Genomic DNA, 288358 nt, shown 5'->3' on the forward strand with positions numbered 1-288358 from the left:
GAGGACTATGTGATAAAGCTGTATTAAGTGATACGTTTGTATACCTTTTTGCCTACGTAATGTAGGATATGTATGCTGCATGGCCTAATGTCAACCTAATAAAAGCATAACTATTCAGTTCTCGTGATTGTGCCTTATATGTATGATGCCCGCATATGCCCCCATCAATCACCCATAACATGTGTGTGCTGTGCACCATGTGTCTGCAATGTCGTATTTTTGCTTCACGGGGGGTACAGCTGAGTAGTATACCTGGAAAGTATTACAAGTTCAGTATGAGAAAAGTATATTCTTGGCGTTTTAAAGAATATTTTCCATGGCTGTGATCGAAGAGTGATGCCAAGATAGCCACAATGACACTGCAAAGTACCAAGCATGTGGCTTCTGTAAAAACTAGAAACACTATGCATTCGCAGTGAAGCTGTAATGATTTCCAGCTACCTCTTCTATGGTTTGCAGGTTACATTACACCCTTCCACACAATTACACCCTTGATTTCTTGAGGGTGTTCCGTTACACCTTAAAAGGTGTGCGCCATGCACATGTTCTTTTACACTCTTTAAGGTGTAAAATTATTTAGAGTGTACAGTACAAAGGAACACTTTCGTGACGGTGACGGATATACGCCTCAGCAACTCACACTGCCTGCTGTAACTTGAAAGCATCAAGCGTTACAGAAGAGACATCCCTTCCTATCAAACATTGTACCTGCCGCAATTCCGTTGTCATTAGGGGAACCAGCGACATTTTAGCAGGAATAAAACGTCCGATCCGAGTGTCGCGCATGCGCATTTATTGTAGGACGCGTGTTCTCCCTCAAACAACCACGTTCTCAGTCGGTTCGACCGATTGGCATCGCCATGCAAAGCGGCAGCTGTTTGCAGCAAGTGGAAAGCTAAGTTATTGAGTTGCAGCCCACGTTACACTGGGATTGACACATATATTGACTGTTTCGAACAATGTGTATCATCTGCGGGAAATTGTTCGATGAAACGACGTATTGAGTAGGTCATTTCACACACTTCAACGAATCGTGCCGTGCTGCTTTGGCATTTGGTACAAGTATACCAACACGGGTAAGTACCATATTCTGCATTATTTTCAGCAATACGGGGCGTACACGGGCAAAATGCGGGTGTATCCGGGGCGTAAATGGGGAATATCCTAGCAATATGGGCCCCATATGGGGTTATTAGTCTGAATGCATGCCCATATGGGGCCCATATTGCCAGGATTTTCCCATATTGGTTCAAACTTCGCAATACGGGGCCCATATTGTCAAGTTTGAGCCAATATGGGGAACACCCTTGCAAAACGGGTCCCATATTGAACCCGTATCGCCAATGCCCAGCCAATATGGGTCCAATATTGTGTGCTGATTGAGAATAGTTAGGAGGATACAGTGTGAGGCACGTGAATTCCAATGGCATAGTGAGTTACTGTAGATATCACACACAAAGCGTCATCTGCAAAAGGGTCGTAGTTTCCGAAATAAATAATCTTTGTCAGATCCTGGGCAATTACAATATCTCTTACTCAAAACGCGACAACCGCGCGCCATCTCGCGGAGCTTTCCGAGTACTTTTTTTTTCGACGGGCCTAGATAAAACCAGGCAGCAGGTTGCCCACGAGCGACGGTGATGCCCCTAGCGGGATCCGAGCGACTAAAACAGCTAGATTTCGGGCACCCATGTTCGGGTGACAACTGTCACGCAGAGGTGGGCGTTTTTCCCCACTAGCCTTGCCCTCACCTCAATTTTCTGGGAGAAAAATTTCCTCACCTCACCTCAATTTTTGATTGAAAAATTTTCCTCACCTCACCTCACCTCAATTTTTTTTTAATTTTCCTAACATCACCTCACCTCAATTTTTTAAAGCTATTTGTGTATTCGATGTGAAGATTGTGTATTCAATGCGCGTTGGCTTTGAGTGACTACCAATGTAAATGCATATACCTCAAGCGTGAGTGCATACAGGGTGCGGCACGAAACGTGTCGTTTGCCCATTATAAGAAAACGGCTCAACGGAAAAATATGGGGTAAACAAGTTTCTTCTGGACATTTAGTTTGTCACCAAATATAAATAGTTTCATCAATTTGCCATTGAAATATATTTTCGAAATTGAACTCATTAAATTGCTTAGTCAATGTAACGTTCTTTTTTTTTTCTTCTTGCTGGAGGATATGGCCTATTCAATCACAGAAAACGCTTCGTGGAACGATTGTTATACCGATAAAAGTTGCGCGGAAATTGACGTTGAATTGCGGGTATGCGAATGGCGCGCAAAGTCGGGCGTCAGATCAGCGGCGAGAGAGGAGGGTAGTCCCCGCCCAGATGAGAGACAGAAGCTGCGGAAAGAAGGAAAGATATCCCGTGTACGCGCGGGAAAAGTTTTCATAAAGTGTGCGTTCATAAATTTTTCCTCGCCTCACCTCAACAAAATACAGAAGCCGACACTGAAGATTTTTGTTTAAGTTTAATTTGTACAAGCTTTCGCGTGGAGGTCCACGCTTCCTCAGGTACAAAGTGAAGTGGTGACACACATAAGTATATATAGTATAGACACTGCTGTACAAAGAAAGGGAAGAGGAAAGGAGATATGGTGCCACATGTCTGTGTACAATGAATAGCTGGGCAGACGGATAAGTGACCTCTAACCGTTTAAGAACAGTAAAAGGTGTTGTTGTGAACAAAAAGGCTCGTCAACCCAGTTTCGCGGAAGGGGGGTCAGGAGTATGGGAAACGAGTGGCCCAGAATGGACAAAAGGGAAGGTTACGGATTATCTAACGGAGTACCAGACGATGACTGAAAGTGGGGATTCAAGAATTGTGCACAAATAAATATAGATATATAGCTACTAAATTTACATAAGCGGATATAACGAGCCAGGACTAAGATTCAGACCATTTGGTGTGAGACACTTGAATTGCGAAATTAAGTAGGACTCTCTATTCTTACGTTTAATGTCGGTGCGGAACCCAGATTCTAGCAATATAATTTTCAAATCAGTTTCAAAATCGTGATTAGGTTGATTGAAGTGAATGGCGACAGGAGTTTGGCGGGCATTTAGGATATCAAATTTGTGGCCATAAAATCTTTTTCTCATTGTGTTGGAGGTTTCACCGATGTATTGTGAATTGCACTTGCTGCAGAATATCAAGTAACAAATATTGGGTGAATTACAGTGGAGTGAATGACGAATTTTCAAACAGAAGTCACCCAAAGTGCTACGGGCAATGGTGGACGGCGCGATAAATTTACAGGTCTGGCACCGTGTACTACCACAGGGATACACAGGGATAGTTTTATCCACCACATATCATAAATCACTTGTCAATACCAATTCCATTCTTAGACGCCACCTCAATATATTACATGCTGACGAGCTATTAAAGGAAATTTTTCCCACTCCCCCACTAGTAGCATTCCGTAGATCGAAAAATTTGCGCGACATCCTCACGTCATCATGCATGATGAAGCGCTCGCCGGGTTGTTATCCCTGTGGTAGTACACGGTGCCAGACCTGTAAATTTATCGCGCCGTCCACCATTGCCCGTAGCACTTTGGGTGACTTCTGTTTGAAAATTCGTCATTCACTCCACTGTAATTCACCCAATATTTGTTACTTGATATTCTGCAGCAAGTGCAATTCACAATACATCGGTGAAACCTCCAACACAACGAGAAAAAGATTTTATGGCCACAAATTTGATATCCTAAATGCCCGCCAAACTCCTGTCGCCATTCACTTCAATCAACCTAATCACGATTTTGAAACTGATTTGAAAATTATATTGCTAGAATCTGGGTTCCGCACCGACATTAAACGTAAGAATAGAGAGTCCTACTTAATTTCGCAATTCAAGTGTCTCACACCAAATGGTCTGAATCTTAGTCCTGGCTCGTTATATCCGCTTATGTAAATTTAGTAGCTATATATCTATATTTATTTGTGCACAATTCTTGAATCCCCACTTTCAGTCATCGTCTGGTACTCCGTTAGATAATCCGTAACCTTCCCTTTTGTCCATTCTGGGCCACTCGTTTCCCATACTCCTGACCCCCCTTCCGCGAAACTGGGTTGGCGAGCCTTTTTGTTCACAACAACACCTTTTACTGTTCTTAAACGGTTAGAGGTCACTTATCCGTCTGCCCAGCTATTCATTGTACACAGACATGTGGCACCATATCTCCTTTCCTCTTCCCTTTCTTTGTACAGCAGTGTCTATACTATATATACTTATGTGTGTCACCACTTCACTTTGTACCTGAGGAAGCGTGGACCTCCACGCGAAAGCTTGTACAAATTAAACTTAAACAAAAATCTTCAGTGTCGGCTTCTGTATTTTGTTTATGTGATCTACAGGACTTGACTCCCCTCTTCGTATACGCATCTGTTACTTACCATGTCTCGTCCTGCGACACTGGAGATTTCATCACGCATTGCCATAATCGGCAACTCTCTTATCAAATTGGTGCCACAGTTTTTGAGTTCAACCAACATCTACATCAAGTCGGTGAGTGGCGGAAGAATTTTGGATTTTCTGAAAGTGGTGGATGATCTCCCTGGTGACTTTTCGGCGATTATATTGCAAATTTGCTCTATCGACGTGGCCACAGAACCTATCGCTACGACCATTGAGAGAATTGATTGCCTATTGTCGCACATCCGATCTTCACGACCGCAAACGCTGGTTGTATTCTCCAGTGTTCCACCTAGATTACCATCCTTCTACACAACCCGTGACCAGAGCCAGTTCCTACGGAATGTGAACCGCAACATCAGTCTCCTCAACCACCATTTCTGGTACTTATCCTTGCTAAACTCCGGAGTGGGAAGCATCCAGCACTTGCGGATGGACCAGTCACCTTGGAATTTCCTGGCTCTGGACGGCCACCACTTGAACCTTCGGGGCGCGAGGTGTTTGGCTTCCCACTACCGTAACTGCATCCTCACGCACATCTTGCAAGACCTCCCACCCCCAGCTGTGACGTCTTCCCCCTTTGAGCTGCGTCTGGAAGATTTCCCCCCCTTCCCCGTCGATCAGAGACCATCCACTTCTACAACCGACGCCACGACTGCGCGCTATGCCGACGTTCTTGCTCCACTTAACTCGTGCAACGACCAACCAGCCCCTTCTGCTTCCCATCCTGCGTTGGTTCCTACAACCCCTGTGCCCAAGACCTCTTCTCCACAAGCTCCAGCTTCACCCATCAACAGTCCCCCGGCCTCTTCTCCAGCCGCTGACAACGTAATCAGCTTCTCTCCTGCGGAGTGTGCTAACCATAGTGCCGGAGTCCACCTGCGATCCCCACTTCACCCCGATGCATCTCCAGGGGTGTCTGACTGTGTGAACGTGGGTTCTTCACCAAGGACTTTTTCTACTTCGCGTGGTGCGTCTGCTCAAGTACGCTCTTCTCCTCCAGCCAGGCCACAGAGGAGAGTTAGCCGTCGCTTCCCTATGACAACACGTAAGCAGTCTAGACAACGCAGGTCCGGCCGGACACAATGACTTGTACAGAACAATGAACGTCATTCAGTGCCCTTCTTGAAAGCCCGTAAACTTTTGGCTAGGAAAGCTAGATTCCTGTCTAATTTTAGTTTTTATACAGATTGTATATCTCAACGTATAATTCCCAAAGGTTTATCATTGTCCATCACGCCGTCTTTTAAGTTCCATTCCCCCTTGAGCTCTACGAAGTGGGCTACCGCTCTCAATAATGCGTCGCTCCAACTAGTTAAAATTCTCAGACAGGAAAGTTCTTACGTCTTGAAAGATATTGATAACCAGCTCAAACAGCTTGCCAACCAACTCTCTCAACATGAAGTTCTTAATCTCTCTGAATTCACTGCCAATAAGCTGAAGAAAATTCACGAAATCAAAACCAAAAAATCGAAACGTGATGATCTTATTCTATCTCCCATTTTAGCGCATGGCATTTGTGACGTGATAAATTCTGAACCATCTTCCACGAAGGCTGGCCATAACACCGTCTTTAATCTTTCTGATGTGACCCTCGACGAGGCTGAACTTGGTGTTCTCTCAAAAGGTCTCAGTTTTGTACCTACGGAGCGTAATATTGATGAATTTGAAATTCTGCACGATCTGCACAACTTAGGTAGGAGAATGCACCTGAAAACCTTCTTTCACGATAAACCTAGCTCAGATGCTGCGCCCTTCCGAAACCCCTCTAGCTGGACGCCGGACTCCTCTAGAACTAGCCCCCTTATTGACAATTACATCAAGGCCGTTCACAAGGATATCAAGACAAATTATTCGAAATCTATTGTACACACTGATAACTTGTCTAATTGTGAGAAAGTAGCGCTACGAAATCTTAAAGCCCGTAATGACATTATTATCAGACCAGCGGACAAGGGTGGCGGTATAGTTGTTCTCAATACATCCGACTACATCGCGGAAGCAGACAGGCAGTTAAGTGACCGCTCATTCTACAGAGCTATCGATCAGGATCCAACCCCTTCCTTTTGTCTTCTTATTAATAAGAAAATTGATGAACTCGTCACTAGTAAACTTATCCCGTCCCATATTTCCAAATTCTTGCGTCCTAAGAACGTTACACCAGGTAATTTTTATCTTTTGATCAAAGTTCATAAACCCAATAACCCTGGGAGACCCATTATTTCAGGAATAAACACACCGACAGAGAAATTATCCTTAGTTGCTGACCACTGCATCAAACACATCCCACCCCTTCTCCCATCCTTTGTCAAAGACACAAACGATTTCCTTTCCAAAATTAACGCTGTCCATGACCATTTCAGTAACCATGGTGACATTTTGTTGGCAACAATGGATGTCGTTTCGCTATACACTAACATTCCCAATGACGAAGGTCTCTCTGCTGTTGAACACTTCCTTAATTCTCACCCTTCCGATATTCTTCCCATGCCCGCTATCATCCCCCTTTTAGAACTAGTTCTTAGCTGTAATAACTTCGTATTCAACGATCAACACTTCGTCCAAATTCATGGCGCTGCCATGGGCTCCCGGGTTTCACCTAATTATGCCAATTTATTCATGGGTCGTTTTTAAAACTCAGCCCTCAATTCTTTCCCCCTTAAGCCACTTATATATCTCAGGTTCATCGACGACATTTTTGTCCTCTGGTCTGGTGATGAGGCATCTCTGCAGTCATTTTTTGATCACTTCAATTCCCTGCATAGCAAAATTAAATTTACCTGTAACTATTCAAGGTCATCCATCAACTTCCTTGATGTGACAGTGTCATGTAAATCTGGTAGGCTGACCACTGAACTATACAAGAAACCAACGGACAAGCGCCAGTATCTCCACTATGAAAGCTATCATCCCAATCACCAGAAAAGGAGTATTCCATATGGTCAGTTCTTGCGCCTGAAACGAATCTGCTCAGATCAGACTGATTTTGTAAAACATGCTCAACAAATGGTATCTGATTTCGAAAAAAGAAATTACCCATTTGAACTCATCCATGACTCGTTTGCCAAATCATCTAGCCTATCAAGGGAGTCCTTATTCACCCCGAAACGTAAAGAGGACTTAAGTAATGTAGTTTTATCCACCACATATCATAAATCACTTGTCAATACCAATTCCATTCTTAGACGCCACCTCAATATATTACATGCTGACGAGCAATTAAAGGAAATTTTTCCCACTCCCCCACTAGTAGCATTCCGTAGATCGAAAAATTTGCGCGACATCCTCACGTCATCATGCATGATGAAGCGCTCGCCGGGTTGTTATCCCTGTGGTAGTACACGGTGCCAGACCTGTAAATTTATCGCGCCGTCCACCATTGCCCGTAGCACTTTGGGTGACTTCTGTTTGAAAATTCGTCATTCACTCCACTGTAATTCACCCAATATTTGTTACTTGATATTCTGCAGCAAGTGCAATTCACAATACATCGGTGAAACCTCCAACACAATGAGAAAAAGATTTTATGGCCACAAATTTGATATCCTAAATGCCCGCCAAACTCCTGTCGCCATTCACTTCAATCAACCTAATCACGATTTTGAAACTGATTTGAAAATTATATTGCTAGAATCTGGGTTCCGCACCGACATTAAACGTAAGAATAGAGAGTCCTACTTAATTTCGCAATTCAAGTGTCTCACACCAAATGGTCTGAATCTTAGTCCTGGCTCGTTATATCCGCTTATGTAAATTTAGTAGCTATATATCTATATTTATTTGTGCACAATTCTTGAATCCCCACTTTCAGTCATCGTCTGGTACTCCGTTAGATAATCCGTAACCTTCCCTTTTGTCCATTCTGGGCCACTCGTTTCCCATACTCCTGACCCCCCTTCCGCGAAACTGGGTTGGCGAGCCTTTTTGTTCACAACAACAACTTTTACTGTTCTTAAACGGTTAGAGGTCACTTATCCGTCTGCCCAGCTATTCATTGTACACAGACATGTGGCACCATATCTCCTTTCCTCTTCCCTTTCTTTGTACAGCAGTGTCTATACTATATATACTTATGTGTGTCACCACTTCACTTTGTACCTGAGGAAGCGTGGACCTCCACGCGAAAGCTTGTACAAATTAAACTTAAACAAAAATCTTCAGTGTCGGCTTCTGTACAGAGTTGTACGTAACTCGTTACAAGTAACTCGTTACCCAGTAACCAGTTACTTTTTTCGGTAACGAAGTAACGACCTAGTTACTTTTCTAAAAATTGTAACTAATAACGTATTCAGTTACAAAAATCGGTAACTCGTTACTCACGTTACTCGTTCCTTTCCTTCGTTTACGCTCGGCTTCAACATGGACGACATGGTCAGTTAGTATGTGGAAATTCCCGAAATCTCGTACGCTTCTAACACGAGGTGACCTGACCTGGAGGTTCAGCTCCTGGGAGCCTCTGGTCGACAGTCACTCTTTTGTTGAGTCCTAAGGTGACTCACATGACGAATGCCGCAAAACTTCCCGGTCGTGTCATTGACCATGAAAGCATTCTTGGAAAAATACCCTGGATTTGTTTGTGGGTGTAGGAGTTATCTCCCAGCAGCTGCCAATGGATATACTAGAGTAGCTAAGCTCGGCGAAACTCGGATCCTGAGATGGCACTGTCAATCTCTGCTGATTCGCCGTGTTGTTGTAAACTGGGTCCACCCGACGTGGACTACGAAATCCCAGGTTTATTACATGCAGCTCGCGCGTGTCATTGGCCTACCAGAGTATCCCAGGAAGAAACCTTAGTCCCCGTATTTTCGCTCCCGCCTCCACACTTGTGAGCTCCAGTGAGGATCACTCGTTGGATTGTAAGACGGCACAGATGATAATCACGTGAGTGTGGCCTGGGTTGGACGAGACGTTCAGGGTGAATGCGGAAAAAGGTGACGGGAATGTAGTATTTTAGTGTCTTCTTTGCTTTCCCAAACAAAAATGACCGAGTGCATCTCACTCGTCGCATTCGAATTTGGAGAAGCGTGCCCAGGTAAGCGTCTTCAATATTTTAGTTAGCTGTATCAGTTACCGTATCGAGGATTACACGTTAAAGGCACTGCTTTCCACGAACCCATCGAATACCTCGTGGAGCAAATGCCGTGTTGTGAGGCCCGAGAACCTTTGTTGGTTTGATGGCTTACAACGGGGGAGGGGGGGGGGGGGGTATGTTTACTGAAAGAAAGGAAAGGTTAGCTATGCAAAGAGCCAGCTTATACAACGGCTTGTAGACGTTGGTGTAGCATTTATCAGAACATATTAGATATATCACATATTTATCAGAACATAAACGCACAATATCGCGCTGACGTCGTGTAGCCTCCTAACCGTGGTGCCAAAATAAGGGAATAAAAGCAGCTGTTGACCTTGAATTCACAGAACAAGAAAAGAAGGAAAGTCAGCCTCGCTACTAACCAGGCGCATCCAACTCATGCATCAAACAAAGGTGGTTGTATTTGATGCAACCATGCCTTTCCTCAGCAATTTTTCAGTCTTGCCACAGAGGCTCTCTCGAGCAAACGCACCAAAATAACCGATGCCCATTTCGAGCGCCAACTATTCTTCAAAGCAAATTCCATGGAAATTGTCGGACCAAATGAAGCACGTGTCAATTTTGATATGGTTGTGGCTCTGTAATAGCATGGTAACGTAAAAGTAACTCGTTACTATCGAGTAACGGGAACGCGTTCCTTTTGTTACTTTGGTAACGGGTAACGTATTTAGTTCCTTTTTTTCGTGGTAACGAGTAACGGTATTTAGTTCCTTTTTTTCGGTAACGTGTACAAGTCTGCTTCTGTATTTTGTTTATGTGATCTACAGGACTTGACTCCCCTCTTCGTATACGCATCGCCTCACCTCCAAAAATTTTCCCATAGTTTTCCTCACCTCACCCAAAAAAATTTAAAATTTCCTCACCTCACCTCGAAAATTTTTAAAAATATTTTCCTGACCTCACCTCACCTCAGTTTTTTAAAAAAGACTTTCCTGACCTCACCTCACCTCAAAATTTTTTTTGAAGATTTTCCTCACCTCACCTCATCTCAAATTTTTTTTGAAATTTTCGTCACGTCATCTCACCTGAAACATCATCAGAAAAATTGGCCCTCACCTCACCTCACCTCAACTATTGTGAGGTGAGGGTGAGAAAACCCTCACCCTCGCACGCCCTCGTGAGGGTGCCCACCTCTGCTGTCACGGGACTTGGCACGGACGCCAGGCTAGCAATTTCCGATCGCTAGGCCGTGTTGATACTGTATGACCAAGCTAATTCGCGAAGCGAAGAGAAATGAGCGGGATGTTTATACTCGCTTGTGGTTTTCGGGTTGACATAAGGCATGATGTTGTCGGCATTATTGAGGAGAAGAAGAGGAAAAGCGTAAATTCCTTTTTTCTTTCTTTCTTTTTTTCCTATCGATCATTTATCATAGAGGACGCAATGGACGAACTCCCGTTCCATTGTGTTGTTGCCAAGGTAACGACACCTTTGGTCCCGCGAGGTGATTTTTTACCTCTCTCTCTCTATAATGCCGCTCTAACTCTGCAGAGAATATAACTGCAACAGTTTCGCTCTAACTTCGCATTTCAGTTCACAAATAAACACATATCATTCCTGCATCGAATCGTCCTCGCCCGCACATTAGTGAAATTTGGTGCGTTGTGCGCTATCGCCTTTGCGTACGCAAGGAATCGCCAGCGGCATGGTTGAAAGCCTGTGCTCGTTGGTGGTATCCAAGGTCGTGCTGAAGACCGGGAGGTGATGGGGTCGAATCCTACCACCGGCTGTACTGTCTGAGGTTTGCCCTTTTCCTTTCTTTCGTTCTATTCGGTAGCCTTTCCAGAACAACCCCAGTTCCCCTTCAAGTCGGCACGAGACGCGTACGAGCTCCCTTGTCCCCCACTCCTTCATGCCGTCCGCTCTCCATCTGTCCACGTCTGTACGCCGCCCATAGACACAGTTGCTTCGCATCTAAAACGCTGAATTTAAAAAAGGGGCCGCGTTGGTGGTTCTGCGCACGCGCAAAACATATACAGAGAGCTTCGCGCACTGTACAGAGCCACAACGTTATCCATAACGTACGCAAAGGTCATAGCGTACGATGTACTAAACGCTGTACTATTAACGTCATACTGCTAAATAACGCCACCACAGCACGACGTCAACTTGACGGTCTAGCAAGACGCAATCCTTTCTGAAGCGACACAGCTCGTTACGCAACATTGGCTGAATAAGGTCCTGCCACATACAGCGATACTTAGAACAAAGGACATCGTGAAGGTTTATGTTCGCCTGAATTCCCCCGTGGGGGCGCTTTAATGGGATTACGCTAAACTGCTGGAGCCCTAACTTGGGAGTTACCTACGACCGGTCCGCAAATGGACAGCTTTATTCTCCGCACTGGAAATAATCCTTATGTTGTGGCGTATTTAAAAAGTCTTGCTTTCATAATAGCTCTCTCCCAGTTTGCTGTTGTGAGATTGTAAACTGGAAGCTAGTCGCTTACATCCAAATTAATGAAGTATGCATTTTTAAACGGGTGCACGTCAACAAAGTTCATTCTGCTTCGAAAAAGAATGTGAAAATGCAGAGATGTAAGCATTTGCGGGAATATCTTGTTGCGAATATCTGCAGACGATTAGATCTCGACTATCAGTAAGCAAGAGAATGCACCGAAGAAAAAAGTTTCATCTTCCATTGTCGGCATCAGTCTGAAAATTGCACGCAGATCCCTTTAATCAATCTGAAAATTACATTGGTAAATGCTGATGCACCTTTACGATGTTCTCAAAAGAAAATTTGGTAATGTCGTTCAAAAACGATGGCAAGAACAACGGATAGATGATGATGATGAAGACATGAGACATATTTAACTTTAGAATATCAATTTAAAAGCAACATAGTATATGTGTCTCACTCATCGAATGCATACGTCTCATGTCTGGTATACGTGACGTGACACGTTTTCGGCGGCCTTGATGAACGTATCGCTGCGGCTGACCCAAGTATACCCGTACTGTCCCGTGGCACTCAACTCATGACACATATACGTCAAGTGGAGCGCCTTATAGCCGCACCACCAAGCCCCCGGAACGTTGTTTCGACTAATTTTTAGTATTGAACTTGTTTTAATTATGATATGAATTGAGTTCGGCACACTGAAAACTACTGTACATTTTGATGTGCTGATACTTTTGCAGTTTTCAGAAATAAAGGAAAGAGCCATTATAGCACGAGGCAATAGCGTAGGAAGAAAGAATGCTTCGGGAGGGCTTCTAGGAATAGTTCTACACGAGGAAGAGAATTTCACCCTCCTTTTAGTTAGTAGACCCGTGGCTCTCAACTCATGACACATATACGTCAAGTGGAGCGCCTTATAGCCGCACCACCAAGCCCCTGGGCCGTTGTTTCGACTAATTTTTAGTATTGAACGTGTTTTAGTTATGATATGAATTGAGTTCGGCACACTGAAAACTACTGTACATTTTGATGTGCTGATAGTTTTTCCGTTTTGAGAAATAAAGGACAGAGCCATTATAGTACGAGACAATAGCGTAGGAAGAGAGAATGTTTCGGGAGGGCTCCTAGGAAGAGTTGTACACGAGAACGAGAATTTCACCCTTCTTTTAGTTAGTAGACTTCGAAAATCACAACGGCCGCATATCTTCAATCTCGTAACTGGAGCGCGGCTCAATACATACAGGGTGCGGCACGAAACGTGTAATTTGACAATTGTAAAAAAAAAACAGCTCAACAGAAAAATATGGGGTAAGCAGCTGCCTTCCGGCCATTCAAATTGCCACCCATTAAATATATTTTAGACGACTTTTAATTGAAATAAATTATTTTAATTGAACTTCGAAATTTGCCTAGTCAATGTAACTTTTTTCTTGCTAAATCAGATAGACTGTGGTTGAATTAGCCAAACCCACTGCAAAATACGTTATTTAGTACGCCATGAGTATGTAGTACGGCGGTTATGTGCCGAAAAGTGAAAGAAAATTGAGGTTTAATTGCGCATTTGTCAGCGACGCATTAAGTCGGCCGCAAAACAGCGGCATGAGGGTGGCATAATATCACTCGCCACCTGACTGAGGGATAACCAGGGCGGTGACCTCCATGTGTGATATCCGTTGACAAGCAGCAATCTACGAGTGCGTTCCATAACCTACTCACGGGTTGAGTAGATCACGTGACCGGGCTGTACCACGTGACCATGACGTAGCTGCCGGATCGAGTAGCTTTGGGAACGCCATCACCCTCCAACCGAGTAAACATGGCGTCGAGCGGTATGCTACCTCTCCTCGACAAAGCGTGTCGTGAGCTTTTTGCCGATGATGAAGATGACTGGGACGCTATTATCGCTAGAATGCAGGAAGACCTATTTCTTTAAGACAGGTATGCAGGCCAACACTTCGCCAAAGTGCTAAGCTTGACGAACGTATTAACACTAACGCTGTTGTATCCTGCAGGGCACCCACCACAACGCCTCGTGTGCGCGGCTATGCCGATATCACTTGGTGCTTGGTTCATCATTAAACACCAATTCGCAGTAGTTGCAGCGGAAAAGCGTTGTAATGTCGTCAGTCACCGGTGCACCCCGCAAGAGCCCGAATTTTTCACGGGGTCCCCTTTTTTTTTCAGACTTCCGGGTGGAAAAAAGCAGACGACACCAGTGGGACGTCATTACTCGCGCCAACCTTCCACTGTCGACCTTGAGGAAGTGAGTTGGACCGAGTTAACTCACAAGTCAACTCGACCTCGTTTTGGAACGTGGGTATGACGTCATCGAGTTACTCGACCCGGTTTTGGAACCGCGCTTCGGGTAGAGAGCGACTCCCGAGTTGACTCGAGAGGTTTTGGAACGCACCCGTATGTCGCTACCCTTCCCTTATTTTTCAGCTGCTCTGTCTATCAGGTGGAGAGTGGTCTACAACCTGGGGTGCGTTCCACAACAAACCCTCGAGTCGAGTAGGTCACATGACCCTGTTGTACCGTGTGACCACAGAGTACGCGCCCGGTCGAGTAGCTTTGGGAACGCATGGGGGACTCCGATCGAGTTAAGATGTAGGCCGGTGTCATCACCGCTCTCATCTCGCGCGCATCGGATTTATTTTACAAAGACGACGATAACGACGACTGGGAATGTATTGGGATTGTTTACAGGAGTCACCATGCCCCGTTGGACATAGTTCTCTGTCTTGTCGGCCCAGTGGGCATTTGGCTTTTTCAGCACTTTGTGTATATTGTACAGTTACATTCAGAGATTGCCTGTCTGGTAATATTTCTTCCAAGACACTGCAGAATTATTTTTAAGCCCCTCTATTAATTGGAAATTGAAAGGGAAAAAGCAGATGACATTCACGTGATTTATTTGTTAACTTTTTGTGGGATGGAAGTTTTCACGTACCATTAGTTACCCCAAATGCATGAAGTGGATACATCTCGTTGCATTTGGTAGTCAAAAGAAATAAAAAAAGGAAAAACGGTAACATCAAGACGACAGAAGATGACAATTACAAAAGGTAGAACCTGCTGGCTGGAATCCTGGAACTAAGGTAGTGGTGCGGGCGTGGTTTGGGTCACGGAAATGTCCGCGGCGTCGGACTCGAATGTGAGCGGAGCGGCTGAAATGAAAAACGAAATAGAGCGCCATGAAGCGGTTCTGATAGTACACGTATCGCGAAGCACGCAAACGCCTTCCTGTTTCATTCATCTTGAAAGAAGTCTGAGCTTGGGCGACAAGACGGGAAATTCGTGACAGAGTTCTGTCGTGTTGTCCCTTCCTTCCACAGCTCAGAATTTATCTAAGTTCTACGCAAGCATTTATCCACCAGCCAGCCTGCGCCTATGGTACATATTTTATCTGAAACCTGTTCACACGAACGTACCGACAAACAAAACCATCTTAGAACTGTGAAGGTAAAGGAAGAAAAGTAAAATTCCATTTAAAATCCCATTTCCCACACGCACACAAAAGTAATAATAATAATAATGCTGGTCAGTAATAGCCCTTGCTCCTAATATAATTTTGAACGTTTCACATAGAGCTGTGCCTTTACAAGGACCAAGTGCTACAAGGCAGTGAAACAAATAAACATTGCAGGGCAGCTGTTAGTGAACATATGCTAAATAGATAATGGAAAAGCAACGTACATGGAGACAAAATAGAAAAGTGCACCAGCGAGACTCACTTTGTTCTGGGAAATGTATCCGGCTCACATGTCTTTGGGCGTTCGCCTGGCCCTCAAAAACCATGTCGCACAATCCGTATCGGAAGAGTGTTGCCATTTCGGTGTCCAGTTGTGTATTCATAACCCGCCGTGGAGGTCGAGGCTTTTCGACAACCACACGTTCAGCTGGTTTCGATACCGCGCTTTCGCGCAAAAGAGCAGACGACAAAAGCATGACGTCAGTACTTGAGCGAACCTTCTCTGACCGGCCTTCTGAGGAGAGTTGAAACGAGTTAAGCCTCTGGTTACTCCACCTTGTTTTGGAACGCGGGTAGTGACGTCATCGAGTTACTCGACTCGGTTTTGGAACGGCGCACGACTCTTCTGGACATAAGCACCGTACTACGTAACGTATTTTGCGGTGGGTTTGGCTAATTCAACCACGGTCTCTCTGATTTTTGCAAGAAAAACGTTACATTGACTACTCAAATTTCCAAGTTCATAATTTATTTCAATTAAAAGTCGTCACAAATATTTTAATAGGTGGCAAATTGAATGGCCGGAAGGCAGCCGCTTACCCAATATTTTTCCCTTGATCCGTTTTTTTTTTATTTTTTATAATGGTCAAATGAAGGCGCCCAGCTTCACAGCGGGAACACAAGAAAAAATATGCAAAGGAGCTGTTTTGGGACTGGCAAGTCGCCGCGCGCGAGTATTTGAGCGCTATGCGGGCCGTCGTTGTTCCGCCCCCTTGACATTGTCTCGCCGCACGAAATTTGCTGCGTCTGATAAGCTCACCCCTTCATTTTCACCTGACGCTTCCTGTCGTTCCACGCATATCCCTTCTTGCCTTGAACGTGCGTACTAGCGCGCGCCCGGCGACATGCGAGTCCCAAAACGGCGCTTTTGCATTTTTTTTTTTTTTCATGTGTTCCCGTTGTGGTGCTGGACGCCTTCAGTGATGTTTCGGGGTAAATCGAACATGCGCTTTCCGTTTTCTGGTGGAAAACCGTGAGGTTGATTTGCCAAATTAGCGAGATCAATTTTAAAAATTCAATATATTGCAGTTGAAATTTGACAAAATCAATCTTCCCGGGTGGCAAAAGTGCCGCAAAGACCAATGCAGCAAGCGTCCTTGCGCGGCAGGCGGCATCCTTGTACAATGTCTAGATTTTTTTAAATATAATTAAGGGACACGTTACAGCAAACACCCTGTATATAGAGAGGGTCTTTGTTTTTAGCTCCAACAAATTTTCAAAAGGGGATTTGCCTTAGGACGTTTTTACTTTTGTCATTGGATTAGTCAACGGGGCTGCTACTAGGAAACCGTAGTTTTTATCAATCCAAGGACTAATTAACTTTTGAATTATTGACTTTAGGGAGCACATTGCAATTGCGATATTAAAGCCTGATCTCCACACTCTCATCGACGCGCTCGAACCACTGAGGCACAAAAGTAATTACAGCGCGCGCTACAGACCTAAGTATTTTAATTCCGTCGTCTGCTGTGTACAGCAAGTAATCTGCTAAGGAGCGCCAGTGACGTCGATATCTCCGCCCTCATTTAACGTCACAGAAAGACGACACACGCAATTCAGGCAAACCCTTTTCGCGGTATGCTTCACGATCTTTGTTTTCTTGTTTTATTTTTTCCTTGCAAGGAGGTTAGTGCATCACTGCCAAGGCAAATATAAATGGTAGCGAAGCTTGCATTGGCCACCACGTCTTCAAGGGCGGCCATGATAAAGACCGTCAGCGCCATCCATCCGTTGCGGGGCAAACTACAAATTCCGTCATAATGACGTCACCTGGTAACGTCACCATACGTATAGCGCGGACCGGGCGCTCGCGCTGCGCGTACCTTCCATCGCGATGTCGAGCCGCGGAATATCAAAATCGCTGTTGAAAGCAAACCCAAGAGCGAAAATTCATAAACAATTTGTAAACAGAGAAGAATCAACACTAGCGACATGCGTGCAACAAAGAACACAGGAGACCAGGTGGGGGCTTGCTTTCTTTTATCAGAGGTAAATTCGCCATGCCGTTGTAAACAGTATAAATACCCACATGAGACAATTGATGTTCTGAGGCTGGAACAGAGTGACTTTTCAGTGACTTCCATCTTTCATGATCAACACCCACGACAGAATAATGTGCAAAGTAACCAGTATGACAGTCCATGTACTGAAGCACGAAAGGATAATGTACAAATTCCAGCAAACACAGGTGGGGCCCAGGACCTTAATGTCCAATGCATGCTGCTATAGGTGTCCTCATACACATCTGGAACTTTCAACATATATCTCGTACAAAGAAGGTGGAAGTGAACATATTTGCACTTGAAGATCACATTATATGATATTTGCATACTGTGTGGTGCTATGTCTGCCCACAGTTTTTGGTATTGTAACAAATGCTATGGGGGAATAAGAAGGCACAAGTCCATTAGCTCAGTTTAGAAGTCTGTGATATACTTTATCTTGCAAAACAGCCACAATAATATCAGCTTCCAGCAATGACAACCTTGTTCAGTGTGTACACACTCTGCTGATGACCCCAACAACACGGAAACGTCCTGCGATCGTCCCCAGGATGTCAACCCCGGACGACGATGACGTCCTCAGGAAGTTATCAACTTGTCCTCCCAGCGTTACCTCCGTGTTAAAGTGGGACTCCCGGTCATATCACCTGCACATCCTCAAGGCGTCAACCTGGAACACTCGCAGGACCTTGTGAGGACGACTTCACCTGCACCTCATTTTTCTGCGTATAATTTATACGACACCAGACGCAGTCCTGATAGCTTCTCTTTTTCCATACATATTGATTAACTTCCCCAATACAATCTCGCTGTTTGTTTCTAGTACAATTCATGACGGACAACGAGCGCAGCGGTTTAAAGATAAAGCAGAGCGAAATATAAAAGACGCAAAAAAATCTTGTCAGGGGCACGAAGTCCGAGAAACCCACTCCGAAAAGTACTAGACTTCTCTTCCGAAGCCAAAACACACACTGTTTATTGCTTATAACGCGATCATCCGTACATTCGAGAGTCGTACCCGCGTGTGACACAAAACGAAGGGTGAGCTATCCATGTTTCTTTCGATTACACAAAGAAAGAATACTCAAAGTGAGGAATTGATTGAAGTATTAGGTCCACATCAATGCAAAGTCTATGTTTCTTACTCCTTTTGGTTTGAGACGTTCAGGTAGGAGCTTTGAAAGTCAAAAGCAGTGCGACAGAATCACGCGTTTCTCTCCATTCCACAAGTAATGCGCTCTATTTATCATAGACAGGCATCCTTTTTAGATGCAGAGAATTTTACCCTGGACCACCCTTTATTTTAGAAAAATGTCAATCAGGTCCTAGGATCGGCCCAAAAAGAAAACAAATGTGTTTAGAAAGTCTGAACAGGTAAACTAAACAAAGTAATATTTCTCGTTCCGCTAGTTACCCACAGGTACGGGCACAGGACGTACCTGAATCACTCTTCACGGACAGTCCGAGTGTGTTATCCTCAGGACGTCCTGAGTATAACCTCGAAGGACGAGGGCACGATGACACTGTGGGGACGTCCTGAGGACCGCGTGTGTTCTTTGGGGACTACTTCTACTTTGATTACAAGAGCATTTTTGTATTAAAGGCATGTCAGAGCATCGACAATGTTCTGTGCTTCTGCTATTTTGTGCACATTTTGCCATGTGGTGTAGATTTGCAAGCTGCACAAGGTGCTTAGCCCTGCACATAACTGCGCCTACATACTGGCGGTTCTGCACACAACTACTGAACTCAGCGCAGGATTCAAAATATAAAATTACGTGCTAGGGATCTGTATGTACACAGGTATACACTTAATACGCACCAAAGAATAGGCAAACTGCTGAATATTCAAAATAGAAAATGTATGCTAGGTATTTATGTACACAGATGTACATACACTTAACATATAAATAATAGGCAAAGACTACTGAACTCTGCATGGCTGTCAAAATACAAATAACACAGTAAAGAGCTATGTGCAAAAGTGCACTTTGACAAATCGTATGCTACACACGAGTGAAAGAATTACAAGAGATCATGTGTAATCTAGGTTACAACTGAAAGCACTGGATAGACAATAGAACAATGCATATTCTTTTGCGTGGAAAGAAAACTTCTGGTTACATCACAACAACGTGCAGAGATCACGAACTTAATCTCGCTGTCTGCTGCAGTACTTCTGGCGTAACGTACTACTTCGTATTTCCTCATTCCTTTGTCGTGCAAACCAGAACAGTCTCAGAAAAAAGTGAAATAGATCATCATACACCGACGAAGAACACAAACTTAATGTCTTTGGCACAAGTGTGTCCAACACTTCACACAGCTTGGACCTGACCACTTGGGAGGTGAGGAACGTCTTGACGTTGGCTTTGAAGGCTTCCTCACACGCACCCACAAACGTCGCAAAGGCAGGGAGAGGAACCGACAGCTCCAAGGTCAGTACTGTATACATTTTTGCAGTGATGGCCACTAACTACTTCTACAGTAGTTTAACTATAACTACTAACTACTTTGTGATTGAGTAGTTTAACTAGTAGTTCAACTACTTTTCAGGGGAGTAGTTAAAACTACTTTTTTAACTACTGCAGTGTAGTTTAACTACATCTATAACTACTTAACGTTGTCCACCAACACCAATCCCTTGTAGTGTTCTTGGATACCTAAATATGAATCACAAGCAATAATAAACTTCGGCTCAAGCCATTGCTACAATCGTTAAATACAAAGCTTGCGGCGGGATTCTTTCTGTGCCTACGCGATAAAATAAGTTGCAGAATTATTTCGCAGCAAATGAGGCTTCACTAGACAAGCATTAAAAGTGAAGATTTAGTACACATGCACGACACAATTGCTCTGCACCTCCGTTCTCACCAAACAAGTAGCTCAAGGTAAAAGTCGGAAGCACAATCGTGCCGTAAAGCTTGCGGCAAAATCGGAAGTAGTTGGCGCCTTCAGTAACCTAACTACTGTACTTAACTACTCAAAATAGTAGTTTAACTAGTAGTTGCCACTACATTTCTGCAAGTAGTTCATAACTACTTTTTCACTACAATCAGGTAGTTTAACTAGTAGTTTAACTACATGTAGTTAACTACTGGCCATCACTGCATTTTTGACACTCAAATAAAGCAATAGCTGGCTACTGTCCTGAAATGTGGCATTCCTCCGAGGAATGTCCCATGTTGGACTTGATGGTTTGAAATTGAAAAGACGACGATGATGAAGAAAACGTCTATGAACAGTCACAAAGTGCGCAGTCAACGTACGGCAAACTCTTAGCTAACACTATGGAGAGGGACAGGAACCGGAAGCGTACTCGGCTCTGTCTATAACCTTACGTATTACTGGCAAACCGCGCGAATTCCTATATTAAAAACATGCATATTGCATTAGCACACAATATTCGCGCTTCCGATTAAATTATTTTTGTTTACCTTCGTAGTTTGTCCCTCAACCCTCCTAAAGTCAATAATTAAAAAGTTGATTAAAATATACCTGTTAATTAGTCCCCTAATTGAGAAAAAATACGGTTTCCTAGTAGCAGCCCCGTCGTGTAATCCAATGACAAAAGTAAAAGCGTCCTAAGGCAATTCCGCTTTTTACGAAAATGTGTTGCAGATAAAAAGAAACACCCAGTATATATATGGATATCTATTTTTTTTTTTTTTTTCAGCTCAACTCCGCACGACTTCCCGAAGAATGGCATGCTTGCCTTCTGAGGCACCTAGCACATGCCCACACCTTGCAAGGTCTCGCAACCCGCACAAAGTTCGTTCAGCTTCGAATCTTCCTAATCCAATTCAAACTTGCGACGTTAACAGATTGCTCTTTCTCGACTTCTCCGTTTCTCACGTCAGTAGCAACAATGGTCTTCTCCGTTTCATGTGCAGTCTTAATGAGACCGTCCGGGAGCTGTTTATCAGGGAGGCTAAGTGGCCATCTATCTTCCCACGGCATTTATTCTCCCCGAGTCTCCTCTTTCCACCGCTAGGGGGACAGTGGAATATAAACGCATACGTCTAAAAGGATATACACGCGGAAGAAGGAACCCCCGAAGCCAAGTCATCCATCTAAGTCACGCAACAGAGAAGAGAGCGGGGAAGAAAAGGGGAAGATTGGCCATAGTAGGAGAAATTTCACAGAGACATCTCTCAGTCTAAGGTAGTAGAGTAGACGGCGGAAAGTGTGCGAGGGATTTCTCTAACTCCTTTCATTCATTTATTTATCTTCATATTCTTTCAAATTTTGCATTGAAATACATGCATAGGCAACAACGTTACCAAGGCTATCAGGACATGCAGATATCATGCAGGTCAGCGAAATATATGGAGCTATTTCCTGTCAACACCGAGTGTAAGTAGACCGCTGACAACGTCACCGTTAACTTACTGTGCCTACCGGAACCAATGACAGAGAATGTGACTCAGAATGTTATCAGATGATAGCGTGAAGTAAGACGTGATGGCAATACAAGAAAACATCAGAAATGTCCCAAATCACAGCCACTAAAAACATCAGAATGGTTCTGGTGCTTTTTCGATAGAATCAGAATCTTATCGGTTGATAGCGTGCAGTAAAACGTGGTTGCCTATAGGGGTCCCGGTAGCGGTCTACTAACACTCGCTAATAGTGAGTGCTAATAGACCATGATAACGTGGCTCCCGGAGTACCGTGACCTACCGCACCAAATCAAGTGATAAGATTCTGAGTCAGGAACGCTGTCATTGGTTCCAGTAAGCACGGTAGCGTTCCGGTGACGTTATCAACAGTCTACTTACACTCGTTAATATCAGCTCCCGGTATTGGTATCAATGTATACTATCGTAAACCCAAGCTGCACAATGTACTGAAAGTCGAGTGCATTAGGGGTGGACGGTATGTGTCTTATCAATGTTCTTTAGTTACACGAGCCTGTTCAAGGCCTTCCACCTACCCGTCCACCCCTATTGCACTCGACTTTCAGTACATTGTGCTGCTTGGGAAATATCGTTGCAGTGGATGACGCAATTAAACATGGAAGGACAAACGCAACAGAAACGTCATAACGCCCACTTGCATACTGCGTGGGAATGCGTCAGATGTGGGAGTGACTGGCTGTAGTGTAAGAGGTAATGTGTTGAGGATGATTACTTGTCTCCGTGGTTTCCTAGCGTGGCTTGCTACGTTGAACCTCTGACAGGCACCCAGAGGGTGTTCGTTAAGATGCCACTAATAGTGCCTTTTCTTCAACTGTCACCATTCCATTGGTCGCTACTCTTCTCTTAAAGCCACGGTCCACGGTCATCTTGTTGTAACTCGCCGCATTGAAGTGCACCGTGGCACTTGGTGTAAGCTCTGCGCAACGCATATCGCCTTCCGACGACCTGCGACTCCTCCGACGATTAAGGTATGATTGCATTCTGTAGCAGCATCGCTCTTCATGTTCGAAGGGAGTGCTCTGGCGTTGCATATTGACGGCGACTAAGACGTGTCAAGGTCAAGAGGCCACAGTTCAAGAGACATCCAGTACACCCGGCCCCAGGGGCATCCCATGAGCTCCCAGAAAAGTTCATGTATACCATCTCCTCCACGGAATCTGATTGTTTCATAAAACGTTCTCAGCTGAAATATAATGGGAAGGGCAAGTGTACTGTCCTTCTAGTGGCCCTATAAGATATGGTGTTGATGGAGGTCAGCTGGTGGACGACCTCCACCATTGACCACAGCCTGAGTGTTAGCCACCCAGAAACGGCACTCTTTGTTTGGAGCACGGCTAGTCCACATGAAGGAAACAGGAATGCGCCGAAATAAAGGTGGCGTCGGTGGTATTGCTTCGATCGCAACAATCCTGATGGCCATGTTTCAGGCACGAAACAAACGAAAGCACGGAAGGATTTCGTAGTATCATTGATAATGGAGACATCCGACTCTTTGTACATGAAGCCTTTGGTTAGAGTGACCGGACATAGCGTTTTGGCCGGGACAGTTCCGTTTTAGAGGGTCGATATCGCCGTCCTGTCATTTTTGGCTCAGTGAAGCAGTAAGTCCCATTTTCGCGGATGGGGAATAGTCTTGGAATCAGCATAAAGCGACTAGCGACATGTCCGAGCGGGTTGAGGCGTCACGCTTGTTGGTGATAGCCAAGGTCGTGCTAAAGACTAGGACGTCGTGGGTTCGAATCCCATCACCGGCTGTGCTGTCTGAGGCTCCCCCGGGTTTTCCGAAGACTGTCCAGACGAATGTCGGCACAGTTCCTCCCGAAGTCGGCCCAGGACGCGTAGAAAACCCACCTGTCCCCACTTCTTCCTGCTGTCCTCTGTACGTCATCTGTCGTACGTCATCTGTGCACGTTTGTACGCCGCTCATAGCTACAGTTGTTTCGCGGTACCAACATGGAAATAAAAAAAAAACATGAAGCGAGGAGTGCGGAAGCGATATAATATTCGCTCCTCCGACGGGCAATGTTTTAGTACCATGAATATATTATTAATTAACTCATTAATGTCATCAGCATATACCATGAAAGTATTTATTTATTTTTTTTTCTTCGTAAAATACAAGTTTGCATTTTGCCCGTTCTTACATCCATGCTACCTTCTTTCGCGCCGAGATTGCTGCACAGAAGCATTTGTTGCCTAATTTACCGTGCTAGTACAACCTCGTTTTGGCAACACTTCTCGATTTTTCCTTTCGTCGATCAATCAGCCGTTTTGGCAACAAGCCGTTATTCAGAAACGGTGAAGAAAACTTGCTTGCCTTTTCAACGAGGTCCCCCGGAAGGAATTTGACTTATTCCTTTCAGAGTTCTGTGCTAATCCTGCATGCATAAAGAAGCTACCATGTCCTGTATCAAAGAAAAAAATCTTCATTTTTTTTCCTAGTGTTCCTTACTCCCGCTCTTATGTCCCGCTTTCTATTATCGAAAATTTTTCGAAAACCCACGTGGTATTATAGTTTAATATGGACCTGTAGTTCTGTAACATTGTCGTTTGTGTTGGTGTGAAGTGTTTTCGTATCGCGCATGTTATAAGAATAGTAGTGCCTATTCTGGATTGTTTATCTATATCGCGATAAATTACTGCACACATTCACAAATGTCAGTTTCCTCACAAACAGCCGTAACACGAGAACGTTTCACTCGCTAATACGTATATTAGTTCACGTTCCTCGACACTGAACAGAATATCCCTATGCAGACGTTCTGCGCGCACTTTCACTGTTACGTTTCCTCCAAAGACATAACGTGCATTCTAGTGAGCTGTACATGATACCCGGGAGTACGCCATCCAGACAAAAATTGCAGTTATAATGCACCTTTTACAACCATAGTACGGGCCCGAAGTAAAGAAAGAAAACATTTAATGAATCGCTAGAACACACGCGCACAGGATAATCGATCTTCGTCACTTCATTTCCTCTGCCCCATTAGTATTATAATTGGAGCGAACCGTCACAATGTCGTTCCATTATGAACCGACACATGTAGTTTCCTTTGCGCTGAAATTCGAGCACGTGAATATATATATATATATATATATATATATATATTCATGTAACTAATCGTGCGCCTATAATAAGGATTCGAGTTCTTTCTCAGAGCATTTGCGTATTCCGTACGGCTATGTCATTTGGATGAACTTAGAAATGCCTAATGACACGTACACCTCAAAGGAAGTGCATTAGGTCGCTCGACACCGGAATGAAGGGGGAAATTAATAACGCGAGTAGAAAGAAACGCATTTTATTTCGTAAGCCTTCTGCGTAAGCCTTCTGGTATTTCCACGGCGTTGAACTCGCGGACGACAAGCGACGAACCCAGCGAACCCAGCGCGAAACAATGTCGAAAAGACAACCCCACGTATCCGGGGGAGGCGGCATATATGTGCCGATGAGAAGTTCGATAAAGCACTTTGGGCAGGTTTGATAAACGAGATAAGGCTTCACCTTGAATGGGATAAGTCGCCTTCCCCACACAGAGGTTTGTCCTTCCGGCGATCCTTGGTTTTCGCATTGCGTTTAATTCCGGTCTCGGCTGATTTACATGGCAAAAGCTGGCGACGGATACCTCAAACCACGTGTTCGTTTCAGAATCTTTGTATAAAATAGGACGACCTTTAATAACGACTGCCCCCACTGCTCCATATCGAACAGCGCCCGAAAATATGTAATTTAAGCTTGATAAATGAATTTTAGCTAATTAATCATCTGGTAGTACAATTTGTGATGCACAGAACACAACGCCGGGCGTATAAGCCACCCTCAAAAGCAGCGTTTGTGCTGTGGTCATACATCTTTTTGTGAACAAATCGATATCTCCTAAAAAAAGAAAAGAGACGCGAAAATGCCCCATATTCAAGCTCTACCTACTGAGGAACTTGTATCAGTCACACCTCGGTACACGGGAGGACATGCATATAGTTACGTCCGGCGCACCTTGGCACCGGTGGAACGGCTCAGAGGGATTGGACAGGAGACCACATATTTCTAGACTACATTTCTATTAGGAGACTACATATGCTTTGCCCTTTTGTGGTCTACCTGAAACCTACGAGGCACTCGTGACAGCTCCTCATGCTAATCTGGATGAAGATCTAACAATCATTACGTTAAAGGCAAGGTCGCACACGAGTACAAAAGAAAAAAAAACGATACCTTGGTAGGCGCATCTAATCCTGAGACGGCGCTGCGAATCGTGCCGCGTGACGCGCGCAAGGCTTCAGGTGCTGGTAGGGAGTTCTACAGGTTTTCCCGTCCATATTAGTCCAAGTGTCATGTGAAATAATCCAGGCGCCATTCAATTTCATCCGGATGCCGTCTGAAATAATCCGGACGGTACTCAATTTAATCTGGGTGGCATCTGAATTAAGCCATGGGTTTTTTGCGCACTATAACCGTGTATTCACACGAGGCACATCCCCGCGAAATATTCTACAGGCAAGTAGTGGAAGGAAAAGTAGAAATCTGCTGACGGGACTGAAGTTCTGCTGTGTCTTATGGTGAGCATTTGTACGGCGACGAGGTATCGTGATTTGGAGCGGAAGTATAGCAGACGACACCACTGCGTCTGCCACGGAATATCTTGTATGTGATCTGCACGATATCCCCCGAGGTTAGTACAGCGCGACAACGCATACCACACATAGCAGACGACACCATTGGTCTTGACATCTGCTGTGGAATATCTTGTGAATCAGCTACAGGATATTCCCAACGTTTAGAAGAACACGGAAAGACATGACCTAGCACACGACAGGACCAATGGTGTCGCCTGCTGTACGCGTCGTCTTTCCGTGCTTTTTTAGCCGTGTGGAATATCCTGCAGCTGAATCATAAGATACTCTGTAGCAGACGAGAAGACAAATGGTGTTGCCTGCAATATGCGTCAGGTTTTTTCGTGCTTTTCTAGCAGTGTGGAATATCCTACAGCTCACTCACAAGATATTCCTTAGCAGACGACAGGACCAACGGTGTCGTCTGTTATATGAGTCATGTCTTCTCGCGCTCCTCTAACCGCGTGGAATATCCTGCACCTCAGTTACAAAATATCCGGTAGCAGTCGACAGGGCTAATGGTGTCCTGTGTTATGTGCGTCATGTCCTTTCGCACTCTTCTGCCCGCGGCGAATGTCCTGCAGCTCAGTTACAAAATATTCCGTAGCAGACAACAAGACCAGTGGTGTCGTCTGCTAAGTGCGTCATGTCCTTTCGCGTTCTTCTAACCGAACGGAATATCCTGCAGCTCACTCAGAAGGCATTCTGTAGCAGACGACAGCGCCAATAGTGTCGATCGCTGTACTCGTGCTCCAACTCCCAATACTTTGGGGTCGTGCGAATGCTCAACATAAGACGTGGCAGAATGTCAGTCACATCAACGGATTTTTTTAAACTTTTCCTTCCACTAGAATATTACGCGATCGTGTCCCTCGTGTGAATATACGGTTATGGTGCTTAATAACGTAGTTCAGGTGGCACTTGGACTAAAATGGCCAGGAAAACCTGTATTATTGCAAGAAGTTGGGCCATGTCAAGGGAGACTATCCCGCACGGAGAGACGGGAAAGGGACGTCTCAAAAACAGTCCACTAGGCAAAGGGCGAGAGTTGCTGCGTCAGGTGACTCGTCTTCTTCTGATGTTGCTTTCCTACTATAGGCTACTTCCACAAAGGCCGCATGCTGTATTTTCTCAACCGCGACGAGCCACATGACGGGAAGTTGTTTTCAGTTTTCTGTGAAAGTTTCTCTGTGAAGGTAGGGGAGGTCGCCGTGGCCAATGGTCAGTGCATATCTTGCGAGAGGTTCTACTACTGCATGTCAGGAGACGTACGCTGAAAGGTTCGAACTGAAAATGTCCTGTATGTCCCGTCTCAAGGAAGCAGTTTCCTTTTCGTCAACTAGACGACGTTCTTTAAAGTGTACCTTTCCTATAAAAAGCCGCTTCCTTTTGCACCCCAGGTGGCCAGTCACAGCTACCACCAACTTGTGCGGGAGTTCCTTGAATCCCCTTGCGTGTATCGCAGCCTCACCGACTTCCTTCCGCATTCAGATCAGGGCAATCGTGCTAAAGCGTGCAGACCTCACAAATCCATCTTGTGACGTGTCTCTGGAAAAGTTCTGACAGCACATCACGCGTACCCGTCGTCATTGTTCCCTGGCTGGAAGTTTGCGTCGTGGAGCGATAAAAGTGGACATGAATAATGGGTGCCCCCAACTGCACCCACGAATTCTATCGGAGCTAATGCGTCGAGTCTGTCTCGACGACGACGACAGCCCGGATCTGCATTAGTAATGCGCCGGCATCAGTTCTCTCTTCCGGGAATAAAAAAATAAAAGGAACGTGCAGAGCTCTTCATCTAATGCACCGAAAAAGGGGGCTCTTCTGTACCTCTTTTGAAGCGTTGAGTAAGAGTACTTTCGCAAAAATGAGTTTCTTTGTTGTTTTTCTTTCGACGAGACTAAAAATATGATGCAATCCCGATCGAAGTATGAGACATGATCGCTTTCGTAGGAATGGTCTTGGGCTGGGAGCTTGCATCGGATGTGGTACCAACGTTGGGTTCTTCGTTGGGTTGGGTTCGTTGGGTTAGGTTGTGCGTGTGAGAATGGATCCGTGAGTAAGTAATGCTCCAAGAGCTCAGGAAGTGAGTGCAGCACCAAAGAAAAATAGGAAACGAAAAGTTTTACTAGAAAGTATACTGCACAGACGTGGCAGTGATTAGAGATATTCGCTGTCCTCACATTTTGATGTGTGCATGACACATAATATTAAATAGCCATTAAATCATTACCATCATGTTAACAATCGATTATAATTACGCTGCGACGTATTTGGTAAAAGTGTACTGTTGGAAAATAGTTTCACACATACGGACTTGCCAACTTCTACGATTTGATTGTAAAATGCAAGGCTTTTGGCGTTAAAATATCTGGGGCAGTGATTACATTATCACCGCGCCAGCTGCACCTGACACATTCGCGATGCGACTTAGGCAGCACTGAAAGTATTGTCTTGGATTGTGGACAAGTTCTAGCAATACCACGACCTACAACTATACTAGAGAGCTCAACATCCCTAAAGCTCCCAGCACTGGGGTTGTAGTTCTGGCAATCGCCGCTTGGCTATGGGATTTGGCACTATTCGCTACGAGGTGATCTGCCCAAACAACGGCAATGTATGCTGGGTTGCGTTGAGAACGACGAAGAGGTACGGAAGAGGGTAGCGCGTGCTTAGTAGCCGCCCGTGTGGACCTGTGTACAAGTTGCCTGTGTAGCAGACGAACGACGGGGTCAATGGTCATGGCAGTGCACATGTCATTTCCTCTCCCAAATAATGCTATGTGGCGCTTGCAGCGGCCACTAGCGTAACTAATCCATGACTCGGCTCTGCCATAGGCGGTTGCCATTTGTCCAGGGGCACGTTCCTATAAGCACGTAAGCACCGTAGCATCGTAGTGCCGCTCATTGCCAAAACACGGACAATGGTGAGCTACAAGGACTGGTGTGTGTTGAACGGCGGTTGCAAACGGGTCACGCCGACGTGCCTGCCGACAGCTGGCTCGGCTCCCTGTCGCTGCGCGCGCCCTCGTGGTCATGTGGCCCTATCTGCTGACAAACACAAACTGCTGCCAACGAAGCGAGCTTGAAACAAGCAGAGACAGGTTGTAAGCGATATAGCCACGGGACTTTGTGCGCTTTGCATTACCAAATGCTTCCTCCAAGTACCCGTACCATACAATAAGGACCGACCCCCCCCCCCCCTACAACCGCAGAATATTTTGTGACACTCGCACCCTTTGTTTCCTTCCCACGTCTAGAGGGGTTATTATTCAAGTGCAGCTTAGACGTGTGGCAGCAGCGCTGCCTGCAACATTACTCCTACACGCACTGTCGCACACAATCTGGATCGGTCCGCAATCCTGGCCGGCGCTATCCCGTTGGGCACACCGTGCCGTCGGCACTTCACGTTCGTGATCCAGGTTTTCATTTGCAGCCGTCTGGCGGAAGCTTTCCACAATACCACCTGAAGTTTCAAATTAAAAGAAAACACTGGTCCAGGATGTCTACGTGAAAGAAATTCACATTAGTACACATGCGATTCCGAATGTATCGGTGTTTTGTGATGTTGTTTTCTCCGTGCGGGCCGCTGTCATCGCCGCCATCTTGCCAGCCTGGAACCGGCAGTGCGAGTAGGGAGAAGGCGAGGGTGAAAGGAAGCCACTGCGCCTGCGCCAACCGTCCTTGAAGTGTGTAACTGTAATCATGTTGGCGAACGGGGGACAAGTGTCTGCGTTGTTGATCTCTGTCGCCGAAACTCGCTCTGTCCGCAGCTGAGGGCGATCACAATTGCTGCCTAATCACGATTGTGCGCGGTGTGGATCCTGCATCAGTGCATTCTGGGTACAAGACACGCAACGGAACGCATCGAAACAACAACTTTATTTTTAGGATGAGGAACGGAGAGTTTCACTAGGCATTGAAAGCATTGAAAGGCATCGACTGGCATTGAAAGGCATGACGCGTTTGTATCCATAATGCTACGTTGCAAACATCATGTAAAAAGCATCAAACAGCGAAAGCAAACGAAAGCGAAGTTAAGCTGCGCAAGAGCTCGCGGCTCGTGATGCTGTGAAAAGGCCATCCACCGACGCTATTTGGTTTCTTAGTCGGCACTGTGCAAGGTTCTGCGTTTCACGGGAAAGCACATGACTCGAAGCAAAATAGCTTCTAGGAGCCCCACAAAAATCGTTCCGCGAGGCGCGCAGAGAGCGTCAGTGCATCCATGTAAAAAATGCCATTTCCGCGACCACGCACTCCCCTGTATTGGATAGCCCGGTAATGCACAGACTGCGCAACGATGCTACGGTGGTCACGCGCTTCCACGAACGCGCCCCAGGACTCTAGTATAGAGTAAGTCGTGAGCAATGCTAATGCGCAGGGGTGCCGAACTCATTCATCTCCGCGGGCCACATTGAGCCATGGAGTAACTACGCGGGCCGCATACCACGGCTTTGTAGTAGCCTGTTTCTGATATAGATGACCCAGCACATAACTTAAAACGTCATATAACGTATATGTTTGGGTTACTTAGCGTTGCTCAAGCGCAGGGCCAGCAATCCTTTTCATTTGTCACGAGGAAACTTGACACATCTTGTTTTTAACTATTGCGTGAGCATCGTGTAAAAATGATTGCGTAATTGCAATACTAAGGAGCGCGAGCTGTTCGTTTGTTAGTTGTAGCGTGACTTTAACTTATTCGGGTTCATCGGACAAAACGCCTGCTCGTAGGCGTACGTTGACATAGCTCTGTCGCGACGTGAACACACGAATTAAGCGGTAACCGCATACGACGATTTCTCGACGGAAAAACGGCCAACTTTCCCACCGGTACAACAACTCGACGGAAGAACGGCGGGACGAACCGCATGCACAGATTTCCACTGCGGCGGGCGTTCCGTTACTCCGTGTTAAACTTCGGCTTCAAATTAACTGATAAATATTTTGCTACACGTAGAAAAGTTATAGTGGCACACAGAAGAAGTTCTTGCGGTCAAAGCATATTCGCTAAGCAAGCGCTAGAAACTCGCCCTCAGACAGCAGAGGGCGGGCGACAGCATGCTTCCCAGTTCCCAGGCTGGTCATACGGGCATCCGAAATGCCCGCCACATCTTCTCGTGGAACGCTAGCGCGTGGTGCGGTCCTATTGGCTGCCGTCGAGCGCCGCTTCTGCTCTTCGCCGGATTTTTTCGTTGCCCACTTACGTGAGGCCGACAACGGCAAGCCCTTTCACCATCACCACCACCACCACCGGATTTTTTCTGTCCACCGCTATCGTGGAGAAATCGGTGAAGTTCCCATTGCTCGCGTCGGCTCACCGGAAAAACGGTGACGGTGGCCGGTTTTCCATCGAGAATTCGTCGTATGCGGTTACCGCTTTATTATTATTATTAGACGCATGTTGTACCGAACATGGACAGGTTTGTCCGCGACAACATACGTATCCTCAGATACTTTTGTCCAACGTTTGAATAAAACGAAGTCTCACAAACTTCAGCGAAGTTATTCTTTATCGGTGCATCGCAGTGCAGGTCAATTAATTACATTTGTTAATAATTAGGAATGTGGTCAACAACTGCGGAAAACGGAGAGCCAAAACCTCCGGTTTCAAGTCTCCAGCACTCGAAGAATCTTTGCTCGAATTCACTCGGGAGACCACCAAGCCTGCGACTGAACCGGTCCGTTTATATTGGCATTGAAGGTACCAATGTTACAAATCGGCCACGTAGGGTTTGTTCAGAAATTTTGGTAGGAATGTACTAGTAATATTAACCATGTAAACAGGGAGAGATTTAGAGACTCATCAGCGAAGACGACGAAAGCAATACAGAGACAGACAGGGAACTTTCAGCCCATTATCAAAAATATTAAAGGTTGATTATGGTCAAAGGTTGAAAGTTCGACGTCTCATTACTGTCTCTGTGTTATTTTTGTCGTCTTCGCGACTGTCATGTGCTACCCGACCCCACTCGTGTCTTATATAGTTAGAGAGTCAACAGCTGTTACAGGCGAGTGGCAACAGTTTTCTATCCCTAAGTAAGATAAACGGATAAAAAGATCACGTAAGATAAACTGAACAAATACAGAGCCCAGTGATAACGCCACGACCGTTCATGCAACTTGAGCAGAATATTTTTTAATATTTTTTGCTGAGGGGCCACGCGGGCCGCATGACAACCCCAGGCGCGCCGCCACTTCGGCATCCCTGCTGTAGCGTAATAGAAGAAGAATGAGGTGAGTCATCTGCATGTGTTTCTTATCCTTTTTCCAAAACCATACAATAGCACCACGAGACATCGAGCTCAGCTGATCGAATGCATTAGGCATATGCGCGATTTATGGTGTGCGAGCCTTGAATGGGGTTGTATAAGGTTTGCGTGTTGCGTTTTGCGGCAGGTCCGAGTCATCTGAAAAAAAAAAAAAAAAAACAATACTTTCAAATATTTGTCCCCAACTATTCAAGAGACTATCCGTGCATGACGATTTGTGATAAAGGTGAACGGTGCTCTCTTAATTGAATCGGGTAATGTCGAATCTGACTCAAATACGGTCGAGTAAAAGTGATGAATACCAGCGGCATGGGGGACTGGATAAGGCCTCCCCCTCGTTGGTGGTAGCCAAGGTCGTGTTGTGGGAGGTGGGGGGTCCGAATCCCACCACCGGCTGTGCTCTCTGAGGTTTTCCCTGGGTTTTCCGAAAGCTTTCCAGACGAACGTCGGCACAGTTGCTCTTGAAGTCGGTCCAGGGCGTATACTAACCTCCCAGTCCCGCGCTTCTTCCTGCTCTCCTCTCTGCATCTGTCCACATCTGTATGCCGCTCATAGCCACAGTTGCTTCGACGCGCTAAAACGGAATAAAAAAGTGATGAAAAGATAAAACCATTGAAATTATTGCGTTTATTCGTACAAGCTTTCATGCAGTGGACTGCGTTTCATCGGGTACAAAAATCATGAGGAGTCTAAAGGTTTACCCAACATGACTGACTGACTGACGGTCGAAGTCATGTTGGGTAAACTTTCAGACTCCTCACGTCCATAAAATTTAAGCCTTAATAAAATCCATATTGGGAAAAAGTCGCGTGATTGTTTTTCAATGCGGATTTTGAGGTTTTTGGTTGTAACTTTGGTTTGCGATGCTGGATTGTTCTGTAATTTTCCACGATGAAATGTACCAATTAGAGTTCCACGCGGACACAGGAATTTTCTACTTGCACGAGTTATTGGTGAGCAGGGCGCGCCAGCGCTGGGGTAAACTTTTAGAGGCAGCTACCTTGTAAACTCTGACAAAAAAAAAAAAAAGCAGTAGTCGGGCAGCAATTTCCCACTCTTGCTCCATTTTTATTCCCCTCACAGCCGCTTCCTTCGTCTTTCTTCCTGCATTTGCCATGTAACTCAATCACTGCAAATAGGTACTTTCTCTTGCCGTCCAAATTTTAATGAACACGTGATATGTGACCAGCATGTGACACAAACTTGTGTACTACACAGCAACCATACGTATCTTACATCATTTTGTTATATATTCCATGGTATTGCATTAAGACTCTCAGTTGGTGAAGACCGCACCCTTACATATCAGGACATATCGTGATATGTCACCTTCTGGCACACTATAATTACGTCGGAGACCTATCCCGTAGTTTATCGCGTTCAAGGGCGCTTCCCAATGAAGGTTGCTGAGGGAAGCTCGGACGTTGCGGCGGAAGCTCCGCCTTCGTCAGGACTGCGTGTCCAGACGAAGGCGGAGCTTTTGCCGCAACGGTGACCATACCCCTAGATACCTCTCTAATAGCTTAAATTGGAATAAATTACCTCTTTTTGCTTCCCCTACCTTCGTTGTTTGCCTTTGATTCCTTCATAACTATATATATATATAGTTTTCGGCTATTTTTCATTTGTATATGTACTTGATGGCTTGCACTGCAGCCTCCACAAGTGGCGTCGTCACCGTGGAACACTGATGCCTCGACGAGGCATACTGTTAGATCGTGTCACTTCCCTGCGCCGGGCTGAAGAGCTCCAAGTACAGCGAAAGAGCTGTCCTCGCCTGGGAGTGCATGATCAAATTACAAACATATGCTCAACGTGCAGCTACAGAGCTCCGTCTATTTTTAATTTGTATGTATATATATATATATACGAGGGGTGTTCAAGTCAAACCGGGACTTTCTGTCTCCTGAGTGTACAAATGGCTCGCGCTACTTCTTTTTCGCCATTTTCACACGCGACAGGCCTCCGCGTTCACCACGTGGTGGTCCACAGTTTGTGCAAAAGAGAAGACACGTGCTGGACAAGATGGCCGACAACGAGGTGAGCGCGCACGTCGAACAGCGAATTGTCATAAAGTTTCTCGGGAATCAAAGCGTAAAATCATCTGAAATTCACAGAAGACTTCAGGCTCAGTATGGCCACGATACACTTAGGCGCAGCAAAGCGTTTGAGTGGTGCAAACGGTTCCGAGACGGCCGTACATCAGTGCAGGACGATCCCGGCCTGGGCGGCTCAGAGCCCAGTGTCAGAGTTCCTGAGAACATCCAATTGTGGAGCGCCTGATCCTCATGAACCCACGGATAACATGTCTCGAACTGGCTCGAAAGCTGGACCTTTCTGTGGGAACTTGAACACCATCATTCATGAACACCTCCCGTTTCGTAAACTTAGTGCCCGCTGGGTCCAGAGGCAGCTCTTCGTGTTTGACCGGCACAGAAGACTGGAAATCTCCAACGAGCTCACGTAGCGTTTGGACACTAAAGAACAGCCGTTTCTTTATCGGATCATCACGTGCGATAAAACGTGGGTGCACCATTTCGCTGCTGAGTCTAAACGCGAATCAAAACAGTGGAAGCATCCGGGCTCCCCAGCTCCCAAGATGTTCCGAAGCACCTCGTCTGCGGGTAAGGTCATGGCCACGGTTTTCTGGGACAAGGCTGGCGTTGTTCATGTTGATTTTCTGCCCAGTGGTATCACCATCAATGGTGCATATTACTGCCAGGTTCTCAGGGATGTACATAAGGCGCTGAAGCAAAAGCGGCCGAGCCTCATCAACAATGAAGTCCTCCTCCTAGAGGACTATGCACGCCCGCATACCGCGCATCGCACGTCACGCACCTTACAGGAACTTGGCTGAGGGTTCTTACCACATCCCCCTTACAGTCCAGACCTCGCCCCCAGCGATTTTCATCTCTTCGAGCCACTGAAGACGTTCCTTGGGAGCCGCCAGTTCAGCTGCGACGACGAGGTAATGCGGTCCGATCATGGCTGCTACGCGCCGGTAAGGATTTCTACGGTGCTGGGATCAAAGCCCTCGTGAAACGCTGTGAAGAGTGCATTAGTGCAGCTAGAGATTACGTTGAAGAATAAAACTAATTTCTCGCCTGTAAGTTCATTTTACTTTTGCGAAAAATTAAAAGTCCCGGTTTGACTTGAACACCCCTCGTATATATACAGTGAAAGTTGAGATAAATGCGAGAGAGATGACGAAGGTAGGGGAGGTAACAAAAACGGTTTATTAAAACTTAAAAGTTATAAAAGTGAGGGGCGATGTCTACATTACGGCGGAAGCTCCGCCTTCTTCGGGACAAAATAGCTAAATATGGCCACGGGGCCACATTTAGCTATTTCGTCCCGAAGAAGGCGGAGCTTCCGCGTGTGGAGTTGGAGTAGAAGGGGCCGGGCTGGCACGAAACCTCCAGGCCAGCGGGCTGAAATCGGGCACCAAAATCGTTTTGACTGGGGCCGGGCTTAGGTCCAGTCCAAGAGTTCTTGGGGTAGAGTCAGGTCGAGGTTTTGTCAGCCATCCTTTCACGTAATTTAAACGTTAACATTCGTTTTGAAAAAAAAAAAAAGCAACCATGTGGCTGGCGCCTTCCCCCATCTGTCTGCTAAAACGCTCCAACATAGGCGCCGCGTCACTCAGGACTTCGCCATGTGAGTATCACGTCGCGGCGTATACCACAGACAGGCGCGCGCGCGAAGATCCGACGCCAACTTGCTGCTACAAGCACAAACCGCAGCCGCATGAAAGGCTGCACTTGAGAGTTCCGCACATGTGGTTTACGCTGTATTATTAGAGCGAGGGATATATTTATTATAACAAAGGTAGAAAAGCGGAAATGTCAGTCAAACGGTTTGTCGGCTATGCTACTTATGCTATTCCGCAAAAAAACAAGGAAAAATAAAAAAGAGTACTTGGGAATTAAAGGATGAAATAGCGAAAGGTGAAAGAAGGATGAGGTAGATGAAAGACAAATAAGATTTTTAAAAAGATGAAGGGGATAATGTGTAGATATGAGGGTGATAGGTAAGGGTGGGGCACTGACGAATTAGAAGTTTTAGGGTTTAACCCGTTTCTTCCGCGAATTGGCACCCCGAATTGAATGTTGCCTCTTTAGGGTGAAACCCGATTTTTAACCGGGAAATTGCCCTCAGTGAAACGTCTGTAAGAATGCACTAGCTTGTTTTGCAGCAAACATAATTGCATCCCTCATTGTACCAAAGCAGTACAGTTTGTTCGAATAATAGACCCCGATTTCTCCCCGCATTCAGTATCCCTGAAGTTTTTCCACCTAAATTCCCATGAATTTAGACCACATGCTGCTTTCCCCGATTTTTACCCCCGAATTGGGAAAAAAAATCCCGAAAATTTCAGGCTATATGTATTACAAGTGTCTACCCTATGAATTAAACCTGTTGGACAGATTATATTATAAATCTGCCTATACAGCTGCGTGCCGGACGTCGGCCGGGCTGAGTTTTCGGCAGCCGGGTCGGGTTAGATAGGGCCAGCTAAGCCTCCGTGGCGTTGGGTACGGACCGGGCCGCGGTTTTCGGGAGCCGGGTCTAGGATCGGGTAAGATCCCGTTACATCGGGTACGGGCCGGGGTCGGGCCGGTAAATTCAGGCCCGTGCAGTGCTCTAGTGTGGAGCTCCTAATCTGCGATGCTGAAATTTCCTGGATGTGCTGGGGACCCTCTCAAACCGTGTTTCCCCTTCGGCAATGGTTCGGGTGTTACAATAATGTGGAAAACAACTCCCCATAAGTACTCCTGTACGCTTTCTATGAACACCTCCAATATATTAACACCGATGTCTAGGAACATGTCCGAAATGTCCTGCTCTTTGTACAACTACTTCAGCGCAACTCGATCTGTGTTATCCTTGCGCCAGGTACATATAAAATCAACTCAAACCGGATCAGACGGCCGTGGTTCCACTCCACTACTCCATCGATAGACCTGAAGCACTGTTGCCACTTTTTCTCACGCTGAAATAGGCAAAATTGTGGTAGAAAATTGCCAAATATCGCTCGATTTAAAATAGGCACGTAGTTGTGCAAATATTATCGTCGCCTGTCTTCAACTAGTGACAGTGGCATCTACTTATCGATTTCACCGAAGACAGTGAGACTGTTGGGGATAGTACAGTGTTGGGCGAAGGCTTATGGAACACGCTCCGGAGCTTTCCTTCCTCAGAGTGACACGGTTAGCGGCGAATGAGACCGTATGAACTTACAGAGAATGGCCCTGGGTAACCCAATCACCTGTTCGGAACTACATAGGGTACAGCCAGACTTATACGTATCTTGAGTACGTACTCAAAATACAGTATTTTAAATACTTTTACCGGTATTTTGGTACTCTACTCAATACTTTTTGCGACAAGTATTTTTAATGTATTTAAAATACTTTTTTCGGTATTTGCTACTCAGTACTCAAAATACTTTCCTTTCTCGTCAAGCCATATCCAGCACGCTTCCCGCCGTGCCGAGATTTTCAGCTAACTGGAATTTAACCTCCTTTTTCTTCTTTTTCTTTTTTTCGGGAATTCGCGAATCTGTCATTTATCCTCTTGTACAATAGGCTGGGCACAAGCCTGGCCTTGCTTGTCAATAGCCAACTTCGTCCGAAAACCGTTCCTATTCATATTGCCAGGTGAATCACCAGGCGATTAGGTACAAGATAGTCCCGGCATTTATTTCCTTGGTCATCAAAGCAATAAACACGTGCCACAGGTTGAAAGACCCGAACCGACATACAGGAGGGATTACGAAGTTTCGGGTCAGAACATATCAGCAAAGTTTACTTGGGTTCACCGAAGTTCACCAAGCATTACTTGACACCAAGACGTTGCAAATGAAAGATATGCATGGCTGATGAAGTTTATTCCTTTCATTTGTAAGGCCACGTTCAGAATACGCGTTTCACTTACTGCTAATACTAAAGTACTTTAAAGAGTATCTTAAATACTTCTTAGAGTATTTTGTACTCTACTCAAATTACTTTCAGTTTTGAGTATTTTGTACTCTATTTTAAATACTTTTTCCGTAGAGTATTTAGTATCTTATTTTAAATACTTTTGCGCAGTATTTTGTACAAGTCTGGGTACAGCTTGGGACAAAAGTTTACGGAACACCGGGATGTTGCACTTCTCCGTTGGAGCGACATCCGAAAAGCGAACGGGAGCAGACACACACACTGAGAGATGGACGGAATTGCCGGTCACCCGTTTCTTATTCGATCTCTTCCTGATATATAGCAGGCCGCCGCTCCCATGAAGAAATACGCCAGTGCCGTGCTCCGTAAACTTTTCTCCCAAGCTGTACCATTCGCGCAGTTCGTTATCACGTTATTTCAGCTGTTGCAATCACTTGGGAGTTGGACGTTTTTTTTTTTCTTTTTCATTCATTCTTTCTTGTTTGAGGGACACAGCGGCGCAAATTTCTGCACGAATTAAATGTAACGGCCCGAGAGACGTGTGACTTTTACACTCGTTCCTCAATTACATTTTGAGTCGACTAATTTGTAACGGTAACCAATTACGTTTGCCAGAAGAGTAACGGTAATCAATTACATTTTTTTTTGGAGTAACCAGTAAAAGTCTGGCCTTATGCGTAGCCACTTTTGGCTACTGTTGTGCACCCATGTGCATATATTGCGCGGCAGCCAGTTGGCAACCTTGAGTAGAAGGTTTCGCGGTAATGTCGCTCATGTGAACACACGGCCAAAGGCATGTCTTCCGCAGTTCACGTTTATCACAGGACGTTCTGACACGCGAGAAGTGATCTGTCACGTTGTTCCCTCTACTTTAAACAGTGCGTGGACGGCATGCAAGTGTCATACCATTGCGCGAGAACGAGCCGGAAAGAAAAGCAGGACGCCACTTCCATTACTTTCGCATTCTCCTCACAGCGCACATTTTCCTTCGCTGTATGCCCTTTTATATGCCATTTTGTTTAGCTCTTTCCTTACGTGCAGCTTACGTGTAGATATGGCGACGTGGAAGCTCACACAACACGACAGCTGCGAGAGACACCGGGCGTTGGTTCTACGTCTCTGAAAATATACGCATACATGTACCTGGGCCTTGTTCCGCCATTGGAAAACAAGAACATACGAGGGGCGTTCAACAAGTTCTGAGCTTAAGTATGACGCAATAGAATGACGGTGTTGCAATGTTGCGCGCATATTGCATCATCCTTCTATGTAGTAAGTTGGTAAGTCGAAATAAAAATACTGCGGCACTCCTCCCACATTCGATCTCGCGTATTGCAGGATTGAAGGTTGGTGGCAATGTCTGCACCGAGGGACAGCATCAAGCTTCGTGAAGTCCTCGAATTGTTGACGAAAAAGAGAACAGCACCGCGAATGAGCGAATGATGAATGTGTACGAGGACTTATCGAGGCTCATCGGAGCGTGGAGCCTTCGGAGGACGACCCACGGGCTGCTCATCCAGTTGAAGTCGCCACTGAGGAAATATGCCGCACAAAAGAAGACAACTAGAGATGGAACGTATCCAGAATTTTTCCGAATCCGAATCAGAATCCATGGAAGTTTCCGCGAATCCACGAATCTTACGAACCTCGAATCTTTCGAATCTTTTCTTTAAAAAGAGTTGAAAAAGCGAGTGAAGAAAAAAACACTTCTACTGAACAGTGTTTTGAAGCAGAATTTTATATCTTTGTTTAACGAATACCGAATTAAATAATAGCTCACTTTCAGCGCAATGGGGTAGGGTACCGCACCACCGCGGTGAAACACCCCATCTCATCGTCATCATCTATTGTTGTTGTTGTTGTTTCAGGAGAATACTCATATAGTCCTACTTAAATGCTACTACTACAGGTAGTACATAAACTCTCGAGTCTGAATTCTTCCATAAAACTAAGAAACAATCAAAAGCAAAACCATGTTACTTTTATACTTGTAATGTCGGAGCTTCATGCTGTGATTTTGGCGCGCCCCTGGGCCCGCCGGCCAATCAGGCGTTCGTCTGACGGCGGCAATTTTTAAAAGAAACAAACAAAGGTGGCCGGTGGATTCGAAAGATTTCATATGCCGTTTTGGGCACTGGGGTTCTGATTCCTGAATCTCGAATCTTTCGGTTGGCCCATCCCTATAGTTATGCCCAACGAGCGCGTGGTGGTTCTATGGGACTGGGCATTAGTACAGTGCTGTGTCCGTAGGAAAGTTCTTGCACGATTAGTTTTGGGTATGCCCAAGGTCTGTTCGTGTCGGGTGGCAAAAATGTTGACACTGGGAAATAAGAAAAATCGCGTGGAATGCTGTCATGAATTCTTATGGTGAACGCCGATAAGACTTTCTTTTATTGGCAGTTGGTGACTGGGGATGAAACCTGGAGAACAAGCTCTGTCGCGGCGGCTGTCACGTGCAGAACTAACTCCAGTTCAAGGACAGGTAATGGAGTATCAGCACCGGTTTCGGAGCATGGCTGCCAAAGTGATGTTGCGTCGGCAGCTCTATTTTTATGTGTATGCAGCGTTTATGATGTTGCCTATCTTCGGCCGGGATTCATGTTCTGAATTCTCTCTTAATGAATCTCTCAAACGCTGAATTTGAGTCGGACGTCATATTTATACCTCTTTCTCGGTTTCACAATTTTTGCTGTTATTGTTGGTTCTTATTTCCATACGGTGGGAAATTTTGCGAGGTACTTCATGGAGTTTGTCGACGTGTTAGATTCGCAGTACGAAAAACAAGGATATATTTCTCTCTTCTTCTTTTGTTGCACACTTAAATTTACATAAAAAAAACTATATCAAATTAATTTCATCCATGTGCGCCTTTTTGCGATGGTCGATACGAAGTGGCTACCGAGCTTCGACTGATTCCACAGATCCGCGAAAACCGCGCAGCCTGATGTGGCTTTGCTCACAGCCAGCGGTCCAGCTGCAGTGTGTTACACATAAAGTTAGTACGATCTCAGCTAGCCGATACGTTCAGAGGTCTGTAAAAATAATTTAGCTTAACCTGTATCCTGTATGACAGGTCTGGGATCAGCACTTGCTCAGAATTACCTGCCACTGTTTCCGACAGACCGATCAGACGAATTCTCAGCACACAGATGCTGACAGAGCAGCATCCATGGGAAAGTCACAGCACAGCAGAAGGATGCGGGCGCGGCGCTGCGGCTTCGCTGCTACGCCCATCCCTGTACTGCGTAGCTGCTCTATGCAGCAGCACACGAATTCAAAGCATCTCCGGCTAACATCTCCTTTCTCTGGGCGTCTTTGTAAACCAATAAACCGAGTCAACCATTGGAGTGAATCAATTGAACGATGCTAAAACTCAGCTGAGCGAAAATATTTTGCTATATCGCTGCTGACAGAATTGCTTGAACACGGATTGGAGCAATCCTGTTTGCCAATCCCTTCCTTCTTTAATGGATTCATTATGCTCTTGATGCGCGGCTCGGCAATCAGGAAACAGTTGCACGTGTGCTTCAAAATGTGACTATAGCACATTACCTATTTGTAAGGCTGAGGGCCGCCGTTTTTAAGCAAATATCTGGAAAGACATCCTGGTAACATCGTGGTATCTTTTGGAAATGAAAGGATCCGACGCATTAGATTTTTATTTCGGCCAATGGTATGATTTGACCGTATGACACGCAGCACGGTAAATCGTAGCTAAGAAGCTTCTAGCAAAGTACGCGCAAAGCACTTACCTGATTCATCCAAACCATGCTTAGCTATAACTTGAAGATTTGAAGCATCCTTCACGCATCGTCATGTCGAGACTGGGAGGTACCCGGGTTCGAATCCCGGTGCCGGCTGTGCTGTCTGGTTTTTTTTCTGGGTTTTCTTCAGACGCTTTCAGACATATGTCGGCACCGTTCCCCTAGAAGTCGGCCCAGGACGCACATTTCCCTAGGGCGTCAGTCGTGACGTTGCCCACATACGTGAGGCCGACAACGGCAAGCCCTTTCACCATCACCACCACCATCATCCTTCACGCGCCTCTTGCAGCTTAGTACCCTCAACAGATGTCATTGTCATGGCTTATACCAACGCGCGCGCTATTCAAAGAGTGCGATAGACAAGCACAAAAGTACATCGTGATGTGGGTGACTGCTAGGTGTGCACAAAACTGAGATGTCGAACCTGACGAGGCGCTCAGTGCACATTTCTTGGGACCGCTAGTTCAACGACAGGTGCTGCGATTGTGCACCTCTTTAATGACTCACGTACTATTACACTGATCTGGACATGGTTACCAGATTAACAGCTTCGAGATATCCGCCATATATAGTCTCTCAAAATTTCTGCATCGTGGCGCTCATCCAACGAAAGAGACGTTTTGTCCTTCGATCGACCTCATATCATAATGTTAATCGGGATGACAACTCAACGTTGGTGCTGTCACTTAGATTACACAATAAGACCTGGGCACGATTGCACGAACGTCCAGGCAATCCCTTAATGCTGCTCTCGGCAGCTTCGGTAGTGCTTTCTGCAGACGGCACTGTCCTCGACGCTTTTGCTTTCTTAGAGCACTAGTTGAACAACCGAGGGCAGCACTGAGGAATTGCGTGAACGCTCGTGCAAGTGGGCCCAGATCGCTAATCAACGTCGTTAAGAGTCTTGCTAACCGGTACCATAAGGTGCCGTCATTAGCCGCAAGGACAGCCATTGGCAGTCACTGAAATTGTCTGATGTGATTGGGTGAACTGTGACTCTATATAAAAGCTATAAAAAAGCTATGAGAGCAGCACGGGTGTCGTTTGCGAACCCTGACTTTGTGAAGCCTGTTGGGCCCAGGTCGCAGCAGGGGTCCGTTTCTCGGAAGTGCCACACGCAAGAGTCTTGCTATAGGAATCAGAGGCCTTATGCTTCGGTGGTTGCTGGAAGGTCCAGACCAATCAATGACCAATATGTCAATCATCCGCCTGATGCTCAGGTGCAAGCGCAACGTTCCTCCTCTGCAAGCCCTCCTTTGCGTCCACTTGACAGGGCGGTTCGGCCGGGGTCCAAGGATGGCAGCTCTGACCAGTGTTGGCTGTAATTGTTCCTTTAATTTTTGCTGCCCTTCGTGCCGTTATCAGTTCTCAGTCAAAGTCACAGCGCCTGCCGGAGATAGAAGCCCTGCTTTCACTTGAACCGTTGCTATAGGTCTTGTCTCACCAGTGTCCTGCCCACTGTTTGTGGTGGGAAGTGAGTATGTGAAAACCACAATCTTTCAATGGAACTGCAGCGGCTTGATGAGGAAATAAGGAAACTTTAGGAATTTTGTGTACAGACATCAGTTCCCACTTCTTAGTGCTTAGCGCTTAGTGAGCCCGACGCTTCGGTTGTCTAATTACGTCCTGTATACTTCGCAGAGGACTGCGGGGTTCAGTCGGGCTCTGTTGGCAGTGCGGAAGCACATCGTCTCGGACGTTTGGCATGTTTCTACCGATGATGACTTCGAGTTCGTTAGTTGCCGTGTCCAACTAGGGAATCAGCGTCTGACGGTTGTGAGTGTGTACGTTGCACCAAGCGTTCAAATCCCGGAGCGTCAAATGCAAGCCTTTTTCATGTCCCTGCCTTCACTTTTCATCGTTTTTAATTCGAGACTTTATTCTTTATTCGAGACTTTTATCGAGACTTTAATTCCCATTGTAACGGGACCCATTCCTTCATTCCCCGCTTCACCTCCAGCAATGGGGTAGAGTATCGCCCCCGGCGATGAAACTCCCCACCCATCATCCTGAAATAAAGTTGTTGTTGTTGTTGTTAATTCCCATAATGTGTTGTGGGGAAGTACCCATTCTGATTCAAAGGCCAAGAGGTCGGTGGATTGAGAGTTGTCTCGAGGAAGCCGGGGCAATAAGTCTAAACGACGGGTCCCCTACTTTTTTCCGTGTGCCATCATATCAAAGCTGTCTTGATCTCACCTTGCGTTACGTGCACTAGATGACGAATGCTGATGCCATGGGCAGCGACCACTAGCCAGCTTTGATATCTCATTTGCTCACAGACGACCCAGTAGGGTGCGAGTAGTGGACTGGAATATGTACAGTGCGCAAGCGGAGATTACTGTTGGATGTGCCACCGACGTGGAAAGCTTTCAGGAACAGATGTCAGCAACTCTTCACCTCTCATCGAAACTTATCTCTGCTCCGAAACTTCACTCATCGGTTGATGCGGAGTATGAGCGCCTTCGTGCTCTCCGTCGACGTGCAGAGAGGCGGTTCCGCAGATCTGGAAACCATCAAGAGTACCGTGAGGCCTGCAGCATGAAAACTGGCATTCGTCGACACTTAGCCATGTTATCATGCAGAACTTGGAAGTCTTTTGTGAATCCTTTGATTCGCACGCAACCACGGGGCTTGTCTGGCATCTGGTAAAGTCCTTAGGATCGCCTGTGTCTCAGTCTTTCTGGCTTCGGGCGTTATCCTTACATCAGGGCATCTCGGAAATCGCTGCCGGCGAAGAATTCTGCCAGATGCTGCTCAAGCCGTGAGCAGCTGCTTCCTCCCGCCAGTACCAGCTCGCAACCGAGGCAGCTCTCCAGGCCGTAGACCTTACGAGAAGTGCAACTGATCCCATCCTGAGCACTGATTTCAACGCTCATGAGTTAGAAACAGCGATCCGGTCGTCTCGCCGGGGGTCAGCGCCACGGTCGGACGGAATAATGTACCATGCGGTGGCACATCTTGGCCTAGTAGCCTTTTGTGTCCTTTTGCAGATAATTAACAACCTATAGAAACTTGGCTTTGCGCCTGAGTCTTGGAAGATGTCTCAGGCTGTGCCTGCATGTGCAGAAGGCTGGGTAGCCTCCGCTTGCGGTTGACTCTTTTCGTCTCATAAGTCTCAGCAGCTGCCTGTGCAAGATTATGGAGCACCTTGTTCTTGATCGAATTGAGTGGTTCTTGGAGTCTCGCAACTGCCGTCCCCGGGCTATGGCTGGCTTTAGGCGAGCACTATGCACGATGGACTGTGCTGTTGGCCTCGTCTCATCAGTTGAGGAAGAGCGTGAGCAAAGAAGGATTACTGCGGCCGTTTTTCTTGATATGAAGGGGGCATATGACACGGCTGGTCACGCTCATGTCTTGCATGGGTTGTTCTCGCTGGGAATAATGGGCAGAGCGTTACGCTTAGAAGAGAGAAAGTATGATTAGGTGTACACGCATCCTCATCAAACAACCTGGCAGTTGCTGAGGCCAGGGAACCACCGCTGGCAGCCCTTCGGATGCAAGAGCCGCTTTGGCATTTCGCCCGTTGGTCTACGCGGCATAATCGCCACTACTTAGTTCAGGCCATACATAAGAGGTCGTGCTCCTCTTACTCACAAGCTCTTCAACCATACCGTGGTACTATACCCCGACATAAGCGGCTCAAGTCACCGCTTCCTGTCTGGAGTATGGGAATCCCGAGGGTGAGGCAGACGGTTCCGAATCTCTCTGTGAAGAAATATGTGTCTACCTGTGTCCAACGGCAGCTGACTGCCGACTTAATACATAACATCGAAGACCGAATTATAGTATACACAGGTGGCTCCACTTCAACGACTGGATCGACGAGTGCCTTCGTCATACCCGCCTGTGGTGTTGAAAGTGGAGTGCATTTGTCCCATGCGACATCGTCGACAGCAGCTGAACTGTATACGCTCTACTGATGGCTATGGAATATATAGCGTCGGCTCATTCACGGACTAAGTGGGGTCTTATCTCGGGTTCCTAGACTGCTCTGCAGTCCCTTGTGTCTGCAGGAACTACCAGTGCTGTCAACCCTGTAGTTGCTGATGTTATAGAACTATACACGCAGAGGCGGTGGCTGCTAGACACGACATGTTCTTTCAATGGATTGCAGGACACTGCGGCATACCTGGGCATGATGCGGCTGATGGTACGGCACGCAGAGCACATCAGAAGCGCGCGTCACGACTCATCTATTTCAGCAAGTCCGACGCTAGGGTCATGTTGACTGCTTTGTGTCGCCAACTAGCTGAGGCACAGTGGCTCTCTGGCGAGGCTTGCGCCTCGCTGCTACACCGCGTTGACACGGAGCTTGCCTCTACTTTCCCGACATAGTTCCCTAGGCCGTTTGCGTCACTTTACCACCGGCTGCGCCTCAACGTGCCCTACAGCCGACGTCTTCTTCACAAGCTTGGAAAGGCGGATTCACCTAACTGTGGCACCTGTGGGACTGTTGAGGACACTGAACATATCTTATTATCCTGGCCACGGTATCAGCGAAATCTCTACAAGCTTCCTTAGCTCGGCTGGATGGCAGACCATTTGATGTTGTTAAGGTTCTGGACCCTTGGACACCCGACCATCAGTTCCACGCCATACAGGCGTTTGTGCGATTTTGCGCATACTCCAAGTTGGTGGACACAGTGTGATTGACAATGTGTGTGGACAGTGTGTGTGAGTGTCTTTGTAAGTCATTGGTTTTATTGTAGATAGCCTTTTGTGTTTTCCTAAGTGATCTGGAGTAGCCGGCTCTCGTAATGAGTGCCTATTTTTCCTTTTTTTTTTCTTTCTTTTCTTATCCACTTCACTCAACTCCACTCGTTTTTGCAGTTCAACCCAGGCCAGGCAGTCATCCTCTCGAAGAAAGTATGCAGCTGCAAGTTGACTAATTCCCTAAAATTTGTTCATTAACTCGTTAATTAGTGGATATCGGGCAATAGCAGAGTGAGAAACTATCCTCGTTTAAAGCCATTCCACGTTTAACAAATCTGGAAACATGCACGTGCATTAAAATATCCATTCCCAAATTTTGATATGCAAATGAGTCGAAACCGAAACCGCGGCGACTGGGAACGCTGGGAGTACAGCGTTCGTTTCACGTCGGAGGGCGACGTGATTTGAAGCGATGGAGGTGATTGGAGTAGCTGCCGATCTGCTGGCGAAATAAACCGCTTTCCGGCCCATATAAGACTCCGTCGGCGTTGATGATGCGCTCTTGAGACTCCAATTTTTTCGGTTTCGGCTCAATTGCATACCAAAATGTAGCGATGCATATTTCACGGCACAAGCTTTTTTCTGGATGTATAAAAGATGGAATGGTTTCAAACGAGAACTGTCTCCTGTTCTGCTATTTCGCTTTTGCAGAAAATTCCCAAATTAAATTAATGGGTTCTAGGTAATTAGTAATCTTCTAGTTACATACTCTCTTCCAGAGGATGTCCGCATAACAGTATAACTCAACTGCAAAAACGACATCTGTGCTGCCCTCATAGCTTTTTTCATGTAAAGGATAAAAATAAACGCCCTGTATAATGATGGAGCGTAGTGGGGAGTTGAGACGTTGAACAGGCTTTGGTTTAGTTGTTTTGGGTCGCATCGAATCTGCAACCGTTTAGACTTTTCAAGATTGACGCAGACGTCGTTTCCATCAACCTCCCGCCTGAGATAAAACAATACAGCACAAATCGCTATCTTGTCTCATGTAGTTTATTTATTTCAACAGTATTATTAGCGATGTCGGTCCATATGTATAGCACTTGTTGCGACCGTAACTGTTGCAATGATAACATGCGACGTAATTTACACAGATCATGAAGCAGATATGAAGAACAGTAACGAGATATGTACAAAGAATTGTCTAACCTCTAACAAGCGCCCAGCGGTAGTGAATCAACAGCGCCAACGGAATTATATCCGTGTCATGTCGCCTGTCCGTTCCTACATACCCATTGTTAATGGCTGGTAATGTACTAGAGAGTACAAAACTTGTACGCACATGTCAAACCATAACCTGCAATCAGATTGTTGAAACATGTGCTGGTTTGCACGCAAGCAACACTTCCTGACGCGGCAGTAAACGCGGCAGTTAATTGTAGTAACAGAGACAAAGAGTTACCCGCCCTGTTTCTTTGATGTTTGAAGTACAAGTACTTTCGCGATTAAGTCAGATCTCCCCAAGCTCAGGTAACGTATCTGAACGAATTAAAATACGAAACTCAAGCGAATTTATTCATTCTTCTTTCATAAAGAATTTAATGTCCCGTTGCCCCAGGAATCGACCTTTGCCGGGTCTGTCAGTAACCAACACGCGCTTGAAATTGTAACGGAGCTATGCAAAGGGCGAAGCCCGAATCGCAGACTGGCAGCAAGAACAAAAAAGAATAGGGTCGTCACTGACACGTCATGTTTAGCAGGAAGATGCTTTGCAACATGCGTTCTCTGGATATCATATGTCTTCATCCCCATTCATCATCACCAGTGTATTTGTTGTTGTTGTTTCTGGTTTCGCGGACCTGTCTCGATTCACTGTAGTAGGCAACCCAGCGGATAATGTAACCTTCTGTCCTATACCTGCGAGACGACATACCCTGGAGTAAGGTGTGCATCAAGATATGATAATTTGATCCAGCGGGATTCGCTAATAACCCAAACCAAGTAAACTGGATCAATTTGGTTGAGTTGGTTGATGCGGCATTTCTGTATCGAAAAGAATATCGGAACGCTCCTTAAGCATTGAGACGTACACCACGAGACAGCATACACGCTTGCAGACACAAGCAGTCGTCTCCGTTAGGCAACTGATTGCAAAGGCTCTGGTACAAACAAAGTCTGGATATTGAATGTCATTGCACGCAATTGCATTACTCACATTTTTCGATTAAGTTGTCGATTTCACTTGCGTCACAGTACGGGATCGCTCAGGCAGCTATGCTGGAAAGCACGCGAAGCATGTTGGTACATAAGCAAGACTGACACCCGTTGTATAGAGTCTGTTACAAGAGCGCCCATTCCCTATCACGAACCGTTTACTTGCAAAAAGTGCGCCATTTACTATGAAGTTACTTGCAAAAAAGTGTGCATTTTCGCCTTGTCTACGCCGTTGTCATAATAATACTAATATGGGCCGTGGAAGGTATTTACAAAACTCTCCGAAAAATGTGTCCCTCATCAAAGAAACGGCCATGGGGAACAATGTGTTCGTGGTTGGTGTGAGACGGCACTCTGTAGCGTGGTGATCGAATGGCAGAAGCTACATGAACTGCATAGCTGGTTGTCTTGCACAGCCAGATGGTTCCTAGCGGCCTCATCTCGCAGATCGATGATGGACATGACGGATGACTGGCGTCTCGCAGGAACATCCATGATGGACCTAACGCGCACAATATGCTTAAATGTACACTTTTGCGTCCGGAACCAATGATCTACTATTCCAAAACTGGGATTTCACCACATCTTTCCTATTACGGTGTCCAAGCCGTCGGTGAGCCTATCATAGCGAAACACACTGTTTGTGATGTCATGCCAGAAACAACAAAACAGTCATCAGTAACTCACGAGGTTGTTGAAACATAGGATGTTGAAAACTTCAACAGACCTCTAACAAACACGGAAGCATGAGCCAATGGCACAGCTTGCTTCGTGATCTTTCCTTCAATCCCAAAAGCAGTCAGATATAACACAATGACACAATTATTTCAGAAATCTGCGAGACCTGAAGAAAAAACATATGGCTATTTTTTGGACAAACGCTACTCTCACTATGTCCCCTTCAGGTTAAATATACTTACGGAAAGAAATGTACTTTCCATAGGCTCTCCCTAATTTCTATTATCCCTTTCTCAAACCATTTGCACGTCTTGACTCACAGTGTAGTCTGCACTTCTCTGACCCACAGCACCCCACCCCATTACCCCTGTTATAGCTGCCGATATGCGCGTAAAGTTCAATATTCAACAGAGTCATCAAAGACAATGTAGTCTTGGCAAGAAGCGTACAATGAACTCCCTTCGCATTCCAACCCCTAAGATCCTACGTTCGCCATGAGAGGGCTGTACAAGCTCTCCAAAGGTATCTGTGACGTATTGCTCACAAGCGATTTCTCCGGAGTCTCGTACTGCCGGTGCCTGTACCTCCTCGCCGCTACGGTGGCCACGCACAGGACGACGATCATCGCACACACAATGCCCAGCACGACTGCGACCGCCACATTGCTCGTGTAGTGAATGCTCTCGAGCATAAAGTTCGCGTCTCTCGTGCGCACCCGCGTGCACGATATCTGCACGTGCGAACCACCTTCCTCGTCCCGCACGGCAATGCAGAACACGTATCTGCTTTCTGGTAGAAGATTGTTGATGGTGTACGATCTATAATACCTACTCACAGTCACAGATTCGAAACGAGGTGGTTGGCTCTTTGACGATATCTTTGCGTCGCTGTCTTCGTCAAGTCTGTATTGTATCTCGTACTGTGGAAAGTTGTTTCTCGCGGTACCGTTCCACACAACCGTGACAGACGTTGATAGTACTCCCTGTGGAAATATCTGAATATCGATGTTTTCTACTATGAGATCGACGATCTTTGTGACTTCACCGTAGGGGTTTTCCGCTATACACGTGTACGGCCCTACATCTACAGGCTTCAGGTGAAAGATCGTAAGGCTACCGGAGTTTCTGAACTGAACATGAACGTTGTTCGATGATTCGTTGAGTACAGATCCGCTGGGAAGGATCCAGTGGATCTTAGGGGGCGGTACACCGAGGGCGTAACACTGAAACACCTGAGCATCACCGATCTGACGTTGCACAGTGCTGTTCACCGCACCGATTAGGCACGGCGCGCACTCCAGAGGAAGTTCGTCGAGGGAAACGTTACGGAGGGGCCGACCCTCCAGGAGCGCCGGTTTATGGCAAGTCAGGTCATCAGGCTGTACAAATTGAACGGACGTGTTTGACAGGGCTGACACTGCTTCCACTATCCAGCGCGTATTGCAGTCGCACAGGAGAGGATTGCCGTGCAGAGTCAGTTGCAGAGGGTTAGGCATGTTCGTTGCGAATGCTTCGCTCAAGGCAGAGATGTTATTGTTGTGAAGGTACAGCTGGCGGAGGGACGGGACGTTTATAAATGTGGCAGCATCTACGTACTGAAGCCGCGGGTTGTCGTGAAGTCTCAAGACCTGCAGACGTGGCAGGTCTTTAAAGGCACCGCGCTCAACGACCGTGAGTTCTGGTGAATGGTCAAGCGTTAACTGTACAACCTGAAGGCGAGCGAAGTTCCCAGATCGGAAACCTGTGAAGAGGTTATTTCCCATCTGCAGGCTTCGGAGGTTTTTCAGTTTCTGAAGCGCAATGGCGGGAACACGGATAAGATGATTACTGTCCAGATGCAAGGAGCTCAAGTTCTCCAGGCCACCGAAAGCTTGATCGCTGACACCACGTATTCGATTATGAGACAATGACAAGTGTCGCAGACGGTAGAGCAACACAAACACACGAGGATAAACGTACGAGATTTGATTGTGTGATAGTGACAAGCTCTCCAAGCTAATCAAATCTTGAAACCACTCTGGGTATATGGAAGGTAAGTGGTTATGATCCACAGCTAACACTCGCAAATGATGCATGCTGTCGAAGACGTGTTCTTCGATAAACTTTATCTGCACGCCGTTCATGAGCAGTGTCTCCAGCCTGATGACTCCACGAAACACACCATTGAAGAGAGTCTTGAACTCGTTTCGCGAGAGATCGAGGTAACGTAACCGAGTGATGTTGTGAAATATGATGCCTCTTCCAAGCTGCTTGATGTGATTTCGCGACAGATCAAGCTCTACGAGATTTCGCAACGATGGAATCTGGTTGTGAAGGTCAATCAGCTCATTGCTGTTTAGGAGAAGCGACTCGGCGTCCAGAGGGATTCCCATAGGGATGGTCCGCAAGTCACGGCCCGAACAGTTCACTGTCCTCAGCATCAGGCCGAGGTTTGGCGAAGGGATACGGTCGCACCGGCAGACGAGGGGACACTGAACGTCCCAAGAGGTGTCATTGAATGCTGATGTCAGCGCGGCAGCCACAGCGAGGCATAATAGTTGCTGAAGCATAGTTGAGGCAGTTTGGCGGCGTATCAAGTTTCTTTCCATTGGACGGCGAGTGATAATCCCAAATGTTAACGACGCGTTCAAGTGAAGGCTCCTGAGGGCAACGGCTGCACGGCGTGCCAGGGGCGGCCGATCCTTGCGTGCTCCTGGGACGACTTCCTCGGCTGGTTTAGCAGGACCATGTTCGTTGTAGTTAATGCAGGTGGTTACCTGTGAGATTGAAAATAATGATGTGTTACAATACGACCTGTGCTTGCACACTGAGGTAGAAGGATATCATTCTGAATGGCATCTGGCTGCGGGTAGTGTTATGTGGGGAAGTTATGCTTTGACGGTGTGTAGGATCCGAAAGAAACTGTGCATAAGCTCTACACTCTAAGAAAAGAGGGTGTAAAAAGGTGGTAACTTTTGTAGTTACCACCTAGGTCAACATAGCGTCTGACAAAGGTTGTAAAAGGGTGGTAAAAGCTATTATCATGTATACAAATTGCTACAAAAAGGCGTACGCTCCCCTCGCTCGAATCAGAAGCGGTAACCCTATAATTTGTAGGCAGCAGGTAGAACTTTTAGGCACAACATATGCGACAACTATCACCTCCTCAAGGTGTAACTGCAAACCTTTTCCACCCTCTCCATCCTTTTTCTAAGAGCGTAATGTGATTGCAAGCCATACGGCAATCGCAACACTGTGTACGATACAGTTCTGTAGAATTGGAGCTGCTCTCGATCAACCGCATCTCGATCTCGCCACGACACTAGGAGTGACTCGTAACTGTATATCGAGACCAGACCATGCTTCCCGTTCCCGAGCATCAGTCCAACCCTTTTGTTGTGCGTCTGTATGATGTCTATTGTCCTGGACGGTATGTCGAGGCCTTCCAACGGGACGACAGAGAATTCCGTAAGGTATACTAAGTAACACATACGCATTTTAGTTGCATAAGTTGTCTACTACTCGGAGCCAAAGAAAGCAGTTATGCGAACACTGAACACGACTCAATTTACTTTGCAAAACATGTAGCAAACTGTGGTACCAACTGCTTTAAACTACTGCTGACACTCATTTCTTACAGCACTCAAGTCGCTATAGTTCTACAACGTTTGTGCGCATGAAGGATAGACTTCGAATCTTCATACTCCGAGGATATTGCAACCTTGCACTTTATGCGAAAAGTTAAATACAGCACCTTGCCATTACGCTTTTAACCGCCACAAACCTAATGGAAGCATATTCCTGCTCACAAAACTGTGTTACCACTTTCCTCAAGAAGAAAATTTTAATCTCTTCGGTAATACTCTGGCGGATCGTTATATCAATCTTTTCTAGACTTCCTCCGGATCGCTATATATATGCGATGGTAACAGCTTGCTAAATTTGGGGCTCAGTTCAAATATTCCCTCTATACGCCAGTCGATATAAGAAAGTATGGTCTTTTACATTGAGCACTTAAGGCGGAAAGAGAAGCGATCAATGGCCAACGTATTCCGATGGTTGACACGGTTTGATTCTCTCCGCACACCGTCTCGTCCTTCTTGTACGAATAGTTTTTCTCTGGTTTAATGACTTTGGTCTTTCTCGTCTTCTGCGGAGCTTCTTCCTTATGACTGGGAGATCGCGTCTTAGTAAGAAGAAAATCGATGTGTCTGAGAAGACGAGTCGCTCTTCGGGACTGGAAACGTAATTGCTCAATAGAAATGAGGAAACCGACAAAGCCAGACGCTAGGGTGGTGAGACATGGTGTTACGTCATGGTGGGCCGTTGCGCTCGCTCCAGCAATGCAACGCGTGCGGTTTACGTAAAGTCATTCCTATATTACTATGAGACATATCACAAGTGCACTCTACGATTTCGCAACATTCGAACAGCAGAAGAGCACTCTTGTAAGTCGTGGTGCGGCCGGGGATTCCGTCTTGCTGTTCTGGGTTTCACCACACCTTTATTTATTTAATATGCTTATGGTCATACCTCAAGGGCCCATGGGCTATTACATGAGTACATGTATTTACACAAGAAACATGGTTTTCGTCAGACTTATTCATGTACCACTCAACTTACTGAATTCCATCATGATCTCGTCTCCTCTTTTGACAAAGGTGTACAAACAGGCGTTGTTTTTGTAGATTTTCGGAAGGCATTTGATATGGTTCCACACGCCTTTACACAAACTTTCCTTCCTTGGCATAGATAGGGATGTTTTACAGTGGCTTGCCGATTACATAAGTAACAAGGTTCAACGTGTAGTAGTCGAAGGTAAAGCATCATCGGCAAGTTGCGTGCGGTCTGGTGTCCCACAGGGATCAGTTCTGAGACCTCTCTTATTTCTTATTTTTATTAATGATATAACACAGTCAATCAACTCCAAAATTAGGCTGTTTGCAGACGATTGCGTTTTATATAAAGACATTTTAAATCTTTGAGATGCTCAACGTCTCCAGGCAGATGTAAGTCGAATCGTTTCTTGGTGTGACAAATGGGGCATGAGCTTAAATACTAGCAAATGTAAGGTTATGCATGTTACTAGAAAATCTAGTGTAATCAAGTTTTCTTATAAGCTTCATTCTTTATATTTAGATACAGTTTCTGAGTACAAATATTTTGGTGTTTTGCTTTAGCAGCGACCTTAGATTACCACGTAAATTACGTTTCTGCGAAAGCAATAAGAACACTCAATTTTATTTTTCGCAACATTAGACAGGCTGGTTTAAAAGCTAAAACCGATGCATATATTACTATGATGCGGCCAATCTTAGAATATGGGTGTACGGTTTGGGACATGCAACGAAATGTTACTAATTCAAAGTCTTGACGGGGTTCAAAATATTGCGGCTTGCCTGATGTTTAGTTGTATGGGATCTATTGTTAGTGTAAGCGACTTAATGTCAAGGCTAGAATGGGAAGACTTAACAAACCGAAGAAGGAAACTTAGATTGGAATTTTTAGGAAATATCGTAAATGATAAGACGGGCATAAGGAAGGAAAGATATCTGAAACCCCCTCTGTATAATTCTCCAAGATCCGGTCACTACAAGAAAATCCAGCTATATACGTGCAGAACAGATGTTTTTCTTTACTCGTTTTTCCCGAAAACGATAGGTGAGTGGAATCGTCTTGAGTGCTGACCGGAGAGGTCGGTTTGCTGTGTTCGCATAGTGTTGTGCAGGTGTTTGTGCTTACCGATGTCAATATTGTTACTTTCTTGATTTGTTGGTTATTGTACTCCGCTACTGTAATGCCGTAAGGTGGTGTAGCGTATACGCATAAAAAAAAAAGAAAAGAAAACTAGACATGAAGATAATTTTCGAGGACATCCCCACATGATACGTAGTCTAATGGTGACCAACGTCTGGGGAAGAGAATTCCAATCAATTACCGTTCGTGAGAAAAAGGAATATATGTACTGCTGCGTCCTTCCAGAAAGGCAATATACCCGGACACATCCCCCCTTTTTTTTCTTTATCAAATCACCGTCGTCGTCCAGAAAGGTGCTTGGTTTTCATCATTATTATTCATCAAGTACTTTTAGGTATTAGATTGTACGACGGGAGAGGAACCAAGTTGGTAAGTGCGGGAGGGTGTCGTTTTAGTCGTAAAAAAGTAACATGCGAACATTTAGATCAATTGAGAGAAAGGAGCCATTTAGAACACCAGAAGTATGTATACACTATCCAGATTGTTTTGGAGAGCAAAGGAATCGGCGTGAGAAGAAATGAGCGAGAGAACACAGTCACCGGCAATAACAGTTGAGGAGATGTTAACCGGCATGTTGTTAATGAGTATCAGCACACTTAAAACAGAACTTCACCACATCTTACATACACATGGCACGGTGAAGGCCCATCATCGCACAGAATGATACCTTTATCACTCCCGACTTGTGTAAAGCGCTGTGCGTACGCCCCTTTTGGAACTGTATAAGTGTTCAAAAAAGGCGTAAGCCTCCCGGTTTTAGCCAACCAGGGACCAGAATGATATCATTCCGGATGGTGATTAGCTAAGACCATCCTATGTGGTGAAGTTCTGTTTTTAGAGTGTTGATATTCATCAACAAAATGCCATTTCACATCTCCTCAACTGTTATTGCTGATGACTGTGTAAAGTCGGCCCAGGGCGCACATCCCCCCCCCCCGAGCGTTAGTCGTGGCGTTAGTCGTGACGTTAGCCACCCCTGAGAGGCTGACCCGGGGTGGTTCCGTGTCCGACCCGCCGTAACCCCGAAGAACACGAACACAGTAATTAACAAAGAGACATAACGTTTATTTCCTTACGACATACGGAATAACTCGACTGCTCCGCTGCTGCCTCCAGACTAGCCTCTGCCTCCCTCGCTTCCTTCGTCTTAAATGCGTACTGCCTGCTTCGGGTGAGCTGATAACACAGGTGCCGGTGCCGCCACGCCCCCATGAATCACGACACTTGCGTGACATGCGATAAGCGTTCCGACAGGGTGATGGCGTCCCACACAATGTCGAGCTCGTTCACAAGCAGCAGCAGCAGCAGCACCACCACCACATGTTTCAGCACGCTTTCCTGAAATCAGGCCACAAAGCAGGGACGGCAACGGTTCATTCATTCGGTGCAACGGCTGGTCTTCAGCGCGCTTCGTGGTGAAGTTCTCCTTTAAGAGTGCAGAATGCCCACATTACCCATCCTGAATAAAGTTACGTAAGCCCTTTCGATCATCGAATACAAAGAACAGCGAGCATAAGAGAGATGCACTTCTTTTAAACTTTATAGTGCCGTCACGTCTGACGCGAAAATTTTCAGCATTCGCATTACGCTTTACTTCCGAGGCAACTGACGCAAAGCACGCATAACCCTCATCGCCTTTCCTCCGACATCGTATTCATACTCTCAATTTCTTTTCATTACCCTGCACATACGTTACATTCCTAAACATTACGAGCCTCTCCCAAAAAACCAGCTCACATATAACGGCACATTAAAGCGAAAGTACGCGCACTTTCGCTTTCGACGAAGGAAAGAAGAAAGACGCATTCTTCTCTGCGAGAAACAATTCCCAGCTACGCGTCCAAATGGCCGTAACGGTCTAAGACCTCTTCGCTGCCATACGCTCGTAACAGCGCCTTCTTTAGAACAGTAAACGCGAAATGAGAAAATTTTTCTTCACGATACTTCTACACTACAAGACTCGTATTTGAAGAAGCGACAAGAATTATTGCGCTGAAGATGGACTTTATCGGTGGACATTACCCAGAAAAACGGCGCCGTTTTCGTCGTATCGGGGCACGACGCCCGCTAAGACAAAAAAAGAAAAAAGTGCGGTATTTCGCCCAATATTGCTACTTTTGTTATTGCGTTTGCCTTTGTATGCTTTTCCACTTTGTATGCTTTCGTAGCCCGTTCACGGCGTTCTGAGTATTCGCGGATTCCTGGGTGCTCATGCGTTTTGCGCTGCGAACGGTCCCCTGCTTTTTCGTGAAGCTTCGAGGCTACTGCTGGGCGATTTACTATATTTTGGGGAATAAATTTCCGTCGAGAAACACGCGTGTCGATTTTTGTTTCGTTTCACGAAGGGACACTACAGTGCAGAAATTTGGCCAAGCGAAACGACAGATGCAGTTATCTTGACAGCAATTCGCTCCAAGATCGAACGGTGTCAGCGCGCTGTGGAGAAACAGTGAACTACCATAGTGTGGACGCGTCGTCTGCTTTTACATGTTTATTCCGCGTTCAGTGCAGTAGGTGGAGCATTGGGGAACCGAACAGTATCGTACCACCGCGGCACAAGTGATCTTCCGGTGAATATGCACAAGAATTACGGAAAACAGCCCTCAACTCCGAACATCGGTCGACGTGTTATCCACACTAGAAAGGTGACAGTGTCGCCCCTTATATGTCGATCTCGCAGCGAATGCAAAAGGAACTGGAATCACACGTCTCGTCGCCGGTGATTCAAGCGCGAAGGAAACCGCAAGTTGCGCTGTCCTTCTTCTCTTCTTCTCGAGAGGCCCGACACAGCAGTTCGGAGAGTGTGTCCAATCGTCGCCGGAATTCGTTTGCGGAGTAGACCAATGGGGAGGCTGCCCCGTATTGTCACGGCCCTTGAGAATGAGAGAATAGCATCTTGTGGTTTCCTTCTCTCTTAAAGGGATTGTGAAACCATTTCTAAACTTTTGAAGAAATAACGTTGTAAATATTAATTTATGTGAACTGAACATGCACATCAAGACGCTCTGTATCTGCGATCCCGCGTTACGAAGCTATTGCACACCGAAGGTACCGCTCTTTGCGAGCTCCTCCGTCGCTCTCAACTCGTCACCTCCTCCCCGTTTTCGAAATGACGTTTCATTGTGGCGAAAGGAAGTGCATATACTTTTCAGTTTCCATGACGACATAAGCGGTTGTAAGAGGGGGCCCGCAACTGGAGAAACACCCTCGATATGGTGACCTTCCGCTACTTCCAACACCGCCTAGACAGAGAAAGCCTGCTTACTCGTCGATGTGACGTAACAACTAAGAATCAGCCAATCAGGGTCGTGTTTTCAACGGCCGTAATTAGTCACGGACGTGCTTTCAGCGGCCGTAGCCATGGATACGAACCACCGTCGTCTGCGAGTAGTGATTGAACATCCCCGCGTACTAGATGGCAAAACTTTAAAATAAAGCGCAAAACGGTACGATATATTTCTCAAGACTGATTTTCGGAAAGTTTGTTGTACTTTTCGTCTACAGATTCAGGTCCGCAAGTTCCAAGTTAGCTGCAATCATTTGCGAGTTCCTGAATCAGGGGAACGGCGATTCGCAGTAAGAGACTAATTCTGACATTATATGTCCACGTAGCGAAGGAGGGAGAGGATGCAATAAGCAGGCCCTCTGTATCTAGGTGGCGTTGGTACTTCGGACAACTCAGCAAAACTCAGTCTCTAAAACGTCACTTCCCGTTTGTCTACCGACCTTTCTCACCGCTGTTCGGTGCCACCGTCGGCGGTGATTTGAATAAATCGTAGTTTTAAAACACCAAGAGTAGAAAAAAAAACCCCGGTGAAATGGAGGCTGTGGGACTTTGACGAGACGTGTCGAACCCATGGAATACAGCGTACAAAACGGAGCCATGTAGTAGGTTGGTTGTGGTTTCTCAAGCCTTCTAAACCCAGCGGACGAATCCCGTTATTTTGGTATTGCTGTCAATGAGACGGCACCTGTCAGTTTTTGCGCAAATCCCTTTAATACGCGTGTACGTAAGGCCTTCCCGGTCGTAATATTTCCCGTGGAGGAGGGTGCTTTAAGCAGTTCTATACTGAGGTTGTGTTTTATCGTGCTGGGGTTATGACGGTTGTACTCCGTTTACGAATGTCGAAAGGGAAGCGATGTGGGCCTCTCTCATAAAAAGAAACGTGGACACGAAACGTGCATAGCTGTAGATCGAAATTTATGCGTGGCTGGACATAAAAGGTTTATGTACGGCATTCCGCCTAGCTATAACATTGGAAGCTAGCGAACTCTGGCGGCGAGTCGTAAAAGGTTAGAAGTCCGAAAAAAAAAAAAAAAACACTGGGCAAAAATAACATACCGGATTCCCTCTTCCTATGAAGGTTCCCAATGTTTCGGCGCATATGTTTTCCAAAAGTTATGCCCCGAATATAGCTCCAGTGAATATTCGAAGTTCGCGCTCAGGCAGACTTGTACGTGGCGTGGGTAGATGTAAGATTCCTTCAGACACCACCCACTCAAATATTGCCTACCTGCGCACTGTTGACGATGGCCCACAAAAGCGGTCTGGTATATGGCAGCAGTTGAGGCTCACTCTTTTTGTGACTCATCTAATCAGTCAACAAAAGAAAAAAACACATATCTAAGACACAGTATTTGAATTGCTTCTATTGGTATTACATATCTTTCTTCTTATTTTTTTACTACAGGTATAACTACTGTATCTCAACCTTTTTTTCTGTATTTTTTACTAAGTACAATAATTAATTTTTTTCGTATGTTTGTTCGATCAACTTTTTACCGATGACCTTTCCAATCGTTTGATCGACCTATACGGTGCTCGTGCATTTATTATTTTGCCTTCTGGTACTGCGCTCTGATCTCCAACTTGAGTATCTAAAACTTGAGTATTAACTCGTGTAACCTAGAGATCTCGAAAGAGTATTCTTTTGGAGGGCTAGTCCCAATGGTCTCTACATTTGAAGAATCGGCGACTCATGTTGTGGAATACTCAGGACTTGCATCAAGATCGCAAAGAAACGGAGATAAGTTTTGCTCTACAAAGTTAGAAACACGACTCACAGCTGGGGCACGACCCAAACACAAAGCGCATTACGAAAATGATTACGAGTATCCTGTACCACATTCGTGTGTAGATGGAAACGATATCATTCGAGATGATGGTTGGCTAGGAGCGTGCTATGGGGTGAAGTTCACCTTTAAGAGCGCTTTCAGACATATATCGGAACAGTTCCCTTAGAAGTCGGCCCAGGACGCGCATTCCCCCTGGGCGTAAGTCGTGACGTTGCCCACCTCTGTGAAGTCGACAACGGCGAGCCCTTTCACCATCACCACCACCCACCTCATTTTAAAGAGTGTAGTCCTTCCAAAACGCTTTTGAAGACGCTGTACCTTGCCCGGGCAACAGTTTTTTGATGGTTTGAAAAAGTTAAAAAATTTAAAAAGAGGTGGAACATCTCTCGAAGATGAAGAACGGAGTTGGAGGCCTGCGACAGCTGTGACAAAAGAAATCATTCACCATGAGGAGATTATGCTGAAAGAAGACCTCCGGTCTACATACACGGAGTTGGAGTCACACCTTGGGGTCAGTTCGCCGAGCATTTTTGAGCGGTATTACTTGCGGTACTGCTCCATGGAAAGATTTTTCTGAATCTTCATTATCACCTACAGTCTTAAAAATGAACTACACCGCATAGCACGCTCCTAGCCAACCATTATCTCGAATTATATCGTTATCTGCCCTGATTTGTTGAAAACGGGAGGCGTACGCCTTTTTTTGTGACAATTATGAACAGCAAAAGTGTCACAAAAAAGGCGTACGCCTCCCGTTCTCAACAAATCAGGGCAGATAACGATATCATTCGAGATAATGGTTGGCTAGGAGCGTGCTATGTGGTGAAGTTCATGTTTAAGAGTACACTCTTAAAAATGAACTTCACCACATAGCACGCTCCAAGCCAACCATCATCTCGAGTGACATCGTTCTCTCACATGATTTGTGGAAAACGGGGGGCGTACGCCTTTTTGTGACAATTAACATTTCTGCATAAGTGTCACAAAAAGGCGTACGCCTCCCGTTTTCAATAAATCAAGGAAGGGAACCATATCACCCGGGATGATGGTTGGCTAGGAGCGTGCTATGTGGTGAAGTTCATTTTTAAGAGTGTAGGAGTGGAGAGGAGCTAGGTGTGAGGAACATTGCAGCGCACTGGGTCCCCCACAACTTGACACCTGAACAAAAGCTGACTGGGGTAGATTGGTGCCATCGAAGGATCGTTAGATTCGACAACGGCAACTCCCGGCGAATTTTTGACATTGTCACTGGTGACGAATCGTGGGTCTACCAGTTCGATCCAGAAACACGAAGGCAATCCAAGGTGTGGGTCTTCAGTGAAGAACAGCAGCCCGTGAACGTGAAGCAGCAGCGGGGAAAGAGGATGGTTGCCACGACCTTCACGTGCAGCGGCCATTTGGCGACTGCCCCCCTCCCCCTTGTAGAACAAAGAACAGTAACTGCCAGCGACTCTTTGCCTGCCTCAAGTGTTCGCAGCTCTGCATGAACCAAGACCACGAACGGGATTGAGGGGAATCGTGCTGCACCATGGCAATGCGTCCTCTCACACAGCGACCGCGACGGTCGCATTTCTCGAAGAAGGCGGCGTCCGCCTCCTGGTCCATCCAGCTTACAGTCCCGCCTTGGCCCCCCGCTACCTTTTCAAAAAAAAATTAAGCAAAATCGAAGGGGCACTCGTTTTTTCCAAGCGCAGAAGCAGCTGTTGCTGCTTTTGAGAGGAACGTTCTCGAGCTGTCCCAAAACGACTGGTTACTTCCTTCACTGGTTCCGGATGCTCTCCCTCTGTATTGAGCTCGAGGGAGAGCACTTTGACAAGATTTCGACAATGATATAATTTTCTGATATTTCTTTTTGGTTAGTCTCAAAACTTTCCTAGTGCCGTACTATAATCCTTCTGCCCGCACTATTCGCCTCCTCATAACGTGTACTGGACCCATGTTGCCTGTAACTCTTACTTGAGGCACGCGAAAAGCAGATTTTTCGAGCCACCCACACTGCTTACTGTGTTGCTGGTATCGGTATTACGATACGTTCTATTCATACTTTAACTCATGCACCAGACGTGTTATTTAGGTCGTGGTTGTATTCTACCAAAATTGTAATGTGCAGAGCCAGCTCTCTTAATTCCGCTTCAGCCCCACTTGAGAACTAAGATTGCTTTCTGTACGTAGTAAATGTACAATGCAGTTTAATGCAGTTTAATGCAGCTAAAAAAGACGGCAGCATAGAGAGAGAGAGAGAAATTTCCGCCCTCAATGACGTCATTGCAGTGCTATTCTATTTCCGGCTTTGAGAAACTTTTTCTGCAATTTATTTCATCCGTAAAACCCTTTGTCATCCTCGGTTGCATTTTATGAGGCATATTAATGCTCCAGGACGAACATTCACGCTTAACGGATGCTTCGCACTACGGCGGTGCGCGCGCCGTTAATCTCATGACGCGCGCGTGCATCGCTTTATGTGGACTGCATCGTAACAAATAAAAGTAATGGCATAAATACACGTCTACATTACGGCGCGTCAGTGCCGCGCATAAACGTCATTATAGATGGCAGTAAAAGTGACTTCTGGAAGCCGTTGGTTGCGAAAATGGCGCGTTTTAATGTCCGATGGCTGCGAAGAAAAAGCGTTTGTTCCTCGATAAAATCCGGAGCTGTTTCCGCCGCCAGGCTTAACGCAGCCACAACGAATAGATTTCTCTTTCTAAAGGTTTCACGCATGAGATTGGTCTGTCCACTCGACTGGTTCAGTGATGTGCACCTTTCCCACTGTTGGAACTGAAGTTGTGAGGCTCCCACATACCCTCACTTTATGACCATTTTGCTCAGGAAACATTCCTTATGCAAGTAAATTTTCCTTGTTATGACAGTTCACGTATTAAACAATGGCAGAAATTTTGTTGCACGAATAGCGGGGCGAACACCTGTATTCTATCCTAGATATTAGGACCGCCGTAGGTTGAACGAGTGCTACTCCTGACACTGTGATTTCGGATGAATCATGTCAGAAGATGTACGCCAGGCTTCAGAATGACTCGTGCTGCTCTTTCTGGCACCGGCAAATATCCTTGAAGGAGCTGAGCAGAGATCCCTGGTCACACCTGCAGAAGTTGTACGGGCAGTTACGTCGGTCATACTTGGAACGAAGTGCAAGCTGAGAGAGCTGACTACCGGAATCACGAAGAGAGTAAGCGTCCGATTTCGGGGGATACAGCCCTCTTTAGTGGCGCATCGCTCGACTCAGGATCTCAGACTTTGCCCTGACTCCGCTACTACAGGCCCCAAAGACATAGTGAGGCGACCAAGGCATTTCTTTGGTTCTTGCGGGTCTGTGGCCGTCTGGGTGAACTGTGACCAATTCCGTTTTCTTTCTTACTGAGAATACGAAGGCAAAAAAAAAAAAAAAAAGGCGATGTCAAGTTGCCGGTGGTTAGTAAATCAAGGAATCCTACCGTTTTATATCACTCTTTGATTAACTGGGAATAGTAAGCCGCCATAGTGCAGGCGAACCTTCCCTCGTTTTTCGTTTCATAATATTTTCCCCCTTCTACCTATCAAGAACTCGCCGAGTGGGCCAAGAGGGAACTTTCCTTAGAGACAGAAAAATATAATGTGTCCGCAGTGCTTAACGATTCAGAGAAGTGGCCAGGAGTTCCTTTTGACGAATTGATCAATGTTGGTAGAAGAACAGCAAAGTATTGAACCTAACATTCATTGCCGGTATGCCATTCCCTTTAAAAAAAGTCTTATGGACAATCATAAAACACACTGTTCCTTCACTGCTCGCTGCTGAAGTCACCATGACTTGCAAAGGTGTTACGTTTCCCTGAGGAACGTAAACAGCGGAGCTGAGTAGTTTGGAGATTGATTCCTCAACGATACCGACAGGAAGAATGTTTGTCCCAGTGAATGAAGAAACACCACACATGTGTACTCTCCTCCGCTACTGCAATGGAGGCCGGTCAAGCACTGCAGTCAAGCTCTGCAGGTTTTTGAGCGACAGATAGTCATGGTTAATATGTTTGTCACTGGCCATGCAATCATAGGATCGTTGGAAACAGTATAGATTGAAGATGTAACCAAGCAGGCAGTTTTTTCCGTTTGCCTCCACAAATAAACCGTAAGGTGTTCTTCAGCGATACCTCTTCTTTGTGCAGCCAAAAAATAGAAAATAGTACATGATTGTGTTACGCACAAGGTTTTCTTTAACGCACATCTTATGCTGTCCGCTAATACGAGGATTCGTTTGATGGCCATTGTCCACGGGAACTGTCGTGGTCATATTCACGAGCTGCTCTCTGTCTCGTGCAACAACAACAAATACATTAACGATAATGAATGGGGAAATTCGCCACATAAAGTGCGGCCTTGGCTGCCCATAGCGAACTTAACAATCGACGTCTTCGCCAGCATAATACATGACATGTGTATGCGTATATGACACTTCGCCGTTCTTCGGAATGAAACCCCACTTGTCTCTCAACGGTGAGAGCGCAATCTTGGCCAATTTAAGCCTTCGCTGCAACATCGTATAGAAACCCTTCTTGAAGTAAGCTGAAGCTTAACTTCTTAAAGGGCTCTAAAATAAATAAAGAGAAGAAGTTCTCGTCGCGGAGTTGAAGATACCGTTACGTTAACATGAACAGAAAAGGAAAGCTAGTCATTCGTTACGGCGTTCGTAATTTATGATTGATAGGAAACAAAACGCAATTTACGCTTTTCCTCCTCCTCTTCTTGAAGGCCGACAACGCAGTGGGCGCTCTCATTGGTCTCCGCAAACGATTAGTCCAATCGTCGCAGGAGGTTGTTTGACGAGACCAATCCGAAGCCTCTCCGCATTGTCGTGCTTTTCGAGAAGCAGAGCGAGATCGAAAGGGTGCAAATAATTGCACCCTATAGTGCGTTTTTAAGTGTCAGTCCCAGAAACGAAAGGAAACGTGTAAATTCAACGTCACAATCCAATTATAAGTAAGTGGCTGCAAAGTTAAGCGAACTATTTTGCACGTAGACAGCCCGTGGCTAAGTCACTAAGACAGCTCGTGAAATGTTTGTTAAGCATTTGTTTGGGTCCGAACTCTGGAGAGGAACAACAACAACAGACAAATCGTGATATATCAGGTGTAAAGAGAGGAAGGGATATTTACAAGTGCTTAAAAACATTGCTCGACTCATAAAGCAGCCTATCAGGAGCGAAATGCGATATACCTTCACCTCGTAAGTCAATTTACCAAAACGCTTTGAAAACTAAGCCCTCTACTGAGCGGAGGGACGTCGTCGTGGCCTAACCTGCCGCCGTGAAATAGCGCACCTCGCAGCCGTGGGAGTGCCCTCCTGATGGTTACGTCGGGTCCTGCCGCGACACAGAGTGAAGTCAACGCACTCATCCTCTTACAGTATCCAGGAAAGAGAGAAGGGGACCCTGTAGTGTGAGCAGATCATAGAACTTCCTTGCACGCACTCTCTCCTTCATTGCAAGTCACGCCTTCTGCAGAAAGAGAACAAGGTTTCTTGCTTTAGTGGAACGTTAAGCATAAGAACCACCCTGGTAGAGGATGTCCGATAGCGTGCCAGAGCTGGTAGTAAGGGGGATGGCCTTCTCGCGCACAATGGTATACTCGGCAGACTCGCAGGATGTGCTCTAATAACAGATGGTGGTGGTGGTGGTGGTGATGGCGAAAGGGCTTGCCGTTGTCGGCCTCACGTATGTGGGCAACGTCACGACTGACGCCCTGGGGAAATACGCGTCCTGGGCCGACTTCTAGGGGAACTGTGCCGACATATATCTGAAAGCGTCTGAGGAAAACCCAGGGAAAACCCCAGACAGCACAGCCGGCACCGGGATTCGAACCCTCTAAGAACAGAACTTCACCACATAGCACGCTCCTAGCCAATCATCATCCCGAGTGACATCATTCTTTCACCTTATTTGCCGAAAACAGGGGATGTACGCCATTTCTGTGGAATTATGCAGTTGTTGATAATTGGCGTACAAAAATGGCGCACGTCCCCCGTTTTCATCAAATCAAGGAAGTGAACTTTGTCATTCGGGATGGTAGTTGACTAGCAGCGTGCTATGCGGTGAAGCTCTGTTTTTCTGGTGTAGGATTACGCCATGCAGCTATTGAGAAAGAGAAGCTGGAGGTGCCTGTGAAAAACAAAGAATGTCACCCTTTTTGCCCTTCCTCGACGGACGCATTATAATATGTACGATCCCCCACACACACACGCACACACACTTCTCACGCGTTTCTAACATCTGGGACTCGAGTTTCTCTAGGGATTTTACAGCAACGTACATCTGAAAGAGTCCCATACCTGAAAAAGACACTTTAAAGAAACAAACAAACTTATGCTTCAACTACCCTTAAAGGAGGTAAGAACTCCTATCTGCAGGCATTTAGTTACGGGTCTAGTAGGTGAAATATTGTTCTTCTGCGCTTCGTAATTCAATTTAAAATGCATTTTTCCATACCTCTATCCAGACACCTATATCCATTGTTGCGTCATCTGAAGAGTGTAGCACTAGCACCCAATCAGACTCCAACGCGGAGGTACACATAACGATTTGCTCTACACTCTTAAAAATGAACTTCACCACATAGCACGGCGATTTTCACTTCTTGGCTGTGCCGCTTTTTGTATAGATGGATCCGATAGGTTAGTATCTTCGCTACATATACGACGCTCCTATCCAACCATCGTTCCCTAACGACAACGTTCTCGCCAGAGCGGTACACGTTAAAAAGTAATTTATTACAATTACAGTTACTACTGCGCGAAAAGTAATTCTTTACCGTCACAAAGTGCTTCATCGAAGATGTAATACGTTACCGATTAAAAATGTAACGCGTTACTTTTCCCGTTACTTTTAAATTGTGGACCATAGCAAAGCCAACAAGCCTGCAGTGAATGTAACCATGCAGATCTTGTTGCAAATCCTAATATGCGACACCAACATACCTGGTAAGTGAAATTCACAAATACATTTGAAAGCAACATACAAAACGCATGCACGGGTTTATTACAGATTTATGTACACATTTAAACCAACATCGAAACACCCGCGTCGAAACATCCGCTTCGTTGTGTTACTATAGTTATGTTCAGCCGGCACAAGTTATCAATACAGTCACCTATTTTACCAGTAGGTCGCGGTATCAGGGATTATCATATTACTGTGGCGTGCATGGAACACGTGTGGACTAGAGACGGTCGTCACAGTGACCTCTGCGTCATTGCTAAAGTCGAACTCGTGGTGGAACAGAAGAACAGATTGGCTTGCCGAAAAGGGTCGCCATTGCTGACAGAAGGTCAAAAAAGTAATCGATTACTCAGTAATTGATTACCGAAAATTGTAATCAGATTTCTTGGAAAATTACTTGCTCACAAAATTAATTGCTTACGTTAAAAAATTACTAAAAAAGTAATTGATTACTAGTAACGCAATTACTAGTAACGCGTTACGTACAACTCTGGTTCTCGCCCATGATTTGTTGATAACGAGAGGTGGAGCCTATTACGGCTACAAAATGGGCTCCGCCTTCCGTTTTCAACAGATCAGGGACGAGAACGTTGTCATTCGGGATGATGGTTGGCTAGGAGCGTGCTATATGCGGCGAAGATACTAACCTATCAGATCCATCTATACAAAAAGCGACACAGCCAACAAGTGAAAATCGCCGTTGGGAGCCGACACAGTCGGCAGGCTAGCGTGGTAGAGTTCATAGCTCCTTTAACAAACCCCTACAATTCCTTTCAAAACGGACGCATTCAGAAACGGATCGCGGCTTTGAAAATGCAACCTTCACACGCTATTCTGCTCTCGGCTGTCTCCATGTTGGCACCGTCCTCCTTTACGCACTAAAGGAAGGAAAAGACGCGTCACTGCTCTGTGAACATAGATGTACTCCGTCCAAGAAAAAGTAAAAAATACGGAAAGAAAACGCGCTTCCATCCATTTCGTTCTTTTTTTTTTTTTTTTTTTTTGCGAGCTTACTCACTGCACATACTCCAAACACTATTAACTTCGCCACTGTTTATTTTTATTTTTCTCCTCGTGAAAGACATTTAAAAAAAAAAAAGTAAAGTAAACGACAGACACTTTAGGGGGCGAAGCAGGGCGGGTCTAAAGCAGTTTCGTTTTCAACGAAATCGGATTATGTGAACCAGAGAAACGGTTACAGAGCAGCTCAAACGGGAGTTATATCCTCGTACTTCACGATAAATAAAATAGATGCGCGAAAGGGGTAATCTGAGCATGTATGAAGTCCTCCTCTTTGCCTCTTGCTTCGGAGCTTTCGGGTGAAAGCCTCGTATTCCCCAACACTGTATTGCCGGGCTTTAAGCACTTCATCTCGTCTTGAATGTACGGCTGCGTTAGACAAGTCTAGAAACTCCGCGATGTGTACTTGTACAAAAAGAAAAAAAGTTGGAGATGGTTATGTCTCGCGACACCGGGTATTTTGAAAAGTATAAGTACGTATACGTTCTCCAGAGGGGGGGTTAACGTTCCTATTTCCTCCTCAGCCCTAGCCCTAGAACGCGGCATTTAAGACGAGATATTCCGCCAGGATTTCCAAGAGGGGGATTTTCGACTGACGCATATCAGGTTAGTTCACCGTGGCTCCCGTAGAGTGCGCAGTTTCTCATACAGCAACGTGGTTGCGAAACGCGTGACGCGGAAGGGAAGGGCTCTTACCATTACTCTAAAAGCAGAGCTTCACCGCATAGCTCGCTCCTAGCCAACCGTTATACCGAATGACAACGTTCTCTCCCTTAATTTGATGAAAGCGGGTGGGGGGGGGGGGCGTACGCTATCGTTGTAGCAATTATGAACTACATAATGCCACAAGAATGGCGTACGCTCCCCGTTTTGAGCAAGTCAGGGGCGAGAATGATGTCACTCTGTATGACGGTTTGCTGGAAGCGTGCTGTGCGGTGAATTTCATTTTCAAGTGCGCATGTTGCAATGAAAGCCGAAGGGGGCTCTACACTCTAAAAACAGAACTTCACCGCATAGCACGCAGTGCGCCAACCATTGCCACGGCTGATAGGGTTATCGCTTCTGATTCGAAGAGAGAGGGGGCGTTCACTTTTTTGTGGCAATTTGGATTGATGAAAATTGCCACAAAAAGGCGTACGCCACCCTCTGTCTTCCAATCACAAGCGACAACCCTATCATTCGTGGCAATGGTTGACGCACAGCGTGTTATGCGGTGAAGTTCTGTTTTTAGAGGGTAAAGTGCAGAAATTTCTTCTCGCGGTGTGAAAAATGCCGTTACTTTGACACAAACTACGCGTGATTCACCCGTTGCGTTGTTCGTGAGTCGTGTTTAGTGCCGCGGGTTTTTCTCTCGTTTGCAGTGCATTGCGCTGCCCCGTCACATGATAAATTGAATGGCATTCGCACCAAATGTCATTCGTTTGTTTTCCATCGAACTACACGAAGAAACAGAATGTCATTTGCAAATGATGTCACTGCCGATTTTTAAGCACCAGGGCCGAACATGTGAAGCTAATTACAGGTACATTCGTTATATTTTTATTTAGTTTTCTCGAAACTGGCGAAACATTAGATTAATTCACAAAATCGTTGCGTTTTGGACGAAACCCAGTTGGCTAAGTAATACCCTAGTCAGACGGCAAACCTACACTCTTAAAAATGAACTTCACCGCATAGCACGCTCCTAGCCAACCATCATCTCGAATGATATCGTTATCTGTCCTGATTTGCTGAAAACGGGAGGCGTACGCCTATTTTGTGACAATTATGAACAGCATAAGAGTAACAAAAAAGGCGTACGCCTCCCGTTTTCAACAAATCAGGACAGATAACGATATCATTCGAGATGATGGTTGGCTAGGAGCGTGCTATGCGGTGAAGTTCATTTTTAAGAGTGTAGCTAAGTCAGTTAGCGGAACGGCGGTTACTTCACCTGTTGTCCAACCATCATTTCGAATGACATCGTCCTCTGCCCTGGCCTGATGAAAATGGGATGCGTACACCTTTTTTTTTGTGACAATTCTGCAGTTCATAATTGCCATAAAAAAAAAAGGTGTACGCCTCCCATTACACATCATCCATTACACATCGTCCTCTGCCCTGATTTGTTGAAAATGGGAGGCGTACACCTTTTTTGTGACAATTATGCAGTTCATAATTGCCACAAAAAAGGTGTATGCCTCGCATTTTCAACAAATGAAGGCAGAGAACGATATCGTTCGAAATGATGGTTGGACAACAGGTGAAGTAACCGCCGTTCCGCTAACGGTCTTACATTTGCCGTCTGACTAGGGTCCCAGGCAGCACAACCCCTCGGGAGAAGAATGGGAACGCAATCGGGGCTTCGGCTCCTGAACGGGCGATAGTGCCCGACTGGTTCCCAGCGGTGTGGGAACGGAGGAGGTAGAGCGCAAGAGAAGGTCGTCCCCCGACGGTGTCCTGATCAATTCCCGGTCTGGTCTGCTTTTGGTCATGTGATCAAAATATAGGATCGCTCCCCGATGCTGATCTGATCACTTCACGATAATCAGTCACATGACCGGGGTGAGGCAACGGATTTCTCTTCCCAGACACTCAGGCGCCGAGTGTTGCAATCACGTGACTGACAGTTTCGAATCTGGCCAATGATGTTCCTCGATCATCCAGCCGTGTTTGCACTGTCGGAGTCCCCGTCTCCCTCGCTGCGAGTAACGAATGTGTCCGGCCGTGCTCCCGAAACTTTCGAGGAATTCCGACATTTTTGAGCGGTTCATCGGGGGGTAAGTGCTATTTCTTCTTGTGGTATTCCTCGCATTGATAAACGTTACTCATAGATGCTTTTCAACATGAATGACACCGTTCTAGAAGGCTCCCCTCGAAACTTAGCAGCGCAGCATCACATAGTTTCGATTTCAGTGATCCATTGTGGTTTTTGCGTTGCTTTTAGGATAATGGACTACGTTTTGGTGAAAATATGGTTCAGTAAAGTATGGAATCGTGTGCATTGTGTATTTGACATCAAACGAAAAATAACCATTTCTCAGGACGACTGCGTGCTGCAGCTGTGCTTTCCAACTCCTGTATGCCTACAAAACTGGAATGCTGGAGGTCTTCAGCTCAAGTTTCGTTTTTGTAGTCATTCTAAGTAAAAAGAAAAAAAAAAGAAAACTTCCGAAGTGAATAAATTATTCCGCTTTAATCCGTTTGCGTAATATGATCGACGCACGATATGGTAATTTGTTTCAAATTGTGAGTGAATGTAAGCTATTCTGATCCTTTATTCAGAATGTCATGCTGGACCACTACCAGAGCGTGCTTAAAGAAATCAATGCCTTGATGGGGTTATCACTGAAGTGTCCACCAGCAGATCTCTGCCTCAGAGCCAGTGATGATGGCCAAGGTTCTTCTAGTGGATCTTGTCATGTCATGCTGACAGCTGTAAGTTTTCCTATTTGGCCTGTATTCAATAACGTGTGCGTCTTGTGGTGTGGTGTACTTTTCTCAGTGTAACCCTGACCTCAAGCTATCTTCCACTTTCAGAAACCACCCCGCACATCGGTTGCAACACTATGAACCTATCGCGCTGTGATGTTTGTTTGAAAGGAGTACAATCTGGTATGCTGTGTGTTTTTTTTTTTTTTTTTTCTTTTAAAAGGACTTCGGGTGTCCATAATAAGAGACCTTCATAGCAAGGAAGCCAATCTATAAGAAAAGGCATCTTCTTGACACACAAGTATTTTTCACAGTTCTCTTAAAGACAAAGGTACGAGTCACGCTACATGTGCCATACTGGTTCTCGAATTGTATGTATATTGCCCCTTGTATTGGCAGAGATGCACAAATATTTTCTTCTATTTGCTTAAAGAGGGTAGAACGATTATGACACATGTCATACGGATTCTCAAGTTGTTCATGTGTTCCATGGTGTTGAGGGTAGCTCGCTACCAGTAACTTGATACTGTAACTAAGCTACTCAGCTTAGCTATTTTCAGTAAATTTTTGCTTAGGTCTTTGCTTTTGAGCTCCAGTAACTTCTTGAGGAGTTCGTTCATTTCTCTTTCTTTTTTTTTCTTTTTTTTGCGGGGGGAGGTGGGGGTGGAAGTTTGTCAGAGTAACTTGGAGAAAGTTCCAAGTTCCTTTTGTGCGATTCTCGTCTGCAAACATCGCAGGCTGAGTCTCGCGGCGCGTCTAACTCCCTTCTTGTTACACAGTGAACGTTACAAATTATGTTTTAGCCGTGCATTAGGAAGCTCAGGTGTTGCGTATCTTAACGACGAGCAATGTATTCATAATGATAGAGGGCATTGTGTAGTGGGGTTAAAACTTGGCACGATTCTACGATATGTGCGTAGGGCACAACTCATAGAGCATAACTTGCTTTGTGCTCCTTTCATGTACCTTATTACGAGATCAAAATCATCAAATCCTTCCCTAAAGAAGCATATAAATGTAGGTTTCTTTCGTCGTAGCAGACATTGATATTGTTTTTGTATATCAAGACTTTTGATATGTCTTGAATCGTCCATTGTGACAGCAAGGTCTGAATTAATCATATAGACAGGTCAAGAACTAAAAAGTATATATATTCAGTAGCAAGTAACTTGAAGGTAACTTGTTACATTTCTAAAGTAGCTTAGGAACTTCACGTCAATTTTCATTTCGTTTTATTACGTGTAACTGCGTTTGAAAGTTAGTTATAGGCCGGTTTCACGTCAGTTCAGGCAGGGAGGTCCCATCGACCTCCTGGGTTTTCAGTATTTTTTATATTTAGAAGCTCATCGTATATTATGATCAACAGCTGTAAAATGAATAATTTCTACCGAGTAGATTTCGTGCAAAAAAATCGAGAAACTCCGGCCCTGAATTCAAATGTTTCAGTTTTGCCGTCCTTGCACGCGTATATCTCCCGGGTGTTAAAAGATATTGTAGTGAAATTTTTTGATGCTTTAGTATGGCTACAGGCCAGCTGTCAGAGCGCAAGTTTTGGCGCGCAGGTGCAATGCTGTGTGCTATAAAAAATGGCGAACATGCTCTCTCGCGCAGTTTTGTCCCAATTTCGACGCCTGATTTCTCTGGCTATAGATCTTCCCCATTGCCATACTTGGTATCAGCTCACTCAGCTTTTAATGCTCTTTCATCTCATATATCTATCGTGCGTATATCTCTTACAGGCATGTGCTGAAACAGGCAAATGTTTAGGCATAGTTCGAAAAAACAAGGATTTTGCGCGTCCGCTTCTCAAAAAGGCCCCTTTTGATTTCATTTATATTTTGTCAGGACATGGCCTGATGTTAGAACTTTCAACTGACTTGAAAAAATTCTGCTTCAAAAGCCATACAGTGGCGATTAGAGCGTTAAAATGCGGACGTACGGGACGGAGCACGGCTGGTGGCACAGCGGGATGGCGTGCCTCCTGTCGTTGCGTCCCTACGGCAGAAAAATACTAATACACCTTCCAAGACGCACACAGTGCACTTCGGTTTCGCTGAAAACTTATATTGATATGAATATGAATATGATATGAATTGATGATGAATATGACATATTGATTTTGTTGTTAAAAATCGCACAAATTAACTCTCGTGTGGGGAAAGGAAGTACCCGCAACTGTGCATTGGCTGCACCTCGGGAAATCATTGGGGGTACTATACAGGCTGCCGACAACGGACCATTAACATCCCCGTGTTGCAAACCGTATACCGGGCCATGGTCGGGAGCCGACCCGGTCGGGTCGGTCGTCGCCGGCGCACCGACGTTGGGTCGTCGCGCTGTGCTGCCTGGTAGTATCCCAAGCGAAGACGAAACAAATCGCATGGGCGCGTAGGAGTAGTCTGGCAGATGAGGGTACAGTGTCACGTCTTCCAACCTTTATCTCAAAAGTTATTAAATTCGTGATAAAATATTGAAGTACAGCGTTTCGTTCGTGTTCAATTTCTCCTATCGGCTTATCGTTCCTGTTTTTGCTACCTCTCTATGATAGCTCGGCGCGATCGTGATCGCGGCAGCCTTGCCAGTGCTTCGTGGTCGCACTCATGATCGCGATCATCAGGCTTTGATAAGGCATTGCGATCATGATTGCGCCGACCTATGCTCTGTATACGCTCACGAGGTAAAGGGAAAAGGAGAGGGTGTGAGAGGGAAAAGCGAATGAGCTATTCGAACTCATTCGCTGGGCGAATGCCATTCGCATGTAATGACATTTGCTTTCCCCGTATCACACAACATGAATGTCATGACACTCAATTTGCCGTATGATAGGGGTTTAACTTACCACAGTTTCTGACAGTTCACAGGATAGAGAACGAGGAAGGAAATATATTAGTGCCTGCTCTATACTGCAGGACTAAACAAGCAGGCGTCTGCAACCTGTAGCAGAACGTCTTCCGCTGGAGGTACAAATGCATTGAATAGGAACCCGCCCACATTTCCAATGGAAGAGAATACAAGAAAAGCCCGGCGGTTAAAAATATCGACGGCTCTCGATCAAAGGCTTTTCCCTCGGCACTCACTGCTACTGAATCGTCAGCGACCTTTCTCCTATCTCTACTCGACTTGAGCCCTACTCGCGTATGCCTCATCTCTCTTGTTCGACAAATTGAGTTTCTTACGTAATATTTAACGCCATATTCACACAGTAACGCTTGAAGCAGACCTCAAAGATGGCGAGATCATCAAAGGCAGGAGCAAGACCTCGCAGAACAAAACATGGAAACTAGCGAATTCCCGCGTGCAGTATTCCAAGCGACGTGCTTATTCAGGGTGTTCGGTTATAAGAACGGGTGCTCGCATTTTTCATGCAAATTATCCCAAAGGAAGGAGACCAGGAACGCGGAGAAAAAAAAAAATACTGACAGTGCAGAACAAGGGACTCGGTGTGTGCCTATAGTACGGGTCTGCGCAAAAATTTTCAGCTCGTCGTGCCTCATATATACGTGTCGTTATACACGAGTAGTTGCTTTTCGAGAACGCCGGAGTCTGGATTCCCGTTTCTGTGTGTGACCCAAATGCATTCAAAGCATCCGCGTTTTCAATTTTCGCTCAGCTCCGTGAACGAGTTGTGGAGAAGGTGTTGTGTGTAAGGTGTTTTCGTGACAACCAATGCTCGGTGTGTCAGTAAAAGAAATAGATTGGAAAGCGAGACTCTCCGAACTGTAGTGAGTGCGGTGTTGTAGAGGATGTAAACCACATCCTTTTCAGGTGTCAGAAATACGGTGATGCTCGAAGGGCATTAGAGACGAGCCCCTCTCGTGTGGACTCCCGAGCCTTCGATATCGCGAAAGTGTTATTAGGTCCTCTGTCGTCCGACAAGGCGCTAAGGGCACTTGAAGACTGTCCGCATATAACCGGGCTTATGGACGTTCTATGACCCGGTGAATCTGTGATGTGTCCTGTCTGTGCCCCAGCGATTCCGACATTTTACTCTCACTTGGTCGAAACTTTTGAACTGTATGTTGAACTCCATTATCATCTCTGTTCCTCTCTGGGCATCATCTCTTTCTTTTTTCATCATCTCATCATCCATTTGTACTTCCTGTGTGTAAGGTTACTGAGGTAGCCAGTTCGACTTCGTCGAAGCTCACATCCCCATTTTTTTTTCTTATCACATCACATCACATCACGTCCAAAGAAATAGAAGATCGCTGTGGCTTATACGAGGATTGGGCTCACTATTGATTGGCCACTACTGTGGGTACCCGAAAGATGTTCACAAATGAAAGAAAGTCACAAATAATGTGTTTTTCGAGCTGCTTCGATGATGACAACCAGACAGCATCATGTGTATAGTACATTCTTTTTCTCAGGTTTAAGTAAGGTAAATCTGTCAGATGTTGTGTTTCGGCAATGCAACAGAGGCTTCTGTGGCATTCAAGCGGTATGATGTGTGCAAAAGCTTCTTTTCAGCATTTGTGTAGCTGCTGTCCTAATACTCTGAGTACACCGACATTCCTGCGGAACATATTGTGTGATTAATGATTATGGAATGATGTGCAACAGTATATGGATAATGTTAATTATTCAAGGCGTAGATGTTGTACACATGTGGCAAGCAGGGCCGGACCTAGACCCTGAACGTCTGTGTGTTTGGGGTGGGGAGGTCTCTTGTGGAAGCGCGTACACTCTAAAAACAGATGGTGGTGGTGGTGGTGATGGTGAAAGTGCTCGCCGTTGTTGGCCTCACAGATGTAGGCAACGTCACGACTAACGCCCCGGGAATGTGCGTCGTGGACTGATTTCTAGGAGAACTGGTGCCAACATATGTCTGGAAGCGCACGAGGAAACCCCACGATAAACCCCGGACAGCACAGCCGGTACCGAGAAACAGGTGGTGGTGGCGGTGATGGTGAAAGTGCTCGACGTTGTCGGCATCACACAGGTGGGCACACTCTAAAAACATAACTTCACCGCACAACACGCTGTGCGCCAACCATTGCCACGAATGATAGGGCTATCGCTTCTCATTCGAGGAGACAGGGAGGTGCACGCCTTTTTGTGTCAATTTTCGTATATCCATATTCACACAATAAGGCGTACTCCCCCGTACATTTCGTACATTGATGCGTATATTGCACGGCCGCCAGTGGAGCCATCTGTGAACACCAGAGTAAGTAAAGATGGCATGGCAGATGGTAAAGATCGCATCAGAGCTTTGTGCAGGGCGAGCAATGATTGCCCGTTGCAGCCCCATGATTTACCGCTGATTCTGCGAAGCAAGTTAGGCGTTTTCTTTCCCTTGCAGATAGTCTGGTCCACTTGCTTAGACCAGCGTAATGCGCTATCGATTGTGACACCAAGATATTTTCATGAGGCGCATCTTCTGGATGGGAGTGTTATAATGCTGAGGCTCAGTGTGTGGGGGGATGCAAACCATGCACTTTGACGTTTCGTGCGGCGCTTCTAGCCCTCTCGCAAGCAGCGCCGCATTGAGCCCGTTCAAGGCAATACGATGCAAGGCAAAGAACGATGTCACTCGAGATTGTGGTTGGATGGGAGCTTGCTATGCGGTGCAGCTCTGTTTCTAGAGTGCAGTTTTAAAAATGAACCTCATCGCATAGTACGTTTCCAGCCAACTATAATCCCGAATAACATCGTACTCGCCCCCGATTTTTTGAAGCTGAAGGCGTACGCCTCCTATTTTCAACGAATCACCGGCGAGAAGGATGCCATTCGGGTGATGGTTGGCTAGAAACGTGTTATGCGATGAAGTTTAAGCATTTTTAAGGGTGTATGTTTAAACATAAAAAAAAAGCCGCGTGTAGAGCATCCCTGTGCTCAGAAATCATTTTCCCCCTGATTCATCTCTCTCTCTCTCCCTCCCTATCTGCGTTCTCTCCTGTCTTTTTCTCCTTACGATTTCCGTTCAACATCCCGAGCAACCAAATGTATGGTTCCCACCGAATTTTGTAACAGAAATCCGAGGTTCTTTCAATGACCTTTTAAGGCTGAGCAATAATTTTGTCTGGCATGTAAAACGCAGTTTATGACAAAGGCTTCAATCATTTCACGCACAAAATTTACAACCTAGAAGTATCACATAAACACTGCACAATAGTGGTCCGTTCACAAATGTGACTGACGACTCCTGAATGTTAAAGCTCACAGGACAGAAAGGAAAATTAATCAATATAACGGAGGGCGCCGTTAATATCAAGCTATTCCTATTGCAAAGAGTGCATGCAGACTCCTGCGTTTTGGAACTAGTAATACTTCTGACTCCGGAGAAGCGGAAGTTGCACTTGCAGTTCCACAAGATCAAGGAAAATGTACAAAATCAAGGATTTTCAAGGACTCTGAGGAATTCCAGGGTTCTCCGGACCAGGGTTTTCAAGGGTTTCAAGAACCAGTGGGAACCATTTGCATTACTATCTCGAGGGAGCCATGCGACCATTGTCTTTTGATCGCCGTATAGTGGAAATCTAATCAGATAAAAGGGCCGGTCGTCAGCGAGCAGCCTCCCTCTCCCACGCCACACCCTAACTCAAGTGAGATGTACCGTGCTCAAACCCGTCTGGATGAAATCTAAAATTTTATTGTGTTTAAGGGATTCCGACTGAACGGGCTGTCACTTTGCATTGTACCGGAAGCGAAGCTTCTGGGAGCAACTCCGTTTTGTCATTGCCGCGACGACTTTATTGCGTTTTACTGCCCTTTCTTCTTCTTTTCTGAGCTCGGATTCTTTTGAAGCGCGTTCAATAAAAGTTCGAGTCCATCGAGATGGGCTGAAATGAATATTGGACTTGACCGGGTACGGGAGGTGACACGAAACGACTGCCAAACTGAATTTAGGCCCTAAATTGCTTACCGGGCGTAAGAAGTTGTCGCATGCGATTACAATGTACGGGTTCGGAGCCGCACGGCTTAAGTGGGTGACTGTCTTTGTGCTGAATCATTCGATCTTCGGAAAGCGGCAGACGGAACGGGTTCTGTCAGCTTAAGTCTTGTCATAGTAGGATAACAAGTGAACAGTGTCAATGTGGGATTCGAGGGGCCTCGGAATCGGCAGCTTGAGCGAGGAAACGCTGTAGAAACATGCAGAACGGTGACTCATCGGTAAATCATCAGCTACTGACTATGAGTTCTGTGCCGTCCGTCCGATCAAATGCTTTCATCGGGGACTAACTTCTGTTACTGACGTTTCGTTTCAGTAATCGTTTTCTCTACTTTTTTATAATTTTAAGAATATCAGTCGCTTGAGGATGTCGTTCGTTTTATTGGATATTGGCTGAAGGACGGCTTTTGAGTCTGACAGAGTCCGCATAGACGAACACTGGCGATTGATTGACTTTATGGTGATTAATGCTGCTGAGGTTGTGGTTATTTCAGTGTTTCTGGACGGTAGCACCCGTTTAATCGCTTGTGACGAATCTGTTCTCAAGGTTCGAACGCAGAACGTTGAGTCATTTTTTTTTTTGTCAGCATCTTTCTTTGTACCGATCCCTTTGTGAAAAATATGTACTGCTTCACGTTCACGCTTAGAAATGAACTTCACCACATAGCACGCTCCTAGCCAACCATCATCCCGAATGACAACGTTCTCGCCCCTGATATGTTGAAAACGGGAGGAGGAGCCTATTTTGTGCCCATTATGCACGGCACAAAATAGGCTCCTCGTCCCGTTGTTATGTTCCGTTATATCCGTTGTTATATCCCGTTGTTAAAAATGAAGTTCATTTTTAAGAGTGTTCGTGTCCTTGACCCTTCGGCTAGCGATCTTTGGCACATCATGCGTGCGACAACCTTCCCTTGAACAATATTACATCTAACCATTGGCAGGAACATTTTCAGAATTAGCAACGTACTACATAGTTGCCACTACACCATCATTTCTGAGACTAGAGAATGTAAGGAAGTCATATCCATAGGCGTCCGTGGTATAACCTGAATGGTGTCATCTATGCAATGCTGCGGGACATGCATGCTGTCCCAACAAGTTATCGTCCAGGCAATGGTGAAGGACAGGGTTGCCAGGTCAAAATCACGAAACGCCGCCAGCGCGCACTAAGACAGCAGCCAAAAGTAGACAATTTTCTCTGTATGTAACCAATTGTTTTTCTTTTTTAAAAATTTATTTGAATTCTGTGTTAGCGCCGCGAAGTAACTGTGGCTATAGGCGGCGTGCGGATGTGGTCAGATGGAGAGAGGAGAGCAGGAAGGAGTGGAGGACAGGGGACGTTAGCATGCTTCCTGGGCCGACTTCAGAGGGAACCGTTCCGACATTTGTCTGGAAAGTTTTCGGAAAAAACAGGGAAAACCTCAGACAGCGCAACCGGTGGTAGGATTCGAACTCTCCACCTCCCAGTCTTCAGCACGACCTTGGCTATCAAAAAAGAGCGGGACGCCTTAACCCCCATTGGCCAATTTGTAGCCAATTGTGTAGCCAGTGGTGTGTAGGTATCATCTCAAATGGAATGTGCTGCGCGCCTCTAACCATCGTACCACAGCGCGGAACTCTCATTTGTACTAAACCACACGTGGTACACATTGACGAGTTAGTAAAATATTCGGGTCGAACCCTTGAGGCACATGATATTTTCCGAAGAAGAAGATTTGCGAGTGATCTGCCTCCCAGTGTGGCGGCATATTGCCCGGTGGGGATTATGCCTTCTGGGCATATGCCTTATGCCCACAGTTCCATGCCTTCGCATAGAACTGTGCCGACATTTGCCTTACAGCATCTCTGGAATCACGAGAGAAAACACCCAAACAGCACAGGCTGTGCCGGAATTGGAACCCAGTTCACCGTACAGTCAAGTCGAGGTAATAGTTCGCTGCGGGGCACACATACTCTTTACACAAAGCCGGAGTTGGTGATCAGCCGCAAGGCTCTTCAGTTCGTTTCACTTTCCCTCCTTTTCGTTTCCCTGCGTCTCTCGTCTTCCTCGCTTTGATCTCACGCTGTCAGATGGAATGGTGAACACATCAGCGCCACGCCTCGAACCATAAACGAGAACGTGCCAGGAAATGAACCCCACTTTTTCCACTAGCTCTCGTCTCATCTCAAGATTGAAATGATACGAAGAGCCGAAATTGTATCGCATAATGCTGTCTTCCATTGAGCCTCCCGCATTTCGCGAAATGGGACATTAAAATTCCACCACTGAATTTTTTCTCGGCCATCGTCCAACCAGGGCGCCTTGAGCGACGTTCAAAGAGAGTGAATAAGAAATTCCACTCAGTCCCATTGAGAATGAAATTCCAAGTTCCTTGGAGATTCTTTGCTTCGTTTTGAAACATCACTGGGCACGTGGAAGCTTAGCAATAGAATTTCAAATGCAGACAGCCAATTCCGTTTCCTCCCTCTCCCATTGCTCACGCTCTGTGTTGTTACGCCTGTCGTCCTCTTTCTCTCCTAGCGCAACGGTGTCACCCCCATAACCTCACTCTTAAAAATGAACTTCACCGCATAGAACGCTCCTAGCCTACCATTATCACGAATGATATCGTTATCTGCCCTGATTTGTTGAAAACGGGAGGCGTACGCCTTTTTTGTGACACTTTTGTGACACATAATTGTCACAGAAAAGGCGTACGCCTCCCGTTTTCAACAAATCAGGGCAGGTAACGATATCATTCGAGATAATGGTTGGCTAGGAGCGTGCTATGCGGTGAAGTTCATTTGTTTCATATGTTTAACTGTCGGAATGACAGTTAACTCTGTGCGGTGTGATATAGTGAAGGTCTATCTTAACAGTGCTAAAACATCACCTGGAAAAACGTCATTCAGAATTATATTGATTCTGTTCCCTAATTTCTTCTAAACAGGAAGTCTGCGCCTCTTTCGGAACATTATGCACTCTAAAAATAGAACCCGACCACAGAGCACGCTCCTGGCAAACCACAACCACCATTCGAAATCATACCATTTTGTGACCTGATTTGTTCAAAACAGGGGAAGGCGCCTGTCTCTGACATGCATAATGCGTCCCAGATACGCACATCCTCCGCTTTTCAACAAACCAGGAGACAGAGTGATATCATTAGTAATGATGGTTGGCTAGGAGCGTGCTATGTGGTGAACTTCTGTTTTAACATATATAGGCTAACGGAGGTGAGCTTACGCTCCAGGGGATCCCGTCTCATGTCGGCATCAGAGGCAACGAACGAGCGGACCAGCTAGCTTCCTCAGCACACCATAGCTGCAGCCTATCCTTACCAGTCGCGGCCGACACTGACAGGCACATGGTCGTCAAACAGCTAGTTGAGGTGCGTCATCCTGGCACACAGGATATCATGCAGAATCACCAACCCTCTCTTCCCACGAAAGACCTTCCCCGTGGTATGCAGACAATGCTCCATCGATTACGCACGGGATCTGCGTTCACGAACTCGCAACTGTTCAAGATCGGGTCCAGGGAGGACTCAAGTTGCGGACACTGGAATCATCCGGAGACTATCGCTCATATCCTGACAGGATGCCGTGCATACCATACTATGCGGGAAACTCATCTTCCCCACGGCAGGCCTGGCATACTGACGGACGTCCTCTTCCCCTAAGGTTCTTGTGCGGAACGACTTTCAAAAACTCGTGGCCTCGTGCGCTTTCTTCAGGGAACGGGCCTAGCGAAAAGACCACTCTATTGCACCTCTCACCAGTGTGCCCTCGTCCCATCAGTATCGGTCATCCTGCTTATGCATCGAAGTTCTCAACTCCCCTCTCCCACTTTCCTTTTTTTTTTTTTTGGCTATAGTCGTGACGATGCCCACTTGAGTGCGGCCAACAACCGCAAGTTACCTCGACCCCCCCCCCCTTGTTTTAACAGTGTACACTCACAAACAGAACTTCACCGCATAGCCCGCTCTGCGCCAGCCATTGCCACGAATGATATCGGTATCTGCCATGATTTGTTGAGAACGGGAGGCGTACGCCTTTTCTGCGACAATTATGAACAGCATAAATGTCACAAAAAAGGCGTACGCCTCCTGTTTTCAACAAATCAGGGCAGATAACGATATCATTTGAGGTGATGGTTGGCTAGGAGCGTGCTATGCGGTGAAGTTCATTTTTAAGAGTGTAGGATAATTGCCACAAAATGGCGTACTCCTCGCTTTCTCTTCTAATGAGATGCAGTAACCTTATCATTCGTGCTAATGGTTGGCGCATAGCAGAGAAGCTCTGTTTTTAGAGTGTGCCAAACGACGCTTGAAACGAACTTCAACGCATAACACGCTGAGCGGTATTGATTGCGCGAAGTTCATTTTTAAGAGCGAGCCTTTTCACGCCACCACCACCATTACCATCATTTTTAAGAGTGCACCCGACTTGTGGAAAGCACGTGGTGGAAGCAAAGGAGGTGGTATGAACAGACACACAAAACACAAGTAGACAGTCTTCTCTGCCACTGTTTGTTGGAAGGGGGAGGCGTACATCTTTTTGTGACACTTATGCAGCTGTGCTAAATTGATATCACACACACACAAAAGAAAGAAGAAAAAAACGTACGCCTCCCCTTCCCAACAAACAGTGGCAGAGAAGACTGTCTACTTGTGTTTTGTGTGTCTGTTCATACCACCTCCTCAAGCTCAAGGAATTGATACCGTCCACGGAGAACGGTGTTATTCGGGATGACGGTTGACTGGGAGCCTACTATGCAGTGAAGTTCAGTTTTAAAGGAGTACAGAGGGTCATCCAAACATTTTTTCAGCTTAAGACGTCTGATGAATGTGTGTCTGTGTCATTTTACCGAGTAGCGCGAAAGGTTTTGATGTGTTCAATTTGTTTGCCAGAAAAAAAAAAAAATGCACATAAACAAGGCTCCGCGCGTTCACCCATAACTTGCCTCTCAGGGTATAACAAGGAGGAGAAGGTATGACGCCACGGCACCGATGACGTTACAGGGGGAACTCGTTCTGGTTTGCCATCAGTCAGTGTGGTTCAGGCCCTGTCCCTTTGCCGCCGTAATCCAGTTTTGCCGGTTCTCCCGGAGAACAGGGGATAAAAGGAGCGGCCGAATCAGGCCGAATCGAGCCAGGACCAAGGCTTTTTCAGTACCCCGAACAGCCGAGTAGCAGACGACAAAGGAGTAGCAGACAACGTTTCTCTGGACCAATCAGTTAGCGTACACCCTGTAGCGTCAGCGCGAGGTCCCAGGCAGATCTCAGCGGGGGTACTGCTCTCTACCGCCGTTGCGCACGGTCGCTTTTTGCAGCATACCTTAAATTCAATTTCTACGATAATTATGACGATTTCTACGATAATTATAATGTGGTGTGAATTACTTCTCATGGTGCATCTTACTGGCCTACTTAACAGTTTTATAGGAAGAAAACAGGGTGTTAAAAATCACTTCTGTGCTACTTTAAGAGTGAATGGGCTCGTTAAGTAGCGGCTCTGCAGAGCGCGCTCCGTCCAGTCTGAGTCTCTCGCCCCGGAGCGTTTTAAGAGAGTGTTGCGTGTGCAAAGCGCCTCTAGGCTTCTGGGTGTCACTGAATGTTATCTTCCGGTAGAGACGTCTTCCGATCCGGCTGTCTGCAGCCTCAAAAAATTAATTAAATAATGTCTGCAGCCTTAATTAAGGTGCAGGTGGGTCCAACCGGAGAGGAGGGTGGAGAGCGCGAGAAGCACTCCGTCTTGCTGGCAGGAGCGTGGGAGCGCCACGTTCCATAAAAGGAGATATCCAGTTTAGTAAAAAAAGGAACGCGCCCCAAGCAGCATGACTTCTTGGCACAATATTGGACCAATATTGGCCATATGGGTTCAATATTGGGGCAAGATGGGCTAGGAGAGTGCTATGCGGTGAAGGCAGGTTTACAGGTGCCGTCTTCATGTGCCACGCGATTAGCGTTCTGTATGTGATTTCATGACTTGAGCGGTTTCGAACAGCAAGTGGTCTTCCGCATTGACTAGTCGATGCTGCACTAGAAAGCCATCGCCGCTTTCTCTTCTGCTTCCCTGGTGCTCGTCTCGAAACGTTTAAGCACCTAGATAATGTTCTACATTATATTGCCACTTGCCTTTTATGAAGAGAACAGCAGTGAATGCAGAGGATTTCCTGTCTTATATGCTGTTCCAGCATTTCGAATTCGGTGAGTCTTCAGCCTCACCACAGGCTCATGGTGAATGCGCATCATCCTTCTGGAAGCTGCAAAAGATCATAATACGAACGTATGAAAATGACAAACTACCTCAAATAATTACGCCTATGGTATACAGATAAACCTGGGGCCGACGGTACACTTTCTATGACCCAAAAATATGCCTCCCGCCGTCCTACAGGTACGTAGTGCAGTGAGGCGTCGGTCTAGGGGGAGGCCCTGATGACCTTGCGCTCCTCAAGTTCTGTCGTCAACCAATGCTTCAATGTATCTGATGCAGTGTGTTTGGCGTGCCGTCCTAAACTGGACCACCCTCCCTCTCAGGAAGATCCTGGATCTGTCCCTGTTTGCAGGCAGCAGGAAGACCGACAACTGTCTATCCTCTTGTCAATCAACATATTGGTGTCGACAGGTAGACTGATTAACAACGATTGTCGCTAGACATTTGTCGACGAAGTGGACTCCATGCTTTCCCGCGGAGCACGCGCACGGAAACACTGGCGTTTGCATTGAAATAATGATTGCCTCCAATTCTGGTGTCTCGCATTTTCCCGAAAACGTCTAATTATAAAGTTACTTAACGAAATTTAGGTACTTAGTGGTCCAGTAGTTACATGCGCTTTCTCTCGGGATTTCTGCCTGGCCCCATGAGCCACCTGTTAAAACTGAATCTATAGGGGGCTCTAATAGTTTGGTTATTAAGATTCTGTAAAGGTTAAAAAAGCGTCCTGTATATAGTACAAAAGCGCCCAGGGCACACCCACAGTGTTACATTACACCCAAAGTGTAATAATGAAATGAAAACATCGTTTTGCGCTAAATTGTTCTTTGGAGAACTGATTAGAAAAACCTCACGCGAAAGTTGCCCTTTTGGTCCAGTTCTTTGTCGATAAATAATGAATTAAAAATAAAATAAAAAACGTGCTGCCTTTCATTTCCATCCCTACTAAGCCTGCTTTCTGTCAGGGTTTTTGTACATCCGTGGAATTCGTGGATTTTCAATTCAATGCCAACCTTTATTTCCCATTCACTGACGCGTGGGCAGGGGAAAAAGCGACAAAGAGCAGCTTGACGAGTTCACCGACACCAACAAAAAAGAAAGTGACAGTCGCAACAACCCCACAGTACACGTCGGAGTACACAGTGCACATCGTGTGTCAGAAATATCCGGCGCACGTCAAAGGAACCCCGCACTCTTAAAAATGAACTTCACCACATAGCACGCTCCTAGCCAACCATCATCTCAAATGATATCGTTATCTGCCCTGATTTGTTGAAAACGGGAGGCGTACGCCTTTTTGTGACAATTATGAACAGCATAAGTGTCACAAAAAAGGCGTACGCCTCCCGTTTTCAACAAATCAGGGCAGATAACGATATCATTTGAGGTGATGGTTGGCTAGGAGCGTGCTATGCGGTGAAGTTCATTTTTAAGAGTGCAGGTGGTCCAAATTATGCGCAGTCCTACCCTGCGGCACGTGCAAGCTGTCGCCACACTACGCAGACAAACTTCACGTGTGACATCACGGTACCATTATTATTATTATTATTCACAACGTATGTGCCTAGACTATATGCATTAACACAACACTATAGACCGTTTACAGCAGAGTTATCTGGGCGCCGCCATCTTAGCGCACGTGACCCTGCGCGCCATTGCTTGCCTTCTCAGGCAAGAGCCGTGCCTTTGCAAAACATCATTTTCGGAGTGTAATTTACCAGATGACTGAAAGAGAGCAAAAGTAATCCCTGTGCATAAATCTGGTGACATGGAAGACATAAGAAACTACGGACCTATATCGCTGACGAGTCAATCATGTAAACTACTTGAGCACACAATTGGTAATTATATAAGTGATTACCTTGAAGGCATATGATTTTTTTTGTATGAGCACACGGCTTCAGGAAGGGAGTGTCTACAACCACACAGCTAATCTAAGCTATTCATGACTTTACTAACGCTATCAACCAGGGGTTTCAGGTCGATGTAATATGCCTTGACTTCTGCAAAGCATTTGCTAAAATACCACATGAAAAATTGACTCAGACACTGATACGTACTGGAATAAATCCACGTATAGTTCATTGGGTAACAGCGTATCTGTCATGAAGAATGCAGCACGTAGATCTGCAGACATGTTTATCTGATGATGTACATGTTAAATCAAGAGTCCCCCAGGGATCCGTTTTGCGGCCTCTCTTATTTTTAATTTATATTAATGATATTGAATCTTGTGTCAGTGGTCCTGTTACGATTGGATTATTCGAGGATGATTGTTTAATATGTGGCGGCCCGTGGAAGACGACGACGACGCGCCTGTGCTGCCGCGCGCTACTGCGCCTGGCAGCCAGTTCTACCGGCACCGTCCTAGTGTGAGGCCACGTCCATCTGCCCGCTGGGACATTCCATCATCGCCGGTCAGGACTCATGTAGGGGAACACCACCTCCTCTACATTTGGTGACCTCAGATTTGGTGACATCAGAAATGTTGCTGATCAAAAATTACTTGCTGGATGTTATATATCGAATAGTTCAGAGTATATATCGAATAATATCGGATCTTATATTAGAGAATGTATCGAAATGGTGTGGCGATTGGGGAATGCATATTAACTGCTTGAAATCTCTAAATCTTTAAATACTCTTTTTTCCCGCACATGATATCAGTATGGAATGCGTTGCCTGAAAATGCCGTACGTGCAGAAAATCTAAGCATGTTCTTTAACCAGATGGGATGTCCTCCGTAACACATCTATAGGTTCCTTTTGTTATATTTCCTTGCCGTATTGTACTTAGTGCTCTGCTGTTGTTCTGATATCTCTTTTCCCACTTCATTTTGTTGTATTGTATTTACTGCTCTTTTATCTATTCATCTTCTTTTAATGGCAGCACTGTTATTGTTGTACACCTTGCATGGGACAAGATGTCCCCCCCCCCTGTAACGGTCTGTAAAGACCAACAGTATTTGAAAATAAATAAATAAATAAATAAACTGTCAGAAAACTGTTTTCTCTCAGCTAATAAACAAAAAAATATACAGGAGAGTTTGAATATAGTATCCAGGGACATAAATTAGAGTTGACTCATTTAAATATTGGGGTATTAATGTGGCATGTAATTTGCAGTGGGACAAACATGTGAATGAAATGCCTGAAGGATAGGAACCGTCCTTGGTTACTTAAAAGAAAGTTGAAGTTCAGCGTGAGAGATGTGAAACTAACTGCATACAAAACATTGATCCGTCCTCTTTTGGAATATGGTAGTATAGTATGGGACCCATACAAAAAGAATCTGACGGCCCAAATAGAAAAAGTTCAAAGGGTGGCAGCCTGTTTTATAATGTCCAACTTTAGGCGAACTGACTCTGTATCAATATGTTAGAAGTCTTGCAATTAGAAACCCTAAAAAGCAGACGTAGATTAGCTAAATTCAGTTTTTTTTTTTCTGCTATATCACAATAAGCTAAAGCTCAAAGCCTCGAACACGGGCAGCCTTTGTGTAGCGACGGCTCTTGGATTTGACATACTGCTTCGTCCCACACGATCAGATCTCTGTCACAGTTTCTACACTCAATCACGTAACAGGTCTTTCCTCTGATTTTCCACATTTTGCACAGAATTTTAGCACAGCGGTAAAAAAAGTTCGGAAGCACTCACATAGGCAAAGACACACATGCACTCGCAGAAGGCAAGCAATGGCGGGGCTGGTGTAGCGCCATCTATTACCGCCTGAAGCAACTGGCCTTTCCCTTTTTTTGTTTTTATTTTATTTAACCATTAAACATATCCCCCCCCCCTCGTTTTAGGATTGCTCATGTTAATGTGTCTTGTGGCTCCGGCACATAGGCTGAAAAGAGCTGTACTATTGGTCAGCTTGACCAAAGATTGACCTCCTGCAGTGTACGGGGGCAATAGAAAGACTTTGACCAATAGAAATCCATGCAGAAAGTGTTTGTCATTGAGCATGCAGTATAGTATCATTGGAAACACCAAAGACCAAAAACATAACTAAGCAGAGGCTTTTATAGGATTTCATAATGAGGCTTTTAATAATAACATAATTAATAATTCGGGGCTTTACGTCGCGAGACAACGGTGATGTTCTGCAAATAAACTGTGAGATGCCCCGCAAGAATGCCTCCTCTTTTGCAGTAAATAATAGCACATGCTTTATCTTTGGTGCATATCATAAGCTGTTCGTCAAAATGATGTTGGAAGAAAACAGACAATACATTGACTAGCTCACTCTTCAGTACCACGTTCTCTGAAACTGTCGCAAAGATGGCTGAAATCACATTGAGAGTGCCGAAGCTACGAGCACAAAAAACTATACGCCCTTGAAAAAAAGAACAAAAAAAAAAACGGAGGATTGGAATCGGTTGAAGAAAAATGATCTTCGTTCGCTATCTAAGTCGGCCTCAATTTCGAATTGGAAGAAAATGGCGTTTTTATGTTTGATTTCGCCTTCACTCTTGGAAAAGCCCTTCTATCGTAATCCCTCGATATTCTATCTCGTAATTGGAAAGACGACGGCGACTATCACGCTGCATGTCTCTGGCATCAACAGAAAGAACAGAAGAAGAAAGGGGGAAGAGAGAGAGAGAGACAGGCATGAAAGCAAGATCACACTGGCGTCTACATAAGCAAACCATGCTATCTCTTGCACTCAACTACATTAAGGAACCCTTTTCTGCAGTTTTATAGTTGCCGCGGTTATGTAAGTTCTTTTTCCAAATACTATTTTATCTGCACGAGTGCCCGCTCCCGAGCAATTCTATTTACGAGTTCTCTTCGATTTCCTGCTTGATTACGTGCGCTCCAATCAGCGCTTTCATTGCTTCGTCGCCATGGCGACCGTGATGTAACGGCAGATTGATGTGGTATTAAATTTCTTAACTTCGCTAGGGGTACGTTGTTTCGCGGAAAAGTATCAGTTTTGTTCGTCCTAATAACATGGCTGGCCGGCATCAGCCCCATCTCATCATCGTATCTTTATGTATGTATCTATGTTCGGGATAGAATTAGTGCGCACCGGATCTCGGGTTATAGTGTGTAGTGATAAACCGTGTTGCGAGGACGACGTGCCATAAGCATCGCTAGAAAGGAAAAAGAAAGCGAAAAAAAGATGTTTGATATGTTGGAAGCGGTGAACTATGGCTGCTCAGCCTAACGCTTACAAAAGCCTTTCCGTGAGCAGGAAGCGCGTACTGTAAACTGAACTTCGTCACATAATACCCCTGCGATATGCAGCCCGCAATGGCCATTGAGATCGAAGGACACTGAACCAGAGCCGTTTATAGGGAGGGTTTGGCCATTTTCTTATCTTTTGCCTCATGGTGAGTGGAGCCTGTTTTGACGTCAGAGTCGTCATAGCGCCGCCCAAGAAGCCGGAATTCCAGCGGAATCCGTTCGGAATCCGATTATTAGCCATCTAAAGTCACTCGATTGGGGATGGTACAGCCATCCCTTGATCTTTTCCGTAGCGACCTTAGCACGCTAACGCATGCTGCGGCCGCCATTTTTGCTCCGAGGTCGAGGCGGAAATGGATGGCGTCACTTTCCCCAATCCAGTGATTTACAGACATCTGGTGGGCGCCATTTTGATGGTGTCCGCCAGCTGGTTGACGTATGCTTTGTCGCGCTCAATGTAATCTACCGGAAGCGCCGGCTTATGATCCACAGCCGTCTGTGTCTTCCTTCCTCGCATCGTAAACAACGCTCGGGAGGGACGTAGTTCAGCCGTGACCTCGCATGACGCGCTTAAGTTAGGCTCCTCCTAATGACCAGACCCGAAACGGATCTGCATTGAACATGCGCGTAGCGCCATCAAGTGTGTCACGTGGCAACTTCTCAAAGAGCATTGGATCCAATGCTGCCTTACAGGTTGATACGTTACACGGTTCGTGGCGCTATATGCGTGTTCAATGGCCGTTTTACAGTGAACTAGAAGAGGGCAGCGAAACGGCTCGGTAACTATTGCGGCGTCGACAGCCAGCGGCGGCGCAGCAATCGACGACTATGAACACGATGAAAGAAGGAAGTCACTGAAAAGGTTAGCCAGCTGTAGGACTCGACCCCACACCTTTCGGATTACCGGTCCAGGGCTCTAGCAGGGCTCCAGAGCCCTGGACCGGTGATTCAGAAGATGTGTGTTCGAGTCCTACAGCTGGCTAACCTTCCCCCCCCCCCCAGTTACTTCCTCCTGTCATCATTATTTTTTTAGGCAATTAAGGCTTTGTAGGTACGTGTATTTGTCCTTTCTATGTGTTCCAGCCTCCGAACATCAATTGTCTCATATTCGACTATGGAGAGCCATAGAACTAGTAAGTAGGAGACGCAGAATTAGAATACAATTAATTACAAATACGAGGGGTGTTCAAGTTAAACCGGGATTTTTCATTTTTCGCAAAAGTAAAATGAACTTACAGGCGAGAAATTAGTTTTATTTTTCAACGTAATCTCCAGCTGCGCTAATGCACTTGCCCCAGGGTTTCACGAGGGCTTGGATGCCAGGCAGCGTAGAAATCCTTACCGGCGCGTAGCAGTCATGATCGGACCGCATTCTTGACCACGTCGTCGCAGCTGAAGTGGCGGCCGCCAACGAACGCCTTCGGTGGCCCGAAGAGATGGAAATCGCTGGGGGCGACGTCTGGACTGTAAGGGGTATGTGGCAGCAACTCCCAGCAAAGTTCTTGTAAGGTGTGTGTCGTGAGATGCGCGGTTATGTGGGCGTGCATTGTCATGTAGGAGGAGGACTCCTTTGGGGATGAGGCTCGGGCGCTTTCGCTTCAGCGCTTATGCACATTCATGAGAACCTGGCAGTAATAAGCACTATTGATATCGAAACATGTTATCCGTCGGTTCTTGAGGATCAGGCGCTCCACAAGTTGGATGTTCTCAGGAACTCTGACACTGGGCTATGAGCCGCCCCGGCAGGGATCGTCCTGCACTGATATACAGCCGTCTCGGAACCGTTTGCACCACTCAAACGCTTTGCTGCAGCTAAGTGTATCGTGGCCATACTGAGCCTGAAGTCTTCTGTGAGTTTCAGATGACTTTACGCCTTCATTCACGAGAAACTTCATGACAATTCGCTGTTCGATGTGCGCGCTCACCTCGTTGTCGGCCATCTTGTCCAGCACCTGTCTTCTGTTTTGCACAAACTTTGGATGACCACGTGGTAAACGCTGAGGCCTGTCGCGTGTGAAAACTACGAAAAGGAAGAAGCGCGAGCCATTTGTACACTCAGGAGACAGAAAGTCCCGGTTTGACTTAATTGAACGCCCCTCGCATATGTATATATGTAAGTTGTAGAAAAAGACGCTAAAACAGATTTTAAGGAAGTTAGAAACACTAGTTTATTACGTAGGGAAACGTTAAAAAGCAAAAATAGGGAAGGGGTCGACGTTTCGACACTGGCACTGCCTTCGTCAGGACAAAGGGAATACAGGGGGTTACACGTTACACATTGCTCAAATAGGTTCGGTAAGTGATGTCACAATCGGTGCAAGTACGCCACCTGGTGGTCGTCGGCGAGTCACATTGTGGAACATTCCACAAGATGGAATTGGTGGAACCTTGTGGAATATTTCAGAATGTGCGTTTAGTTGTAAAGTAAGTTTAAATTGCAACTTGTCAAAGTTTGATATGCAGATGAACCGAAACCACAACGACAGACTTCTCGAATGCAGAAACGTCACGACATCCGACTTATCTGCGCCGGAAAACGGTGGTGGTGGTGGTGATGATGGTGAAAGGGCTCGCCGTTGTCGGCCTCACAGATGTGGACAACGTAAATAAATAAATAAATAAAAATAAATAAACAAACGTCATGACTGACGCCCCGGGAAATGCGCGTCCTGGGCCGACTTCTAAGGAGAACGGTCTATATCGCCATCAGGTCACCGCCTGCTTCAATCAGATCCACCGCTACAAAAGACGTGGCTCGAGGAGTGCGTGGTTTGAGTTTCGGTTCGTTTGCATAGCAAAACTTAGCTAGTGATATCTCTAAATAGTACTCGTTACAGGATAGTTAAAATAGAGGGTGGACAAAAATAATGACTGGCTCCAATTCTGCTGCCCCGCATTGCGTCGAAAGCATCCAATTAATCCACTTATAACTGTCGTGAATATCCAATTAATCCAATTAATCGCCCTGTAGTTACATGCTCTTTGACAGGATGTCCGCTTTTTCGCATAACCCATCTGCAAAAATGGCACCAGTGCTGCAGTCACAGTCTTTTCTTTTAACATCCGTGAATGATAAAAAAAACTGTATATTTCCAGTTTATGTATTAAATTTTGCGAAAAGTTTGTATTTTCTTCGGCCCTATAGTTGCTTGTGCGCCGTAAAAACGCGCGCGAATGATAATCATCTCATCATCATCGTCGTGATGTACTTTCAGTCATTGGAAATTTTGGAAATGTTTCCGACAACAACAACAAAAAAAAGGAAGCTTTTTTACATACGTTTTATTTATTTATTTATTTATTTCGCACGAGGACTCTCATCTCTGGTTGTGTGTACTGATGCAAACGCGAACACTGTACTCGAGTAAGCCGAAATCGTTCGAGGAAGATCCCACGGGAAACGTATGCTACGCAAGGCTGCCCCTTCTACTTCGACGTGATCGAGGTAACCATAATACGCACTGCAAGTAACCGAGCGTTCTGCGCATATCTCCTCTCCCTGTTACTCCACTGGGAAAGCCCCATTGGCGCCGACAGCGCTCTCCCTCTTCCCTCTCACTGCCTCCTCTCATGCGTAGAGACGCACTTGCACAGCGTATATATAGAGATAACATGTCCTCTTCGTCTGTCACACGTGCTCCATCACCCCGCGTGGCCGAAACCTTCGCCAAAAAAGCTGCATGTATCAACCTCGGAGTGCTGCCGGATAAGCGTGTGGACAGGTAACACCTGACAGCATAACAAAACACTTCCATTTCAGCTGCTCATTTGAACGGCAGTGGCGAACTGTTTTCTTCCGCGGCGAGGCACGCCAATGGAGCGAGGAATTGGATGGGGATAAAAACGAAGAAGAAAGGGGAAAAAAGGGAAAAGGGAACGTAAAGGAAAGGTCCAATTTAAAAAGAAAAACGAGAAGATCAAGTCGGGCAAGTGGACGAATAAGATGGTAGACGAAGAAATGATGACGTGGATTTAGCTGGAACGAATGGGGGTGATATTTTTTTGCGCTTTTGCGCCTCGTGATGCCTGAGGAAACGCGGCTGCGCTTAATGAGAATGTAATCGCCTCTCTAAGAACCCAGACTAAATGGAACGAATCAGGAAATTGTGCTCTGGTGACGAAGAGAAGCGACGACATCATGGGGAAACGTTAATCTTATTCGGTGACGTAATATGAGGTCTTCACGGTGAATTTCTCACACCTTTAGAGCGACAGTCCGCTGCCAAACGAAAGTTTGTTTGTTTGTTTGTAAGGAGAAAACGAAAACGAATGTGAAACAAACGCTCTTACATGCTTTCTTATGATCAGGGATCCTGGGATTCCGTGGTCACGACAAAAGAAAAATAAGAAAAGAAGAAGGAAAACAGAAAAACGTTCGATTTCGTGTTAGTCGCGGAAAAACGCGGATTTATCATTCATTTATAAATAGCGTGTAAATAATCAGTAGTATCAAAACTCGTTCTGTGCTGCTAAGAACCATGATTTTGAGGCTGAACCGTGAGGCTAGGTATATACGGGTAACAACTAACAAGCAGCGACTTCGATACCCAGGAATGTACGCTAGTGCCTTTTTCAACAGCTCTGAACAGGAATTCAATAGCTTTCTCAACAGAAATTTATACAGTGTGTTGAGCAAACTCAATAGAGTTTCAACAGAAACTCCATTAGAATGTCGGCAGGAATGGGATGTCTACAAACAGGTAGCTGAAGACACCCAGCACCGCACTACGCGGTCTCATTGCGGTCTCATCTGCTGATGTAGAGCGGAGCTTCACCAAGCTGGGAAGTTTGTTCCTACCTCAACGCCGGCGCCTAAACCAGGAGAATATCGACGGGATGCTCCAGATATATTTTATGCAGCTGCTTAATATTTTCGTTGAATGCTTTGAGATAGTGCCTCCAACATCTGTGTGCTGTGCGCGCGGTAGTATATTTGTTGAATATAGTGACGCTAGTAGCACTATACACGAACTGAGCTAGAAAAATAAACCATATTTAATATTACAAACCTCTTTAACGATTCTGTGTTACGGTTGATGCGTAGATTTGCGACCTTGCCGGTTTACTGTATACGGACCTGGGACAGACCGTAAGTTGTGTACGTGCCTATATTGTTGACGCGGAAAAACGTGAAATTTCCAAAATTTTAGACCAGGTTTGTTTCTATCACGGCAAACTAGGGCCCCTGCCTATGATGCTGAGAATCACCGCGCAAAATCAACTCAATTAAATTAGAAGTCAATTATTTATGCATGAATTTTATAACCATCACTTTCCTTGCCGGAACGGCACTGTCAGGTGCTTCTGTTTTCAGTTCTAGGTGAAATATCTCATGCTTATGTCATGCAAACCGAAACTGGATTCGAAGGTGCAGTTAGTTTCTCGTTCTTATCTCCAAGCTAGGATTACCTGCGGGATGTAATCTTGCACGTGGCATCTGCACGTAACCTGTACAGTCGAAACCCTAATCTCAAAATCAGTCGGCAGCTCCAGATTGTTCCTTTAATTAATAGGAGGTATCTCGACAATGCAAACTCTTCTGCGCACTTTTACACCAGATGAGACGACGTTCTCGTAGTGTGATTAGTGGTCATTTTACAAGTGTGTAAATAACAACAACTGACGACCATGGTACGGGGTGTTTTGGTGCCGGGGAGGAATAATTCTACCACATTTCATGTGTAACATTAGATGAGGGATAAAATGTTAAAGTGGAATGAAGTTTGTACCAGTCTTTCACGGAACAATTGAGGTGTCTTCCGTTGGATGCATTCAAAACAAAAAGAGGATGCAATAAAGAAAAGAAACAAAATAGGGGATATAGCGCTGATGGCCACTGGAAAACAGAGCATGACAAACAGCTTTCCACAAACGGATAACTTTCCTACCACCACAGGGGTTCTCGAGATAAGGTACTACATTTCTTCCGCGTTGCAAACAAAAAGGACCACTGCTGCGGCAGTCGCCGACACTTTTGCCAATGACTTGTGGAGTGTCCGAGAACCATGTCGAAAATTATATGGTTCCAGTAGGTTTGCCCTTAACGTTCAATATAATGTTTCTAAGTTGAAAGGAGTTTGAAAACTCCTTTTTCCAGCAACTCGAAACAACGTCTTATGAGCAATTTCCAGTCCGCGTTCACATGTAGGAACTTGGTAGCTCCACCCACAAGCAACCATACGGGGACCGGAAAATGTGGGTTCGAATAGAACTGGTGGAGTCTTTTCGTTAGGTGCTGTTTGTCAAATTTTAGTCACTTTTTTTTTTTTTTTTTTGGCGAATAGACCATTATTGCCTTTAAAAAAATGGCAATTGACGTGTTTTCGTGACGTTAGTAACAAAAAAGTTATTTCTCAGCTGCACCTGGAGGACTTGAACCCATAAATTCATGAACGACGTCTACCACGCCATAGCCTCCTATATACTTCAGTGCCTGCCCAGTTGAGGCGGAACGGCCGTTCAGCGCACTATGCGGCGGCGGCGTCACATACCCGGGGTTGTGATAATCATATCGCTGCGCTTGTTGGCGCGTGATGTTTCGGTTTCGTGTCACCTCACTAAAACGGCGTGGAAAGGCTTGCAAGCAGATGAGGGTATAGGCTGACATCAGACAGACAGAACAAGTTGGCAGTAAGACGACGCTGCAGTCACACGCGAAACCGAAGCGGGGCGATATGATCATCATACCCCGTGTATGTACGTGGCGCCACTACAGTGGACGGCCGGTTCGCATGAGTTCCGCTAAGACTGGGCAGGCATTGAATTATATAGGAGGCTATGACCACGCCAACGGTAGCCACGTGGCAATGCTCCCCTCGCTGATTGGCCGGTGCGCGAGCAACGTGTCAAGCTTTCGTTCGGTCGGTTATGGTCGGTTTTTCTTTTTTTTTTCTTCTTCTTCTTTTTTCGGTCGGGGAGGAATTACGAGCAACTCGAGTTGGCTGGAGGTTGCCGGTGTCGGTCGGTGAACGCTGCCTTAGGAGACTTATAGGATGTGACATACATGGTCATCAGGACCGTTAAAAGTTCAGTTTATTTCGAGCTAATTGATTTGCCGGAGGAGAACTGTTTCAAATCGCAATTTCCCTATGAATTTCACATGAATCAACGCGGTCATTCCGGGAGAAAAACAGCCGTTCATGACGTGCCATTTCCATCTCATGGGAATACCAGCGCAGTAACGTCTAGCGAAATTGTGTAAACAACGCTCGCTAGCTCCAAAAGCTCTTTTCCCAAACGTAAAACAAAACAAAACATGCGTTGTCACTCCCAAGAGAAATTAAAAAGTTTTGTTTTAACTTCCATTCTTTCTTACACCCGTGTGCTCCACATAACTGATCTCCCCAAGGAGCTGCGTTGCGTCGTGCTACCGCGGCTTTGTAATCCTGCCAAGTTCGTCCACGCCTTTCCCCTATTTCCTCTTCTCTCCTTGTTTCCGTAGCACAGGAGGGATATTTGCCTTGCGATCACCAAGCCCAATGACCCGAGGAATTATCGGGAACAGAGCCTTTTCTGCCGTGCTGACGTCCCAGTTGGCTGGCGCCACCAAACGGGGGTTTCGGGGCCCCTCCCCTTCTCCCTATTCGGGATAAATGAGGATAAATTTGTTCTGCATCGTATAGCCGGCTCTGCGAGCCTTGGAGCGTTGTCATGTAACGATAGAGGGAAGAGTTTGTCTGAGTCGGAAGCATTTGGGGGATTTCTAGGAATGGGAGATTGGCGATGAATTAGATACGCTGGTGACATCTTGTTGTATTTTGTTTTTAGACTATGTACTAGGGTCCTGTGGTATCGGGTTTTATGTTTTTCGAAAATAGGGAGTAACTTCGTTTTATTTCAGGAGCCGTAAACCAGGATAAAATCCGGTGATATCGGGTTGATTTTCTGGTAACAAAAATAGAAACAAAAAAAGCGCTTCTCGCATTTTAGGTGGACATAAAATGCGGAACAGCTGTGCTCAATTTCTAACTTTATGCTTAGTGTTCTCCGGTCGCCGTATTGGTGGTTGAATCTGCACTTCGCAAAGTTTTTTTTTTTTTTTCATGTTTCACCCGAACTGATGATGATGCAAATCGGGGGTAATAACGCATTTTACGGGGTTTTACCCTAACACATAGGGCCCTATGTATGACCTTTGGTGGCGCAGAGAGGACACTTCGTAGTCAATGGCGCACATAGACTCGCAATGTGCTTGTAATGAAATGTCTAATTTTTCTGCTTGATGCGTTCGCGTAAACCAGAAGAATTTGAAAGCTGAAAATTAGAAAAAGCAGAAAAACTAAGTGTCCATTCACACGATGCAACTTTTTGCTGGTTCCCGCTCGGTTCCCGCAACAGTTTCGCGCAACCGAAGTTGCACCAATCAATCAATCAATCAATATATCAAATCAATCAAATAGAGTTTATTGTTGACCAAACAATATGCATACATTTAATATACAGATAGAGGTCCTATAGTTAAAAAGTAGTTTCAGGACCTCCTACTATTAACACAATTTGAACAGCAAGCAACAGAGGGGGCGTACCAAATGAGAATTTTAAGAATGTATCAGAGTATTAAAGAAAATCAGTTTGAAGAAAACATAGTAAGGCAGTCCTACAGGCTGGAAAGTTCGTGATGCTCCTAATATGTAATGGTAATGATTTCCATGTTTTAGCAAAGTAGTTAGTGAAAGTAAAATCGGCATAGTTCGTTCTGGATGTTTGTCCAAATAGGTAATAGTAAGAGTAGTAGGTAATAGTAATAGTTAATAGTTTGACCAAATAGGTCACTTTCACACGTCGAGCAACTCGGAACGTCGTAGTGGCCACCGAGCTCGCCAGATCGCGCGACAAAACATCATTGTCATTATTTTCATTCAATCGCACTGCGATTTCCACCCGTTCAGGCTTCAATCTGCTGCGACTTCCAGAACTTCCAATGGTCAGTGATAATTTCATCGTCCCGCGCACTGCCGCTGCAACAACTGACACATGGAAGTTTCGCCACGGAAGTTGCGCATCGCAGCCAGTCGTTCTGATTGGACGCGCTTGGAAGGAGGAGCCATGTGATTGACAGGTTGAACCTAGAGTTGCAGGAGAAATCGCTCGTGGAGCGACCGCCTGTACAACTCCTGCAACTCGGGTTGCGCAACCAGAGCTTCGCCGTTCACACGGTGCAACCTGGTGACGCAACTAAAGTTTTGTTGTCATTGAATAACCCTAACAAACGGTGTATATACAGTGTTCCAATGCTTTCTCAGACAGGTGGTAGTTTCTCTCACGTGGTACAAATTTTAGCAGAATCAGATTACTGGTATCGTATATCCGATACAGTCAGCTATCGATTTATTTCAGGTATTTGATGTATTTTATTTTTCCAGTGCCCATGAACAACAAGCTATCTGCGTTTGTTTTCCTGTATTGTGTGTCAACGGTTAACGTCCCTTGAAGAATAATTCATAAGTCGAGGTTTTGAGCAAGGAATAGGAAATGTCTTGGCACAGAGGGCACTGTTCAGGGACTTCGCCAATCGAGGGCTGACTGTATCTAGTAGCCATCCACGTTGGGTACGCTAGCTACAAAGCTTGCCCCAAGCAGCACAATGTACTGAAAGTCGAGTGCAATAGGGGTGGACGGTATGTGTCTTATCAATGTTCTTTAGCTTCACGAGTCTGTTCAAGGTCTTCCACCTACCCGTCCACCCCTATTGCACTCGACTTTCAGTACATTTTGCTGCTTGGGGCTGTATTCATAGCAATGCACTTAGATACAAAAAAGAGAGATAAAAAAGGAAGTGACTCCATCTTTAGGCATTGTGTCAAACGCGTTTCAATGCGGTAGTTTATGGGGTTATCGTTGGCGGGAAATTTTGGTCAGGTTGTTACTGCCACGTGAGCCTACACGATGATTAGCCCTCTAATCCAAACGCTTTCAAGCTCGAAGCACTGTCGTTTCTGCCCTTCACTGCGCTTCTTCCCTTTGGTCGTTCACTGTCGATACTGTCGTTTCATGCCCTGACTGTAACGGGGTGTGATAGTATCTGAAATTGTTTTCGCAAATCAAGGATCAACATAGTATACCTTTCCGCTGGCTCTACTGGTCTTTCCACAGCTGCGATGCTTGATTTGTTCAGGTATTCTGAATCTCGCCAAATGACATGGAGGATATAACGTGATATATGACGTCATTGAGCACGGCACCGTACGAACGGTGCTGATTTGCTGACTCCTCTAAAGCTTCAAATGAAATTTCACAAAAGCATCAGTGCACGCGGTGCTCTAATCATGCTGGATTAATGCAAGGGGGACTGGGCGGAGGTTGTCGATGAAGCTCTGTTGTGCTTCACCTGGCAAGGATGCAGCTTTCATTACCATAAACAGCTACGTCGCTGCTAGCTCTGCAGACGGCCAGAAGCCTGTTGTGTACCAAGCGTTACGCATGAAGGCCACAACTTCTGGCAAGGAAAAGCAATGGCAAATTGGCGACAGCGCTCGGGGCCCTCTCACTCAATGTACAGTGTATTTTATTACTGTTGACAGCTGTGATTTGCATCGCAATGCTACACGAAGCTGTTCATACCTCTTATGATAATATAATTACTGAATACACATAAACCGAAATGATACATGCAGGAATATTGCGTTGCATGCGCCGTAAATCATAGACGGAGAGTTTTCAATCCGCCGGAGGGGGCTGGGGCACAGTGCCCCCCTTCCCGGCGGAAATGCTTCAGGCTACGGGGTACTTTGGCCCCACTTCATGCACAGGGGTCGAGTGTGGGTGCACAGGATTTTGTGTAATTATAGGCAAATTTTTCCTATAATTCAGCTAGCATGCGATTTTTCGGATATCACTTGTAACGCTCATCTTGAGTGTCAGCTGGGTAGACATTTCGGAGGGGGCCTGCCCCCACCCCTCCCCCGGAATTTTTCCGGGGGAGGGGCAGGCCCCGCAGCCTCTCAGCAGTCGTATATATTTCGCTAAACGGTGCATCCTGTGCATGGACATTTCGTTCTAATCGTACGCATTTAGTTGCACGTCTTGTGTGCATGTAATGTTTAGTGTGGAGTAATGTGAGGTAATGATTTTCCGCAAAACAAATAATGCCTATATATACATAAGTGCACTGTTTCGTAACAAGGCCCACAATTGCCTGTAAAATCTGATTGCTCACACTGTACGTGTAACCTATCGTGTGGCACCAATCCATCATAATCGGTAGCAGTACTCATGGTACCATGACACCATTAATCACTAGAAAGAGCATGCTTTTTTTAATTATCTCTACGACACTCGCAACAATAGGTTTGTCAATCGTCATTGAAGGTGTAGAGATGCGGACAACAATTCTCTGAAGTACGCACGACTCAAGTCATATACGTAACATAGACAGTTGCCTTTGACGTGCATAGAAATATCGTTAGCCGTAAGGGTATACATTGCGGCAGTTCACGTCAATTACATTGACAATATCATGCGCTACTCGAAATCATTACTAAACTAACGCGGAACATAACGTTCCATTACGCTTTAGAAGAATTTATAGCTGGAACCACTGTGCTCTGCAAAAGCAAACAAACGACTCGCAAAAATAATAAATAAAAAACATGATGGACTGTGGCGCCCTCTACACCACTTCTACGTCCAGGAACTTGAACCCATCCCTCTACGCGGAACGCTTCTAGCCGTCGAATTTATCGTAGATGCGCGTACGAAGAAAAGTGCGAACCTCGGGGGCTGTATCATAAATATCCAAAAGTTTCCCGGGGCTCCAACATCACAAAAAAACAAAAAAACAAAGAAAAAAAATGAAACGGCTGACGCGTCTCTTTTGTTACGTTCCTTCGTAAATTCTGCCGGGATGGAGGTATGTCTAATATAACGAGAATTATGAAACCTCTCTCAAAGGTTTGTTGATACGGCAGAGCGGAACGATTCGCGTCTGGTAGCGAAAGTGAGGCCTGAACATGTTTATGAGGATTGTACATAACTCTCCGAGGAACGAAAAGAGGGGGTATTCACTTGCAATGTTCGCTTTAGACCGCATGAAAGCGCGATATAGAATGTTGCATTGTTGGAAGAAAGTATTACGTTTAGGGGTGGTGCGAATATTCGAAATTTCGAATACGAATCGAATATTAAATCTGAATTATTCGTATTCGAATCAAGGGCTAAGTATTCGAAAATTTTCGAATATTCGAAACCGTTTTCGGGTGTATCGGAGATATAAAAAAAATTGCAAAATATAACGCTCGAAGTCATCGCAAGAGCACGGCACTCCGTGGAACACGGTTTCGGTTTTCGCATAGTTTCGCTTTTGTTTCAACCGAATTGTCATCGGCATTTCAATATGGCTGCCACTCTCGTGTTCGCGGTGGGCTTGTCTTCCATGTTTGAACTCTGCACTGGTCAAGCGTGAACGCAGTTTGTTTCGCCTGTTCCACCTTTCAAGTTCAAGACGTGCGAGACACGTCCGACGCTGAGGATGACGTCGAACCCTCTGTTACGAAGCTCAAAGAACGCAGCAGCATCTGGAAGTACTTTCGCCGAGCTACTCGTTCATCGGCGGAGTGTGATGCATGCAAGTTCGTATTGCAAACGCCGACAGGCACAACGACGCCTCTCGTAAACCACCTTAAGCGTCATCCTGCCCTTTTGAAGGAGTATAACGACCTACAACAAAAGGCCAACGCAAAGGCATCCAAAAGAGATCAGCCTACGCTCAAAGGCTTGCTACGTGGTACGGAGCCTCTGCCGGCGAAGAAGAGATGCGCTCTCAACAGCAAGCTAACAGCAATGGTGGCCCTTGACCTTCAGCCGTACAGTATTGTGGAGGGCCGTGGATTCAGAGAACTGATGTCGGAGGCCGTCCCAAGTTACCGCTTGCCGTGCAGATCTACGCTGTCGCGAGGCATGGTGGCGAGGCTCTATGATGACACCCGAAGCAAAGTAAAGTCGAAGCTGAAGAAAGCCTTAGAGGGTGGCCACGTGAGCGTTGCGTTCACTAGCGACATGTGGACGTCGCGCGCTAATGAGAGTTACGTGAGTTTCACTTGCCATTTGCTTACGCGAAACTTTCAAATGAAACGCTTCACGCTAAATACGCGTCCCATTACCGGGGCTCATAGTGCTGGCAACATCGCAGCTGCATCGCAGGAAATGTGTTCAGAGTGGGAGATCCCAGGCGGATGGGATGCGTGAAGTTCATTGTTACGGACAACGGGCGGAACATTCGTGCTGCGGTGAGGCAGCTTCCTTGGAGCGAAAGGGCGTGCTTTGCACACACCTTGCAACTTGCTATCAATGATTCACGAGCATGCATCCCGGCTGTCGACCAACTTTCCAAGCGGGCACGACACATTGTAGGACATTACAAGCATAGTTCATCAGCACAAAAACAGCTCGACGAGTATCAACCTCGCAAAGGTCAATCGGTGTTGCGGCTAGTCCAAGATATCGTGACAAGGTGGAACAGTCAGTACCTAATGCTGTCTCGGCTGCTTGAACTGAAGGAGGCAGTTACTGTTGAACTTGCAACGTCTGACAGTGCCATCGATGGACTCGCGGCAACTGAGTGGAAACATGCCTCTGAGCTTGTGGAGGCTCTGAGACCATTGTTCGATGCCACAGTCACAGCAAGCACAGAACAGTACCCTTCGCTATCGTCTCAGATTCCAATGATTTTCGGCATCCTGCACTGTCTCGACAATATGAGTGATACATCAGGGTTTTCTAAAAATTTCGCGAAGTGTATCAGGGTAAGGTTCCCAGTCTATGACCAAGATAAAGAGGCATGCCTCGCAATGTTCCTAGACCCACGGTTTAAGTCAACCATTTTCAAGAAGGACGCACACAAGCTGAAATGGTTGGAAGGACTTATATTGGACGAACTAAACGCCCATGCCACATGGTCTGAACTAGAAGGTGAGCTCACCGACTTCGAGCAAAGTGCAAACAATGTTGCAGCCACCTCATCACAGGTGTGGAATGCATTTGACAACTTGGCAAACTCAGACGAAGTGTTTGAACCAGATAGAGAAATTGAAGGATATGCAAATGATGTGCTGTTGAAAAGGGACTTGAGTCCCTGTCAGTGGTGGCAGACGACAGGTTGATTCAGCTACCCACACCTTGCACAACTTTGCTACCGTTACTTGGCGATCCCAGCTACCTCCGTGCCAAGTGAGAGGGCATTCTCTGCTGCCGGGGCTGTGGTGTGTGCACGAAGGGAACGTCTGTTGCCTGAGCACGTGGAATAGCTAGTCTTTCTTCATAATAATTTGTGAAATTTCAACTTCTTTTGTGTTGTGTGTGTTGAACTTGCAAGTTTGAGCCCCAAAACAGGGCTACGGTCAATTGACAATTACTAGTCACTTCATTTAGTTTCTTTTACAGTGCATGAAAAATTTGAAAGTTCCGTAGTCCATGAAAATAAAAACACGATCGTTACTTCATAACAATTGCTTTTGTCTACTATGCTCCATGCATGTACACATACTGTATGTCGATGATTCGATATTCGATTTGATGTTCGACCAAAATTATTCGTATTCGATTCGAAATCAGAAATCCACTATTCGCACATCCCTAATTACGTTACATCCTGTTGTTGTTGTACGTGTCCAAGATCATGGCTTCGTGCTCGTGGATCTTGTCCACCAACTTGCTTGGTAGTATGCCATTTTATCTGCCAACGTGGTGTAACTGGTATCCTATCTTACTGATAAACAGACATGCTGAATATCACGTCTCACCACTGTCACTCGATGCCTCTTTGTCAGTACCGTCAATGACTTAAAGTGGATTGGAACTTGGGAGGTACCCGGGTTCGAATCCCGGTGCCGGCTTTGCTGTCTCGGAATATTCCTGGGTTTTCCTCAGACGCTGTCAGACATATGTTTGCACAGTTCCCTCAGAAGTCAGCCCAGGACGCACATTTCCCGGTTAGTCGTGACGTTGCCCATCTCTCTGAGGTCGACGGCGACGAGCACTGTCATCACTACTACCATTACCACCACTCTTAAAGTGTCACTAACTCACTGTGTGGACTCATATCTCATCAATTCAAAATCCTGCCGAATTTATGTCAATGGAGTCTGTGCTTCTCACACTGTATTCTCTGAAAATATTATTTCGATATGTAACGCGAAAGTATCATAATGTCTGTCATTTCTAGTTTTGACAAGTACGATGCCATGATGTGCCCATGCAAAACCCGCGTGTCTGGCAACATTGGTCCTCGAAGCTCGATTTCCATCTCCTCACCACAGCTGCTATCTGTCTTCCAACGTGGGGCGGAGAGCGCAGCAGAGCGCCGAATGACGCCACAGCTGCGATGACGTCAAAATCCGAAGCTATGCGGTTTCGCGTGTCCTTTCGAAAATTCGTGGGAGGGGGTGATGTTGGCTGACAACATTTGTATTTTGCGTGCCGAGTCTTCGAGCGAAGTTTATTCATAACACGAAATATAACTTTTATATATGAATCATATATATAATTGGTATTACAATAAGTCGGAATATCATAACAGATATCATAACATCCTCAACGTAAGGTACCTTCTCACTATCCCAATTCGTTGTTGGCATATCCAATGAGCGTACGCGATTTTCGTTCGTTTTCAGCAATGCCGTTATTTCATTTTATTTTTTTCTTTACATTTTGATCCACAGCCAGGTTTGTTTGCTTATGCCACGTATGCCGATGTTACATTGTAGCAGCATCGTCATCATCATCCCCCGCGCACCAATGATCAAGGCGCGCGGGTAATAAAACACGACTGCACAGCCAGCTCGGGCCGTTGTTCGGCTGGCCGGTCTTTCCTCACGTCTGTGTACTGTCTTGTGCCTCTAGCACTACATTGGTGACCCGGACGTGATTCGAACAATCCCAACCCTCTCCGACGATGTCTCAAGGCGACAACGCGGCGCCATCATCACCACACGTAACCGCTGTCGCCGTCAAACTACCTCCATTCTGGGACCGCAATCCAGCCATTTGGTTTGCCCAAGCCGAAGCGCAGTTTCATCTGTCCGGCATCACTTCCCAGACCACCCGGTTCTACAACGTCATCTCGGCTCTGTCTCCAACCGCCGCCGAAGAGGTGCACGATCTCATCACCTCCCCACCACCCGAGCACCCGTACGACCGACTTAAGGCTGCTTTGCTCAAACGCACTTCCACATCGGACCGCGAACGTCTCAGGCAGTTGTTATCTGCAGAAGAGCTCGGCGATAGGCGTCCAACGCAGCTTTTACGTCGGATGAAGCAGCTTTTGGGAGACGACGTTTCCGCAGCCGGTGACCGATTCCTGCACCAACTTTTCATGCAACGCCTGCCAACTAACGTCCAAATGGTTCTGGCCACCGCGTCGAACCTACCCCTGGACGAGCTTGCCTCCCTTGCTGACGCGGTCATGGAAGTCGCCTCACCACACCAAGTCAGCGTCCTTGAGCGACCTGCGGCTTTACAGAACGCCACTCCTCCGCCACAGGCCGACCATCGTTCCCCCCTTTCTCCACCCGACATTCAGGTGATGGCGCAGCAGATCAGCCACCTCACGCAGCTTGTCGCGTCACTTGTCACCCGCCCGCGATCCCCAAGTCCGCGCCGCCCTCGACACCGCCGAGGCCCCCCGTCGGAACGCCGATCGCGCTCTCGGTCGGACAGTTCAGGTGGCCTCTGCTGGTACCACCGTCGCTTTGGTGCGAACGCCAATCATTGCCTGCTTCCTTGTACCTGGACGGGAAACCCGCCGGCCTCCCACTAATGGCGGCAAGTGGACCCGGCCTTGACGACAGCCGCCTCTTTCACATCGTCGACCGTGCCAATGGCACTCGGTTCCTCGTCGACACAGGGGCTGAGGTCAGCGTCATTCCTGCCAGCAGCAGCTTTTCCCGATCTCGACAACCCTGCTTCTCCCTCAAGGCCGCTAACGCTTCTACTATCCCCGTCTACGGCCAGAAATCTCTCACCCTAAATATCGGGCTGCGAAGAGATTTCCGGTGGCTTTTCCTCGTAGCAGACGTCACCCAAGCAATTCTGGGAGCTGACTTCTTGAATCATTTTAAGCTGCTCGTCGATGTCAACGGGAAGCGCCTGATAGACCGTACCACTTCCTTATCTGTTCACGGCCTCACACTGCCTATTTCTCCATTGCGCGTCTCGTCCTGCTGTGCTCCAGACTTGCCCTTCGCCTCCATATTGAAGGAGTACCCGGCTCTTACCAAACCGCCGGACTGGACCAAGCCTGTGCAGCATGACGTCCTCCACTACGTCACCACCCGTGGCCCACCAGTCCATTTCCGCCCGCGTCGCCTAGCACCCGAAAAGTTCCAAGTAGCGAAAGCCGAGTTTGATCATATGCTGGAGCTCGGCATAATTCGACCATCATCCAGCATGTGGGCCTCGCCATTACATATGGTGCCGAAAAAGACCGGCGACTGGCGCCCGTGCGGCGACTACCGTGCCCTGAACCGAGAGACGCTTCCAGACCGATACCCCATCCCCCATATTTTAGACTTCGCTGCACAGCTGGAAGGCGCCAATACATTTTCCAAGATCGACCTCGTTCGTGCCTATCACCAGGTTCCCATGGCCGAAGAGGACATCCCTAAAACAGCCATTACCACCCCTTTTGGCCTGTTTGAATTTCTCAGGATGCCCTTCGGATTGAGGAATGCCGCCCAGACCTTTCAGAGGTTCGTTGACAACATCATCCGCGGGCTTCCTTTTGTTTATGCCTATATTGACGATATCCTCGTCGCAAGCCGCTCTCCTGCAGAACATGAGCAACATCTACGCGCGCTTTTCTCCCGCCTACAAGACAGCGGCGTTATCATTCACGCGGCGAAGAGCGAATTCGGCGTTTCGGAGCTCGATTTCCTTGGCCACCACGTCGACTCCCAAGGAATCAGGCCACTACCAACTAGAGTCGCCGCCATTAGAGATTTTCCTTTGCCCACTTCGGTGACCAAGCTACGCCAGTTCTTGGGCTTCATAAATTTCTATCGGCGCTTTATACCATCCTGTGCCTCCAAGCTCCGCCCTCTCGAAGCCCTGCTCACTACCAAGCGCGACAGATCTCCTTCTCGTTTACTGTGGACACAAGAAGCTACCGCTGCATTTGAGAGCATCAAGCAGGAAATTGCATCCGTGTCGCTTCTGTTCCACCCACGCCACGACGCCCCAACCTCGCTCATGGTGGACGCGTCCAGCGTAGCCGTTGGCGCCGTTCTCCAACAACATGTGTCCGGGGCCTGGCGACCGCTGGCCTTCTTCTCCCGTAAACTTAAGCCCCAGGAGACGCGGTACAGCACGTTCGGCAGAGAGCTTCTCGCCGTGTACCTGTCAATCAAGCACTTTCGTCACTTCTTGGAAGGTCGCACATTTACGGTATTCACGGACCACAAACCCCTCGTCCACGCGTTCTCCTCCGCCAGCACCACATATAGTCCCCGGGAACTTCGACACCTTGCATTCGTGGCAGAGTTCAGCACCGACATCCAGCACATCAGTGGTGCCGACAATTTGGTAGCTGACGCCCTCAGTCGTGTCAGCACGATCGGCATACCGACCTCCCCACCGTCTCTCGACGATTTGGCGCAAGCCCAACTCACCGACGATGAGCTGGCACAGTACCGCGCCAACCCCACATCCGCTTTAACAATTGACGACGTCGCCTTACCTGGCTCGGTCCGGCCTCTCGCCTGCGATACATCTCAAGGTCGGCCACGGCCTTTCGTTCCCGCATCACTCCGACGTCAACTCTTCCAAGCCTACCACGACCTTTCCCATCCCGGCATACGCGCCTCGCAAAGCCTGCTTACCCAACGATACGTCTGGCCCAACATGCGCAAGCAAATCAAGCACTGGGTGCAGACCTGTCTTTCTTGTCAGCGTTGCAAGATACAGAGACACACCCACCGACCCCCATCCCAGTTCCTTCCCCCCGACGACCGCTTCGCGCATATCCATTTGGACCTCGTGGGACCACTCCCAATCTGCGACGGTCACCGCTACATGCTCACTATCGTTGACCGCTTCACCCGTTGGCCAGAAGCAACCCCGGTCCCCGACGCCACCGCGGCCACCGTCGCTTCGGCCCTCCTAACAACATGGGTGTCGCGGTACGGCGTTCCTTCCATCATCACGACGGACCGCGGCGCCCAATTTGAGTCCGCCCTCTTCACCAGCCTCACCAACATACTGGGCGCCAGACGGATTCGTACTACCGCGTACCACCCGGCCTCCAATGGCATGGTGGAGCGGCTTCACCGTCAGCTAAAAGCCGCCCTCCGGGCGTCGCCTCAAGTCCCGTGGACCGAAGTTCTCCCCATTGTCCTTCTCGGGATCCGATCGGCTTTCAAACCCGACTTGGGTTGCTCAACAGCCGAGTTGGTCTATGGAACCTCATTGCGACTCCCCGGCGACCTCATCTCTGCCGCAGCGAACCCCGCAGCCGTACCACCAGCCGGCTATGTGTCCCGCCTACGAGACACGATGAATGCTCTTCGTCCCAGCCCCACCCGCACACCACGCATTGCCACCGGTTTCCAGCACCCCGCCCTCGAAACATGCTCGCATGTTTTCCTTCGGTGCGACGCCGTGAGGAAACCCTTGCAACAACCCTACTCTGGTCCTCACGCCGTACAGCACAGAGCCTCCACCCACTACACCATCCTGGTCAGCGGCCGAGAACAAACTGTCGCGCTGGAACGTCTCAAGCCAGCTTTCCTCGAGGCCCCTCAAGAAACATCCAACGCTTGCTCCATCGGTGTTTCTCCGGACCTGGAACTTGGCAATCCCACTAGCCCTCCCCATCGACCCCCCCTCCAGTCCTGCTGCCCGCCGCAACAACCGCAAATGCACCCTCGCCCCCGAGTTTCCTGGGCACCACACCTCCACATCGCTCATTACCTTCCGGCCACTCGCTAGGGGGGGAGCCCTGTAGCAGCATCGTCATCATCATCCCCCGCGCACCAATGATCAAGGCGCGCGGGTAATAAAACACGACTGCACAGCCAGCTCGGGCCGTTGTTCGGCTGGCCGGTCTTTCCTCACGTCTGTGTACTGTCTTGTGCCTCTAGCACTACAACATAATGGTATTGTTTGCCCTGATCTTAACATTTTTACTTGTTGATAGTGACATGTTATAATACTTACTGCCAATCCCTTTGCGTCATATATATTGCTTCAATCTGGCTATCCGCTTTTGACCTGCCAATCTGTTCCGTATACTCACCGCTGTTTGTTTCTTTGTGTGGAATAAGAGTGGTTAGCCGAGAAAAATTGGCTTGCTGCTCTACGTTGAGTGATTTGTGTTGTTGATTCGTGTGTTACTTCTCTACTTGGGCTCAGCCGTTGACAGGTACCAGACAACAATAAAATCAATCAACCAATGAGCACAACGAAACTCAACTCGCTCCCAACTCAACCTGCATACCGTTTCAATAATAACTAATATACCCGAATCGATCTTTACTGACCTTCAAGACTCACCCCAGTTCAACTTGACACCAATCTACACGTCCATATCTTATTCACAGCATATTTCGGGCAGTTTGGTTTTTCCTTGCGACCATTAAAAAGAACGCTAGCCGCCCGCACTTTTCGTGGCGCGTCGCATACGCTTATCGCGCACCATTCCACCACCCTCTCCCTCCATATCCGTCGACTCTCCACAACAACCCACCGCAAGAAGAGCAAAATTCCCACAAATGATGCCATGGCGTTCTCTTTGTGCCTTCTCCCGTATACGCACACCAACAAAAAGGAAAGGTCTCAGTCGAAGCAGAGACGCCGGGGCTCTTGGCGGGCGCAAGTTTTGACATAACGCAGATAACGCAGCTAGCGTAAGAACGCCAGACGTCTAGTGGGCTCTGTGCGGCGCGCTGTGTTTCTATTCTGGCTCTGACTCTTCGGAGCAACGTGGGAGGAACTATGCTGTGCGTTTCTGGCGTCATTATCGTTGTGCAAGATCGGGTACAGCGTCGAAAACGCCAGCGACATCTGTGTACGGACGTAACTTCCTGTGACAACAGTGACGTCACTGATGACGGTGATGGCGGTGTAAACCACTTATCGTTAGAAAGTGTTTCACAACCATTTTTTTTTATGATTACCCATAATATGGCGACGTTTAGAATGATGCGGGAACTTGATAGACATCTATGACGAAATGTAACAAAATATATAGAAGCATACGTGACGAGCTTCGCAATGATGTGTATAGAGCTAATCGAAATTGATCAGGTTCGTACAAAGCTCCACTATGCACATTAAACAGTATGCGCTGACAACTGAACATGTGCCAAGTGACGCTCAGGAGCCTAACCAATATGTAGACCACTAGCAGCGACACACCCCGGATGCCTTTTTTTTTTTTTTTGGTGCCGCAAATGTTTTACTAAAAATCTGTGAGAGCCCCAGATATGCCGCTTTTCGCATCTAACATACCTCGCCTGGCTGACATCTTTCCTAGCCGGTCGCATCAGCATTCGATGACTAATTAATTAAAGTCCGATAACAACTTCTTAACTGACGAGTTTTAGGAAAAACTGAGATTGCCGGATTAAAGGCCATCGTAGTCGAAAGCTATTCCAGCTCTCAACGATTTCGAAGTGTTTCTGTGCTTTAAGATACGAGCAGTTTTTGTTTGCGATGCAAATGAGCCTACACCGAAAATGCGCGCCTCACGAATGCATCATCTACGCCGACAGAGGCTTATCTGGGCCTGAAAGCGCTTTATCTGGCCAGCAGCAGGTCGGCAACTACTCCAGTCATCTCCATCGCTTCAAATCACGTGGCCTTGTGACGTGGAATGAGCGCTGTGCTCCCTGCGTTCCCAGTCGTCGTGGTTTCGGCTCATTTGCATATCAAAATACGGGGATGGACATCGTACGTGTGTGTTTCAGGATTTGTTAGCCGTGGAATGGCTTTCAAGGGGGACAGTCTCCGATTCTGCTATCTCGCTTTTGCCCGAAATCCCCTAATCATTCTCCCGAGTTCATTAAATAATTTTTACGTAATTAGTCATATTGTAGTTGCATACTTTCCTGGAGAGGATGTTCACCCGGCCCTATAACTAAATTGCAGAAAGGACATATGACCTGATCTCATAGATTTTTAATAAAAAATATGCGGCACATAAAAAAGACACCCTGTTTGGCGGCAGTAGTATTGAAGAACAAGCACAATTTATAGAACCTTCCGTACCATTCCGGTAGCGCAATTCCGCAACGATCTTTGAATCGACGCTGCGAATACGGATTGGGAATAGGACGGCTCTGAATCGTTGGAAACGGGTGAAAACCGAATCAACGAGCAAACATCGAGAAATTGAATCCATAAGTTGATAACATAGTTGAAGATCATTCTTGTATAAGAACATTGCAAAGTAGGCGTTAGCAGCATGCCATTGAGCTTGCGGAACAGACAAATGGACATAATACCAAGCGAACAGCACAAGAAAAGGCTCAACCAAGCAACGAAAGTTTCAATACAGCAGGCACAAATTTCCAACATTAAGAGACTGGTGAAGGTAAAGATCTCTACAGGATCCAGTCCGATTCTGAACTCAACGTACCGTTCATATACGTGCGATATTCGCTCCTGCAAAGACGGTAGAGCGGCGTTCCCTTTCCTGTGCTCGTTGTGCCTCGTCTTGTGCTGTTCGTTTTGCGTTCTGTTCCATTTGTGTTTTCCCCCAAGCCCAGGGACACGTTGCCAATGTCAAGTAAGCCTCAACTAGTGTGCATATTACTTTCATGTTGCAAGGTTGATTCAGTTATACCCCTGTCACACGGGGAAACTGAATGTCATTTCCAACGAACGGCATTCGTAAGAATGTCATTTGTTCACTGCTACACGGGTACCCCGAATGACATTACACGCGACTGACATTCGATCAGCGAATGTGTTCGAGGAACTCATTCACTCTTCCCCCTCGCACCAACTGCATACCCTGGACGGCAGAGAGGCAGTGAGAAACAACAACGTCAAGCAATGTTGCGTCAAGCGTCAAGCAACGTCAAGCAACGGAAAGCAGATGTAAAGCAATGTTGACACCATACTACCAAACTACTCTCCTCCGCTGTCAACACGGACGCCATGCTCGCCATGCTTGCCATGCTCAGCGCTATGGCGTACATCATGGCAGGAGTTTCGCCTACAGCCACTGTAGTTCCAGCCGTATCAGCTGTTGCGCGTGGGGAAAAAGAACGGACCCAGTGGACAGATCACGAGACAGATCAGCCGTTGCGCGTGGCATTGGTCATCGCCGGCCGCAAAATCGTTCTCAGCGCGATCAGCCATCTTGTTTGGTGACCTCCTCCGTCCAGATGCGTACTCGACGTGGCTTCGGGCTTGTACGGCATGCAAAGCACGGACTCAAAGCAAAGCGCAGGTTCGAGGGCGCGATGTTGAACGCAGTTTTCAGAAGCACGCAAAAATACATAAAGATTGAGTGCATGCAGAGTCGTATGAAGCTGTCCAACTATTCCACGAATCGCCATTATCATCACCACGGAATGTCATTTCCCTTTGCCATGTAGCTACGCCTAGCTTTTGCGAATGACGTTCATACGAATGTCGTTCGTTGGGAATGACATTCAGTTTCAGAGTGTGACAGGGGTATTAGACACGGGTGACACCACAACTGGGACCTCCAACTAGGGCTGAATCCAGACCCGTGCTTCTTCTTCATCATTTTTTTTTAGAGGGGAGCGGTTTTATTGTCGCTGCGCGTAACCGGGGAGGGAAGGAAATCCAATGTGTAGCGTAGCGTTATTTGGGGAGGGGGGGACCGCCCAACCAGCTCCATCCTCCTTTTGGAACCGCCGCAGCCTCCAACAACAGCTACCCCGTAGAATCGTACACTGAAATTTATGCTCATCTACAGAAGAAACTCACAAGTTCAGGATCCACGTCCTTCGGATTAAGGACAGGAAGCGCAAAACAGGCGTCCCGTCATAAACCCTGCCGCCCACCATTACGCTGATGACAGAGATCTGAGTGAGGATTAGTTTATCGGCTAAAGAACGACCTTCTTTGTAAGATGAAGCACACTTTCTATGGGAAGACGTGCACATTTCCTTAATGGCAGTTAGCGGGATTAGACAGGGAACACGACATTCGCGGTACTTAAGCCGGCTGCTTCTGGTCCGGGAACATCCGGTTGAGAAAGTGAGATATGGGCGCCACGCAGGGGCTGTCAGACGCAGTGCCGTTTCTCCGCCTTTATGGGAAAAGGCACAAACGGAAATGGGAGGAGAAGGCAAATAAACTTCGTAGAATTATGAAGTGCGCAGTCGTTTCTCATTCCTAACCTAGTCTGTTTTATACATTTGACGAGGCCGTTGTGGATAAGAAGTCACCGTCCAGCAACTTGCCCACCTTCAGCAACCGCCGCTTCAGATACAACCGATGTAACAGTTCAGTGTCACTGGGGACTAAAAAATTATATTTAGTTTGTTTCGTATTGCAAGTCAGTCGTGCTCAAAGATGGCAGTCAAAGTATGAATGCATGAACGTGAACGGTGATCATGGCGCCCTTCCATAAACTTTCGAAAGAGCCCGCGAAATTTAATTGTTTCTGATTCTCCATGTATAGTCGACTTCATCCGGAGCTCGCGCGTCAGCTTTATAAGTAATAGCGAGTGTCTTCGCTCACCGCTTCGCTTTGGAAGATGCAGATTGCCTGCAGCTGTATTGAGGAGACGGTAGTAGACGTTCAAGGAGCGAGGTTGCCAGATTCCCTGGTCGATTGAGCTCGTCGTGACGTCATACCTCTCAAAATTAGGAATTGATTCGATTATACTTGCACTACAGAAGATGTGGGTTCGACTCCTACAGCGGGCTAACGTTTTCAGTGACTTTCATCTTTCATCAGATAATGTATGCTGTGTTTGCTCGATACTGCTATGAAACAGTGCCCCCGATCGGAGGGAACGTCCTAATTCCTTGTCGACGGAATTATTTCTCACGGCAAAGCTGGTGTCCCCAGATGTCGCTCGCAGTTTTTATGTAAAACATCCGAGTGAGTAAAAGCGTGCGCTCGCTGGTGGCAGGGTAGTCAAAGCCGTGCTGAAGACTGAAAGGTGGTGGGTTCGGAGAATCCTACCACCTGCTGTGCTGTTTGAGGTTTCCCCAGGTTCTTTCGAGCAGACTTTCCAGACAAACGTCGGCGCAGTTTCCCCTGAAGGCGGCCCAGGACACGTACAAGCCCCTGTCCTCCAATCCTTCTTGCTGTCCTCTCTCCATCTGTTCACGTCTGCATGCCACTCGTAGTCATAGTTGCTTCCCGGGGCTAACACGGAATAAAAACAAACATACACTCTAAATCCGGCACCCGATATGTACCGCATGAAAGAGGACCCGCACCTGGGCAAAGCGGTACACATGAGGTACAGTCCTCAACCAGCAGGTACAGTTCGCGACCACTGCGAAATTCAAACGGTACAAGGGTTCCGAGACCCATCCGTACTGGCTAGGTACCTTTTAAGCGCAGTCTATAGCAGCTGTACCTCATGTGTACCGCGTGTTTCCGGCGCATGAGTACGAACGCCTTCTCACGATATCCATGCGCTGCAAAGATATTTCGTGTGATTCCGAATACCAGTCAATAAATTCCCGTATGCAGCAGTGCCATAATGGATGAGCACTATCATTCTGTCAAGAAGTGCAATAACTAGAACCCGTGACCGTGAGGGATCGCACGTTTGGAAAGAATGCGTTTCTTGCAACCGCTGCAAATCAGTTTGTTTTGAAACGTCGGAGAGCGAGGACGAGTCTGCTCGGTCTTCGAAGAAATTCGTTGGACGCTTTCAAGATTGGAGTCATTTAAGGTGCGTATTATATCCCTGAAGTAATTATTCGTCTGCACGACGCATTTTCGTTCATCTTCCCTCTGATTCCCAATGGTCCTGATCACCGGCAGGCTAGACACAACGACTGAAGGACGGAGACAACGAACTTTGTGCTTCATGCACGAACGTTGATGCGTGAATTAGAGGAGCCTAGATTGCACTTTACACCTGGATTACACAAGCAAGTAGGCACGTTTTTCAGGCAAGCTATTTCGGTTGTTGGATTTTTTTTACATTGTATTTTCTCCTAGGTTACGTCCAGGCGATGTCGTAAATGGGTGAGTCAATCGTCTACTGTGGTTGGTGTTACGTTCTGCGGAAGAAACGGAAGTTGGGAAAGAACAGCAATCCAAAGGCGTGGAAGAGATAAAGAAGTGTGACCACAGAGCAGCTGCAATGGTGAAGGAGAGATGCAGTGGTCGTTGTTCATCCATATACGTTGTGCCCCGTGTGTTTGGCGTTTGTGCATCATGACAGTGCACGCTCGCGATGGACAAGCATCACCCCTGAAATGGATATAATTTTCGAATAAAGGTATTTGTTTGTTATATTTATCGCGCAGCGTAGCTTCCTGGGGCTGCTAATATATCGTGGAGGAGGGGAACCACCCCGACGGGTAGGCCTAAATCGCTGCGGGCTATCCGTTTCATGTACCGCATGTGAGGGCGCATGTACCTCTTAATTTTAAGAGGTACATTTTTTTAAAAAATATACCTCTTGGCCAAGCGGTACTTAACCGTTACATATGCGTTACCTGATTTAGAGTGTATAACTCAGTATATAGTATAGGCTTACATACTGAACGAACGCTAAGAAAAGCACGGAGAGAACACACACGGGACACGCGTTTTTCCCGTATGTCTTCTGTCCCTGTGTTTCTTAGCGTGCGTTCAGTATGTCTACTTTTACCCAACACGCTGTTTCACAGCGACAGTTGTTAAGGGCTGAATTTCGTAAAGATGTTGTCCCGTACGTCGCGTCGCCGAAAACGCTTCTCTCTCTTAGCGCGAGATGAAGCGAAGAAAAGAGGAAAGGCGCGCGATGCGTACTGCCGGAGTGTCACGTTGGCTGTGACGCTGTCGTCACATGCCTCGTAGAAAAAAGTTGCACGGCGTTTCCCCGTTCACATGTGATGGCTTGTGAAGAGTTGCGAGCGCACGCGCTGGTTTCTCGTCGCCCACAGCAGCAGCAGCTGGGACTCGATTGCGTGTGTCAGCGGAGGTAATGGCGCAGGTGAACAGCGCCATTATGGGCTGTTCTAGGAAGCATTCGTACGGATGAAGATCTTGCTGCGGACGACATTCGACAGAGCGGACCATGTACGTATAGCGACAGGAAAGCTCAAATAAACAGTTCTGCCGATCTCGTTGATTTGGTGCCACCGTAACGCTGTATTCACACGAGTCAGGTTTCTGCCGGCAGCAAGTCGGGAAGGAGTGAGAGGATATGCGAGATAAACAAGGTCACTACGCGTCTGAAGACGCCCGCTCATTCTCTAGCATTCACACGAGTCAGTTTCCCGGCGGCTGTCAGTTTTCCGATCCCTTCTGTATTCGCGCTTGCATTTCGTCTGTGCCTAGCGTAGGATTGACCAATGAAAGAAAAAACTTATTGCACTTGCGCTCCTTGTGGAGGATGCTGAGTGCATTCACGTGAGAAACGGCACAGATATATGTGCGAAAGAATAGATTCCGAAAAAGCGCTATGGAATGTACAGTATTAACCCAAATCTCCGTGTGGACGACCCAAACGCCTGTCGGAGTATTTTGAGAAGAGACGTTGTCACATTCGGTTTTATTTTCCACGAATGAAGCGTATCTCGATGCTGAGCGCCAATATAGGCGCGATAGCGTCCCAACAAGTGATCGACTGGCGACAACGCTGTGATGTCGAGCTACAGGTAGTCAATAATTAATTAAATGAAGTAAAATAAAATAAATTTTTATTTTCCTTTCGGTAGGACGAGTAGCTTCCAATTATTACGGTTTTGTACATGTATTGGAAAGGTGCGAGCCAAATATTATGTGTAGTCAACGTTTGTCCAGGGAAAGAAATATCCGCGTTCATAAAATCCATACTTTGTATTCCGTACTTGTTTCGCCTCATGTAGAGAAAAAGCTTCCTTTGCGCACACTACATTGTAGGCTTCCATCTATGCATTGTATAATTGTTCCGACGCTGCTGCGCCGGTGTGTCGTTGCACCACTTTCGCGGTAAAGCCAGGCATCGTCGGCGTTCCAATTCAGAATTGGCCATAGTACAGTGAACGCCGTTGTATGGGACACATGCAGAGCATTCCTGATGAAATATAAAGCAAGCGCGATAAGCATCCGTTGAGTCACCTTCTCCTTCTACCGGCAGCAGACTGCGTCGGTCGTCAGAATCTATGCCGGGAGGACAAGATATCCGGCTGCCTCCGACTGCCGCTCCGGAGATCAGAAAGTGGTGACGTGGCGAAGGGCGCCGGTCACGTGGCACCAGAGAGCGATGACGTTCCCTGCCGCCTGAGCGTCAGCCGGCAGAAAACTGACTCGTGTGAATACAGGGTAACTTGCATCATGTGTGCCGGTTTGTTTCCATTTTTTTTCTTTAGTGTAGATTTGTTTCACTCACACAATCACAATGTAATTGTAGTTTCCACATGCGTTATATATTTTGGCGGACGTTGTCAACGTCGTGGTACAATGCAATACTCGCGACTGTCAATATAACATTCCACCGCACGCATGGTGAGCGTGGATTCAAGAGCGCTTGCATAATCTCCTGTAATCACCTCTGGTGTAAGCTTTCAAGTTCATCAAATTAAGTAGTCGTTGTTGTTCCGAGCACGGTAGGATTCGTTCTGCATGAGCGGATCCCTTCATGATCTACTTTGGGAGTCATTTAGTATTTGGTAGTACGTCCTGTATATTCTCACCTCGACTGGTTCACGTACCACAGAAGTAACTCTTTCCAAATAACACATTTACTGCAAGATCAGGTGCTGAAGTTAGGTGGTAGTTGTCTTACTACGTAATTGAGTGCACAAGAAAGAATTCGCTTCCTCCTCCCTCCTTCTCGTGCTTTTGCACTCCTATTTCTTAACGTGAACAATTACCGTAAGCCATGTCTAAACCTATGTTCACATCACACCCAAAATAAGTTGAACAATATAACGAACTATTTTATTTAGTTGGGCCCCATACCAAAGAAAAAAGTAGAAAAAAGAAAAGAAAAGAACACGTGTGCGTTGGCAAATGCGCGGTATTATTCGGGTGTGTCTTCAAGCTTGAAACATGAGGAATATCCTTGCCTTTTGGGCCCTTGGGTGTATTTAGAATAAATAAATAAATAAATAAACATATTCAAGGTTTTCTATAGTGTTGAAACTGCCATCGCTGCCTTCCAGTTTCGTTGCACCGTTCCATGCGGAGCTTTTTTGCATCTGAAGACATGCCTACACATTTCTTACTAATAACGTGGTATATCATTCCTGAATCATGATTATAGACCCATTGTTGATTTCCAAACCAGCCGTGACACCTATACAACATAACATCTTCACTTGTGCCATCATAGTCGAAGCAAGACTCGTCTCTGCGAATTTCGCCTGCGATTGTCAAATACCAGTTCTGATTGTTGCCTGGTCCGTGGCATCCATGCACTAAGATTGGTGCCCGTGGCCTCTCAGCTGGAAGGTCGACGCACAGGCGTCGTCGCTCCACCTGGGTCTGGATTTCCCCAGACGCTACTGCCTTGTCGGGAACGAACAACTCCGGGTAGACAGTGTCCAAGTACCAGCCGAACGACCTGCACCGTAGCTTGCGTCGTAGGGCCTTACGAGGTTCAACATCGCCGATGTCCCTGTCTACGCTCCCTATCCGTTCGTAGAAGTATTTGACATAATCATCCAGCCAGACTTCAGCTACACGCATAGAATTCCGTGTGAGGCGACTCAAGTCCAATGTACCCACGTTGGGATTCCGCGCGCGAAACACGTGGCCCACGCGAGCGCACGGCACTACCTCCAACGTTCCGCCACACATCCAGATCTTGAAGGAAAGTTCGAGGTTCTCGCCGCCCCAAATTTCGATGCCATCGTCGTACATCCCCAACTTCTCGAAGAAGGCCTTGTCTATGGCAAAGAGCCCGCCGGCCATTGTGGGACTTCGCAAGGGTTCCCAGGAGAATCGTCTCCGCTTCACTTCGCGTTCTGGAGCAACGTGCCATCTGAAGTTAAGACCCCAATCGAAACCTCCAACTTGGACAGTGTCATAATGACCCACGACGTACTGAAAGGTGTCGTCATTTATGGTGTCAATGACGGGGCACACAACAGTCGTCGGGTCGCGGCTTATCCGATCGAGGAGTGGCTCCAACCAACCACTGGTGCATTCGCAGTGGGAGTCGAGGAATGTGATGACAGCGCCAGTGGACACTGCTGTTCCGGCCATACGAGCTCGCGCGAGTCCTTCGCGCTTCTTCAACCTTAATAGTCGCACTTTTGGGAGGTGGGCTACATAGGCGTCCAGTTCTTCGCCTAAGTGTTTCATGTCCGAGAAGTCATCAACGAGGATGATCTCTCTCAACAATTGGCTCGGTGACCTGTGTATGACACTGTGGACTGTTCGAAGAAGCGTGCTCCAAGCCTCGTTGCGAAAGCAGATCACCACACTGGTGTCTGGAAGCTTTTCCGGGTACTTGAGATCGTGGCACGCCGGATGACGCGCATCAGGAAGACTTCTGATAGGAGAGATCTTGTCGCTCATAATTTGATTGAACGCGTGCAGCTTCCAGCCTTCTTTCACAGCCGTGTCATTCACAGTGGTGTGTCGCTCCGGTTTAAGTATCTTTGCCGGCAGATCCGCATTGCTCAGGCTTCGGTTTCCACCGACCAGCAGTATTTCAGTGTTCCGTGGCTTCACATTTTCTTGGAACTCGAGTGAAATACCACTGAGCTTTGCTTCGACCTTAGCGCTCTTTGGAGACCCGAACGATACATCGAGGGAAGAAAACGTATAGACGATTCTCGTGTTCTGCGAGCTGCGTTCTTGTCGCTGTATGTAGATGAGTTCTCGGATAGACCTTTGTTGGTCACCATACAGAAGCAGTACCGCAGCTATCCAAAGAATAGCCAATGATAAGGAGACTGCCGCCACTTGCCTGTGTTTCATAGGTAATATGTAAAGTTTTCGTCAAATTGTAGAAGCGCCCAACAGGTGATAATAACGGAACGAGCCATAAAAGACATTGACTTCTTCTTCAAAAATCAACTCAAAGCATTAGCCCGCGAATTCGTTTTCTTTTTTTTCGTCGGACGAAGCTAAAAACGGGAAAAATTAGTTTCTGAATGTCATCGATATTCGTCCCTCGTTAAGTGATAACAGTAGCCCTATTTTCATGCTCCCTGTTGGTCCGCCATATGTATGGTGATACGATCGCAGACGGCGTCTCTGGCCACTATCAAGCAACATACCTCAACGAAATGTTACGGACAGCATTTCAGGGGATATCGTAAAATGGGGTCCGGTTCTCGATGACAAAGGTACTCTAAATATAAGAACATTAAAACTTCCTACTTTATTTGTCATAAGCTTTCTCGTGGTGGAGCACGCTTCGTGAGGTGCCTGATACATAAGCGGTACATGGTACCTGACGAAGCGTAGTCCACCACGAGGAAGCTTGTACAAAACAATGCAAAAAGTTGGTGTTCTTGTATTTAGGAGCAGTTGAAAAATAAGTCATGTGAGCGACGGCGAGCACACGCCACGGAAGGCATTTTATCGCACGGGAACACGAGGCAGTGGTGCAGCCTGACCAAGACAACACCACCTAGATAGAGAAAGCTTGAGCGCTCGTCGACGTGACGTAACAATTAAGAGTCAGCCAGTCAGGATCGCGTTTTCAACGGCGGTAGCCAATCACGAACGTGTTTTCAGCGATCGTGGCCATGGAGCCGAGCCACCGCGTCGTCTGCGTCCTTTGCGAGTTGTGATTGAACGTCTGAACCGAATGGAAAACTGAGCGCAAATCCATCTCAATCTTTCTCAAAACTGATTTTCTGGAAAGCGTCTTGCACTTTTTGTCTAAATATGAGGGTCTGCAGGTTCCAGGTCAGCTGCAATCATCTGCGGGGTCCTGAATTCAAATAACGGTGAATAGCAGTAGCAGACGAATTCTGACTGCTAGAAAGAAGGAGGAGAGGCAACGCGCAGGCTTTCTCTACCCAGGTGGTGTTGACTAAGAGCTCAGCGGGTCCGGTGACGTTACACAGTAACACGGTATACTCCTGATTGCCAGATCACGTTCGGGGGCGCTGTTTCATATATGAAACAGCGCCCCCGAACAGAGGGAACGTCCCATTTCCGTTGTCTGCGGCGTTATTCGCGACGGCTAAGCGGATGTTCTCAGATGACGGTCGCAGTTTTTACATAAAACATCATGAATACATGAAGACCGGGAGGTGCTGGGTTCGAATCATACCACCACACTCTCAGAAAAAAAAGGTGTGAAAAAGTGGTAACTTCTATGGTTACCACCCAGACCAACATAGCGTCTGGCAAAGGGTGTAAAAGGGTGGTAAAAGCAGTCATCATATATCCAAATTGCTACAGAAAGGCGTACGCCCCCTCGCTCACCGAATCAGAAGTGGTAACCCTATCATTCGTGGCAGAGAGTGAGGTAACAGGTGACAACCTTTTAGGCACAACATATGGGACAAATATTACCTTCTAAGAGGTATAACCGCTGCACTTTTTTTTCTGAGAGTGCAGCTGTATGGTTTGAGGTTTTCCCTGGTTCTTTCGAGCAGACTTTCCGGACAAATGTCGGCACAGTTCCTCGTGAAGGCGGCCTAGGCGCATACTAACTCCCCTATCCTCCACTCCCTCCTGCTGTCCTCTCTCTATGTATCCACGTCTGCAAGCCGCTCATAGCCATAGTTGCTTCGCGACGCTAATACAGAGCAAAAACAAACATATAATTCAGTATCGTATAGGCTTACATAACGAACGCGAAGGGACACATGGACACAACACACACGGGTCAAGGGCTTGTCCCGTATGTGTGATGTCCGTGTGTTTCGTAGCGTTCGTTCAGTACGTTTACTTTTTTCTCAAAACGTTGTTTTTTTCAGCAACAGCTGTTAAAGCTCAGCTACGCCGATTTTGGAGTGTTACAGAATGGAACGGTACTCGCACGACGTGTTCATTAGGGAACACTGTCTATGTGTGCAAAATAGTTATCGCAAACTCTTCGCGGTTTTTGAAAAAAAAAAAAAGTGATTTTTTAGTTTCACCGACATTGCGTCTTGCGGCCCCTGTGTCGACGTCACACTCGTGGTAACGCCACCTAGATACAAAAGGCCTGCTTATTGCCTACCCTCCTTCCTTCGCTGCTTATTTACACATGGTAAACAAGACTTCCGTGCACGAGACTGTGCTTCTTCAGGTTACCAGTCTCGTGCACGAAAGTCTTGTTTACCATGTGTAAATAAATAAGTTGTTCCCACCGTTTAATATCACTCTTTGATTTACTCACCAGCGGCAACTTGACATCACCTATTTTTTTCTGTCTGGATATATATACGCAGAATCCCTCTGCTACTGCGATTCGCCGTTCTGCGAATTCAAGAACCCGCAAATGACAGCAGCCTACTTGGTACCTGTGAGTCCTGTATATTTAGACAAAAAGTGCAACACGCTTTCCAGAAAATCAGTTTTGAGAAATATTGGGGCCGTTTTGCCCTTTAGTACACGGGGACGTACAATCACCACTCGCAGACGACGGTGGTTCGCCTTCATGGCCACGACCGGTGAAAGCACGTTCGTGATTGGCTGCCGCCGTTGTAAGCACGATCCTGATTGGCTGACTATTAGTTGTTACGTCACGTCGACGAGTACGCAAGCTTTGGGTGGTGTTGCTCGTGGTGGGGGACATTTCCGCTTGAAATGACAGTTGGCTTGGTTTCTTACGGCGAGCCGGGCGGGGAACGGTTGTCTGCTGCGCTGGTGCGCAGGTTGAGTTTGAGGTGGTGATATAACAGTTCGCTATAGACCAATTTACGCGCGTGACGTCACGGCTTGCGGCGGCGCTGCAGTCAGCAGATCGTCTAATTGGTGTCAGCAAAACAGCAATTAATTGGAGTGATTGGAGTGATCGTTTTCATGCAAAGTGGGCATGCCGCAAAGTCGTGTATCCTTCGGGTACACAACGCAATAGGGCAAAGGGTGGCGAAATCACTTTTAATCAGTTTCCGCGCAACGCAGAACGACAAAATCGTTTGATTGTGAGTCGTCTCTGTGTGTTGGAATCGTCTTGATGGGTTCAATGGAAATATTCCCTGACATCGCCTTTGTGAGATTCCCTCACGATATCCGTGTACAAATTAACAGCGCTCACATGAATCGGTGCACGGTAGCAAATCAGCGCTGTGAAAAGCTCGCCTTAGGTGAAGTAATTGTGTGCTTCCAGTGACTTGTACGCTTGCACAGTATCAGCAGTGAACTGGCTCGGCGAAAATATTAGATAAACTACAATGCGATTGTGATCGGCGGCGTGTTTTGTGGCTGGGTTGTCCACCTGTCGATGTGCAGCGCAAAGGGATCGTCATGTTGTATACCTTTCATAAACAAGTTCGTCTTGTAGCAAACACTTGTCTCATTCCTTCAGAGCTGTAAATTATTCCGGGTATTGTGGAATGAAGCAGAGAGCGGCGTAACAGTGCAACACAGCCGATGTCGCACTTGCGGAAAGCATTCCCACGGCTGCGTTCAGTGTGTTTTGCGCACACCAACCCCGCGCATGCGCAGATGGCGCCTCTTGTTTGTAAACAGTACAGTGGTCTATTAGTGAGCAGTTATACTTCGTGACTTCGTTGAACCCACGAGGAACGTGAGTTTTCCTTCCTTCAGCTGCAAAGCAATTGCTACGCCAGTACATTTGATTTGTGGTCTGTGCTGCGTGCCGAAAATGATTGACTGAAACTCTCATTCATTTTCTCTCATTCACTCTCATTCTTGCAGCTCTCGGCTGCAAGAACAATTGGACGTGCAGTTCAAATGTTTCAAAGCACAAGTTTCTGGAAGACGAAACGAAAATCCATTGGCATACAACAATCGGTTACAGCTCCGACTAGGTGCCACCGTCGAAAGCAGCGATTTACTTCAGTCATTTTGCCCGTGGATGTTACGGAAGCAACGCGCAAGTTGAAGAGCAATTCGGAGTATTCACACGAAGCCGAAGATATCTCGACCTGGGAGATGTTCCAACTTTATCTGCAACTGGGGATTGCGGAGGCAGGAGAAGGCAGCAGATGGAGGTAAGCCGCGTAATATTAGCTTTGCAAAATCAGTCATGTGGTGCAAATGCCATCGCATAGAAAGAAAAGGAAACGACGCTATATGTGTCAGTTACTGCTTCATCTTTTCGAGACTCCGTTGTGGAAAGAAAGTGACGTTCGACCCCAGCGGGTGCATTTTGTTAAATTTTCAGTACTGATTTGGAATATGCCTCATTTGTTATATGAGTTTGCAGTCATTCTTGCACCGCTGAAGGCTTGCACTCCACGTCCCAACTTCCACCTTTTGCGGTTCAAGGCGAAGGGCACTGTCACCATTGCAGCCAGACACCCCATCAGAGTTCATCTGTTTTTGTTGACAAAACAGTGACACCTGCAGCTGTCACTGAGAGCCTTTCCATTTCTAATGGATCTTGATGCTTGCATCACTTGTGCTTCACTTCCTTTATTTGTATACCCCTGCTGTTGCGCGCTAGCTTAGCAACCATACCTGAAATGTTTGTGTTCTCGCTCCAGTGCTTTAAGCGTGTACATTTATGCAGCATACGCACGGCACCATATTTTGTGTGTTTTGAGTAAGGTATAAATTTGAATATTTGTTCGGGCCATTGTATTCTGGTCACAAAGAACATGTTCTTCCAGACTCCTCAAGGGTTACATTCAAGCAGCATCATATGTGGAACAGCTCAAATCTTTTCTCAGTTTTGAGTAAGGGGAACCTAAATCTTTTAGCTGGACGTGTTTCGGTCAAAATGATTTATTTTTGAGACACTTCAGGAATTACATTCAAGCAGCATTATGTGAGCAACAGTACATTCTTTTTCTCATGTTTAAGTAACGTAAGTTTATCAGCAGTTGTACCCTGACAATGCAACAGAAGCCTCTGTTGCATTCTAGTGATGTGTGTACAAAGACTTGTTTTATGCTTTTGTGTAGCTGCTGTTCTAATATTGTAAGCACAGAAACATTCCTGCAGAACATATTGTATGCTATTCTTGGAATGATCTGCAGCAGTATACGGATAATGTTAATTGTTCAATGACTTGAGCTAACATTTACGTTCTTACTTTCAGATAAACCTGTTATGCAGGTGCCCTACCCCTTGGTATGTTAATTTCAAGGTTGTATCGAAACAATCCACTTAGAGTATTATTTTTCACCTGGCAATTGTATTACAATCACAACACACCACACACTGCATGTCTAAGGTGCATGTACAATGCATCAAACTTATTCTCAGGTGAAGGCGCGCTGGTACGTGATGAAACCTGTGACACCGAGATCGTATAGTCTTGCATTTTCCTCCGTGTCTTGGGGGCTCCACATTATTGTCCTCATAGTGCAACTCATTTTGCCAGCGCTGGGCAACGCGGGCAAAAAAAAAAAAAAAATGCTAATTGTCTCTAATACTACATCATGTAATCTAAGAGTTGGTCATGTTTGGACATTTTAAAAGTGGAATTTATCCCGCGCGCGCCATACCATGTCGGAACATGAGCACCTATTAGACGGCAGAAGAGAGAGAGAGATTTACATGATGACGATGATACGGGGATGTATGGGGATGATATGGGGACGGCAGGATGTAGCTAGCCGTACGGCACTTGTGGCCCGTGTCCGGAGATCAAAACCAGTGATATGTCTTCTCCGCCACAACTGGTAAACTACAGTAAACAATTTGAAACACTGTGTCATACCATGAATAGCTATAGTAAATGGCAGTTTGAAATGCTGGGGGGAGATCATGATAACGGGAGGAAATGTTCGAGGGTGAAATTTTTTTACAGTGTGTGCTTCACTACATAGTGCACTGCTGGCCCACCACAGTATGATAACGCTCCGAATAATGATTTGCCCAAAAAAGGCAAACGTAAAAAGGGGAAAAAAGGGAAAACTACCCCTTACCCAAAGTTGTGCAAAAATGATTCTAGCCAATGGGGAAGAAGAGGACATCATTCTGGACTCTGATTGGCCTACAGTGTGCTGTGTGTGAATTTTGAAGAGTGTAGGTGGTACAAGGCTCTGTTTCGACACTCTTCACAGTGTTGACTAATAACAACAATAAAGTAGAGACTATGTTTATTGCGACACATATTTGTGGCATGGCAAAATACCCGGAGATACACCTGTCTCAAAATGAACAGGTGCCTAAAACTGATTTTTTTTTTGCGCCTAAAAACCAGCTTAAAAATGATATGAGAAACAGTTGTCTGTCGACCAGCACTAATCATGTGCCAGCCTCCACGGCATGCCCATAAGATACCAAAGTGATTAACATGCACCATAGGTATCTGCAACGCTGAAGACGAGTGTGAACCTTCTATGGCTTCTTGTTGTGAAGAAAAGTACTGACCCTGGTCCCTGGCCAAATCCAACCCACTAACGCTCTGCCCTCAAAGCTCTTTTGACCTTTTTGGACACCATCAGACCTTGATCGTTATTGTGAAGGGGCCCATCATTGCACTCCCCACGTCACCATCAGTATTGGAGTAACTGGGACGATGAAACTCCCCATTCATCACCTCGTGATTCTCATCATGTGATTTGCGAACATTGTAGTGCCTGGCCGCACCTTCACAATTCTACATAAAAACATATAAAGTTGCAGGAAGAAAACATGATGAATGGTCCTAGCAAAAACCCTGGGACGAGAGACGGCAAGGGAAATACACAACGCCTCACCATTGTGTGTGTATGCGCCTTCCTGTCCCTTGTCTTCGAGTTTTGATATCATGCGTACTATCACCAGCTCGCTTGCTATTTAACCGTAGGGCGCGTTAACTACTGCTCTTTTGCTTTTGCGGGCGCTCCGAGTTTTCTGCTCATGGAGTAGCTATTAAACGGCACTTGAACGCTTGAACACGCTCGATGTGCTGCCGTTGATCCCTTTCTCTTGTTTCTACTCTCTCTGCCCTGCTGGCGCCCCACGTCCTGCATTCTCTTTCTTCGCTGTCGTGGAGAGGAGGGAGTGGTCACGTGACAGAGCACGATACCCCCTTTTCGTGCACCCTCCAAAAGCTGGAGCGTGAAGAGCGCGCTCGCGTACGAAATTCCGAGTACGAGCGTAGCCACTTGACGGTAGGAGTGCCAAACACTCGCGCTCCAGAGTAATCAATTCACGCGCCCGTTCTCTCGATGATAAAGATCACTTTCATAAACTGGACGGCCGCCAACGTGCTGTCAAGAAAAATAATAATCGGAAGAGCTCAATATGTGGTCTAGGCTGTACGTGGTCATTGCTTTCTGATAATTGGTGACTCAGAATTGGAAGACAGCGCCTGCAGTGGTGGTATGCACGTGTTCTCAGCCTGGACGCCCATTGTGTGTGGTCGGTTACCTGTAACCTGACAACATGCACATGGCTTACAAATGGCATATGGCAAATGCAAACACGGCACAAATTATATTTGTATTTGTTTGAATATAGTTGGCACAGCACATTGTTCGTGATGTGGCGGCATGTGGACGACGATGGCAACGACTCTGCCGGCGCGCGCCACTGCGCCTGCGAGCCAGTTCTACCGGCACCGTCCTAGCGTGAGGCCGCCACATTCGTTTTGTGTGTGTTCCTGGAAAATATAAATAAACGAATTCTCTACTCTGCAAGTCTCTAGTCAACTCTACAGAGCAAGTTCGCTTTTCACTAAAAGCCGCAGGTGAAATCTAGCCAAACCAGTGTTGAAGGTCTATTCATAAGTAGATAATATTATTATTAGATGTGTATGTGAAAGTACTAGAGGCTATGCTCCCGGTTTGTAAATGCAACTGATGCTAATTAAAATTATGGGGTGCAGTAGGTGACCAGCATAACTAACAACACCAGCTGACTCTCACAAACTTCCTGGCATTTTACTTTCGAAGTAACGTTACTACGCTGCAGTGCTCGTTCTGTGCAAAGGCTCTTTTCTCCGTTGTCCCTGGTAACCAAGAAATATTAGGTCTTTGGCATCACCCGTTTTACTTGCTGAGCATGCAGTTATTTACGGTGAGCGCTGTGGTTTCATATTTGTTTCTTCGGACAAAGAAGTCTAGGCTTCGCCACTTTGATAAGGGTCTTTCAGGACTTCCTTTGTGGACCACGACAACATTTGTACGCTGTGTATTCTGCTACAAAGTGAACACGACAACGTAAACAACAACGTGACAACGTACAAAACAGAGGACAGTGTGACCCATTTCCATCGGGCTTACTAGGTATAACCTTTTGTCGCTGTCGAATTTGGCTGCAAAGTTGCTTGAATGGCATGTTCAATTTTAAGCACATGCTCTAAAAAAATCAAGGTGTGGGGAGTGCTGTCAGGTTGAACACGTGGAGTTTACAGCACACTGTGATGTTCCTTACTCCGTCAATGTTTGCATGGTTCAAAAAATGAGAAACGTGGCACTACCCTTGATTACATCTGCTGGGCCCAGCAGAAAGGATACTTATACCTGATTTCAAGATACTGTATGCCTGACGCAAAAGCAGTATGATGTGGAACCCCACGTTTTTGTTTGGGCAAGTATTGTGAATGGAATATGTCTTGTGTGGATACAGGAATGCGCTCACGCAAGTAAACATACAAAAATACATAAGGGCTCTCAATCAACATGGCACGACGCGCTCTACAAGGTAAACACATTCTGTCCGGCGCAACTCGAATGATCACTTTCACATTACAGACAATGCAACTCGAATGGTTATGATACATCCGTACGTCGTTCGTTGCGGTTGCGCTACGATGCTGCAGAATGTATGTATCTCATGTAACAAGTCACGATGTGCACGCAGACACACGATCTTCTCTCTTTGAAGACCAATCCTCTTCCGTTATATGCTCAAAGGACCACCACTTCTCACGTTGTTGCACAATCGCTCCCATACTTGCACTTGCAGTAAAAGCAGCAAAGGGGTCGACATTATTGCCAGTTGATATGCGAACTTCTCGAGCACATAATCACAATTTCACGTCGAAAAGGCTGTTGAGATGGGTTTGCAGTTGTTGTATCCATCGTCCAATAGCTCTAATGGTTACCTCGGGCGGAACGACCTGCCGCCGTAACTGGATTTTCTGGCAAACGGGAGAAGCCGTCAGGAACGTCGAAGAAACCTCAGCTTTCATCCAGTCAGAAGCGGGATTCTCTACGTAGATTAGGCATGTTTTCACATCTACGTCACAAGAATGGCTGCGCCCATGGCTCGTTTTAGTTTCTTCGATTAATTTATTTCCGTTATTATATTTCCGTTTACAAACAAAAGACGCCATTGTTGTGTGGGCAACCACACGAACGCGACTCCCGATTGCCGTATGTAATTGCAGATTGATTCAGGTGTTGTCGAATCGCAATTTCTGGCAAACTGTGTCAAATTATTCTCGTTGTCCCGGACTCTCTGTTAATTTGTTTTGCCCACACCGGCCATATGACGTCACCCGCGGAAACTGGTCTATAGGAAGACAAAATTGAGAAACGAAGGTGCATTTTGGGGGCAGTTGGATGTGCTCGTTCTGAATATCACAACCGTTTCAACACATCCGGAAATCGGCGTAGCTGACCTTTAAGGGCTCAATTTCGTGAAGATCCTGCCCCGTATGTCGCATCGCCGAAAACGCTTCTCTTCCTTGGCGCGAGATGAAGCGAAGAAACGAGAAAAAGGCGCGCTATGCGGATTGGTCGTTTCGGAGAGTTACGTTGGCTATGACGTTGGCGTCACGTGCCTTAGAGAAAAAGTGGCAACACCGTTTCCCGGTTCACATGCCATGACATGTGAAGAGTTGCACCGCGCAAGTAAGCACCGGCCTCTCGTCGCCCGCAGCAGCAGTGGGGACGGAATAGACGTATAGACCTATCCCTGTTCACAAACAAGTGACGCCAGATGGTACAGAGCCGCCAACTTGGTAGACTTTAACTACTACAGCAAAAAATCATTATCCCTTACCTTATCCCTTACGAATCTTATCCACTGATTGGTTCAGGCTGTTGCGGTTCCACGCAAGCCATCTTATCAACGGTTTGCTGAAATTCTCCATCACGTTCACCCCGTTTCACAATAAAGTGAATCAAACACTAGCAAAAATTCCAGAAGACTGGCGATTATCTGCGAGAAACATCACAGATGTTTGTCCCACATCCCACTTCATTCTTGGTGGGAAAGGAAGCTTCCGATATGACGCCCGTTGGTCCCTTCCATCTCATCACCAGAGTTCGCAATTGCACCCTTCTTCTCCTTTCTCGGTTTCTCGAACTCATTTGAGCAGATCGAGTTTATTCAACACCTCCAAGATAAGGGGAAGACCCTTCGACCTGTTGAAGACCTGTTGACCATGTCACACAGGAAGGCCTGCTATTAGTGGATGCAGCTATGAAGTAAATGAAGGAGTGAACAAGAAGAAAGCTTGAAGCAGGTCTCCAAGCAAGACATGCCTCCATAGGTAACGCAGGCGCACAGGCCTGATGCTATCTAGGAGATGTTGGTTTACCAATCACATTTTGTGTCAAAGGTCACGCTGCTACCACCTCTAGATGTTCTCAAAATAAGCACTCTTCCGCTTTCTGCTTCTTTATTTATTTTTATTTTATTTTATTTTGGAGGGGAGGGGTGTTGGTAATCGACAAAGCTTCTTAATCGTGGCGCGAAGAGAGTGTAGCCGGCAAAATTTTGAATGGAGTATTGGAATGTCCTCATGATGAGGCCAATAACAAACTGAAGTGTATGATACAGTGATAACGGAGTAAGAAGGCGCAAATAACATAGCGAAGCGCAGTTACACAATTGGTTTTCGTAGCATATAGTGTATAACTTGTTTCCATCGTAATGTGGGGTAATTTCAGGGGTTTTCCTCAGACTCAGTCACATATACGCCAGCACAATTCCCGTAGAAGTCGCCCCAGTACGCACATTTCCCCAGAGTGTCACAGATGACGTTGCCACCTTGGTGACGCCAATAACGGCGAGCTGCTTCAACCCCAGAGCTTCAACACCGCCGCCACCACCACCGGAGTAATTTCTGCAGAACACACTGCAGAGTCGAAAATTGTGAAGACGTGTGGCCTCCGTCGCTGTTTTTATTTTTCTTTTCTCATACGAATCTCTGACACAGTGTAGCCCAGCTACACTTCTGCAAATATGTAATGCTGGTGCAGGCTCACTAACGCACCCTAACTGAACTGAGAAGAAAAGTCTTTGGACGCATTTATCAACTGTTCTTTGCCAACGCTAGCTAACATTACACAACTCGCGTTGCGTCACCAGCCGTCACATAGAAATTCGTCGGCAGACGAAGGGGACTTTTAATGAAACCAGACAACACTTTGTCATCGTCGACGGTGTCCTCATTCTTCACTAAGAGAACAAAAATTGATCAGGTCCAGCTTTACGAGTGCCAATCTCCTCGTTATACACGCTACGAGGAGCAGCTCAGAATTCTGAGCAGCAGTACAGCAAAGAAAAGCTTCGTAAAAGTTATCAGGGCAGATTCATCACATTTTCATTCTGCGTTGGGCAATTGCTGCTGATAGCCGGGCTCCGTGCGCGATATCTATTCTCTTGTACAAATTCCCTTTCTCGTCTGCCCACGCCTCTTTCCATCTTCCTCCCTCCTTACCCCGTTTTCTTTCAAATTGGCTGGCTTACCTATTCTTCTGCTATCAGGCAGAACCTGCATCAGAGGTGGTCTCTCAGAGTTCTGGTCATGGGTAGTGGTGTTAGTATAGTGCATTAGAAAGAATTCGCTTTCGCCTCCCTGCTTCTCATGCTTTTGCACTCCTATATCTTAACGTGAACAATTCCCATAAGCCATGTGTAGAGCAACTGAGTTGAGCAGTATAAGGAACTATTTTATTCGGGTGTGCTCCATAGCGAAAATAACTTGAGCGTTTGCAAGAACGCGATATTATTCGGGTGTGCCTTGAAGCTTGAAACATGAGGAATATATTCAAGGTTTTTTGTAGTGTTGAAATTGCCATCGCCGCCTTCTAGTTTCGTTGCATAGTACCATGCGGAGCTTTTTGCCATCTGGATACGTGCCTAGACATTTCTTACTAATAACGTGGTATATCGTTCCGGAATCATGATTATAGACCCATTGTTGATTCCCCAACTTGCCGTGACACTTATACAACATAACATCTTCACTTGTGCTATCATAGTCGAAGCAAGACTCGTCCCTGCGAATTTCGCCTGCGAGTGTCAAATACCAGTTCTGATTGCCACCAAGTCCGTGGCACCCGTACAATAAGATTGGTGCCCGTAGCCTCTCAGCCGGTTGGTCGGCGCATAGGCGTCGTCGCTTCATCTGAGTCTGGATTTCCCCAGACGCCACCGCCTTGTCGGGAACGAACAACTCCGGGTAAACAGTGTCCAAATACCAGCGGAACGACCTGCACCGCAGCTTGCGTCGTAGGGCCTTCTGAGGTTCAACATCGCCGATGTCCCTGCTGAGGCTCCTTGTCCGTTCGTAATAGTATTTGGCATAATCATCCAGCCAGACTTCAGCCACGCGCATTGAATTCCGTGAGACGCGACTGAAGTCCAATGTACCCACGTTAGGATTCCGCGCGCGAAACACGTGGCCCACGTGAGAGCACGGCACTATCTCCAATGTTCCGCCACACATCCAGATCTTGAAGGAAAGTTCGAGGTTCTCGCCGCCCCAAATTTCGAAGCCTTCGTCGTACATCCCCAGCTTCTTGAAGAAGGCCTTGTCTATGGCAAAGAGCCCGCCGGCCATCGTGGGACTCCGCAAGGGTTCCCAAGAAAATTGTCTCCGCCTGACTTCGCGTTCCGGAACAACATTCCATCTGAAGTTAAGACTCCAATCGAAACCTCCAACTTGGACACTGCCATAATGACCCGCGTTGTACGCGAAGGTGTTGTCATTGATGACGTCAATGACAGGGCAGACAACAGTGGTCGGGTCGCGGCTTACTCGATCAAGGAGTGGCTCCAACCAACCATTAGTGCATTCGCAGTGCGAGTCCAGGAACGTAATGACAGCGCCAGTAGACACTGCTGTCCCGGCCATACGAGCTCGCGCAAGTCCTTCGCGCTTCTTCAGCCTCAACAGTCGCACTTTCGGTAGATGGGCTACGTAGGAGTCCAGTTCTTTGCCTAAGTGGTTCATGTCCGAGAAGTCATCAACGAGAATGACCTCCCTCAGCAATTCCCTCGGTGACCTGTTTATGACGCTGTGGACAGTTCGAAGCAGCGTGCTCCAGGCCTCGTTGCGAAAGCAGATCACCACACTAGTGTCTGGAAGCTTTTTCTGATAGTTGAGATCCTGGCACGCCGGATGACGCGCGTCAGGAAGGCTTCTGATGGGAGAGATCTGGTCGCTTATAATTTGGTTGAACGCGTGCAGCTTCCAGCCTTCTTTCACAGCCGTGTCACTCACAATGGTGTGACGCTCTGCCTTACGTACCTTTGCCGGCAGATCCGCAAAGCTCAGGTTGCGGTTTACACCGACCAGCAATATTTGAGTGTTCCGTGGCTTCACATTTTCTTGGAACTCGAGTGAAATACCACTGAGCCTGGCTTCGACCTTAGCGCTCTTTGGAGATCCGAATGACTGATCGAGGGAAGAAAAGGTGTTGATGATTCTCGTGCTCTGTGAGCTGCGTTCTTGTCGCTTGATGTCGATGATTCCTCGGACAGATTCTTGTTGGTCACCGTACAGAAACAGGACAGCAACTGTCCAAAGGATAGCCAATGATAAAGAGAGTGTCGCCACATGCCTGTGTTTCATCGCCAATGTATCACGCTTCCGTGAAATAGTAGAAACACTCCACAGGTGACAAAAACAGAACAAACGACAAAACATATTAACTTCTTCTTCAAAAATCAACGCGAGGCATTAGCGCGCGAATTAGCTTTCTTCCTCTTTTTTTTTCGCCCGACAAAGCAAAAAAGGGGGCAATTTAGTGTCTGGATTTAATCGATATTCGTCCAATTCGTCCTTCGTTAAGCGATAATCGTAGTAATCGCAAACCTGTTATCACGTGCCGTATTGCTGCGCCATAAGTAGGCTGATTATATCGCAGTCGGCGTCTCTGGCACTACTATAAGCAAGCCGATTCTGTCATTACCACCCCCCTCCCACACACACACACACCACCACCACCACGCAAGATATCTGAACGAAAGGATTTATTACTTTTACTGCGAGCATACGGCGCTGAAGGGGTTTCACCGCACGGGGGCAACGGTAGTGGTGCAGCCTGACTAAGGATCACAGGGTCCAGTGACGTCACACAGTAACACGATATACTCCTCATGGCTAGATTATGTCTGCAGCGTTTCCTTGGCCCCGCTATGAAATAGCGCCCCCGAACTGTAGGAACGACCCATTTCCATTCTCTGCGGAGATCGCGACGGCAAAACTGATGTTCAGAGACGGCGGTTGTAGTTTTTACATAAAACATCCGAGTGGGCAAAAGCGTCTGCTCGTTAATGGCTGTCAAGGTGTTGCTGAAGAGTGGGAGACGGTGGATTCGAATCCTACCACCGGCTGTGTTGTCTGAGGTTTTCCCAGATACGTTTCGAACGAATGTCGGCGCAGTATCCCTCTGAAGGCGGCCTAGGCGCATACTAACTCCCCTGTCCCCCACTCCTTCCTGCTGTCTTCTCCCCATCTGTCCAAGTCTGCACGCCGCTCATAGCCACAGCTGCTTCGCGGCGCTAACACGGTACACTTAAAAAAGTATGTTTACTTTTACCAAACGCGCTCATTTACAGCGACAACTGTGAAGGGCTCAATTTCGTGAAGACCCTGTCCCGTACGTCGCATCGCCGAAAACGCTTCTCACCCTTGGAGCTATGAAGTGAAGAAACCAGGAGAAGGCGCACGATGGCGGAATGATCTTTTCGGAGAGTCGCGATTGCTGCGACGTTTGTGTCACGTGCCTCAAAGTCAGAGTAAAAGTGGCAACGGTGGTTGTCGGTTCAAATGTCATGGCATCTGAAGAGTTGAGCCGCGCACGTACGCACCAGCTTCTAGTCGCCCGCGGCAGCTGCGGGGCCGGTATTGCGTGTTTATGCGGAGGTGAATAGCGGTATTACGGCGCGTCCTAGGAAGTCTACGTACGGAAGATGATCTTGCTGCGGACTAAAATCAGCAGGGCGAACCACGTACTACGTAGCGGCAGGCGGGTTCATATAAAGAGCGCTGTCGGTGTCGTTGACTTGATACAACCGTAACTTGCATCATATCTGCAAGTTTTTTGTTTTGCCTTTAATATAGATTGGTTTCATTCACATAATTGCATTATGGTTGCGGTTTCAACACACGTTTTCTTTGGCGGACGTTCACATATTGTCAGTGTCGTAACGACAATACTCGCGACCGCCTGAAGTAGCATTCCACCGCATGCCCCGCAAGCGTAGTTTCAACAACGCTTGTATAATCTCGGGTTCGTGACATTTTGTCGAACGCCATTTTGTGGAAAAATGGACGCTTCATGTAAGACCGATTCATCAAACGCCGTTTCACCGAATCGGTGGCCGCCGCTTTTTCTTGCGGCAACGTGTGCAATACGTAAAAGTCTCTCCTGACATAACCTTGGTCAGTCTGTCCAACGTGTGAAATGCGCTAAAGGCTCTCCTGACCTAACCCTTCTCAGGCGTCGATGAAACGAAAAGGCGTTCGATGAAATGGCGTTCGATAAAACGGCGTCGACGAAACCGCGTTCGATGAAATGGGCGCACACCCATAATCTCCTGTAATCACCGCTGGTGTAAGCTTTCAACTTCATAACGATTAAGGTACTCTTTAAACAACGCCCAGCACGAGACGCCATTCTCGGTACCTTCCAAAGAACTACCGCATTACTACATGCACGACATGGGTGTGTCTTCCTTCGTCGCAGTGTCTTAATGCAGACTTATCTTCCTTAATTTTCGTCCATTATCTTTGCTCGCCAACTAAATACGCCGTCCTTGTCTCCGCATCCAATATCGCGTGATAGAATACCTAATCGTCTTCTTGCGCTCCAATTTCTCTGACCCTTAATCTCCACGTGATTAATCAGTTTAATTTCACCTGTCGGCGTTAATCCCTTTGTATCTCATTATCGGCCGATCTCCTCAGGCGAAATTAAACCGTGCCGCACTTTTCCATCCTAAAGTCCTTTAGAGCCACAGTCTGCTATTTGGTCGCGGAACGTCCTATCCTGTACTTAAAGGGTGCCGTGAAATGCAAGGGGCGTTGAACTTTAGGGAGAACAATGTTTGCGGCTTGAGGGCATCCTATACTGCCTGGACTTAACTTACTAGCGTGTTGCCATCACGACAATGTGTCGCGCATTGTAAGTGAGAAATTCCAGCTGCTCTATACACGTGTAAAATACGTGAAGCGTTTTTAAAACAAATGCGCAGTCCACTAGTGAGACTAAGCAAATACTGTCTGCTGCTTTCTTATGACGCTCAGGGTCACCATGTGAAATATTTCAATTGAATGTGCTGCCAATTATTTGTCATTGAATTGTTATATTTTTACAGTATTTGATATTGTATTTACGTATGATTTTGCAGTGACGTGTTTGTAACCACTTTCTCCTCTGCGTAGCCACTGATTCCAGAATTAAACATGTTGATTGTGTTTTATCATTTATCGCCTCGAAACACACATCAAGGAGTTGATACGTCAGCCAATGTGGTGTAGCTAAAATGCGTACGTCACAGTGAAACTGAAATCTGATATGAATATTTTGTTCATTCTTCCTGTTTATCTCAATGCAAGGACGCTCTGCTGGTTGAAATTTCTTATTGAGCACCTACGTGTAACCTTGGATACTCTAATCTCTAAATTTGTCGATAGCTACAGATCGACCCTTTTATGGTGTCTTCGACTCGTTGCTTCCGATCGCACTAAAGCGTTCTGGAGCAAAAGACCACCCTCGCTGCATTCGGCTGGTTCACATTTGGAGCTTCTCCCTCTAACTTGGAGCGCTCTACAGTGCTCTCACCAACGCCGTCGGAGCAGTTGCGAAACAACACCAACTAGGTAGAGAAAGCCTGCTTATTCGTCGACGTGACGTAACTACTAAGAGTCAGCCAATCAGGATTGTGTCTTCAACGGCAGTAGCCAATCACGAGTGTGCTCTCAGCGGTCGTAGCCATGAAGACGAACGATCGTCGTCTCCGAGTAGTGATTGAACCTCCTCGCGTATACAAAACGGGAAAACTTTTAAAGGGACCGAAAAGTGAAAAATAACCCCCATATTTTTGCCCACTGTCGTGCACATCATCGTTGTTTGATAAGATACAGAAAGCATTACTTCTCAATTCCGCATATTTTTTACGTATAAATATTTTGAAGATTGCCGGAACATGGACGGTGCTGCCAGCGAACGGCGAAAAAGAGCAACTTGGGTTTCAGGTCCAGGGCTCCCAGGGATTGGTCAACCCTTACCACGTGAGAGTTAATTTTGTAGAGAACAAAGCTGACGCACATTATCTTACAGCTAAACACCATTTTAAAAATGACGCTCACTTCCATAGCTTTTACGTTAATAAAGCATTCAGCTACTTCGCCGCTACGAGCTACGATCCGCCGCGCCATCTGCAAGGCCGTCTGTGTCGTCTGTGTTATCGCGTTTATTGTTTACGTAGTGGGTGGTCGTGTTGGTCGCGCGAAGAGAAGTGACTGACATGTTCGTGGTTGTTGTGTCAATTATTCGAGAGGCCTAAATATGCCTGGTGTAGTTTTGGTGTTCGGGGATGCAAAAATCATGTTCGTTCACCATCGGCGGCGGGCGTTTTCTACCACAAGATTCAAGAGGAGAGTGCGCGAAAACGAATGTGGTTCGAAACACTCGGTTATTAGATATAGCAGTCGTGTCGTGTGTGCTGAGCTCATTTTGCTGCCGATGACTAAGAAGATGCCGTAGAAGGCGAATTGCGAAGACGTCCGAAGGAAACTGCCGTTCAGTAACCAGTGATTTTGCTTCGCCGATGTGACGAGTTCAACACAACGTCTTAGGTATGTACAGGCGTCACACATGTATAAATTATAATATAGCGACGACGTATTCCATTTAACTTATGTTATCCTACTTGTCCCGTACTCAACATTGTCAACATCAACAAATTTAATTTTAGGGGCCTTCCAGTGTTGAAGTGGCGCAAAACTGTTTCGTGTGTGTTTGTGATCCAGGCACTGACATGACAGAAATAGCTGAAAACAGGTATGCAAGGTCCACAGATGGAAGCACGAGATTTGTTACATGTTCCAGACTTTGTGACATTTTTTTTAGTCTTTAGACAGGTGCAGAACATTCGTATGACGTCAACAAGGGGAGAAGAAACTGGTGAGAACTTCTAGCTTGTTTGAAGGGTACAAGAATACTTCCTGTTGAGATGTAGTTGTGACTTTATGACTAAGGAACGCTAATTAATTTTCTAGAGATGCATCCTCTACACTTGAATGCCCAGTGAAACAGCAAACGTTCGTTGTCTTTGAAGTCCCACTACTGGAATTGTTCAATGTGTGTCAGAGCTGCAGTGAGCCATGCAAGGTTACCACATCATATTGGTCCTAAATTTGCAGAGTTCCCCTATCTCGGACGCAACTGTCATTTCTCCTTATTGCTCTTCCGATCCTACCTTCTCAGAAAGTACTGCGGTTCACCATACACTGCATGGGTACTGACTTTCTCTATACTCATGCTTTCGGTTTCTTGTTCTGTTGAATAAACCTTCACTTGAGTTTGAGAGCCATCACGCTGTCTACTGTGTTTGCCACTCATCTATATTGATGTGATGTAACGGTATAGCACATCGACATGCCAACAGCCTACCAAACAACCTTCATTAGTCCTACTTTTGGATGGAAACTACACGATATGGTAACATCTACATCTAAAGTTAAAGTATAAACATCTAAAGTTTTAATCGACGGAGATTTGCTGTTTTTGTACAACCTTCATTGTACATTTCTTTTGTCTCACTTAGCATGCCTGAAGAAATGTTCTGATCTTCATCAAGATGACAGGTCATTGTTCGATGTGCAGCATTATTGTACCTGTAATCTTTTCACCAACAGAGAATACAAAAGTGAACAAATGGTAAAATATAACTAGCTTGTTAAATTCAAAAGGGAAAGACGGAACTGTTTATACGTCTCTTGTTTATTTTGTTGCAGATTTTACAACGCTATCAAGTACGTCAAAACATCAGAGGGCAGGAAGTCCTACTCTGTTTCCTAAATCCCTGGACAATAAAAAAGAAAGATATAGTTTGGGTTGTGACAATATGTTGCTTCTGCTCTTATATTATATTTCAATTAAATGTTACGATGCATTTTTAGTGTACACTGAAGCCAGTTTCAATTTCCGGGCTGTCAAAAGTACTTTACAAAAGTACATCTCAATTACAGTAACAGAGAACTTATGCAATAAATTATTTAGCCATCTTGGAGTACTATGCACACCAATGGTGCATGGTTAACTTTGAAACCAGATCAAGGGTTAATAATACTTGAAGTCAGCCCTCAAGTCCTTCTTTACAAATGTTAGTTGGTGACATCTAATGGGTGACGTGATAATGAATCAGTTACAAGTACTACTCCGTTCAGCAAAACAGAGTTAATTAAGTGTTAGATCCCAATCTTGGTTCAATTATTCGTTGACATTTGGAAACGTGGTCACTAAGAAGTATACTGAAAGGTTATGAACACAGTTCAAGTGAATGACACTGATGAAAATTATCTTACTTACTCCTCACATGAGACTCAATTGAGACACGAGTATAACCTACAAATACATCTATGCCCACAGGTTGCTTAACCCTCCAGGAACAAACTAGTAATTATAATATGCTGTTCCTGAAGAAATAAGGGTTTTCCGTTCAAGTAGCGCGTAAAGACCACACGGCGCTGCCCTGTATGTTGCCATGCTCTTCGGTTTCTCGGATGTATGTAAAAGACAGTTGCAGTACTTCGGTGTTAAGGCACAGTATTTCGAAATATTCGCTAGTTCTGATGCAATCGTCTGTCTGCTTTTCACACGCATTCTCTACCCCTCGGCAGCAAAAACCATAGTATCCATCCGTAGTATCCGTCGGTTTGCATTTCACACATGAACACCTGCACGACGAAAAAACAGCACTTGTTTCGGCTTACACAAGTGCTTCTCCCTGATACATGGAAATTTCACAAAGCAGTTCATGTTCACGGCACGGTGAGCTACTGCTGAGGACGAATGTGACTCCGATTAATCTCTGGACGAGGAATCTTCTGCTGCGAAGAACACACTTTCCAGCACGCTAACGCACGAACAACAGTTCTGTGTGAGAGACAGTTCTCGAATGCGGAATTCCAGCGCACTCATGTCCAAGAGGCTCGACATTATCGACGTAGAAAGTGGTCACAAATGCCCACTGCCATTTTCGTTTTCGCCGGATAAGCGCCCGGAAGTGCGCGTTTACATGCGTCCTCGACAGATGGCGCGGGGTCATGCAATTGTTGACGGACTGCTCGGTTTCCTACTAGGTCCCTGGACATGCAATTATAGAAAATTCGATTACGGAAAAATTACAACGATTTCAGCGGAGTTATTTGATATTTGAACTTTTGAAGGTTCAAGCTTTTCGCTGAACATAAAGTTTCGATAGGTTTATATTCACTTTTCGGTCCCTTTAAATAACGCGCAAAACGGTCCGCTATATATCTGAAGACTGATTTTCTGGAAAGCGTATTGCAGTTTTTGTCTACAGATTCAGGTCTACAGGTTCCAAGTAGGCTGCAATCATTTGCGAGTTCTTGAATGAGGCTGGTGCACGTGACGTCACGCGCAGCCTTTGCGCGCCTTGGAGCCACGTGACACGGGAAAACATGGGGATCCGTCACAGGCGTCTTTCTGCGGGCCGAATGGGGCAGCAGCGTCTGTTCTTGTAATGTTCTCTCGTAATTGCAGCCATACCGCAACAACTCACGGCATGCCCTCCTACTGTGACTCCGGTACGGCAATATGTTTTCCAATGTCACGTGACCAAACATGACATTGGGAAACATATTGCCGTACCGGAGTCACAGTAGGCAGAACGGTGAATCGCAGTAGCTGACGAATTCTGACTTTATGTGTTCACGTAGCGAAGGAGGGAGAGGAGACAATAAGCAGGCCTTCTGTATCAAGGTGGCGTTGTCGCGAAACCTGTTTGGGTTCCGGTCACGTGACTGTACCAGCTTCCGCTGAGTAGAGTTTTTGTTCCGCCACACCTGCTTATAGGTACCATGCTCTGCATTTTGCGTCGTCGTTTTGATTACGAGGGAAACACCGGAAGTCACGTGAGTTAACATTCCCTCTCCGCTCCTCCGCTCTAATCTGTCGGGTTCCGCTTCTGCACGATTCCTCCGACTCAGAGCCGGAGTGAGATGCGGTCTGACCTGCCCCAGCTCTGAGTATCGGGACGACCAGTCTAAGACACCATAAGAAAACGGCATCCACGTGTCCCATCTGGGCGATGGTGCAGAAGTAGTCCCCATGCCAAACTGATCATAGTGTTAGCCGCGTAGCGCTTAAAATGCTTTGAGCGATAAATATTCGAGCGCTTCTTACGCAACCACGCGGTATGGTCCGCTCGTTGGTGCTATAGCAAAGGTCGTTCTGAAGACTGGGAGGAGGTGGGTTCGAATCCTATCACTGACTGTGCTGTGTAAGGTTTTCCAGGGGCTTTTCGCCAGACTTTCTAGGCGAATATCGGCACAGTTCCCTTTGAAGTCTGCCCAGAACGCATACTAACCGTCGTACCACCACTCCTTCCCGCTGTCCTCCATCCATTTTCCAAGTGTGTACGCCGCACCATATGCATCCCCATCCATCAACCACAAAAGTGAAACACCATATACAGGTGTTTCAGTTAAATCCCCGGGCTAAATAATTCGCGAATGGGTGAACCAATCGAAGAAGTTTCTTTTTCACACGTATCTGTCCGATACCACCACCCCCTACAAGCAGCGCACCGTGTGAATGAGTGGGAGGCGCTATTTATTTAAATAAAAATTCAAATAAGATGCCGCATGCCGACGCGGATGAAATTCGTTCTGCTAATCATGACATAACCCCTTTCTTTGTTGCTGCAACGCGTTCAGTTATCCTGCAGGGGTTTCACGGTATATAAGAATGTGCAAGACTTCATTATTTACAAAGCCACTAACCCTTCTCATTCCTTCAGCGCGCCAGCAAATGTCACCGAACTTCGTCACAAGGTGCCGACTTTTTTGTTAATTCCGTGTTAGCGCCGCGAAGCAACTGCGGCTATGAGCGACGTGGACAGATGGAGAGAGGACAGCAGGAAGGAGTGGGGGCTTAGTATGCGTCCTGGGCCGACTGCAGCGGGAACTGCGCCGACATTCGTCTGGAGAGTGTTCGGAAAACCCAGGGAAAACCTCACACAGCACAGCCGGTGACAGGATTCGAACCCGCGTCACCTCTCAGTCTCGGCGTGGAAAGCGATCACCTTAACCACTATGCCACGGGAGCTGGTAGGTGCCAACTTATCAGAACCCTGTGTTTCCCGGCTGGTAACGACCATTAAAGGGACCATGAAATGATTATCGCGAAATCCGAGTACTCTTTCGGAAACGGTTCTTAGGATCCTTCGCAATCATAAACACATCGACTTTTAACCGTATTCAGTGCATCTGGGGTAGAGTTACTACGCCAAAATAGCGGGGCGCGACCGTCGGATACATCCCTTCGAAGCGGGCTTACGTCATCAACATCCAGTCCTCTAAGCCAATTGTGGACGACCGGGAGCGCACACCCAGCGGGACCACGTTGGTGCATGGTTTCGGTTTGGACAACAAACCACACCGTCGTATATTTGTCCTCGAAGTCAGTAGAGACACGGCGAAACGCAAAGTGTCTGCGATTGTGGAAGGGATTATCTTAACTCTCCCCAATGTTGTCACTGCAGTGCTGTAAAATATCTATAGCACATTCTTCTCCATTACCCACACCTTCCCGAACCGCACTCTCCTCCGAGCTGAACTTTCGCCCCTTCTCTCTCACAAAATTGCTTGGTCCCTGGCAATATCCAGCCCACCAACGCTCTGCCCTCAAAGCTCTCTTCACCTTTCTGGACACCATAGGACTTCGATCCTTATTGTGAAGGGGCTCATTATTTCATTCCCCGCATCACCACCAGCAATGGGTAGAGTATCGCCCCTGGCGATGAAACTCCCCATTCATCGTCTCACAATAAAGTTGTTGTTAGCAATTTGCTCGCAAAAGACCGTCCACCAATCGGCAACATCACCTGTGTCCTACGTCACGGGCAGTTTGCCTCTGAGCCGGATCGTAGAAGCCGACGTTGATGGCCGTGATTAACACCGATTATCTTCGCTATTTAAAGAGCTGGAGCTCTCATATTTCACAAGGTGAATGCTTTAGTACTGAGGAACAAATTAAAATTGTCGTAGGCTTGTCAAATTTATTTTCATGGTCCCTCTAATGTCAGCCGTGTATTGCGGTGGAGGGCTGCGTAATGTAGTTCGACTGCCACAACGTTTGCATCCCGTCTGCCAACCTTGGCGTTGTGGCTGCACCGCTGCGGAGTCGTTTCCCTTTAATGTAGCGCGACCTAAAAGGTAATGTCATGTCTGTCGGCTACTGAAAGCTTGTCGAAGAGATTTACAAGCAATGCGTTGCGCCAGGAAATTGCACATCAATGTATATAGTCTAAAGGCATTACGGGGTAGAGTATCGCCCATGGCGATGAAACTGCCCATTCATCATCTCAAAACAAACTTGTTGGTGTTGTTGGTGGTGGTGCATTGAAAAACAGTGTTGTCGGAAAACGCAGCAGTGTAACTGGTAGAACGCACGAAACGTCAAAATGACGTCGACGACATTGCTCTGAAAGTCCGAGTAACAGAGCACGTCAGAGAATGAGTGCACGACTCGTTTAACGAAGGTTCTGTAAGTGTTCCGGTGTCGTTGTTAACCCCCATAATTTCAGTGAACATTTTTCGAAGTTAATGGAACTGTTAGAAAATTATACTTCCTTGTTCTTACATCGATTAAGTTCTTATTTCTTTAAGGGAGAGGATATGCAAAGAGAGAGAAAGAGAGACACCCCTCAAGGAATTAATGTGCGGCTTTTTTATGTTCTTGTCATATAGCGACACTTGTTCTAATTATTAATGTTCGTGTAATATATTGTTGTCTTTGTCGTAAGCATTTGACTATGTGTCGTTAAATATTGATTTGAAACATTTTTGTCGTAAAATATATTAATTGCTACAGATATGTGAATAAGCTTTGAGGATTATTGCTGATATATGTGCAATTATATTCTTTCACCAAGATTACAGCCTCGAACCTAGCCAATGTCGCCAGTAATTTTGTGACATATTGTACACGATGCTTAGGCAACGTCATCCTCAGTGGTGGACACTGAACAACGGGAGCCGTGGGGTGAGATTTGAGCGCTCGTTAAAGAATCATTAGCAGAGCTTGATTAGTCTATGGCACGACCACTGTGGGCGTCGTTGAGGCGCGCGTGGAGGATACGAAAGACGTGACCCAAATTCTTCCCTCTACTGCTCGGTTCCTGCGACGAAGGCAGTGAGTTCTAAAGCTTCTTTTTGAGACCGGTCTATCCGTGCTGTTTACGTTCGTCTCCCATTCCACCACTCTCTCTCTCTCACGCACACACACACAAACGCACAAACGTGCGCACGCAGTCGATAGAGTACGTGCTTGTTGTCTCCCTCTGATATCGTTTCCTTAGTCAACCCTGGTGGCAGGAAGACCACGAACGAATTTGTGTCGTCCCTCAGTGTGGTCTGCCTCGGCCAAATCTCGTTGTTTAGGAAGACCACGTTCAGTGAAATAATAATCGCCGTCAATCAATCCTCGACAGCGGGAGGGCGCCAATGGCGAAAACTCCCTGCACCCTTGCTCGAGAGGTGGATCTCTTGTGATTGTGACGCCATCTTTTCCATCAAGACCCTGCTCTTGCAACTGAATCGATTCAAGTCTCCTAGTCTACCGCCTAGAGATACCTCACCGAAAGTTCAACACCAGCTGTCCGCGTGCACAGATGATTAACGAACGATACTATTTTCATTCCATGGGTGTATAACAATATACGACACGGCGTTACGAAATCATGCAGGTCGGAATTCAACCATACCACATGAACTTTTCACTGAACTTAACCGCATAGCATGCTCCTGCCGAACCATCATCCCGAATGCCGTCGTTGCCTAATGAAAATGAACATAAGAAAATGCTGATGTTCCTTGATGATTCTTGATGTCATATCAGGAAGCATCAGAACAGTCTCGTGTCACATCAAGATATCTTCATGCTCTTACTGCTAGCATCAGGTCTGAGGCGAACACTATGTCGCTTGACGTCAGCATCAGGCGAACACCATGTCGCTTGATGTCACATCAGAAAGATGTGATGCCCCCTGACAGCATCAGCAGGTTTTAAGTAGTATCATGGCACATTAGGAATCCGCAATGTACACGATCGCACACAGTCAAGGAAAAATGTAGCAGTTAACCTAGCTTTCTTTGAACATAAAAAACAAAAAAGAAGAACGATAAAGAAAGGGGCTGCAACACAGTCAGCGCACTTTTTTATTCCATCGATCTTTCGCTCTCATATTGCACTGCCGTTCTGTTGACACAAATTCATCATCCTAATCAATCATTAGCTAACTGATACCTTAGACTAGGCCAGTCTCCATTGGTGGATAACGGCCAGCGAAAGCACGGCAGTCGATAGCTCGATCGCTTTCCAAGAGGAATGCTTCTACCATTACAGGCACTTAGTCAAAAATGCTTTACAGTATAAACAGTGTACAAAGTGCCTCAAGTAATGTACAGAATACGGAAATAAAATAAAAACCAAATGTAGCAAACACTTCGCCGCAATCGCTGCGTGCGGGCGCGTGGGCACGTGATGTCTTTAAAATGTATTTCCTGGGTTTTCTTTTTTGGCAAAAAAAAAGTTACAAAATGCGCATCTTGTAAGAAACTTTCAGCCCACTCTGCCTGGTTTCAATTGACACACCTTTGCTCTTAATACAGCATTGTAAAGGCTAGCTAATTAATTGTTCTTACCTAATTGATTGATTAGGCACACTGTAAAGATAGTGGCGGCTACAATACACGACTGTTAAACATATATAGATGACTTCATTCGTGCAGAGAGGCTCGTTTGTTTTAAATCTTACTGTATCTCATTTGGGACACCTGCTATACGGGAGCCGCAGGACACGATCACCGCATTTTTCTTCCAACCTGAACCAAAGCAGGTTTCCGCACTTCGCCGCGTGACTACGAGATGTTCCTATAAACAGCACTTCGGTGATCATAAATGTACTCCAATTATTATTATTATTATTATTATTATTATTATTATTCAGTGACACGGTATACTTTCAAGCGAGAGAGAGAGAGAGAGAAATACATGATGACGATGATATGGGGATGACTTCCGCTCGTTGAGCAGAATGCTACCCCATTGCTATTGGGGGAAAATGAGAGGATGGTGATGAGGATGATGCTGACTTTCAAGCGAGGCTTCTGCTTAATGACTATATTTCTGAAGTTTACCGTAGACCAACCTATGAGTAACCCACGCTTTTTCTACAGGGTTGTTTATTCAATACAGAAGCAATCAGCACGAAGGAAATAGAGTCCTTAAAGGCGCACAGAGAGCCATCCAATTTTTTTTTTCTCAGATTAAGACGTCTGATGAAAGTTTGTGTGTCATTTTACCGAATAGCGCGAAAGGTTTTGATGTGTGCAATTTGTTTCCCAGAAAGAAAAAAACAAAAAACTCGCATGAACATGGCTCCGCGTGTTCACCCTTAACTCACCTCTCCGGGTACGACGAGGAGAAGTATGATGCCACGTCACCCATGCTTTACAGAGGCAACGCGTTCAGGTTCGCTGGACAGTGGTGGTCAGCGCCCTGTCCCTTTGCCGCCGAAACCAGTTTTACCAGTTCTCCCGGATAATTGGGATAGAAGGACCGGCCAAATCATCACCGAGACAGGAGCAATGCTTTTTCAGAACCCCGAACAGCCGAGTAGCAGACGACAGCGGAGTAACAGACAACATTTCCCTGGACCAATAAGCGAGCGTGGCCCTTGTAGCGTCATTACGAGGTCCCAGGCAGATCATAGGCTGGTACTGCTCTCCACGGCCGTTGCGCACGGTCGCTTTTTGCGGCGAGCTTTAAATTCAATTTCTGCGACAATTATGACACTATGAGGTCAATTAATTCTTATGGTGGATTTTAGTGGCCTCTTTAGCAGTTTTATACAAAGAAAACAGGGTGTTAAAAATGACTTCTGTCACCCTGTATAGTGCGCACCAGACTTTTACGTACCTTGAGCAGAGCCGTCGCGAGGCGAGTTTGCGTCCGGGGCGGGGCAAATCTGAAGCGCCCCCCCCTCCCTCACTGCCGTCAGAAGCCTTGTAAACAAAGAAAAGAAAACGCCCATTTGCACTGCCCAGACCATAAATTCAAATTCTCTTCTTTATACTGTCCAATCAACCTGCCAGGGCTTGCCGTTCGGCGCCCTCTCTGGCGAAGGCGTCTGGGGCGGCTGCCCCTCTCGCACCCCCGTCGCTACGGCTCTGATCTTGAGTATGCATTCAAAATACAGTACTTTAAATACTTTTTCCGGTATTTTGATACTCTACTCAATACTTTTTACGACAAGTATTTTTAAAGCACTTAAAATACTTATTTCAGTATTTGATACGCAGTACTCAAAATACTTTCCTTCCTCGTCAAGCCGTATCCGGAATACTTCCCCGCCGTGTCCAGATTTTCATCTTACTGGAACTTAACCCCGGTTTTCCTTTTTTTTTTTTGTAACTCCCGTATCTGTCATTTATCCTCCTGTACAATAGGCTGGTCCCACGCTTGGCCTTGCTTGTCAATAACCCGACCCCTTCATCAGAAAACGGTTCCTATTCATATTGCCAGTTGCATCCTCAGGGGATTAGGTACAAGAGAATCGCAACATTTATTTTATTGGTCACCAAAGCAATAAACACGCGCCAGAGGTAGAAAGACCCGAGCTGACATACAAGAGGGATTACGAAGTTTTGGGAAGTCAGAACATATCACTAAAGTTTTCTTGAGTTCAGCAAAATTCACCAAACATAACCTTACGCCAAGACCTTTCAAGTAAGAGATGCTCAAGTATGCGGATAAAGTTTATTTCTTTCATCTGTACTGCCGCGTTTCACTTACTGTTACTACTAAAGTACTTTAAAGAGTATGTTAAATACTTCTTAGAGTATTTAGTACTCTACTCAAGTTACGTTCCGTTTTGAGTATTTTGTACTCTATTTTAAATATTTTTATGTGGAGTATTTAGTATATTTTTAAATACTTTGCACTGTGTTTTGTACATGTCTGGTGCGTGCAAAGTGCCTGGCCTGCTTTAAAGAGGGATTATATTCCTTGTAGACCGATTTCAACGGACTGTGAGACAGGTCTGTGTCCAATGAATTTCTTGCTTGCATGTATTATTTAGGCTATCTACAGGTCACAATATAGGTCACTATAGGTGCAACGTATTGATTTGCTTCTTACCTTTATCATGGTGCATGCGGCGTAAACTGAAACGAGAAGACAACACAATCAAACATGTAAATAATCCTCATCACATGCTGTTTTCTACGTAGGACTCTAAACACACATTATACTTTCATACATATATTAGCATCAGCACTTAAACGTGCGCGATATGTGCTCCACACTTCAGTGGCATTGTAGCGTAAACAGGCCACCAAACATTTCTGAAATAATGATACACCATGAAAGAACACAGCTCATAGTACCCAAATATACAATTCGTACGGCTCGTGCCAGCTCATTGACCTGTATAACTGCTTTCAAAGATGAGTAACCAGCGAGCCTCTCTCCACAACGCATACGTCACATGGCTACGTAGCGCTTTGCCGTCCAATCGGGGGGCCGAGCTGTGCACATGACGTTTCAAATTACCAGCCAATAAACATAGTTCGTTATCAGCTGTGAGTCGGAGCGCTCAGTTTGTTTGTGTGAAACGACGTTTTGCGTTCCGTGGTTCCGAAATTCAACGTCATGACATCTTCAACATGAGAGAGCAAGAGAGAAACTGATGTTCTGAGGCTGGAACAGTGACTTTCATCATCTTTCATCTTCAACATCTCCGGCTGGCGCACACGTCAACAGCTGGGCTGCAATCACATGACGCGATTCGAACCCGGGTTCCTCCCAATCACGATGTGACATTGCCAGCACGCTATCCACTGTACCACGCGAGCTGGTGACGCGATGCCGCGTGGCTCAAACCAAAGTACGGCAGCCCAGTTGTCGGAACGATTCGAAGATGACGAAGATATTCGCGCTCGTGGTGCGTGCTACTGCCCAGAAAACGTAGTGCGCGTATGATACCTAAATTAAACGCATTTCTTTCTCAGTTTGCGGCTCTAACTGTTTAGATTTTGAATAGAAGAGGATTCACGTTCATCTAGTCCAATTCCGCATTTGAAATAAAATTGTACGTGGAACACTCAATCGTAATTGGTGGGGAAAGCACTACGTCAAAATGACGTAAAGTTAGAGCGTGGGGCGGAGCTAAAATGCGAAAGAGTGCAGTGAATATTTCATCCGTATGCAAGCGCCTTTTGTTTTTGAGCGTTAGTAATTGCCAGGAGTTTTCACGGCCTAAGTTCCAATAATATAACACAAAGAAATGTGCACCTTCTGTACCTGTTTACGGCCCCTTTAATGACCACACTCAAAGCTGAGAAATGGCACGAGGAAATTGTGCGGAGACACGCGGCCAGTCATTCGAAAGGAAATGCGGTACACTCTAAAAACTGAACTTCACCGCATAGTACGCTCCGCGCCAACCATTGCCACGAATGATACGGTTATCGCTTCTGGTTCGAGTAGAGAGGGGGGCGTACGTCATTTTGTGTCAATTATCATCACGTATCCAAATTGACAAAAAAAGTGCGCACGCCGCCCCTCGCTCTTCGAAGCGATAACCCTAAACTCTTAAAAATAAGACGGGGGGGGGGGGGGGTCGAAGTAGCTTGCCGTTGTTGGCCGCACACGAGTGGGCCTCGTCACGACTACAGCAAAAAAAAAAAGAAAGACAAGAGAGTTGATGAGTTCCAAGTGAGGCATAGGCAGGATGAACGATACTGATGGGGCGGAGGTGCACTGTGGATGAGCGGCGCACTAGAGCGGTCTTTCCGCGAGGCCCGTTTCTTGAAGAAGAGTTTCCCGCATAGTATGGCATGTGCGGCATTCTGTCAGGATATGTTCGATAGTTTCCGGATGATGACAGTGACCGCAACTGGAATCCTCCCTGGAGTCGATCTTGAACAGTTGCGAGTTCGTGAACGCAGATCCCGTGCGTAGCCGATGGAGCATTGTCTGCATGACTCGGGGAAGGTCTTTCATGGGAAGAGAGGGTCGGTGATTTTACATCATGTCCTGTATGCCAGGATGACGCACTTCAACTAGCTGTTTAACGGCCATGTGCGTGTCGGTGTCGGCCGGAACTCGTAAGGATGGGCTGCAGCTAAGGTGTGCTGAGGATGGTAGCTGGTCCGCTCGTTCGTTGCCTCTGATGCCGACATGAGACGGATCCATTGGAGAGCAAGATCACCTCCGCTTAACTTATGCTGGGGTTCATCACGTTCCAGAGGGCACTTCTGGAGTCCGTGAGTAAAACGACCTGAACTATTCCGGTCACTTGGACCGCAGCAGCTGCGTGTAACAGGGCCAGGAGTTCGTCCGTCGTGGATGATATAGGGTAACGAGCTGATTTCCCTTGCCAGGCCACGTTCATTGATGGTGATGTCATACAGAAAAAATGGGATGGGATGGGATTGATGGGATGAAGTACGCACTGGTAGCGCTTCTGGCGCGGTCGTCAATGGAGCCATCTGTGAACACCAGAGTATGCGAGTGGTAGACATCGCTTATCAGGTTCTCAGCCGCCATTCTGGTCACCAGGTGCCTGAACTCACTCTTCTTCCGTAAACCCGGGATGTGAAGCGTTGTTGCGGGCATGAACTCGCACCATGGCGGCGTAGGTGGGCTAGCTGGGAGCCGAGGTAGAGCCCCACTGTTGGCCAGAGAGCTGGTGGCAAGCCCACTGGTTAGGCGCCCTAGGGATGTGTGTGTCCTTTGTTCGACGTTCGTGAAGAGGGAATGCTTGTTGATAGATGTTGCCGCGTTATCCAGAAACTGGAGTCTTTTGAGCTCCGAGTGGACACTGGCAGGCTTTTCCTTAGCTTCCAGGTATGTTTGGGTGACGCTAGAAAAGGTAGGTAGACCAAGCGCAGTTCTTATTCTGGCGCGATGAAGACACTCAAGGGCCTGTCACTGCGTAGGCACAAGGCCTACGTACGACGCCACGTAGAGAATGCATGACATAATGGGAGCTTTACGCAGGGTGAACAATGATCGCGCATTGCAGCCCCATGATTTATCGCTGACACTTATGCTGTTCATAATTGTCACAAAAAAGCCGTCCGCCCCCCGGTTTTCAACAAATCAGGGCGGATAACGATATCATTCGAGATGACGGTTGGCTAGGAGCGTGCTATGCGGTGAAGTTCAGTTTTTAGAGTGTACCATCAGATACGGTAAGTTTGTCATCATTTTAGTGCGGAAGTTGGGGAGACACTTTTATTTTGTAACGCATTACCAAAGCTCATTAGAGTTTTGGAAAGTAATGCACTATATTACTCATTACTTTTTCACAGTAATCAGCTAATTGCCATTATGTGCTCCCAGAAGAGTGTATCACACAGGTTCCGGTGGTGTTTGCAGGGCGTATTTTTGTTAGAGACGTCATGAGACGTTTTCTTCACTACACATTTACATTACATTAAGATAGCGCTTCGAGTTACTGCAAAATAGCCACGTATTGATGATTTCGTCGAGATATGGGACCAGTATGCATAATCTCAATGAACAATTAACAGACAAGGTTAGTTGCGGCATAGAATGAGTTGGAATTCATTTCATTTTCATATTCATTCAGTCTTCATTTGGGTGCTCCTTCTTGCGACCTCCTTGTTCTCCTGGTCAGTGGCAAAAGTGGTAAGGAAAAACCACTTTCAAGATTTTCCTGGTTTGTACCAGGCACGATTCATAACTGACAGCTTTAGACAATGCGCGAACTTTCAGCCTAAGCAATGAGTAATGTACGTCATTACGCGTTACTCAGCCAAAAGGAAACGACATTAAACCATTCATTGCTCCTCCTAAAAATGTAATGCTCTAATGAATTACCGGTAATACACTACCCTGAAGGCGAAGACACCGCTTGAGAACGAACGTATTCGGAATAACTGTTCCAATAAAGTTCCACACTGCGACATTCCTGCACGCCTGACGTGCATAGAAGGGAATCCTGTCTGAAGTTCCCTCCGATCCCTTAGAGTGCAGTAGAATCACCCGTGAAGTTCCCGAATAATATTTCTCCTAGCGCATAATACCATTAACGAACCTTCGTAGAGTAATTGATCGAGAGCATCACGTCAAACTTCCGACACAGGGTCATATTCGCGTGGTACACAGAATGCTAACCATGCCAGTAGCGCCCCCTCAACGTGCCTAATTTTATGCGTTAGCGAAACTTACGAAGCGAAAGGATATGCGGATGATATAGCTGACGCAATAACGCACCTGTCAGGCGAAAATATTCAATTAAGGTCCGACATCTGGGTCGGAACTTCATTAAACCTGCACCGGAACTGCTCTGTGGCTCTCCCTATATCAAACTCGATTCCACTTTCCGGTCATAAAGGGACGTGCACGGATCTGACGCCATTATCGTCAAGCATTCAGCAACAATATGCTGGTTCAGGAGCATCTTCCAAGCCAACGTTTTTTTTTTTTTCTCTCTCTCTCTCTCTTTAGGTTGTTTGCAGCTCAAGATTGTGATTGAGGTTTTTTGAAGCCGTCGAAAGTAGCTTGCAAGTTAGTGGGGGTAGGAAACTCCAACACGCTTGCAAGTTTTCGAGAAGTAGGTGAAATACCATCTGCCGATATGTGATATCCAAGATAGTCGATATGATTTTGAACGAAGTTAGAATAGAATAGAATAGAATATTTATTCTGCATTTGCATCTACATTTCAAGGAAAGCGAGGGAGGGGACCTATGCCAGTTGGCATGTGGGCTCCCCTTACAGTAGCACTGTAGCACAGTGTAGTACAGTAGCACTTCGTAAGCCGCAATGTCAGTCCAGCTTCTCTAAGAACTTCTAGTACTTCTCTCAGATTTCGTAGCCCCTCCTCGACGGTCGCAGAAGGTAGAAGTAGGTCGTCCATGTACGCCATGGCAATCGTGTGATGGAGAGGCCCTAATACCGTGTTTACCATTCGGTGGAAGACGGCTGGCGCGTTTACCATACCAAAGGGCATCCTCGTAAACTCGAAATGACCATCCGGAGTGATGAAACCAGTTTTCTTCTGCGACGTTTGGGCCATAGGTACCTGGTCGTATCCTGACGCTAAGTCCAAGCTAGACTTGCACTTCTTTCCTTGGAGCCTGTCGAGTTGATCGTCAATCAACGGAAGCGGGTACTTGTCTGGTTTTGTGATGCGGTTCAAGGCACGGTAGTCAATACAAAGTTTTTCTTCACCTGTCTTTTTGCGTACTAATAGGACTGGGCTGGCATACTCAGAGTTTGAGTCAGTCACAATCCCTGCACCCCTAAGCTCATCGACGATGTTTCGGACATTCTCCCTTTCCTTATACGAAAGCCGGTAAGGTCGGTACGTAACTGGCTTGTCTGTTATCAGTTCTATAGTCATTTGTGACGCAGTGGTTAGTCCGATTTCAGACAGTGATTTCGCAAAACAATCACGGTACTCCTCAATGAGTCGAAGCAGCTGCTGGCGTTCCTCTGACGATGCCATCTCTCCAACATTGAGCTCACGCACGTCGATATAGGCTCGTACTTGTTAGGATGAACGTGCAGTACGGCAGGCAGATCAATGGACGTATCTTCGCTGCATTTATCTCCACGAGCGACTACTTGTCCCTTTCTATACTCTGAGTCGTAAGTCTGAGCCGGACACGTTCGCAATGGGCACAACACACTGCGAGTCATCGGTAACGCGTACAACGCAACTTGGAATACAATGTTCTTCACCCTCTTTTGGTCTGTACTGTGTATCTACAAAGAGGTCCGTTTCCGCTGTACTCTGCGTAAAACATCAAACGAAACCGATGTAGTTCGGTGGTATGACGGTAGAGCCCTTTGCCCATAGGCTAACGCGTCTCCGTGGTAATGTTGGGGGGGGGGGGGATATATTTATTAGACGAAAAGGAAAAAACCGGGCAAAGGTCAGCCAAACGGGACGTCGGCTTGCTATTCCAGAAATAAGAAATAATAATAAATAAATAAAAAGAAAAATGATGAAAGAAGGATGAGGTAGTTTAAAGACAAAGATGACAAAAAAAAGATGACTAACAAACGGTGAAAGAATGATGAGATGAATCACAGAAGATGACTTTAAAAGGAAAGCATGAGGTTAATGCGTTGAGTGTGAGAGTGGGGCACAGAAGAATGAGATTGCACGTCTGAGTTCACAGGCTGTTCATCAGACCTGAATCTCTCGAGAAAGTCAGAACTGCTTTGGTTACAGACCGCTGTGTGTGATCTCGTACTGGGCCAAGCAGAGTGGCCAGAGAAAAGTCCGTGCACCGCAGCTCGAGTAGGCGTCGTCTCAGCGTGGCTCGAGGGGTGTCGAATCTGTGACAGTCGAGGAGAAGGTGTGACACATCAGCTTCAACAGCGCAAGTGGGGCATTTGGGCGACTGGAGAAGACCCATTTTACAGAGAAGTAGAGGTGTCCTGGCGGCATTAAGGCGTAGTCGGTGTAGAATGGACGTTTCTTGACGCGAGCACTGGTGTGTGGCAACAAAATCCATCGACGGGTCGATAGACCGGAGATGGTCGTTCAGTCGGACAGCGTCCTCTTGAAACTGCAGAGTGCCGTTATGACGGAGTCGCTGTGTCTGTAACCGACACGATGAGGCTGAAAGTGGTAGGAGACAGTTATTGGAGGTGCCGTCCCCATGTGCCCGACGTGCTAAGGCGTCTGCGCGGGCGTTTCCGTGCAGGCCGGTGTGACTGGGTACCCATTGGAAACACAGGCTATGACCAAAGGATAGAAGTCGGTTGTATATTGCGACTATCATGGTGTCTAGGCCGCCGACTGTTCTGGAACAATAATTTGCTAGAACTTCTAGCGCCACCTTACTGTCCGTGAACACAACCCAAGCGCCCGGTAATGTTGGGATCTGTATTCGACAGAGCGTATTATCATCTTCGTCTATATCTTGACATTCTTCAAACAGGCGCAGCGTATCCCGCCTACGAAAGACGGTTACGTGACGTTGCTCAGTGAAAGGCTGTCCTACCAAAAGCGGTATGGACTGAGAGCGATCTGGAACAATGTAGGCTGGGACCTGTGCTTGCGCCTGGTCGATCTTGATATTAGCGTTCGCAATACCGCATACAGGTACACTTCCTGACCCGTATCCGCCGATGTTGATGGCGAGTACACGACACCTAACTCCTCGGCGTCAGAGCGTCTCAAGGCCACGCATTGGCTTCCTATATCTACGTACGCCTTTACCGGCACGTCGTTTACGACCGCGTCAACGAAATATTTCTCATTGTCCCTGCTCGATGCTACTTGACTTTCAACATGGTGACTTTCCACAGTATGAGATGTCGGCTTCTTTGCTGGACAATCCTGTATCTTGTGCCCGACCTTCTTGCATTTGTCGCTACGCTGTCGCTTCTGTGGCTCTGGGCATTCCAGCGAGATATGACCGTACCTGTTGCAATTAAAGCAAAGAGGTTCCTTCTTCTCATTAAATATCGGCTTGTGCTTCGTCTTCACCTTTGCTGAAGCTTGATTATCAGATGTCCTCGAACGAACGCCGTCTGCTGATCTGTGTTCGTCACGCTTCGATGCACCTCTAACAGCAACAAGTCTGTCGTCTAGCTTTTGATGCACTTGAGAAGGTCTCGAAGCGATGTAAAGGAGGTCACACTGAGACAACGAACTGCCTCTTCATCGTCTAGTTCAGTTATCACGTACTCCATAATATTTTCGTCAGTCAATCCGCATCGCCTAGCTCGGCTCACTTTATCGTGAAAATACTCGTCAACCGTTTCATCCTTTTTCTTTCTTCTCTCAACCATTTCGTGGTGCAGCTAAACCTGTGCGCCGATGGCAGTTTGACCGGCGGGGGCGTCAAGCCGGTTTTTCGGGCGGCGTCGGCGGCGTCGGCGGCGCGAGCATGCAGATGCTAACCGTTGCCATTAGCGTGGGCCAGCGTGGGCCCTGTGGTACCTAACATGGGATGTAGCAGTAATCATCTGGTTATTTGCGTGCGAGGAGGCACTACGCGCATAAACGCGTGTGGTTTCCTATTCCGCAAAAAGCAGAACTGTCAGACATCAGACAGATGCTTCTTCAAGATACTAACTTTTCAAATGATTTGTCTCCGTCCTTCTCCCTCGCGCGCACCAGGCACTCTTCACAGAATAAATCAGAACCGATGTTCCTCTTCTTGTCACCATCTTGCAGAACAAGACCACCAAAGTAGCGCCAGACCCCGCTCGTTTTTGTGGCCTTTGAACTTTTATCGATAGAGAACAACGACACTTTCCTTCGGAACGGACAACTCGTTTCCGATGTCATGGCAAACCTCGAAGGCAGCACCGCGCAATCGTTTTCGGCTTCCCGCTTGCGCTCGTCCGCACACGAAACGAGATCAACCACGGAACGCCGTACCGAACGCGCGTGGTCCCTCGGCGCGCCGGGCTGGCGCCAGCGGCAGCGCCGGCGTGAGGCAGATCGGCGGCGACGGCGGCGCGAATCGGCGGCGCACAGGTCTAGGTGCAGCTTCGGAAGACTTCTTATGACTGGGAATGCGCTCCGCAGGTGTGCGTTCCATTCCTGCCACGTCGTCGGCACTTCCTGAAGTCCTTCAGGCCACGTTTTGGCCGGTCCCTCTAACTTTGACACAGCGTGACAAACTGTTTGTGCGTCAGTCCATCCGTACATTGTTGCAATACTGTCTCTTCACTTCTGCATTACTCTTTAGCCACGTTTCCATTGTGACGTTCGTATCACTGACAGGGTTGAATACTGGGACCAGATTCCCGCCATCCGCTAATCGTCCCATCGCTGAAAGTTGTCCATCTGTCCCAGTCGTTCGGAACAATGAAGCAGCACCCGTGATAGCCTCGCTGACTGCAGCCCGTATAGCCACTTGCATCACATCATGGAAATCATAAGCACCGTTGCTACTGCTTACTTGATGTTCGGTGCGGTGCTCTTCGTTTTGAATGGTGCGCTGTGTGCCGTTTGCATGCGACAAATCCGTCATTCCTACGTTGTGCTGTTGGTCCTCCGGAGACTCCCGATCGACGTCTTCGTTGTCGTCGGCTACGTTAGTCCCATGTGAAACAACTGCATCTCTCGAAACATCCTCATCATGCTGTTTTGGGTTCGTGTTCGCACGGGTGGTCGTGGTAGGATGTCGTCGCGGCATGGTCACAAAAATCCAGTTACATCCGCTGCTATGGCCGTCAGAATTGCACTGTGGACTACGTAATCCCACTTCTGAATTTGTTAGATCGTGAGCTAGGCAGTATATTCAAGACAACCTAAAAACTATAACTGGATTTAATCAGAGCGCACATACAAGCAAGTACTACATATGATCCGCCCGCTGCCACACCCGTCTCCTTTTCCTCTGCTTCTCCTGTTACCCTACGCAGCGCTCTGTAACCGCCGCAGCGCTCTAGTGGCGCCAGTAACTGGCCTGTAACACTTGGATCCTGCGCCTTTGGAAAAATGTTATCAGCGTCAACGAAAATTGAGCTAAGGGGTGTAGGCACTTGTCACCAAATGCCATGCTGTGTACTCATCATGTTGAATTGTGCCTAGCTGTGATAACACTATCAACTCCCCCCCCCCCCCATAATGTGAAAAGAATATCACTAAAGTCACAGCTTAGTCCCAAACTAAAAGGAATGACTACATGCGTATTATCCTCAGAGTGCAGAAGATTGCTGCGTAAAATACTGCCTGTACATTTTGTTGTGTCATATCTGAAATGTTTATCTTTGTAACCTGAAGCGTCCAATTGACAGCGTTGTGACAGAACATTTCGCGCAGCAACAGATCACGATTTAAAAGCGCACGCGAAACGAAACCGAAATATGCACGATCTGTCACGAAATCTTATCTTTGTCAGAAGAAAGGGACGTGCGAGGCAGTTGTTAAAGTACCTCACTTCTGTGGGGGCAGGCCTTCCCAGGCGAATTCATCTTGGTGTTGTTTAAGCCAGAGTTTACAATGTTTCGCTTTGCTCCAACTGAGCGAAATTTCGGACCGGAAGCTCGAAAGCCCAGCATGCGTATAGCGACACCTCTCAACTTGAAAACCACCCATTCTCTGTCAAGTTAATGCAAGAGGTGGCAGAAGAAAAACGGTCACCCAACCCCTTCCCGTTTCATTCTCCCTCTCATTTCAAATAACTGTGCGTCCTCCTCCTCGCATCGCTTCTTCCGGAGATCTGAGCGGGCCAAGCAATGTGCGCGCCTCCAAATGACGGTTTTCGCAACTTTTTTTTTATTTCTTACCGGCTATTACCATTGTAGTAGTGAATGTATTTTGCACGAGAATGGGGTAAATCGTGCATGCGCTTTCTGTTTGTCTAAAAAAAAAGAAACGAAAAACGTGAGGTTGGCGTGGTAACTTTGCGGTTTGGAATAAAAGTGCTCGGAAGTAACGGCAAAATCTCCCTCGAGATAAACAGCGTTGACCTCAAAATGCTCAGACAAGTATACTTGTTAAAGGGGCTATGAACTCTACCAAGCTAGCCTGCTGACTGTGTCGGCTCCAAACGGCGATTTTAACTTCTTGGTTGTGACAACTTTTGTATAGATGAATCTGATCGGTCCGTATCTTCACTACATATAGCACGCTGCTAGCCAACTATCATCTCCAATGACAACGTTCTAGCTCCTGATTTGTTGATAACGTCAGGCGTAGCCTATTATGTTGATCCGTTATGTACTGCATTATGGCTACAAAATAGGCTCCGCATCCCGTTTTCAACAAATCAGGGACGAGAACCTTGTCGTTCGGGATGATGGTTGGCTAGAAACGTGCCATGTAGTGAAGTCCTTAGAAGTCGGCCCAGGACGCACATTCCCCCCGGGCGTCAGTCGTGACGTTGCCCACGCATGTGTGAGGCCGGCAACGGCGAGCCTTTTCACCACCACCACCACCACCCATTTCTCACCACCACCAACACCATTTTTAAGAGTGCAGTGCAAAGCAGAACGTTATGTGTACCTCTGCGTTCGCGCCTGATTGGGTGCTACCATTCTTCAGATGACGTAACAATGGATAGAGGTATCTGGATGGCGGTGCGTCTACTCGCCCGTATCCGGAAAAAAGTGCGTTTTCGTATTAACGCTGCACACGTTATGAATGAGAAGTATTGAACAATAAATTGTAAATGGAATTACAAAGCGTAGAAGAACAATATTACACCTATTACACGCGTAAATAAATACCTGCAGAAAGGAGTTCCTACCTCCTTTAATGCGATTTTTTATCACGTTAGGTAAAACACACGTAGTGTGTATGTTAAAGGAAAACCAATGTGCAAAAATTTTCTCCTCGCGAGATGAAAGAGGTCGTTACCTTGACATCAACACAAAAGGAACGAGGTTCATTGGTTGCGTCGTCTTTCCCTCTCCCTCTTCTGTTCAAGAAGGCCGACAATGAGGAGCGGGCTCTCATTGGTTTCCTCAAACGATTTGAACAATCATTGCAAGATATCGTTTGAGGAAACGAATTCGAGGCCTCTCCGTATTGCTGCTCTTCTTGAGAATGAGAGAGAAAGGAATATAGGCGTAAACTGCGTTTTTTCTATCGATCATAAACCACGAGCGACGCAACCGACGAAACCCTTTCCTTTTGTGTTGATGTCAAGGGAACGACAGCGTTCGTTCCACGAGAACTTTCTCCACGTTAGTGTCTCTTTAAAGGGATGCGACACTTCGCCACAACTTATGCCAGAAAAATTTAAAAAATGGTTATTTGCATCGATGTGAATTTGCATTCAGAATTTGACAGAAAAAAAACAGTAATAAACTCACAGATATCGACATTGCAAATACCCCAAATCCTCCAGTTGTGACATCGCAACCATGCATCTCCACCAGAGTAGGGCCCGCGGGGCAGATAACGTGCTTACGGGAATCAATTGGGATGGTTGAACCTTTCCCTCAGGACTCTAATGTCGAAGGTCGATGCCGAATATCTTTCTCGAGGGGTTTCGATCCAGAGTGTAGTACAATGCACGCATATGATGCGAGGAATCACATATGTCACAGCAGAGTCACCAGCCAAACGCTGACGTTAATACATTCTCTTCTAACAACCCCATGTCAATGAGTGATTCCATACAGACCTCCACTTTCTCTTAGACTTCATCGTATTGGGGCGTTTTTGAGAGCACAGTGTCTATATGCCGGTCTGTCCCCTCTGCCTCGTGCGTTCATTTCATTTCATTTTTTAAAGCATATTCGGAGCTGTTTCTTTCGCATAATTGAATTTTGTGTAATCTTGGTTCCAGCGGTCGAACTCCTAATGTCCCAATAATCAACACCACGTCTAATTTCGTAGATCAAATAAACTCCGGTTCATTCTCCGATTTCCCTTTATGACACGTACACTTCTCAAGTACTGCTCGTGCACTGCCTCATGTTCTATACCATGTCCAGGCACGGGGAGCTTGTTGTGTGTTAATTTTCCCCTGTCTCGAGTCTCCTCATTGTCATAATGCAATCAATTTGGCGGAGGAATTATGAATAATGTAATGACATTACATTTCGCTTGATAGTGTGATGGCGTTATTCATTACTTGGCGTGAAAGTTCACGCGTTGTCGAAAGCCAGCAGTCACAAATTGTGCCTGGCACAGACAAGGAAACCTCCAGCTGGTTCTTCCCAGTCACTTTTGTCACTGACCAGGTCATCAAGAGGGAGGACAGAGCACATGTGGTGTCCTTGAACATCAACTCCTCATATACCTGCGTTATATATCTTACCTATGGTTGCACATTTAGATAGCGCATAGTGCTCTCATTTCTCAACGAAATTATCGGTACATAGTCTAATCATCCCCCCTTACAATATGCGCTCCAAACACGACAGGGAATGCTGTGTTAGAGACTTCTCGGAAAATGTAATGCCAAGGCAATGCCATTATTTCAAGAACATAATGGCATTAGTAACGCATTACTACTCAAAAACAAGTAATGAGTCATGTAATGGATTGCCTTCTAAAACCCTAATGACTAATATCAATGCAACCACAACATAAAAGCAACTTCCCCTCCTCTGAATTATGTCTCACTCAATTCGCCTCGGCTCTAACGGTTTTACAACGCCACTTTAAAGTATAAATACCGTCCGCCAGCTGTGTCTGCATGCGCGATTCCGGCAGCTGTAACGGGAGACGATCCAATTAGCCCTCTTCTTTCCATTTCTCCCGGCAGGTAGCTCATTAGTGCGGCCCCGTCCCCGTACAAGAAGTGCGGTTTATAGCGTGCATATGCGTGAAAATTTGATCGCCGCATTAGCTTTATTGCTTTTGTTCCAGCGCGGTTGCGCTTAATAATTCACCTCGGTCCCGACCTTGCGGTGTGGCCCCATCGCGCATCGCCGAGGAAAATGCTGTACACGCGTCGCCGTGCGGTTCATTGCAGCGTGGGTCGTTGTTGGCTTTTGTCCTGTTTGTTTACACAGGAACCGCTGCTATTCGGAGCTGCGCTGGCCCGTTCGCGTAAGCGCCTTTTTTATTGAGTGTTAGGACACATGGTTGCGCGCGCCCGTGGTCGCAGAGCGGGTGATATGTAACCGGCTCAAATAATGCTCGTTTGATTGGAAGGAATGGCTGCGTTGCGTTGCAAGGGACGGCTCATGAGGATGATGGTGATCAATGCCACTTTTGTTATAGTCGTTTTTCGGGAATCTCTTCATGGTCCTTTCAACGTTTCTGATTGGCTATACCGCTTGCAAAGCGTAGTGCGTATACGGTATTGTGTAGTTTCCTAGAAGCAGGAATTTTGTTACTTTTTTCTGCTTTTAAAATTTTGAGACCTAAAACGCAGTTCTGTTGTTCCACTTCGAGTAAAAATGCCTTCTGAAGTTCATTTCCAAGCATCACCGACGTCCCGACAGGCAACGGAATATAGGTTATTAAGAACCGGCAGGAACTTTTATTTTTGGATTCATAATTTACTGAGGCAAGCTGGAAAAGTTTCGGTGTCTGTCATTCCCGCGATATTTGTTTTTGTTTTTTTCTTTGAGCAGCGGAAATATCGTACTTCTAAGCGTAACCCCGTGGACCTGACCAAGGAAGCCTCGTCAACTATTACTCTTATCCTTCAGTAATGTATACAACTGTATACGAGGATATGTACACATAATATGTGTCCAATATGCAGGGCCAATATCCATTCCGTACTTCGAAGACAACGGCGCTGGAACGAAAACGCTACGCCGTATTATTGTTTGCACTGAGGTAGCCAGACCGACTTTGTCGCGAAGTAGGTCCCAACCTTTTTTTCTCGTCCACGTGATCGTCATCATCATCATACTTTGCTGTCATGCGAACAGCCAACAAGATCATCAGGAGAACGGCTATACATAGACAGGTAGAGAAAAAACAGTGTCCTGTCTATCGACAGCTTGACTGCGAATGTCCTCGGAGAAAAAAATACCACCGCTTACATATTTCCTATACTGTCTTTTTTGGGCCGTTGGAGGCAATATTAACTGTTGCTTTTGTCGCAGTGTGCGTTGTTGGTCTTGATATCGCCTTCGCAATTCCCGTTACGTTACCACTGAAAAAATACATATGTATATATAAAACTTTTTTTTTCACGACGCCAAACTAAAAATTTTAGCTTCACGGCGCCTCAGGTCGTTCGAACCCTTTTTCAGGAACGCAAACTTCGAACGCATGACATCAACTTCCCATTCATCATTCCTTCATCAATCCGTCACTTTCGTTTTGCGAGGACGTGTTTGCCTTTAACCGAAATTTAAACGAAAAGAGAAACGTGGAAGCATATAACAACGATCGTTGCAAAAACGTAAAATGGAAGCGGATGCATCGACGCACAACTCTGCCGATATAGCTTATAGGGCTATTGACAGCAAAGTGCCCCTTCAAAGAATGGCGGAAATCCCCCCTTGGGTGGGACTATATCCCGGCGACGATGTTTAGAAAAAACGTTTATACGCTTGGGTAGGTTTGATTTGGGAGGCAATTTTCAAATCGCTGCAACTTGTGCACACTTTGCATCGTTTGCATGGGAATGTGCATGCATGCGTCGATGCATTTATTTTGTGCTCCATCATTTTGCTACTTGGAAATGTTCATTGTGTAAGCGATCTCAGACACATCCCCATAACTTTGTGATACGCCCGGTGATGGTGGTGGTGGTGGTGGTGGTGCTAATGAAAGAGCTCGCCGTTGTCGGTCTCACAGAGGTGGGCAACGTCACGACTAACTCTCTGGGGGAATGTGCGTCCTGGGCAGACTTCTAAGGCAACAATGCCGACAGCCTCGTCTGAGGAAAACCCACGAAAAACACCAGACAGCACAGCCGGCACCGCGATTCGAACTCGGATACAGTACCTCCCAGTCTCGACGTGACATGAGATACGCCCGACTTCAACAGTCTCATACTTCCTCGTGCTACGTGTGGTAATCCAAACACTACAATCTTTAATGTTTATCTTCAATGAGCCTTGCATAGTGTGACAATCCGGGCTTTTTGATAAAATCGGTTTCACATACTTTTTCCAATTTTCTAACAACAAAGGGACAGTGCGCCCTGTTGCTTGCAAACGGTCGCAAAAGCTCGTTTTCCCCCATAGTTGAAAGCCATAGAACTTTAGTTGACATGTACGCAGTGTCTCTCCGTGGGAAGGGTGACAACTGCTCCCCATTTGATAGTGTTGTTTTCCCCTAGAGGCAGCTTTGTGTAGAAGGCAGCATAACTGTATGTTAGCGGAAGCTGCGTTCTTCGAATGCAGTGTCGGACGCACATGTGTCCTTGGTTTTGCGTACGTGGCTGACCCGGACTGTGACATGGCGCGGGAAGGTTATAAAAACCACGGATGACTTCGAGAGAGGGTGAGAGTCGCCTAAACAGTCAGTCGTAGTTTGCGTCGATGGTCGGAACAAGCGAAGAGTCATCGATATGTGATCCAGAGCGGGAGCCCGGACGGATGCCCGGAAGGAGATGGACGACGGCGGCGCCTTGATGCCTCGAACCTACCTTCGACCTGAGGGTTCGTCCCGAAGTCTCCTTCCACCAGCGCTGACGTCCGGGCAACCGAAGTTTCGACCTAGAAGCCCACCTGGCGGTGACTGACCGGAAAGAGGTGCACCCGACGACGATGCGGTGAGCGGAGAGACGGATCGACGGGGGCGGTAGCCGTGCACCTTGGACCGAGCTTCCAAGTGGGACGTTATGCCTGCCGCCAAGTCGCCGTCTTCGCTATTGTTTGACGCGGCCGTGGACCAAGAATGGAGACCAGAGCGGATGAAGATCGACGGAAGCAGCAACCGAAAGCCACAGCATGGAAAAGTCGTCTTCAGAGCTCGTCTGCCACGCCATCGTCCATGGCCTGGTGAAGATGTGGTGTCGTCAGGGTGCGCAAAGTCAGGGTCAGTCACTCTTGCCGCTTGTTGTCTCTCCCACGTTTGCGCATGTTTCCCGCGTTCATTCCCCGCGCGTATTCTATAATTGTTCATTTACAGTATATCATGCCATATAGCTAAGTGGTGTTCGGTTTATATCATGTGTGTTGTTGCCGCGTTTGTGTTATCCATCATACGAACTGAATAATGGCGTAGCGTTTAGTTCCGTTCATTAAATCATCTTTTGTTGTTGTTAACGAAGTGCGTGGTGTCATTCCTTCTCGCCTCTGCGGGTGCCCACGCTGAGTGTATCCCCTTTTCTTGGTGAATTTTGTGGTCCGTCCCCTTCGGCTACGGCGAGGGACGTCACAATATCTATGGGTATTGTGCAAAACGCGTTTAAATGCGGTAGATTGACTGGTTGAAAGAAAAAAACACACACACACGCCTGTTTGCTTTATAGGGCCGTCGTTGAAGGTGATTTTTTGGCTAAACTTTTTTTGAAATGCTATTAAATAGTTTCATTGAGAACCTTTTAACGTTTCCCTCCCTGTCTTGATTGGAATATCTGGTGTGCAACATTCCCATCAAGCGCGTTCCGTTAAGTCCACGAACTGGACCGTGTTTCGCTGCACCGTTGAGTCGGCCCTTGCGAACCAGCCAGTCAAGACTGCACCTATCTCTGCCTTTTGGCGAACCGTAGTAGATGCTGTGAAGTGTGAATGATACCTCTACTGAACGACGTCTGCCAGTTTCTTTTTCGGCTGTGGATGCTGAATGCGACAGATTGCGCGCTGTCCGTCGCCGTGCTGAACGGAAGGCTCGCCGCACCCGTCTTCGCTGACACCTTGTTGAAGGTCGACGAATCAAGAAACTCGTACACTATCACTTGGTTGAACTTGCCGCTGCTCGCTGGCGCAGTTTTGCAACCTCTCTGTCTCCGCGCACACCGCTATCAAAAATATGGAACGTGATTACGTGAACGTGAACGTGGAACGTGATGAAACGTGGGGCTTTCGACACCAGTGGTCCAGTGGCACCCATTTCAAGCCCTTGCAATTGCCACCGCTCGTTCGGAACGCCAGGTTCCGAACGACTATTGTGCCCTCCTCACCACAGGGACCGGGACTGCCATACCACTGTCACCGGACTCGTCGGCTCTTGCTATCGCAGTTGTCCTGGACACTTCGCAAGAGTCCTCTCTGGGCGGTCCCTTCACCCCCACGAGTTAGTCACTGCACTTCGGATATCCCCCTGTCATACTTCGCCTGGGCCTGATAGCATCACCTACACTCTTAGATTTCAACAAATCAGGGCCGATAACGATATCATTCAAGATGATGGTTGGCTAGGAGCGTGCTATGCGGTGAAGTTCATTTTTAAGAGTGTACAAGCACTCCAGAATCTGCCCCAGTGTGCCCGTAGTACACTGCTGACGATCTACAACCATTGCTGGCGAGATGGAGCAGTCCCAGGTGATTGGAAGCTTGCTATGGTGGTGCCTTTCTTGAAGCCTCTGCCAACTTCCGAGGTTAACATAATTTAAAATCGATTCTGCGGCCAGATGTGCTTCTGCAGCTGGGTCTGTCACTTCTGTCTTGCTTACCTAGTCTGTCTGCCGGTTAGCCATTCGCCCATACTGCACGAATAGCTCTCAGGCTTTCTTTCAAGACGTTGTCAGGACGAACTCTTTTCTGCGCTCGATTGACGCTACGATGGCCCACACACTGGTAAGCTGCTACCCCGGGGAGGAAGAGTCCTTGCTCCACAGGCTTCGACTGAATGTGGCGTGGACTGCACTGCTCCTCTTTAAGATGGGACACCTTTCGTCACCCATCTGCCCCACAAGTCATGTTGAAGGAGACATTCCGCACCTGCTGCTCCACTGCACCCGTTACCGGCGACATCGCTGTCTCCTACGGTCGCGCCTCGTTCGCCTCACGATTTCGGACTTTTCCCTAGCTCCGTTGCTAGGCCCCACACAACATAGTCAGGTGACAAAGGCACTTGCTCAGTTCCTGTGGATCTGTGGCCTTCTGGGTGAAATGTGACCAATTTCGTGGTTGTTATAGTATATAATAGCAAGCCACCGTAGCGCAGACTAACCTTTCTCTTCTCTTTTTATAATAAACATATACCCCCTTTAATGTTTCGTGAAATTCTTTATTTGCTGATTTTTCGCATTGCTACGTTGGTGCCTATACGCAACTTCAGCGTACCACAAAAACAGTCTGCCATCCACATGGCAGGCCTCGGTAGCTCCGCCGGTGACGTGTTGGTTTGCGGACCCCAAGATCGCGGGTTGGATCCCGGCCGAGAGCGTTAGGAATGTGGAGGACGTAAACATTGCCGCAGATTTCCGGAGCACCTCAAGGTAACCCCAGAAGGTCGATATTCTCCGCAGTCCTATACCCTGCGGCACGGGCAGCATGTCGCCACATATATAGGCTGACACGTCTCACGTGTCTCCAGTTACATATTTTATTATTTACCGACCACATGGCAGTGGTACTCTCACGTGGTAACAAACCCACAGGCAGACCTACACCATGGCCGGGCCCCATAAAGATACTTCTCTTTTCCGATTCCGTGTTATAGCGCCAAGAAGCCACTGTGGCTATGAGCTGTGTGGCGTGGACAGATGGAGAGAGGACAGTAGGAGGTGTGAGGGGCACGGGTGAGGGGTATTCTTTAATATGAGAATGGCTTCTTTTTCATAATGCTGATTTGTTGAAAACGGGAGGTGTACGCCTTTTTTGTGACACTTATGATGTTCATCAATGTAAAAAAAAAGCGTACGCCCCCGTTTTCAACAAATAATTGCAGCTAACGATAGCATTCGAGATGACGGTTTGCTAGGAGCGTGCTATGCGGTGAAGTTCATTTCTAAGAGTGCAGTCTCGGCGTGGAATCCCATCATCTCTTGAATCAGACCTTCACCGCATAGCACGGTCTTAGCCAACCACTGTCCCCAATGGCATCGTTCTGTCCCCTGAGTGGCTAAAAACGGGAGGCGAGACACTTATGCAGTATGATAATTGATAATGATAATGATAAATAATGATAATCATAAAAAAGGCGTACGCCTCGCGCTTTCCACAAATTAGGAGCGATACCGGTATCATCCTGTGCAATGGTTGGCCTTCACCGTGCTATGTGGCGACGTTCTGTTTAACAGACCATACTCCATAACTTCCGCACTGGCCAACTCTCAACTATTCAAGATCGGCTCTAGGGGTGACGCCCGCTGTGGCCACTGTCAACAACCTCAAACAATCCAACACATCCTGCGAGACTGCCAAGCGTACACTGTTAAAACAGAACTTCACCACATAGCACGCTCTTAACCAACCATCATACCGAATGATATCATTCCGTGTCACGATTTGTTCAGAACAGGGGGGAGGCGCCTATCTGGGAGGCGCCATCATTCCGAAGTATAACATTTTGTGCATTGATTTTTTGAAAATGGGAGGAGGTGCCTATCTGGGACAAGATAATCTGTCCCAGATAGGCACCTCCTCCCATTTTCAAAAAATCAATGCACAAAATGATATACTTCGGAATGATGGTTGGCTAGGAGCGTGCTATGTGGTGAAGTTCTGTTTTAACAGTGTACCATCCTGCGCGCGAAGCCCATCTCCCTCGCTCCACCTACACTCTTAAAAATGAACTTCACCGCATAGCACGCGCCTAGCCAATCATAATCTCGAATGATATCGTTATCTGCCCTGATTTGTTGAAAACGGGAGGCGTACGCCTTTTTTTGTGACACTTATGCTGTTCATAATTGTCACAAAAAAGGCGTACGCCTACCGTTTTCAACAAATCAGGGCAGATAACGATATCATTCGAGATTATGGTTGGCTAGGCGCGTGCTATGCCGTGAAGTTCATTTTTAAGAGTGTAGGGTACGCTAGCGGACATCCTCTAACCCGGTAGTTCTTCTCCCGAACGTTCCGCTTAAGCGACCAACCTTATTCTCTTTCTGCAGAAGGCAGGTCTTGCTCGGCGACTCATCTAATACTATGCCCTCTCCGACGAACTCATGCACCCTTCATCCTCTATCCTCCACCCGTCCGTCCTTCTTTCTTCCTTCTGTTTCTTTCTTGTTTGTTTGCTATAGTCGTGACGGCGCCCACTTCTGTGTGGCCAATAACGGTGAGCCCGTCCTGCCATTACACCCCCCCCCCCTTTTCTGTCTCAACAGTGACAGACGTGGTCTGCTGCGTTAGATATGCATGGAGATCACGCTTGCAGATAGGATGCCATGCAGTCCGACCAGCCATCTATCACAGGATGCTTCAAATATTGACGCTATTAAATACCGCATGAGAACATCATCCAACCTGGTGCTGACAGACCACGTTATCACCACCAGCTTGATCGCCCCTCACGTCTAGATTACGTGTCGCCCGTCAGACGATGCGGAGGAAATATAGGCCCGCGCATAAAAATGGTTCTGCCGTGACATTGAAGCACGACATGTCAGGAACCTAATATCGGCATTCTCCAACTTTGCCTTTCCGTATACTGTGGGATGTTTGTGTTGTCAGATGCCGACCGTATGAGAACTCCGAAGACAGCTCAAGAAATATGGACGCTTTCCTGGGGGACTCGTGTCTCTTCCGTCATACTATTTCAGTAATATTCAAATACATGCATGAGGTACTTTGTGTCAGAATGGATAACCGGATAAAAGCGAGTCGGTTATATGGGATGCTCAAGCGGGCTCGCAGGTGCGGATGGCTAGCCTTTACGGCTTGAAGTGCTACCGTATTGAAACTGAAAAATTCAGTTTCAATATGGTCGTTTACCCAATGTACAAGTACCATAGGACAGACTCCTTCTGTTCTGCGCTGCGAAAAAAAATAATAACAAAAATGTAGTCAGAGCAACGATCAGATTGATGTATAGGCTCATTTTCTTTATTTTCTGTTTTTTTTTTTTTTTTGTTACGCTGAAGAATTGTGGTCTTTCTTCACCTGTGCAAGAACCAGAGCATATACGATATCACGAAATGAGTACTCCATCAATCAGAGTCAAAAAACAGGCACGTATACTGCGCGTTATAAAAGGAAAAATAATGCGGACGTTGTCGTAATGCAGCTGATATTGGTTCCCTGACACAGTGTCACGCCATACAGGAAACTCATTTGCCTTGGGCGGATTCTATGCCAGTGAAAGCAATTCCGGCGAATGGGATACACAAAGGCTCATTCCTACACCCACACAGAAAACTAATTTTCTCCGACGTTCGCGGTGAGCAACATTTGCGTCAAGATTCGGTACATTTTCTTCGTATAACGTCAGATATATCGCATATATCGCCCCTAGTCAAAACGAAGGAGAAATATTGAACTCATTTAATATACAGAAGTCAAAATGTGTCGAATCTTGTAGCTTAATCTTTCACACGACGAATGCTCCTGTACACTTTAATTTAAGGTTCCTCAAGGAGTCAATCCTCTCCCAATCTTAATGAAAGCCGCGTTTTAATATCTCTGCCACATGTAATAACATATCTGTAAACAATCTATCTCGAGGAAATGTCTCGCGCGGAAGGAAATCCTAGGTACAAAACAAACCGAAAGGAAATTGATTAGTGGATCCCCGCGAGAACGCGATCAAATACTTCCGGCTACTTCAGAGTAAGCCTAAGGAGTGAGATATTAGGATGTCTTCGGAAGTGAGGGTCGTCTCTCGCTTCCTAATATGCGAGGAATCGCGTCTGTTGACCTTGGCAAACGAAAGACCTCGTGTACTTCGCGCAGCATCATGTAGCTTTATTTTACAAGAAGATAGAGGGGATCGATAACGTGCTGAACAGCACTCTAGCATCGTAGCTGAGAAATACACGGCTGAACCTTTAAACACGTCACACCTAACCCTTTAAATACCATGCCAATGATGAGGACGGTGCCCAGAAGAAGAACAGTCTCTGTTCGAAATATCGGCGGCTTCTGTCCTGAGGCAACTCCCTTCCTACGGCTGTGTTATAGTGTCCTATGATTGGATCTGGGAGGTTACTTACTGTGCTGATGAAGTGTTGACGATAAACGCCTTGTCAAATGGCGCAATGAAAGATTTTTTTTTAAAGAAGAAACCTGCACCCTTAAAGGTGATGGTGGTAAGGGAAGATCTCGCCGTTGTCGATCTCACAGGGGTGGGCTACGTCACGACTAATGCTCTGGAAGAATGTGCGTCCGGGGCCGACTTCTAAGGGAACTGTGCCGACATGTATCTGACAGCGTCTGAGGAAAACCCATGAAAAACCTCCTCATAGCACGCTTCTAGCCAACCATCATACCGAATGACATCGTCCTCGCCCCTGATTTGTTGAAAACGGGGGTGGTACGCCACTTTTTGTACCACTTTCAACCCCGTTCAACGAATCAGGGGGAGAACGATGTCATTCGGGGGATGGTTGACTAAAAGCGTGCTGAGCGGTGGTTTTCCGGAGGACTTTCCAGCCGAATGTCGGCACAGTTCCCGTTGAAGTAGGCCTAATACACAGACTAACCCTTTCCCAAGTCCTTCGTGCTGTGCACTCTCCATCTGTACACGTCTGAATGCCGCTCATAGCCACAGTTGCTTCGCGGCGCTAACACGAAATTTTAGAAGTCGTTTTTGAGATCCTGCACCGCCCTTTTAATTAAATACAGGACAGGTTAAGCCGAAACTCTTACTGCGGGTCTTAGGAGAGAAAAAGAAAACCGACAACAATAATAATCACGTAACAGTAATCACGTAATAACAGTAACCACGGCGTCAAAAATGGCAATTACGTGAAGAACTCGCGGATTGACGGCAAGAGACAACTGCGAACTGGAGTAGCCGGGCCAATGTTGAGTTGGGCCAACGTCTCCGTATTTTTCTTTTTTTATACCAACCAACCAATCAACAACTGCGGTGATGAGGGACGACATAGTGGTTAACCCGTGGATTATTTTTGCGCACCTGTGGGTTTTGGAACGTGCATCGAAATCTCAGAACAGCGTGATTGACGTGCCCGGAGAACAACGTGTCAACGGAACGTGTACCATAGTCCGCAAACGGCGTCGTCCTTGGCTGCGTTCGTGCCGCAACTTTAGAAACAGAAGGCGGATGTGTTACCAACAGATCCACACAGGCCGGCGGCACCAAAAATGATCCAACTGTCTATATCAGTGGTGAATTCTGTAGAAGCTGCGTGAATAACGAAAGTGGCCGTAGCGCCCTCCGACTCCTGGCAATGATAAGGGATCCGAGAAAGGGGGCGCGGTCTACGTTCAGAGGGTGCAAGAAAGAAACACGTGAGGTGGTGATGGAACAGCGTTCCGTAGTCGGCCACACTCAGGCAGCCAACGTCACGACCGTCGCAAGGGACTATAGTATCTGTATTTTGCATTCCCTCTATTGCGGGGAACACACTCCAATAGACCTTGTATTGCCGACTGTAGGATGGGACAAGCGTAAGCTCGCCCACATCACGCTTCAAAAATAAAGCGCCACCTGTGGCACGCAAGGGCTCATGGGAACTTACAGCGCCTTGAAGCATTACGAGACGCACAGAGGCGGAGGTGGAGGAAGAACAACAACATTCCCGGTGTGCACAGCAGCAGCGTCAGCCTGGGTAAACCATAACCGAATCAGAGGACTGAGCAGTAGCCCTCAAAGTTCCCATGGTGCTTTGCGTCGAACGCTCGGTGGCGCGCGCATCTTTTTAAAATCGTCTATTGGTCAAGCTGGCTGTATGAAGTCGCACCTATCATGTTACCTGACTCACGTTTTTCTACCAGCTCCCATGGCCTATGGATGGCATTCCACGCCGAGACTGGGAGGTACTCGGGTTCGAATCCTGGTGCTGGCTGTGCTCTCTGGGTTTTTTTCCTAGGTTTTCCTCAGACGCTGTCAGACATATGTTGGTACAGTTCCCTTAGAAGTCGGCCCAGGACGCCCATTCCCCCCAGAGCGTTAGTGGTGACGTTGCCCACCTCTGTGGGGTCGACAACGGTGAGCTCTTTCAGCGCTACCGCCGCCACTATCCAGAATTATAATTCGTTGAGAAGATGTCGAGCGCGTGCGGTCGTAGCAGCTTCTCGAAGTTACTGAACACTTCGTACACAACTCCTGTAATGGCATTGGGCCAATAAGCTCTACAGGCTAAACCATGACATGGTACGAACCGCTCGACTTCAGTTCAACTACAATGCGATGACGAGCGTTCACGCCGCTCAAAAGCCGGCAGACTTGTACGTAACGTGTTAGAATCAATTGACTTACTTGTAATCAATTACCTTTTTAGTAATTTTGCGAGTAATCGATTAGTTTTGCGAGCAAATAATTATTCGAGCAATGTGATTGCAATTTTGCGTAATCGATTACCGACTAATCGATTTCCTTTCGACTAAGCTTAATTTATTGACGAAACCAGCCCACAGGCTCCATCGCAGCCTTTCCTATCTGCTTACCTTTCCACTGCAATAGGTGGAGCCCATTTACAATTTAAGCATTCCGCACATGCATTCTGAGTGCCGCTCTCTGCCCCAACCTGCCGTATGTACCGCTTGCGACACGGCTGTCTGGAATCGCCTGTGAGTAGTTCTGCAGGCCAGATTTCTTCGCTTGCCCTCGGCGGTCTTGTTCCAATATTGTATTTAAAGAAAGACCAAATGCTGCACGTGTTTATTACTCAAAAGAAATGATCTTGCAACACCTGGAGATTTGATATGGGACAAACCACAGGGTGCTGATTTCAGACAAGCCTGTCGCAAGCAGTACTGTATAGGTCAAGCTTCGGACATAGTGAGTCACCTGGAATTTCCAAGTTAGAATGCAGCATAATGTGTTTGCATAAACAAAAGCTACTATCCTGTTCAAAGGCGGCGAACCCCAATCTGAGCAAGGGGGTCAAGGCATATGTAATTTCAAGAATTTTAATTAGCCATATCACTTATTATTATCGAAAGTAGCAGTCAAGGTAACGCGTTGCTTTTTCAGCCGTTACTTGACCAAAATTATAGTCGAGTAATCCGTAACGGTAAAAAAATTACTTGTATCACGAGAGTAATAGTAACGGTATTCAATTACATTTTTGAGTAACATGTACAAGTCTGCAAAAGTGACGACATCCGACAGTGGATGTCGCCACAGGATGGAGAGTCATAAATCCGTGTGCCGTATTCTTAAACAATACTCGATCCGATCCTCCACTGGAACTGCTCCTCTTGACTATTTCTGTGCATCAAACATCGAACGTGACTCAAAGCAACCCCCGAACGGAGGATATGCTTCGTGCTTTCCTCGGGTACTATAAACAGCAGCGCAGGAGTTTCCTTAAAACCCGACGGATTCTCAACTGGTGGAGGAGAGCATCTGTCCTCCACTCACTGGAGTCCAGCTCCGGTTGCAGTGTCGAATCGAGGATCGTGTAAGAATGGGGCGCTCTCTTTCTGGCGACGCAAAAATATCAGACAAAATGGCGTAAATGCAGGCTAGCTGGTGGATAAATTCCCATCGCTCAGGCTTGCTTATCATGCAAAAATATCCGCGGGCGAAACAAGGCGCTGATACCCAATGACCGGTTAGTGTTTCCGTCGATGATTCGATAGAAATGTAAACTTTGCTTAGTGTCACGCCACCCCATGACGTGTGTGACTTGTTGTCAAGAGCGAGCGACGGCGGCTTCACTATTGACCGCTAAAGGGTAGTTAGAATATCGTGGTATGTTAGCACGCGTCGACAACGCCGTTGACATTTGACAGGGCGATGTGCCTGGTGATAATAGGGATCGTCGGTGCCATAATATGGCGACTAATAGCCAACGGCGACTGCCGAAATAGCAGTTGCATCGCTTTCGGTTCAACTCCTTCATGTTTTTAAAGCAAGATTCGATGGTTCGTATATGCGATTGAATTCTGAACCATTGTCACCAGTGTCGTGGACGTAGGTACGTTGGCAGTCGGCAATGATCGTGATAGGTTCTATGTCTTTTTTTTTCCTTGCCTATTTTGCCTGTGACTCAATCTCATATACTATTAGAATGGCTTTCTATAGTCAACTGGTAGGACAGGTTGGACCACCGGTTGATTCCGTGGCAGTAGACAGTCGTAAGGATGGGCAGAGTTCGATGACTGTTCAACTCAACGTACCATTCTAATACAGACGAGGTACAGCGCTTACGTACATCGGCAACCCGTAGCACAACTCACCGGTATATCACATGGGTGAGGCTTCGAATCGTGTATTTCTCTTCAGATATGAGACCTTCCTACCTTCCTCAATACGTGTGCCAATGCAGCTGACAGCAGGAATTGTTAGTGTGGAAAAGGTGACTCACCGCCGTATATTTTTCCGTCCGAAGGCTCTCTTAAGCTTAGTGCGCTTCAAGAGGCCCTCTCCGTACTCTTGGCCAGTGAACTGAGCTCGTGCCAATCCCTGAGGGCATAGGAAGAATGGAACTGTTGATGTTGATGTTGAAAAAAAAGGGAGAGATTGAATTCATCACACGACGAATTCGGCTGCTTCCATAAAGCAAGAGCGTCCACCCACAGTCGCACACACATGTGTGTGCGACTGTGGGGGGACGCTCAGCTACAGTTGAAGGATGGAACGTAGTCCGATCCTACCGTGCTTAGCGCACATGCTTCATTGTGCGCTACATGCTAGCTACTGTCTCGGAACTGTGTTTCTTCAGCTCCACACACGGCAGGCGAAAGTGGCTTTTCTATTTCGTTCTCCTTTCTTTTTCTTTCTTCTTCTCTTTCCTTGTGTGTGTGTGTGCACTCTTAGAAAAAGAGTTTGAAAATGCGCTAGCCTCCTCGTTTACTGCCTCCATGGCGTCGCCCTCTGGTGTTCGGGTTTAACGCCGCTAGTTAACTCCTCGAGTGCAGCGCGCCCTCTCGGCTCGCAACGTCTGGGTGATAAGTCCCCACTGACTGCTGCCACCCTGTCAGCAGGGTTTAATATTGGCACCCATTCAACAACAACAACAACTACTACTACACAAATGACGATGGGATGAGGTTATTCACCGCAACCATTGCGGTACCATACCTCAGTGCATGTGGGCTAATATATGTGTGGGAAGAAGATTAAAACGATGAGGCATACACATCAAGGCCACTCATTCAAGGGGTTTAACCTTAACACCCTTTTGTCTAACATACAGGGTGTGTGCAGAAAAACATGACCCGCATTTAGGCACATAGCTTGTTGCCTACCTAACTAACGAACTTCCGGTGGCGCACGATGGCGCATTTATGCGTGCGAAATCTGCAGAAAAATTGTGGAAGCCATACTCAGCTTAAAAAATAAACGGAACAACGAAAACGTCGGCTTCCGTGCATCAGAATAGGGCAACATGGTGGACAACAGGGTGTATGCGAAAGGGCAACACGGTAAACGTAGGAGAGTTGTGTTCAGGTACCGCTAGGGGAGCTATCCGTGCATAAATCGAAACGATGTCCCACATGGATGCTCATCGGCAGTACCCCTAGCGGTGCCTGCACATAACTCTCCTCAGACCGAAATGCACTACCATGCACTGTCATGACAGCCCTATTCTAATGCATGGAAGCCCATGTTTTCGCACTCTGTTTATTTTTTTCAACTGAGTATGGCTTCCAGGATTTTTTTGTAGCTTTCGCACGCATAAATACGCCGTCGTGCGCCACCGGAAGTTCCTCGGCTAAGTAGACAACGAGTTACATGTAAAAATGCCGGTCACGTTTTTCTGCACACACCCTGTATGTGAAAGCCCGTTTCCACCTCAAGGGTATAAGTACTAAAACTTCTTTTTCTAAGAGCGTATAGCCCTTCGTATTCTGACGAATATGTCACATTGGCATGGTGTAATTATACAGAGAGAAAAGGCGTAGAAGAGAATAATCTCACTGCTGACGCTAGATATTTTTTTTTCTCTCTCTCTATGTCGTTCAAAGCTGCAACCTTGAGCTCAGCACATGGCAGTCTTCCAAGAAAGCCCTCCGTAAATGTAGCATAGCAAAAGCAACAAACGATTCCTAATGTATCGATCCATATAAGTCTATTGCAGAAAGAAACAAGCAGGAAGGATGTAGCACAGAGGAGCAACTGAGTGGAAAACACTAACCCATGCACATAATAATACCACTCAGCATGTCCCGATTCGTCACTCTTTGCGACTCGGAATAGCAAAAAGAGAAAAAGAAATAGAGAAGCAGAAACGATAGAGACCCACTCAAACGACGTCGACAACGCAAAACAAGCATGGAATCCTTCCGTTACAAAAGAGACGGGACCCTCATATCCAGTTGCAGCGACTGCATCAAACCAGAGTGTCTGCCCACGTCACTGCCTTGAACATAGAGACAACTCGCAGAGCGGCGGGAATAGAGTAAGAAGCTGGCGCTCTCTCTCTTTCTTTCATTCTTTTCTTCTTCGCCCTCCTCCACACTTTCCTTATCTGTAGAACACAGTCGAGCAGCTGAGTTGGACATCGTCAATGCCCTTGTTGCTTCCTTTCACCCGCAGAGCGCGAGATCAGTTGAGATGGTTTTTGTTGTGGGTGTTCCCCGCTCTCCTCGATAACCTCGATATTTCTTCGTTTCTGTGCCTATATAGGTTGGGCTGCGATCTAGGCGGAATCTTGCAAGCTGAATTTCTGGTGATTCTCGACCGTAAAATCGTTTGGAAGTTGAGTGTCTTGTTTGAGGAACGGAAGGAACTTTTATTCATGTTACGTTCTCTTTCTCAATCTCTACAACGGGATTGTTAGACGGAGTCCCGTGATACAGTCCCACCATCGGACGTGCACACAGAAAGAAAATGCATCGTGTGTGCTGTTGTGTATGGAGGAGAAAGTGAATGACAAGAAGAAATCATGCCCATAGAACTAGGACAAAATCAAAAGGTGCGTAGCCAAAGCTTGGGTAGAGCAGGTGACGATATCAACGCTCCAATTGCCCATTGTGTCTCGTAAACATGAAACGTGGTACAAGTTCAGCTATGGTTTAATTTCGTGGCTACCCGACGCTTCTGTGACCGACTTTTTACAGCGACATGTGTTTAGGACCCAATTTCATGAATATCCTGTCGCGTACGCGGCATCGCCGAAAACCCAGCGCTATGAAGCGAAGATATCACGAGAAACGGATCACGAAACAGATATCACGAGATAGTTTACAGCGAGAGCTGTTATCTTCTTTCTCGTTGATAACTTGCAACCTCGATGTCTCTGACTGGATGGTAAACGGAGTCACAGCCATCCTACACACACATCGACTTTGACGAAGAGGGTCTACCTCGTGTAGCTTGACCTCGTAGGAGACACAGGAGGCACATAAACAGCATTGTCGCTGTCGTTGATCTGATGCCATCGTAACTTCCATCATATTTCTCAGTTTTTTTTGCGTTATTTTTCTGTTCGCATACCGTCGGGGTCCATAAGCAAAGGCCTTCTATGTTAACATTTATGGAATATTTTTTGCCTGAATTACTAAAGATGTGCACGCAACTCCTCTCCAACGATGTCGCGCGTCTACATTGCAATGATGTTCCCCGCTTGCATTAAGTGTTTGCGCAATAGTGGTGCTCCATGCACGCTTTTTCTCAATAGCCGCCAACATACTCGTCTCACGTTGAATGCGCCATCCGAGAAAAGGCGCGCTGTTTGAGGCTATCGACCGCATCCGTCTCGAGGAGCGGAGTTTGCTGAGGCCAGTACGGAGTCATTTTAGAGCTCCTTTTTATTTGCCCCAAACAAAAAAACGACAGAAACTTGCGGCTTCCCGCGGACGTTCTCCAAGCAAACTGCTCCACATTCCTTCACAGCGCGTTCGATCCGAGCCCGACGTACCATCCGCATATCAAAGACATCCCCTTCTTTAAAAAAAGAAGAAGCAAAAAGAGGGAGAGGAAAAAGGAAGAAAGTAAAGGGGATGCTTTGAAATATTTATGTAAAGACGGTTTGCTTCTTCTTGTTCGGGATATTATCTTCGCTCCTTTGTGTAAGGAATGTTTAAATGTGAAAGTGCCAAGGAGAAGGAAGAAGAAGGAAAAGAGAGGAGTAGACTATTGAAGATCTCATGGGGATGAATACCTTGCCGTGCGTGCGCAGGGCGGCGGTAGAGGGTGGAACTTTCTCTGTTTCTCCCATGCGTTATGCATCATGTGACAGCAGCTAACGTCATGAAAGCACTCGAGAGACGACATTGAAAAAAAGAAAAAGCAAGCCTTCATTAATACGCACGTAGAGCTTGCGGCGCTAAAAGTTCTTTGGCATCACCTGCAAGGTGATCATGTTCTGAATTCGTTTTGATAGTTCTTTCTTCTGATAACTTCATGGCGTAAACTTATGGGCGTCGTACGAGGGCGTGATGAAGTTATCTGCACGTCCCACTTCCAGATACACAAACGTCATCTCGTCACCGTAAGACACAAGGAGCGAGACGAAGTAAACAATAATAAAGTAGACGAAGTAAACAATAATAGAGTAGACGAATTGTTGGGTTGTGGATCACGGTTAGTATCATTGAGGAACAAGAAGTACTAACGCGAAGCGTTCTCTTTGCGCGGGGTCTGAGCAGAGCTACGTCTACTACAAGCGTGAAATTTACAAAGGACTGTCTTAATTTATTTTCCTTGATTTTTCTTTTCTTTTTGGCAGGAGTGAAACTTGCCGCCTTGGCTGAGGCAGATCTGACTTCTTTCTTATGATGATTATTATTATTGAACATCATCCCTCCTTTCCCTTAGCCTCCCCTTGGAAACCCTTTGCCCTCCCCCTGGAAAAAATCATGAAAACACCTATGAAGCTAACGCAGCCCAGCATTCTTAATACAATACGATCCAACATCTCCCTACCTTTCACAAGATGGCGATTTCCAAATCAGTTAGGCGTCTGTCTGCTACTGCAGAACTGCTTCGTATGATGTTAGACGGATGCGTAGAAGGTGTTCTACACCACGTGACATCATGATTTTTAGTTTTAGAGTTCGCTATGTGGCTCTCTTTCACTTGTAGGCAACATTTAACCTTGAAAGGCTTGGCGTTAATTCTTAAAGCCTAGTGCTCCGGGTATGGAACTACATCCGAGAAATCTATGAGTGCGTGATGCAAGCATTAAGTGACCAGAGCCCATCATATTCAACCTTGAAGAAATGGTGCGTCAACTACGAGCGGTGATTTTGACACTCAACGCCAGAAGATCAGTGAGACCTCCAACGGCGTCGACTCCCGAAATTGTTGATTGTGTCCATGACTTCATTGTGGCAGATCGACGGATCTTTAGGACACTCAGAAACCTAGAAACCTCAGGCATAGCATTGGGTTTGTAATTCACGAAGAGTTGGGCATATGCGCCAGCTGCCATTCAAATGGGTGCTGAAATGGTTGTATGCCGATGAGGAGCAACGGCGAATGGGTGCCTCTAAGTTGATTTTGCTGCGTTTTGAGCACTCTAGTGACACTCTTCATGAGCGACTTGTTACGGTTGATGAAACATTGTTGCATATCACAATGACCCTGAGCAAAAACAACAGCCCATGAAATGGCGGCACTCGATGTCTTCGAGGCCGCAGAAATTCAAGACTCAAGGATCGTCGGGGAAGGTGATGGCCACGGTTTCTTGGGACAAGGAAGGTGTTCTGGAGGTGACTATCTCCAGAAGGGTGAAACAGTTAATGCAGCGTGCTACTGTAGCTTGCTCTGCTATTTAAAGTACGCCTTGAAAGAGAAACTGCGCGGGAAGCTACGGAAAGGCGTTCTTCTTTTGCAGGACAATGCACCGGCTCACAACGCAGTCATGACAATGTAGGTTCTGAAGCAGTTGTAATTTGAATTCATTGAACATCCGCCGTACTCACCGGGTTTTTTTTTTTTTTTCTTTCAGGTCTGAAAAAAGTTTGAAATGAAAGAGACCTGGAGGACTTGGAGGTGCTGGGAGGAGCCGAAGCATGTTTGGGAGAGCAGAAGTCCTTGATACATCGTCTTCTTTTTTGGGGGGGCTTCAGGAACGATGTTTCAAGTGCGTTGAACTTCGAGGTGAGTATGTCCGATTGCAATAAACGTTTGTGACTCTAGGCCGCCCTTTTTCATGTCGGACTGGTAACTTTTTACCGCCTCCTCTTAACTATTGTGTGTTACAGAAAGGCTAAGACATACCTATGCACTTCAGAGTTCCATATGCAGCGGCGCAGCCCAGGCGGGGTGGGGGTGTTCAAACCCTCCCGAAATCGTACCGTTGGTAGTGCATCTGTGAGATGGATACGAGGGGGAAATCCTCCTCCCCATGTAAAGTCCCCATAGAACGCCTCACATTATAATTTTCTGGCTACGCCATCGCCCACACGGCTGTCAGATCAGGTTTAATTAATTTACGGCGAACGTAAGACAGAGACTACAATCATAATCGCTCTCTGACAACCCACCAACCCGGTAACCAACATGTTATCCCCTTTTCTGAAGGGGATGACCAAGTGCTATCTGTAATACACGCCCCGCGTGTCCCGGCCTCCTTACTTCCTAAACTCTGTGCATAACATCCCTTCCATTCAGCAGGACAAAACCGCTCGCACAAAGCCCCTTGTTCGCAGCGACGTTGCAGAGCGCGTCACCAGAAGCTTATTAAAAGTTCCGTCACAGAGCAAAAGGGATGACGCGCGACATCGTACGAAGGAAAACCGGGAAGCGTTTTTTTCTCTCTCGTCGCACCGCCGGCATAGTTTGCCCAATCTATACTACGCGAACAAGTGTGGGCTCAGTTCCTCCCTTTACGTGTAACGTGGGACAGCGACATGGTTTTCCTGACGTCAAAACCGAGTGCGTACTTTAACGAATGCTGACGGCTCACAGTATTTTTTCGATATTTTTTTGCATGCGTGGAAGGCGCTGACAAAATTGGCCGCATAAGAACCAGATAACAATGGTGTCTTATCCGTCGTCGTAGCTTTTGCTGTGCGATGTTTTCGTGTGCAGAGTTTGGTGGGAGCTTGTCCGTGGCAGGCGCTTGAATGAGTAGGAGGAGGGTATGATGTATAGGGCGAAGGTGCGATCAGCCTGCGCTGAAGTGGCAACTCGGTGCACCCAGGGGAGGTGAAAGGGGGAAGGGTGAAAGAGGGAGGGGAGAGATGATGGCGGCACAGGAGAGGGAGGGGCGTGCTAACCCTCTTGCTCTGGGACATGGGTAGTTCAACAGGACTACCCACCACAGAAAACATGCGAGCATCCCTGAGTAGTTTCCATTGGGATGCTCCCTGTACCACGGTAACCGTCAGGATTACTGGCGAAGTTATCCCATGCTTGAATGAGTAGACGGAATGTTTTGCGCATCTTCCAGAGCGTAAGAGAGGCAGTGATACTCTGGTGCCTATGGGGTACACATTATGATTATAGTCTTAGGTGACCCGCGGGTACCCGCAGATAACCATTACCTTACTTAGGGTGCTTGTCCGGTTTTGCAATATTATTCCAGAGGTCGGATGCGGGTGTCATTTTGGACACCAGCACAGGGTCTGGTTGGACGTGGATAAGACATTTCAAAAACCCTGTTTCGTAATGTACCAATAACGCAGTCAACGGGTACAAGGAACCTTCCAGCCGCGGCGGACCCATGGGGGTGTGGCGATCGCCCATCACACACACACCAATATGAGGATCTGGATCAATGAACACAGTTCACACCTGTGTTTATTTTTCGTAACGAGTGGCGGGCCGGGTGGCGGATGAAATTTTGTGGGGGGAAATGTGCGGGTTGCGGGCGGATGTTGGTTTGATTTTGAAATGGAACGCGGGTTGCGGGTCGGTTGAGTGTCTTGCACCCGCGGATAGGGGTCGCATGCATGTCTAACTATTCCGACCTGAGCAGGACTGTAGTTCTGAGCACTCTAAGTGGGGCAATGTTTGGCACGTGCTATACGCCTATGCTGCGGGCTTTTCTGCTTATTCCAAGCGATTTGTTACCCAACAGGTTATGTGGAGCTTCATCGCTGGAGATGCGCTACAGTACCCCATGACGTATTGAATATCGTACGGGATCTGAATGGAGTGGATGGACCACACGCACACATACGTGTACAGGTGACGGTTGAAGAATACATCGTACACACGCACAGAGCGGACGAATGTCAGCTACACTATCCATGCTCAGTGGCTGCCGACAACTGCATTTGAGTTCAACTACCTCTCAGCGGCTATTGTCCTGAAAATCCATAGGTGACGTGCAAGACTACGCAAGGCAAGATGTGCAAGTTAGGTAGCTGTGTCGGTACAAAATCAATTTGCCTTCGTGCCTTCCAGACACATAAGAAAAATGTATTGCAACACGCTGTGCTAAGGAACACAACTATACCCATTATAAATATATCGGTCAACGATCCAACAAATAATTTTAGATAAGGGTACTGTGATAGCTGGAAGTCTAAAGAATACCAACATTAGACCTTGGGTTCCTGTTGGAGCAGTGTTTAATGTGCGACTGCCGCGGTCAGCTGAGAAACAGCTGATTGCCAGCTGAAGAATGCAGCACGTCACGCGGCTCGTTGTTCATCTTCCGTAACGTCGTCGTCATCCACTACATCCCTCCCTCCTAACGTTGTGAATTTGAAGCGTGCGGGAGATCTCCGACGACGCACAGGATATCTTCTGGTAGGGACAGGGGGCCGACGATCAGGAGACGCCATGGACGACGACGCAGGGAGGTCATCGTGAGGAAGTATCTCAGTTGGGTGCCGGGAGCTGAAGGCAAGACCCACTGGGAGATCTAATCGACCAGTTGGACGGGTTGTGCTCTCGACATCAGCATTTGGCACATCGTCCGCAGAGATTCTTCTCTTCAAGTGATCGGCGTGAACACGGCGGCGCTTCTTACCTTCCACGTCCACGTCGTATATAACATTACCTATGCGTCCCAAGACGACGCCCTTGATCCAGTGATGTTTTTGAGTTGGATCCTTTACCCAGACCTTTTCCATGACCTGGAAATTCCTGGTAGACTTGTTCTGTGTGAGTGGCATGACGACATCGCCACTTTCGCGCCGGGATGGTCGGACCAGGTCTAGAGTCATCCTGAAGAGTCTCTTGTTTAGCAGCTCGCAGGGTGACTTGCCGGTCGACACATGTGGGGTAGCTCTGTATTTCGCGAGAAACGTTCCAACAGGCTCCTCCTCCTTCCCAGCTTGAGCACGACGAGTGAGAATGTGACGGATTCCCCGTAGCTCCAAGAAGGATTTGAAATCAGCACTGGTGAACTGTGGGCCATTATCGGTCACCAACTGCTCAGGGGTACCCTGCCGCAGGAAGATTTCTTGGAAGGCCTTCAAGGTGTCAGTCACAGTCTGACGGCGTACTTGGACAACTTCCGGCCACTTGCTATGAGCATCTATAACCACTAGAAAGTGTTTCTTGTCGTACTCCGCAAAATCGGCATGCAGTCTCGTCCAAGGATGTTCTGGGCGTTCCCAACGGTGTAGAGGGACTGGTTGAATGTCATCTGCGGTTGAGGCACAAGATTCACAACTTTTGACTTTGGCTGCGATGTCGTTATCCAATCCAGACCACCAAACATACGATCTAGCGAGCATCTTCATTTTGGTGAGTCCTAGATGCCCTTCGTGCAGCACATCCAAGATACTCTTGCGGTACTTCGGAGGAATGACCGTACGCATTCCCAGTAAAATGCAGCCGTGAGAAATCGACAGCTCACTTTCACGGTGTAAGTAAGCACGAAGTTCCGGCTTGTCTTCCCCAGCAGAACGACCTTCTAGTAAGTGATGGGAGAGTTGGGCAAACACCGGGTCCTTTGCCGTCTCTTCTGCGATAGCAGACGCCGTTACAGGAAGCATCGAAATCGCTTCTGCCGAAAGAAGGTTAACATCTTCCACGTTTGCTATGTTGTCAGTCGCTATTGCACGGTCGAAATCATCATCCGGCCCCTGTGCAAGTCTCGACAACCCGTCGGCGTTTCCCATCTGATGAGTTGGCTTATACTGTATGTCGTATGTATAGCCAATCATAATCAATGCCCACCGTTGCAATCTAATAGCTGCAGTGACTGGTATGCCTTTCTTTGGACCGAAAATTGTAGTGAGAGGTTTATGATCCGTATATAGCGTAAACCGTCGTCCCCAGAGATACTGATGGAACTTTTTCAGTCCAAAAATGATGGCTAACGCTTCCTTCTCGATTTGAGCATAATTCCTCTCGGCTGATGATAATGTCTTCGAGGCATGGGCTATCGGCCGCTCCTTTCTGTCGATCTTATGATAAATAACCGCGCCAACTCCTTCTGAAGAGGCGTCCGCTGCCAAATAGATTGGTTTGCGCGGGTCAAAATGGGTTAGAGCGTCGATAGACGTTAGTTTCTGTTTGAGGCCGTCGAAAGCGTCTACGCAGTCCTCAGACCAGCACCAAGGCATGTTCTTACGACGTAACTTATTTAGCGGTGATGACAAGTCTGCCAATCCTGGTATAAACTTGCTGTAGTGTTGGACCATGCCAAGAAACGCTCGCAATTCGGATACATCCAATGAAGCTTGAAACCTTATCTTATATAGCTTCCAGTCTTCCTTTGTAGGGTCGAAGGTCCCCGGTCCATGAAATCGATGCGTAGCCGATTCTCTTCCTTGGAACTGGCCTTCTGCTGCTGCGTCCAACGTAGTCATCTCGTCGCCACTGTGATAGCTGGAAGTCTAAAGAATACCAACATTAGACCTTGGGTTCCTGTTGGAGCAGTGTTTAATGTGCGACTGCCGCGGTCAGCTGAGAAACAGCTGATTGCCAGCTGAAGAATGCAGCACGTCACGCGGCTCGTTGTTCATCTTCCGTAACGTCGTCGTCATCCACTACAGGTACTGAAGCACTTTCAGGCTCCAACAGTCGTCATTGCACAATACACAATATGGATTCCGTGCATACGCACTAATAACCTCTTATTTCTTACGTCTATTTAAAAAAAATCGCTTCTAACGAGCAAAAAAACGCAAAGAAAAGATTTTGATGCCGCGAGTACACGTAGAACAGCGGACGCGGCCAAGTTATGCCAGCGACGTGGGCTAAGTACCACCCCCAATGAGAGTAAATGTTTCTCGTTACCGTAACGCTCCAGAAGCACGCAAGAGGAAAGAAGGAAAGAGACAAATGGGACAACACAAGAGGCACCCGCTTGCTATTTGGCTAAGTGTTCCTTTCGCGTTTCAAGACTTCGCGGTTGGACAGCGTCTTGCAGGCGGCCTCGTTTAGAACAAACGCGTCGGTGTACACCATAAAAGAAATTCCTCGAAGCACGCCACGTAGTGAGGCACAGGGTTCAGAGGCACTTTGCTCTTAGGGCGCATGTCGTTTAAAAGGGTATGGAGCCAACTAGGTATAATGAATAGCAGGTGCGTACCGCGAGATGAGGGAGGACTTTGTCTTTTCTGCTGCTTGGAGAGTAGTCAGTCCGAGGAAGCTAAGGAAGGTGGAGTAAACAATACGATGTTTTAGGAAACGTTTCCTTTTGCTTTTTAGATCCCGGTTTCCGTAACATGACGGTAGAAAAATAGTTTTCGGAGACCCATGTTCCCTTACGCACTACGACTCCGTACCATGAACGGCAGCACCGTCTGGATGTAGCAAAAACTAATATTTCAGATCTCCAGATACCGTCACCGACGACTATTTGGCAAGCGTTTTCAAAAGAATTTTCACACACCACATCAAGCAGAAGGTGTAAGTCGTCATCGGCCGTGAACCTCTTGCGATTTCTGCTGCTCATTTGCGAAACGGCCTGTCGTTGTTGACAGACGCCATTACACACGAAGAAGGAGTCGGGAAAAGAAACCCGTGTCAGCTCCCGTGAGTCGTACGTCCGTAAAACGTATCCCTCCACCACTCAACCCGCTGCGCTGTGATTGGCCGGTTGTGATAGGGAGTGGGAGTCGGGAAGCCTTCACCTCTTTACACCTCCGTCCACAATATTCCGCTTCTTCAAGTTGTGATGGTTCCTGGCGGTACCGGCTTGCCGCTGTTGGCCTTACTTCTCCAACTTCACCGCATAACGTACTGAACGCCAATCATTGGACATAATGATAACTTTATCAATCCCGATTTGTGTAAAGCGCGGGACGTACGCCTTTTTATGACACCTAAGGAGCGTGTTATGCAGTGAGTGTGTGTCTTAATAGCGCACAAGTAAATGCTGGATATCCTGATAATGTAGTGTTCACTTCATACTTCATTCAGCTGTGATCGTCATCATCAACAACTTAACTTGATTTACGTTGCCCACTAAGACCCCAATAGTTAATGGACGTCCAGCAAACGTAGTATACGTGCAGCTTCGCGAGGGATATACTACCTGAAAGACAAGGGTGCTGCGGCCATCTTTCAAAGCTCAAGAAATCTCCAGAAAATGATTAGTGCGTGGACCAAAAGCAAAGCCAAGACATCTAGGGCAGCTAGCCACCCCAGTGCGGGCTTGTCACTATATATCTATCATCACAAAATCGAGATGGGGAGCTGCATCCGTCTTCTGGGGCGCTACGTACATAGCTTCACGTATATTTTCACGTAGACCTACAAAGAGCACGGGAGAGTGGCTATCTGTTTACGCCGGAAAAGCAGTGCCCTCTAGTGGACCTGTCAGAGAAACCATAATGGTTTGTCGAAAAACCCTACGTGAGCCCACATAACGCTTCAGCGGCTCCCTCCCGCTGGAGACTCAACGTCGTGGCACGAGCGTACTGCAACTCTTTCATTGTACCAGTCAAACTTTGCAATTCAGTGTCATGCGAGTATATTCAAAACTGTGCTGACGCAAATCAGAAAAATGGGGTTTCGTATTTAAATGGTAGAGTAAGAGTAATAAGCCTATACAATCTCAACTCTGTGGAAGACCGACTATTCGAGATTTGAAAGATTTGACCAGAGACAAAAATTAATCAAGAGGACCGAGATTATCACAATATTTATGCATCGAAGCAGTACGTTTTTGTGAAATATGATGGGCCATTTTTTCATTGCCATCGAACCCGAGCCGCGATGCGTTGTGTTCTTCCTTTCCTTACCTTATCTCCTTTGTTCTTAACTCTTTTTTCCTTCTCCTTTTCTTTTCTTCTTCTTCTTTCTTCTTTTCCTTTTCTTTTCATTTCTTCTTCTCCTTTCCTTTTTCTTTCTTTTCTTCTTTTCCTTTCCTTATTTTTCTTTTCTTCTTCTTTCCTTCCCTTTTCTTTTCTTATTTTTCTTTTCTTCCCCTTCTTTTGCCTTTTTTTTTGGTTTGGAATAGCAAGCCGACCTTCGTCTGGCTGACCTTTCCGTTCTTTTTCTCAATAAACATATCCCCCCCCCCCCCCCGCGATGCGACTACTTAGGTTTCTATACTGTTTTCGCAGAAAACAGGTTCAATCAAAAGATTCAGGTCTTGAGCCAACAAGTTTATGAACAGAGACCCTGACTATTCGTACTTGAGGCTTTTCCAATCAATCAGTTGAGGAGCAGTCATCCCAGATCAGCTTGGAATATTCTTGTGTTTGTTTTTACCTGACGGCGTTAGCATAACATAAGTGGTATTTCTTTTCTCTTTTTGTCAGAAGTTCAGTGTTTCCAGGTGAAGAATACTGAGGTCTCGAACTTGCGGTCTCTTAGAAGTGGCGACGATGGGGTCATCATGTGCGAGAGCGGTATGTCTGCCCATATATGGCGGCAACACGGGGTTCGTGCTTCTTGGGGCTGACATTCTTTTCATAGTGCGTGAGGAAGCCCCAGACTAAATCCCATACATACATACATAATAATAACAACAGTAATAATAATAATAACAATAAGAATAATAACTTTATACTACTGGCTTTACACACAAAAAAAAAAAACAGGATGACCTGTGCATTTTGGCATGTGGCCCGTCCTTGCTAGAATGCAGACAGTCACTAATACCACTATTTATGCACTTACATAACTTTGAAGAAAGAAAAAAGGAGAAGAAAAGGAAATGGAACAAGTAAGGAATACAAAAGAAACATTTACAATATCACTCTTAGAAAAAAAGGGGTGGAGCATTTACACTTTTTAGGAGGTAACAGTTGTCGCATATGTTGTGCCTAAAAGGTTGCAACCAAAGGTTGTTACCTGCTACCTACGAATGATAGGGTTACCGCTTCTGATTCGGTGAGCGAGTGGAGGCGTACGCCTTTTTGTAGCAATCTGGAGACATGATAATTGCTTTCACCACCCTTTTAACGCTCTTTATCAAATGATATATTGACCTTGCTGGAAACTGTAGAAGTTACCACCTTTTCACACAATGTTTTCTTAGAGTGTAATATGTGTGCAAAAGAACGATTAAATTAGTTCAGATACACAGCCAAAACGATTCAATACAAGATGGAAATGCAACGTACATGCGTTATTAATGCCATGCCAGTACTCATCGACCTTTCAAAAACACCCATTTTTTGACTAGTTTCAACGCACCACGTTTTGTTCTTTCTCTAAGTACGTACCTAGGTACATCACAGCCGATACCCCTTAAAGAAAAATGCTATTGCTGATACAGCTGTTAAATGCTGTCGAAATTTTAACAACAAAATCCGAGCTCTAAAGCTTCAGAGCGCACTGCGCGCCGGGTGCAGTGGAATTCCTGGAGTGAGATCGTCAGTCGTGGAGAATACAAACGTGTGTGTTTTTCGCAGGAATTTTGGAATCCTTTTTCTCTCGCCCTCCGCTGTGATTAACTGCCCTGCCGGCCAATAGCGGTGCAGCAGCTGGTGTGGTGTCACATGTGCTTGATGTCATGGGTGACATCGACTGCACGACGTAACGTTGGGACGTTATTTCGTTTCTGCTACGCTCGCAATAGTCACAGTCAACGCCGTAAAACCTCCCTGACACAGCCATCACTGTAAAATGCTATTGCCGATACATCCATTAAATGCTATCGAAACAAAATACTACTACCGATACATCTCTCAAACACTATTGAAATCAAAAATGCTATCGCTGCTAGTGCATCGGAGCATCTAGAAGCAGAAACGGCCTGAACGTACCATTCTTCGCTGTAATTACTGAATACGAAGAAGAAATGGACGTATATGAGTGGAGTATTAACTCTCAAACAACGTGACGTCTGTGGAACACCACAGGAAGACTGAATGACATTTGTCAGAAACAAAGGGCGATCCTGTGTAAGATTTCCCTGTCCCAAAATGACGACCGCCTAACATGGAACTTTTATCGCGACATAGACAGAAATGCGCGATTGTAGCACTGCTTAACTTTGTCTTTCGATGATCTACTCAATGTCTGAAACCAAAAGCAGTAAGAAACGCAGAGATTACGTTGATTGAGATTCAATACTCCCAATAATTTCTCGCTCGAGTGTTGTTTGTGTGCGTAGTCAAGTTAGACTTACACAGCTCACGCTTCTATTTGAATGAGAGGCGAGTAAGACACCGAAATTAGCGGAAGCTCGCGTGACAAACAATATCTAATAGCCGTTTTGTCTAAGGGAAGGGACTGCCTCCATAGGTAGCTCTCCTGCTTCATGACAGTACACACACACATATCAATACCGCTGGGCAGTACTGGCCCTGGGAATAATTTTCATAACCTTTCGAATTGATTTTTTCGGACATGTTGGTTCTCTCTATATTTCTATCTGTATTTTTCTCTCTTTTAAGCTGCCGTAAACTGCCACGCTCATTGTTCGTTATGGGAAGTGCCAGAAACGAAAAAAGAGAAACACAAAAGCAAAAGTGTGGTGGTCGAGGTCAAAACAATGAAGAAATGTCTTACTCACACGGGCCCCCGTTCACCGTGGAGGGTACGTCCTGAAACTGACCTGCGGTTGCGCTTCATTGTGGAGTGTGCAGTAAAACAAAGTAAGAGTAACTATATACCTGTAGCTTTTGTGCTTTGCATCACACATGCACAAAAGCTAAACCATGCCAGGGTGTAGCGAATAGAAGCTGCCGAACCCGGTCTTATGCATTTTTGTATGGATTCTCTATTGAATGGTGTCTATCGACACTTTTCAATATATACACGGTGGCCAATTTGGAACAGGGTGTCAATAGAATTTGTATGGCCCATGTATATACAATAGTACATACATCGAAAATCAATATGAAGGACATAGAGGACAGAGATAGAGACATAGATATAGAGGACATATTTACAGAAGTCAATAAACTGAGAAATGCAACAGGATGTCAATATAGCACACAGACCCAATACAAAGAGTCAATACAGGGTCAATGTTCATTTTCGTAAGGCCGTTTTGGACTACAGAGTCCCAGAAGAAGAATCACTCTTGAGAATATATTACCTGTCGTTCGTCCTGAGGTCCCTGCCTTAACATTCCTTAGCGCCTTGCTGGATTTTCTACCCTGCTATAGGCCACAAAAAAGGTCGTCAGGAATATCGTGCTGGGCACGCAAGAGAAATTCAACTCCTTCGGCTTTTCTACTCATTATCCTCACTGTTGCAAGTCATTTCGCAACAAAGAATGGTTGGCGCACGTTGAGAACAGGAGAGAAATTCTACCTTCGCTCGTCTTCTGTTTCATGCACATGTCAGAACGCGTGCTCCATCAGACTATACCGTCGTTTACTACGTCGCTTTAATTTAATTGGAAGACAGCAGGGTTGCTCCGCTATGAACAGTGAAACATCGCCAGCGAAAGACGAAACTAATTGAGCCCTGTTGACAAAAAACGTGTAACCGCATCCCTCATTATTCCCTGGAAAATGTCAACAACCTCGATAAACTTCGTTATCACTGCCGTCGTCGTTGTTAGAGGGGCTTTTGTAGTCGGAACACGAGAGTCCATTTTCGTGACTTCTTGTTTCCTCGTGGTCTGTTTTGCAGGCTGTTTGGGAACGTTGTCGTTTACTTGGTGCAACGATGTCTTGATGATGGGTCCTGCGCGATTCAGTCCTAGTACTTGGAGTGATGCCACGGTAACGAGAGGTTGATTAACAGCGAGGAGCACTGTAGGTTCAACGTTTTCTTTATGCATTCAGCGCGCTTTGAAAATTGAATTTAGAAAGCCTGAACCCTCAGCAGTACTCTTGCGTGACAATCTTCGTACTAATTGTACTCTTCCCTTTTACAAAAAGTGAAACAGAAACCTATGAGCAACACTGTGTCGAAGTATAGCCAAGTGTGCAGGCAAAACCACGTCACAAGTGCTCATGGAGGAAAGAATCCTGAGGAGACCGCGTACTACGTTTCTCCACTGCGGAAAAATGAGAGAGAGGGAGAGAGAGAGAGCGACTTACACGTCGTTCTGTGCGCTAAACCCATGGAAATTGACAGACATTGGGCACCGCCGTTTTTTACGGGCAAACGAGTTGGGTCCAGGAGCGAGCGTTGCGCAACATGGCGCAGGTATTTGCAACATAAGTGTCATGCGGGAGAGCGAGTCAAGCAAGGGAGTTGTCCGCCTGCAGCAAATGGGGACGTGAGAACTCCCGGCTTCTCTCAGCATTACGTCAGTCGGTCTCCTTAGCAGTCTTTCCTCTACGCATGCGCATAGCACTCCGCCTAAAGCGAAAAAAATAAAATGCGGGACCATGGGCTGCATATTTAGGGAATGAGGGTTAAATGCCTTGGGGGGTAAAAATCGGGCGCTATTTTTTTTAATCTGTAATTCGGGGAGAAATCGGGGATAATTTTGCCTTCGGATGTTATCGGTTGTTTTGTTCCTTCTCTTGTCTATTATAACTTTATAAGACACTTTTTTGTGTGTGACCTACCAGCGGTAATAGATAGCATCATAGCTAACAGCATATACAGTGTTGACGCACATGTGTGTGTGTGTGTGCGTATGTGTGTGTGCAGTCAGGCTTTGCGATATTTTGAACATTTCGTAGACAAGTGAAAAAAATATTCTATTCTGTCTGGGAACATAAGTGACCCATTCTTACATGTGTAACACGTGGCGGCCTTTGTTCGTCTTCAGTGGAAACGTCACTTGATTAATTCATAGCGAACGGAATTTGGGGAGTAATCGGGTGTAACCCGAATTGTGAGAGGTCGGTTCTGGGAGGAAAGAGGCGGAATCGGGTTTAACCCGAAAGAGTCACTCCCTAATTATATTCCACTTACAGAGGGGAGGGGGGTCAAACTCTTCTCCCTGCTGTCCTCTCTCCATCTGTCCACATCTGCACGCCGCTCCTGGCCAGAGTTCCTTCGCGGCGTTAACACGCGATGAAAAAAAAATATCTCACTAGATGTCGCCCGAGTCCTTTCACCGCAATTTTTGCAAGCAAATTAAAAAAAACAGACAAGCAAATGTGGCCAGCTCCTGTGGCATGGTGGTTAGGATGATCGCTTTCCACAGTGAGACATGAGAGGTGACCCGGACACGAACCCGGGCGCAACCTGTGCTCTCTCTGAGTTTTCCGTGGACGTTTCCTCAGACGTTTGAAGACAAAATGACGGCACGAGGGTAGGCACGAGTGGTGGCATGATTTACTACACAGCAGCGTGTAGTAAATGCTCCATCCCGCAGAATCTGCAACAAACCGTACAGACAAAACTTCGCACTCTGTGACCCACTCCTCTTCTTTTCCTGTTATCAGCCCCATCTCCCCTGCCTGGAACATATAACTTTCACACCAGTCACCTGACAGCAGGAACAGTCGAAGCACCTTCATGATAATGCGTTGACATAACCAACGGAGGAATAAGCCGTCTCATCTGAAGCTCAAAGTTGCCCTCGACGGCCACGCCAGTACACAACAACGCCGCTACACAAAAGAATCCCAAACAGAAGACAGAAACGCAGACACCGCTTGCAACGCTAAGCCTACCTGACAGCATTACACACAGATGAAAGATCCGCTGATGTAGACAGTTCGTCGTCTGACCAATACCGACCGACGGACTTGAAAAGCTTTCCTTTCTCTCTTTTTACTTGCAGGAAACTTCGGTCCGATTGAGTGCTGCGAGCTGCGGACGTAGGCGAAATATTGTGTCATGGAACTAAATGGGAACAACAGAAGAAAGTTCTTCTTGTGTGTTCTATAGTGTGGTTTTGAGTTTCCGCTTTCAACGCTGTGCTTCTTGGAGCAGAAAAAAACATACCGGTGTATGTGCCGAAATAGAAGAACTTTTGTTTTCATGGGGGTTTCAAGGCCCGACTTGCGCGAAGGGATCAGGGCAGCGTGGAAGGCAATTTTGTTTGACGCTTCTTTTCTGAAGGAAGACGATATAGTTGAGGGAAGTGAGTTGCGAAAAAAGGAACCCTGATAAAATGTGGGGGGAAAAGAGACGGAAAGGAAAAAACGGTATGATGCTCGAAGGGAAGCCATAGAGAAAGAAATATGAACGGCGTTGTTTTGAAATGTGAGTGGGGTATATGGTGTAGAGTTTCGTGACGCCCCCTTTTCGTAAGCGTACTTCTGTTATTACTGCGTTTTTTCTCTCTTTTTTATATGTACATTCGAGAGTTTGTTTTGCTGAACCAATAGCGATGTACAGAATGAAGTCTAGTGTCCCAGAAGACATCTTTCTTGCCTTATGATATGCTTAGCACGGGGTGTTATCTTACGAACTTACGGCCCGTGATTGACAAGATAAGGGCATTGAATGGACACGTTGATTCATGGTCACATACCACATAACCATATGGCTACTCGCTCGTGTAATGTCAATGATGTCCTGCTGGACATGTGTGCTGTTCCTCCTTTGGAGGGTACCTCAGATATCCTGAACTTGTCCTCCAGGAACAAGTAAATAGGACCGTACACCTTATAGGTGACACTTAATCGAATGCAAGGTTTCTTTGGCGGTGAGGTAGCAACATATATTTCCAGTGTTGCCAGGAGGGACAGTTGGTGTTGATCTACGCTGTAGCACCTTTCAGCCGGAAGGATCTACGATTTAATGCAAAATACAATGCCGGCGTCTTGTGTTGTGCTCAGGATTGCGTTCTGCGTTTACTCTTTGTTCCTTTCGGCTGAACAGTGCTACGGTAGACATGGAACCTTTGATGCCCCAGAAGCAGTCGAATGCATGTGGCGGGAGTTTAGTGTGCACTGAAGTCGCAACTCTCATACTGGCATGTGGTTCGGACATTGATCAACGAAATACAGCGATCGTTTCCGTAAACCAGGGCAACCGTCTGCGACGGTTATGCAGTGTACGTAACCGACAGCTGAGCATCGATAGCGCCTGTGTTTCGAGTAAAAAAGTTCCTGAATTCTGCTGTTGCATAGACACATTGGATGTGGCATGCTATGTATATAGAGGAAAATTTGATATATGTTGCTCAAGAGCCTTTGCAGCGTGCTTTGTCGCACAGGGGTGTGGTATGCCATAGTATGTGACGCATAGCATAGGTACTCCACTCATATTTTTTTTTAAATTCTGTGTTAGCGCCGCGAAGCAACTGTGGCTATGAACGGCGTACAGATGTGGACAGGTGGAGGGAGGACAGCTGGAAGGAGAGGGGACAGGACAACAACAACAACAAATAAGTTAATGATAATGAATGGGGAAATTCGCCACGTAAGGTGCGGTCCACTACCCCAAGGCACAATGGGGCAGGCGCTCATAGCCATAGTTGCTTCGCGGCGCTAACACGCAATCAACAATGGGGCAGGATGTGATGTGTCCTGTTGATGAGGTGATGAACGATGCTAAATAGGGATAGTCAGTGGAGCGGAGGGGACAGGACGGTTAGTATGCGTCCTGGGCAGACTTCAGGGGGACTGTGCTAACATTTGTCTGGAAAGTCTTCGGAAAACACAGGGGAAACCTCAGACAGCACAGCCGGTGGAAGGATTCGAATCCACCACCTCCCAGTCTTCAGCACGACCTTGGCTACCACCAACGAGCAGGGCACTTTAACCCGCTCGGCCATGCCGCTGGTACTCTATTCATGTCCATCACCGTTTTTGAAATACGTAAAAAAAGGATACTGAAATGTGATCGTTTGCATTACTATAAACACTCCGTGGATGCTGCACTCGAGTATGACACCATTCTACCATGCCGGTGTGGGCTGGGTTTCCAACCTCCTTTCGTCGGATTGACAATCATTTCGCTGAAAAATTCGTGCCGCGCTATCCTCCGCGAGCTTCGTAGAGCATGATTTCGGCTATATTTTTTTCGATACAATAGCTCCTCAATATCCCTGTCAATTATCACTAATTTGAGTAAATTCGGCACGCTCTTCACATTTGGGCGGGGGGGAGGGGTAAAAAGTGACCTTTGCTTGGCAAATTTCCGACTTCAGTTCGCCAAAATTTACATAGTTAAACTTAGGTTACATGACATGCACATCATGAGGTGGCAAACACCTTGTAAGAACAAATGCCGTTGACCGCATGATTCTAGGTGGCGTAGTTTTTTTTTTTTTTATTATTATTATTATTAGAATTCAATGACATGTTTTCAGGGACACCCTGTAGAGTGTGTCGCGGTTCCTACTTAACGCTGTCCTTATACATCATGTACCGTGCTACATAAGAACTATATTCTTATACATAACTCAGACGGTCTGTCTGGAAGTGTGCATGTAGAAATCGTACAATAAATATGTTATTTCTTCCCATACTAAATGCATTACATAATTGACGACACGCAAGGGAAGGAACTGAAAAGTTCGTTTTTGGGTTAAGCCCTATTTTTCGCGATATTTGCACCCCGAACCAACTTTCTGAACTGCGGGCGTTACCCCATACTTCCTTGCATTCCACGAGGTCTTCCAACTTCAGATACCGCCACAGTAAGGCACGTAAGGGATAAATCACATCGTCAACCTTAATCCTTATTAAGCACCGAAGTGTGCTTTTCGTGCAGTTTCGGATGTGTGGATTCCGACATTATCGCCACATTTGCACAAAGTTTCTTGTGCTCACCTTGCGGCAGCTGTGGAGTCGAAAGAAGGTTCTCTCAGCTGCGCGCCACGTTCAGAGGCCGGAGAGTTCTCGGTTGAATAATGATTTGGTTCGGACTCAAGCGATTTCTATGTACACAGTTCAGGGTGAAATACTCGTGAATATGGAGAGTCCCATCTTTTGCACTCTGTCGAGCTCAGTGTGCTACAATCGAGGTACAACCAAAAAGTTTATTTCTAAAGTGCAGCCATATTGGCAGCTTGATTTGCGGTTTTCATTTCACCCGGAATCTCCCGTTGTTCTCCCACCGAATTACTTTGATAAAATAGTGCGATTTTTACACTTGGAATTTCCCAAATTCAAGACTAATAAAGCCCGAAAACGAAGAACCCTAAATATATACTTGAATTACTCCGAAGGCATTAAAAAAAATCTAAGTCACAATTTCTGTTGTGTTATTTCTCAATAACCTGCCCTCTTGTTACATGTTGGTAACAAATTTTTAGCTGAATGAGACAAGCAAGTCACGTACTGCAAAGGAACATAAACATAAATGTAAGCATAAATGGTAAACAGTGTTGTCCCCCTCCCCTTCTTCCTCCTCCTCCCTCGATGGCACCGTGAGGTCACGTATCGTCTGCTCCGAATTGCACGTCGGAGTAATCACATGAAATAGCGCGTAGAGTACGTAATCATAGCATAAACCAGTCATAAAACCCGTACCGCAATCACGTTTGTTCAGCCACAACTCCGCAATATCTCGACCTCTACAACAGTACAAAGAAGAAGACGAAAAAAGAAATAGAAAAAAGAAACTCGTCCCGAGCGCCACTCTTAAAAAAACGTGTCGACGATCAAATCATGCCGACCAACCTGATTGGCCCAAAGAAAACCCAATCGACGTGGTGAAACCGAAACCGCCATTAACTTCAAAATGACCCAGCACACCAATTTCTCAGAAGCCATCCACTCTCCCATGATGGGCAAGACACACTAAAGTTATACGTGGGGCAATTGGATATATCAAAAGCGTTATTTCGAAACGAGCCACACGGCTACTCTGTTTGCTAGAGGTTCGGAAGTAAAAGTCTCCGTTAGGCGGTCGATATATGGCAGAGATGCCGAGAAGAAGAAGCGGTCGGCGAGTGAATAAGGTGCTGGCTTGCATCGATTTGCAGATTGTGAAGACTTACATTTGTGCTTGCACGGTTTGTTGTGCAAAGACGGATGGGGAGATGATATCGGAACTGGGTTTCAATGTTGACATTGATCTTCTTCTGATATTCCGCTGGAGTGTGAGGGAGGCCTGGATATACGAATGTGTTCGGGCACTGGAAGTGAGTGATTCGGTATCTGCTCAGAGGAACTATTGGTGCGGCGAAGATAGGACGCTGCAAAATTGAAAGAATTGGACCGCAACGTGCGGGTGCGCTGAGACGTAAACATAAGGCTAGGTGAGCACCAAAGGCATCTGTCAGGCAATGTCCCCTTCACTGTAAAATAATGTGTCGAAGAATGCGGACGTGTTTCCTTTTTCGAGGATTGTGAAGTTCGGTGCATCCAGGGAGATTAAAGAAGCTACGGGAATCAGTTTAGCAATTTATCTTTCCGAGCACCATGTGCATCAGCACGGAATTAGTTGGCTTATCTAACGCAAAAGTTGGGTATGCCATGATATCTCAGCGTTAAAAATCGAAGATCTAAAAAAATCCACAGGTGACTATGTTTCAAAGTAGGATATCACTTAGCAACGTGCCAGCTTACCCGTGGCTTACCAGTGGTCTGCGACCCATGGATTAGTGGCTACGGTGATCGCATTCCACGTCAAGACCGGGAAGTGACCCGGGTTCGAATTTCGGCGCCGGCTGTGCTATCTGGGTGTTTTCTCTGGGTTTTCCTCATGTGCTTTAAGACAAATGTCGACACAGTTCCCCGTGAAGTCGACCCAGGAAACACGATCCCGTCGAGCAACATGCCGCCAGGCAGGCAGATCGCTCGGAAATACCACGCCACCACCGCCACCAGCAGCTTCCCGCGTTTATTTATTTATTTCTTTTTTGATGTTCGTCGAAGCCGTTTGAGCGAATTAAAAAAAAATTTTAGCGACGGTTACACCGAGCAGGGCGGACGCGCTGGAGCAACCCAAAACGAAGCGATGTTTGCTTACTATATGGTTACGAGATACGCTTATAGTGCAGCAATGTGACCAAGGTTAGTTCAAGTCTGTTGACTACGAGGTCCCCGCGCGCATTCGAGGGGGTGCCAGCTTTAGACTGTGACGATTTGGGATTTTGGACGTCTGGGATTTTGAACCTGTAGATTCTTAACTGTGGGATATCGGCATACCTCCCTTCGGGCATATATATATATATGTTTGTAACACAAACGTCGCCATGCCAGTACTGGACAGCTGTTTCGGCCTTGTTGGGCCTTCATCAGCAGTACGCAGGCAGGCAACGTTTGAGTGGATGGCGTCAGAAGGTCACAGCTGTCCAGTACTGGCATGGCGACGTTTGAGTTACAAACATGTGACCTTCTGACGCCATCCACTCAAACGTTGCCTGCCTGCGTACTGCTGCCCAACAAGGCCGAAACAGCTGTCCAGTACTGGCATGGCGACGTTTGAGTTACAAACATATGCTATACGTGCAGCCAAAGAGCTCCGGCTATTTTTTTCATTATATATATATATATATATATGTGTTTGTAAGTCAAACGTCGCCATGCCAGTACTGGACAGCTGTTTCGGCCTTGTTGGGCCATCATTAGCAGTACGCAGGCAGGCAACGTTTGAGCGGATGGCGTCAGAAGGTCACGTGGCACGTGATGCCTCCCGTCAGGGTGTCCTAAGACACCTCTGAAAGCCCAGTGCAAAGCCTGTCAAGTGCATAAGGGAAAAGAAAATTAGCAAGAGCTCTTTGGCTGCACGTATAGCACATGTTTGTAAGTCAAACGTCGCCATTCCAGTACTGGACAGCTGTTTCGGCCTTGTTGGACCATCATCAGCAGTACGCAGGCAGGCAACGTTTGAGCGGATGGCGGCAGAAGGTCACGTGGCACGTGATGCCTCCCGTCAGGGTGTCCTAAGACACCTCTGAAAGCCCAGTGCAAAGCCAGTTAAGTGTATAAGGGAAAAGAAAATTAGCAAGATCTTGCTAATTTTCTTTTTCCGGCAAGTAGTGGCTTCTATCCGTGCCGTTCTTGTACTGTGTGTTCCCTAATCGTGTAATCACAAGTTATGGCTGAGACTGCTATTGGACTATGCGGCCTCTATTCTATGAGTGTCCCAGTTTACTACGCTACAGTTCGCTTGCTAGGTTATTTTGAGGTTTCGTTCGAACTTGTACGAACGTGTACCTCTTTTCCAGTTACATGTTACTATACTTTTCATGAATCGAAGGGATTTTGACGAGAAGTACAAAGACGCAAATCTTCAGCAAGTAAAGGTCTCCATATTTTTCTTTACTGACATCATCGTCGTCGACGTCGTCACCATCGTCCAGGGACGGGTTACTGGCAGCGCGTGTGCACCGCAGCATCGTTGCCGAGCGCGTGCTTTTCTAATGAGTGGCAATACAATGCTACGGTGCTCACGCGCTGCCAGGAACCCGCTGGTCTTGCTAGGAGAGACAGACGAAAACTAACACCGGAGTTTCTTTGGTTCGAATCCGGGCGCTAGATGTGCTGTCTTGTGTCCACAGCCAACCTTCACCGTCTCTGGGGCTGCTAAAACGCGATACGAGGCAGTCTCGACACAAAAAGAAACGAGCTCCGTCAAACAGCCATATCAGGTCATTGCTTTTGTTGCTCCGGGTCTTTGTAGCTGGTCACTGGAACACACAGAACTGAGTTTTTTGATAACCCTGGAAGCCCAGAACCCTACTTAGTTATAAGCCTCTAGCCCGTAAGCCATGCTGTGGCTTCGTTATGACTAGCGAAGTTCTCAAAACCCACTTACACTATCTGTTGTTGTCATCCTTTCCATTTGGATAACAAAATCGTGTTTTCTTGAGAGCTCGGGCTTGAATGAAGGATATTATTGCAAGCGACAAAAAACTAAGCGGAAGCATAATGCGCAAGGGCATGCGGTGCAGACAGAGCACAGCAAAGAACACACCGCCCAAAGAATGCGCTTAGTCGTCGCAGTCGCCCAGTTCTTCGCAGAGCAATGCCTTCGAAGCATTCCTTCCTACCATCGCTCTCTGCTGTAGTATGTGGCTCAGCAACTTTCCTATAGAAACTGTCAGTAGCTGCCTGCCCAGAACTTAACTGGTCCTATTCGTTCCCTGAATAAATAACGCCAGGAGGAAATTAAGATCGGAAGCATTCTCTTCGACGTTCCACCTCATGATAATGGTTCCGTTTTGGGGGAAAAAAATGCTCAAGAAGCATGCGGCGATGGGGGGTACACCAGCGAACAATGAGATTCTTTATCGCGTGCTCCGAGCCTTGTCTATTCTTCTGAACGGCAGCAGGTTGGAAACTATCTTCCCTACGGAGACATTAGTTACAATGCAAATCTTCCTCAAAAGACACCTTTTGTGCGGCGCTAGTACAAGGATGAATGACGCCTAAGGTTTTGCGATAATGTTTTAGAGCTTAGAGGACATGTCGAGCCTTTCACGACCCCTTATACGTAATGAGGTTCCGCTCGTGCCTAAATAGTCGAACCGTCCAGGATTTCATATCACTCTTGACTTTGTTGCAAGACCCGTCCGAAGATTAAATTACGGTATTCGTACAAAGACTAACTTCTGAGAACTGAGAGTCCTCAATTGCATCATCGTCAAGTTATTTCCTGTACAACCTTCAAACGTCAAATATTTTTATGCAAGATATATACACACGTGTGTTTACAGTTCGTCGAGACGTATCGTTTGAGGCCTCATTTGTTGTGCTGTGGTATACGGTACGTGTGCTACGCGCGGTAATTGTTGGGCCCTCAATTGAACTAAATTTTGAATTTGATATTTATTTCCACAAACAGTGATGGAGCCTATGTCAAAAAACTAGATTCTAGCTTGGCACCAGTGTAATTACGCACCAGTGCCCTTGACGCCCGCAATATCTGTGAATATTTTATCTGTTACCTCGCTCGGCTGCGACCTTAGATAGTTCTGAAATTATGAGCGTTTTAAATTATTTCTATTTCGCGACGCTGCCTCACCGGCCATCACACCTCATGCGTATAAAGCGAATAAAGATGTAGTTCTACGTCAGAACACTCGTGTTCCAGCTGAGAGCTTGACGGAGGTCGGTATATCCGGTAAATTGAAGGAGTCGGCCCAACGGTGACGGGTGACAAAGTGACGACAGTATTTTGTTTGAGTTGAGGTCGAATTGAATCTTCCTTCCGTCGAATCTGAGCGAGAAAGAGCGCTCCATGGAGTTGGTCTTAAAGGCCCGTTCCGACATACAGCGCTTCGCTCCACAGCACTGCAAAACAGCGCTGTATTTCCACTGTGGGGTTCGCACTTGCAGCGCTTGTCCCAGCGCTGTACTTGGTGATCTCGCGTGATCGTACGTGATCGTACCGTCACGTGAACGCGGCGCCGCGTTCTCATTAGTTCAGGAATTGGAATAAGCGAAATAATAACAACATGTCCATATAGTATTTTCCATGGATTTCTGATTGTGCCTTACAACCGCATAACGAAGTACGCTAGATGAGCAGTGCACCTTAGCAGATACAGTCAAGCGTCCTCAAATTATGAGGAGCTATTGATTAGCGATTATGACATATAAATGCATTTCTGCTTTAATTACATTTAATGAAACACGTGACGAGTTCGTACTAACTGAAACCCATATATGTGGCCACCGACTATAAAGCGAGTCGACTTATCTACGCGAACCACTGCACCCAATCTCATAATACTTTGCTGGCGTTCTCTATCATCCGAGATAACAACGTATCATTACCTCAGCAACCCACACATAACTCCCTTTAGCGGAGCGCGAGGAGTCGCCACGCTCTATGAACGCATGGCAGCTTTCGAATGCAGGCCGCATTCGCAAACGCAGACGACGGCATTTGCAGAGTTAATCACCGGCTTGGGAACGGTACGCGTCTGGTTGTCCATTAGCGCCTCGTTGTGGCCAGTGCCGGCATGAAAGCAGCGTAACTCGTGTCCATCGGAGAGGAAGGATAGGGGATGGTGAGGGAAACAGTGTGCAGAGCAGACCCCGAAGCTCGTCGCTGTTGTTGAACTAATTAAGCTTTGTCCGCGCGGTGACGCTGTAAGCGGGGTGAATTTGAAGTTTTGTGGAGAACACAGGATCCGAGATTTGGGATGCAGCTGTATAGAGGGTAGCACCTCGTAAGCCATTAAGAAAAAATGGCTGAGAAACGCAAACAACGCAAACGTAATACTCGGCTGGCAAAGCGGGATTAGGATATTCAAAAAATGGGAGACCACAAAAAACATCAGACGGCACGAACACTTTTCGCCCGTGGAAGAGCGGTTTTGTTTCCATTGTTTTTTTTTGTTTTTTTTTAAGTGCTTTCCTCTTTGCGTGTGTTTGTGTGTGTGCGGGTCGGTGTGCGCGCGTGTTTTAGAGTGCAGCTTGGTCGACAGCAACGTTCGTGTGCTAAATACGCAATGTATGTCAAGACTGCGGCACAGTATGTTTGCGTACACAGGGTGAATAATGAATAGGATGATACATCAACGAATGGAACGAATTGCAACCGTTCACGTATTATTTCTTTAGTCGATGACCTGCAGGTCTATTAAAGGGTGCAATAATAAAATGGTAGTTATCATAACCAGGTTATACATATTTATGCATAATGTGCATATATCCTTATATATACTGAGTGTTTGCTCTTACGTGTCCAGAAATTTTATTTAAAGCGAGCGATAAAAGAGGAACGAGCGCTACTTTTCAGCTACCTAACTAAGAAACAAGTGCTACTAGTGAAGCAGCACCTGTTTGTTACTGAAGTAGCAGAAAAGTACCATTTGCTTTTCTTTTATCGCTCGCTTTAAATATAATTTCTGGACACGTTAAACCAAACACCCTGTATATATAGTACAGCGTAACATATTTTACCACGGCGACGTTGCAGAAGTCTTAATAGACGTGCTACGTAAAGCTTGAAAACTGTGCCTTGGTACCTGCCCTAAATTTCCAGACTGACAAGTACATTCGCGATGAAAGTTCTACACACAAAGTAATGCAATGCAGACAACGCTGGAACTGCAAACACGTTCCTCCACCCCGTGGGAATCACTAACTCTGTTCGCCGGCTACCCTCATCAGTCTTCAACAACAGTCATATAGGGAAACGCCAAAAACACAGTCGTTAGGAGATTGAACAATCACTTCGGCATAAACTTCAGCCGATGAAACTTAATTAGTGCGCCACTTGGTGAATGCGTTACTTTTTCCTTTTTTTTCTGCAGCAACCTGCGAATTCATTATCGCGGGTCATTTGCTGGGCGACCGATATTTTGTGTGTTTCTTTTTTTAGTTCTTCATTACCTGGTGAAAAATCGAAGTAAGTTTCCCTTTGGCATCCCAACTCCCATTCGCTAATGATGGTCGAGAGCAATCCCGGCATACCTATGTCAAGGAGCGACAGCATACGAATTGTTCCTGCATTCTGCGTCCCCCCGACCATGCGTTGTGTTTCTCATTACTCCTGAACTCTATGTGTGTCGTTCGACTGTCGTCGTTTGTTTGCATTGTGATCGGTTCGTCGCGAATGCTCTTCATCATCCTCTTGCCGCCTCTGCGCGTTTGATTTCCTCGAAGCCCTCGCAGCTCTCCTAAAACTTTGTTTAGCATGTCTGGCCGTTGTTAGTGAGAGGATCATTGTTAGCGCTGAGGTTGCCGCAATATTTGCCCGTCTGGCGGGTAGCGCGGTATAGCGCAGAAATAGCGCGAAATTACGCAGTTCTGTCGCAGTTTGGAACCAAAATGAAGACGCAGTCATTAGCAATCGGGAGCACCGATGCGTTTCAGCAAGTTGGATAATGCGAAAACTTGGATAATGAGCACCCTTAAAGCAGGTGATGGCAGTAGAACTGCTTCCCGCAGGCGGGCAACGTCACGACTGTCATTGGAAATATGCAGCACAGGAACGCGGACACAGAATGAAGGCAGGACGACTGCATTTCAACAAGTTGGATAATGCGAAAGCTTGGATAATGAGCACCCTTAAAACAGGTGATGGCAGTGGAACTGCTTCCCGCAGGCGGGCAACGTCACGACTGTCATAGGAAATATGCAGCACAGGAACGCGGACACAGAAAGAAGGCAGGACGACTGCATTTCAACAAGTTGGATAATGCGAAAGCTTGGATAATGAGCACCCTTAAAACAGGTGATGGCAGTGGAACTGCTTCCCGCAGGCGGGCAACGTCACGACTGTCATTGGAAATATGCAGCACAGGAACGCGGACACAGAATGAAGGCAGGACGACTGCATTTCAACAAGTTGGATAATGCGAAAGCTTGGATAATGAGCACTCTTAAAACAGGTGATGGCAGTGGAACTGCTTCCCGCAGGCGGGCAACGTCACGACTGTCATAGGAAATATGCAGCACAGGAACGCGGACACAGAAAGAAGGCAGGACGACTGCATTTCAACAAGTTGGATAATGCGAAAGCTTGGATAATGAGCACCCTTAAAACAGGTGATGGCAGTGGAACTGCTTCCCGCAGGCGGGCAACGTCACGACTGTCATTGGAAATATGCAGCACAGGAACGCGGACACAGAATGAAGGCAGGACGACTGCATTTCAACAAGTTGGATAATGCGAAAGCTTGGATAATGAGCACCCTTAAAACAGGTGATGGCAGTGGAACTGCTTCCCGCAGGCGGGCAACGTCACGACTGTCATAGGAAATATGCAGCACAGGAACGCGGACACAGAAAGAAGGCAGGACGACTGCATTTCAACAAGTTGGATAATGCGAAAGCTTGGATAATGAGCACCCTTAAAACAGGTGATGGCAGTGGAACTGCTTCCCGCAGGCGGGCAACGTCACGACTGTCATAGGAAATATGCAGCACAGGAACGCGGACACAGAAAGAAGGCAGGACGACTGCATTTCAACAAGTTGGATAATGCGAAAGCTTGGATAATGAGCACCCTTAAAACAGGTGATGGCAGTGGAACTGCTTCCCGCAGGCGGGCAACGTCACGACTGTCATTGGAAATATGCAGCACAGGAACGCGGACACAGAATGAAGGCAGGACGACTGCATTTCAACAAGTTGGATATTGCGAAAGCTTGGATAATGAGCACCCTTAAAACAGGTGATGGCAGTGGAACTGCTTCCCGCAGGCGGGCAACGTCACGACTGTCATAGGAAATATGCAGCACAGGAACGCGGACACAGAAAGAAGGCAGGACGACTGCATTTCAACAAGTTGGATAATGCGAAAGCTTGGATAATGAGCACCCTTAAAACAGGTGATGGCAGTGGAACTGCTTCCCGCAGGCGGGCAACGTCACGACTGTCATAGGAAATATGCAGCACAGGAACGCGGACACAGAAAGAAGGCAGGACGACTGCATTTCAACAAGTTGGATAATGCGAAAGCTTGGATAATGAGCACCCTTAAAACAGGTGATGGCAGTGGAACTGCTTCCCGCAGGCGTGCAACGTCACGACTGTCATAGGAAATATGCAGCACAGGAACGCGGACACAGAAAGAAGGCAGGACGACTGCATTTCAACAAGTTGGATAATGCGAAAGCTTGGATAATGAGCACCCTTAAAACAGGTGATGGCAGTGGAACTGCTTCCCGCAGGCGGGCAACGTCACGACTGTCATTGGAAATATGCAGCACAGGAACGCGGACACAGAATGAAGGCAGGACGACTGCATTTCAACAAGTTGGATAATGCGAAAGCTTGGATAATGAGCACCCTTAAAACAGGTGATGGCAGTGGAACTGCTTCCCGCAGGCGGGCAACGTCACGACTGTCATAGGAAATATGCAGCACAGGAACGCGGACACAGAAAGAAGGCAGGACGACTGCATTTCAACAAGTTGGATAATGCGAAAGCTTGGATAATGAGCACCCTTAAAACAGGTGATGGCAGTGGAACTGCTTCCCGCAGGCGGGCAACGTCACGACTGTCATAGGAAATATGCAGCACAGGAACGCGGACACAGAAAGAAGGCAGGACGACTGCATTTCAACAAGCTGGATAATGCGAAAGCTTGGATAATGAGCACCCTTAAAACAGGTGATGGCAGTGGAACTGCTTCCCGCAGGCGTGCAACGTCACGACTGTCATAGGAAATATGCAGCACAGGAACGCGGACACAGAATGAAGGCAGGACGACTGCATTTCAACAAGTTGGATAATGCGAAAGCTTGGATAATGAGCACCCTTAAAACAGGTGATGGCAGTGGAACTGCTTCCCGCAGGCGGGCAACGTCACGACTGTCATAGGAAATATGCAGCACAGGAACGCGGACACAGAAAGAAGGCAGGACGACTGCATTTCAACAAGTTGGATAATGCGAAAGCTTGGATAATGAGCACCCTTAAAACAGGTGATGGCAGTGGAACTGCTTCCCGCAGGCGGGCAACGTCACGACTGTCATAGGAAATATGCAGCACAGGAACGCGGACACAGAAAGAAGGCAGGACGACTGCATTTCAACAAGTTGGATAATGCGAAAGCTTGGATAATGAGCACCCTTAAAACAGGTGATGGCAGTGGAACTGCTTCCCGCAGGCGGGCAACGTCACGACTGTCATTGGAAATATGCAGCACAGGAACGCGGACACAGAATGAAGGCAGGACGACTGCATTTCAACAAGTTGGATAATGCGAAAGCTTGGATAATGAGCACCCTTAAAACAGGTGATGGCAGTGGAACTGCTTCCCGCAGGCGGGCAACGTCACGACTGTCATAGGAAATATGCAGCACAGGAACGCGGACACAGAAAGAAGGCAGGACGACTGCATTTCAACAAGTTGGATAATGCGAAAGCTTGGATAATGAGCACCCTTAAAACAGGTGATGGCAGTGGAACTGCTTCCCGCAGGCGGGCAACGTCACGACTGTCATAGGAAATATGCAGCACAGGAACGCGGACACAGAAAGAAGGCAGGACGACTGCATTTCAACAAGTTGGATAATGCGAAAGCTTGGATAATGAGCACCCTTAAAACAGGTGATGGCAGTGGAACTGCTTCCCGCAGGCGTGCAACGTCACGACTGTCATAGGAAATATTCAGCACAGGAACGCGGACACAGAATGAAGGCAGGACGACTGCATTTCAACAAGTTGGATAATGCGAAAGCTTGGATAATGAGCACCCTTAAAACAGGTGATGGCAGTGGAACTGCTTCCCGCAGGCGGGCAACGTCACGACTGTCATAGGAAATATGCAGCACAGGAACGCGGACACAGAAAGAAGGCAGGACGACTGCATTTCAACAAGTTGGATAATGCGAAAGCTTGGATAATGAGCACCCTTAAAACAGGTGATGGCAGTGGAACTGCTTCCCGCAGGCGGGCAACGTCACGACTGTCATAGGAAATATGCAGCACAGGAACGCGGACACAGAAAGAAGGCAGGACGACTGCATTTCAACAAGTTGGATAATGCGAAAGCTTGGATAATGAGCACCCTTAAAACAGGTGATGGCAGTGGAACTGCTTCCCGCAGGCGGGCAACGTCACGACTGTCATTGGAAATATGCAGCACAGGAACGCGGACACAGAATGAAGGCAGGACGACTGCATTTCAACAAGTTGGATAATGCGAAAGCTTGGATAATGAGCACCCTTAAAACAGGTGATGGCAGTGGAACTGCTTCCCGCAGGCGGGCAACGTCACGACTGTCATAGGAAATATGCAGCACAGGAACGCGGACACAGAAAGAAGGCAGGACGACTGCATTTCAACAAGTTGGATAATACGAAAGCTTGGATAATGACCACCCTTAAAACAGGCGGTGGCGGTGGAAATGCTCGCCGAATGTCGCGGCCACGCTCCGGCTGGGAACGTTACGACTATCATAGTAAATATGCAGCAGAGGAACGCGGACATATTTTTACTACGAATCAGCACCAACTACCCCGCCCACATACACTCTTTCAGTCACGACTAGAGCAGTGGTGGACCAAGCGTCCTGGACGGATTTCATAGGGAACTGTGTCGGCCTATGTCTTAAGGCGTCTGAGGAAACCAGGAAAGGGAGTGGGGGGTTGGGGAGTCATGTCTAATCGGCTTGCCGTTGTTGGCCACGCAGCAGTGGGCATCCGTCACGACTTTAGCAAAAAAAAAAGGGGTGGTGGAAAAGAAACAGGAAAACAAGGGCTTGGGGGGTGCCGAAATAGCTTGCCATTGCTTTCTACACACGAGTGGGCATCGTCACCACTATAGCCAAAAAAGGAACGTGAGAGGGGAAGATGAGAGTTAAAGGATGAACGGTGCTGATGACATGGAAGTGCACTGAGGATGAGAGTTGTACCACAGGGGTCATTGCACGAGGTCCGTTTCTTGGAGGAAAAGGACGGGGTTGCAGGAAAACAGTGGTGGTGAAAGGGCTTGCCGTTGTCGGCCTCACGTATGTGGGCAACGTCACGACTGACGCCCTGGGGGAATGTGCGTCCTGGGCCGACTTCTAAGGGAACTGTGCCGACATATGTCTGAAAGCGTCTGAGGAAAACCCAGGAAAAACCCCAGACAGCACAGCCGGCACCGGGATTCGAACCCGGGTACCTCCCAGGAAAACAGTAATTCACCGCGCGTAACAGAATCCTAGCCAATCACCGTCACGGGTGGCATCGTTCGCCGCCCCTATTGGTTGAAAAAGGGAGGCGTACGCCCTTTAGTGACATCTATGCAGTTGCGTGAATAAACAGGCGTACGCCCCGCACTTTTCATAAATCAAGAGCGACAAAGGCGATCATTCTGTACATTGGGTCGCCTTGAGCGTACTATACGGTGAAGTTCTGTTTTAAGAGTGGGGAGTGTTGGCTCCAACCAAAGATCCTATCCCTGCAATCGTACACGGATATCGTACACGGTTCAGCAGCTCAATTAGGGTCTGTTGCAGTGGCTACAATCTACAAACTGAGCTTCACCGCACAGCACGCTCCTGGCCAATCATCATACCGAATGCCCGACGTTCGATCCCCTCACCTGATGAAAACGGAGGGGGGGGGGGGAGGAGGCACGCAATTTTTGCGGGATTTATAAATAGTATCACAACTAACTCGGGATGACGGCTGGATAGGTGCGTGCTATGCGGTGAAGATCATTTTTAAGAGAGCAGCAGTAGTAGGTACTGCAAGGATGGCCTTGTTAGTTGTATTATATTATTGCAATGTGGAATAGGTTAACGTTGATTTGTTGTTGACGACAAAAATAAAAGGGTGAGATCAAAGTTAGCTTGTTGCGAGCGCGCTGATTGTGCGCATGCGCATCGTGCCAGGTTCACATCTATGTACGAAGTTCATCTAATTAAGTTGGTCTTATACATGACATTCTCGTGTAAACATAAATAAGCCCGGCCACAACTTCCGGTGCCACGAGGACTTCAGGTCCTTCCGCGACTAAGGACGCTCGGAACCAGCCACAATGCAGAATTATATCTTTCGCTTTGAGGCGTACGCCTCCCGTTTTCAACAAATCGGGAAAGCGCAAGATGTATCAATCGGCACAGTGGTTGGCGCAGAGCGTGTTTGCTGTAAAACCGGATGTCGTTTCGGCACCGAACCGGAAGCCGCGAAAAGGGCGTGTATTGTACGACATAAGGATCGGGTACATACGCACATGGCATAACATATCGCGTGCACTTTAGGTCGGCATTGATCACATCTGCAGGACACGTTACCTCAAAACCTTCCACACGAGTTTGCTCACTTTATTGTAGGGATGTGCCAACCGAATCCTCGACACGGATTCTTTTTTTTTTTTTTTCTTTTAAAACTGGTGCATCCGGAGTCCGCCGAAGGCGTGCGCGACGGGCGGCCCCCGGGGCGCGCCAAAACCACAACGTAAAGGTCCGATATTGCAAGCTCAAAAGTAACACTGTTTTGCTTTGATTCTTACTTCGTTTTATGCAAGTAGTGTGGACTCGATTATTTATGTATTTCGTGTAGTCGATGAACCACATGTTCAATAAATTACATTTAGGAAGAACTATACGGGTGTGCTTTCTCCTGAAAGTGAGCTATTATTTAATTTCTTTTTCATTAACAAAGATATCGAATTCTGCTTCAAAACACTTTTCAGTGAAAGAGTTTTTCCATGGCTTTTAAACTCTTTTTTGAAGAAAGCATTAGAAAGATTCGAGATTCGTAAGATTTGTGGATTCGCAGAACCTTCCTTGCATTCGGATTCGGATTCGGGTTCGAAAAATTCTGGGTTCGCCCCATCTCTACTTTATTGTCATGCAATAGGAACAGAACCATGAATAAGAACAGGTCATGCGGGAACCCAGATGCCAGTGGGCGTTCCTTTCCTTCGTTCGGGCGTTCCTTCCCTGATCTACAAAAATGAGTGCGAAAAGATTCCATCCATTGTGATGCAGTGAGAATTCCAATTCGCAAGCTTGGCGTCAGTATGCTAACCACTGAACTGTCGTGAAGACGATGTACCCTACGATGCAGAACGACTTTGGAGTCGGTCCAGGACGAATATCAACCCCCCTGTGCCCGGCCCACTCGTTCGCCCCTACATCTGTCCACGTCTGTACGCCGCTCAAAGCCAGAGTTGATTCGCAGCGCTAACAGGGAATTCTTTAAAAACGCCTATGGAAAGCGCATAACCGTCACAAAACGGTGTGCAACTCTCGTTTTCAACAAACCAAGGAAATGTTACCGTTCTAACGGAAAGGTCGGAACGCAACGAAAAAAAAAAAACGGACCTAAAGGCCAATTTTCACTTGGCGACGCCCGACGCTACGTCGTGAACGGGCGGCGGAAGTAAGACGAACATTTCCGCCACCCCGTCAAGGCGCATGATTTTCTTGTTCCCACCACAGTGCCATTCCGTCATCCAAGAGGCGTGGCCTTTCTCTGTCATCTTATTGGTCGACATTGTATCCTTCTCGCCATCTCTCGCAGACGTCGTGAAAAAGACCGGCATGGCAATTTTTTTTTTTTTTGTCTCGACGTCACTCCTCTCCCAACGCCGGAAATGCGCGTCTACTTCCGCCGCCAGCTCACGACGTCGCGTCGGGCGTCACCAAGTGAGAGCTGGCCCTAACCAACTATCACTCCGGATGACGTCGTTCTCCGCTAAAAATGGGAGGCGCACACCCTTTTGTTACGCTTAAGGCCTGCTCCGATGATATAGCGATTTGCTATACAGCGCTAGAAAATAGCGCGATATTTTCCTCCTCGCAGTGTCCCAAATCGCTAAAAATCAGTGCTTGCCGGAGTTGAGCTTGTGTCAACTCTTCCAGCGCTAATACTAGCACTACATTCGTGTGGCCAAGGAGAAGGCCCTTCAGCGATGACGTCGCGGAAGTCGTGTAGTTGTTTTGCTTCCGCATTTCACGGCATGGCCACCGTATTGGAAGCGGCGAGTCTGTTATCCAAAATGTTCGGTAATTTTTCGTTCAGTCAGTTCATGGAACTTGTTCGTTCGCATGCTGTCAAACTCCGGAGGCGCCGCGATGGGAGAGACCGGAAACGGCCACCGAACTTCGGTTAAATTATAGCGCTAGCGCCGCTTTGCAAACTGAACCGTGCGATAACAGTGAACTCTGTTTTTGCGCGCTCATTTGTAGCTATACTATCGCACTGCTACATGTCGGAACAGGCCTATATGCGGTTACGCCAATTATCACAGAAATGCGCACATCCAGCGTTTTCTTTTCTTTTTTGTTTGTTTGTTTGCACATCACCAATTAAGAATGATTATGTTTAGTGTCCGGCTTTCAGCGAGTTATGAGATGAAGGTGTGTTTTAAGAGTGTAGGACCACTTTTAGTGTTTGATGCTTCCGTTCTCTGCCCTTTGATTCTTGTTCCGACATTAGCAAGCGGTACTGGATGCCCGTGCGCGCTAGGCACTGTTTTGCGAGTCATTGTATTTGCATCGACAAAAAAAAAGGTCTGCTACCTAGAATAAGCACCAAACGACTTCATCAAACTGTGACAGTTCCATGACCCAACTTTTCAAAAATCGGTGGTCTAGACGGGAAAAATGTTGAAAATCAAGAAGAGGAAGGTTAAAGGAGCATGGAAATGATCGGAATAAAATATGACGGGAGAAGCAGAAATTACTATTCTGGGCCCTGTGATACATATTCGCACAAAAAGTTTGAGCGTAGCGCGCAATCCTGGCCCGAGAGGGAGCTTTGAATCTCGCGGCACAAATGCCCCCTCACTCGGCTGCCAGCCGCTGACGTCATATGGCCGCGCCGTCTTTTTCTTTCTTTTTTGCGATTTCTCCGGCGTCGCAGCGCTGGCAAGTCGACCGAGCAGGAAGCGTTGTTGTTGTTCATCGGACGTCGTGGAAAGGACAGGTGATGAACTGAACACCCTTTAGGCGACACGTCTGCTCTTCTTGACGAAACGTTTTATGGAGTTGGAGCCTAAGCTCCGCCAGCTTCGATTTCGCCACACGAATGTACCGGAGGCTGGTAAGTGATGCTGCTAAGTGCGAACGAACATTCGGATTGAAATATAGTGCTTCTTCTTGGTTACATATGCATAGTCATGAAGACGCGGCACAGCGACCAGTGTTTTTATTTGAAGGGGTCGTCGACCATCATGACTTCTCCGTGTTGTGGTCAACACTATGGGCTCTGAACCGCATGGACACTGGCATCTCCGAGGCGAAAGAGCGGACCGATTAATGCATATCTGTGTAACATTGCACTTGCCATATCTTACTGATAACAGGAGCGCGACACTTCAAGCACAACGACATGGATACCAAAATAAAGTCAGTAGAGTTCATCTGCTAGCGATCTGTGGGTAACCCCAAAACACATGGCCAAATATGCGTTTTCTTTTTTGAATGGTCATACGCAGCATACAAGAATGGCACATAGAATAAATCTCCAACTGACAGGAATGTATTTAGTCGTATCATGTATATGCTGCCCACGCAGGCACAATACTGTTCACTAAGTAACGACACCTCAGCACAATCGGAAAAGAAACCACCAACCGCATAGATCCACCTCAACCCTTGCCGTCACGGCAACACAAAGGCCTAGCCACACCTTTTACACTGCCCGCAGTCTTGTTTTATGCAAAACGCACGAGACAAATCATGTAAGAACGCAAGTGAATGTCAAACGCAAATAAATAGCAACAGCGTCTCAGTAGGTAAGTCGCCACGATTCCGGATCTAGCAGACGATTCTGGCGGGGAGCGGACGCTTCCGGCAGCCAATGAAGTGCTCGGCCGCCTGACGTCACCACGCGCCAGACTCGGCTTGGGGAAGACTGTCGCCGCGGAGCGCATCCTTGCAAACTAATTTTCTCAGGAAATTCGCGCTTTTCGAGGGAAATATTTTGCGCGACAGTTTATGAAGGTAGTATGTCCATATCAAGCGGTGAAAAATATTTGTTCAAAATGATTTCCATGCTTCTTTAATCACGAGAGGCACCCGAATTGAAAGTTCGGTTCGCAATGCCTGCTAGCATACGTAAGTGTCTTAGTGAATAAGGTTCCAAGGAAATGGACGAGTACATACGTGGATGGAATTCTAGCGCGTGTGTCCATCTGGTCACTCGTCCCTTCAAAAGCCTATTCGCTAAGAAATCCATATTTGCAGTCAGTTTAAGCGAATGCTTCCGCGCACGCCCACGTCTTTGCTCTCCGCTTCTGAACAAATTAGTTTCGAACGGATCACGGGCGGTACATTTAACATCTCGAATAGGGATGGAAAAGGGTCATTTGCATCCGAATTGAAAAGGAGGGAGCAAGTGAAATGGCACGCTCCCCTGTCATGACTGAGGCGCTCTCGCGGTTATCTCGCTTCGCAACCATATCGGCTATATTAAAGGGGTGGGCTATACTTTATCTGAATCAAGATAAACGCCAATTATGATTATTTGCATCGCTGTGACACAATATTCCAATGTTTAAAGTTTCTACAGCAACTTTTCCGAATTTTAACAGCAATTTTCGCCAATTTTATTGCAGCTGAGGCTTTGCGGCGCTGGCGGTGATTATGGTGAGCGTAGTGAAAACGAAATGACGTCACGGCGCCACGGCGCCCACGTGCTTACGACTACCAGTGTGAATGGTTGTAGCACTCGGTACTCTGACGTCAGAGCTTGCCGCGTAGGTATGTTTAAGTGTTTAGGTTTCTTCTTCGCCATGTATCATACGCAAAACAAGAGCTGCAATTCTGCAAGAGCTGCAAGAATAATTGTCCGAGAATTTGTCGTCCGTCCTCCTTGTTCCGTGTCTCTCGGTCCCTTATGATGAGTCTACACCAGCTTGCCTGCACCCTCTCCCTTCTTTCCATTTCCTCCGTTACTTTGGCGTGCATGACAGTGCGTGCATGTTGTAATGATTCATATCTATGTCTAACCTAACCGGATTAATATGATGCGCAATGTTATACGCTAAGTTTTTATGTTGCCGCTTGGTTTTTGGAACCTTGTAAAAAAATCACGATTTTTACGATTACAAAATCGTATGTAATCGTAATTTAAAATTACGATTACAACGTTCTCGCCCCGATTTGTTGAAAACGGAGGCGTACGCCTTTTTTGTGACAATTATGAACAACATAAGTGTCACAAAAAAGGTGTACGCCTCCCGTTTTCAACAAATCAGGGGCGAGAACGTTGTCATTCGGGATGATGGTTGGCTAGGAGCGTGCTATGCGGTGAAGTTCATTTTTAAGAGTGTAACGCACCGCGACGCAGGAGAAATAGATAAGAAACAGACAAAAATAATTACATGTGTTGTTCTACTGAAAACACTAGCCAAGAGAATCTGTACAGCGCAGCATCTGTCTTGTTTGGATGATAAATTGGCGGAATTGCCACTTTCAATGTTGCTGAATTTTGCTGAATGTCCCTGGTACGGTCTAAGGATGGCAGTTACGTTGATGTGGCTTATGTGTTGTATTTGTCTTATATGTTGATGCAACCTCTGCAGTTCTGATTCTTAGGTGTGGATTGGGTACTGGGGGGTAGGGATTAGTCCAGGGATGTATTGTCCTTGCATCGACTCAATTGAATTTGTCCTTTGTGTATGTGAATCTCATTGCACGGGCTGTGTAATGAATAGTTTTACGATATACACTCTTAAAAATGAACTTCACCGCATAGCACGCTCTTAGCCAACCTTTATCTCGAATGATATCGCTATGTGCCGTGATTTGTTCAAAGTGGTAGGCGTACGCCTTTTCTGTGACACTTATGCGGTTCATAATTGTCACAAAAATGGCGTACGCCTCCCGTTTTCAACAAATCAGGGCAGATAACGATATCATTCGAGATGATGGTTGGCTAGGAGCGTGCTATGCGGTGAAGTTCATTTTTAAGAGTCTATGCACCAGTTAAGACAATGGATATTTTGCTGACGAAGGATCCAGGCATACTGATATTATTGAAACGATTTCCGCGAAAAATTGCGATGCACGATGCTGACAAAACGACATTGCTCTAGCAAGACAAACCTGAAATACCGTCCCAGCTGAAAGATGCTTTTCTGTCCATTTCCAAGTGCGAAAAAAAAAACTGCGTTCTCTGCTAAAAGCTTTTTGGGTGACAGCAAGGAAATCTAGCGACCTATAGTGTCAGTAGACAGACGCAAAAGCCTCTCTTGAAACTTCTCCGCCTAAAAGCTGTCGTGTTTCGTCTATTAGCTGACAGCTCCGGTTCCCATATTCTATATGTAGCAAGAACAAAAAAATGCTCGCTGATGTAACTTGTGCATATCTTGTGTTCGCATTCGATACATTAAGTAGTTTTTTATTTTTATTTTATTTTTTTCATTTGAAGTCCATTGTGCTCTACTGCTCTTTACTTCAGAGCTGAAACAATGACAGAGGGGTTTCGGGTTTCTTCCGCAGAGTCTTTGAAGAAGCGCGCATACGTATTTGCGTGCATATGTTCCCGAAGCGAATGGATAAGAACCAGCGTATTGATTTGAAGTTGCTGGAGTCATCGGTTTCATTTCGTTTATTTACCTTGAAGGCTTCAACTATAGGCAATCAATATATTAGAGGTGGCAGTAAGTCCATCACAGCATAGAAGACAAAAAAAACAAAAAAACAGAACGTTAAACAGCAGAAACGAAAAGAGGGATGCAGAGTAAGAGCTCTGAAATAAGGATTCAATGTTTGAACGACATATGCGAATGTCCTGTTGGGTAGTGATGGGCAAAGTGCCTCAAAATTGTACTGGAAGTAAACTACCTAGTCCCTAGCACCTGTTGTACTTGAAGTGCAGCACAAAGCACCATACTACAAATGTACTTAAAGTAAAGTACAAAGTCCTTTTCATGGTACTTTTAAGTACAAATTTAGATTGTATCGCTGGACGTTTCAACGCTAGGGACGTTGGACATTAGGGATAAAACGTGAGGTATTTATGTTTCAACTGTTATGTTTAGAAAGCTTTTAGATAGCATTTTGACCAGCTAGAAAACACGGATAGTTTACAACTGACTAATTAAAATGAACGAAAAGGTATGGTTTTGCGCTTGTATTGCCAACTGGGTGCTTGATTACTTGAAAGGAAGGTACCCAAGACAGGTACTTAAAGTACTGTTCAAAGCACAAAAAATGAAATGTGCTTTAAGCAAAGTACAAGTGCTCAGAAACGTACTTAAAGTAGTAGTTGAGTACTTAGTACTTCCAAATACTTCCTATCACTGCCCTGTTGGGGCCGTGAAACAATCCAACATCTCAACGTTTTGCCTATAAGTACGGGTGCTGACGGACACGGGCTGCGTTTGTCGCATTTGACTGCTGCGTTGACCGCGACTCTATGTGATTGTCACCGATGCTCTCTTGACTGTGACAACACCAGTGTCCCTGTGATACAGGCGTTTCAGTGGTTACCGCCTGCAGTCACAGCAAATGAATGTGGGGTAGCAGGTCCCCTTAACTGAAAACCAACTTCTCCGCGTATTTTAACGTTAGATATCCCCTACCTTCACCCCGGTTGGGAAAGTGCATGTAGTCTTGTAGTGGAAGGTTATACCTGCAATCTATCATATGCACTCTAAAAACAGAACTTCACCGCATAGCCCACTGCACACCAACCGTTGCCCCGAATGATAGGGTTATCGCTTGTGATTCGAAGAGAGAGTGGGGCGTACGCGTTCTTGTGGCAATTTGGATATATCAAAATTGCCATAAAAAGGCGTGCGCCTCCCTCTGTCTTCTAATCACAAGGGATAACCCTATCATTCGTGGCAATGGTTGGTGTACTTCCCTCTCCCACTTTCCTCTTTTTGGCTATAGTCGTGACGATGCCCACTTGAGTTCGGCCAACAACGACAAGCTACCTCGACCCCCCCCCCCCCCCCCCTCTGTCTTTAGTGTGTGGTCATGAGGCGAACAAATTAATCTTTCTGTCAGGCCTGGACATGGACGGATTTTGCGTGGATGAGAAAACGAGAGACGTTGACGAAAGGGCTCGCGGAAAACGCCACTGATAAAAATGTGAAGAACAAGGCTATAGTAGTAATGCTTGCGGAAGCACACTAAACTTGTTATGTTCTTGCTAATCGGCAAGGCCGGTAACGAAATATATTTTTAATTCTGAGATGCCATGGTATGTGGAATAATACTTAGTTGTCAAGCGGGGAAGCCCTGCTCAGGACAGATTTGAGTTTCAAACATGACTAGACAACTCGACGGAGACAGGGACAGAGGACCTACATGGACAGCGTTACTGTAACGCTGTCCGTGTATGGCTTCCGTCCTTGCCACCGCCGCGTTGCCTGATCACGTTTCAATGTACCGACCAACACGCTCTACATCTTCTCGCGCTTCTATCCATAGTCTGAGCTTGTCTTCTAGACATTTTTAAGACTGGTTTTGAATGATAGACTTGCCAGGAGAGGCGTTTAGTGGCGCCGGTGACGCTAACTACGAGTCACGTTTCAAAAAGCGTAAATTTCACACGATTTTGCTGTAACTCAACGTGAACCCCATTGGACAGCACAACTTCAAGATATTTGTATGTGGACACGTTTTAGGCTGGTTTGAAATCTTCAACGTAGCGATTAGTTGAGGGTCAAAACAAGGTCGGTGTCTGCGTAAAGAGTTGCCCGGATAGCATGCACTACACCGCCAGCACTAGTTTTTGTGAAGCGTTTTCTCATCTCATTATTATCTGAACTTGTATTTGTTAGCTCGCCTTATCGTATCGTTTTCGTTGCGCGCTTTCGAGAACTCACTACCGCTTTACACATCGTTACGATAACGTACGCAAAGAGCGGCACCCCAACACTAAATTACGAAAACAACGAGTCCCACTTATTTACCTAATGCTCACTGCGTGCACGATGCCGTGCCCCTGCCTAGGAACACATACACAGCACAAAACGAGGAGCTCGGCGCTGTTTCCTAAGCGCTGCATTGCTCATTGGAATGCATAAAAGAGAGAACGTGTCCTCGTGCGTCTCCTTCAAATCGATTTCCACGACTCGAGTGGGGCACGCAATGATTCTTCACGCTTGAGTGGAACGCATAAAGCAGCTTCTATAAGAACGATCACGAAAATATTCTCGAGTGGAAACTCGTGTTCCAATTTCTGGGCCAGCTGCGTATTGCGTTTCATTGGTTTAGTTTCTCGCTGGCGATGCGTTGTGTAAGACGTATCTTACGGGTATGAGAACGAAGGAATGTACGTTTACGTTGAAGCATGTGCAGACACTCGTAGCGCGCGGCCCTGCAAGGGGTTTCGTATTAAAGAGAATGAACGAATGGCAGACGACTCACGAATTGATAAACGACAAATATTCAATGTCACATAGATCGTCTATAAATGAGGTGATTTATTCGTGCTGCACGGTTTACTCGGGCTGAAAGTGGTGCACAAGAACTGGACACAGCCAGATTCATTGGTGCATAGATATTTGTAAAACTGCACTACGACGCGTGGAACAACAAATGCGCAAAGTCGACGTGTTTGGCACGTACTGTGGTACGTGTGACACGTACTTTGATGTGGGCAGTACTTGAAGTACTCGACACTTAAGTAGAACTTAAAGTACTTTTAGGGGTACTTTTACTTTGCTTCAAGTTATTCTGGGGAATACTACTTTCTACTTTACTTGAAGAACACTTTGCTGTACTTTCGGTTGAAGTGCTTGAATTATCCTTCTGTGAGTCCCGCAAGCTCGTTGCATGACAGCCAGCAACGCACCCGGTCCGCTACCGCAGGGTTCATTGTGGTCTTCACAGCACTACACCTCAGCCTATATTTTAGCCAGTTCGCATTCCTGCCGGAGTCGATGAATTCGCACACCTCAACGTGCTCTTCCGTTTTGCTTGTTCAAGCATATAGCGTCCGTGTGTGGTTTGTCCAAGAGGCTGCTTTTGAACGTGTATTAGTCTCCGTAAACAGCTAAATTGGTGTGTCATGAAAACTTGATACTTGAAGCACTTTTCCTAGTACTTTGCCCATCACTGGTGTTTGACCCCGAAAGATATCTTAAAATCAGTTAATTTTTTGCAACATTGATTTAACTGTCACGGAAAACACTGCACATCTTAATGTGCACCAAGACCGCGCATTTGTTTCAACGCCTCCATTGGCACGCACGCGATTTAACAGCCGACAACGGAAGCTTGGCTGTATGTACAAAGTAGAACCTAAGTGCCATTGTGGAGAGCCACTGCAAGAGGGAATGTCCATACCAAACGCACGTTACACGAACTCATGGCGTACATTTGAACAAACAGCCGCTTTAGCACGCTCTGCAGGAACGCTACTTATCCTCTTGGGTCACTGGGAATACCTCATCGTATACGTCATACGAGCGCATTACAACGCGAAGTTTTGATAACCACGCACCACGCCTAACCTTCCAAATGGACGCTAGTGAATGCTTGCATTGAGGCTGTACAGTTGCTGCGGCCTCAAGTCATTTACAAAACACCTGAAAACCGTACACTCATCATAATCTTTCCGTCTCTCACATCACCCCCATCGCTACCACGAACAACAATCGAACGACACCACCTTCAATCACCCTCAAAAGCTACCGCAGCGTCAGCAGGACTTATCGGACGCGTCACCTTACACCCCGTGCAAAGTCAAAGCATGGCCTCACCTGAAGTCACATGGCATCAGGAAGCTCCAAGGGAAGGGGAGCAGGTCCTGCTTTATCCACGGCACGACGACAGACTGTCTCAAACCCGGACGTCCAACAGCATAAAACGCGGCGTCAACTGCCTACCACCAACGCCGGGCACTTGAGGCGATCGATCTGCCTCTAGCGGGCTCTGCCACACACACAACTGCTGCGCGCACGCGCAGTACAGTTCTTAGTGCAAGTTCAAAAACAGTCTCGCAGCTGTGCTCCAGCTGAATGTCCCGGAACATGCAAGGAAGAGATGCAGAGCAGACATACTCCGGGAAAAAAAAGGAAGGAGAAGAACAAGCAGGGACTAAAGGGGAGTGTGATTTTTAGGGAAAAGAGGGGTCACAGCTCTTCTGTCGTACCTTCCTTCCTTCTTTCTCTGCTAGGATTTCGTGTTAAAAAGAAAGAGAGTGAGGACGTTGTGTTTGTTTCGAAGTTTCGTGTCGGCTGCATTCAGGGCGTTTCAGAAAGGACGCATGCATTAAAGGAACGAACAAAAGTTCTGGGAAAGAAAAGGTACAGAGCCAAAAAAAAAAAAAGAGGTCGGATGAAAAGAATACCGTACGGAGGAAGCGCGATTGGGAGCGCGTGGTGGTAATTAGTTTTTCTGTGTTCCAATTACGGCTTCTTTGTCTAAATGAGGGTTTCGTCGGGGAAAGAAAATTTCGTTCCTCAGTGCAAGAAGTGCTGGGTTCAATGGCGCGTTTAAATCGGTGGAGAGCATAGGGTATGCGAAAAGCAGAAGGTGAGAAATATGCGGGTGTAAGAAGTTCCTTTACTCGAGAACATAAATTAATCGCGTACGTGACGCTAAGACCTCGTTGCAAATTATTCATCTTTGGTAGAAGCGCGGAGCTTCACACAAGAACAATCATGGCTCAACGGGTAGCCTGTAATGTAATCTTTGGCCTCCTTATGAGTGTGATACCAGGGAGGGTTTTCAGGACATGCAAAAGGATTCGCGGACACAAACGTAAAGCGTGCTTCGCCTGCATTGCACCCATAGACGCAATGCATAAGAAACGTATTGGCGTAATTAACATTTTGGCGGAAAACGTCAACACTTTTCACTGGTGCCATACTGGATCCTGTGAGATCCATGTACAAGGAATTTTACTGAAAAAGCATTATCCGTATACCTGTGAAGACTTTTGTTCCCTCGGCGTTTGAAATCTTATGCTTTGTACTCAATGGAGCTGAAGTAGAATTCGCGCTCCATCGTGATTTCACAGTCTTATACGTCAAAACCTATACACATTAGTTAATTTGCCACTGCAGTTTCACAATTAGAGGGGCCATATTGTGGACCTAGTGTGAATGGCTTTGTTATGTAGCGAGCAAATTTTATTCCCGGGGGCATGAAAATGCGACTAAAATGTGAGACATCACACTTGAAGAGGGCTTAGCCTAGCGACACTGTCGCATGTAGGAAAGACGACTGTATGTTTGATCACGTGTAAATAGGAGGAGCAATGAAACTCGAAAGGGGGGGGGGAATTATCACAGTCCAGCGTGCATTTTCATCTGCTAACGAGCACCGAAAGACGGGTTTTCATAAACACATCTACACAATAAGCGTGTGCTCTCACTGCCAAAGAGACAATAATACACCTATAATAAGGCAACCGAAGCATGAGTTGCGTACTTAGCAACTGATAAAAAGGCTCCGACAGAGACATTTTCTAACGAAGAAGTAGTTGAGAGAGAAAAACGTTGTCCGATAACCATGCTAACAGTTAACGGCTACATTACACTTCTCGTAGAATTTTGTGGCATCGATTAGATACAATCTTGCATCCAGGTCAAATTAAAACATATTTCATGTTTTAATGCAAGTTTGAACATGAGACAATTGGTAATCCAGAACAGGTAATCCAGAAGATGTGGGTACGAGTCGTACAGCAGTCTAACCTTTTCAGTGACTTCCATCTTTCATCATGAAGTTTGCAAGCTTGCTCGCTCGCTTTTCGGCCCGCCGCTGGCCCGCGTTTTTGCGCCGCGAACGCGAAACGCGCTCAAAAAACACTCCAGCTTTATCGTTGTAGGAATCGTGACAGGACTCGGGGGCCGGCACATAGGACAAAGTGGGGCTACTTGAAGACGGGAGCAAGTTGAGGACAGTTTGGGTTTTTCGCGTGGCATTTTCTTAGCAATATTTTTGCTTGTCTCTGACCCCAGGAAGCACAGCCTTTATCTGGGCTTTGAAGTAACGTGTTGACGTTCTGCACGTGGCTTTTTAGAAATACGTGAGACGCTGTTTTTTAGATGTGGTTGAGGAGAGAGGGGCCTTTTTTTTTGTCCCATCTGTAATTTCCGGAGCATTGACTTCCAATTTGCTCATTTCTGCTCCTTTGCAATTAAAATATGACCTCACCCTTATGATGCTGTGTCACTGCCCTGTGTTTCCATATGCACTACTCGTGACTGCGGCTGGCCCAAACAAAAGACACAATTTAAACCCGGCATTCATTTTTTGACGTCCTCAACTTACCCACAGGGTAGGGTAAGTTGATGAAAATATGAACGCTGTCATTTTTGGCTCGTACGAAATAAATATCTGGTTTATCACCACAGTAATTCGTGCATCAGTTCACAGAGGTGTGGGGATTCAGTTAACGAATTATGGTACAATTTATGCGATTATTCTGACTGCTGTTAACAAAATAGCTCAACTGTCTTCAACATAGACCACCTTACCCTATCAGCCGCTGCATACTGGAAGCCAGCACCCGCAAGCTCACGAAGCCTGGCAAGAAGGGCAGCATCTTGTCACCCTCCACTCTCTTCTCTGCCTGCTCACCCTTCCTGTGTACCCGGAATCGGTGCCGGAAACGGTCTCCCAGGCAAACAGCGCAAAGGCCGATCGAGTGTCGGCCCAGTTCACTACCAAGTCGGCAAAAGGCGCATTTTCTCGCCCACCTGCTCGACCAATATGCTGCCACGTCGACCATGCAGATCGTTTCGTAATAATAGCACACCTCAGCAGTCTGAAAAGAATAACTATTAAGAAAAAGAAGCTTGGGGGTCCTGGATTCTGTTATACATGAATATGTTCCAGCTTTCTGTTGTTCTTTTCCCAGCTCCGAGAAAAATACTTTCAAAATTTTGAAGTCTTACGCGACACCGCGCTTCGGTGTATCTGATCCGCCACCCCGCTATATTTTCCAATATATTTCGAACGAACGAAGAGATCACTTCTTTCCGTGCGCGTCTGTGCTGCTGTCGGGAGGTATCTCGAAAGTTCAGGCGCGCTTTTTTGTAACAAAAAAAAAAAGAAGAGCAAAGGATCTAAAAAATGGTTAGGAGGTTCATACTCACAGATAACAGAATCCAAGACCCTGGTCCCCCTCCACAACTCCGCCATTGACAGTTTTGCTCTGGTCCCCGCACTTAAAGGGACTGTCGCATCCGGAACCGTGGTTACGAATCCAATACCAATGTGTTCGGTACACTACCACGAGCTATTTGCCAAATTTTTACCTTCCAAAACGGACCGGGTGATGAGGAATCGAATTTAAAAGATCCGGTTTCGTTTTGATCCTCGAAAGCGCCAGCGCCAACAACATCGCGTGACGCAAGGTGGAATCTGGCTAATCCGCGGTGAAGGACGCTGTCGTCTGCCGCCAAGTCTGGGGCTGCTTTGTTTTTTTCCAGCACGTCGCCCCTATTCACATGTGACACTTTCTAGTGACGCGGATACTATCTCTACGCTTGCAGCATTCGCGTGAGATGTCGTTTGGAAACCGACGCAGCGTTCCTGACTCCAGGAAAACTTCCTTCGAAAACCTCGATGTTTTATTTCGCACGCCGAGGATACAGCTACAGCCAGACCCCAGACGAAGCGAACGTTGGAAGCAGCTACATCACTAGCGGGTATTCATGCTGTCCGTGTATTCTCCTCGCATTTCACCGATAATGTGTACCTGGATGAGAACATCATGCAAGTGCAAATTGGATTGACACAAAAAAAGAACGAATTGAAACTTGACGCCGTTCCGACAGTGTTCCACGAACAAAGCCAGCCAGCAACTTCGACAGTAAGTCACAATGTCTATGTAGTTTCCCAATCGGATCTGTCACTCTTGCGCGTAACTTAGCAGCAAAAGACGAAATCGGTACAACGTAAGGTATCCCCTAACCTATGATTAATAACTAGATAAATAAAATACAATAAACAAGTAAAAGAACATGATGTCATTCATATGAACGTGATTGGCTTTTCTCGTTGTCGGACGCGTTATCATGAAACTTTCCCTGTTACTGAACCTGTGACTTTTGTGGAATGTGGTAGACATGATTGGGATTCATATAGGTACTTATCCGGTTCCTGGGGAGCACAGACGCCGCACAAACACTTTGGTTGTTTCCTGCGTCGTAGTGTGAATGCCACGGGATTAAGTATTGAACACTCCGATCATGCACGTACCTAAAGCAGTGGTCCTGAGGCTCGTTCTGTTGCGCTAACGCAGCTGCGGCACGTACATCACCACCGACTTGCAGAAGAAGCGGATCCGTCGAACATGGGCCGTCATCAAACATGTATATTCGTAACGGGAGCTATTACTAAAGGCACAACAACTAAACAACTAAATGCTGGTAGGGAAATTACTAAAGGCATTTGAACAGCACGATTCGCCACTTCCGCGTTCCGAGTCCTCCATCTCCGTATGTGCCTTCGTCTCCCTGACCTTGCTCATGCAAGCTGCAAGCCGCGGGGACTCCTCTGGCTCGCTGCGTTCTTATTGGTCAGATTCCTTGTGACGTTGCTAAAGATTCTCAGCAGGGAGTTCCGCTTGACGACCGCATCCGTCGTCTGCTGTAGCGCCGCTTACACACGAATTATGCAAAAAGTATTCCGTCGATCGGAATGGGACTTTCGGAGTCATGGCCAGTGAAGGACGAGGAATCTCATTTCACTGTGGTTTCGGAATCGATCTGTGGTCGATGCGACTGTCCCTTTAAAAGAATCACCGATTCATTTCAATGAACGAGTTAATTAATAAATGAAGAAACAAAAATAGACTGAGTGTCTCTCGACCCTTACAAACATTAAGCAGATAAACAAAATACAGAAGCCGACACTGAAGATTTTTGTTTAAGTTTAATTTGTACAAGCTTTCGCGTGGAGGTCCACGCTTACCTGAGGAAGCGTGGACCTCCACGCGAAAGCTTGTACCAATTAAACTTAAACAAAAATCTTCAGTGTCGGCTTCTGTATTTTGTTTATGTGATCTACAGGACTTGACTCCGCTCTTCGTATACGCAAACATTAAGCAGAGGAAGTGTGCAGAAATTGTGAAGTCCTGGGGATGATTTCACGGACATCCAAAAAACAACACTGAAGCTTGCTAAGTTTATTCTACACGAGCTTTCGAAGGGAGGGCCGCGCTTCTTCAGGTACAAAGATTACGCACTAGACGCAAAGGCAAACAGTACACATTAGGCCTCGTTCAAGTGCGATGCTCCACATTTTTTTTTTTTTTTAATGTGTTTACTGTGACTCCACATAAGACCAGGCAGGTTGGTACAGACTTGGTCTCAGATTTTGGTTCAAGAATTATATGTTGTTGGCCGATATTTCTAGGTGACCGATGATGTTCGTTCCAAGTCTCATTGTTCATACAATGCCGAGAGCAAAAATTAAGCGTGAAATCAGGTGGAATTCGCATTTATCGCACTTTTCGTGTCTCCGAGCTTTGGCAGAACTTTGGCAGCGTAGTCGCGACGCTCGGAAGAAACCATTGTGTTTTTTTTTTCTTGTTGTCCACATATAGACGACAATGGACAGAGTGTACAAGAATAATCTACGAAATTCCACCTTTATGTAAGAAAATGGCAAACTTGGCTGGACGTTCACTTTACCGCTGTATTCCGGACCATTCTGCGTAGCGTCTATTGAAAAGGAACTCATGCGCAATATATCATTTTGTGCGTCGTGAAATGTGCTTTCCATTTATATAAGTTTAATATTTGCAAGTGCAGCGTGTCATTCACTGCAGCCGCGCAAACATGGGAAAAGTCGGAAAGTAGGTCATACATTCGAGCCAATTTCTAAAGAGCCACATCATTTATCGCCTTGATACTTTTCTCGTGACTGTATGGAGGCTTGCGGTTGCAAAGTATGCAAAAACATGTAGCATTATTTGCGTGGCATCGATGTTACAAGGCTCCAAAGTGAGCCTTCCGGCCACATTATGCATGTGGGGGGCAGGGCTGGCAACCGGAGCTGAAACCGATCCGAAAACCGCTAAAAGCCGATATTTTTCACCAAACCAGAACTGAACCGAACAAAAATTGTGGTTCAGGAGACGGTTCAGGTGGGATGCTTGCTTCAGCAAGCCAGCAACGCAGTGTTTGTCTTATAAACCATGTAGTGGCGGTCCAACTGTTCCACCACGTTTTGAAAATCTTATATTGGGAAAAAAAAACAAGCGCATTCATTCCACAAATTCACGATCCCAAAATGTGCGTAAACGGGGGGGGGGGGGCATGTTTAATGCTCATAGGAAAAAAAAGAAGGGAAAGGTTAGCTTTGATGTAGGCTTGCTATTCCAAAACCAAACAGAAACAAACAAAAGGAAGCTAACGAAGAAGAGGGTTCAGTGTGGGAATAATTTCCTTTCAGTGTACCATAGGTTCCCTGGTGCTGCTCGAAGGTAGGTAGAGGCTGGAAGTTTTTGCTTCCTTGCTTTGCATCTCTTTTTTTTTTTCTTGCGTTTTGGGACACCTTCCGCGAAGCACTTGCCCTTCACCAACCAAAGTATGAATCTTGTACATACAAAGTACTGTCTCATTCGGGACCAGCTCATTCATGGCAGTGTGTAGTAACAAATAGCAACTTGCTTGATTCATTCTAAATTTGGAGCATGCATAAAGGCGAGAGCCACTCTGCGAAGTTCCCTGTCTTTAGTTCTACCTTCTTTGTCTCCCGTATTTGCTTCTTTGTCAACGGGTATTTTTGCTAACTTGTTGTCGTAACTGTAGTGTTCCGTGTAATCGCAAAATTCGCTTCTGAGCTCTCTTCCAAGCAGAACACAACATATTTCACTCCGCGAGGTATTTGCGGTCCTGCAGCTTATATGGTGGTGCTGTCTAAGCGCACTGATAGCTTTCACGCTGTACTACACTTGTCAGCCAAATTTCTTCTTGCGGAGTGCTATGAAATCACGCTGATAGAAAGTAATGTTCTGTGTACTTAACATGGTCTAAGCTACTTATGAATTGTAACGTTAGGAAATTAAAATATTTAGCATCGGTGAACCGGTTACTTTTACATATACTTGAACATATACTTTTTCTACTCTACAGCACCGAACCTGCACAGAGCCGATATACATGAACGGTACCGATCCCGTGTGGCGGGTATAACCACTGGTGCTCTTATCGTGCGGCCACTCCATATTGCATATCCATATCATACATGGTAGGGAAAATATAGCTAAAACCATGAGTGTGCTTACTATAGGAGAATGGGTTAAAGGGATTTAAGCGAATGGCTTAGACGGAGATATGACTATAAGGCCCGTAAGCAGGAAACCTTTGCTGTAAGGATGGAGGTCACCTGATGAATGAAGAAGCGTATATGGTCGTTTGATGTCTTTCCATCCATGAAAAGACCTGCAAGACCTGCTTCAAGTGTCCTATAATATATCTTAAATGTGATAAAAACATCAAAGTAAAAAACCAGGGGTGTTGGTGTTGATCTTGCATGGCGAACTAGCACTGGGAACGGGATAAAGAGAAGATAAAAACACTTATCACCGATACACATATAGACTACCAATACACCGATATGCAGACTACGCGTGGCGCAACCACCAAAAGAACGCAATGCTTACAAATAACATCCTAGCTTGCAATAATACCATGGAACCTGGTAACCGAAGACCATCTATAAGGTCCCGGACCTCGCCTTGCCAATATCTCAACATAGTGGCACTCAGCATCTGGGGAAGGGGTAATAAGTTCCCATGGGCCACTGCGTTTATGATGGTCGCTATCACCAGTAACACCCTCGCCTACTTCCGCTTATCATATTGGATTAGGAACCTACATGATACCTGGAAACATCACCACCACCACCGCTGGTCAAACGAGCATGAGTATCTCCGTAAAGTTATGTCGTGAACCCCAAGAGGGTAATAACCACCACATGCATAGTGTGGCCGGAAGTCTCACTTTATAGCCCTGTAACGCCGACGCCACGCAAATAATGCACCGTGTTTTAGCATATTCTGCAACCACAGGCCTTTGTGCAATCACGGAAAAAAAATCAGTGCGATAAGTGACGTCGCTTTTCGGAAATTGACTCGGATGTATGACCTAACTTCGGGTTTTCCCCATTTTTGCGCAGTTGCAGTGTGTGACCATAGCTCGGCGTTTCGGGCCTTCGAGCCCCATGCTGCTAGGAGCTCACGTGAAGGTCGACATGGCGTATCGGTGAGCTCCATCATGCCGCATACTAGCGTACTCACCAGGTGACATCACATTTGCTTTGTGTATCAGTGTGATATTATCTGGTGAGTGCACTAATATGCGGCATGATCGAGCTCACCGATACGCCATTCGATTCGCCGTATTCCAAAAAAAAGGAAAATAGGGAAGAGAAAGAAGAAAAGGCAAAGACAAAGAAGAAAAGAAAAGGCAGAAGGGATTTCGTACACCATTTCTGTACACTTCTGTCCACTGTCCTCTATGTGGACAAGAAGAAAAAAAATCACCAAAGTTTGTTCCGGGCGTCGCGCATACGGCAGGGGCGGCCAAAGTTCGGAAAAATGGAAAGTGCAGAAATAGCGAATTCCACTTGACTTTACCTTCATTTTTTTTTCTCGGCAACGAATGCACACGGAGACTTGAAACGGACGGCTTCGTCACCTAGAGATATCGGCCAACAACACATAATTCTTCAAGCAAGATCTGAGACTATACGTCCAGATCAACCTGCCTGATCTTATAAGATCTGGCAGGTTGATCTGGACGTACACTCTTAAAAATGAGTTTCACACAATATACGTAAATACGTATAGGGACAAAATATAAGTAATTTGCGTATTGTAATTGCGGCCGTGTAAATAGGAGGAACGCGCAAGAGCAAGATTTTTTTTTTATTTCTTTTTTAAGACTGGAAATAGACGGCACATGGCAACAAGGCACAAGAGGGCAATAGACAAATTTGAGTTCGATGACCGACGAGACACAAAGCAAAAGTATATTTTATTTACTTATTTATTTATTTATTTACAGTAAGTCACAAGATCCCGGAGGCTTTTATATGACGGAGGGGACAGTTAACCTGAATTAAAATAATACATCACTGGGCAGTGCGCAAAGCAGTTCGAGCATGCAAGCATTCGTGGCCAATGATGTAGTCCAATTAATCAAATACTTATAATGATCTTTATAACATTCCATATCCATAAAAAGACACCACTGTTTCAGCGCCCACCTGAATATTTCCATGGTCGGACGCATTCTGTTCATGAGGCGAAGAGGTATCCTTAATATGAAATGAAGTAAATTCGGCAGTCGTTTTACCGACAGAATTCGCAACGCGACCAGTACTGCGTCTGTGCTGCAATAAACTTGCCCTTCATTGTTGCTATAGAATTCACTTCAAGAGACATTAGAAAAAGCTTCAAACTTTTAAGACCTCAATTAAAAGCTGATCGCTTTTAATAACGATTTTTACTTTTACTTCTTTAGTAATCCGAGAGGGATTTAGCTTGTTCCAAAATCGAACGCAGCAAAAGCGCGTAGCAAATGGGGGACATAGGGTAACCCTTCGAAATTAGCTACGACTTTCGTTTTCTTCCTTCGTAATCCGTGCAGTTTCTTCTTTCAGTCGGAAGTACGGAAGGATTTAAGAACGTCAATGTGGAAGAAGTGCACTATATGAACGAGGACTGAGAAAAGTATTAGTGATGTTTTCAAGAAGATGGAATTCTTTTTTATTTTGTCTCTCGTGATGGTGGATCTCGAAGCATCCCGTGAGATTGGTGAGATTGAGGCTGCCGTCCTCATGGTCCCGAGCGACGCAAATTAAAAAGTTGTGGACCCTGCGTGTGACGACATCCTGCCACGCCGCTCAGACGATTGTATGCTCAAGTATCATTTTGTGGTGCTGGGGTCAAACGCATAGTGAATCCCGCCGTATGCTATGGTCAGCGGCAACGAACATGCTGACCGTCTGGCGTTCTGAGCCCACGTCTGTTTCAACCACTATTTGCCAACACCTGATGAGAGCGACACACTTGCGATCGTTACAGAGCTACTTCTAGCAGGACACCTACACTCTTAGAAATGAACTTCACCACATAGCACGCTCCTAGCCAACCATCATCCCGAATGACAACGTTCCCGCCACTGATTTGTTGAAAACGGGAGGAGGGGCCTATTTTGTGCCATTATGCACGGCACAAAATAGGCTCCTCCTCCCGTTTTCAACAAATCTAGGGCGAGAACGTTGTCATTCGGGGTGATGATTGGCTAGGTGCGTGCTATGTGGTGAAGTTCATTTTTAAGAGTGTACGAATTCGTGATATTTGGGTATAAATAGTCCGTCGGATCTATCAATGGCAGGGCTCCCGCAGAAAATCCAAACAACGCTCCACAGGCTTCGAACCGGGCCAGCGCTTACTCACACAATGCATAACCAGCAAATTTATGTTGTGGAATGTTAACTTTTTTTTTTTTTTTTGAACACGGAAGTCTCGTCTTTCTTTTTTTTTTTTGCTATAGGCCTGTTTCGCTAAACAGGCGGCGCTGCAATTTCCCGACACATGCGCCACGCACTCTAAAAAATGAACTTCACCGCATAGCACGCTCCTAGCCAATCATCATCTCGAATGATATCGTTATCTGCCTTAGTTTGTTGAAAACGGGAGGCGTACGCCTTTTTTGTGACATTTATGCGGTTCATAATTGTCACAAAAAAGGCGTACGCCTCCCGAGTTCAACAAATCAGGGAGCTTAATCACTTCCATCGTTCGCGAGCCAACGAGGGGTGGAGCTCTGGTTAACACGAACACGTGACACGTTTCACGTGTCGCGTGACGCGCTTTTTTCGTTAACGGGACAAAGGCGTAATCTCTTGCTCGCGTAACGACCGACGGTGTCGTCTGCCTAACGAATGTGTTCACGTGCTCACAGGCTTCATCGCCTACAGGCTCATGATCTAACCAGGCGCGAGGCACTCGGGAGCTCGAGCACGTGGTGTATGGTGAGCACGCGCTCTTTTCGTTAAAGTGACACGGGCGTAATCTCTCGGTCCAGTTACGATCGAATTAGATCGTTTGCCTAACGAGTGGGTAGACCCACTCGTTAGAATGTGAAATATCTTCATTTGGAGATTTGCAGAACGGAATTTCTGCAGAAACGAACATGTATTGCTCCACTACACTCTTAACTCCGTACCCTTTAGTAAAGGGTAAAAAATCGCAATATTTTACCCTCTATTTCAGAAGCTACCAGGTACCCTCTGAGCGACCCCTTTTATAAAAGTTACAAGGAAACCCACTAATTAGAGGTTACGGCCTTCACCTGCCCGTAAAGGTTACGCCAACGTGCGGCTTTTTATACAGGATGTTCATTTTTGTTCGCAACAGAGTAGCGCTCATTTGGCAGGTGGGTTATGTGAATTTTTGCTAATTAGTCGATCCGTAGTTACAAACACATGCGTCAGGAAATGTCGGAAATGTTTGTAACTACGGATGGGTTAATTTGCGAAAATTAACATAACCCACCTGTCAAATGAGCGCTGGTGTGATGCGAATAAAAACAAACACCCTGTGCGTGGGATATCGACAGACATTTACAGAACACACCAAGGTACCAAAATGAACCAGCAGAAAAGGAGATCTTGAACATATGTATATTACAAAAACAGAAGTCTGTAGAGAGGTGACACATTGTGCACAAGTGCGATTCTGATGTGAGGAGAAACCATAGTCGCTTTACCATGTATGTGGAAAAAAGAACTATCTTCTAAGTGAGAAGCAATGCATAAAAGTGCGAGGAAGCTAGCGAGTCAAAACAACTGACCTATGTTTGCTAAGCTGAACACACCCAACGAAATGGAGAATTGCAGCAGAAAAAAATTTATTCCACATTCGTGTTGCAGAGGCGAGCGCAAATGGCAATACAGTATTACATAAAACGCACACAACCTTGAGGAATATGAGTGTACAGTACAGAGCGTTATCAGCGTTGGAGGCGCTCTGGGACGAGTTTGTGAGGTACTGCATTGCGCTGGTGACGGTGTGTGAACCTGCATGTGGGACCCTGGGAACAAAAGTTTGGGCAATGAGAGTTACGGAACCATTCATATCCGTAGAAAGCACAAGGTACAAAGCAGCATAAATGCGGGAAGGCGTTCATTCCGCGATTGAGTCTTAGAATATCGTAAGAATACAACAAGTAGGAAGCTGCGAATTATATATCTCGATGCATATATCCGCAGCTCGCAAAATGCACGCCGGTGTATTGACTTGGCGACCAAGTAAGAGCAGAAAAGTAGCAAGCGTAAGTGGCGTTCATATGCAGGACCGCAAAACGCTTGTCATAATCACAACAAACATGCGCTAAGAGCTCTTGCTATCAAAATAACGCACGTACCTAGCACAAAATGTACACTTACCCAGTGTATGAAGTGTGTGAATTAGGGCTGCGGTGGTGACGTTCGTTTTCGGTTATTATATTCTTTGCAATCTTCGCACTCACTACACTTTCCCCTCAGAACACCGAAAATATACTTGTTTGCTAGCGACATCTAGCTTTTCCGGTGTTCCTGACGATACTATGATCAACGCGAGGAAAACCACTAATTAAAACAGATTACGCTTGTTAACGGACGGACGACGAGCGTTAAGCGTTTCAAGGAAACCGCTCTCAGTGTGGATAGACCTAGACCAGGCTCGGCTACGCAGCGAAATCGGAAATCTTTTGTGGTTGCGGCATTGACAATTGTTTTCCACCCTTTAGAAAGAAACATACTATCTGTATTTCAGACTGCGAACTTATAATCTGTGTTCATACAGCATTGATAACGTGTAGTTGACGTATAGGCGACGCTGAAACAGATAAAAAATAACAGCGTAGATTCGCAACTGTCGTCTCGAATGGGAGGCTGAAACGCGGCATTATGCTGAAAAACAAAAGGAAAACAAACGATAAGAAACTAACAAAGAGATTATCGTTGGAGATTTCGCTTAGAAGTTACAGTGTCGGAGTAGAGGGTACATTTATAAGTTACAACAAGATGTTTTTGTTTTTTCCGAGATGTAACTTCTATTCGTGTTGTAAAGACATGACTTTGGTCGCTTTTAACCTCTAAATATACGTTACAGTGGTGTTACCTATAAGAAATCTCGAAATCTACGTCTATACAGAAGTTACATGTTTCTAAAAGTTACAATAAAAGGTACGGGTTTAAGAGTGTACTGTGCACAAAATGACATGCTCCCCCTTTCATCGTATTTACACCAGTGGTTACATGAGGGCTGTGAGATATTCTCGAGAAGATGCAGATGAAGACGAGAAAGAAGACGAAGAAGTGACAACAACAAGCCATAGACAAACCATAGACAAAAACCATGCGAGCTATCCAAACAAAATTTAACAACCTCATTGGTCGACAAGATTACAGTGTCGTTGGCAGCTATAGTTTGTTCTCACGTCGACACTGGGAGGCACCCGGGTTCGAATCCCGGTGCCGGCTGTGCTGTCTGGGGTTTTTCCTAGGTTTTCCTCAGACGCTTTCAGACATATGTCGGCGCAGTTCCCTTAGAAGTCGGCCCAGGACGCACATTCCCCCAGGGCATGAGTCGTGACGTTGCCCACATCAACAACGATGTCGACATCGAGGTCGACAACGGCAAGCCCTATCACCACCACCACCACCACCACCACCTATAGTTTGTTCAGGGCGGTGACATCACAACACGTAACCGCTCGTTACGAGCACGATAGCCTCAACGAAGGAGCTAAACGAGGAGCAGTGATTTGTGCCACAGCAGGGCATCGATAAGTTTCTTCGTTTCGTTGTTCGTAACGACACGCTGACGTTGAGGCTGCCCAAGAGAGATGGCGGGGTGATTCTTCGCTTGAGCGATCACACAAGCAGCTAACTGTGCCCCATGGACGTGATGGCTTCAGGATGCCTTTCAACTGGACGAGACAGATTCTGCAAAGTTCTTCCATCCGCCAAGAAACGCTCTCCGCACCGTTTGTGAGGACTTGTGACCGTGTACTTCACTCCATCTTGATAGCCACGGGTGTTGTGATGAACAACAAAGGCGAAATGGATGCATATAGTAGTGTTCGAATTGTTCTCTTTAATAGTACATTGCGGACATAGTGTTAATGTAGCAATGAGGAAGAGCATTTTGGTGGAGCACAAGTGGATTTTCTGAGGTCGATTGTCTTGAATAGTTTCATAACATTCTCTTGCTTCGCGCTGCTAACATGGAATTAAAACATTTCACTGGCGTTCTGTCCAAGCTTGCTAGAAAACTGTTGCACTGCGAATTTATTTTATTTTAGGCGTCAGGACGCCTTTCAACTGGACCAGATAGATTTTGTAAAGTTGTTCCGTCCGAGAAGAAATGCTGTTCGCACTGTTTATGAAGCCTGACTGTAAGGCTGCGCGTTGTACTTACCATGCTTGAAGAAAAAGTTACATAAAGTTAATGAAATAAGTGTACACGTTGAGGAGAACGGGCAGCCTCCTCCTCTTTCTTCTTTTGACACTTCTGATACCACTACGTCTTTCCTTTCTGGTCTCGGACTCCCACGTGAATTACAACTCAGCACACACTAGTTCTCGTATCATACTTAAGACCATTCTCACCCGACACCATCGTCAGGGTAGGAAAATGATTTCCAATTTTTTGCGTATAGCTCGACGATTACCTTTAGAGTGATGTACATGTTTGTTAATTATTTTCACACGACTAGTCAGCCATATATTGAGACGGGAAGAAAAAGAAGATGACGAACGAGCCTGGGAACGAACATTGGAACGCAATGAGCATGTATGAGAGCACGAGAAAGGCGAGCTATCGGAACAAATGAAACAGTCCTATTGGTCAGAGAAGATGCAGCCTCGCTACCAGCCTACTCTTCGCTCAGGGCGTTGACATCACAACACGTGAGCACTCGCAACGTGCAAAATAACCACAAAGAAGAAGCTTCACGAGGAGCACAGATTGCGACCATGCAAAGCGTCGATAAAGTTGCTCGTTTCGTTAGCCTGAACGACTCATTCAGCTGTCTCGTGCCGTTAAGTTGAACGTGTGAAACGATTAAGCCCCCAGGGCAGAGATTATGGTTGGCTAGGAGCGTGCTATGCGGTGAAGTTCATTTTAAGAGTTTATTTTAAACTGGCTACGCGCTTCTGCATGCACTGGTAAGAAGCTCTAGACTCTTGAGACTGCTTATGCTGACTGTAATAAGCCATTCTATCGCTTTCGTCGGTGTGCTGCAATGAACATATATCACGCTCATAGCCCAACACCGACTTGAACATTTCGGTCACAATTCCCCGTTAACGGACCTCGAACCTAGAAAGTAAAGGTCGCTCAAATGAAGGGAAGGATGAACACACATCACCAATGTCACTACACGAAGGATAAACAGGCTGCTCGAACACGTCTTTATCGTTATCACAGTACACATGTCCCAGATCCGAAAGCTGATCGGTACGCGCGGACGAATATCAGGACTGGGGGGTGGGGGGATATACGTTTATTTCGTTAATCAGGACTGATATCTAGGTGTGACGCGAATAACTTCCTAGTTCTCCGGCGGTCGGTCGTGCTGGGCCTGATGTGATTTCTCCGTGTAGAACCTTTCTGACATTTTTATAGATGTGCAGTACTGTGCAAAATAAATCATATGTTAGTCAACAGACATTTGTTTGATGATGTGAAGTGTAAGTTAGCTAGACGACAGCAATTACGTGTCCTATTCACACGTGGGATTAAAGTTACAGGCATTTTTCCGTTCGGGGAAACGTTAACTTTTACGCACTGAATGGCACGTTCGACATGGTTGCGAACTTGAGCAATGTAGCCATTATCTTGCATCTGCTATTCTCAAAACTGCACACTAGACATGAAATTGGAGGCATAAGCAATCAGCAGAATTGGATGTTTGTTCTCACTACGGCCTTGAATTTCGGAAAGCCCTTTATCAATCAGTACGAGGTCCCTTGGTGAAATCATCTTAATAAGCTGCTGTGCTTTTTGTCTGTTCAAAGATTCACAACGTATCTGTCATTGTAAAACGTGAAAACTCGTTTCCGTCGTCTGTTCTTCCAAAGCTAGAATCACGTTCTTTCACATATTTGTTGCCGAACTTAACCACACCTGCTGTGTGCCAAATGACATGTAAAACGTATTGTCTGAGTCCAAGATAAAGGTAGCTGGAGACATTCCATTGAGAATCTTGTAAACATTCATATCACACGGCGAACAGAACTAATCCAACGGTGGCTGCGACACCTTTCGCATGGTTTGTTTGTAAGGCTGCAGAGACAAATTAATTTTTTTCTAAATTTATGTAGCTGTGGCTACAACCTAACAACAATAACAACTAAATTTTAATATTGCGATGTTTCAGCTCTCGTGCGCTTCTTCCCATTCGCAGGAAAATTACGCAAAAATGTACACATGGGAGGCCGCTGAACTAGGGACTAGTTTGCATGTCTGTCGCTAGCTAGCTCTGCGAAAAACTACAGCGCAACAGGCCTATACCGGGTATTTCACGAAGGCCCCCTGCTGAATAATTCGTTAACAGATGGCGCTGTATCGAAAAGCTTTCTTCTCAGTCAGCATCCCTGAGACGTCAGCCAAGGACTGAGCGGTGGGCCGCTCATTTGCATACTTTCATCAAATAAATCAAACTCCAATTTCTAAATTTTACGTCGGACGCTTTCGGAACCTCTGTTTTACCGGTCGGAACCTTCAGCGAAAACAGTTCCAGAAAAAAAAAAAAAAAACGCATCGACACTTTCTGATTTTTACAGTAATTAATTGTTTCTGTTCACATATTTCTTGCGCGGAGCAGCGTCCCAATTCGCTTTTTCGCTTAGCTATACCGCCGCAGACAATGATCTTATCATGATGATGATGAATACAGTGAAGCGTCTCTTTACCGGTTCTTGATCTTCCGTCACTTCGCTTGTGAACCAGGAGGACGAACACGTATTTGGCAGCCGGACAGCTGAGCGAACGATAGCTTTGGTACGTTGTTTCGCACAAGAACCGGAACGAAGCAATTACTCGAAAAAATCGGTAAGTTTCGACGCGGGTTTTGTCCTTAAGGTCCCGAACGGTAAAACGCAATGTCCGAAAGCGCCCGAAGTAAAATTTAAAAGTTAGGAGTTCCACATAATTATTGAGCGTATATGAAAATGACAACTGACAACCGTGAAACCCGAGACACGGAAGAAAACAGAAGAGAGGACAGCAGGAAGGATTGAGGGACTCTCACTTAAGTGGGGGAACAGTTGCTACACAGTTTCAAATGGGCCACCAGCTCCGAATTCCCAGAAAGGGAAAGTGCATTTCATCTATGGTTCTAGGAGCTTGTTATGTCTCAGGGATGATGACTAGAACGAAAGCTTTTCGACAGCCCCACCTCGGCCCCGGCCTTGAACTCTGACACAGCAAGCGTTATCGTTATATTTAAAGTGCGCGCGCTCCGAAATCGTTATGGTAGGCTCGCGCAAGAGCTCGTGGCCAATCACAGGCGAAGTGATCCATTTAACGAGCGTTATGGTATAACGATAAGTTGAGGATCGGGTCCTGTTTACGAATTATTCAGCCCAGGGACTTTCGTGAACAACTCAATGCTGCTAAAGACTGCCACAAACCTCAAACAATCGAGCACAAAACACTGCTGCGCGGACGAAGTGGCGCAGCAAAAATTTATTGCAGACCGCAAGCCTGATATCCCGAAGGCTATTGTACACCCAAGGGGTTTCACATACCCTTTTTGTGCGTAACGAGGCTGCCCTGCAGGCCTCTTAATGTCTTAGGTCCAACTCAGTTTTCGGCTTTCAGTGTTGGAGAGCCACAGATCCAGCTTACTTCCCACCCTTTTCTCCGGTTTTATCGTCACCTCATATATCAGCTATAGTCGCGACGATGCCCACAGTTGGGAAGCCAACAACGGTAAGCTGCCTACGACATCGCCTTATATCGGCGCGACATTACGCGTTTACTGTGGAGTAGGGCGACGCACATATTTGATCTCGAAACAGTCGATCGGGCCACCGTAAGATGTTTGAAGCCGCTGCCAGTAGCGTGCTCAGAGCGGGAGCAGTTGATGGCTGAAATAAATTTCCAAATTTGGATCCGGCGGTGTCGATTAACTTTCGGCGGCCCAGATGGTGGGAACGTGGCCATCTCCCAGGAAGTGAGAGCCGGGTTGCGTGCACGCATCATCCGTGAGCGGTCATTGTGCGGGCGCGACGAGTACTCTCGCCGCTAGCTTGGACCTCGGCTTGGCTCTTTGATCATAATCAAGGTGAGTGACATATGAAGTTTTGGTAAATAGGACTGTAAACCGGCCTCTGTATAGCGACTTTCCAGGAGTTTTGGGATTGTTCGCATGGGCACGCACAAAAACAACAACAATTTTATTTTATGATGCTGATTGCGGAGTTTCATCGCAAGGGGCGGCACCCTACCTACATTGTCGCTATGGTGATGTGGGGGATGAAATAACGAGCCCCTAGGCAATAAGGATCGCATTCCTGTGGTGTTCAGAAAGGTCGAAAGAGCTTAGAGGGCAGTGCGTTGATGGGGGCTGGATTGGCCATGGACCAAGCAAGGTTGACACGACAACACCGTTGTGTCTGTTGTGTCGACAGAAACAACAAAAAGGAAGAAATGTCTGGGACAGGGGGACAATGAAGTGTTCGCGCAGCGCGAACCGGGACCTTCTGGACATTCAGTTTTGGGCATTACGATGGGACAATAGTTACTATGTCAGCATCCCTTGGTATAAAGGGGACCACCTGCATAGGTAGACCTAGTACTTGATGACAGTGCACAACGTCATCACCACCCTGACCTATCATATTGAGCTGAAGAGTGGCAAGTTGCATTTTGGCGAAGGCTAATCGGGCGAAGATGCCTTTACTGGGCCCTGAGACATGGGACCTATCGAAGAAGTCATGTTGTATGGTGCGCCCTGCCCAAATTTGGATTCCACTGCGTTACACAAGCTTACAAAAAAATCGAAGCGGTAACTGATTGTAGCACTTGTAGCACCCAATCAGACGCTAACGCGGAGGTATACACATAACGTCGTCTGCTCTAGTCTGTCGGGGAGCAGTGTAGAAGCACTTACGCGGGTTCGTCACATCGAGGTGACACCGGGCTTCAGCCCGGCTAGGAACATAAGAACCGATAGGCACCTGGCACGGGTTGGTAATATGGCCCAAAATGCCGGACAGAAAATGTGGGACCGTGCAATATATACTTCTGCGCGTCATTCGTTTGACGCGCCTTGTTTTCTATGGTGTGGTGCAATTCACTTTCTTTCTGCCTGTGACGACGACGACGACAGCATGCAGCGTAGTATAAGCGTAGGCATTTCGTCCACAAAGCACGCGGGCATCTTTCGTTCTTTCTGCACATGCTTTTTGGGATAAAGCGTAATATATGAAGATAAGAAGTGCTCACGTTGAAAAACAGTGGCGGACCGAACGATCTTGGAACCGAGCCGAGGTAACCACGATCGCATTGGTTGGATACGGACATATCGGATTCATCTATACAAAGGTGTCACAGCCAACAAGTTAAAATCGCCGTTCGGTGCCGACACAGTCGGCGGGACAGCTTGGTAGAGTTAATAGCTCCTTTCAACGATTCTTATTTCATGAAGCAATCTAGCAGGGGAGACCACGGAAAATATTTTCGCAGATCCACTTGTCTTGTAGTTGCACAATTCCATTTACTAAAATTCCCGGAAAAATTGGGAATGCGCGAAACGGCATAAACCACAGGCAGCGCAGTCAGATCCTGCCGCCGTGGACGTAGTTGCAAGATGACCTCTCATTCGCTATAGAAACTGCTTCTGCCTTGTCCACGTAGTCTCCGGCCGCTTCGATGAATCCCGTTGGCGACGTACGAAGTGGAACTCCGTGCCAGGATGGAACTGCATTCTCCCACTGTAGACAGCGACTGAGAGCGAGTGAAACATTTCCCTTCTACGGGGGCGCAAGAATATAAAAAAAAAATATTTCTACGGGCTGTTTCAAGATATTTAGATTGCTGAAGAGAGGCGAGTAGAAAACAGTACTGTTGTTAAGAGAAAATTTATTATGAACGCGATACACAAGCGGTCCTCAACACACATTGATTTGATGGCTACACTAAAGTACTATATACGGCACGCAAAACACAGGCAATATATACACACTATGCAACTATATAACTACTATATAGCTATGCACACTATATACATCTAAATTTCGTCAGTTATATAGTCTGCAGGCTATACCATGTCAAAGTGTGAAAGTACAAAGAGAAATAATTATACGACGTAAACTATGTTACAGTCAAGGTGGGGCTCCCACGATGGATACGTGATCGCCCTGTGCACAAACTGAGGGGTGTGCTCCCGATGGTCTGTCGAAACGATCACGTCCGAGCACGAGTAGATCGAGCTGCAGGAAGTTCGTCACATTCACGCGCAAGCGTCGCAGCAACAAGAACAATGGGGCGAGATTCTGACGTTGTAACACCGCCTTACCGCGCGCTGTCCACAACATGTCGGCGCCACAAGCAGTCGCGAGAACACTAAGGCGGTGAGGCGGACGGCGACAATCGAATGGACACAGGGCAAACCACATTTGTGTGACGGCGAACAAGACACCAAAAGATCCTCGCCGTGTGGCATTCGTAGAGCACATGGTTGTTCGTCTCGACGTGTGCACAATATGGACAAGTGTTTGTCGACACCAGGCTCCACAAGAAGATATGGTCGCGTGTGGACAGGATGTCCCACGGAAACCACCACTGTAACTAGCATACCACACTCGCATGAGGAATCAACACTAAAAAAAGAAGAAGAAGAAGGGACGGTTACGCGATTTTCAGCAGTAGCTGTGTGTGAATCAATTGTTTGATGGTTGTTATAAATGGTTTGTTATAAAGCATTACAGGGGATCCCGGGATGCGGTCACACTCCGAGCTGCTATAGAGGAGATGGTCTTCCTCCACACGGGTCCTGACCGGCAGTGATGGAATGTCCCAGCGGGCAGATGTTAGTCGGCTCATACACGCCATAACGCTGGGAGGATGTCGGTAGAACTGACTGACTGGCGTGTTGTCGTCGTCTGTGGCAGTAGCGGATAGGGGATAGTCGCTACGGGGGGCTGTGCAGTCCTAGTGAACTTACTAGAACTTGATATATACCACTCACCTTGATCATGATCAAAGAGCCGAACCGCTGTGTGCCAGCGGCGACAGCACACCACAGACCCAAATAATGACTGCTCAGGGATGATATGTGCTAGCAGCCCGGCTCTCACTGTCTGGAAAATAGCCATGCTCCCAACATCTGGACCACCGAAGACCACCCGTCACCGGCGAATCAAAATTTGGATTTTGTTTTCCTTGATCAGCAATGCTCATTGCTTCCGCTCTGCGCGTACGACCGGCAACGGCTCCAGGTACCTTACGGTGGCCCAATCAACTGCTGGAACCCAAATATTTGCGCCACCCTACTCCACAGTAGGAGTGGAATATGGCATCGCAAGAAACAATGTTCTGCAGTCTCAGACACGTACTTTCGTTGTCCGCATCTCCCCTTTATTTGTTCATCGTATCTCCCATGCTGTTTCAAAAGACACCAAAATGAGAAACAGAAGACATCGGGTGTGTATTGTATTGCAAACTGTAGGATAGGCATGTATTGTGATCAAGTAAGGGAACTATACCCGTGGGTATAGTGTGTATTGTCATCAAGCAAGAGAACTACACATGGAGGTAGCAACAATTGCATTTCTAAGATGATGAATTGGGAGTTTCAACGCACTGTAAAAAAAAAAAAAAAGAAAAGGGTCTGAGAAGGTAGTAACTTCTATAGTTACCACCTAGATCAACATAGCGTCGGATAAAGGGAGGGTAGTAAAAGCAAATATATCCAAATTGCTACAATAAAAAGGCGTACGCCCCCTCGCTCACAGAATCAGAAGCGGTGTAACCCACTCATGTCTTACAATGGTTCGCGGACAACGTGCTATAAGGTGAAGTTCTGTTTTGAGAGCGAGGTAGCAGGTAGAACTTTGCAACCTTTTAGCCACAACATATGCGACAGCAATCACCTCCTAAAAGGCAGAGTGCGGGGGCGATACTCTACCCCATTGCGAATGTTGATGGGGGGAATCAAACAATGGGGGGGGAGCCCCTTCAGAATGAGGTTCGATGTCATATATGGTGTCCAGAACGGAGATAGACCCCTTTTACACTGACTCTATCTTATATTCCACAACCAGAACATTCCGTCCTTACCAGAGGAAATGTTGGGCATCACACATAGTGAAGTGCTTATGGAGCTTCAGTTTGATAATGAAGCCAGTGTCTTCCCACCAAGTTCTGACAACTCGTCATCACAAAGATCAAGAAAAGATCTTTTTGTGTTATTGACTGATTAGATGAGTCACAAAATTAGTGAGCCCATCTTCCTTATCTTTTAGCCTACCACTCCCTATATCCTTAATTTACTGATTTGCTTTATTTTCCCCAACCAAGTCAACAACAGAGGCCAGTTCCAAAACTCTGCCCTATTGGATTGATTTTTTGTATTGTTGACTCTATGAGATGAGCCACAGAAGATTGTGTACTCATCTTCCTAAGCTTTCCCTAACCATTTATCCCGCTTGTTACCCCACTTGTTATTCGTATCTCGCCTATTTCTATCCTTGAGTCAACAACTGAGACAAGTTCCAAAACATTGCAAAATTGCTATCGCACTGAAGTGCAGCATCCCATCGTATACTCTCGAGGAGTGCCAACACCACTGGGCTTCACATTTAAACCGTCCCGCATATCTTACCAATTCCCTCCCCTCGAAAGCTTTCAAATGCTCGGTAAACATAATTTCATTCATAGTTACCCGCTCAAGTGGAACTTGATGATCCCGTCCACCACTCTGAAGCCTTTGCACTGCCACTGTTTGAAGAAATTTCGCTGCCCCAAACGTAACCTTTCCCTCCCAAGCCACATGCGGATATAATAGCTCACAATATTTCTAAATTTCGCCTTGCTCCAACAATCACCTCCATGAACAACCCTACACCTATTAAGCCACACTTGATAGACAATTTCTGCGGCGACCAATAGGTAGAAGCTCTGCTGCTTCTTAACTACTTGCCCGATATGGATCCCCACAGCTTGTTCAAACGTAAGACTACTTAATCCAAAATATTTTTTGAAGCATAACCACAGGTATGCAGGCACTTTACACTCAAAAATTGCATGTTTTACTGTTTCTGTGCGACTACAAAGCGCGCAGTTCCGTCTACTGGTCTTACCCCATAAATAGAATCTGTCTTTCGCAGGTAGTACTCCATGCCCTATTCTCCACAACAGCGATTTCCTTTTACTATCCAACCAGAAGCTATTCAGTCTTCTCCATCCCTCTCGTGTTATCTGGGAAGAGGAGTTCTTAACAAATTCTTTCCTCAAGTCTTTGTAGATTTCCACGACCTTGCAATCGCCATAGTCCTTATTATTGTTCAACTTTTTAAGCTGTACAAGAGCCTGTTTCGCTACTTTGTATAGTCTTGGCTGGTTTTCAGACATTGGGACTCTATGATCAATGCTTTCTTGCCTAAAAAGTTTTATGTTAGTGCCCAGCCAAAATCTCGATAAAAGTTTCCCGGAACCTTCCTGAGTTAGCATTTTGTAAGCTCCATGTACCGCGTATGCCTGTGCCAAATGTCGAAAGTCCGGAATTTGCAGGCCACCATCCTCTATTGGAAGCTTTAATCTTTCTTGCGCCACCCACTGAGTCTTTCCACTCCAAATGAAGCTAAAACAACATTTCTCTATTCCTCGGCATACATCCCGAGATGGGTGAATGACCGAGAACAAGTATGTGTACTTTGGCACCACGATCGCTTTAATGACCTGTGCTCTAGCCATCAGTGACATTGCAGGCTCGTCGTGATCGTTCATAATCTTTTCGACTGCTGCCTTCAAGTAGGACCAATTCTTGCAAGACGCTCCATGCTTATCAAATAGGATACCTAAAATTTTTACTTCATCAACAACTCTGAGCCCTAGATCTCTCCTTGGGTACTCGCCCCCCATGTACAGCATTTTCGATTTCTCTTTGTTAATTTTCGCTCCACTTCTTGTCCCATATTCTTCTAAGACCTGCAATGTGTTCTCCACGTCCTTTTCACTCTGAACAATCATTGACAAGTCGTCTGCCACTCCCTTGATTGATGAACACTGATAGAGCTCTCGCAAGAGGCGATCAAATGCCAGGACGTACAAAAGAGGAGAAAGAGGGCAACCCTGCCTTACACCTCTTCGAATAGTAAATTCCTTCGCTAGACAACCGTTGATGAGCAACCTACTCTTGCATCCTCTATACATCGCTCCTATAGTGCTTACTATTTCATTTTCTGCTTCGACTTGTTCTAGCGTTTCCCTCAAAAACGCATGTTTCAACCTATCAAAGGCCTTTTCTTGATCAAAGGCCATTAAAATACTTCGTACGTCCCTCTCCGCTAACCACTGTATTACATCCCTGATTTCCCAAAGTTTGTCCTGTATTTTTCGACCACCGACTGCTGCCCCCTGAAATGGCGATATCCAGTTTTCCATGTTTTTTTGTAGCCTCTTTACTAGAACCTTTGCTAGAATTTTGTAGTCTACGTTTAAAAGTGTTATCGGCCTCCAGGCTCCCAACTGCTCCTTTCGCTGGGGGTCCTTGCATAACAAAGTAACGGTTCCCTCCATAAACTCGTCTGGTAGTGATCCCTGTTTTAGAGAGTTATTAAGCACCTTAACCAGAGAGGGACCCAGGAGGTTCCAATACTGCTTGTAGAACTCAGCAGGCAACCCATCGGGTCCAGGTGCTTTTCTGTGTTTCAGGCTACGGACAACCTGAACAACCTCCTCGCAGTTCAGTTCAACACCCCTGCGGGTGTAATCGGAACTGAAACGGTCCCACTCTGTGAGGTCTCCCCCGTACAAGTCTGAGAAGAACTCTCTGGCCATTTCAGCTATTTGTCTCTGACCAGTGATTCTGCTGCCGTTTTTCATTAGAGCCTCCATTGGTGGCTGAGCTGAAGAAAGATGTTTGGAGAGGAGCCTTCGCGAGCACCAGGCTTCCTTCTCAATTTTATTTTTCGCCGCCAAATACCTTACTGCCTCCCACCGCTCCTCCCTCAGGAGTGCCAGGTGATCGTTGGCAGAAGAAAATGTCACACCGGAAAGAAACCCAGTGCCAGTTTGTTGAAGTTGGCGCAGATGTGCCTGAAGTCTGCATGTCAAAGCACGCTTCTCATGGGCCTTTTTCCGGCCCCAGGCTCTCAGACAGTTCCTGATGTCATCTTTGAGTTTTACCCAACAAGCAAATGTACTGTCACTCTCCCGGACCGCTCTCTCAATTAAGGTCTGTATGTCCGCATCAATTTCTGGACACTGCAGTAATTTGGTGTTCATGCGCCAGGGGTGTCGGGAGCCTGGAAAACCCACTTTTGTCAATTCAACTAAAACTCCCTTATAATCAGAGATGTCAATGGTCTCAATCGTCTGAATATTTTCTACATTACACAACAAGTGACTTGACACATAAATTCTGTCTAGTCTACTTCCCCCCAATTTATTTAGTCGTGTGAACCCATTTCCTCCTCCTCTAGCAAGTGTCCAAGCGTCTGCCAACTTAAAAGCATCTATAGCCTGCCGCAACTCTGCAGCTCCAGAAACGTTTTTATGTACACCCGATGATGTATCTTTTGCATCAATTACACAGTTGAAATCACCTCCCACAATGAAACTGTAAGCTCCAATGAAATAGTAAGGAAGCTCATCTCTATAAAACTCCCCCGACTCATTTGCTTTATTTGGCCCATATATATTGATCAGTCTAAGCAACGTGCCATCATTATCTATGTCTACGGTTACTATTCTCCCGTGCAGGTCTTTCTCAAACTTGATAACTTTGACCTCTCTTGGTTTTAAGAAGGTAATGCCGACCCCTCGTGAGTTATGAGTTCCGTAGCTCCAATAAGACAATGTGTTGAAACATCTGTCAAATTCTTTTGCCTCCAGCTGTTTGTGCCAATGCGATTCTTGAATGAATATACAATTCACGCCTAAAAACCTTGCTAGGTCTATGACTTCGTTTTGTTTCACTCTACTTCTAAATCCCCTTACATTAAACGTTAATAATTTGAAAGTCATTGACGAAGTCGGGGAAGGGTTCAAGAAAAACACGCCGGAGAACAGCAATCTCATCTAGACACGCACCTTAGACGCATTTACCCGCCCTCTTCCTTCTCTTCGATATCCTCCTCATTTTCAGAGTCATACCCCTATCATTCCTTTCACTACTGTCACTCACACGCCCTTCACTTTCAGATACCAGAGTAGCTACGCTCTCTCCACTATCCGACGCCTCGTTATTTGACCCAGGAGACGCACAAAGCGTTGGGGTGGTTGATGCGTCCGACACATTCCCTGGGTCACCACTAGAGCGATTTTCGAGCACCTCAACTTCCTTTATCTCCACCCTACTACACCCTTCTACATCCTCCGGCTCCTCCGTACCCTGGCTTCCGTCATCCTCAGCATCTTGCTTGTTCTGATGCTGAAGCTGATGAACCACTGCACTTTTCTCCTGAAGTGCGCGCTGATTTCCTTTATCTTCTTTTCCCGCGATATTTTCCTGCATTTCTACCGAATTTTCACCGCCATCATCCACATCTACCGAATTTTCCACATCCTGAGCGACACCATTGTTCCCCTCCTTGTCCTTGTCTGTGTTTCCCAAACAAAGAAAATTCTCGTCGGAAATCCACGGAGTGTGAACAGGATCAGGAACTCCTCCCCACACCGAATCTCTAACGTCGGCTGGGACGTTCCGTTTTCTCTCCTTTGCTGCCTTACACTTCCCACATTCTCCTTCATAGAAGGAGCTACACCACCGGCATCTAAGGGCCTTACAGTCACGAGCTAAATGGTCTGTCGCGTCACACTTAGCACACCTTCGAGTAACCCCGTGGTACAGACATTCAACACGGGTCCCTCTCACCGTCAAAAAGTTGGGAAGTTCCCCTCTAAGCTCCATGAGAACGAAACGCGTACCCGTCTCGCAGTCGTCGTGGTCACCACCGTACTTCTCCCTCTGTGTCTTAATTACAACACCGTAGTTCCCAAGTTCCTTCTCTAAGTCTGTGTCAGGATAATCAATCGGGTACCTGAACACCGTGACCCTCCTCATATTTGCTCCCAAATAAAACGCATCAACTTTTTTCCCCCCCAATCACAACCGATCCCTCCTCCTTAAGCAACCTCACTCCTTCCAAATCATTCATTACCACCTCATAATAACCATACCCTTGATTCTGCGCACCACGAACTTTACCAGGCGCGACACGTTTACAAGCATCCAACACATCTTTTCCGAAATAACCCTGCGGTGCTCGCACTTTGAACACCAAGATGCGGTCATCTTGGTTGTCGTACATTTTAGTTTAGCCGGTGTCTCAACCGGGAGACACGGCTTCGCAACAACAACCACAAAGTGCCAGTTACAAGCAACGAAAAGTGAAAAAATTACAAAGGAAAGAATTCGGATAGGCCTAACAACAACAGAGCAGCAACAGTGCACGTCTTTCCACCTCGTCGTCTTCCTTCTCCTTTTTTTTTTTTTTTTTGATTGATTTTGCCCCATTGAAAAGGTCTTCCCGGAACAGCTCCGCAAGCGGTACTGCCCCGACGACCTTGTTATCGGCTGTCATCACAAAGCCCAAGCAGAGGCGAAACAGATACTAAAAGCTGTATGTCCCAGAAGTATCCGCAAAATCGAGAGACCATGCTCGCCTCTAAGTCAAACCGGAGGATGAGCTGTGTACGTTTAATAAAATTGCGCACAAAAATGACACCGAAATGAGGAATTGCTGGGAGTATTCACTCACCATCTACACACCGTCGCTGTTTCTTACTGGTCCTGGGTTGAGACATTCCGTTGGTACCATCCAATGTTAACTTAAGGGCAACCTCCATGGAGCGAATTTTTGCAACGAAGTTCGCGCGGCAGACTGCCACGCGCATTCCGCCGCCAGTTGTTCGCCGGCACCACCTCCATGGGGCGAAAAACCAGCGGACGGCGTCGGGAAGTCATGCTGTGATGTCACTGTTGCCAGGGTATAAGGTGAAAGCTTAGTGAAATCAGTTGCTCGAAAAATTGCATTTAATGTCACAAATTTTGCAACTAAATCCAACAACTGTCTGAAAAGATGCGCCCAGTAACGTACCGAAAGGCATATTCACTACTGCGTAAGGAAAATATGCTTCTTGGCAGAGAATGCCTCACGTTCTAGCGCTGCAGTTGGCGAAAGCGCGAGCAGACGACAGCACCCAATTGCAAGAAGAGGACGATGACGATGATTCACGAGAGCAGACAACCACGTGCAGACGATCTGGCGTAGATTCGTAGCGGAAGAGCACTTTGATTGGTTCATCTGCAATTGACGCTTCCGGAATCGCAGACGCTGGGCGAAAATATCTAGCATGGGCAGATCGGCGGCGGACGCTCACGTTTTTGACGCCTCGCGCAAGGCGTCCGACGCTGAGCGAAGTTCGCAGCTTTTTCGCTGTACATTCGCTCCATGGAGGTTGCCCTTTATGCAGTGCACGCCATCGTCTTCGTTTAAGATACGTTTTGAACAGAAATAGCGAAGACGGGTTAAGGGCAACCTCCATGGAGCGAATGTACAGCGAAAAAGCTGCGAACTTCGCTCAGCGTCGGACGCCTTGCGCGAGGCGTCAAAAACGTGAGCATCCGCCGCCGATCTGCCCATGCTAGATATTTTCGCCCAGCGTCTGCGATTCCGGAAGCGTCAATTGCAGATGAACCAATCAAAGTGCTCTTCCGCTACGAATCTACGCCAGATCGTCTGCACGTGGTTGTCTGCTCTCGTGAATCATCGTCATCGTCCTCTTCTTGCAATTGGGTGCTGTCGTCTGCTCGCGCTTTCGCCAACTGCAGCGCTAGAACGTGAGGCATTCTCTGCCAAGAAGCATATTTTCCTTACGCAGTAGTGAATATGCCTTCCGGTACGTTACTGGGCGCATCTTTTCAGACAGTTGTTGGATTTAGTTGCAAAATTTGTGACATTAAATGCAATTTTTCGAGCAACTGATTTCACTAAGCTTTCACCTTATACCCTGGCAACAGTGACATCACAGCATGACTTCCCGACGCCGTCCGCTGGTTTTTCGCCCCATGGAGGTGGTGCCGGCGAACAACTGGCGGCGGAATGCGCGTGGCAGTCTGCCGCGCGAACTTCGTTGCAAAAATTCGCTCCATGGAGGTTGCCCTTTATAAACGGAAGATCGTACCGAACGGAACTCAAACGAAAGACGTTTACAGGAGGTCTTCCTTTAGGATACGTCTTCAACAGAGATGATAAAGACGTATTAAAAGCGGAAAATCGATACATCTTTAAACGTACTACAAATTACGCCTTCTAGACGTCGCGTTAAAGTCTTCATAGTCTTCCACACTAATTTGACCAAACAAAGACGTTTTTGGGACCTTTCGTGCTACTAGGGTGAGAATCTCGGCAGCAGTCTGGCGTCCTGGTTCAAGTCGCTTCGCTTCGTCACGTTCCCCACGGCGAGGGTCTTTGATTACGGCGTGCAGTGCTGCAATTTGAGCGCACATGAAAATAATCCTTCGAGTGGACAAATAGAAAACAATTACTATAAAATAAAAAACAATAGAAAACAATAAAAAACAGATTACTGTGACGGCACTCGTGACTATAGGTTACCGTATAGTCGCGATCAAGTAAAAGCTTCATTTTGATAATCATGAATGAGGTGTCTCATCAGTGATCATGGCCATCTTAGCGACGTAAAGCAACCCGAAATTGTGGACCTTGTTATGGTAATCCGTTTAAAAGATAGAAGACGAAGAGGACACGCGCTGATATTCCTGATACTACGGACAGGTCGCCACAGACAATGACAACAACGACGTTTTCTTTTCGCATGACGGGTCACGTGACACTCGTGTGTTTTCTGCGGACGACCACGAGATATCTAATATACCATCTTCCAATGCCGAAGCGACAACGGAGATTGGCAGTTGTTCTTCGGCATTGGAAGACGATATATTACGGCGTCAGCTGTTAGCTGTTTACAACGAAGAATGGCAGTTGTCGAGACTGGGAGGTACCTGAGTTCGAATCACGGTGCTGCCTAGGGCTTTCCTGGGTTTTCCTGAGACGATTTCAGACATATGCCGACACAGTTCCCTTAGAAGTCGGCCCACGTGGCACATTTCCTAAGGGACTCTAGTCGTGACGTTGTCCACCTCTGTGAGGCCGACAAAGGCGAGCCCTTTCACCGCCACCAAGAATGGCAGTTGATGTAAAAGCCAGTCTGGCCCCTGTCCTTTGCTGGCTGTTCATCATGTACCTTTCCGTCCACATAAACACTGCCCAAGCGTCCACGGATCCAAACAGTAGAGAGTTTCATCAGCTGGTTCTGCGTAATGTTTCAAGCAGTATGCGTTAAGAAGAGCTACAAAATGTGAGGGAAATGCAGAGAAAAAGCGGTGCATCCTGTCAAGTGCGAACAACCCGAGACCATGTATTTGGAAGTGCCACGTCGTGTGCTAAACTAACGCGCGTAGCATATTTTTAGGCCCTGACGTTGGTACTCACCCGCGGCACCTGGCCCTTATGCGTCCCTAGCCACGGTTACATGAATGCAACAAAAGCGTATCGTGTCGAGTTGTCGCAACAAATCCTCTCGACCAATCCGCCGATCGGGCGGGTGCGATAAGTGTGATAACTCGATACTATACGCTTCTGTCGCATTCGTGTAACCGCAGCTTCTATTACGGATAGAAAACAATTTAAATAGGCTGTTCAAGCGGAGGGGGGAGGGGGGACGCAAAGCATGGAGGCAAAGAAATAATCACGGGTAACGTCGGTAATGATTCATACCGCGCACGCTTCAATATTTACTTTCGCGCCGGGCTTCATTTCATTTTACCCTCGCCGTTTTCGTCGGGAATATAGGAATCAAACGTAGCGTCCAATAAAGGCCGTTATGTCGAAGGGAAAAGCTATCTTGAAAATGACAGCTCTTCCATTCTCAAATCTCTCACTGTCAGAGAGAGAGAAGGATGAAGAGGGATATAAATCTTGCCGCGTATGGCCGTTCCACAAAGTGCCGCCATCAATCCTCCTCATAGAGAAGAACGTTGAATCCTGGTTTTCGCTAAGAAGTCCAACGTTTTCGTGTCACTGGAAACCGCGTAATGCACGATAGATGAGCTTAAAATGGGTCGAACGTGTACAAGAAATGACTGTTTACGGCTTCAACCAGCCGTCGTTGTTTGGAAGATGAGATACCTGCAGGTCCAAGTGCACTTTGCTTGATTGGTATTGATGGGGTTTTGCGTTCGCGAAGGGATCGTAAGCGCAGAACATCGCCGGGGCGGCGATAGGTTTACGATGTAAATATTAGGCAGCTTTAGAACTTCGGGAACACTGTACTAAAATGATACGATAAAGGAAGTTGTCAAATCGAAGCGCTTTACAAACATGCGATGTTACGAGAAGATCGGCTTGAGGTTATATTTTGCTTTCATGTGCAAAAAGCGGGAGTTGAGTTTCAGTTGAGTTTTATTATAGAAAAAAAAAACGAAAGATATTGAATTCTTTTTTTGACGAATTGTGCTACTCCCAGAAAGGAAATAAAACGAATAAAAGGAGAAGAAAACTGAAAAGATGAAAAGGTCATCATCCCTCCCAGTCATCGAACTGTACGTGCACATGCGTAGCTGCATCCCCTATAGAAGTGAACTGAATTGCAAGAAACTAACAGGAACGGGGAACCCGACGACACATGCCTTAGAATGCGGTCCTAAAATACAGATTCCATATCACTGCTCACTATGAAGTTGACAAGCGCTGATAACGCCACATATCCCTTCTTGGGTTCCCATACACCCAGCACCTTGACTATATCGAATGTTCTATTGTCCAAACGGGTTAGAGCAGACTTCAATGTTGCCCTTTGGGATGCATATCTTGTGCAGTGCATAACGATGTGTTCCGTTTTTTCTACAGATGCACACACTGGAGAGTTTGCTGAACTAGGCTTGCCGAATTTATGCAGAAACTGTTGACCATACGGAACGTTAAGGCGAAACCGATGCAGAAGTGTTTGTATAGGTCGCGGTATGCTGGACGGAACATGGAATTTAAGCTCCGGGTCCATCTGATGAAGCAAGGATGACCGCCTGTCGACTTGTAACCATCGCCTTCTGCATATGTCTTCTGTCAGCAATTTTAACAGTTTTAACAGTAACAAATTTGCGCGGCGGCGCTATGGAATCGATGACGTAGGTGCTCAGGTTGTCTATTGTGCCTTCGGAAATGTTATCGTGAACACCCTCCTGCTAAAACTGCGTATTAGAGTTTTAAGGAAACTCCCGAAAACTTCATAAAACTTTGAAACTGCCTATAAGTAGCCTAAGGGAACCACAGACGCTTCCTCACCCCGACTACCTATCGCCCCAGCCAATGAGAGCACAGCGGTTGAGTCGGGTAGGAATAGGTTTTACGGATGTACGACTCAACGGTGACTGCAACGGCTTCTTTTTCCGGGCTTGTTCTGCCAGTCTAATCTCAGCTGTTAACAACGAGAAGCCACACAGGTTCCGAGAACGGGCGAAAGATGTTTCCCGTTGTTGCGTGTGTCGTCTCTGGTATAGGGTGGCAACACACCAATGAAAGACCATGAGCCAATACAGGGTACAAGCAAATGAAGTTAACTATTTACATAAGTACCAGGGTTGGATGATACAGAGAAACTGTCGGCGATCCGTCCCGCCTGCTCATCGTCGGTTGAGAGAAAGACGCATGAATCACTCTGGTCTCCGCTTATATCTCTTCGGTAGGCATGAGAAAGCATTCCCCGAATCATTCGTAGGGTGCGAGAAACTGTGGCAGTGTCTTGGAGCGAATAATGTCTCTCGGACGGGTCCCCCAAAATAAGGAAAGGCGACACGTTCGTGGAATTGAGGGCCATCTGCAGCCCGTCCCGGTGCCGAAACGTCTTCCACGAAAGCTCGCGCAGATCGTGGTACACGTAAACTTTTCTGCTACAGTGTAGGAACATAACAGCTCCTCCGCCAATGGGATGTAATCTTGGAAGGGGAGTGACCATTGTTGCTTCCCTGAAGAGATCTGTGCACATGTAGTAGCGGCTGGCATGTACGTAGCGGCAGTCTGGCGTTGATCATTTTGACAGTCGTTGTCGACGACACAGGCACTTCGCAAGTCATTGTTGTCAGTGTCGTCTGCTCTAACGGCGTGTCCCTGACAGTACAGGCTTCAGTACAGACCCCTTTGGACTACACCACCACCAGGACTACCCCCTTTGGGATAGGACACTTTGTAGAAGTTACTTGGTGGATCAAACAAAACACTTAGCCGAAACAGCACCAACGCAAGTGCTGGTCCTCTCTAACACACACCAAGTTAGCATCTAATATAACTCCATAGCAGTACAACATTTTAATAGTTATTTACAATGGGTTATCATCATAACGGTCACTCTAATGTCACACTTGGAACGAAAGAAGAGTATGCAATAAAAAATCTACGAAAACTAACAATTTCGTTTCCCAATTTTGATCTTTCGCCAAGGCACCATAGGACTATTTCAGGGTTCCATGTACCGGCTAAGACAACCGGCGTTAGCGTGGAGCTTACCCCTTTTGTACAAAACATCAAAATTATATTGTTGCAGAGTGATACTCCAGCGTAGAAGGCGACCATTTTTCGACGACATCCGTTGCAGCCACTGGAGTGGACAATGGTCGGTGTCAAAAGTAAACTTTGTGCCGTATAAGTACCAGTTTAACTTTTGGGCGGCCCAAACCAAGCATGCGCATTCCTTTTCGGAAGCGCTGTAGGCCTGTTCTCTGACGCTAAGCTTTCTGCTTATATACAGGATGGGGTGCTCTTTATTTTGTTCGTCTCTCTGGCACAGCACAGCTCCTAGTCCCCGATTGCTGGCATCGCACTGGACTATAAATGGTCTAGAATAGTCCGGTGCCCGCAAAACAGGTACACTCGTCAACGCTCCTTTCAGAACATGGAAGGAACGTTCCTTCTCTTCGTCCCCATTTCACCTTCGCAAGTTCTCCCTTGCGCAGCGCGTCCGTCAGCGGGCTCGCAATGTCAGAATAATTCGTGATATAGTTCTGATAATACCCCGTGAGACCTAGGAACGACCTAATGTCGGATTTGGTGACGGGCCTCGGAAATTCCTTCACGGCAGCGATTTTTAAGTCTACTGGCCTTCGTTTACCCTGACCTACTACATGTCCGAGGTACTCAACTTCTGCACATCCGAGATTGGATTTTTCGGCTTTTATCGTGAGACCCGCCTCTCTCAAACGTTGAAAGACGCTCCGTAAGTGAGCTAGATGCTCTTCCCATGTATTGGAAAAAGTCGCGACATCATCCAGGTACGGCAACGCATACTTCTCCAATCCACGCAGTACGATGTCCATGAGCCGAGAAAAACAAAATGGTGCGTTCTTTAATCCAAATGTCAATTTACGCGGGCGGAACGTCCCCATGTGAGTTATGAATGCTGCATAGTTGCTCGCTCGTTCAGTGAGGGGCACCTGCCAATACCCTCGAACGAAGTCGACTGTCGAGATGTACTTAGCATCACTAACTTTCTGCACCCTTTCTTCGATATTAGGGATCGGGTATGTGAGATCTTTTGTGATCGCGTTTAACCGTCTGTAATCGATACAGGGTCGCGGATCTTTCCCTGGGACCTCTATACAAGTAAGATGGTTGACCCGAATTCGCTTTCGGCTGGTTCGATTATGCCGCACTCGAGCACCTTTTTGATTTCATCTTCGATAATTTCTTTCTGTCTCGGAGAAACTCTGTACGGTTGCGATCGGATGACCTGGTCTGTAGCTAACTCGATATCATGCGTGATCAGGTTCGTGCTTCCTGGGCGATCGGTGAATAGCTCTCTAAATTCATCTATCAAAGCCTCTAAGTCTTTCTTTTGCCCCACTGCAAGCTCACCTGTCCTAACGGGTTTGCTGACCACCTCCGCTACAGCGCACGACCTCTCTTTCGGAACCTCCGGAACCTCCAGTGGCATTTCTTCCTGGATGTTCAATGCCAAGCTCACTACATGTTCCCTCTCTACATACGGCTTCATCAAATTTGTATGGTATATGTGCAATTCTTTTTTTCATCCTCCAATTTTTACGACGTAATTGGTCTCGGACAACTTGTTCGCGACTTCTACAGGACCCTCCCAATGGACCTGCAATTTATTTTGCCTTGCTGGTCTGAGAATCATTACTTTGTCACCCTCTTTGTAACTGCGCAAACGTGCATTTCGATCGTAATATGCTTTTCCGCGGTTTCTTTGCGGCCTCCATGTGGCGCATAACAATTTCCCGCGTTGCGTGCATGAGTTCCAGCAAGTGAAGTACATACTCTACGACAGTGGATTCTTCGCCACTTCCTTCCCATTTCTCTCGCAGCATCCTCAAAGGTGACCTCAACGCTCTGCCATACACCAATTCAGCCGGGCTGAACCCCGTACTTTCGTGCGACGCGGTCCTCAACGCGAAAAGAGCAGCGGGCAAGCAGGCTTCCCACTCTGCTTTTGATTCAAAATATAGCGCTCGTAGGACGCGTTTCAACACTGAATGCCACCTCTCTGCACTGTTGGACTGTGGGTGGTACACCGAACTGTGTATGACGCAGATACCGCATCTCTAAGAAAATTCACTGGTCAATGCACTCGTGAATACTGTGCCCTGATCTGATTGGATCTCTGAAGGAAAACCGATTCTTGCGAACACCGACAAAAGCGCGTCCACTATCTCCGGCGAATTAACTTGTTTTAACGGTACTGCTTCCGGAAATTTTGTCGGGGGGCACAACATCGTGAGAACGTACTTGTAACCCGACTTAGTCACAGGCAAAGGGCCAACCAGATCAATGGCCAGCCGTCGAAAGGGTTCGGCAATTAGTGGAACACGTTTTAAGGGTGCCTTGCAACGCTCATTGGGTTTCCCGACCCTCTCGCAGGTGTCGCATGATTTTATGTACTCCTCCACTGACTTTGCGCATTCCGGCCAATAATACTCTTGAAGGAGTCTATCCTTGGTTTTATTGATCCCTAAATGCTCTGACCAAGCGTTCGTGTGAGAGAGCTGCAGCAAATCATCTCTATACTTTTCGGGAACTACTAACTGGTCGTAAGACCTGCCCTTACTATTTTGGTAGTGCCGGTGCAGCAACCCATCTTTTACAAAGAATGTTACATTCTTTTTGGCAGTCCTTTCCTCTACGGTTCTCATAATGTTTGTCAGACTCGGATCATTCCTCTGCTCTTCTATCAAAGTTTCTCTATCTAACTGAACAAGAGCTGTGAGATTTCGGCACGCTGGCGACAGAAAAATTCCTTCCAGGTTCTCAAGGTCATTTTCATCCCCGTTCAGGTCATTCCCGACTTCGTCCTTGTCATCCGATGGCTCCAATCCGGTCTGCTTTGTTACAGCCGTGGTTGGGCTATCCCCGTTCTTGGCGCCACGTGCTACTTTCTTCCCCTTTGGGTTCGCACCTGTGTTATTAGCGCTCTCATTATCGACTGCGGTCGTCTCTTTACTATCTGGACGCTCCACGATTTCACTATCGGGCTGCACCTGCTGAGCTAGCCTGTCCTCGTCGTACCGAAACTGTGCGACCAATTGTCGCGCTTTAGCTCGCGTGAGCGCTTGCACTACACCATTTTCCAGGCTCAGACCCCTTTCGCGCAGAAGTTCTTCTGAACGGTTTGAAAACAGGTAGGGGTAATTAACCGACAAGTTCCTTGACACGACTGCCTGTGTGCGAATTTCCCCAAAAGGACCCTTGATTACAACATCTGCCAAGGGGAGGCATACACTTTCCTCTTCTACAACCTGTCTTATCCAAGCCACATTCCCGTTCAAGTGCTCCGGTCTAACGTAAGAGGGATGCACTATATCCATTGTCGCGGCACAATCTCTAAGAACGCGACATGGTTTACCGTTCACCTCTAACTCGAACATATACGGGCTCAGTAGTCTTAAATTTCCTTCGTCATCCGTCACATACGAAAATGCGACTGCAGGGTTTGTACATCGCGCTGCAATATATGCCCTGGCTTTTTACACCGGTGGCAAATTAATTGCCTGCGACGCTCAAACGCCCGTTCTGTGCCCTTTTGCTCTGTCTTCCCATTCATAGAGACATCGTCTGACACTTTGGAAACAATTTCCTCTGCTCTTTCTTTGGGAACCGACTCCTTCGGTTTACTCATTCCCATTTTTCGGAACCGTGACCGCTTTTCGGGACCCCTCTCGAGCGATTCGCGGCTCTCCTGGTGAAAACCCTTGAACCACGTACTTCTCTCCGCATGGCGTATTCCTGGGCTAATTCGGCTGCTTTATCTACTGTTTGCACCCCCATCCTGTCTTGGATCCAGTAGCACACGTCATCGGGAACCCCCAAATAAAATTGCTCCAAACAAAAGCACTCGAGCACTTTATCGTGATCCCCGAAAACTTCAGCGCTCTTTAGCCACTCTGTCATATTCGCCTTTAATCCGTACGCGAACTCAGAATAACTTTGTCCCTTATTCAAAACTGATTCACGGAAATGCTGCCTAAAAGCCTCAGTGGACAACCGGTACTTCCTAAGTAAACTAGCTTTTACTTTTTCATAGTCTTCGGCGTCCTTCGTACTAAGGCGAGCAATGACGTCGGCAACTTTGCAAGGAAGTACCGTCAATAAACGTGATGGCCACAAATTCCTTGCGATGCCCACTTTTTCACAGGTCCACTTGAAATTTACCACAAAGAGGCAAAAAATATCAGCCAGTCCAGGTCAGTCCTGGGTCGTCTTTACAGACTCAAGACCCGCGCTCCAGTGTGTGGCCAACTTGGGGATACGTGGACTCCTCGGTCCTGTTGTCTCTGACATCCTGCAAGCTTATAAGAAGGCGACCATTGCAGGGCACACTGTAGTATTGCAGTGGATCCCCGGACATGTCGGTATCAGCGTCAACGAAGAAGCAGACAGAGCTGCATTGAACGCCCATCAGCACGCAGCTTTTCCCCCGATAATGATGTCGTCGGGCGACCGAAGACACCCCCTCTCGACACTCACCGGTCCCAAGATGCAGGCTCAGTGGGGACACGACATAGCTCACTCCCTTCTCTCTGATGTAGACCCCACGCTTTCTCTCGTCCTTCCTCCGCGACTACCGCGCCCCTTAACTGCTCTCTTCCACCGCATGAGGCTCAACGTTGCCTTTACACCTGCCTTTCAACACCGTCTCGGCTCCACCTCGTCTTCACTCTGCCCCACTTGTGGAGTGCACGGCGACCTGAGCCACGTCATCCTGGCTTGTGGGCAATACCACCACGAGCGTGCCCTAATGGAACTCTCTATGCAACGCATTGACAAGCGGCCGTTCAACCTAGCGAAGATCCTCGGTCCGTGGTCGAACGCTGCCCACCAGACGCAGGGCCTTCGTCTTCTGGCGGAGTACTTGTGCTCCACCGGTCTGGCGACGGCTCTTTGAAAGCCCCATCATCATCCCTTCATCCTCCCCCAACGCGAAATAGGGCAGTGTACCGCCTCAGCGGCGGTGAATCGCCCACCCCATCACCATCCAATGTATGTATGTATGTATGTATGTATGTATGTATATATATGTGTGTGTGTGTGTGTGTGTGTGTGTGTGTGTGTGTGTGTGTGTGTGTGTGTGTGTGTGTGTGTGTGTGTGTGTGTGCGTGTGTGTGTGTGTGTGCGTGTGTGTGCGTGTGTGTGTGTGTGTGTGTCCGACGCCGGTCCTCTCTCCAACCGTTTCATCTCAAGTTCTAGTTTCTTTAGTTCAACTTCCCGCTGTAAACAACGAGATTTGGCCGAGGCAGGCCAACAATTAGGGACGACACAGACAAGTAAGCCTCAAACGCCCAGAAATTAACGAATGCAAACAACTCAGGGAAAAGAGGTGCTGCCGCCAGGAATCGAACCTGGGTCTTCTGATTTCTTGACCGGAAATCAGAAGACCGAGGTTCGATTCCTGGCGTCAGCACCTCTTTTCCCTGAGTTGTTTCCATTCGTTAATTTCTAAAATAATATAAATATAATTTCTATCAATCTCAAAAGCATGTATTATCTATAAACAATGTGCTTGTGCTATACACATTCGCCCACACTCGCCCAGCCGTGCCGAAGAAGCGGGTGCGAAACCTGCTTCACAAAAATTGCGTCCCCATCTAACCCTTCGGTGCTCTGCAGCAGACACTTTGAGGAGACCCGTTTTGAGCGCACAGGGCAAACTGTGCGACTCTAAAGTGGTGCCGTGCCTACAAAGTTTGACTTTCCCCAGTACCTCCTAAAGGTACACAGTATAGTAACACAGTATAATTTGCTGGGGCACATGTGGAGATGTGCGGTAGTTCTAAATGTGGCAGTTGATCCAAGAAGCTCAGCACAAGTCTTCAGAAGTATAAAATCAGTCAACATACATATGACAGAACTCTATGCAACAAAATTTATGGTACAAAATAATTTACATTCCCCGCTAGACTACGTGTCATCTTTTGTAAGGCTCCTGGCAATGAAAGAAACAGCTTCCTAACAAAATTTTGTTATATTGAGCTTCCACAATTAAATTTCTCAATTTTAGTTCGTGGAGAATACCACAGTTGTGAAGTTGTGCATCTCGCAAAATGAGGTTTCAACAAGCTGGGCGCGAAGTCACAAAGAATTACACAACACTTTTTTTTTCTCGAACTCGATCACATTGCACTTGCTGGACTGAACTACACCCCACTGCTTTCTGCTTTTATGGTTTCCCGCAATGTAATTTTACATTCACTACCTGAGCTTTCAAAGTCAGGTTCACGATTTGATTATTCAAGAGGTTGAAGTCTAAGGTAAGGGTCCAGTGGCGTAACATCCGGACTTGTACGAACCAATATATACCCCCTCGTTAGGTGTTTCTCATGCACTGCCAAACAAAAACAAAACAAGAACAGTAATTATAATAATAATGAATGAATGAAAAATAATAATTTCTAGGTTTTCACTGCAGTACCCACTGACCTCCATCATGACCTCCACGAGCACATGTTCGAGTGCCCTCCTGAAGAAAATCACGTCATTCACCTGATGAAGGTCATAGCTAACTGCTATGGTGAGATTGGACTGCACAATCTTGCAAAGGAGCACACAGAGAACGTAATAGACAGATCACGACTAGGAAATAAGTTATCAAGGATCGTAGTATTCAATAATCAATGACGATGACTCATGGCCATAGAACTAGTGTGCTTCAATATTAATTTTTAATTTCTACGTGTCATGGTCGCAGGGAAGTTACTATGCCGTTTTGTCCAATTTTATCTCGCTATGACTTCAAGCAATACGAAGCTTATGCTAATTTGTTCCACTTTTTCTTTTAGTTTATGAGATAGGGTGGAAGTAAATAAACTGCTGTGTTAACCTCGTAAGTGCAGTCGCTCTTACAGCATGTGTAATAAGCCATGCGTGTGCATGCTGTTCGTACACAGCGCTTCGAATTTGTGTAATGAACAGCGCTGACAGCTGAACAACTGCAACACACTCGTAACAACAACGTTATTTTAAGATGAGGAAAGGGGAGTTTTGTCGCTAGGGGTGATACTCCATACCATTGCTGGTGGTGAACGAAATAATGAGCCCCTTCACAATAAGGATCGAAGTCCTATCGTAGAAGACACACACACAGTCGTAGAACATAATACGATAATGGAAAACGCCAAACGAGAACCAAACAACACCAAACCACACAATAACGAAAACAACGGAACAGCACAGGAAAACCGCACAACGAACGAAAACAACGGAACAGCACACGAAAACCGAACAACAAACGAAGAACAACAGACGCACTCACACAAAAAGGAACTACTTTAAAATAAGAACAGTGTAAACCCTTTCTGAGCAAAATGAATTAATTTTATACATTGACATTCATCGAATTTCTTTATGCTTATGCTTCCCGTGCACGACACTAACGACCCCATATTCAATTACCACTAAAAAACTGCAGGACCACTGCTGAAGCACGGTTGGAATACATCAGCACACTGACTTTTAAGAAAGATATGTGTGCTAATCAGCAATGAAGAGCGTTTAAAGCGCAACAAATGCTCAAACTAAAATCGTTGTTTCCTATGAAAGCAGCCCGCGCCATTGGGCCCACCAACATGGCGGCAGGGTGCCGCACATCTCTCCCACGAGCCCCTCTCCTACGCGCGATCCACCCTTTATACATCCAGATCAGTGTCTGGACCTGCCTTTGAGGCCACTACTTTCGAGGCCCAGATGGTATGCTGTTATCTTCATCCGGAAAGGAGAACTACCGAAAAGGAGTTTTCAAGGTGCAGGGTGCCGGTGAACACAAGTAGTATACGATAGTTGATAAACTTTTCCCTAGTCGTCAGGCGGCGCCACCATTTTTCGGGAGTATCAGCAGCGCGGTCTCTCGGGTGCGTGACGTGCGAGTAATTTACATACAAGTATAGACAAGCAAGAAGAGTCATACACAAAAAGTTCAAGTTGAAATATATTTATTAAAGCCAGCAGTGCTGGGAATTGTAATGTCAATCACGCGAATGAGAAAAAACCCAGCCGAAAGACCTTCACAACCAGAAAAAAAAGATACAACACAAGACAGTACACATTCATTACTCCTTACTAACTTCACAGCTCCCATATAGGCATGGGAGCCGTATGGGAGCGTTAGCATTAAATAGGTATCTCACGTGATCACCCGTTGACCACAGCGAGCCATCACACAGAAAGAATCAAACCCAATGTATGACCAAGCAAAACTATTTTGTTATTGGCAATCATCATAACTTACACTCAAGTTTTCGATGATAGGGAACTAAAATGCTATGGTTCTATATCAAAGGACACAGCTTTTAATTGAAGAAGATATTCTTAATCAATATGATAACAACCAAAATTACAACCTTTATTATAACAAGTCTGAGCTTACTATATTTGACCACCACCATTGCGACACTGACAATTTCCCCCAGTCAACCTTATCAGATAGTGGGGACACAACTTCTAAATGTTTTTAGTATTAAATGTTGATAGATATAGCGAATTAAGCCAATAGTGCTGGGAATTGTAATGCCAACCTGTATGAAGGAGAAAAATCCAGCCAAAAAACCTGAAAAAGAAACACATAAGACAAGCCTGAGTTCATCAAATCCAGCCTCCGGGCCCTCCCCAACACCCCTCACTGGGCCGGCGGGTTGCCACTCATACTTCTGCCCTTGCTCTCCTGCCTCAAGCCTGACCTCGGCTGTTCCGCCGCCGAGCTTGTTTTCGGAACCCCTCTGTGACTTCCGGCCGAGCTCGTCAGGCCACTGGGTTCCTTTCTCGGGTTCCATTTTTTCACCATGTACCAGTTGGCCTGCACCCTTGCCCTTTTGCCATTACAGCCCGCTGTCAGTCTACCTTCTGCTCCAGAATACCTCACTTCCCTCAGTGACGTTCACAAGTCTTGTCGGTGTTGTTTCAGTGCACGCTGATATGTTGGCGGACGCAAACTTAATCGGCTTTGTCGGTGACTATATGGTGACAAAACAAAAGGCGCCGAGCATGGATGAACTCAAACTTGCCGTCTGCGTCGTCTACGTTTGTAGTCTACATCAGCTAATTCTCGTTTAGCTCGATGATTGGTAAGTTGACTATAAATTGTGGTGGTTTTATGACACTGCTTGGCTATGTTGGTGTGTAACTCAGCCAATGAATGTTCAACACGTGATGCTGCGACGTGCTGGCGGCACCATATTGCGATGGACTTCATTGGATTATACCTGACGACGTATCGGCAAGAACACTCCTCCAGCTGAATAAGACATTAACTGAATGGCTAGCAAAGTTGGTAGTGCATTTGTAGGGTTCTTCGTTTTCGGGTTAAACCCGATTTTTCACGGTAATTCGCCCCGAACCAATTTTCAAGAATTCGGGTGAAACACGATATCTCCCCGAAATCCTTGCGGTCCTTCAACTTGTCGTTCTCGGTACACCGTCGGAAAAGTGAACCATAATATCAGTAAAGAGAGCTATTTGTGCCAACCTATTTGTCATCCTTCTGTAATCCCCTCCTGCAGGAGTCAAATACAAGCTTTTGTGGAGCTCGTGCAAGTGTTTGAATACCGCGGTCATTCACTATTCCAGTTCCGAGGGGAAATATAAAGATTATTGTTTCCCGTCCCAGTGTCACAGCTGTGGCTTGTTTTATACGCCTTTCGTTTCTCCCGAAAATTTCCCGGTGACATATCAAACAGAGATCATAGCGCCCGATTTCTCTCCGAATTCTCGTGTGTAAATAGCATCCGATTTTTTCCTCCCGAATTTGAAAAATCATAAAACCCGAAAACGAAGAACCCCATGCATTAGTGGTCACAGCGAATTAGTGATATAGCGAATAGTGATATAGTGACATAGCGATACAGCGATCACTTTGAACCGTGAAGTGAGACAGCGCTTAGTGCTGCACTGTGTTTATACTTGTTGTTGTAGGAAAATTTAATACGACGTGGAACGGTCAGTACATGGACAGCGCCTCAAAACAATATTTACAATTTATGAGCTATGAGGCTATGAGGGGCGATATATACATTGCTACACTTCATCATACAAGAGGGATATGCACTATTTACATTCGATGGAGCATGAGACGAGTGATGGGAGTAATGAGAGATGGGAGGGGTACTGTTCACGGAGGGACACCTCGGACAGACACGGAGCCCCCTTGCACCGAAAGCGAAGGGTGGAACCGCCACCGCTGCAGAAACTCGTCGCCGCCGAGTGCAAAGAGTTCTTGTTGCAAGCTATTAGACACGAGAATGCGCAATTGACGAACAAGCAGGAAAACGGGGATGTTCCGCCGCCGTTGAGCGACAGCCTTACAACGGGCCTTCCACAACACTGCAGCACCACACGCAGTTTATACTTATTGCCGCCAACAACAGAACATCAAACAGTCGCCACGATAACGAACAGCATACAAAACACAGACATGGACAGAACAGCGTTCAACTGGTGGCACCTGAAGTTTATGTTCATAATCCACCTACTCTGGAAGGTCGCTTAAGGGAAAACGAGGTCGAGCGGAGAGAGGTTGACTGATTTTTGGTTAACTTTGCTCGGGGAGTTCAATGAGGATGCCTGCACAATCTCACGGCCTAACCTTGAACGGAGTTTGCAGACCGATGTTCGTTTACTGTATCTGATAAATCAAAGAAAACGCAAAAAGAAACTTCTTCTACCGCTGCGGCGGGGTTCCGAGTGGTGGTGGTGGTGTAACTATTTGCCGTAGTCGGCCTCGCAAGGCGGGCAACGTCACGACTAACGCAGGTCCGTAAAAAAAAAAAGAAGAAAAAGGAAACGGGAAAGACAGGACTGTAGATTCGGGGTTCCGAGTGAAAAATAGCAGGGTACGTTCCTCTAAACCAATCAGCGGCTCGATGTTTCCGACTTCAAAATGACGCGAGCGGCTCGTTCCGGGCATTGCCACCGTTGCACACGGTCGCGATTTTCAAAATCGAATTCTGCGATTGTGCACCTGTTGATAGAATTACTTCGCATGGTGCGTTTTAATAAGCATGCGAACCGCTTGGTTTAAAAAAAATTGTGGTGATTGAAGTGCTTTCCGAGCTCCTTTAAAGCCAGCCTTCATTGCACCCCTGCCTACCGGTTCTCCTTTTGATGGCACCGACCTGTGTTCATCGTACGTTTCTGAGTCTTCGCAGAAGCCTAAACCCAAGAAGGTCTCTTGGGCTTTGTGTCTTTTTCCGTCATGAAGCTTCATCCTCTTACCTGTTCCACCAGTAGGGGGGGGAGGATTAGTGACGTATCCCTTCGCATCAGCATCGTCAAGCCGGTAGCTTCACAGCACGCTTCAATAAACCATCATTTTCATCTTGTCCTTCTGTGTAGCAGGTCATTCTTTCTGTCTGTTGATCGCATTGAGTATGGTACAAACAGATTGAGTACTATGATCAGGATCAAATAGTATCCAAAAAGGAAGGTAGAAGGCCTCTATACATTAACATTTGTTACATTAAATGCAGTATGTGATGTTTTTAGCAAAGTTTTCTCAATAATTTTTTTCTCCTCACTTTTCATGCTCCTTTAAAAGTTGTGTCATGTTGGAACAAATCATGCGCAGTTTAGCTTCTCTGTTGTGCTCAAAATTCGATTATTTCCTTAGATCTATCAGCACTTAATGGGAAATTATTTTTAAAAGATGTGTCCCCACTATATGAAAACTTTGGTTGGGGAAATTTTCAGTGTTGCAATGATTCAGTCAGCAATCTCAGACTTGTTATAATAAGAGCTGTAGTTTTCTTATATTGGTTAAGAATACCTTCTTTAATTAAAAGTTGTGTCCTTTGATATACAGGGTGGTCCACCAGTCATGATAGAAATTCATAGTAAAAAAACGTAGGCCTCAGAGAGACATGCGGTCAAGGGATTTTTTTGCCAATAACTTTTGCCACATATAGGTAACACGTTTATTTCATTTCAATTGATTGAAAGTTAATTTCTTGAATTGATCTCCGAAATTTCCCAAGGCAAACCTAACGTTTTCTTTGTGGGAATGTGTTATAAGCCTTACCCACGGAACAAACACGCGCGGTGAGTGCCGGAATCAGAGCTATCTTATGAAAAATGAGGTCATCCGACGGCTTGTAATGCTTCCCCCTCGTGTGGCGTGTCGATGTAACCTCCTTTCTTCGCAGCTGCGCGCTCAAACTACGAGCCGTCAAAAAAGAGGCGCAGCCAAGGGCTTATTCCCACAGATTTTCGGCGAATTTATTTTAGCAATTGTCATTGTGTTACGAGTGGGATTATTTGCTATACTGAGTAAAATGACCACGGGGGACCCATTTCCGCAAAGAAAATGTTAGGTTCGGAGTTCAATTCAAGAAATTAACTTCCCGTCTATTGAAATTAAATAAAAATGTTACCAATATGTGGCAAAAGTTATTGGCAGAAAAAAATCCCTTGACCACATGTCTGTCCGGGCCTACGTTTTTTACTATGAATTTCTATCATGGTTGGAGAACCACCCTGTAGAAACATAGCATGTTAATTCCGGTCCATTGAAAACTTGATATGATGATTTGCCAATAAAAAAATGGTTCTGCTCGGGTATGCATTGGGTTTGATTGGTTTGATTATTTCTGTGTAATGGTTCGCTGTGGTCAACGGGTGATGCCGCGAGATACCTATTGAACCTTATTGAATCATACCTATATGGGCGCTGTGAAATTGGTAAGGGCTCAGTATATTCTTTATTATATGAATGTGCTCTGTCTTGTGTTGTCTCTTTTCTTTTTTCTGTGTTTTTTTTTGTCATAAAGGCTTACGGATGGTTTTTCTCCTTCACTTGATTGGCATTACCATTCCCAGCACTGTGGGATTTAATAAATATATTTCAAATTGTACTTTTTGTGTATGACTCGTCTTTACAACTCTAGACTTGCATATGGACTACCCACGCGCCACCAATCGGAGAGACCGCGCAGCTGTTGCGGCCGGAAAAATTCGCGCCTGTGGCGCCGCCTGCTGGCTAGGGACCAGTTTCTCGACTATCGTATACTACTGACACAGACGCCGTTGGGATGGGTCTTCTCCTCTTGCTTGCCGCCGTTCCAAGCGAAGTTCGAACCCATAATCTTGACAGGAAACATCACGCACCGAAGGACCATTCTTTTGAAAGATTTCCGCTGCGGTATTAATGCCGAATATAAAAGCTAAACTGTTCTTTTTTCCTGGGATTATATGAATTAAAAGTTGAAAGGTTTGAAACTGGAGCAAGATGCGAAACTGTTTTCTGCATAGCACAGAGTCACGCGTCTACTGTTCTCTGTGCAAAGTTGAACTATTAAGTATATTGGTTATTATGTGTTTTCTCCTTTTTACAGTCGGATAGAAGCATCGTGAGCACTGATGTGCCTGTCGCTATAGCTCGAATCCCTTTGAAGAACGCTAATGCTAATGGTTCACGGGAAGCTTTTAGCCGACATACGTTCTAAAAAGAACCACCAGCTGGCGCGGCTCAGTGGTTAGCGCGCTGGCCGTGTCACGTCGAGACTGGGAGGTACCCGTCTTCGAATCCTGGTGCCGCACGTACTGTCTGGGGTTTTTCCTAGGTCTTCCTCAGATGCTGTCAGACATATGTCGGCACAGTTCCCTTAGATGTCGACCCAGGACTCACATTGTCCCCAGACCGTTAGTCGTGACGTTGCTGACCTCTGTGAGGCCGACAACTGCGAGATGCAGACCCGGACGGAACAAAAAAAAAAAGACAAAAAGAAAAAGAACAAGCATTCACTTCCAAGAAGAATTTTATTGTCACAAATCCAGTAGTCGCGACTAGAAATCCCTTGTCTTCCCCGCCTATATAACATCCTGACCTTTCACTGTATCAGCAAACGGCGAATGCAAAACGGGGAACCATCTGCCATATTCACCTTATATGTTCTGTTTACGAGATAAACTCTTCGTCCTCTAAAGGAACCCCACTAAGGTGCGAATATCTTTCCTCTGCGGAATGAAATATGACGTTACCTTGATATGAACACAAGATGGAACGGGACACGAGCGTCCTTCGTGAGTTTTGAGCGAGAGATACCGCCATATACGATTTTCCTTTCCTTCTCAAGAAGCGCTACAATGCGTAGCGGCATCCGATTGGCCTCCTCAGACCACTTCCCGTGATGATTGAACAAATCGTTTGAGGTTACCAATGAGAGCCCGCTTCGCAGGGTTGGGAAGGAGAGGGAAAAGGAAAGTGTAAATGGCGAGCGTCGCAACGGATTAATCCCGTCCATTTTGTGTTGTTGTCAAGGTAACGGTGTCTTTGTGTTCCGCGAGGGGAAATTTTTGCGCTTTACCGTGTATTAACACCAGCGACATGCTACAGCGGAACATGCGAAAAATGTCATAGCTTTCTGCTGTCACGTGATCGCAAGTGCTCAACGTCGTGTCTTCTGGCACATCGCTAACCGCAGGGAACATCCAGCGACGCAGCTACAAGATATTCCGTAGCAGACGACAGGAAAGGACGCTGACGATGTCATCGGCTAATACCCCTGACACACGGGAGCGTTTGAACTTCTTTCCATTAGGGGTCATTTACAGCTGCAACAGACACCTTCGGCCGGAGGAGTTGGTGCTGGTGCGAGAGCGAACTCCTTTAGGTGTTTCGTTTGAAAAATATGCCAGTAAGATAGTCTGGTAGTTATGCAACAGTAACAGTAAACATAACAATGCGACCAATGAACTCAAAATACCCACTGCAACTGCAATACCTGCACGCAGACTTCGTGTACCTGAAAAATGAAAACACAGTGTAGCCTTCGTTTGAGAGTATTGTCGTCGTATCGCCCTTCGTTCGAGGCTACGCCATACGCCTTTACAGATGAAAAGCAGAAAGCCGATCTCGTCTTCTCAAAAGGACCGCTTCACGTCACGCGACGCCTTTTCGTTAGGTGTCCCTTTGTGTAAAGCAGTTCAAACGTGCCCGTGTGTCAGGGGTATAAATGCAGTCTGCTAAGTACGCAATACGTCACCCCCGATGTTTCAGTACCGTGTGAAATGCTCAATATAACACAGGACGGAACTTCGGCTCCGTAAGCATGCAGTGTTCTCGCTTTTCCTTCCACTACAATCTTCCGTGAGGATGTCACCCGTGTGAATACACGGCTTGTGCCCCTTTACCGCGACTGGTTCAGAACGTGTGTATCGACTTCCTGCTTGGGGAATATGTATACTGCGTATCGCATTTTTTGACCACCGTTAACGTTGTCTCATCGGGAAGGCGAGCGTTTCCAAAATTTTTGCTGTCTCCCCTGCGCGGCCATTTTGTAGCGACTGTGGCGCCATCGTGCGGGTATTTCCTGCGAGGACTACGGGCGCTTCGGATCAGTCCATTGGCGAAGCTGTGCATTTCGGGATATAACTTGTTTTTCGGGCGCTGTGTGTATTTTTTTACATATGATTTGCGTTCATGATGCTTAGGAACAAAAAAGAGCAAAAACCAATGTCAGCCGGGGTGTGCCATCTAGTCAACTTCTGCGATGCCGCAGGTGTGACATGCGGTTCCTAGTTTGTTGAACCATACACCGAACGTAGTTATATTCTACGTATGTTTTTCTATGTGCATGTGTGTTGATGTCATAACATGTTTCTGTCTTCACATATTCCTTCACCTGTCAAGCTCACTGTTTCTCATTCACCGTTCTCACTCCCAATTGAGCGGCGCCGTTCTGGGCCACTAGAATATTCCTGTCACGTACGAACACTTACGGACATTTAAATTTGCCTCGCAGGAAGGCTTACTAGTGTTGCAGTGAACAAAACAATGATTGCTTTACAGAATTAAATAAGTGCACGTGTTAAGCAAGGATTCCACACTCTAACAGTAATATCAACAGCATGATTATTTCTGATTGTCGTTGATAGTTCATGGTAGAACAGGTTGTGAGCTCACAATGCCCCCTACTTCATTATTTTATTACGCTTTTCGCTGGAAAACAGTCCCCCCAACCGACTGGCATAACAGGGTAAAGTTGCACTGACCAAAGCGCTCAGCGGTCAAGGAAAAAAGTTTATCACTTATCTGCAATGCGGATTTTAAAGTGCTTGCTAACTCTGCTACGTTGCACGAATAATATTTTCATAATTTCATTCACGGCGCTGCTTACTCAAACCTGTTCATGCTGTGCACACACTAGGAAATTCGTAGTTTGCGATGAACACCGGGCAGTTCACTGTGGATCCTGAGTTAAAATTTGCTTGAATATTAGCCCGTTATTACCTACTACACCACAGCTTTCTTTTGGGTGAATACGTAAAACAGTGTGCATCAACATGATAGCGGTTACGAATGCCCTACGCATTTCAAGCGCTGCGGAAACTCTGTGCAGCTAGAGTACATGCAATGCAATAGCCATTTTAAATATATGTTGTTGTCTGAGATCGAAAACTGCTACACTGCACCTCCAGAGTGCAATTACCCTTTAGATAAATATTACAAACATGGCACTCCACTGTGTGATCTCTAACAAGTATTCAGTTATCTCACAGAAAGCTTTGAAGATCACACTCCTTTTTATACCGATGGGTCAAAGACAAACACATCGATGTCATGTGGAATGGTTACCGAATCTAGCACGAAGTCGCAGTGGCTTCCAAACTAGTAGCAATTTTTACTGCAGAGCTGTATGCAATTATCATGACGCTTAGCTTCATCTTTGACCGTTGAATCAAGACTTCAATCATCTATAGCGATTCGCTAAGTTCTCTCCAAGCTCTCTGTACAATACGCTCTGTACAAACAGGAAAACCATCTTGTATCAAGGGCCCAATATCTTGCGAACAAAGTAATGAAAAAAAAGGTGTCTGTTTAGGTTTCTGGCTGGGTGCCCAGCCGCCTTGGGATACCCGGTAATGGACTCGCAGCTGCAGCGGCTGCAGCTGCACTTTCTTGTGAGGTGAGCCTTTTGGAGAGTTCCTCTCAGGACCTTAGGTGAAGAGGAAAATTAATGTAAAGTGGCAGCAACAGTTTGCTACACGAGAAAACAACACGCTTTGGCTGTCAAAAAACACAATTTTGGGAACCATGCCCAGTTTTAAAAATCGTTTACATTCAGTGGTTTTTAGTCGTTTCCGCACACACGCACCTCACACAGCAGTTTTTTACTGCGCCGGGAGGAACCATGGGAATGCACGCACTGTAAGAAGCAGCTCTCCGTGCTGCACATCATAATCACGTGTCTTGTACATGAACCTCACTTTCGTGAGTTTTACAGATATCAGTTGCCACTTAACCGAGCCCTTGATATTGGGTGATGAGAATTTATAACTATATTAAAGGTATTGGTTATTTAAATGCTATATAGTTTTACGCAGTTTTGCTGATGTATCATGTTTCATGCCTGCATCTTTCTAAAATACTAATTTTAGTCTAATCTTTCTGCTTTTACCTAGTCACTAACCACCATTGTCTTTTCACCACAGTTTCGGCGCACTATGACCTTAGTTGGCCCTGCGCCATAAAAACTCGAATCATCATCGTCTCAAAATGCCACAAACCAATACCGCGCCTACAGCGAAATTGCATTCCGACAGCTTCGCACGCAGACGCCGCACCGATCGTGCCCGCAGGTGGAGCGCTGTGTCGAGAGTACGGGGAGAGTCTCGTTCGCGCTGGTTCGTAGCAAAAACCCTGGTCTATACGGTGAAGCCGGAGAACAACAACAATATGTATGGCTTCCACCTTTCTAGTAGATTTTGGGATTGTTCTCGGAGGCGTTCTGGCGCTTTGTGAGCAAGTTATATGAATCTGTCTGTCGAACCTATAACTCCCTCCGGGCATAATCCGGAGCACATGTCTCCCTGCCTGCAAAGACAAACCGAAAAGAGCGGTTTTCTTCTATGTTTACTTCTGCACACGTTTTCTTTCCTAGCCGTTGGGTTGTGAACTCTCTGGAACGATTCGTCCGCGAATTAAAGCCCGCAAAATTAAGCCCACATGCACTCATCGTTTCCCCTTTAGCAACTGAGTCCTCGGGCAGTTGTGCGTTTGTTGTAACAACCAAGAATGCTGAATCAACCAAGGGTAAATTAGGTAAACGGTCGATTTACACGCATGGTGTGTCAGCCTGGTGTGGCTGACACATCTTACGATCACCTGGGTTCTTTTGACGTGCGCCGGAAATATTCGACACAAGGTGCTGGAAGCAATGTTTACCTCCCCCACATGGCTACAGTCCTCGGCCGGGAACGAGCCCGCGACCTCGAGCTCAGCAAGCGAAGGTGGTGATGTTGGTGAAAGGGCTCGCCATTGTCGGCAACGTCCGGTTTGACGGCAAGGGGGAACGTGCGTCCTGGGCGGACTTCTAACGGAAATGTGCCGACATATGTCGGAAAACGTGAAACCCAGGAAAATTCCCCAGACAGCACAGCCGGCACCGGGATTCGAACCGGGGTCCCTCCCGGTCTCGACGTGACATGGCCAGCGTGCTAACAGTGTCAGCAAGCCAACACGTTACCGACAGAGTTACCGAGAGAGAGGAGGTTAAGAGGGAAGATGAAGAGGGACGTGGAGAGTGAGCACGGGCATGGGAGAGGGGCTGGGTGTGTACATGTTCTTCGAGTTTCGCAGAAGATGCAGATTGTCTAGGAAGGTCTTCTGCTGGTCGATCTTGTCACGTGTTCTCTTTACACACACCGTACCGCGAGGTTCGAACGGCATAGAGGGGGTGGGGGGTATATTTATTAGACGAAAGGAAAAAAAAAACGGGGGAAAGGTCAGCCAAACGTGACGCATAGAGGTATACCAACCATTCCTCTTCAAAGCAAATCTGTGTTCTGTGCCCATTACCCGTATTCGACTTCGACATACGTCATGAAAAACCCTTCCAGAAATAAATTACCTGCACTCTACCTGCCCCGCCCTGTAGTCATAGTCTACTTATTTATCTTGATTTAATAATAATTAATAATTCGGGATTTACGTCGCGAGACAACTGCAATCGTGAGCGATGCCACAGTGATCAGGTCTGTGGATTAATTTTGCCTACCTGAGGTATCTATAGTTTACTTATTTATTAATGGAAATGCCACAAACGCTCCTACGGGGCATTTGAGGCGATCTGATGGTGTAAAGTAAATAGATAGCACTCAATGACTATCAAGTAAACTAGAATGCACTAGCCTATGAGCACATTCTGAAAAATTCTGAAAGAAAAAGGCGCTGCAATTTAAAAGAATGGCCAAGTCAGGAAGAAACATAGAAGGCTTGAAAGAAGAAACCACGTCTCAAGGGCCTGACCCCAAAGTTATGTTCCTTTCCGCAGCGTGGAGGTCTTATCTGGTCGTCCGAGTTCTCCCTTGGGAACAATGGATATATAAGACCTTTCAGAAAACGCTTCGTGACACTCTGCGCCGAAACTTTATCATACACACTATAGCACTGAGCCCATACGCGCAAAAGTTGCAAGCGCCGAAATACACCGTCGTGCACATTGCGCCGGATGGAGATTACAGCCACTTCTTACCCGCGAAGGAAATTGAATTTGGAAGCGTAGCGCGCTTCACCGAAGATGTTGGGTCGGATCCCCCGGGGAGTTCCGCTGAAATGTGCGACGGAGGCTAAGGCGCGCCCTAACTCTGTTATCGCACTGGAAACCGAAAATCTTGACGCACGAAATGGCAGCGCAAATTGCAGGTGGAACAATTTACCCTTCGGGCACCGATTGGGCGCCCGTTGCGTTATCGCGCATTTTGCCAACTCTATATCGTTCAGCTTCTCACTGTATAGGGTATGGAGGCAAGCAATGCTGTTGGAGACTTTGTATTGAGACGGATACCAAGGAGAAGTGGTGGATTTTCCGAAGAAACTGAATTGCATACACTTTTTTTCTCAGCTTTCATTGCGGAATGTCTTTCTCTCTCAGTCGAAAGCAAATGCACTGTCCCCTCATATTTTCCCCAAAATAGCATTGCTTGTCCAGAGGGCCTTGGAGGTACTAATTAAAATTACCTTGACGCTCGACACCGGCGGTCCGAGAAACCGAAACGAACCAGACGTGCGTCCGTGTGCGCGAAGGCCGCTCCGGCCCAACGCATGTCGTATTTACGTCCACTAGCAGTGCCAGCAACGCACAAAACTGTTCATAAGAGTCAGGTGAGGAATTAAATACAAGCCAGGCATGCATCTGATGCGTTTATTAGCAAATATTTGGAGAAACGTCCTTTACGCGGATTTCACTCCGCCGACAGCGGGCAATGCGTTTCTGGTCTGGCAGCCAGGTTCCACAAAAGGGCGGCGGCCGCTGTTTGACGGCGATTTCAAGGCAGTTTGATGGCCAGTTCTCACTTGGCGACGCCCGACGCGGCGTCGTGAACGGACGGCGGAAGTAGACGGGCATTTCCGCCGTCCCGTCAAGGCGCATGATTTTCATGTTCCCACCACGGTGGCATTCCGTCGCCCAAAGCAGACGAAAACTGAAGAGGCGTGGCCTTTCTCTGTCATCTTATTGGTCGTCAGTGTATCGTTCTCGCCACCTCTCGCCGACGTCGTGAAAGAGACCGGCATAGCAATTTTTTTTGCTCGACGTCTCTCCTCTTCCAACGCCGGAAATGCACGTCTATTTCCGCCGCCCGCTCGCGACGTCGCGTCGGGCGTCGCCAAGTGAGAACTGGCCTTGACCCATCTGGTCGCATCTGGTCGAGTAGACATGTGCGCCGCCGCCGCCGGTAATTTTCGGCACGTCAGTGCCGCCGACGTTTCCAAGCCGGCGCACCGGGGGCTCCTTCTCACCTCTTCGCATCTGTTCTCGGACGAAAAAACCAACGTTGGAAAAAGACGCGCATTGCAGCCCTATCACAAAGTCGAATTTGCTTAATTGTTGATGCCGATGACGGTAGGTTGCGGTTTTGTGCTGCTTTTGTGCTTGTTTGTGCTGTGTTGTACTTCTGTTTGTTCGCGCCGCTGACGCCGCCGCAGCCGGTGGTGAAAATAGGCATGACACCTCCGCCGGTCAAAGTTCCATCGGCGCACACGTCTAGTGCCGAGGAGCGAGCGTTGCACTACGCGGCACAAATATTGGCTGCACCAATGTTATGCGGGCGAGGGTTCGTGTATGGCGGGCTATTCGTGCGAGGAGCTTGCCTGACCGTGACAAATGGCGATGGGAGAACTTTGGACTTCTCTCAGCATTGCGTCACTTGGTCTATTTAGCATTCTTTCCTTCATGTTCTGGCCCAGTACCTGGTGGGAGAATGTGTTTGTTTGTGTGAAGAAAATGGCTGTGGAGGCCAAAGTGGAAGATTTCTTCTTTCAGTTCTGCACTAGGACATTGAAGTCTCTCTGCTGGAGCTTTCCATAAGCGGTAACTGTAGACGGTGTCCAGAGGACGAGACAATCACTCTTTTCTCTCGTATATAGACATGCCATATTTTTGTGGGACATGTTGCAACGTGCTTTTAGGAAGAATACCTACCTCTATTCCCGTGGTATTCGCTATTCGCGGTTGAGGCTAGGGAGCGGACTACCGTGGGATACCCTTGTTCCAGTTGGCCTGTATTCGTTGTTGCGTCCCATTCGTAACCCTAACGACTCACCTGTTGAACCACTGCATGTTTGTACAAGACAAATATTTCGTTCTGTAGCTATGGTCTATATTTTACGTTAAAAAATTCAACGACAGTACTTTCGCTTTGAGCAAAAAATTCAAAAATGTTTCTCTGGCAAACCAAGAATAAACCGACGGGTATACTGCCATTAGGTCACGAGGGGGCTCCGCGCTAGCGCGAGCTTTCTGCACTGGCTGCCGTTATTTCTTTTCCACGACGGATAGCGTTCATTTATTGAAACGACTATCGTTCGATCAGCTTCTGGGTCCTGTTCCTTTCATCCACAGGTATATCGACTCGAGGTATTCAGGACTCGTGTGCATTGCGTCATCTACCGCGCACAACATGCGAAGGGAGCATAACGGACTGCCGTTCACAACTGTCTATACTCCTGGATTTGGGAACAGAGCCCTCTTTCAAAGATTCAAATATTTTTTGCAAACATACGTTTACACGGTTCTTGGTGTCAGTCTAGCCTGTGATGTAGTCCCATGCACATGTAATATTTGGGAACAAACGTTAAACGCAACTCGTGTGGTAGTGTGACTATTTTGTCAAGAAATCTATCAATAGCTACTCCATCATGGTGTTAACAAAAAAGAAGAAAAGAGGAAAAGAACGAATTATCACTGCACCACAGTACTTTGCGAGATGGAACTGTTGTGTTTGACGAAATTACACAAAGAAAATATACATATGTCGCAAAAAAACAAACCTCTATAGCTCAGAGGCAATCTCCTGACATGTTGTTTAAATGAAAACGTGCCGTTTATTTTTCGTAGTTCTGTTGGCAAGGAGTTTCAGATCTTCGGCGCAACAAAGTTTAGTTTGTGCATAGCAAAGTTTGTGCGTGGCAAAGACAACCTGCAATAGTTGTCATCCTTCTAAGCGAGTATGAAGACGTACAAGAAACACCATAGAACAATGTCAAGTTTCCGAAAGTGAGTGAATAAAAAAGAAAAAAAGTATAAACTTTTGTGCATTGATGCACGAAAGCTTAATAAATTTGATTATCCTAACCGTTTAACCACAGTATGAAAAAGTAAAACTGCTGAGTTGATCTGTATGAGGGACGTTGTACGCTTAAATTAAGCGGTGAACATTGGAAGCGTTTTTTTTTCTAATTTTCAGACCCGGTAGGAGCTGTTTTACTGTTCGATGCGTAACTTTTATTTTATTTTTTAAATTCCGTTTTAGTGCCGCGAAGCAACTGTGGCTATGAGCGGTGAACAGATGTGGACAGAACGGAGAGAGGACAGCAGGAGGCGGTGGGGGACAGGGGGGTTAGTATGCATCCTGGGCCGGCTTCAGGGGGAACTCTGCCGACATTCGTCTGGAAAATCTGCCGGGAAAACCCAAGGAAAACCTCAGACTGCACAGCTGGTGGCGGAATTCGAAACCACGTCACCTCTCTGTCTCGGCGTGGAAGGCGATCATACTAACCGCTACGCCACGCGAGCTGGCGATTCGTAACTAACGCATCCATTCATACTCCATGATGTAAAAACCTGAGTCTGGGCACAGTCTGGGCCTGAGTCTGTGCCCAGACTCAGGCTTTTACATTATGGAGTTCATCCACCAGCTGGCCTGCACATACGCCATCTTGTCCATTCATACACGACAGCGTTCTTCGCACCGTACTTTCCAGACGAATGTCCGCTGGCGCACTATAGCCGTTGTCGCTCGTGCGCCATCAAAACCCTAACCATAATGATAATGAATGTCGGAAGTTCCCCCTGAAGTCGGCCCAGGACGCACGACATCCCTCCTGTACCGCACTCGTTCCTGCTGTCCTCTCCATATATGTCCACGTCTGTACGCCGCTTATAACCACAGTTGCTTCGTGGCGCTAACACGGAGCCAACAGAAAACTTAACACTCTGCCCTTTACGACGTAATATGGCGTCATACGTACAGCGGCACGGCCTACGCCAAGATGAAATTGCAGTTTATATCCTTTAGGGGAAAAAAAAAAGAACACAGCTTCGTTCCTCTCGTCTTTTCTTTTCCTCTTTAATGGTATTTTTTTTTTTTTCTGAGAACGCATATTCCTACTTTAGTATGCAAAACCCTTCTTGTGCACATTCTGCCGTCTCGCCTTTTCTTCCGCCATTATTTCTTTCTGTCACCGGAAAGATAAGCGTACATTCTGTTCCTCGTACTCTATATTCCCTTCCTGTGGGGAGCGGCATCTCGGGGGTTGGGAGACTTTATTCGCGATGTGCGGAAATTAGATTCGTTACTAGAAGTCACGCTCCCAGCACGCGTCGCCATCTTGGTTGACTCTTTTCTTGTTGTACTCTGCTGTCGTTTTAAGGTGATGCAAAGAACGCGTGGATACTGCGATATATAACGCAGTCCTGTGCGTCAAAGGGATAGAAGTAGAGCTTCGGGAAGCAGCACATTTTTCCTCCTAGAAAAAAAGCAAGGAGAATGCTGTAGGTTTATGCTTTGTTTTTATGAGGGCGATTATTCGGTTGTCTTTTGTTTGGCATTCATTTGTGCTCTTCAGCTTACATGACTAGACAACTAGTTCGAAGAAGTGTTGAGGTTGAGGTGACGTTAGGAAAAAAAAAATTGGAACCCGAGAAAGAGACAGATGAGGGACGATGCGACACGTTCTCGTGGAGTTACAAAGGAGTTCAAAGGAGTACAAAGAGATTGTGACGAGGGGAAATTGTGTAAGTGTGGCGTCGGTTGCTCCCTTGCCACCAATTCGGAAGTTGTTGGGCACGTAGCTGTTGCTGTTATTAAAGGGTTTGCTGTGTTCGAGAACGTGTCGTGTCGTCCCTCCTCTGTCCCTTTCTCGGGTTCCAATTTTTTTCACAATGTACCAGCTGGCCTGCACCCTTGCCCTTCTGCCGTGACGTTAGGAATTGGTGAACCTGAGAACAGCTGAACAATGAAGTGCCTATTGTCGTACACGTCACAGGTACAGATTCAGGTTCGTACCTACTGATCCCGTAGACCAGCGATTCTCAGCTGGGGTTCCAGGAGGTGCCGTGAGTGAAGGCATGCGCGACGGCTATGCCACGATATCCCAGCGTTCAAAATCAACAAAAATCCCAGTTCAGTTATCCCAGTTCAAAAATCCCAGTTCACAAAAATCAGTTATAATTTGAAATCATATGTCTGCAAGGTCTGAGAATGACCCCGTTTCAAAGTAGGGTATCACTGCGTAATGTGTCAGCCTCGCGTGTTTTCGATGCCGGTCGAACGGTTAAACTGAAGACACGCTGGAACAACACAAAACGAAGCGAGGTTGGTTAACTTATACGGTTAGGTAACTTGGACTTTGCCTAGGATATTTATCACTCGTCATTCCAGTATTTGTCTATTTGTTTCCCATGTCCAGCACATGTCACCCAATGCACATAACCTTTCTCCTGTCTGATGTCAGTGAAGGTGGTGACAGTCATCTGAAAGCTCAGAAATTTAGTAAAGTTCCTAATAATTTCAAGGGTAGAAATATAAGGTGTGTATTTCAGTAATATCTACTATTGGGAAGGTACACTGAAGCAAGTGGGGAGCACTTGCGATATGACTACATCACACAATTTTGCATGTCTGCCACCTGCTTTTCACCTCTGCAGTCGTACATCTCGTCCAGAGTTCGAGGTAACTCGTTACAAGTAACTCGTTACTGTAACTAAGTTTCTTTTATTGGTAACTTGTAACTTAACTCGGTGCTTTTGCGCCGTGGTAACTTTCAGAGGAACTCGTTCCTTTTTCAGGTAACTTTGCCAAAGTAAGTTAAGTTAAGTTCCAAGTTACTTTTAACTCGCTTTTCATTGATGCCCACATATTTTCTTGCTTTCTCTCCGGTTCCTTCATGGCATTTTTTGTCATAAAACGTGATATTCAATCAATGACAGTATTTTAAGGAAGTAAGAACCGCTGCCATTGAAATGAAGCTGAACCATTGTGCGCCCACAGGGAGTAAGATGCAAAACGTTCGAATAGACCTCTACCAGAGAAACGTCATCATGACATTGGTAGACAGACTGAAACCGAAACAAATCGGAAGGAGAGGGCTGGGTTCCATGAACGGGCACTTGTTGGCTGCCTCCCACTCAAAGAAAAGCAGAACCGAGGGTCGCGCCCCTTTAAGGAACCATATCGTAATCCCCTCAAGACCGTGGCTTTCGGGCGCGACCTTGTTCACCTCTAGCTTCGAGCGTAGTTCAGTTCTACCAAATAGGCCAGTTCAGAAAATCCCATGATGCCAAGCGACGCGGTGCAGTATGGGGAGTTGATACCATGGGAGAGAGGGAAATCAGTTTCGGTATGGCGGGCTAGTTTCGGTTTTTCTCCTCCACCTCGGCTGTTTCCGGTCGGCGGTCGGTACGGCTTTACCGGTCGGGACGCACGGACACTGCTACTGCAAGCAAGATATCGCGTTCCAACGACTACGACCGTATTACGCACATGGAGTAAGTATTAAGAACAATCTACTCTCTCATTGAAGTGAGGATTAGTAAAAAAACTGTGGTTGCAAACAATAATAACTTGTTGTCAATAAGTATTCACAGGTAACACTAGTTTCGGTTGTGCGCGGCGTGCACCGTCTAGCTTTAAGTTACGTTAGTGTGCTTTCCACATAGAAAAAAAATGTTTATTTAGTCAGCTTGGACTCAGATGGGAAGATTTTGTCGGTATGGAAACAGCTGGCAAGGCAATCAAAGCATTGACGAGGCCGTTGAAACGAACGACGTAGTACATGCGCAGTCACGGTTATCTGAAAGTGCCTTCGCAGCCCATATTACCTATTGTTGAGCTTTAAAGTGTTAAGACAGTATTGCATTCGAAGGCAGACCATTCGCTGCACGTGTTTATTACTCCAAAGCATTACACATGCCGTGACGTTGCCCACATACATGAGGCCGACAACGGCAAGCCCTTTCACCATCACCACCACCACCATTACACATGCAACGCCTGGAGATTGAGATGGGATAAACCGCGGTGTGCCGATTTCAAACAAGCGTACGCGAACACTTTGTTGATATAAACATACCCTAGTAGCACAATTTGTTCGCGGAACGTTATGGTAATGTTTTATTCAAACGTTGCAGAAACATGGCCAATGTCCTCTGTCAATCTGTTCAGCAACGTTGCTGGAACTAGTTTCCGTCACGTTTCCACAATATTGTGACGCCGTCACAGCAATATCCTTCAACGCGGACACAATATTGACTAATGAAGGATGAAATACTACCAATCTTTATTACCTACCTAATATTACCTACCTACTTTCATCTTTTATCGCTAATTTCTTAGGCAAATTGAGGCTTTGTATGTAATTGTCCCTTCTGTGTTGTTCCAGCCTTAGAACATCAGTTCTTTCATGTTCAACAATATTTAGGCAACAGTTATGTAACATTCCTACAACACTGTAAAGCGTTCACATCCATATTTGTTAAATACACCACAGCTAGCACCCAATGGTATGGCAACATTTCATCAATGTTATACTGCAGCGTTGTCCAAGCGTTGTTAATGCCCACGACCTTACGTCATTTGCAACATTAATTTGTAACATTCGAGCAACGTGCCCACAACACAGCAACAACATTGTGGCACTGTATGTACACATTTTTCAAATCGTGTCTACATAAGTGTCGTGCCTCTCCCGCCTGACTGGGGGCCGTGGAGACCTGTATTGTGATCAAGCTGGAGAGATACCTATGGAGGTAGACAACAGTTTGGACGTCCCACTGGATAGAGCATATACTGAAACACAAACTGTTGGGGTACATCCATTAGGTGTAGTGGGGCGTAAAACATTTGTTACGGTGATGATGCATACCATGTATCTATAATGAGTCAAGTATACCCAACAACATTCCTGACATCCCTTCCTGTCAAGTACCATGTTTTTAAATCAGGCTTGTGCTACATGGGATATTAACTAAGAGGAATGCACGAGACCCCCTCGCAAAGCCTGGACACATTACGAATATGTTGCCTGAAATGTTGTATTTCTCTTCAGAGAAATATCACTGTAATGCTGTCTAAATGTCGCAAAATTACAACGCAAATGTTGCCTCCACATTGTATTTGTGATGGAGAAGTATGGGCATAACGTTGTCTCTGCATTGCAGAAACATAACACAAATGTTGCCTCAATATTGAATTTGTGTCTAAAAAAATATGGCTGTCATCCTGTCTCACTGTTGCAGCAATGTAACACAAATGGTGATCTAATATTGTATTTCTTGCTGGAAAACTGTGGCTGTAAGGCAGTCTCAATATTGCAGAGGCATAACACAAATGTTCCCTCATATTTTATTTGCGTTGACGGAATATGGCTGTGACGCTGTCTGAATGTTGCAGCAACATAACACAAACGTTCCCTCGACACAACATGTCAACTAGTATGCGTTTACTGATACGCTGCTTCGTTAATAATTGTTATGTAGCCTCCGGTCGTACCTTGTCTGGCGGTGTGTTACCCAAGCATGCTGATTAGTCCATACGAATAGTGCAGGTTTCGAAATTTAGCTGCTCAGGTTCATTGCCAATTTTAAGGCTACATGTACTTGGCATATCTGAAGCGGTTTGACCACATTTCAGATTTATGTTGTATGTTACAGGCAGAGTCATCATGTGAAAGATCTCCCAAAGGGTCCCTGGACCAAACAGCTTAAAAGCTTCCCAAAGGAGTTTTGTGAAAAGTCCATCTTGGACTATCAGAACTCCGTGGGTGCGACAAAACACTACGTACAAGGCTATGCAATGTTCAAGGCAGACAAAGTTCGAAATGTGCTACTGCATCACGCCACAGACACTACAGTGAAGGCTACAGTGGAAGCGTCGTTTACACTGCGAAAGGAATATGTTGCTTCACTTCGTATTAATAGAAATGGCAAAATTGGAGGCGGCTATTGTCAGTGCCCATCTGGCAGTGGTGGCGTCTGCAAACACGTGGGAGCTTTGGCATGGTTTCTTTTGGACGTGATTCGTGCCAACTGCTCTTATGTTCCTGACAAAGTTTCGTGCACTGAGCAACCGCAGAAATGGGGTCGCAGCCATGCTAAAGGGAACCTTCAGTGCAACGAGTTTCCACAGCTTGTGTTTAAGAAACATGTTCCGGGCAAACCAGCAGCACCAGCCAAACGGTCGAAGTTGAAAGCTGAGGTATCACCTACAGAAGATGCTCTGAAGATGCTCGCAAATAATATAGCTGCAAGCAGTATGGAATCCCAGATGCACGCCCGAATATTGCAAGAGGCCAACTATCAGCCTGTGAGAAAAGTACAATGCAACACCACCATTTCACAACCCACGGAAGAAAATCCCATCAGCCTGCCCATACAAGAGCTGTGGAAAGAGTGTGCTGAGTCACATACGCCAGTACACAGCATCAACCTAAAGGAAGCACAGGAGCTCGAGAGACTCACACGTGGCCAAGGCTCTGTGAAACTGTGGATGAAAGAAAGGTCTACTAGGTTGACAGCTTCCAACTTTGGTGACGTCATCAGAAGGAAAGCAATAGTAGACCAGAAGTTCATCGACAGGATATTTTGCAAGCAGTCCCACAGCACAAGATATATGAGGATTGGACAAGAGAACGAAAAACCAGCCATACTGAGATACAAGAAAGAAAGAAATGTCCAAATTTTTCCTGTGGGACTTTGTGTGAATCCTGGAGTGCCAGACCTAGGTGCCTCCCCTGATGGTCTCGTTTATGACAGAGAAATTAATGGCTATGGGCTCCTCGAGGTTAAAACGCTGGCAAAAGCTAAAGATAACAACATGCAAACTGCAGATGCCCTTGCTTCCAATATGGCGCCCTTTCTAAAGGACGGAAAATTGAAGCAAACACATAAATATTATTTCCAGATACAAGGTCAGCTGGCTTTGACCGGACTTCTGTGGTGCGACCTTGTGGTAGACAGTGGTAGCGGCAGCCCCTTTGTGCAAAGAATTGAATTTAATGATCACCAATGGAAAGCAACAATGCTTCCAGCACTGCTAAAATTCTACAGCTCCACAGTGAACAGCAACAAATCATTGTGTGCTTAGGTCAAATGTATGTGAGACTATCATCATTCGTTTCATTTGAAAGTGTATTTCCATGAAGAGTTGCATAACAAAGAGTAACAAAGGTTTTGGGACGTTTCGACGTCTATACGGACGTCATCTTCAGCAAAAGAAAACGCTGCCTGCGAGTCCTAGGTAAGTGTGACAGTGGCCCCTTGTGGTTGTTGCAGGAATTCTTTTCATGATGTATGTGCCATGACTGAAGAAATATTCTCGCTCCCATCTGTGTTCACGTGCCAGTGTAATGGCATTGTCGTAGTTGAAAGTGATTTTCAACTTTGACAATGCCACTACACTGGCACGTGAACCCGAAGGGGGTGAGAAAATTCCTTGGGTCATGGCACATACATCATGAAAATAATTCCTGCAACAACCACAAGGGGCCACTGTCACACTTACCTAGGACTCGCAGGCAGCGTTTTCTTTTGCTGAAGATGACGTCTGTATAGACATCGAAACGACATTATGGTTTCCATAATAAACAGGAGTTTGTGTGAACTGTATTTATTCTTGCTACTTAGGTCCTGTTTCACCAATGTTGGTTAACTTTGAACAGAGATAAATTCTTTTTTGCAAGCGTTAGTTGATGTGACAAATGATTCAGTAACAACTCCTTTAGTGAAGCGCAGTTATGATTTAATTTCAAGTTTAGTGACTGTTGACCTCTGTTCAAGTCTCTGTTAATTGCCATTGGTGAAACTGTACCTTTGTCATCTTGACACGGAAAGCAGGTCAGCTAGACATCCGGTTTGCACATGGCCGGTTCCACAAACACTGACTGACCCGCGATGAAGTGTCCCTTAACTTGAAGGTAGCCATCAATTTTCTTTTTTGAATAATCTTAGTTATGTACAATGGGTTCCATTAATGCTAGCTACCATTACAGAAAAAGAGTTGAGACCTAATTTCAAGTTCAAGGACGCTTCGTCAACCTTAACCAGCTTTGGTGAAGGTGGCACATAATAGTGTTGTGCAGAATACTAACAGTACTTGGAGCACTAATGCTCTGAAAAATATGCAGTAATTCACAAGCCTTTTTATCTGCGACTGGAAATAACACACACACACACACACAAAACGACTAATCACAGTACTCACGTCCTTGCTGGCACGCACGTTAAACCAATATTGTACAAGAACTCTATTAGCTTGACAAGGCACTCTCATTCCTGACCTTCACACCCTCTATTAAGAAGCGGATTGTCAATAAAATTACACAACAATGCACAAGTTTTCCACACTGGGTTTAGCAGCTTTGCCATTGAGTTGTGAAAAACGTACTTCAAAATCCGGAATGTTTTCACCTGTCGAATAACACGTTCGACATGAATACGTGCCTTCGCAATGCTTCTTGTTCTAAGTTCATCTGCAACTGAGAGCTGAGGAGCACCATTTAAAAATGGTGGAATGTTGAGGTCGACCTTCAGTGTGGCCAGGTCCTCCGCAATGATGAAGCCTCTGTCAGCCATCACTGAATCTCCCTCCTCGAGTAAATCATAAAGACCACTTTGCTTGACTAGTGCCCTGTCTGAAATTCTGCCAGGTGCAAGATTGCTAACAAAAGTGACAAAACCATTGGGAGCTATTCCAATGAGCCCCTTTGCTGTATTGTGACTCTTGTAAACAGAGTAGGTGTCACTTTGAACACGAAAGTCACTTGGAGTTTCGATGTAGAGTTCAGTGCAGTCCAGTATCACTCTTGTTGATGGATAGGATTCCTTGAACACAGGCGGCATGAAGTCATTGACAGTTTCTCGAGATGGCCATATTGGCGTTCTGCTGAGGTACTCGCTTAAAAACTCGGTCCAAAAGGAGAGCATTTCACTAATGTATGCACGACTTGTGCAGTACCTGTAAGCCAAGTCTCTCTCAAGCAGACCGACTCTTAATCGGATTAACACAAGAATCAACTGCTCTTCCAAATTAAACCTTTGTGGTCTCCCACTCTTCGTTGATCCTTGACTGCACGTCTTCCTATAGTTCTCATAGCCCAAATGAACAAATTCATAAAATCTCTTGAAACGCTCAACTGTTTTAAACCCAGTGTAGAACTGCAATTTCTCAGTATCTCTGGCAATGCTTAGTGGTGTTGGGTTCAACCTCTCCTGATTAGCTTCTTTCTCAACCAGTTTTCTCTCAAGATCAAGAAC

At 46.5% G+C, this 288358-nt stretch overlaps 7 protein-coding genes across 9 annotated transcripts in view; 2 read left to right on the forward strand and 5 right to left on the reverse strand.

Moving 5' to 3' along the window:
• Nucleotides 1–48374: 48374 nt before the first annotated feature.
• Nucleotides 48375–222714, reverse strand: LOC135390066 (leucine-rich repeat neuronal protein 1-like). Of its 3 annotated transcripts, XM_064620076.1 has the most exons (4): nt 222602–222714; nt 150411–150436; nt 85467–85594; nt 48375–52980 (listed from the first exon to the last, which is right to left on the reverse strand). In XM_064620076.1, exon 4 carries the CDS (start codon nt 52810–52812, stop codon nt 50701–50703), a length of 2112 nt encoding a protein of 703 aa, XP_064476146.1. In that variant the 5' UTR covers nt 52813–52980; nt 85467–85594; nt 150411–150436; nt 222602–222714; the 3' UTR covers nt 48375–50700. The 3 variants fall into 3 exon arrangements, with proteins under 3 accessions (XP_064476146.1, XP_064476147.1, XP_064476148.1); XM_064620077.1 differs by lacking the exons at nt 85467–85594; nt 150411–150436; nt 222602–222714 and adding an exon at nt 57044–57087; XM_064620078.1 differs by lacking the exons at nt 85467–85594; nt 150411–150436; nt 222602–222714 and adding an exon at nt 56588–56629.
• On the forward strand, nt 101043–104833 carry LOC135389220 (zinc finger BED domain-containing protein 4-like). The gene is made up of 3 exons (XM_064619285.1): nt 101043–101175; nt 103171–103760; nt 103847–104833. The coding sequence occupies exons 1-3, from the start codon at nt 101043–101045 to the stop codon at nt 104831–104833; spliced, it is 1710 nt and encodes a 569-aa protein (XP_064475355.1).
• Nucleotides 106624–107487, forward strand: LOC135389221 (uncharacterized). Its single transcript, XM_064619286.1, has one exon. It carries the CDS (start codon nt 106624–106626, stop codon nt 107485–107487), a length of 864 nt encoding a protein of 287 aa, XP_064475356.1.
• On the reverse strand, nt 119733–121813 carry LOC135390064 (polypeptide N-acetylgalactosaminyltransferase 5-like). The gene has a single exon (XM_064620074.1). The coding sequence runs from the start codon at nt 121735–121737 to the stop codon at nt 119929–119931; it is 1809 nt and encodes a 602-aa protein (XP_064476144.1). The 5' UTR covers nt 121738–121813; the 3' UTR covers nt 119733–119928.
• Nucleotides 133682–135671, reverse strand: LOC135390065 (polypeptide N-acetylgalactosaminyltransferase 5-like). Its single transcript, XM_064620075.1, has one exon. It carries the CDS (start codon nt 135656–135658, stop codon nt 133775–133777), a length of 1884 nt encoding a protein of 627 aa, XP_064476145.1. The 5' UTR covers nt 135659–135671; the 3' UTR covers nt 133682–133774.
• On the reverse strand, nt 185094–186230 carry LOC135389222 (uncharacterized protein K02A2.6-like). Its single transcript, XM_064619287.1, has one exon. The coding sequence runs from the start codon at nt 186228–186230 to the stop codon at nt 185094–185096; it is 1137 nt and encodes a 378-aa protein (XP_064475357.1).
• A 64670-nt stretch (nt 222715–287384) lies between the features above and the next one.
• LOC135389223 (uncharacterized) overlaps nt 287385–288358 on the reverse strand; it is a 1347-nt gene continuing 373 nt past the window's right edge. The window contains exons 2-3 of the mRNA XM_064619288.1: nt 287513–288358; nt 287385–287393 (exon numbers count right to left, since the gene is read on the reverse strand). The exon at nt 287513–288358 is cut by the window's right edge and continues 205 nt beyond it. Of these exons, the coding sequence (XP_064475358.1) occupies nt 287385–287393; nt 287513–288358 (855 nt within the window). The remainder of the gene's footprint in view (nt 287394–287512) is intronic.

Source organism: Ornithodoros turicata, chromosome 3 (assembly GCF_037126465.1).
Source record: "Ornithodoros turicata isolate Travis chromosome 3, ASM3712646v1, whole genome shotgun sequence".
Lineage (NCBI taxonomy): Eukaryota > Metazoa > Arthropoda > Arachnida > Ixodida > Argasidae > Ornithodoros > Ornithodoros turicata.

Excerpts from the sequence above, each read along its gene's own strand:
- LOC135390066 (XM_064620076.1), bottom strand. The coding sequence starts at position 52,812 with ATGGAAAGAAACTTGATACGCCGCCAAACTGCCTCAACTATGCTTCAG.
- LOC135390065 (XM_064620075.1), bottom strand. The coding sequence starts at position 135,658 with ATGTTTTGTCGTTTGTTCTGTTTTTGTCACCTGTGGAGTGTTTCTACT.
- LOC135389221 (XM_064619286.1), top strand. The coding sequence starts at position 106,624 with ATGTCTCAAGGCGACAACGCGGCGCCATCATCACCACACGTAACCGCT.
- LOC135390064 (XM_064620074.1), bottom strand. The coding sequence starts at position 121,737 with ATGAAACACAGGCAAGTGGCGGCAGTCTCCTTATCATTGGCTATTCTT.
- LOC135389220 (XM_064619285.1), top strand. The coding sequence starts at position 101,043 with ATGAAGCTCTGTTGTGCTTCACCTGGCAAGGATGCAGCTTTCATTACC. Across the intron at positions 101,176-103,170 it reads CATGAAGGCCACAACTTCTG|TTCAAGACGTGCGAGACACG; the intron begins GCAAGGAAAAGC and ends CCACCTTTCAAG. Across the intron at positions 103,761-103,846 it reads CGCGCGCTAATGAGAGTTAC|TGCTGGCAACATCGCAGCTG; the intron begins GTGAGTTTCACT and ends CGGGGCTCATAG.
- LOC135389222 (XM_064619287.1), bottom strand. The coding sequence starts at position 186,230 with ATGCGTACGGTCATTCCTCCGAAGTACCGCAAGAGTATCTTGGATGTG.